The sequence below is a fragment of the Microcebus murinus genome, chromosome 11 (genome assembly GCF_040939455.1).
Source record: "Microcebus murinus isolate Inina chromosome 11, M.murinus_Inina_mat1.0, whole genome shotgun sequence".
Classification (NCBI taxonomy): domain Eukaryota; kingdom Metazoa; phylum Chordata; class Mammalia; order Primates; family Cheirogaleidae; genus Microcebus; species Microcebus murinus.
In genome coordinates, this window is record NC_134114.1 from 70,539,010 (window position 1) to 70,827,367 (window position 288,358).

General features: G+C 36.3%; 6 protein-coding genes across 20 annotated transcripts; 4 read left to right on the forward strand and 2 right to left on the reverse strand.

The window, feature by feature from the left end:
* Positions 1-26,798: 26,798 nt before the first annotated feature.
* Positions 26,799-89,925, forward strand: FAM81B (family with sequence similarity 81 member B). Its single transcript, XM_012774019.3, has 10 exons — positions 26,799-26,857; positions 27,288-27,397; positions 32,351-32,424; positions 54,214-54,457; positions 57,161-57,279; positions 68,944-69,073; positions 77,035-77,141; positions 85,820-85,955; positions 87,513-87,708; positions 89,665-89,925. Exons 1-10 carry the CDS (start codon positions 26,848-26,850, stop codon positions 89,796-89,798), a joined length of 1,260 nt encoding a protein of 419 aa, XP_012629473.2. The 5' UTR covers positions 26,799-26,847; the 3' UTR covers positions 89,799-89,925.
* A 9,259-nt stretch (positions 89,926-99,184) lies between these two features.
* On the reverse strand, positions 99,185-185,345 carry SKIC3 (SKI3 subunit of superkiller complex). Of its 2 annotated transcripts, XM_076008195.1 has the most exons (44): positions 185,268-185,345; positions 184,642-184,746; positions 180,582-180,649; positions 176,274-176,425; positions 174,807-174,897; positions 170,494-170,637; positions 168,994-169,085; positions 168,496-168,571; positions 167,832-167,972; positions 165,232-165,330; positions 165,004-165,112; positions 160,175-160,315; positions 159,169-159,270; positions 158,187-158,326; positions 155,978-156,064; positions 155,786-155,889; positions 155,167-155,293; positions 154,374-154,553; positions 153,913-154,037; positions 152,733-152,986; positions 151,513-151,615; positions 148,472-148,648; positions 148,240-148,384; positions 147,994-148,072; positions 147,852-147,913; positions 147,672-147,728; positions 145,799-145,867; positions 144,488-144,562; positions 143,703-143,844; positions 140,080-140,173; positions 137,806-137,883; positions 136,143-136,267; positions 135,236-135,359; positions 131,736-131,957; positions 130,784-130,856; positions 127,685-127,738; positions 127,398-127,509; positions 123,011-123,139; positions 119,405-119,526; positions 117,478-117,636; positions 112,668-112,820; positions 107,910-108,040; positions 105,961-106,084; positions 99,185-103,163 (listed from the first exon to the last, which is right to left on the reverse strand). In XM_076008195.1, the coding sequence occupies exons 5-44, from the start codon at positions 174,894-174,896 to the stop codon at positions 103,089-103,091; spliced, it is 4,695 nt and encodes a 1,564-aa protein (XP_075864310.1). In that variant the 5' UTR covers position 174,897; positions 176,274-176,425; positions 180,582-180,649; positions 184,642-184,746; positions 185,268-185,345; the 3' UTR covers positions 99,185-103,088. The 2 variants fall into 2 exon arrangements, with proteins under 2 accessions (XP_075864310.1, XP_020145764.2); XM_020290175.2 differs by lacking the exon at positions 184,642-184,746 and having other exon boundaries at positions 185,268-185,339.
* Positions 185,346-185,469: 124 nt separating this feature from the next.
* ARSK (arylsulfatase family member K) lies at positions 185,470-216,827 on the forward strand. 2 transcript variants are annotated; one of them, XM_012774007.3, is made up of 8 exons: positions 185,470-185,738; positions 192,597-192,726; positions 194,683-194,842; positions 200,762-201,044; positions 203,551-203,722; positions 206,871-207,095; positions 213,166-213,390; positions 215,565-216,827. In XM_012774007.3, exons 1-8 carry the CDS (start codon positions 185,613-185,615, stop codon positions 215,849-215,851), a joined length of 1,608 nt encoding a protein of 535 aa, XP_012629461.2. In that variant the 5' UTR covers positions 185,470-185,612; the 3' UTR covers positions 215,852-216,827. The 2 variants fall into 2 exon arrangements, with proteins under 2 accessions (XP_012629461.2, XP_075864311.1); XM_076008196.1 differs by lacking the exon at positions 213,166-213,390.
* Positions 216,828-227,614: 10,787 nt separating this feature from the next.
* GPR150 (G protein-coupled receptor 150) lies at positions 227,615-229,649 on the forward strand. Its single transcript, XM_012774265.2, has one exon. The coding sequence runs from the start codon at positions 227,801-227,803 to the stop codon at positions 229,079-229,081; it is 1,281 nt and encodes a 426-aa protein (XP_012629719.2). The 5' UTR covers positions 227,615-227,800; the 3' UTR covers positions 229,082-229,649.
* A 13,279-nt stretch (positions 229,650-242,928) lies between these two features.
* RFESD (Rieske Fe-S domain containing) lies at positions 242,929-257,345 on the forward strand. 10 transcript variants are annotated; one of them, XM_012773973.2, is made up of 6 exons: positions 243,068-243,481; positions 244,161-244,239; positions 251,589-251,649; positions 252,192-252,367; positions 252,469-252,503; positions 254,151-257,345. In XM_012773973.2, exons 4-6 carry the CDS (start codon positions 252,193-252,195, stop codon positions 254,412-254,414), a joined length of 474 nt encoding a protein of 157 aa, XP_012629427.1. In that variant the 5' UTR covers positions 243,068-243,481; positions 244,161-244,239; positions 251,589-251,649; position 252,192; the 3' UTR covers positions 254,415-257,345. The 10 variants fall into 10 exon arrangements, with proteins under 10 accessions (XP_012629451.1, XP_075864315.1, XP_012629427.1 ...); XM_076008200.1 differs by lacking the exons at positions 243,068-243,481; positions 244,161-244,239 and adding an exon at positions 242,967-243,021; XM_012773953.2 differs by lacking the exon at positions 244,161-244,239 and having other exon boundaries at positions 243,068-243,502.
* SPATA9 (spermatogenesis associated 9) lies at positions 256,865-280,948 on the reverse strand. 4 transcript variants are annotated; one of them, XM_012773925.2, is made up of 5 exons: positions 280,776-280,948; positions 280,471-280,559; positions 276,434-276,661; positions 263,345-263,440; positions 256,865-257,344 (listed from the first exon to the last, which is right to left on the reverse strand). In XM_012773925.2, exons 1-5 carry the CDS (start codon positions 280,783-280,785, stop codon positions 257,057-257,059), a joined length of 711 nt encoding a protein of 236 aa, XP_012629379.1. In that variant the 5' UTR covers positions 280,786-280,948; the 3' UTR covers positions 256,865-257,056. The 4 variants fall into 4 exon arrangements, with proteins under 4 accessions (XP_012629379.1, XP_012629370.1, XP_075864312.1 ...); XM_012773916.2 differs by having other exon boundaries at positions 280,751-280,948; XM_076008197.1 differs by having other exon boundaries at positions 280,734-280,948.
* Between the last annotated feature and the right edge of the window lie 7,410 nt (positions 280,949-288,358).

Here is a 288,358-nt window from a genome sequence, read left to right on the forward strand (position 1 = left end):
GGCAAACTCCACCCAGGAAAGAAGGGTTGAATCTGGATACAATGCTAATATCTCCAGGGAAGGTTAGCACTTAAACTCTTTATCTTCCTCTGTGTGAAGGGGGGGGGACAAGTTCTTCCCACCATCAGGCTTAGCTTGAGGTGGCAGCTCTCACTTCTGCCTGCACCATCAAATTACCCGGGAGGCTTTTGCAAAACTCAGTAGAGAGGGCTCTACCTTAGACCGATTGAATCAGAATCTCTTGGGTGGGGCCTGAGTACCGTTATTTTTTAAAGTTAAAGTGTCCTGGGTAGCCTCTCATGTGGGGGTAGCCTTATGAGACTGGAGGGCTGAGGTACGAGGGAGAAATGGAGCAGATAGGGGCCAGGCATAGCATGAGGGCATGGTGTGGTGCACACTGACAAACGCCACCCAGGGAAGAAGGGACAAAAGAGGGCCAGGCCCGACAGGGCTGCACATAAACCAGGCAAGGAGTCCTCTCCACCCCCAACCCTGCACACCGCTGTTTAGTTCTGTCTAACCTGTAGGCCTGCCTCTTAATGGCGGGGTGGGGAGGGGCAACAGCAGGCCTTGCCAATTATAGCACTGTATTCCTCCTCTGAGACAGTGATTGGTTTGGGCTGGACCCAAACTGAAACCATCCGTTTTGGAACTCTTCCCACTGAGATTGTTCAACTGTTAAGATTGTTATATTCGAGATTCACAAGGCCGCAGGACAGACAGACAGAGTCACAGAGGCTGTAATTACCAAAAGGAGTTTTATTGTCTAGCTCGAGCTAGGGTCTGAGCCCCCAGAGTGCCAGTGCAGTGGCCTCTTCCCCGGGCAGGGACCCTCCTTTGTGTGTTAGTCCCCTTTTTATAACTTAGTTGTTTACACACTGGTCATGCATCTACCCCACAGTGATTTTTACTTCAGCCTGCCCCTGATAGGCCCTAACCTGTTCCGGGTCCTAGCTGAGAAACTCAGGTTTCCGCTCTCTTTGTCTTTTTCCTCTGCATCCCATAATGCACCCATAATGCCTTGCGGTTAGCAAACAAGCAGTAAACAGAAGCTGGAAGGTGTCCATTGTCCTTATAGCCCAGCATCTTACAAAGATGAAAGCCAAGAGCCGCTAGTGGCTGTCTGACCATGATGAGGGCAGAAGCTGCCTCAGAGTGAAGCCGACATAAATGAAGCAGAACCAGGATTTCGAGACCCAATGCTAGTGGCATCCTCGGACCACAGGATCTTGCCTGACATACTGCCTAGACTTTACAGTTGAGGGAACTAAGTTCTTTGGCTGGAGTCATTTGGAGTTGAAATCTCTATAAAATTACAACAACAACAACAAATTCTGAATAATAGACAAACAGAGAGGCTCAGACGAGTCAATGAAATTCTCTGGGTTTCAGGGTCAGACTGTTAACTGTCCCTACCCCGGAAGTAGATTGGGTTAAATAAATAGGCGTAAAAGTTACTATAAGCTATAGAAAAGAAATTGAGATTTTCATAGTGTTTTGAAGTTAATGTGTTAAACTCTTTTAATTGTAAATAAGTAATACAAAGAAGAGTTATGCCTTTAGCTATGTTCCCAGTTTTAAAGAAAAATCTACACAGCCCTTTTTTTTCTGAGTTAATTTAAGCTACGTACGTTAATCATAACATTAATTATCACCAACACTCAACCTCCTCTGGTAAATTGACCTCCCGTGAAAAATACAGTTTTCAAATTTAAGTGAAAAACACAGTTTTCTGCAACAAATAATCTAATAAATTAGACTTTGTACAACAAATACTCTAATAAATTGGAATTTATACACATGTAGTCTGGAACTTATAAGTCAACATTCCTTAAAACTACTCAAATCACCATCTCAATATTTTAGGAAATTTGAGTGCCCTCCATAGCAAACAGAGATAAATATTACATTTTATGAAAAATACAGAATAGGTTTATTTTCAACTTAAATTTTATGGTTACTGTTGTAAAAATATTTGTCCCTTTTACCTTATCCATCTAAGATGTAAGGGCTGATTCAAGTCTTATCTTCACAAATCTCATGCATCAACCAACTCCCATTTTTTCCTGGTTCTTTATGAACAATTGCTAATTGGTATGAAGGTCTATCAAATTCAGTTGTGGGGCGCGGTGTCAACGCCATTACAAGTTGGCACCTGTTTCTGGCTTTGCCTAGAGCAGCTAACAAGTTCAGCGCACGCGCAATTGTCGGTTGCCCTGTGGCGCGAGAATGCAAACAAAGGGTCCTGCTATGGACTAATGCTTTGGGGGCTCGACAGCTGAGCGGCCTATCGCAGCTTAGGGGTTGTGCTTCTGGGGTATATAGCGGCCTGCGCGCTGCCAGGCTGGGTCTTCCGCATCATGTAAGTCTAAAGGGAACCCCATTAAAGCACTGTCAAAAGAACTCCGGTTGCCGCGTCTTCCTTGCTGGCGAGGCGGGCGCAACATTCAGTTATACTGTTTAACCTAAATTGATTTAAATAAAATAGTGTTTATGCTTATAATTTTCTGATTTCACAGGTCGGTACTCAAAATGCCCCAATCTTATGTTTTCTCTGCGAAGCAAGTAGAGTGTGGGATGCAGTTTTAGGGACAAGATCTATATCTGTAGGGTGGAGAAATGAATTTAGGACCAAACATGTAAGTCACCGAAGTCTCAGGTACAAGCTAAACCATGACATGAGGCTATCCCAGGTCAAACTAACCATCTGGTGCCATTTCTACCAGATACTCCATAAATTTGCTCAGCATTTAGTCATGTGTGAACTGCAGCAAGCAGTTTTTGTTTATTGGTTGCTGGGTTCCATATTGTGGTTATTTTAATTTCTACTAGAGGGTACTGCTTTCTTCAGCAGATGTAAGACCAATTATTGTTTCAGAAATTATGTAAGAGGTTGCATATGGAAACTGAAGTAACTGGTGCCATAATTCTGATTTATCTCAAGTATGTCTTAACATGGATTATAAACTAGCAACCTAACTGACCTTCTTTCTTACCCTGCCTTTGGCCTGCCATGCCTGGTTTGGAACCGGCCATTGCATAGATTGAATCCTAGTTCTAGGGTAGCTGCTGTCCCTGGGCCATGACTTACCTCAAAAGGATGTTTTCTCTGAGACTTCACTCTCTGAGGTAGGTGCATTCTGGAACCATCCCAAGGGGAGCCCAAAGAATTCAGCCTCGGGGAGCATTTTCATTCCCTCTCGTTCTGACATGTGCCTATTATTCCATCCCTTGGCTCTATAAGACCACAGCAGGTACTCAGCCCATCTCTCACCCTGAATATTTTCTAGGTAGGAGTCAGACACCAGTCCAGTGTGTCCTCCTAACTTAAGGGGATGCATATATTCCAAGTCATTGCCACTGAAGCCCCTCTCTCCAGACTTGGCCTGCAAGAAAGCTTCTACACACACATATACTTTTTCCCTTAAGGTCTACATATCCAACAAAATCCTCCTCACAAATTCTCCTTGATCTCCAACACCTGACCCTTTTTTATCCTTGAGATAGATGAGATGTGTCAGAATCATGTAACTAATTTTTGAATATTTACCTGGAAATTCCTATAGGATGCTTTGCCTCACAGCTCATATTTTGATCTGATATCTATCTCCTGAGAGTTCAGCCAAAACTTCCATTTTAATTTTCTATTCCCAGTAAAAATTAACATAACTAGCCTATGGAAGCACCAAAACCCCATAAAGCCACAAAGAGAAGAAGATTGTTTACCAAACACATTAAAACAACACCCCTTTGTCATATCTCACCTGGAGAACAATAAATTCAAGACCATCTTGTACTCTATTTTTCATCTCTGAGGCTCCATGCCTTTGAGAGGGAAACCTTGACAAACAGGAAAAGGGAAACCTTGACTCTTTCTAAAGACAGAACCACCTTGGCTGTCTGACATTCCTCCTTCCTTGATCTATCTGGACTAGTGTCAGATTCATTTCCCCAAAGAGTGTTCTGTTTACTACAGATTGAAAATCTGGCGCCTAAGTTCATCTCTGCAGGATTTTAAGAGTCACAATTGCTATAAATAAATATAAATCAGGTTTCTACTATAGGGTTTGGTAACTCAAGTGTATGTGTCCTTGTTTTGGGCCTTATAAATAACCAGGCAGCAGATAAATCCATGATTTGACATTAAATGAGGCATAGTGTCTTCTAAATACTTATAGAGGCAGTAGGTTCTTTAATTATTATGGAATAGCAATTGTAAAAATAACACATGTTCATTTTTTAAAGTATCAACACTGACCAAGACTGAACAGTGTTTTAAAAATCACTTGAATCTCACCATTTAAAATATCCATGGTAGGGGGAAGGGGGGCCATGGGCAATACATATAACCTTAACACTTGTACCCCCATAATATGCTAAAATAAAAAATTATATATCCATGGTTAATAATAGGTAAACACCGTTTCAGCACTGTTCTACATATATGTATAGAACATATGTATATACATATACATATAAACAAATAGCTAGTTTAAATAGCTATTAGCTAGTTTAAATAGCTATTAAATAGCTAGGCAGATAAATAGAGAGAAATATCTCATTCTTTCTTTTAAAAGCAAGAATAAAACTGAACAGAACTGAACAGAACATCAAATACATCCAAGCTTCTTTCTAAGCACCATGTACTTTATACTGCATTTTACTGATTTAAAATACTGGGGCTCTATTTTGTCTGAGAAAAGAAAACAGGGAATCCCTTGTAGTGATTGCTGGGGAGAATTCAGGTGAGAAATCTAAGGTAGATTCCTGAAACCTCCACAAGAGCTTTGGCAGGTACCAGAGCGAAGAGATCCAGTGAGAGGCTGAGTGTCTGAGGACGGGAGGAAGTTTGTGGTTATGCTTTGTTTGAACAGGAAAATAGTACAAGGAATTTGAGCTCTTATGCTTTGCTTGCTTCTGAGTTGCGGTCTTGTTGATTGATCACTTCACTTCTGTCAAACGTAAAATTTTGTCTGTGAATATCTGTGGCCCTATTTTCAACAGCAAATATTTGCCAAATGCTTAATGAAGTGCTGGAGATGCAGAGATAAATCCAAGACCAGCCCTGCACTCGAGATATTTGCAGTCCTGTGAAGGAAGCAGCACATCGAACATGTAATTGAATTGTAGTACACTACATTGGACTATGATAAAGTCACCGACAGAGGGCTATTAGAACAAAAAGAAGTAGCTTAATCTGAGTCACTCTAGACAAAAGGAGTATGTGCAATGATATGGGAAATGACAATATGACATTTATTTCTGGAATAAGAACTCGTTACGTAGGCAGAGGAGGCTGTCTCGTTGGCATACCTGTCTGAGTTTGCTGACTCTGATGGACACACCTATAGGCTGCCACGGGTTTTGTAAGTTAAGTAACAAGAAAGGGGAAATGTCTGTGAGGGCATACCCCTACCAAGGAACGCGTCACGTACTGTGACATCCTGGAACCATCCTGGTGCGGAGGTTAAACATACACCTCAGAGAAAGGCGTCTCGCTTTCTTGTCTAAATCATTCGTCAAGGCTAGCAACTGTGTGACGCCTACGAGCAGCGGACGCCAGTCAACTGAAACCACGACTCTCTCTTCCCTCTTCCATCCCCAGACCTGAGCCTCTCATTAATCCCTTCCTTTGTTCCTACTTACAGCATCCAGAGGGATTATGTTTTCATTATTCCCAAATAAATTTATTTTCAGATAAGAATGGCCTTGAAGATATCTTTGAGTAACACTCAGAACACTTTACACTTTTCTTAGAATTCTAGAAAGGAAAAAAAATGAAAAGAAATATAAAACACTTACAGATAGTGGAAATGCCTTCCCCTAATCAGGGTATTTTCTTTAGGTATGTTCTTCGAAACCATCTAGAAACTCGGTTTCTGTAGCCCCACCCCAGACACACTGAATGAGAAACTCTGGGGTTGGAAACAGTTGTCTGTATTTTAACAAGTTCCAGGTGATTCTAATTCACACAGAAGTTTGCGAACCATTGTTCTTCTAGAGTAACAAATATGGAAGTGCCTGAATGCCCATAAATTCTTCTTACACAAAACTGCTGATTATTTTACAAAAGTGTTATTATTTAAATTTTATTCCTTGGGATCAATGCATAAGCCTCTTAAAGTGACCGTATCTTACACAGCCATGGACTCACAGACCCAGAGAGGTGCTTCAGTGATTATCTTCTTCAAATCTCTTTTTTTGTAGATGAGGAAACTGAGGCTCACAGAGGCCAGAGAACTGTCCAAGGCCACAGAGCCAATCAGCAGAGAACCAAGTCTAGTCCTCAAACTTGACAAAAAAATTCAAGGTCCCCATGACAGATGTTAACATAATTGCACAAATAATGCCCTACTGAAAAACAGGGATCCATAGAGAAATAGCTCTTATTATTTTAAACAATTTTTATTTTTTATTAAAGAAGTAATACACATTCATTGTAGGAAATTTAGAATAAATAAAACATTTGAAGACAAAGTAAACCATAATTATACAGAAGTAAGTGCTATGAACATTTTAGTGTGTAGGCATATATGTGTAGATACGCATTTAGAGAGAAAGTACTTAGGCAGTGTGTATATATGTATGTGTATATATGTAGCTTCTCACATATTTTTGTAGAATGTATATAATGGATTATATAATACACAGAATTATATAATGGATTATATAATACACAGAATTTATATCTTTTTTTTTCACTTAACATTTCTTTAGTGATCAAAATCACCATTTAATTATTGATTAGTATTTCATCGGATTCTTTTCAAAATGTTTTCTTACTGTTTCACATTTAAATTGTGTCCAGTGTTTTGCTCTTGTGAACAAGGTAGGCAGGTAAGATTTAAAGTTTCAGTAAAATGCAGGAACAGTGCATTATATAAGAGGGCAGGGTGGGGTATCCAATAAGGGGCTCTTGGCAGCAGGAGAACTAAAGTGCTGAAGATAAGAAGATGGGGAGGGAAAATATTCTTGGCGAGCTATAGAAATCCCCAAGAAAAACTGACCATTCACAAATTTTCCTGAGCATAGTCCTGTGTATGGACATGGAAATTCCAGAAAGAATACATAGGTTCATCCAAGGCCAACATGTCTATTCTTCTCCCCATGTCTCATAACAGAGAGAAATTGTTTTTCTAGAAGACTTCAATCAAGTGATAACAAATCTTTTCAAAGATCCATATATCTTAGGAAAATTTCATCAGGACAAATCTTCAGAAGAATTCTTAAAAGATAATACACCATTTTTCTAATTGTTGATAATCAGTGCCTACTGTTTCATCTGAACAAAGCAATTTTTTTTTTAGTTAAGTGCAAAAAAACTTTCTCAGATAATGATGGATGGCCTATTTACATCATATGAAAATGACAAGATATTGCCTCTAACTTAAAAGGCTATGTTTTGGCTGCTCAGCTAAAATGTTCTCTACTTATAAAATATTTATAGAGTAATTTTCCTACGTTTCACCCTTTCAACAGGTTTACAATTGTAAGCGTAGTGTTCGGGTGGGAACTACATTTGTGTTTTACTAGTTCAACCATTTCCCCAAGTAAATAGCAATCTTTCCTTATTCAACATTATATTTTTTTTCTTCCATCCGAATTTTAGAAAAAATGTCAACAACTGTCTTGAGTGATTAAAGTTTCTTTTTTAACTGATATATCACCCAGACCACTTCAATGAGATTTGCCTCTTTAACCCTTTTCTTGTTTACCGCATTTCTAAAAGATTTGCTCAGTGAGAGAATTCACAAAGATTCAAGCATGAATGAAATAAGACAATGCTTCTTTTCTGAAAAGCCAGGTATTCCGATAACAAAGTTTTAGGGGAGAGAGTGAATTTCCTGAGCAGTTGGTACTGACACTGATCCTGTATCTCTGATTTGGGTTGGCGGGGGTGGGGGAGGGGGGTGGGGGGGGCTGGGTGTCCATTTTGGAAGTCCACCAATGAAGATGCCATTGGCCTCTAAAAGAATTTCAAGGAAATTCCTCTTTGATATTTTTCTCTGGGATTATTCTAGAAATAAACTTTTTGAGACAGGATTTCTAAAAGTGTGTTTCATGGGTCACTATTTTCCCGAGATAATAATAATTGTTTCTCAGTTTAAAACAAAATAAGATTACCAGTTTAAATAATTTTGGAAACAGTTAAACAAATTTAAGCAGTTTGACATGCTAAAGTATATGCTGAAATGGGAGCTAAGGAAGACATTGTTTTCCAAACTTATTTGACCACGAAGTCTTCTTTCAAGGAAAAATTATTAAATGTCCCAATGAAGAATTTGAGGCCACTAAAGAAGCTTAAAAGATAAATTGTGGCTGGGGTGCAGTGGCTCATCCCTGTAATCCCAGTACTTTGGGAGTCTGAGGTGGAAGGATTGCTTGAGACCAGTGAGTTCAAGACCAGCCTGAGCAACATAGTGAGATCCCATCTCTACAAAAAAAAAAAAATTAAATAAAAATAGCTAAAAAGATAAATTGCCCCTTCTATGTCCTGCTCCACCCATTTTCCTTGCTCCATCATACCTGTATGGCTTCTTACTGACAATTCTCTAGATTATTTTTTTTTTTACCTCCTCAGCTCTATATCCATGTATTAACACCAGCAGGTGCTTGCCCATGTGTTGGAAAGCCTTTTCTACAGTAAAAGGGTATGATTTTTTAAATTTTCTAATTCCTAAAAAAGGACAGGTAGATGCTCCTAAAGGTTAATATTTCTCTGTTTTCTTCCATGACATTTTTATCTCATTTATTTCCCACAAGTACCATTCCCATGTGTACACATATTTTGAATCGAAATCAGTGGAATATTTGTTCACATAATTTGATTCCCTCTTCCATATTTATTTTCAAATAGTGATGACTTCTTCCAACAAGAATTATGGCATGTGCTTTGCTTCCTGTCAGGAGAATGAGTAAAATTAGACAAACAGCTTCTTGCTGTGGCAGAAGTGGGAGCAGAAAAAACCTACTCTATGACCAGGCATCCACTTCCAACCCCTGTACCTCATGGTCCTAATTCCTCTATCTCTGTTCTCTGAACACAGAACACAGATCTGCTGGTCTCCAATACCTTACCCACCCTGGAGGAAGATTGGAGGTAGCATCTGGAATCTCAATAGTAATGACTTTGTCCTTCTTTCCCTGGACAAAGGGAACTGGAATCCAAATTAAAATGAAGAGAAAAGTAAATATCCCATGATAAACCATGCTTTTCAACTTTTCTTCCACTGATTGACCTTTGACCTGCCCTGACCAGTAATATTGTGTTCAAGAGAACACCACTTCCTGCAAGGTCCCTAACAACCAGCTTTGAATCAAATTCCACAGGGTTCTAGGGTGACCAAGCACTAAGGAGTTTCCCAAGACTTTCAGTGCTAAAGCTGGAGAAGTCCTGGATAAACTGGGATTGGTCTGCCCATTCTCAGCTAAACCACCTTTGGCAGTGGTTTTTCCTATAAGAGCAGAGTCAGGGTAGCAGAACCTCCTTTCATGTGACCCCCACTCAAATGCTCTTGCCTCAAGGGGCCCTCCTCACCAGCTGGAGCCTGGCTAAGACTTAGTGACATGGTGAGGAGTCTGGCTCTTCCCCTTCCTCTTTGTTCCCCTGCAGGTCCTCCAAACTTCCCCCTAACACTTTCTCTTTCCATCCTTATGTCCCTCAAGTCTTGGTCACAAAATGTTCTTTCTTGGTTTTACTATTTCCTTCATCATGCCTTATTATCATCTCATTATAATTAGGAGAGTCGCTTAGGGACTTTATCTCCCTAGAGTCAGGACATAGAGTCAGCACAGTCAGATGCCCCCTGGGTACCCATCTCCTTGCAGTAACACCTGTGGATCCTCTTTCTATCTAGTTCTTGTTTGTGACAGACCAATAGGGCTGACAAGTCCCCCTAGTCTGTATAGTTCCTTCTAGAACTGGCCGGCTGGCTCATAGCTTCTGAACCCACCGTTCTGTATGTACACAGAGAAATACATATCTGTTCTACCAACATCTGTTGTACCAACAGATGTTAGCTGAGTAGAGAAAACAGAATGCACATATATGTCAACTGCTCTCTATCCATTTCTTTGTCTCTTACAGCAAGTTTCTCAGACAAGGGACAGTAATACAGACTATGTTGCAAGAACATTTCAACAGGACAAGTCACAGTTCTTTGGTAAACAGGAAAAAGGATCTTAAAGGTTAATGAAAGTTGCCCAAGGAAAAATCGATGTAGTCTCAGATTCTTGACTGACCCAACTGTTTAAAGGTGAAAATATCAAAGGGACAAAAATGATGGGTCTGTATGAAGTGATATTCTCAATTTCTTTCATGACAACTTGTGTTATGCTTTTTCAGTCATACATAATATTACAAGTAATATTACAAACTCACTAATGTCCAAATGGTTTATGTTAATAATTAAATTGCCATACTTGAAATTATAAGGTTTTTATCTATGTTCTTAGCTTAATAACTATTTGATTAGTTGAAATATTGTCATCCCTGAAGTTTTAAAAACCTGAGTTATTACTAAAGGTACACAAAAAAAGAATTCAGTTTGCATCCCTGAAGGACCACAGGTCCATGAGCAATTATAAATAATTCTGAAATAAATTTGCTTTTTGCAGAGAGTTTTCCCAGACTAGATTGATCATGCTTTATCAATAGTTTTTAAAAATTGTGAATATATAAACATAACCTTGAAGTTGACACCTAAACACATCACCAAGACAAAGTAAATTTTTTATACTTTTTAATGTTTAAATATCCTTTTGTAAAAGATATTTAAAACTATTCCATATCAAGTAAGTCAGTATATATCCTACAGATAAAATACTACTAAGTCAGTGGGCTGTTTTACATCTTTGATATACTTATTCAAATCTTTTTTAAAAATAAATATGTCATTCACTTATTTTTACACCTAAGAATTAAAGAGGATAACCCATATATATGGTAATAATACCTTTTTTATTATTCTATCAATTAGGATATTTCTATTGCAAATAACAGATAATCCTGTTCCAGTTTATTTACACAATAAAGGGATTATATTTTTTTGTAAAACTTGAAATCTAAAATACAGAAGTTTTCAAGAAATGTGTGACCTAGTGGTTCAATGAAGTTATTGAATCAATATTATTTTCATTTTCTGCTGTGTCTTTCTCATTTTTACTTCATCCTAAAACTGGATATTTTGGGTTTTTTGTCCCAAATTGGATCATGTAAAATCATAAAGGCTACCTTTTTTCACTATCCTCTCATGGGTCCACAGATCCATATTTGTTGTGCTTGGATCTCAGTTCCACCTGTGTAAATCCACTCACAAAACCCTGTTTATGGGTTTCCAGAAATATGTAAAATGCCATTCTCCCCAGACATTTAATGAATCTAGAAACCATTGAAGCTTTGTTCTCAAAGGAAGAGGTGCCTAAGCCCTAAGCAGTCCCCACCTGGATGCTCTCTTCTCAGCTTTCCCATTCACACTTCCAGGAATGAGCCAGTCCTCACAGGTAGTCCTGCAGAGTAGATTTCCCCTCTCTGGAGCCAGGGCACTAGCTGACTTACCCTCTCCGATGGGTAATGGAGGCATTTCCTCTTTTTTCCCCTCAGCTTTATTGAGATGTAATTGACAAATAAAAATTGTACATATTTATGGTATACAATATGTTTTGGTATATGTACACATTGAGAAATGATTACCACAATCAAGCTATTTAACATATCCAACACCTCACATACTTTTTATCTTTTGTGTGTGGTGAAAATGTTTTTATCTGTTCATTCATCAATGGACACTTAGGTTAATTCCATATCTTGGCCATTGTGAATAATGCTGCAATAAACATAGGTGTATATATCTTTTTGGCATATTGATTTCATTTCCTTTGAATATATACCCAGAAGTAGGAATGTTTGATTATATGGTAGTTCTATTTTTAATCTTTTGAGTGACCTCTATTTTGTTTTCCATAATGGCTGTCCTCATTTACATTTCCACCAACAGAGTGCAGGGTTCCCTTTTATCCATATCCTTGCCAACATTTGTCTTTTGGCTTTTTGATAACAGCCATTCAAACAGGTGTGACATGATAGCAGACTGTGGTTTTAATTTGCATTTCCTGGAAGATTAGTGATGTTGAACATTTTTTCACAAACTTTTTGGCCATTTGTATGTCTTCTTTGGGAAATGTTTACTCAAGTCCTTAGCTCATGTTTTAATAGGATTTTTTTTTCTTGCTATTCAGTTGTTTGGGCTTCTTACATACTTTGAATATTAACTCCTTAGCAGATGTATGGTTTGCAAATACTTTCTCTCGTTGTATAGGTCGTCTCTATGCTCAGTTATTTCTTTTGCTGTGTAGAGCTTCTTTTAGTTTGACATAATCTCATCGGTCTATTTTTGCTTCTGTTGCCTGTGCTTTTGGTATTGTGTTCAAAAAATCATTGGCCAGACCATTATCAAGAAGTCTTCTTTCATATGTTTTCTTTTAGTGGTTTTACAGATCTAGATTTTACATTTAAGTCTTTAATCCATTTTCAGTTGGTCCTAGTATACGTGTGAGATAAGGTCTAATCTTATTTATGTATGGGTGGATATATAGTTTTGCCAACACCATTTATTAAAGACTCTTTTCCTTATTGTGTGTTTTGGCACCTTTGTTTAAGATCAGTTCATCATAAACGTGTAGATTTATTTCTGGGATCTTTATTTTATTCCATTAGTCTATATGTCTGTTTTTATACCAGTATCATGCTGTAGATTTGTAGATTTTGAGATGAGGTAATTCGATCCTTCCAGCTTTTTTTCCTCAAGATTGCTTTGTTTATTTGGAGTATTTTGGGATCCCATACAAATTTTAAGGCTTTTTTTCTCTTTCAGTGAAAAGTATAACAAAATTCCAAATGTTATGAAATTTTAATAGGGATTACACTGAATGTGTAGATTTCTCTGGATAGCATAGATATATTTTTTTTATTTTAGCGTATTATGGGGGTACAAGTGTTAAGGTTATTTATATTGCCCATGCCCCCTCCCCCCTCGAGTAAGAGCTTCAATCATGTCCATCCCCCAAACATTGCACATCTTACTTGTTGTGGTTGTATATACCCCTTCCCTGCTTCTCCCCACCCCCGAACACCTTATAAATGTTATTCCTATATGTCCACTTAGATGTTGATCCGTTAATACCAATTTGCTGGTGAGTACATGTGGTGCTGGTTTTTCCATTCTTGAGATTCTTCACTTAATAGAATGGGTTCCAGCTGCTGGATAGCATAGATTATTTTAACAATATTAATTTGGGTTCTTTTCATTTATTGTGACTTATTCAATCTCTTTTATCAGTGTTTTATAGTTTTTAGTGTACAGGTCTTTCACTCCTTTGTTAAATTTATTCCTAAGTATTTTATTATTTTGATGCTTTTGTTAATGGGATTTTTTTCCTGGATTTCTTTTTCAGATAGTTCATTGTTAATATATAGAAATGCAACTGATTTCTTATATTAATTTTGTATCTTGCAGCTTTACTAAATTTCTTTATCAGTTCTAACCATTTTTGGGTGGAGGTTTTTTTTTTTTAATATATAGAAGAAAGTGTCATCTGGAAACAGAGTCAATTTTTACTTCCTCCTTTTAATTTGGATGCTTTTATTTCTTTTATCTTGCCCAGTTTCTCTGGCAAATACTACTAATGCTGTGTTAAATAGAACTGCCAAGAGAGAGCATTTTTATTTTGATCCTGATCTTAGAGTAAAAGCTTTCAGCTTTTCACCATTAAGTATGTAGTTAGCTATGGGCTTGTCATATATGGCCTTTATAATGTTGAGGTACATTCCTTCTATACCTAGTGTGTTGAGAGTTTTATTAGGAACAGATGTTGAATTTTGTCAAACAAAAGCTGTGATGAATTTTCACAGCTTTTGTTTGTCTGGGAATGTCTTTTTTTTTTTATGTGTTGTTTTCTTCCTTTCTGATTTAAGCTAAGTAGGTCCAAGTCAGTGATTTATTTATGTCCTATATGATATTGTCCTTTGGAACTTCAAATTATATCTCCTGACTCTGTTCCATGGAAACAAATTATTATGAACTAACCATTGTAGTCACAGTAGTTACTGCTTTTTTTTTTTTTTTTTTGAGACAGGGTCTCACTCATTTGTCCAGGCTAGTATGCAGTGGTGTCATTACAGTTCACTGCAACCTCAAACTCCTGGGCTCCAGCAATCCTCCTGCCTCAGCCTTCCAAGTAGCTAGGACTACAGGCACATGCCATCACACCTGGCTAATTTTTAAAAAATTTTTTTGTACAAAGAGGGTTTCGCTATATTGCTCAGGCTGGTCTCAAAAGATCCTCCCACCTTAGCCACCCAAAGTGCTAAGATTATAGGTGGAAGTCACCAAACCCATCCAGCCTGTCTGGGAAAGTCTTTATGTCTCCATTTATGAAGGACAGACTTGTTGTACTTGCTATGTACAACTTTTGGTTGACAATTATTTTCTTTTAGCACTTCAAATATATCATCCCACTGTTTCCTGGCCTGTAAGATTTCTGCTGAGAAATCTGCCCATAGTTTTACGGAGGTTCCCTTATGTGATAAATTGCTTTTCACTTACTGCTCTCAACATTCTGTCTTTAATTTTTGAAGATTTTAATATAATGTGTCTTGGTGAACATTTCTTTACTATTTGGAGTTCTTTGGGATTTATGATTCTATATGATAACTTTCCTCTCCTGAGTTGGAAGATTTTCTGTTCTTATTTCTTTAAATAAGCTTTTTGCCAGTTTTTCTTTCTTTGCTTCTTCTGGGATATTCATAATGCATGTATTAATTTACTTGATTGTGTTCCATATTCCTATAGGCTTTTTTATTCACTCTTTTTCATTATTTTTAAATTTTTTTTTTAATTTGATAATTTCAAATTAACTGTCTTCAAGCTCACTAATCCTTGCTTCTGCTTGATTGAGTCTGCTATTGAAGTTCTCTGTAGAATTTTTCAATTTTATCATTGTGTTCTCCAGCTCCAGATTTCTATTTGATTCTTTTTTATGGTTTCTACTTCATTGTTGAAATGTTCATTTTATTTATGTATTCTTTTCCTGATTTCTTTTAGTTGTATGTGTTCTTTTCTAGTTTACTGAGCTTGATTAAAATGATTATTTTGAATTCTTCATCAGACAGTTTGTAGATAGCTATTTCTTTAGGGTTAGTTACTGATGCTTTATTTTGTTCCTTTGGTGGTGTCATGTTTTTCTGGTTATTTGTGTCTACACATTTGAAGAAGTAGGCACATCTTCCAGTATTTACAGACTTGCTTTAGCAGGGAAATCCCTTTATCAGTCAGTCAAGAGATTCTGGGTTAGTTACCTGGTAAGATTCATTGGGGAGGGGGGCTTGCTGCTAGAGTCCTTGGGCAGGTTAGTTTGGTGCCTGGGTTAGCAGGTAGAAGAGCCTGTTACCAGGATCCACAGGGCAGCTTAGTACCTGGGTCTGTGGAGGTGGGCCTGGATGCTAGGTCCATGTGGGTTGGCCTGGCACTGGGGTCCACTGAAAACAGGCCTTCAACTGGGTCCATGAGGACCAACCTTCAGCCTGTGTCTGCAGGGGCCTGCCTGAAGCCTAGGTCCACTAGAGCTGACCTCTCACTGGGATAGGCCTTGAGCCTCGGTCCACAGGGGCTGGCCTGGTGCTGGTATGGGTTTAACCCTGGGTCCACAGGGATGGTCCTGATACTAAGTCCATGGAAGCTGGCCTGAGGATTGGGCAGGCTTGGAGCCTGGGTCTGCAAGTTTGAGCCCAAAGCCTGGAATTACAGGAGTCAGTCAGAGGCTTATGCAGACCTAAAGCCTGGGTCTTTGGGAATTAGCCTGGAGCCTGGGGCTTCAGGGCTGGACTAGTGCTGAGGTGAGCCTGGAGCCTGAGCTTTTGGAGGTCAGTCTGATATTGGGGCATGCCTGGACCCTGCGTCTGTGGGAGTTAGCCTATAGCCTGGGCCATGAGGCCCATTCTGGCACTGGCGTAGGTATGGAGCCTGAGTTTATGAGCACCAGCCTGGAATCTGGATCCACTGGGGCCAGCTTGGAACGAGGGCAGGTTTGAAGTCTAGGGCTTCAGGGGCCAGCTGGTACTATGTGGTCCTGTAGGCTGGTCCCATGGGTGCTAGCCTGGCTCTGGGGTAGGCATGAAGGCCTGGGCTATGAGGGCCAGCCTGATGCCAAATGTCACCAGGCTGGCATCTACAGCAAAGTTGAGTGTTCACTTCACTCCTTCCCCATCATAAAGGGTATTTCTGCACTGCACTGAGTGAGCCTTGGGGAAGGGTGACAAGGATAATGTGAAACTGTCTTTCCTTCCCTCTTTAATGCCTCTTTTCTTATTTCTGTGTTATATCCACGTGCTATAATCTCTCACCGGACTCCTTAGCTCTTGTGAAGATACTTTCATGCATAGACAGTTATTAAAATTGATGTTTCTGTGAGAGAGTGAATACTAGAAGCTCTTATTTTGTCATCTTGCGAACATCACTTCCTGGTTTTTCTTATAAAAGTGGTTATCTTCATATTGAGGCCAGTCTGATGAGGAGGATCAGAAGCCTAGAGGGGGCAATATTATCCCTTCTAACCTTCCCACCAAGTGTGGCAGCAGGCTCCACATCCTTCCCCTGCAGATGTGCCACATTGGGAAATTAGTAAATTGGGAAGTAGGGGACATGAGATCATCTGCTTTGCCCTTTCATAGTCTAAATGTCACTATTTCTAACCAAGGGTACTTCAGAGTAAGATACCTTATGAAATAATTCCTTGAAGTACAGTTTATTGGTTGCCATTATTAAAGTAGACAGAAGAATATAAAGCATAAGGCTATCCAAAAACTGCCTTAAGAGAGACTGTCACAAGCAGTTGGAGAGTTGCTTGGTTCAGAAATAAGGATGTTTTATTAACTTGTACCAATTGCTCTGCCTTGACCTACATTTGATATCATAATGAGAGAAAGCAAGAGAGAAAGAGAGAGAAATACTGAGACAGAGAATTAAACTCTGTCTGCACAGCACTCCATCAAGAACTGCCTCCTTCTACATCTTTCCCTACTCCCTGGGAGATGCTCATGGAAGAACAGAGGGCTGAGCTGCTTCTGCGGCAGAATGAGGTGCAATGTGAGCGGCTCTGAGAGCATTTCCTTGAGTGTTGCCCTGTCACTTAAAGAGCCACTTTTGCTTCTCCATTCCTTCCCCGTCCTTAAATGGCCCCACAAAATAAATAATCTGAAACCTACATGTCACCACAGATAGAGACGGGACAAACACTGTAGTGATAAATATTAATAACAATGTCTTCACAGCAAATTCTAAAAACCCAGAGTTTAAGCTTCATTTGTGTATAATTTACCTACAATAAAACATACCTTTCACCCCAACTCCCAACCCAGACAGCGTCTCACTCTGTTGCCCAGGCTAGAGTGCAGTGGCATCATCGTAGCTCACTGAAGCCTCAAACTCCTGGGCTCAAGTGATTCTCCTGCCTCAGCCTCCAAGTAGCTGGGACTACAGACCTATGCCTGGACATTTTTTCTATTTTTTTGTAGAGACAGGGTCTCGCTCTTGCTCAGGTATGTCTTGAACTCCTGTCCTCAAGCAATCCTCCTACCTCTGCCTCCCAGAATGCATCCATTTTAAGCATATAGTTCAATGGGATTTGATGGATGCTACACACACATCATCACCACCACAGTCAAAATGTTCTACATCTCTGTCACTCCAGAAAAGTCCCTTGTGTCCTTCCATGTCAAATGCCCATAGGATGATCTTTTTAAAAGTAACGTAACATTATTAGAACATTTTTAATTGAGGTAACATAAAAACAAATCTGTTCACTTGCCAGAAAAAAAACAAACATTTAGATCTTCAATGTTTTGCATAAAATCAGATAACACTTCTCTTTATAGGTTTAGCACAGACTAGCCACTAATGAGAAGCTGTTGCCACAGAGCTTCCAAACCTGGCTAATATTTGAAGTGTAACACCACCCAAAATATGAGCAGGAAAGGGGTGTTTTAATCTACCTGCAATGTTCTGAAGTTATAAAGGTCTCCTACTAAGCCTTCATGGGTGAGAGGATTGGGGGAAAAAGGAAGTAAGAACAGAAAGAAAAAAAAGATGTCACTAAAAAATATCACATTTATGCATTTATGTAAAATTATATATATATATATATGTGGAAATGGAATAAAACATTTAAAACATAAGAATAATTTCAAGGACACCCCAATTCTTAGAAAAATGTTATAACTCCCCTACTAAATACCCTTTCAAAACATTTCTCATGTCACATCAAATAATGTTCTCCTCCAACCTAAAAAATAAAAACAAACTAAAATCTAAAACCTATTATCGACTGATGGAAATCAAGCCTGTCATTTGGAGTGAAAAGTACCTTCTCAGTCTGAAGCTGAACATTCTCCTTCAGAAGTGCTTTCTTGCCTGCTTCGCCATGGATCAATAATAGTCCAGACTAGAACTTTCTCTGCTGCTACCTTCAAATAGATGCAGAGAATTGGGCAAGTCAGGAATCAAATCAGAATTCCTGATCCCAAACCCCATGTCTATCTCTACAGAGTAGAATCTGTGAAAGCAGTCTGAAATTAGCATGAATTTTCAGCCTATTCACTTCAAGGTAGCCTGCAGTTAGAAAGCTTGTCTGATTATTATTAGGACTTAACAAAATGTAAAAACTGGTATACACCATTAGAAAATGAAAGAATGACTGAATTTTTAGTAAACAAGGTAAGGAAACCTGATAAAGTATAATTGTACAACAAAGGAAGAGTTGTCTTTTATTTCATCACTTTCTAAAATATAAAAATAATACATACTAATAGAAATACAATAAACTGTAAACAACACTTTATATCCCAAGTTTCCACACTTACCATTGTAACATATACATTTTCCAAATCATAAGTAACTATTAATAATTATGACAACCATTAAAAATGTTTAAGTCCAAAAGAAGTAAACTTTTAGCATTTCCTAGCATCAGACAATTAAGCTGATTCCAATTTTTGATTATTTTAACACTATGATGAACACATTTATGTGTAAGTCTTTTTATGTACTTTGGATTATTTCCCTAGGATGTATTTTAAATGTGCAATTACTGCATCTAGGTATAAAAATTTTATGTCTCTGTTGCACGTTTTCAATTTGCTTCACGAAAATATAATAATCTTTTCTAGGACTACTTGTATATCAATATCCTCACAAATATTTCTACCCTTTGATCCCTTTGTTCCTTAGAAAATAAGAGATATGAAAAGATTTTATTTATAATATTATTGCAGTATTATTTCCATTACCAAAAAATTGGCCATACTTCAAATGCCCCAAAATAAAAAAGCAGTTAAACAAGATTGTTATTAATAGACTGTATTCTATATAGCTATTAAAATCATATTCTCAAGAATACGTAAAAACAGATGAGATATCAAATATAGCAGATTATTAAGGTTAAGTGGAAAAATGAGGATATAAAACTATATGCATAATATGATCTCTGTTATATATATATGTATATACATGTTCATAAAAAGGATAGAAACATATCAAAATATACACAGTAAATGTTTCAAATGACATAATTACAAGTGTTCCTTCCTGTATACTTTGGTATAGCTTCTTATTAATATATAGTGAGACTATTAATCATTTCTGATATTTCTATATCACATTTATGCATTTATATAAAATTATATATGTATGTACATAAATGATAATTGGACACTTAAAATAAAAAATAATTACAGAAACACCCCAATTCTTATTTTTCAAAGTTGATTTTTTGTCTGCTTTGGTCAAATAAGTTTTTCAATTTTCATGGATACTTTTTCATGTCACAAAAATAAAACCACTGGGTAGTTAATAGATATTCCTCTGACAAAGTGCCATGTAACCCACAGCAGCGATGTGGACTCAGAGTTTCAAGTTGCCAGATAATTTACATGGGATATACAATGGCAATTTTAGAAACAAGAAAAAAAATACAACAGAATTTTCCACAAGGACTTCATAAGTTTTTATCATATTTTTACATTATTGACTTGATGTCTTAAGTTTAAAAAAGGTTCTTTATACAGGAGCATAAATCAGAGTTCATATATTTGCCTATTATTTGCATTTCATCAGCTCCCCAACACCTGTAGGGTAAATTCCAATCTCTTTATTGCACCTGCAAAGACACAAGACGCTTCAGAGTCTGGCCTCTACTCACCTGCACAGCCTCATCTCTGATTGTCACCCCTCCGTTCCTGCCTCCCTACGCTACTGTCATGGGAATGGGCATTCACTGAGCTGAAACGCACTTTGTCCACTCTATGAGGCTATAATTCCCGCAGGGCCACAGGTCATCCCTCAGATGTCACCTCTTCCAAGAAATCATCTCCGCTTTCTCTTTTCTTGCAAGCCACTCCAGCCTGTCTGTTCCTACAGCTGCAAGACTTCCCTCAATAATTACACTCATCACCACATTGCATCTTAACTGTCTGCGTACTTACTGAGCATTCTCTTCTAGAACATCAGCAAGGGAAGAAAATTTTTTTTTCTGTTTTGATAATTGCTGTATTCTCAATACCTAGAAAAGTGCATAGAAGATACTTAATAAATGTTTGAATGCTTGTATGCCCGAGGGAATGAGGAAATGAATGATTGAATGACTTCACTGGGGAACTTGAGTATCTAAGAACAAGGTTCCTGGCAAAGGGCATAGGTGGTGTCAAAAAGAAGAAGGAGGCAGGAAAGGGCAAAGACAACACACAGACTCCAATGAGAAGGAGCCTGGTAAGGTGGGAAGAGTATAGAATTTTGTCAGACTTTGAAAAGTTCCTCAACTTTCACCTATAAACTGGGTTAACATACTCATTGGGTGGTTGTAAGAATTACTGAACTATAAACATACAACACAGCGCCTTTCATGTAATAGGCATGCAGTCAAACGTTTGACTTTTTCCCATCCCTTACTTTACAGTTTGGTCTAGGTATGTCTATACTGATGAAAAGTAGTCACAAATTTCTAGGAGAAATAAATGCATTAGACAAAATTTTTACTTTGATTTTTACAAAGATAAGCCATGCTAGACAGCAACCATAGCAGATGGAAGATGCCCAAACTCTACCAAGGTTAGGAGTCATGGCCATAAGGAGAGGTAAGTATGTGTGTAGCCCATATTGACATGGGCCTTCCTTCAGAAGGGAGCATTATTCAGGGGTCAGTTGTTTTTTGTTTTTTTTTTTTTTTTTTCAGTGAATTCTCACCCTGTTTAAGGGGTCAGTTTTGTACACAGAATAATCTTACCTACTTTGATGGTGGGACATAGGATTATTCCAGAGCACAGGAAAACTTCTCTCTTATGGCTTTCATTACCCTTTCTATTGATGAGACAAAACAATATACAATATTAAATTCTGTCCTAGAGCCATTTGGCTAAATGTATAGATGTCTAGGGCCAAAAATACATGTATTGATTTGGGGATTAGAATCTATTTGTGTGCTTTTCAAACAGGTATTTCAGGTCACCTTGAAGTGCAGGTGCTTGCATTAGGCTGCATAGCTGGGGACACGGGTCTTACTACACAACAAAAACAGGATCCTCAAAATTATTAGAGCAGCAAGCTGGTGTGGCTACCCACTACCAGTCTCTTCCTGGTGAGCTGACAGTCTCAGGGATGTGGAATCAAGGTTTTTCAGAGCAGACTGCTGGATCCTAGAGGCCTCGCTCAGAACCCCTCTGGCAAAAGAGACTTTTGCCCCTAGAATAATGGTCCCTGCTGCCAGTATCATAGAGATCCAGTAAGCTAATTTAACAAGCATGGCTTTTATTGCTCCCAAGAAGGCCTATAGTTCCTGTATCTGGTGGCAATATATTAAATAGCCACTTGAGTGGTCATCGGCTTTGACTTGTTAGCTTACCTATTTTTTTTTTTTTTTTTTTTTTTTTTTTTTGAGACAGAGTCTCACTTTGTTGCCCAGGCTAGAGTGAGTGCCATGGCGTCAGCCTCGCTCACAGCAACCTCAATCTCCTGGGCTCGAGCGATCCTCCTGCCTCAGCCTCCCGAGTAGCTGGGACTACAGGCATGTGCCACCATGCCTGGCCAATTTTTTGTATATATATTTTTAGTTGGTCAATTAATTTCTTTCTATTTTTGGTAGTGACGGGGTCTCGCTCAGGCTAGTTTCGAACTCCTGACCATGAGCTATCCGCCCGCCTGGGCCTCCCAAAGTGCTAGGATTACAGGCGTGAGCCACCGTGCCCGGCCTAGCTTACCTATTTTTGCACTGCATCTGCTGCCAATGGGGATTTTGTCAGTTTTTTAGTTGCTGGTTTTTGTTTTTGCACGTGTGAATATGAGACAGGCTGTATACAAACACGAATACATTTCTCCAGAGTGTATTTTTCCCTTGGCATTTTACTTCATTGGAAATTAGCAAAGTTCCTATATTTTAATGTGTTGCATTCTTAATCTTGTTCCTCAATTTACTTGGCTAATACCAGCTAAAACCAGATGAAGGGCGATTGAAACTGAAGGCAGGAAATGGCAGCTCAGGAAGGTGGGATTCCCTGTGGTACTTTGGCTGCATTTATCTGTCTGGGGAGAAGCTGTTTGTTCAGAAGCAGAGGAGACAGAAGTGGTAACAGGAAGTCCAAGAATGGAAAAAGAGACCCTCTCTGACACTGGGAAGAAGGATGAGTAAGTAGCCAGATACAAATACAAAGTAGAAGTGAAAGCAGATTGCACCTGAGGGAGACTCCCTGAGGGCTGTGGTTTGGCCTTGGGGGAAGTGCAGGTGGCAATTAGGACCTAGGGACATTGTTGTGCAGGAAGAAATCTTCTCCAGCACTGCCACAGTGGATGGAACTTCGCTTACACGCAAAATCCGAGACAGATGATAGATGGATGGGTGGATAGACAGACAGATGGATTTATAGGAATATAGCAGCAATTTTAGGGCACCCCAAAGAAGCCCCCTGACCAAAAATTATCTTCTCTATAGGCCCTCAGGGATGCCATTTTAGAAATCCTTGAGTTTTTAAATGCAGGATCCTTAAATCTCTGGATCAAAATGAACTTGTTTAGAAATTTGTGGGGTGGGGTCTATGAATCTATAGTTTAAGAAATTCTGCAGGTGAGTTTTATATACACTGATGTTTGAAATGCCTGGATGAAGGTGGTGTCCCTTGTCTGGTGTTCCATTCTGAATTGATCAGGTTCTTTCTAATAGGCAGGTGACTGGAAATCAGACAGGAAAGAGAATAAAACAAGGAATATTTGGTAGTGGGGATAGAGGGCTTCCCTCTCTTCAAGCATCAGCGGAGGGTCCCAGGCAGTAAGAGCCCCTCGAAGCATCTTTAGGATTGTTTTGGGGGAAAAGAGAAGAGTCAGACAATCATGGGTACCCCTAAGATCTCAGGAGTCCTCAACCTGTGCATTTTTCAAAGTTCAGGTGAAATGCCAGCTCCTCCACAATTTGTGCCACTTCCATCCACCTGACCCCCAACAGAAGTCACCTGTGTTTCTGAACTCCCCTGTAGAATTTATCTACACTTTTAAAGGACTTCATTTATTTAATTAAAATATTTATTGAGTGCCTACCATGTGCCACAAACCATTCTAGGCATTGAGGCAGAGCAGTGAACTAAAGAGACAAAAATATTTGCCCTATGGAGCATTGATTCTAGCAGGGGAAACAATAAGGAAAGTAAAATGTATATCGGATAAATGCTAAGAGGGAAATACATCAGGAAACAGTCATAGGAAGTGCATGTAATATAGGAGGACATGGTAATTTTTGATAGCCAGGGAAGGCCTCTCTGAGAAAGTGACATTTGGGGAAAGAACAGATGAGCAGGGAGAAAGAAGGGTGCAACATTAAAGTCCAAGGCCATGGGGGGTGGCAAGAGCCTGCCCCAGTGTTCACAGGGTCCTTGGGGGGCCCTGTGGCTGGAGGGGTGTAATCAAGGGCAAGAGCAGTAGGAGATCTCAGGGTTGGACAGCTATGGGAGGACCCTGCCACATAGCCTCAGAGAGGTTTTTGTAGATAGATCTCAGAAAAGTTTTGTCTTTTATTCTGAGCAAGATGAAAAACTACTGACAAATTTTGAATAGATGAATTTCATACGCAGTCTTAATTTTGAAAACATCACTGGCTATTTTGTTGAGAATAATCTAGGAGTGGGGACAAGTTTGGCAGAAGGAAGCTTGGTTTTAGAAAGTCACTGCAATCATCCAGGGGAGAGAGAATGGTGGCTTGGGCCAGCATAATGGTGGCAAGAAAGAATCCAACCCTGGATATATTTAAAAGGTGGTGTAAACAGAAAAGGTCTGAGAGAAAGAAGGAGGATTCCAAGGTTTGGAGCCTGAGCACTTAGGAAAAGGCTGTTGTCATGTACTACATGGCAAGGATTTGAGGAACACCAGCTTATAGCCATTCAACTGGGTAAAATCATCAAGGTAGTGAGTGTGGAAGTCCAAGGATTGAGCTCTGGGGCACTGCAACATCCCAAGATAAGAAATCAACTATTCTGGTTTGCTGGGAGCCTAAGGAGTTTCCAAGGACACAGGACTTTCTGGAAAGTTCTGGGTGGGCAAACTGAGATGATTGATCTCTGGCTCAGAGGTTAGGGAAAGAAAAAAGAAACCCATGAAAAGGAGTAGCAGAAAGGTGGGAGACACTTCACTCTGGGAGCCACGTAAAGAAAGAGTCTCAGGGTGAAGACAGCGCTCAACTCTGTCAGATGCTGCTGAGGGGGCAAGTAAGATGAAGACTGAAAATTAAACCCTGGATTTAGCAATAAACAGGTCATGGGGGGCCTTGACAAGAGCAGTTTCCATGGTAGTTACAAAGGACAGGAAGCCTCTACCCAGTGGGTCAGATCAGGAGAATCTCTGGGACTCCTGGAATCATTTATTTCAGAAAGAATCTGAGCACTTCCTAATTTAAAGCACTGATTGTGCTGGGATCACTGGGAATACAAGGATGCAAAAAAAAGCCCCTGTCCTCAAGAAACATCATCTCTCCTCAGGGAGAGGATGAGCGCACAGCTGACTCTACATCAAGACACAGCGGGTTACATTACACATTCAAACAGTATAATCACCCTGTACTCCTCACACCTCCTCATACTTCCTTGACTAAATGAAACCCTGGTTAAACCCACGTCTCCGCTCACTCTTGCATGTATTTGTGCAGCAGAACATGGCTGGAGGGAAACAAGACAGTGGTTCAAGCATCTCGGTCTACTTGGGCTGTCCTAACGAAATACCAGACTGGCTGGCTGAAACCTCAGAGATTTATAATCTCAACAGTTCTGGAGCCTCCGAAGTCCAAAATTAAGGTGCTGGCAGATTTGGTTCCTGGTAAGGGCCCTCCTCCTGGCTCGCAGATGGCCACCTTCTCGCTGTGTCCTCACGTGGCAGGGGGAGCGATGTCTCTCCCTTGCTTTCTTCTTCTTACAAAGCCACAGTTCTGTTTGATGAGGACCCCACCTTTATGACCTCATTTAACCTTAATTACCTCCTAAAGATCCTATCTCCAAATACATTCCCCTTGGGGATGAGGGCTTCAACATTTGAAGGGGGTAGGGAGATGAAATACAATTCAGACCCTAGCAAAGAAAGAGCTGGAGAGGGAAAGTATAAGGAGCAAAACAGAACAATGCTTTCAGGGAGTTCTCCCTGGCAGGGTGGGAAAGCTGCAGCCTTCTGACTTCAAGATTCTTCTTTTTTATGCACTAAAGGAGACAAGAAAAGTTTCCTCTTTCTCTGCCACACCCCTGTTAATAAAAGGATTTGTTCTGCAAAATTTGGATTCAGTCAAAAGGCCAGACTTACAGACCTAGAAGGCCACATTTCACCTTAAGGCTGCAGGTTCCCCACCCCTGCAAGGAGCAAGAGAAGGCTGTTTGTTCTAAGGTTGTGTAACGAGCCTTTGGGGCTGCTTGCAAACCATGAACTACTGTATCTGCGAGTTTGAAGAGTTTAGCACTAGAGATATGCCACTGAAGCTAAAATCAGGGGTGGTCTTTACCTTTGGAATCAAACTTTGTCACTCAGCATTCTGAATATCATGTGTGCTTGGAGCAAAACAAATCTGGCACCATAATTTAGACAGCAACTTAGCCAATAACATTATTTTTGCATATGAAGTCTAAGAACTATTAATAGAATATGCAAATTCAAATTTAAAAACTCAGAAAAAATTTTTAGAGCTAAAACAATCCACTCCTTTTTGGTCAAATAGCTGAATAAAATTCCCTCTATAAAGTTAAAGTTAAATATTTTTACTTATTTAAAACCCTGACCCATGTCACCTGTCATTGTTTGTGCATTGTTTGTGATACTCCTCTAGTGGCTTAGAAGGGTTGGCCTCACTAGCATACTTGAGGATTTTGGAATGCCACAGCATTTCCTTTATTCTTTGCCTAATTTGATGGTAATTGGTTTCCTATAAAGCTGTGAAGATACAATCAGAGGAAGGGTATGAAATATGGGTTTAACAATGGCCACTTCCCACCCAATGAGACAAAGAAGTGAAGGACCTAGTAATTTTTATGACAGTGAGCATTAAGGAAAACCTTCAAAGCTCCTGAGTCTCAGGGACTTAACAACTTGTGGGAGCCAACCCCATCGACATCACAGGTCCTTCCTGCTGTCACAATGCTGTTAAGTCACCCTTGGGACGATGCCCCAGAAACATGACTTTAGTTAGGATGCAAACAAGATTCCTTAGGACTTTTGTTTTCTGAGAAAAGAAAAATCTGTTTCCTTTCAAAAACTCAAACCAACAAAAAATAAAGTCGGGAAATCAAGCATCATGAGTGCAGGTATTTATCCTACGGACTACTTAAGGTCTCGAAACTTCTCATACTTCATTCTCTTACTCATATTTTTTATTACATATGAATAAAATAATAAATCCCAAAGAAGCCCCTCAGATGGCTTGGGCACAATAGGGTAAGACATTATTCCCTTTTATTTTATTATAGAACGGTTTGATCTCGGCAAAGTTCCTAAGTGTCTTGCAGAAGTCCCTGTGAGGATATGCTTTTCTAGCTGACGGTAGTGTGATAGGCAATGAGGGAGAATTGGAGTTGTGGGAAAGGAAGAGGCAAGTGTAAAAGAAATTAGAAGCCTCCCTTTAAGCTTAGCCATCTGTACAAAAACTGCTCTTAATTTAAAAAAAAAAAAATTGCTGCCACTGCAAAAATTCACTTGCCATAGTTCCTGATCTGATTCAGCATTCTGGTTGCCTAGATACAGATGTAAACAAAAGTGCCTCTCCCAGAGCCTCCCCGACTGCCAAGGAACAGCCAGATGAAACTGATGGCCCCCCTCCTGGCTCAGCCAATGACCAAGAAAAGAAAGCAAGTACTTTTATATATTCATATTAAAAATAGAATATTTTGCTTAGCTTTTAAAAAGCTTAAACTTGCTTGGAGAGCTTTAAGGAAGAATGGTTTTTCTTTATACTCTTCCCACATTTCCTCTTTGTTTCACCCTGACAAAGTGACTGATGGTAGCATAAGCTGAAAAGAAAAATGGTCTCAATCTGTAAATACATTAATTGGATTGACTTTTCATATATGGAGCTAAAATTTTTTAAAAAGTTGATAATGATTTATTTTTCATAAAGATTCACAATGAACCATGATACACTCAAGGTATAGACTTTATCTCTAACAGGAAAAAGAGAATAGCTAAATATAAGGGGTTTTTTTATTAGTACTTGTCATATCTTCCCCATTAATTAAACAGAACTTTCAAAGCAAGCAGTGTTTTTAGATTCTTTTTATACTGCTTGTAACACCCGACCAGCAGATGCAGCTTCCTGTTATGGAAAGAGCTAGCATAATATTGAGCACTGATTTGGGGTATCTATTGGTGTATCACACACTAGCTGTGGGACTTTGGATGATCACTTAACCTCTGTTTCCCTTTCTGTAAAATGGGCTAATTAGGCCTATCCTCCAAAGTTGTTGTGGGGTTTGTCTTAGGTAAAGTGCTTAGCAGGTAGGAAAGACTCAATCAATAAATAGCTATAGCATGATTATTATCATCATTTACATGACCTTGAGCAAGTCCATTACCTCTCTGACTCTCATGATCCTCACCTATAAAAGGCATCTTAAATTCTTTCTGTAATAAGGAAGCATTTCAACTGCTTAAAGTAACTAATGGCATCCTTACACTAACATAAAGATAATGATGCCTACTCTTACAGGGCTGTTGAAAGAATGAAATTGCATCACATACAAGAAAATATTTTATATTGTCCACAAAGGCAAAAAGAACTATAGCATTTTAAAGTATTATGATGAAATAGGTAAAAACTTACATGTATAAACAAATGCCATAATAACCACCAAGTTGTTTGACTATGAGACAATTGTTACATATAATATCCTAGCCTGTAGGAATAGGGATAAAACAAAACTGACTCCTGTATTCAATTAGCGAAGATGCAAAAATTTAGATACTGCCTCAGATACATAAAAATTGCATTAAAAACAAAAATAAATGCACCACCATGTTAATGGCTTTTGTTCTGGGTAGTAGAACTACAAGTGAGAATTTTTTTTTCTTGTATCTTTAACTTTTCTATATTTTTCCAAATTTTCCTCTGTTGTCATATTTAACATTTGTCCTTTTAAAAGTGTGTGTTGTAGGTGTAAAATAAAATAGATATATAACTGTTGTACTCCAGAAAGAGAAAAGAGGACAATAGCCCAGTAAAATTTAGTACCCTTGAACAGAGTATTCATCATACTTTTTAATTCCACAAATATTTAGAAAGGGCTACTGGTTGCTGAATGGGTTAGGCATGGACTAACCAGTTGGTGAGAAAATACCAAAAATAGGTACACACACACACATAAACACACACACACACACATATTTACAGACCAGGGGGAACAGTAGAGAGGTAAGAAGAAAAGAACTAACATGCAGTATGTGAGGATCCCAGGGCCCAGATCTGTTCCAGTAGGAAATGGAAGTGAAAACACACACCAGGGCAGAAAACCAGTCAGGTCCTCTAGGAATCTAATTTCCATAATGTGGACACTGCATGCCAGTGGATCAGCAGATGCATTCTCTAGGGGAAGACCAGGCTTCTGAGCGTCAGACCCTAATCGGCACTGGGGAGAAGGCCCTAGCACTGCCACGGAGGCTCACTGACTACAGGCTTCCAGCCTGTTCTTGTCTACCACCAAGAGGGCTGGGTCAGGAGACACTGTTTTCAGGTGTTCTTTACCAGCTTCCTTGATAATAAACTTACCTTTTTTTTCTTTTAAGTTTTTTTTGGAGGAGGGAGTTTTCCAGTTAAGTTTCTTAGGCCTTAAGAAATGGTAGTTCCTTAGGTATTTGCAAAAGAAATCTCTCTGTATGTGGGTCTTAACATATTCTGCCCACCATTATAGTATACAATAACACAAAGCAAGAAAAAATATCCTAGGAATATATTTTGTTTAAGTTTTTAACTGAGGGGGAATACCACTCATACTCTCCCTATTAAATCAGGTTCAGTGATAGGCTGTTAAAATTAGGACAAATTAGTGTTTTGTTTTTTAAACTTAAAAGAATATTACAGTTTAAAGCATTTTCAGCATATGCAAAACAGTGAATACATTTGCTATCCTCTTTCTGATCATAGCAATGCTCCAGATTATCAACTTTCACGAAAATAGAACTTTCTAGTAGTACCATTTTATTAGATTAGAAGTTGTCAATTAAGTATGCATATAACCAGCCATGTTTAATACTAGTAAATATGTATGTGGCTGTGCTCTGTGCTTTTATTTCTCACTGACTATAATAATCTGAATCCAGGTGCTAAGATAAACTAGTTTTCTATTTTGGGGCTTTGGTTTTGAAAATTAGCTGATTCCTCTTAGGAATAATTCATTCTGTGAGGCCTTCTTGAGTAACTCAGTCAATAATCATCGGATATTTTATTTAGAAGTTATCTAAGAATAATCTATGGCTTTGACTTTTCTAAAAAGTTTTTCCTGACTGTGATACCAAATCTATGAAATGCAGCTCTCTAGTATCTCCATAGAACTTAATTTTGGTTTTAGTCATTAGCAATACTAAGGGGGCATATGTGTAAGATTAACTGGGCTGATGATTTATGATCTACGGTATAAACTTTGTTTAAAATTAAAACATTTATATAAGGATAAAATGGATAAGAATAACCTGGGAGTAAAAGCCAAGATGGCTGAGTAGAGACATACCTTGTCAGAGTGTCCCGGCTGAAGGGTAGAAAGTTGGACTAAGGAGAGTGGAGAACAGTTGCAGCTTAGGTGTGAATAACAGGAAGAGATAGCAAAGGCATCCAGGGACCCCACAGAAAAAGGCTGCAAAACTGAGAAAGAGGAGGAGAGAGAAGAGAAGACAGCGACCCAAACCAAATTCAGAGAGGCCAGAGCCAGTGAAAGGGTAAGGGGGACTACCTTGCCCCACATGGGTGACTTTGGCGCAGCAGCAGGACACACCCCAGAAGAGTGCTGTGAGATACCACAGGGCTGACATTCTTACACCTAGATGCCTCCTCCTCTGCACCTCCTCCATTCCTGGCATCACAGAAAGTAATTTTGACTCAGCCAGCTTATAGCTGGGGCCCCTCCCACCCATAGCAACAGTGAGGGTGCTCTGTGCTGAAAAGCCTGTTTCTCCATGGTGGGGGCACATTCCCAGCTTAGTCTGCCACTGAGGATGGAGCCGCTAAAGGGGCATAACCCAAAAGGTTCATCAAACCAGCTAAAGCACCCCAAAGGCAACTCAGGACCAGAATTCCTCTCCCTGACACAGTCAGGGACTAATCTTTGGGGGCTCAGAGACAGGTCCATAATAAGCCAGCCTTAGCACCCTCAGATCTCAACTGAGAGGCCTGATGAGAAGGAACCAGCAAAAGAACTCCAGAAATATGAAAAATCAAAGTGAAAGGACACCCCCAAAGGAAAACAATAACTCCTTACCGATGGATACCAACCTAAATGAAAAGATTAAAATGAAAGATGAAGAACTTTGAATATGGATTATAAGGAAGCTCAATGAAATATAAGGGAAAATAGAAACCAACACAAACAGGTCACAAAAACAATGTAGAAACCCACCAGTGTAAAATCACCCAAAAGGTCAGAGCTCAGGACTAATAACCAAAATCTACAAAGAAGTCAAGTAAATCAGCAAGAAAAAAAATCAAACAACCCCATTAAAAAGTAGGCAAAGGACATGAACAGAAACTTTTCAAAAGAAGATAGACTAATGGCCAACAACACATGAAAAAAAAGTGCTCAATATCTCTAATCATCAAGGAAATGCAAATCAAAACCACAGTGAGATATCACCTAACTCCAGTGAGAATGGCTTTCATCAAAAAGTCCCTAAATAACAGATGCTGGTGAGGATGCAGACAGAAAGGTATACTTATATACTGTTGGTAGGACTGCAAACTAGTACAACCTCTATGGGAAGCGGTATGGAGATACCTCAAAGAACTAAAAGTAAACCTACCATTTGATCCAGCAATCCAAGTATTGGGTATTTACCCAAAGGAAAAAAAAAAATCATTCTATCAAAAACACATGAGCTTGAATGTTTATTGCAGCACAATTCACCATAACAAAGATGTGGAATCAACCCAAGTGCCCATCAATACATGAGTGGATTAATAAAAAGTGATATATGTGTACTATGGACTACTATTCAGCCATAAAAAATGATGCATTAATACTTTTTACAACAGTCTGGATGAACTGGAGACCATTCTTCTAAGCAAAGTATCACAAGAATGAAAAAACAAATACCATATGTACTCTCTATTAAACTGGAAGTAATTGATCAACATCCATGTGCACATATAGCAGTAAAACTCAATGGAAACCAAGCAGGTGGGAGGAGGGAGGAGGGGACAGGTAAATTTACACCTAATGGTTATAATGCATGGTATCTTGGTGATGGGCACAATGCAACTTTGATTCAAACTGCACAAAAGCAAGTCATGTAATGAAAACATTTGTATCCCTGTAATAGTCTAAAAAAAAAATTAAACCTAACAGTATAATTTGGGCATGAGAATTATAGGAGATAGAATAATTTAAAATATATACATAAAGGAAAAAAATTATATGCTAGGAAGAGACATCTGTATAAATTATCAGTTTTGTTTATATATGTTTGATTTCCATGAGCCTGATGCACAAGGTAGAAATGACAAGGATAAGCACTGTAAAAAAAAAAAAAAAAGGGAGAGAGAGAGAGAATAACCTATAAAGTAGTAAATGATATGTTTTAATCTGTGACCTTTGTTTTAGGTAACATCACCTCCAGCACCTCCAGCCAAAATGTCAACCAAGAATTCCACGGATCTAATTGAGTATGTTGACAAGTAAGTTTTTAAATTATAGCTAGTTTTACCTATTAAGTCCATTTAATGATTCACTCAGAGATTAAAGTGCCTGAATGAGACCTTTAAGTTAAGTTCTCCGCTTTCAGAAGACGCTAAACCATCTCAGAAAGACAACCTGCTCAAATATATTCTTTTCTGATGGACTGAGCAAACAGATTTTATTGCCTTCACTTTAAATAACTTCAGCAGATTCAGGTAGATTTATGGGTAAAGTAATACCACCTAGGCAATGAGTGACATTCAACAATATCACACATAGCTAACCATGACTTCAACATAAGCCAAGAAAATATGTTAATATTTTGTGATAAAAACACAGGAAATTTTGAAATATATTTAATTAATCTTTAGAAAATTTTGTTTCTGCTATTTACAGTAGCATTCCTGGAGCCCATCCAGGGAAGGTCTACAGAAGGACAAGTCTGGGCACTGGGAAATATGACATACTACTGATACATGCACATTGCCCCAAATATCCTAGAATTACAGTTTGTAAAGGTGGTATTACAGAAGCATTGCATATTAATTTGAGTTGTTTTCTATTTTGTATGTCGAGGCAAGATTTGGTCTAATGCTTCCAGTAATGTCTTCAGGGCAGTTGGGATTTAGTCTCAGCCCTTCTCCTAATGTGCTGTGTGACCTCAGTCAGTCCTATAATATCTCTTGGCTTTAGTTCTTAAATTTGCAAAATGAAGAGATTGAATTAGAAACTCTCTGGGGTTCACTGCAGCTTTAAAATAATTCTGATTCTAAAATATGCATCATGACCACAGAAGAAAAATGACTAAATAAGTGAAATGAGTCAATGTGAAGAGAAAAATCTAAATACATATTGGACTTTAATTTTTTTAAAAAATTACCATTAACCTTGAGAAAAATGAAGATGACATTTTAAATTTACTGATTTTTATTGCACTATTTTCCCAATTAAGAATGTCCCTGTTCTTTAGTCAATTAAATTTAATACAGTCCAAATAGTTCACAGTATTTCAGCCCTCTTTTTATTGTCCCCATAACTTGTATTTGTTTATGTGACTATGAATCTATAATTTAGAAAAAAATGAAACCAAACATGAGGAAAGGATTTTTTTAATGTTTAAAAACTATGACATTTATATAGATGAGATATTTTCTTTTTCTTTTTTTCTTTTATTTGGACAGATGAATTTTTGTTGTTAAGGACAATCAATGTGGTATGTACAAAATAATTATTCTAAATAGATATATTAGCTAACCTTATCTTCCAAGGAGAAAAGGGAAACTTGTTCCTACCTGGCTCTCCACAAGACAAATGGAAAGTAAAAATAATTCTTCTGATCTGCCAAATTCCATTATGAATCCAAGTGGATTTCTTTAGCCCAAGCTGTTGACCTACATCCCAGGAGATGAGAGAATAAATTCTTGGAAGATAGTTAAAAACTTAAGAAATCCAAGAAAACTTTTTGGATTTCTTGGATTCCAGAGAAACTAAAATTAAGACAAAGAAAAATAAATAATCTATAATTTGAAGCAAAAGCATGATGAAGACTATCTGGCCCTACCCTAGCATTTATTTCTACTTTCATCTCTCCCTTATCCCTTGTCACTATCTAAGCCACATATCTAGAACTTTCAATTTTCTACCTGAGATGGTTAGTTCTCTTTTTGACTCTAATCTCTCAAAGCAGACTGTGAGCTTCCTAAATGCAGAGGCTCTATGATCTTATGATTTTTGATACCCCTGCAGTTGCCTGTCATGGTACATTTTAATATTCTTTTTTTTTTTTTTTTTTTTTTTTTGATAAACTGTAGTTGGCAGATTCAATGGAGAGTAATAGTGGAACAACTGAATCATTAGAACTCTGTTTAAAGAAGTAGATTTCTGGGTAGCTGTTTAATTATAAACCAAAATGGCATCTAGGCATTTCAATTATTGGCACAGACATTTTGAATTCACATATTTAATCCAATAAAATAAAAACAAAGAACAATGGTTTTAAAATTAATTCACTCTTCAACTTATAGTATTCATAGGTGACAATAATTCATAGGTGTGTTGCAATGCATACAGGGTACTTAAGTAAAAGTCATTATCAACTCATAAAACGGCCTGAATATTTATTACATGTTTTCAGAGGCTTAACCTATATGGGTGTATTTATAGGTAATACTATCAACAAAGAATAACAACTCAAAATGTAAAAATCCAGCAACAAAAGAGGCAATCCTAGCCTATGGAAAAGGTCAGGCTAGAGAGATACATATTTAAATGCAAGCTGATTGGGTGAGATTACAGAGCCCTTCTTGGACTCAGGCAGTTAGAGCAATGTTCACACATTATTATACTTGTTAAATGTTAGATCATACTAATAATCCATGGGACAGGAGAGGTAGGATGTTTGTAGTCATTGATAGGACAAATATGGTGACATTATATCAAAGGCAATAAATAATTCTGATTTCCACATTTGTTCAATTCACAATGAGCAGACATCTACCGCTTTTATGACAGTGTGTTGTGTCCAATGCTCATTTAAGCCTAATCAAGCAGAAAAGCACCAAAGCCTTTTTTTGGATTTTTTATCTTCTGCTGGTGGATGAGCACTGAACAGAGGCCAGGGCATCTCAGGTTTACTCTTGAATCTGCCTCTAATCAGCTATGCAACCTTGAGAAAAATAAAATTTCTTTTCTTCTCTGAGCAATGTCCGCCCCCTCTATAAAATGGGGTGGGGGTTTCAAGTGATCAGTAATGCACACTTGCTATTTCTCAACTCTGCCCACAATTTCTCATCAACATTCTTCCATGTAATGAAATAGGTGGCTAAGATTTAAGAATGTACATTATTCTCCCCTGGGATTTATTAATAATTTTTAATGGAAAACAAATTCTGCTCATAAATCCTTTTCTTCAATTGACTATGCTGGGGATTGGGCAGGAAATGTTTCTCACCATGGAATCAAATACTTTCTAAGGTCTCTTTCATCCTTAAGATTGTTTGGTCTTCAACATCTGGTTATTGCCATTTATTCACTTAACAAATATTTATTAAGCACCTACTATGTGCCAGGCACTGTGCCAAGCACTTGAAGAGTCATCATCAGTGAACAAAAGAGAGAGAGATCCCTGCCCTCATGGAACTTTCATTCTAGCAGGAGGGAAGGACATATGTTTTAGACAGATGTGTGTCAGAGCAGGCCTCAAAGAGAAGTTGGCATTTGAGCCAAGAGCAGGAAATGAGGGGTTTGGCCATGTAGACATCTGGAGGAAGGGCAAAGTGTCTGAGGCAGGAGCATTCCTATGGTGTAGCAGAGACAGAAAGAGGGCAAAGATGGCTGGAATAAAAAGGAGAAAAGCACAAACTTGAACTATCACAGTATCTGGGATTCAATATGAAGGTCTATGGAGAGAACGAATGCTGAATTTCCGCTGCCCATGGAGAAAGTTCCAAATTTCCTGAACAAAAAAGAAGCAGGAAAACAAGCTTATTTTATGCTAAGGAGTTTTCCAGCCTGGGTCACTGCCAATATATATCTCAGGAATTCTCTCAGGAGTACATTTTGTGAAGACGAGGATCTGGCTGACAGCCAAAGAATGGTATTTAAAATTTGGATACACAAAACTTTCAGTATGTCAAATGGGAAAAATAATAAATGATTAATGATTTCTCCTTATGAGTAGAATATGGAATTCTGGGTCTGAAAGTATTCATTTTCAAGGTTTTTTCTTAGCACCGTGGTAGACATTTTATTATGCTGTGATGCATTGCTTTTGTTGCTGCGTGATGAAGACAGATATTTCACATTACGATGCATAAGAAAGGAAGACAACTCTGTTGGCTGAGCTGTCTACCATCAGGCCATGTTAGATTGGGTGGCGCTGCCATCAGCCACAGTACAGCCTTTTATTCTCTCTCTCTTTCATCTTCTCACTGTCCACACCTGTAAGAGCCAAGACTTTGTAAGTAGGCGTAACCACAGGAATTCACATTACCCACAGTGACCCCCTGCAATCAGTCAGGGTGGGGGCTGCCCAGATGCCACCAGTCCCTCCTGCCTCAAGAGGCTCTCTGGATTCTGGTCATAGCTAAGAGCTTCTGCTCAAGGGTAAGAACTCTACTGTGGCTGGTCCGGGTTTTCTAGAGTAGAGAGGGATCCCCTCCAACCACTGAGCCTCAGAGAGGACCCTTAGGTCCCCAAGGAGAGACGTGAGCCAAGCAGGAAGAGGTGACTGGGATGAAAATTCAGTGATGCTGGAAACAGTTTACATAGTAAGAAACATACCTTACTCCTCTGAAAAAAGTGCAATACAACAGGAAAAGCCACTAATTACCATGACGTAGCAGAAAGAGAAGAAGTGCACTTCCCTGCTAACCATTTATTGAAGAGACTGACTGTTCTTTCCCCAGTGTGTGTTTTTGGCACCTTTGTAGAAAATCAATTGGCCATAAATACCTGGGTTCATTTCCAGGGTTTGTATCTGTTTTTATGCCAATACCATGCTGCATTTATTACAATAGCTTTATAACATATTTTAAAATCAGGGAGTGTTATTCCTCCAGATTTGTTCTTTTGGTTTAAGATTTCTTTGGCTATTTGGCCATCTACTTGAGTATTTTAGTTTCTGTCTTCTATACTTTTTCTAATAAAGTCTTTTCTTTAGGTGAGGTAATAAAAATTAAAAAAAAAAAAAAAGATATTTCTCTGCTGAGTTGCTGATAGCCTCCAAGCCTCAGTTTCTGCCTAAATTGAGAAAAATTTTACTTATGCCACAAGGTAGTTGTGGGGATAAAATGAAAGTGTTATGTTTACACTAAATAGAAGGAAGATAGTGTTATAATAAGTTCCTTGCATTTTTCCTGGGCTAGGAACTCCCCTCAAACAATTTACCATTTGTATCAGTTTCCCAGGGCTGCCATAACACAACACCACAAACTGGGTGGCTTAAAACAACAGAAATGTATTGTCTCGAGTTTCTGGATGTTATAAGTCCAAAATCAAGGTGTCAGCAGGACTGGTTCCTTCTGAGGGCTCTGAGGGAGAATCTGTTCCATGTCTGTCACTAGCTTCTGGTGACCACAGGCAATCCTTAAAATTTCTTGATTTGTAGATGCATCACTCCAATCTCTGCCTCTGTCTTCACATGGTGTGTTTCTGTCTTCACATAGCTGACTTCATATAAGGACACCAGTCATATTGAATTAGAGGCCCACCCTACTCCAGTGTCACCTCTTCTTAACTAATTACATTTGCAAAGACCCTATTTCCAAATAAGGTCACATTCTGAGGTACTGGGCTTTATGACTTCAATGCATAATTTTGGAGGTACACAACTCCTAACACCATCTAATGATTACAAATAATTCTAAGAACACACATGGACCACACTTACAAACATTGCAAAGCATGCCGGATACATTATTTAAATGGATCCCCTCAGTCAGTTTTGAAGGTTAGGAGTCATTTTCCCCACAGGACAGAGAAGAAGCCCTCTTCTGGGCAAACTAAGAAAGGCTAAAGGTAATAAGTGGTAGAGACAGAACTTTAACCTAGGTCTTCTAACTTCAAGTACAGCATTCTTTCCTCTGGAGACTCACATAAAAACCTCACATACCCCCAAAAGAGCAAGGTAATATGGGAAAGGATCTCAAGAAGGTTAGAAAAAAAGCTATGGGAATTCCAAACATCATTAAAACAATTTATTGCTGTAGTTTGCATATGTTTTACCTCTAAGTGTGACCTAGACATCCACCCTTCCCTCATTGGCACAGGGACTCTGTTGGAACCCTTGCCACCCTTCATGCCTCCATAAGAAAGCAAGCCACTCACACTAGGAACATCATTAATTTTGTAGTTTTATTGAAAATACTACTGAACATGAGGACTTTGCCTCATAAAGTGCATAAAGTTTCACTGGAAAAGATCCACACCCAGAATCTTTCTCCAGTCTCTTCTGGGCTGTGCCACTATTTGGAGTTGTCTCTTTCTCAGGCCCTTCCTGGTACAGGCCCCTTGCTGGCCTAACCCCATCTGCCTTGGTCCTGCTTGTTTATAGACTGTGCCCCTCCCCCACCCCCCAAACTCCAACTGCCTTCCTCACACCCTAGAGCATTCAGCTCTGCATAAAACCCAGCAATGGAGACTTCTACAGCTACCAAAATCCATCTTCCAGGGTGGTTATAAACAAGGAAAGGAGAGGCTATAGAAAATATTTTTTTTTATTTTATCGCTCCCCACACACCCACAGATTTTTTTGTGAGACATCAAAATATTCTCTAAAATTTCACTTTAGTTTTTTTGTAGGACTCTATACATTGAGAATATAACTAGTTTATAAAATTTTATAGATCTCATAAAAAGGTAGACATTTTTCCTTCAGTTATGCCTTTTCATGTTCTAGAAAAGGGTTTAAATTTTCAAATGTTAGTCTCCGAGTATTAAAGGTTGCCAAAATGGTTATCAGAACCCCCTAAGTAAATTTAGCGCTCTATTCACAAGAACAGAACAGGCAGGGAAGTGAAAGGCTCCGTGTACCAGCGGATCTGCCAGCTACAGCACAGCTGGTGTAAGTCACACTGAACGGCAGAAAAATAGAACTCAGAGTTTGTGGAAAATCTGTTCAGATTTAGTTGTCAGCTACATAATCAATGATCTATGTAAAGCCCAAATATCTCCCTAAAAAGGCTCCCTAGGAATTCTTCCTCATGTGGTTAATGACTCCATCTCTACTAGCCTGGAATATTCAGTTATTTCTTTTCTTTCACAGTTAAATTTAGATATAGGTCTCAGTGATATAACATACTAAGAAAGCAGTGAGGCTTTGTTATTTACTAAAAGAATCAGGGTGGCCACACTTGCTACTAGTGAAAAGCCTCAGATTCTAACCCTTTGGATGATCTGGTATAATAATGGTATCATTATTGAAATCATCTCTGTCAGAAAATTGAGAAATGTTTGTGTGTTTGTTCTTCCAGTAGTTGATTTTAAAAGGTCAGTTGGGCAACAATATTCTCTTTCTTTATGGCAATGGCAATAGGGAAAAAAAATACAAGCGGTTTATCTTACAGGAATCATGCAAATAAAACTAAATGTACAGAGCATCCTTTGGTGCTTTACTAAGCATTATGAATGAGCAATAATAATAATATCCCAGTTAATAGTAAATCTCAGGCATGAAAAAAATTTCAAAAAGGAAAGCTTGCCACTAATTATAAACTAACTGTTTAAAATAAACTTTAAAAATTAAGGAAAAGAAATAACTACAGTCCAGCATTTGTATAAGTCACTTAATGTCTCCATGGTCACAGGCAAATAAACACATTTGCGTAGCAATAGGCGCTGCCCTCCTCAGAGGCTTCCTTCAGTGGGACAAACAGCCATAACATTGAGGCCAGCCCCTGACAGGCAGCCACAGACTGGAGCATGAGCAGAGGTGGCAAGCCTGCTCCATTGGTCCCTCTGCTCACTGGAGTTTTCTTCTTTATTGCTCTTTCTAGATACAACCTTGACATCAGCCAACAGCACCTCCAAGAGAGAGTGCACAGGGCCCTGCTGCCCCTGGGCTGTGGTGCAGCTGTGTGCATTGGTTTCACCGCCCCCTACTACATGCTTCTCACTGGTTATCTCAGAACTCACAGCCACACAGCAAAACAGGCTTTGTTGGCCCTGTTAAAAATGAAGCCGTTGTAACACTTGGTTGATAAGTGGTGGGGCCTGTATTCTACCCTCAGTCTGTCTTGCTTTCCAGCTTGTGAAGCTGCTCTGAATGTCTGCAGAACTGGAGAGCTCACATTTCATATTTCACACTGTAGTATTTCAATTATACATCCTGCCTGACAGCATTCACTGATTCACGTGAGCAGTTTTAAACTAATCAGTGCTGTTCAGTCTTTAGAATACATTAGAATCACCTAACCCTAACCCTCTCTCTCAATAACAACCAAATAACTCTAACCCTTAGGTTGCCTAAGGTACATACTCTTGCTCTCCCTACCTGCCCCAACGTGTTGATTTAGTGGGTCTATGGTAGAGCCAAGGAATCCTTCTTTTAACAAGTTCCCTCCCTTTCCTCCCCCTCCCCTGTGAACTAATTTAAGTTTCTTGATGAGAAATACTCAATTAGACTAAGTTCCTGGAGGGGCAGAACCATTATGTATTGTGTATGGACTACAGTAGATATTTAGTAAGTACTTGTTAACTTATATATTTTTATTTCAACTGACATTTTTGTTGGGAAGTTACTAGATACTGATATGATGCTTTCAGCTGATCATAACAGAAAACTCGATCAAAAATGGCTTAAATGTGAGGTCATGGATTAGTTCATATAACAAAAAATCTAGGATTTGGTTAATTTCGTGGCTTAATAACATCATCAGGCAGCCAGGTGTTTTCTGTCCTTCCTCCCTGCCCTTCTCTTTTCTCTCATGACCACAAGATGGCTTCAGGAGCTCCATGTATCACCCACAAACATGACAACATCCAGCCCAGAAAAGGGAAGTTTCTTCTCACGTGTCCCTTCTTGAAGGCAAAGAAACCTCACCCAGAATCCCCACAGCAGGTTTCTCCTTGCATCTCACTGGCCTGAATTGCTTCACATGCTCCTCCCCAAACCAGCTGCATCTCAACTCAGAAGAATGGAACCACCAGGATTAGTTTGCTCCCCCACCCCCAGGGACATGGGAGACAAGAGGATGAACTAAGTTAGGCAGAAGTGGGGGACAGCCATTGGGAAGGTAACCGGCAGCATATGCCACACTGAGAACACCTAGGAGAAAACAAATTCTAAACTTGGGGGAATATGCAACATAATTTACAAGTGTCTGTATAGTACTGAAGACTGGAGGTCAAATACTTTTACTGGCAAATCCAGACTGCAGATTGTCTAGACACCAGAAAGAAGCACTAGCTCAAAGAAAATAATGAGCAAATCTGTGTCACCATTAGCAGGGTGTGACATCCTCTTCCCTTCTGCCTCTGACTCATATGTCCAATCCAGAGTAGCACTGTCAGCATGGTGGGGTTTTAGAGGAATGGATTTTTATATATATATATGAGGTAGCACTTGGCCATTTTCCAGAAGAACATTTGTGAGCCAAATAAATGGTAGATGAAATCTGACTAATAAAACCCCTTAGCAAAGCCTTCTTTGTTTCTCAGGTGGTCAGGTGATAGGAGAAAGGAATCTCACCCAGGTGGAGGCTATTTTATATTGTTCAAGACAGTGAACTATAAACCTTGAGGCTCCAACAACCTGTGACTTTATGGAGTCATTTTTTTCCCAACAACTAAGATGTAAGGGAGCAGTCCTGTTAGAGAAATCAGTCAGTCAATGAATATTTATTGTCCACCTACTATGTGCCGTGTGCTTTTCTCAGTGTTAGGTACACTGTGGGGGACAAGTTAGAAAAGTGTCTACGCACAGGGAGCTCTCATTTTAGTGACAGAGGACAGAAAATAAACAAAAACAAATAAGGTAACTTTAGGTATTTCAGACAAGTGCTTTGGAGAAGATAAAATAGGGTATTATGATGGAAAGTGCCTGGGAAGGCTTGACTAAGCAGAGGGGATTGGAGTTGAGACCTAAACAATGGAAAGGCAGCAGCCATGAAGTGATTGCAGGAAAGAGCATTCCAAGAAGGAACAGCAAGTGTCAAGGCTCTGAGCTACAAAATTTAGCTATGTGTGTTTGAGGGACGGCAAGAAGGCCTGTATGGTTGAATGAGAGTAAATGGAGGGAAGAGTGAGAAGAGACAAAGTTGAAAAGGAGAGCTAAGATTTTATTCTTAGAGAATGGGTAAGCCATATAATGGTTTTAAGTAGACAAGTACTATCATTTACACTTTAGAAAAACCACTCTAGCTGTTGCATGGAGGATATACCCTTTGTTAGGAAGCAAATGTAGAAGAGATGCTGGTAGCCAAGACCAACATAGGAAGAACTAAGGAAATCATTAATTTGGAGCCTGAGGACACTTCTAGTTGTTATTTCTGCTGCCACCCTATTTAATCACATGAGTAGTATTAATCAAATTGTGTTCCCTGCTTCTGCTTGGAATGATGGAAAAATGAGGGAGTTAAGCTCAACATTTGATCTTAGAATCCATGAATTCCAAATTGTGACCTTGACATCTCCAAGTGGGTGTAGCCATTCCTCCCTCTGTCTGGTAAATTTCCTCAGTCTGGTCTTCCAAATCACTAATTCATTCTTTAGCTATTTCAACTGTCGTATTTGTCCTATCACTCTAAACATTTATTTCAACTATTATATTTTTGGGGGTTAATATTTCTATTTGTTTACTTTTTTGTTTTTTCAGTTTTCAAAATTTTGCTAATATCCTCCCTTATCTTCTAATATGTTTGTTAGCCTTTTAAAAAACTTCTTGTGTATATTTTAGTATTTCTCTTCTGTAGCAACCTGTAATCCGATAGGTTGTTTATTTATTGGTTAGTTGGTTTTTAAAAAGGCTGTGCTCCTCAAATGTCCCATTAGTTTGGTCTTTGAACTCACTTTCCCCTGTGCTCTAGTCTTCAATGGGGTTTTATCAGCTCCACTGAGCCCAGGAGTGGGGGATGGATGAGCCCCAAGCACCAGAAAACCACAGACAACCACTCCCTTTCCTCCAAAATAACTTCTCCTGTCAGGCCTCCACCTTTTGCTCCCCTGGAAGAAGCAAGTTTAGGAGAGCAGTGGCTTTCTCCTACCTGGGCATTCAGAGGTGGAATAGTGTGGAAGCAATTGCCCAAAATCAGTTGTTCCCCGAGTTTGTTGTCATTGTTACTGTTTTGTTTTGATTTGTTTTATCTCAAATTCTGTGGGTACAAATATTGTTAGGGTTACATATCTTGCCCCTGCCCCCCTCCCCACCCCACTATGCCAGAGCTTCAAGCATGTCCAGTCTCCAAGTGGTGCGCCCTGCACCCACCATGAAAGTGCATACCCTTCCCCTTCTCCCCCCTTCCACCTGTTCACCTCCCATTAACAATTTTTTTTTTAGACATTTTGGTTACAGTGTGTTTCTTTGCCTATACCTAAAAAGAGATAGAGGTAATCCTTTTCCCCCTACAATGCTCACGACGTCCTTAAGATATGGGTCCCCCCCCCCAAATCCCCATTGAACACTACAATTTTTTGAGCACCATAGTTTTAGTCTGTCAGTATCAATTTGATGGCGAGTAGATGTGTAGCCCATTTTCCAGGTCTTGTGTTGTTTTGCTTTGTATTACAGGCTTAAGCTTAATCCAAGATAGCATAAACGGTGCTAGTTCACTATTGTTTCTTAGGATTGAGTAAGCATTGTTACTCTTTTAGCTCCTTATCAGTACAAGTCCTCTGCCCTGCACGATCCCTCCTAAGAGGATGCCTCAACCAGAGTTTGACATTTCACATAAGTAGGAGCAGTTGGTCCCAGGGCAACAGAGAAGAAGTGAGAGCAGACCTACCTCATTCCCCTGTCCCACTTTAACCTCCCACAGCCCTGCTCAGCTGTCTCTTGCCCCAGGTCAATGCAGCCATCTGAGTCAGGTTGGGTTGCCCAGGAAATAGACTCTGATACTGAGACCAATGAATAGAAGGCTTACTGTAGAGCACACTAGGATTGACATCTCTGGAAGGGAAGGGAAAGAAGTGGAATTGGGTGGAAGGAATAGTTGAGCTGTGATGCAATGCCAGCGAAGACTTCAGCTGGCCCCACAGGGAGCTCTGAAGCAGGGATGGCCCTTCAAAGGTGTTCTGAGTTAGAGCAAGGGTGCCAGTGCCAGGCCTTCATACCTGCACATACCTGCACAGCAAGGTGCACAGTGGCCAGTCACTGAATGCAAGCTCACCTTGGCACGGTGAAGCCCTTCACAGAGGCAGTCTCCAGAAAACACCAAGAGCTGAGGTCTGCCAGCCCATAGCACTCCCAGCAGTGGGAAGGAACAAGCCCTTCCTTCCTGAAAGGAGAGTTGGGCGGCATGCCACCGCACTCTGCACCCACTGCACCGCCCCACACACCCACCAGTTTAAAATAGCCCCCACTGTCCCGGGGATTTTTCACAGTGCTCTCACTTTCTCTGTCTACATCCTGCCAGGTTTTATGTCGAAGAGAGGACGGGAAGCCAGCGGTCATGCTAATTCAGCAGTTTTGCCAAAACCATAATCAGCCCAGGATTTTTTACCTGAAGAATTGTGTAACTCATTCCTTTTCTTCCTGTGCTTTGTCCCAGATGAGCTGTCATATTCCCCTGGGGCAGACTTACTTTAGCTGACATGTTGGCACCAGCCCTCCACTCCCCTGCTCACTGAAAGCTGCTATTTTCCCAGGAGGCTGAAGCGGGTGGGGCCTCTGAAGACCCAGCCAGAGCTGAGCACAGGTGCGCTAGGTCTGCAGAAACAACAGGACCCCTGGGCATGGGGGATGGCAGTGTTTTCCATGGGACCAAAGTCAGCTCTGTGAGTCCCACAGAAGCCCCCATCATTTTTCAGGCCCTGTGCCCCACCAGAAGCTTCGGTGTCTGTGATACGGTAGGGACCAAGGTGGGTGGTAGAGGTGCAACTCTTATTTTTGAAAGCTACATAAATGATTGTAAAAATGTCTGTTCCCTATTATACACACACACACACACACACACACACACACACACACACACACAGAGTCCTGCCAGCTCAGGTAATCTCATGATCTTCACTCAAGCCTTCAATGACCATTTATTTTTCTGATAACATCCAAATATCTCTATCTCCAGACACATTTAAGACTATTCAGTGGCCAGGTGTCGTGGCTCACGCCTATAATCCTAGCACTCTGGGAGGCCGAGGCAGGTGGATTGCTCGAGGTCAGGAGTTCGAAACCAGCCTGAGCAAGAGCGAGACCCCCGTCTCTACTATAAATAGAAATTAATTGGCCAACTAATATATACAGAAAAAATTAGCCGGGCATGGTGGTGCATGCCTGTAGTCCCAGCTACTCGGGAGGCTGAGGCAGCAGGATCGCTTGAGCCCAGGAGTTTGAGGTTGCTGTGAGCTAGGCTGACGGCTGGCACTCACTCTAGCTTGGGCAACAAAGTGAGACTCTGTCTCAAAAAAAAAAAAAAAAAAAAAAAACGAGACTATTCAGTGAATATCTCCATATGAATGCCCTTTAAAAATCTTAAATTTGTTTTCTTCCCCCAAACCTAATGCTTTAAAAAAAAAAAAATTCAATCTTGACAAAAGTAATCATTATTCATTAAGCTCATATCAGAAACTTCAGAATCTCTTCTTCTCCCAGGCTCATTTCCTATCCATCCCAAAGCTCTATAACTTCTAGGTTCTTAATATTTGTAACCTCTGTCCTCCCTCTTTATGTCCAACATCACCTCCTCATTTTCACATAGATTATTGCTTATAGAAGTTGTCTATGGCCGTGGAGCAAAACATTCCAAACTCAGTGGCATAAAGCAACACATATTTATCTCACAGTTTCTGTGAATCAGGAATTCAGAAGTGGCTTACTGGGTAATTTTGGCTCAGAGTGTCTCAAGAGGTGGCAGTCAAGTTGTCAACTGAGTCTGCAGTCATCTGAAGGCTCGACTGGGGCTGGAAGGTCTGCCCCTAGCATGGCTCACTCGCATTGCTTTGGGTAGGACACTTCAGTTCCTTGCTGGCTGCTGTTGGAGATCTCAGTCCCTCACCACATGGACCTCTCCATGGGGTTGCTCAACATGGCAGCTGGCTTACCCCAAAATGAGTGAGCAGAGAGATAAAGAGACAGAGAGAGAGAGAGAGAGATGAGAGAGAAAGAGAGAGAGCATGTCCATGCTCTCTGGAGGAGCATTATCCTAGGGTGAGGAACCAATTGCAAATATTGAAAGACACAACAAAAGTAGCCTTCTCTTTCAAGAAATTTATCTGTAAAGGGAAGGAGTAATGTACTAATGCCAATAGGTATAATGCCAAGATTTTACATTTCTTCACCCTTACACTAAATAGCCCTAGGCTTTATCTTTTTCCTTTTCTAATTTACTTAGTTCATTTTTCATTGAACTTCCAATTTTTTTGTTAATCTTTGCATTTAAGCTATTATTTCTTACAGCTATTAGTAGGCAGACCTCTCCTCAACATAAAATTATCAGGTATTAAATTTACATGGATCTAGAAACTATCTAACTTGGCTTGTTAGAACAGTGGGTAAAATAAAGAGTAAACACATTCCAAGGGTGATTCTGAGGCAGAGGTTGGAGAGGACCTCTTCTCTGTGTCCCATGTAGCCTGGAGTCTGAGTCTGACTGCTTAGGCTTCAATACTGGTCCCACCATTGTTATCTGGGTGACCTTGGGTAAGTTACTCAAGCCCTATAAGCCTCAGTTTCATCATCTTTAAAATGGGGTAATATTAATACATTCCTCATAGTGTTATCATGAAGATTCAATAGATGAACCACAAAAAGTGCTAGCCACAAGGCATGGCTTCTATTAAATGCTCAAAGATGTTAGCTGTAACTATTTTTAAAGTGCATGAGTAGCATATGGATATAGTAGTGATGCTTGTGACTGCTCAGGGATGTTTTCTTCCTTCTTTCTGAATCTCAGGTTCTAGAATGGGATTGGCTACACTGGATACATGGTTATTGAGTGCTTGAAATGTGGCTAATCCCAATTAAGTTGCATTGAGTATAAAATATGTAGTGGATTTCAAAAATTTTTTAAAAATATAAAATATTCCATTAAAAAGTTCATATTGATAACATATTACAGTGACATTTTAAACATATTGGGTGTCTATTAATAAATATATAATAATTATATATATTTCAATAAATACATTTTAATAAATATACTATTTAATTCCATCAGTTTTTAAAAAATTTTTCTTAATACAGCTACAAGAAAGTTTTAAATTGTATATGATACTTGCATTATATTTCTTTTGGGCAATTTTATAAAAATGAAATATGAAGCTAGTAAATTAGAAAGAAAAGATATGTTACTATGCTTTCTTTATCTGCACAGCATGAGTCCCTCTTCTTCCTTAATGCTCCATTCAGTTCCTTCTGACCTTCACTGGGCCCCTCTGCTCACACACACTGATCCTTGTACACATAAGCGTCGCTAGGGTAATAACAATGTTTGTGGCCAACTGTTAGCCAGCTTCTGGCACTGCCCAAGGAAACTTCATTGTAGATTAATCAGCAGAAAGCAAACAACCAATTTCTTATTTTTTAAATTCCTTTAACAGAGATGAATAATATAAAATTGGTGGTCAAAAGGAAGGCCTAGCCCAGTGGCTCTCCCCTGTCATCCCAACATGCTGGGAGGCCGAGGTGGGAGGATCACTTCAGGCTGGGAGTTTGAGACCAGCCTGGGCAACAGAGTGAGACCTATCTCTACAAAAAAAATATAAAAATCAGTTAGGCACAGTGGCACATGCCTGTAGTCCTAGCTACTCAGGAGGCTGAAGCAGGAGGATTGCTTGAACCCAGGAGTTGGAGATTGCAGTGAACTGCGATGATGCCACTGCACTCTAGCTTGGGTAACACAGTGAGACTCTGTGTTACCTGTGACACAGTGTTACCTGTGGCAATAAAACCAAGTCACAGATTACCTAGGTCTAAATAAAAAGAAAGAAAAGGAGAAAAATAGCATAGCATGTGGCAAATATCACTGGTAACCAACCTGGTACACATTCCCTCGTTCTTTGCTAATAAAAGTCCCAATTTTGCGTAAGCCTGCAATAATGCCCAGTTTTTTTAAAAAAGAAGTTACAAGAGGTGACCATATGGGACAGCTTCAAGCCAATGAAATACAGACAAATATGTCATGGTGAGTCTCTTAGAAAAGCTGTTTTCTTGATTTTAAAAAGGAGGGATGGGAACTAAGTCTACTGGCGCACAGGTTCTATTCTTTGCTGTCTGTCTTTTCTATCTGGAATGTGGACACGATACTTCAAGGTGGAACAACACCCTGGAGACCCTGAGGGTGATTGTCAAACAATAAGAGTGGACTGGAAAGCCAGAAGGAGCCTGGGCACTTGGTGACTTACTTGGTCAGGTGCAGTAGCCCTGGACCATTTATCTCTAGACTTCTTGTTACATGAGCCAAATAATCACTCCTTATTCAAGTCACTCTCTTTGGGTTTCTGACACACACAGCTAAATACAACCCTAGCTGATACTTGCAGTCTTCAGAAAATGCTAATGTTCACAATCTGGCCCCAAAATCTGCTGTTCTCAGGACATTTTCACTTCCAAGAAAATCTGTCACCATTAGTCCAAAGCAAATAGTTATTCTGGCTCATGCAATGAGGAATGAGTGTAAACTATTTGGCCTTGACTTTTTATGATCCAGCATATGTAACAGTTATTTTAAAAAGACATATACTATATATATATATACATCTTCATAAGTGTATAGATACAAACAGATATTTTCTAGAGGGCAGGGGCTTTGTCTGTCTTGTTATTTTATTCCTAGTTCCTAACAAAGACAAAATCTCCTTTTCCTAGGCTGCCTTCTCTTTCTAGCAATATTCACAAATACTTTGCTACCATTCAGAGGTGACATCATTGAAAGCTCCTAGGCTAGGTCGCAGGTTACCTAGGTCTAATCCTAGGCTCTTCCAAATAAATAGTTCTGAGACACTGAAACATTTCTTCAAATAAAAACTCATGCAGAAGCTCAATATATTAAACAGATAAAAGAAAACCCAAATCCACTTCCATTGAGTCATAAGATAAATAAGAAGTCCCCAAGAAATTTAATAGCATAACAGACAAATTTTAAGTAAACTAATTCACAGTCACATAGATTTAATGGAATACTGTCATACCCATGTATACAAAATATGATTTGGTATGAAGTCAGAAATGAGAGCACACAAGGGCTTTGGAAGTGACCTGTACTTGGGGACAACATAAGCAAGTACTTTAGCATGTGAGCTTTGGATGACCTAGGACCAGTTAAAAAAAATCCATGAATGGGTTTTGGCCATAATCCAAAAAGATGCAATTCTAATCACCATAATCTTGAATGTTGAAATCCTAAAAGATCAAAATCCTCAAAATATAATTCTGGAAAAAATAATTTAAAAAATTTTAAAGACATTTATTTACATTTTTAAAAAGGAAATTTATTTAAGAAACATAAAAAAGTGCAGGTGCAGTGGCTCACATCTGTAATCCCAGCACTCTGGGAGGCCCACTTGAGGCCAGGAGCTTGAGACCAGCCTGAGCAACATAGCAAGATCCGTCTCTACAAAAAATAAGAAAATGAGCCAGGCATGGTAGCACACGCCTTTAGTCCCAACTACCTAGGAGTCTAAGGCAGGAGGATCACTTGAGCCCAAGAGTTTGCAGTTGCAGTGAACTATGATGATGCCACTGTACTCTCGTGAGACCCTATCTCTAAAAAAATTAAAAATTAAAAAAATACAAGTAAAAACATGACAGAATACTTCATAGTCCACTTTATATAATAGACAATAATAACATACATATTTTTTCAAGCATAAATACTCAGGTATATTAATGATAGTTATACAGGTATAACAGTTCTGAGCAAATAAACTATATTCATAAAGAAATAGGTCATACGCTTTGTATGGAACCAAAAAAGACCCCGAATATCAAGAGCAATTCTAGGCAACAAAAACAAAAGGGGAGGTATTAATATGCCAGATATCAAACTATACTACAAAGCTGTAGTAATTAAAACAATCTGGTACTGGCACAAAAATAGGATTATTGACCAGTGGAACAGATGTGAGAATCCTGATATAAAACCATCCTCATATAGCCATCTAATCTTTGACAAAGCAGACAAAAACATACACTGGGGAAAAGAATCCCTTTTCAATAAATGGTGCTGAGAAAACTGGATAGCCACTTGTAGAAGGCTAAAGCAGGACCCACACCTTTCACCTCTCACAAAAATCAACTCACGCTGGATAACAGACTTAAACCTAAGGTATGAAACTATTAGAATTCTAGAGGAAAATGTTGGAAACACTCTCCTAGACATCGGCCTAGGCCAAGAGTTTATGAAGAAGTCCCCAAAGGCAATCAAAGCAGCAACAAAAATAAATAAATGGGACATGATGAAACTAAAAAGCTTCTGCACAGCCAAAGAAATAGTCATGAAAGTAAACAGACAACCTACAGAATGGGAGAAAATTTTTGCATCCTACGTATCCAATAAAGGGCTGATAACTAGAATATACTTAGAACTCACGGAAATCGGGAAGAAAAAATCAAAGAACCCTATTAAAAAGTGGGCAAAGGACTTGAACAGAAACTTTTCTAAAGAAGACAGAAGAATGGCCAACAAACATATGAAAAAATGCTCATCATCTCTAATCATCAGGGAAATGCAAATCAAAAACTACAATGAGATATCACTTACTCCAGTGAGAATGGCCTTTATCAAAAAGTCTCCAAATAACAAATGCTGGCGTGGAGGTGGAGAGAGAGGAACACTCGTACACTGCTGGTGGGACTGCAAACTAGTTCAACCTCTGTGGAAAGCAATATGGAGATACCTTAAAGTGATACAAGTGAATCTACCATTTGATCCAGCAATCCCATTGCTGGGCATCTACCCAAAAGATCCAATGACACTCTACAAAAAAGACACCTGCACTCGAATGTTTATAGCAGCAAAATTCATAATTGCAAGGCTGTGGAAACAGCCCAAGTGCCCATCAATCCAAGAATGGATTAATAAAATGTGGTATATGTATACCATGGAGTACTATTCAGCTCTAAGAAACAATGGTGACATAGCACATCTTATATTTTCCTGGAACCCACACTACTAAGTGGAACCCATACTACTGGAACCCATACTACTAAGTGAAGTATCCCAAGAATGGGAAAACAAGCACCACATATACTCACCAGCAAACTGGTATTAACTGAGTAGCACCTAAGTGGTCACATAGGTACTACAGTAATAGGGTATTGGGGAAGGGGGAGGGGAGAGGGGGGCGGGTATACACATACATAATGAGTGACATGTGCACCATCTGAGGGATGGTCATGCTGGAAAATCCGACTTGTCGGGGGAGGGGGAAAGGGCATTTATTGAAACCTTAAAATCTGTACACCCATAATATGCCGAAATAAAAAAAAAAAAAGAAAGAAATAGGTCAAAATTCAAAATGTATAAATGCATATCACTATGGTTGGTAATTGTGTGTACCCAGCATCATAACTGCAGTCATCTGAAATACCATGAGGAATGACTAAGTCTTTTGAGAAGATCAATCAAAGACCTCAGTGGGTCACCACACCTATGCAGTCACCCAAAGAGCTGAGATGTCAAGAAATTTTACTGTTCACAAATGCAGATATACAACAAAGCATATCCTCATTTACTGAGGAAGTTTCAATGCTTTTACATACATGCACAATACCGACTGAGTCGATATTGTGATAACCTTCTTTCCTGGATCAAATTTGCAAAAAAATAACATAAAATGAACTGGAACTCTCTAAAAGTCTTGACACAATTTGTACCTCCAGTATTGCAAATGATGTGAAGATAAAATACATAGCATTGCAAATTATAAAAATGATAATAATGCTGACAATTTAAAATAGTGGACAAAAAAAACCTAAAAAAAAAAAACTAAGAAGAAAATTTGACATATGAGAAAGTATATTACAGGGATGGATTATGGGCAATTGCATGGAGGTAGTCCATAATAGCTGGCTTTCATGATCATTAACTATATTTTGAAGTCTTACAGGACTATAAATAGCTGCTTTTTGTTCTTGTAGGGCATGGCTCCTCTTGGAGAATACGTTCACATTCATTTTCTACATGGTGCTGTTGTTTTTGAAATTCTGCTGATTCCATATACACCAACATGAGCATTTCCTATTAAATTATTCTATCTTCTATGTCATGCTTCTATGTTGTTTTGGGTATGTGGAAACCCCTTCTGAATGCACTCATATATGGAAACAGTGCTGCTGATCAAAAAGCACAACACCATTGCATGTCTTCTTATCCTACAAGGCACATGATTATTTTTGAACCAGTCAGTAATTTCACCAGCTTCTTCAGGCAAATGTGGCTTTAATTCACTAAAGTCTGCTGAAATGCCATCAGCTGGGAGGACTTCCAGTGCAAACAAATGATGTATTTTTACACCAAAGTTTTCATCATTGCCATATGATATGGCCAATCCACTCATCTGAATTAATTTTCCATCAAATGTATTGGGCTGAATGAAAAAAAAAAAAACTTTATTGGGAACACCTTGAAATTCACTTTTAGAAGCCTTGATCACACACAATTCCAAATCTATTATTATGGTTTGGACATTCAATTGAAACCCATTTTCTTCTGCAAAATTCACCTTTTCCTGTTATTAATACCTAAATGAGTGGATAAGTTCTAGAACCTTCAGATCCAACAGGGGCATGAATTGTATATAGCTGATAAAAAATAACGGGGACAATTTAGAAAGCGCCATCCATTCATTAGCCACAGTGAAGCATGAGCTAGTTTGTCATTAGATTTAGTGGTAAATATGAGAAGTCTATCTTCTTTGACAGTCAAATCCCTAACCAAGAATAGCTCGCCATCAATGTTTTGTAACATTGGAGGAACTTCTACTTTAGCAAGTGTTTTTGGTGCAGAAAGTTGCTGAGCTTGTCGAATTCTTTGTATTCTCTGACCAAGGGCATTTTTCAAACACAAGCATGATGCTATGTGTGAAGGGACAGGAGCCGTATGTGATTGAATAATGTGATGAAGGAGATTTCTTATATTTTTCACCTGTGTTTTCTCTTCTTCTGTGATCATCAAAAAACATAAAACATTGAGTGCAGATCCTCCTCCACCTAGTCCACTCAAACTCACACACTAATCTCTGGGAACACCCTCACACATACACTCAAAATAATGCTTTTCCAGGTTTCTAGGTATTCCTTAATCCAGTCAAGATGACACCTAAAGTTAAGTCCATATATTCAGCCTTTGTCAACTTGGCATCCATAGACATGTCCTTAAACCATACTTAATTTCCAAATACAGACAATAATAAGGTAACAGCTGCACCTAACATGAAGCAACTGTCCTTTGTACAACTGAAAATGCACCAACCCCTTCCCCAGAATTTGGCTTTCAGGATTTTAATCTTTCGTGATTGTGATTTTAGGAATTTTAAATGTTAGGGATTTTAGACATGAGGGATTTTGATCTTTAAGGACTTCCACGTTTGGAATTATGTCTTTCAGGCTTACAATCAGCACTGTCCATAGGCTATTTTCCTCATCTGTGAAATCTCAATAGCACTGCTAGACATTAATATGGTAATACACAATATGAATCACCAAGGAAGGGCTATTGTATGCAACATTTTCTAAATTTATTCAACCATAGAATTCTTTTGTGGTGGCCAATCTTACTAACTGATATTTCAAGACACACACTTTGGGAAAATCTATAACATAGTCACTTTGGCGTTTTTACAGACGTAAGAACTTAGAATTTTTTCTAGACTAAAGTAGAATTTTATAAGGGTTATATGCATAAGTCTTGGAAAAAGTCTTCGAGTATCTTCTTTCATGAATCTCCTTACCCTTTCCCAACCACTACCAATTTGCTCTGAAACATGAAAAACACATGAGGCAAGATCAAGGCATAAGTCAGGTCTGCTTCTTAGATGAGACACACACCAAGATTCTAGCCACGTGGGTGCCTAAAATCCTACCAAACTTCTCACAGGGGAGAAAACAAAGGAGTAGATGTGAGAATTCAAGTTCTGGTTTCCGGCTCCTCCAGCTCATTCTTATAACACCCCTGGTGTTTCTTTTTCCTGACCAGGAGTCCCCCTTTTCTTCCTGCCATCCCAAACCCCCACGGATGCCAGCTAGAAGACAGACTGAACAGCCAGGAGCGTACCATAGCTTTCCTCCTGGAACAAGCCTTCCGCATCAAGGAGGACATCTCTGCCTGTCTCCAGGGGGCTCACGGCTTTCGAAAAGAGGAATCACTTGCCAGGAAGTTACTGGAAAGCCACATCCAGACCATCACCAGCATCGTCAAAAAACTCAGCCAAAACATTGAGGTAGTTCCCTGTTTCCTGTATGTTGGCATCACTGCCCGACAAAGATTATCAACCACCAATGCCATTTTTCAAGTACAGAAATGTGTCAGTTTTGTTTAAGTTTAAATTATTACATTTTGGTTGCCCAAGAGGGAAACAGTTCAAGTTTTCAGCTGTTCATTTATGCCAAAAAGTAGAAGGAATGAACTTCTACTAAAAAAATATTTATTGTATATTTATTTTGTGACAGCAAAGACAACTGGTTAACATTATGTCAGACATTGTGCTAAGGTGCTTACGTTAGCCTAAATCACCTTAGTCACCAATTGGTTATCAGATAGGCTGTTGGGGTGAGGTATCACAGTGCTTGTGTTCAAGGAACCTTTATTTTACTTAATAATGGCCCCAAATTGCAAGAGTACAGATGTTGGCGATTGTGATATGCAAAAAAAATTCGTAAAGTGCTTTCTTTAAGTGAATAAATAAAAAATAAAAGTTCTCAATTTCATAAGGAAAGAAAAAAATCATATTCTAAGGTTGCTAAGATCTATGGTAAGAACAAATCGTCTATCCATAAACTTGTGAAGAAGGAAAAAGAAATCCATGCTAGTTTTGCTCTCATACCTAAAGCTGCAAAAGTTATAGCCACAGTGTGTAATAACTTTTAGTACAGTATATTGTTATATTAATCGTTCTATTTTTAGTTACTATTAATCTCTTACTAATAAATTAAACCTTATCATACGTATATGTATATAGGAAAAAACAGATTATATATGGAGTTCAGTACTAACTGAGGTTTCCAGTATCCACTAGGGGTCTTGGAATGAGTCCCCCCCAGATAAAGTGGGGTTACTGTACTTTCAAACTCCTGACCTTGAGCTATCCACCCGCCTCGGCCTCCCAGAGTGCTAGGATTATAGGCGTGAGCCACCGCGCCCGGCCTGGATTACTATACTTTTAAAATTAGAAAGTTCCTCATTCAAAGATGCAATAATCTCCTCTATTATCTATTATTTTATGGCTTAACTTAAAAAGTATTTTAATATATTTTTTCCTAAAATCTATATTGAAATATGGTATGAGGTAAGGATCTAAATTGCATGTTTTCTGAATGAGTAACCAGAGGACCCAACACCATTTGTGAAATTCCTCCAGCACTAATTTGAGAGTTTCATGTAGAGCGTATTCCTTTCTTACATTTACCAAGGTCTTCATTACATTACATTGATCTAGTTGGCTATATACCATAACACTGATCGACTTATTCTTGTTTTATAAAATATTTCAGTATATAGTACAGTAAGTTTCCTTTTATCACTATCTTTATCAAAAAAGAGGGGATGGGTATATACAAACATAATGAGTGAGATGTGCAACGTTTGGGGGATGGTCACACATGAAGCTCTGACTTGAGGGGGGAGGGGAGGCATGGGCAATATACGTAACCTCAACATTTGTACCCCCATAATATGCTGAAATAAATAAATAAATAAAAGCTCATATGTGACTACAAAAAAAAAGAAAAGAAAAAAGAAAACAAAATGCCTGAATACATGCAAAAAGACAAAATCAAACTCTAGTTAGTGTTTTTTGACACTTTTATGTCTTCAATTAAGGCTTTATTTGCCCTTAGGTGGTCTCAATCTGCCAGTTTACAAATGGGCAAGATTCTATATATGATCTTTGAAATTCCTATGATTAATTTGCTACAAAAATCATTCTTTACTTAGTAAAATGTATAAATGTTTAAGTTTAAACATAGTTTAGGCCTTTGTCAACTAAACTTGAATGTTTCCCTAAGTCGCAAATCAGTGTTTTCCAAAGGTCTATAGGGTACTCTCACTCTTTTCTCAGTAAATATCAATTTCTTGTATGTCTGCCCTTTACACTGGAATTTATTTGGATGCCAAGTAAAATATAAACTTTTTTACTATGGGCAAGCATAATTTTTTCAACTTTTAAATTAATACTTATAAATGCTTATAAAAAATTAAAAACCACTGTTCTCAAGCCCACCAACCTAGTGTTATAGGAAAGTCAGCCCTATTTCCAGAACACTAAAACACAATGAAGACATGACTCACAAAACTCAAGGACAAAATATGAACACACATAAACCATAAATATCTCATGTTCTTTAAGAAATTTAGAACAACAAACTTTTTTCAGTCCATATGTATGAGACAGTTTGAATTCAGATTTGCTTGTGTTGTTTTACCTTTGCTGTGGTTCTGATTCAATCCATAAAGGACTTGCCTGATGCCATGTTGAAAAACATCCCTTTTTCTAAATTTACCAGCAATCGTGAAATAGGTTTTTGTGAAAAGCTTTTGTATCAGTGATGGCCAAGTGGCAACCCATGGCCATATCAGCCCAACAGATATGTTCATTTGGCCCAGATAGTGTTTCTGAAAGATTTTTGAGTAAGATGTCAATATTTTTAAATTGAGAGATTTCACATAAAATCTGGATTTGTAGCTTCCGTTGACAAACTATGGAGACATCTTTCCCACCTGGCAACAATCTGCTGGAACCAAACCACTGCTGTCTCCCTCAGATAAATTAGCAGAGGTCACCTCTCTCTGAGAGAGGACTCTCTCTCACTCATTTACACCGCTAGCCTAACTACAAAATGCATTCAATTTCGTAACCCCTGCTTTAAATGATGTTTTCTTATCTGTGTGATGGAAAATTAATGAGAATTTCAACTCAAACTTACAGAATTTAGAAGACCAAATAAGAGTTCGAGATCAGGCGGCCACAGGAACTAATTTTGCAGTACAGGAGATAAACATCAAACACCTTCAAGGAGTTGGAGATCTTCGAGGAAGAGTAGCCAGGTGAGAGGAAGCATGTCCATTCTTTGCCACTGAAGTCTCATTCCCAAATAAATTCCATACTGTACAAAAAGGACATTGTCTTTCCATTAAGCTAAACTGATGACAGATGGTAGTTGAGAAAGTGTATCATAAAACTTTGAAAGCCTCATGCTACCTGTGAGATCTAAAGTTTCTACAAAAGACCCCTTATACAGAATATCCAGTTTGGTCCCAAGGAAAGTGACCAGAGTCTTGTTTTAAAGCCTCAGCTGCCCAAATGCCAACATCTATATACAGACACACCCTCAGAACCACATATAAAATCCCCAGATGTGTTAAATTATAATGAGTAAAACATTTAAAATATACATTTAAAATTAAATGTAATTTAATTTTAATTTAATTTAATGTAATGTAAAATATACATTTAAAATAAAATAAACATTTAAAATTACTTTAAACAGTCTAATGAAAGGGATTTACTGCCAAATAGATAAAGTTTTGAATAACATCTTTTGTATGAGATTTCTAAATCAAAAAAAGGGCACACAGTTCAGCAAAAATCTGTAGGTATTGGCAATGGCAAGACCACTCCGGCAGACGTATCAAAGATGATTTGTGAATGACTGACCACAGACACCTTTCCATCTCTGCATCTTCTGCCAGGACCTCTTTCCTCCCTCCTATAATACCTTCACCTCTATCTGGTTAATCCTCTCTGGAGTGTTAATGACCAAATAAGAATTAGTTAAAAAACACCTAAGACAAATCTCTCCTAGGGTATTCACTCATTCAATTCAACAAAAATGTATTAAGCACTTACTATATGCAAGGCAGTGTGCTAGAATTCAGTGGCACACTCTCCTTTCTATAGTTGTTCACAATCAACCTGGGAAAACAAGCTCCGTCAATAATCGATGAGGTGAACACTATGCTGAAAGCCTGGGATGCTACGGACATATCCAAATCAGACTGGGGCAGGGGAGAGGTTTCCCAGAGGAGGTGATACTTGAAAGATGTGTAGCAGTTAGCTAGACAAGAAAGGATGGGAAAGACACTCCACCTGGAAGAACAATATGTGCAACTGAGGGAACTGAGGGAAGTGTGTTTATGACATGTTCAAGGGCCTACCTGTGAGGATGGCATTCTGGTTATGATATTTTGAAGTATGCATTTAGAGAAAGAAGGAGAAGCACCCAGAGAAGCAGTTCAGAGTTGGAAGATGAGGGGTCTTGTGGGCTAAAGAGTTTGAGCTTTATGTAGAAGGTTATAAATAACCATGGGAGAATTTTAAGTAATGGTGGGGGACATATCATATTTCATGACCTTCTAGTAGTGGCTGAATTGGTGGGGTGCAGAAAGATGGCATGGAGATCAGAGGAAGGCTGTTACAGCAATTCAAATGAGAAGTGCCAAGGGCCTAAACCAAGGCACTAGACATGGACGTCCAGAGCAGGGGACAGACAACACAGACATTGGGAATGTAGGATCTGTAGAATTAGAACATGATAAATATGGAAGATGAGTTAAGAAGGGGGAGTCAAGTACAACTACTGAAGTTTCTGGCTTAAGGACTGGTTGGATACTCATATTATTCAACACAGAAGGAAAGATGAAACAAGGAATGGTTTTGACAAGGAAGCAGAAGGAGAAATAGAGAGTGATAATGTATTTGGTTTTCACTGTGTTGTGTTTGAGAAGTCATCAGGATATTTAACTGGAATGGGCATGGAGTTCAAAGGGGAAGTGGGGAGGAGTGTTGAGGATGCTGTAGTTTCTGGTTGACCCACAACATAATGACTTAGTGGTTCTGGGAAAGACTTTGTAGTTCTGGAGTATGGCTTCATTCCTCTTAAATCAAAGACACTCTCTTGGAAATAATACTCATGGTTGAAAAACTGTCATCAAAGAAAAAGTAACTGTCTTCCAGTCCAGAGAATAAATAAATAAGTATAATTATTTATTTATATTATATATAATTATACAAATATTTATATATAACTATGTATTATATAATACATGATTAATACAAAATACTTTTCATAATATTTGGGCAAGTTATGAAGCAAGATAATAAATGCCAGCAAACCCACAGCCTCACGCCATGTTTTTCCAAAGAAGATAAACACCAAACATCTATTTTGAATGAAACTTGATTTGGTTCAATTTGGTAGTGTGCTGATGACACTCTTATCAACTATGTCTTTCTACAAACCACTTACAAATCTATTATTTTGTTCTTGTAAATCCTGTTTTACTTATAAGACAAAATAACAAATGGATTTAAAAGAAACAGATCAATGGAATTACATCAGGAAAATGTGCGATTTTTGCTCTGCTCCGATTTCTTCCTTTTTGAGCTTAAGCAGTGGTCTTAGGACAAGGCCTTATTTTTTCCTTGAAATGTCTCCCTTTTATGGAAAATTTCTGAAATCTATTTGGTAATCTGATGCAGAATGTGGCCAAAAGCCATGAGACTTAAATTCACCCTTCCTCTCCTGTTTCTTTTCTGTGTTTTTGCCAAGCAAATGACTAATGGACGAGCTAAGGCAGATTGATTGTTGTCTTTCTACATACAGTGACCTCAATTCTAATTAGCATTTTGCTATAAGTGAAATTAAATTGACTATGTTAGCATAATTGCTAGCAAACATTTTACTGCTTCATAAATCAAATTCAATATTTAATAACTACAGTGTGCTTTGAATTTTATACCTCATGTCCCACCCCGATACAGTGGCAGTTTAAGAGAAAGTGCTTCCAATGAGATGAGGTTCTCAAAGTTGCCCAGCCTGCTTTTGACGCCCGATCCTCTATTTGTAGATTAGCCTCAAGAGCAGAAAAAGGAAGAGGCCAGGCTGCAAAGGGCACCTATAGGAACAGATGTGACAAATCTGCTGCTGCAGCCAGAGGCCAACTCTAACCACATTTGGCTCTTTGGGACCCCAAGGCAAGCCTACATATGGGGGGGGGGAGATAAATTGTGCTGATATATGATTAAAAGCAAATTCACGTCCTCTGAAGACACATGATGGCATTATATTGTCAACTTTTTTTTTTTTTTTTTAAACAGAGTCTCACTCTGTTGCCCTGGCTAGAGCACCATGGCGTCTGCCTAGCTCACAGCAACGTCAAACTCCTGGGCTTAAGTGATCCTTCTGCCTCAGCCTCCCAAGTAGCTGGGACTACAGGCCTGTGCCACCATGCCCGGCTAATTTTTTCTATATATTTTTAGTTGGCCAATTAATTTCTTTCTATATATAGTAGAGACAGGGGTCTCGCTCTTGCTCAGGCTGGTTTCGAACTCCTGACCTTGAGCGATCCGCCTGCCTCGGCCTCCCAGAGTTATATTGTCAACTTTTGAAAAGTTAAGAGGGGATACTTCTGGTTACAGAGGCCAGAATAAACATATTTTATTTCCCTCCTCTCACTTGAGGCATCTCAATGCCAGTGAAAAATAAAAAGGAAAACAAAAATATTTTCTTTAATATAACACAGAAGTTGCCATAGCTGCTTATCACAAATAGAACACATGTACCAAATATTGTGATGTTTGGACCCATACAGTCCTTCTCGGATTTTAAGCTTAATGATTTCTCCTGAATCAAGAGCCCTCCCCCTAGAGGCATAGACAAAATAATCTGAATGGAGCAACATGGCCTGGGGGCTTGGGTGGGTCAAGGAAAAGGTAGGAAATGACCCTTTAGAGACTCAGGTCAACAACACTGCTCAGCTGGGAGATGTAGCCGAAGATGCAACTGTGTTCTTTATCATTTCTGTCATCTAGGACATCCCCCCTTGCCATTTCATACCTGAGAGAAACTGGCTGAAGTACAACATGCTGAGGAAGGAGAGAGATTTGATACTGCAAACCTGAATAGAGGATGGAATCTACCCCCACCAAACACACTCATTGATCTTCTGCAGGTAGCCAGAAACATTCAAAGATGTAATAGTGATCCTTAGAATCTAATCATGCATATAAATCACCTCCACTACCATTCCCAGATATATACATACATAGATGACAAGCAGGTAGGTGATGATAGATACATAGATAGATAGATAGAGAAAAACATAAGCAAAAGACTGATGAAGATACTTTATCAAAGGAATTACCCAGAAAAGCACAGGAAGAGCTGAAATCAAAAGGTCTCCTGGTTTCAAAGAAATTAAGAGCAAAAGAAAGAGAGAAGAAAAGATTGCTGTATGAACAGTCATGGATAATTTGGTCCCTTCCAAAAGCCCTACTAAAAATCTATAGTAACAAGATGTTTTCTTTAAAACATAAATCCACAAGGACAAACAGTGTCAGCATAGAAGTCTTGGAACCTAGAAAGCAGATGGACACATGGAAACTGCCTTAGCAGACTTAATAAAGACAATTTCTAAGTTGTAGGATAAACTGAGAATGACCTTATTTTATACCATATTTTATAGCATTCTCAAAAGATTTTAGGCACTTGCCTCTAGGGTGAGGAACACAGGGAGGCAGTGAGTCACAGGGCCAGGAACTACCGTACTTGTTATTTGCTAGTTATTATTGACTTTCAAACTATAGGCATGTTTTACTTTGATAAGAAAAAAATAAATTTTAAAAATAAGGCCAGGTGTGATGGCTCATGCCTGTGATCCCAGTACTCTGGGAAGCCAAGGTAGAAAGATTGCTTGTGCTCAGGAATTTGAGACCAGCCTAAGCAAGAGTGAGACCCTGTCTCTACTAAAAACAGAAAAATTAGCTGGGTATCGTGGCATGCCCCTATAGTCCCAGCTACTCAGGAGGCTGAGATAGAAGATCTCTTGAGAGATCTTCTGCATCTAACCAGGAGTTTGAGGTTGTAGTGAGCTATAATGACACCACTGCACTCTACCTGGGTAGACAGAGCAAGACTCTGTCTGAAAATACAAAAGAAGAAGAAAAAAAAGACATAAAAGTGTTTCCCCCCAAAAGAGATTATCAGTTAATCAAAGGAGATAGATAAGCTAGAACTACTCAGAGATAAGGTAATAAAAGTTAAAATATGAAAAAGATTAAATTTACTTTGGAAGCCCCCCAAATAGAATAACTACATCTAAAAATAGTGAGTTATAAAAAGTAAAAAGCATGAGCAAACCACACCAAATGGAAATACTTTTCAATATAAAAATGGTCATAGAGAAATTATATATATGACAAGTAAAACACATCTAATATAGACCTAGTAGAAGCCCCTGAAGAAGAAACAGAACAAATTCTTCAGAAAAAAAACAAATATTCATGGATATAAGAAAAGAAAGCATACTTGAAATAGAGATTTGAATCTATAGATCAAAAGGTAAACTGTGACCTGGAAAAAAATGACGTAAGAACAATATATCCTGGTTGAAGTTACTGAACATCCAGGATAAATTGAGCTTCCAGGTAGATAAGGCAAATCATGTAAAAGGAGGAAAAATGACTTCCCCACTTCAATCAGTTCCAAAAAAGAATGGAGCGATGTTTATCATGTTCTTAAGGAAATAAAAAATTTATCTTAACAAAGTTACCTTTCAAGTATAAAAGAACAGACAGGCATTCTCAAGCACTCAAGCACGTAAGAATTCTACCACTCCTGAGCCCTTCTTTTGGAATCTGGATGACAAAATCTGCCCAACCGAGGAATGAATCAAAATAAGGATCTCAGGAAAGAAATCATGATTTAAAAGAACAATCAATGAACACAGAATCTAAAGATGGAATGAAGATCAAGTAACTATAGGAATTCTAGGTACAAAATACAGTGCAAATGTCACAGAATTTGACATATTAACCAAAATCTTGAAAGAGCAAGTATATAAACTTATTTCCTCACTTTTTTGGCATAGGATCAACAGATAATATCTAGAGTTGAGGTGATAGTGTAAAAAGTTTAATGATTTCAATCTATAATTGCTTTTTATAACTTTTTTCTAAGGAACAAATATCTCTCATAATGAAATATATATGTATCTAAAATTTAGCAGTTTCTCTATCTTCATTTAGGCTAAAGTAAAAGTAAATGTAACATTTTAAACTAAAATTGGTGTATGTAATATAATCCCAATATTCTAGAATTATTTTCTTTCTTCCTATCTTCATATGTGTATGTAATATATAAATATATACATATTTTATATATATGTGTGTGTATAATTGTGAAAAGAATGGTAACCAAATATTAGCAATGTTATTTATGAGAGGTGGGATTTGGAATGGTATTAACGCTCTTCTTTTTTTGTTTGTTTTTTGTATTATGTGAAATTTTAATAATATAATGCACATGTACTATTTTAACAGAAGCAATAAAATCATTCTAAAGAGAAAGGAGGTGAAGAAACTTCCTTTTGTATTAATAATATATAGAGATTGCAGCTGTGAAAAACCACTCACAATCAATGTGGGGTTAGGCTGGGGAATAGTGGTTGAGGGAGGTTAGAATGAGGAGGGTCAACTCTAAAGACAAGTGGATAAATAACAGCTGCTATTGCTGTGTGGCTGCTCCCTCGGTGCTGGCTACTGGCTAAAACCTTTGCATTTGTCGCCATTTTGCATCCCTAAATAACCTTATGAGGTAACACTGTTCAGGACAGCCATTTACGGTTTGAAGGTTGGGCACATGGTGCTCCAGCAGATACTGTTCACATCATCACTCATGAGTCTGGCACCCCTGGAGTTGTGTGGTGGACAAATTGTGCTTGGTGTCATTTTTTTTTCAGATAAGAAAAACTGAAACTCATAGATGTTAAGAAGCTTGCCCCAGATCACAAACCAGGAAGTAGCAGAAGCAGGATGCAAAGGCTGGTCTATCTGACACCAGAGAACAAATTCTTAACCAGTAGCCTCCCATGCACAGACCAGCTGTCCCTGAGGGTGGGAAACAAGAGGGGGACAGAGGAGGTGGCAGGAGTGGTGGTAGCCACAATAGTCCTGAGGTGATTTGGGGTATCTTAATACAGACTCGTTCTAGAGGACATTCTAACTAACCAACAGTAGAGCTGTTGTTCTGACAAGGACAGTTTGTGTATACAAAGGTGTAAAATGGCTTTGACCACGACTTTGGTGCTCCCATTCTTGATTAGATTAACTCCTATGTTTTTCTCCCACCAGCCCCCACACCCCAGCACAGTCACCTAGTATCCCTTGAAGGGAATGCTCAAGCAAAATTACCATCTTAATTCACCTTCGGCACCAAAATCTTAAAAAAAAATTATTTCTGGATCCTAAAAAATGTTGACAAGTCATAAGGCAAACAATATTTATAGCACTTAGCATGACAACATGAAAATGTGGTTCCTAATAAATATTACTTGATGAAAGTGAAAACAGTTATTGTATAAAATGACAAATGTCAGAGTCATCTCTCATAACTCAGATGTACAAAAGATACAGTTCTTCAGTGCTCTCCATCCTATCTTTCAAGCATGTATGAGAATGTACTGAAACCATTCGTTAATACAAGGTCAAGAGAGGCCATTGATGATAGGGAGAAGAGGGTTTCTGTGTGTTTTCTTCTCTGGGAAATTGGTTAATCAGCTCACCTCACCAGCTTCATCTCACTAGAATTCTTCCCCTAAATTATCAAATGCAACTTTATGGCCCAAAGCTTCATTCATATGTTAGTATAAATTAATTTCTTCCTAATGTAAAACAACACCTGACTGAGACCACTCAAGGAACAGGAGGGTATTTGTTGTCTGTTTTCTTTTTGTTTTGCTTATTTTAATTGTTAATTTTTATTTCTTATGGGTACATAATTGTTGCATATGTTTATAGGGCACATAAGATGTTTTGATACAGGCACACAATGTGTATTAACCAAATCAGGTAATTGGGGTACCCATCACCTTAAGCATTTATTGTTTTTTTGTGTTAGGAACAATCCAGTTCCACTCTTTTAGTAATTTTAAAGTATGTCATAACTTATTGTTGACTATAATCACTGTGTTGTGCTATCAAAAACTGTGCATTGTATCTAACTATATTTTTGAACCCACTAATCTTTTCCACTTTATCCCCCCACCTCCATGCTATCCTTTCTAGGCTCTGGTAATCATCATTCTACTGTCTCCATTAGATCAATTGTTTTAATATTTAGCTCCCACATATGAGTGAGAACATGTGAGATTTTTCTGTGCTTGGCTTATTTCACTAAACACAATGTTCTCCCATTCCCTCCACATTACAGCAACAAAGATTTCGTTTCTTTTTTATGGCTGAATAATATTCCACTTGTATATATACCATAATTTCTTTATCCATTCATCTGTTGATGGACACAGGTTGATACCAAATCTTGGCTGTTATGAATAGTGCCTCAATAAACATGGGAATGTAGATATCTTTTCAACATATTGAATTCCCCTCCTTTGGATATATACCTAACAGTGGGACTGCTAGGTCATATGGTAGCTCTTTTACTTTTACTTTTTTTAAGAACCTCTATACTGTTCTATATAGTGGTTGCACTGATTTACATTTCCACAGTGTACAAGGGTTCCCCTTCTCTATATCCTCACCAGCATTTGTTATTGCCTGTCTTTTGTGATAAAAGCCATTCTAACTTGGGTGAGATACCTCATTGTAGTTTGGATTTGCATTTCTCCAATGATTAATGATGTTGAGCAATTTTTTTGTATACCTCTTGGCTATTTGTATGTTGTCATTTGAGAAATGTCTATTCAGATCTTTGCCCATATTTTAATCAGATTATTTTATTTTTTCCTATTGAGTAGCTGGAGACCCTTATATATTTTTGTTAATAATCACTTGTCAAATGGATGGCTCACAAATATTTTCTTCCATTCTGTGGGTTGTCTCTTCCCTTTATTGATTGTTTTCTTTATTCTGTAGGAGTTTAGCTTGATGTGATCCCATTTGTCCAATTTGGCTTTGGTTGCCTGTGCTTTGGGGCTATTACTCAAGAAATCATTGCCCAGACCAATGCCCTGAAGTATTTACCCAATGTTTTCTTTTAGTAGTTTCATAGTTTCAGGTCTTAGATTTAAGACTTTAATCCACTTTGATTTGATTTTTGTATTTGGTGAGAGATAAGGGTCTAATTTCACTCTTCTGCATATGGATATCCAGTTTTCCCAATGCCATTTACTGAAGACTGTCAATTCCCTGATGTTATGTTCTTGGCACCTTTGTTAAAGATAAGTGCACTACAGATGTGTGGATTTATTTCTGGGTTCTCTATCCTCTTCCATTGGTCTATGTATCTCTTTTTATGTGAGTACCATGCTGCCTTTATTTACTACAGCTCTGTAGTATGATATGAAGTTAGGTAATGTGATTCCTCCAGTTTTGTTCTTTTTGCTCAGGATGGTTTTGGTTATTCTGGGTCTTTTGTGGTTCTGTATAAATTTTAGGAATTTCTTTTTCTGTGAGGAATGTCAGTGGTATTTTGATGGGAATTGCATTGAATCTGTAGATTACATTGAGTAGTATGGACATTTTAACAATATTGATTCTTCCAATCCATGAACATGAAATATCTTTCGATTTTTTTGTGTCCTTTTCAAGTTCTTTCATCAGTGTGTTATAGTTTTTGTTATAGAGACCTTTCTCTTCTTTAATTAAGTTTATTCTTAGGCATTTAATTTTATTTGTAGCTCTTGTAAATGGGATTACTTTCTTGATTTCTTTTTCAGATTGTTTGCTGTTGGCATATGGAAATGCTACTGATTTTTGTGTTGATTTTGTATCCTGCAACTTTACTGAATTTATTTATCAGTTCTAATAGCTTTTTTGTGGAATCTTTAGGTTTCTGTAGATATAAGATCATATTATCTGCAAACAAGGATAATTTGACTTATTCCTTTCCAATTTGGATGCCCTTTATTTCTTTCTTTTATCTAATTGCTCTTGCCAGAACTTCCAGTATTGTGTTGTGTAATGGTGGTGAAAGTGGGCATCCTTGTCTTGTTCTAGATCTTAGAGGAAAGACTTCTAGTTTTTATCCATTCAGTATGATACTACCTGTGTGGGTCTGTCATAGATGGCTTTTATTGTGTTGAGGTAAGTTCCTTCTATACCCAGCTTTTTGATAGCTTTTTTTTCTATCATGAAGTATATTGAATTTTATTGAATGCTTTTTTAGCATCAATTGAAATGATATGGTTTTTGTCCTTCATTCTGTGGATATGATGTATTGCATTGATTGATTTTTGTATATCGAACTATCCTTGCATCCCAGGGCAAATCCCACTTGATTGTGATGAATAATCTTTTAAATACGTTGTTGAATTTGGTGTGCTAATATTTTGCTGAGAACATTTTGCATCTATGTTCATTACAGATATTGACCTATAGTTTTCTTTTTTTGTGTGTCTTTGTCTGGATTTGATATCAGGATGATATGGGACTCACAGAATGAGTTTGGGAGCATTCCCTTTTCCATTTTTTGGACTATTTTAGGATTGGTATGAATTCTTCTTTGAATGCTTAATAGAATTCAACAGTGAAGCAGTTGGGTACTGACTGGGCATTTCTTTGATGGGAGGCTTTTTATTACTGCTTCTATCTCATTACTTGTTATTGGTTTATTCAGGTTTTTATTTTTTTCTGGTTCAATCTGGGTAGGTTTTATGTATCTAGCAATTTATCCACTTCTTTTAGGTTTTCCAATTTATTGGTATATAGCTATTCACGGTATTCTCTAATAATCCTTTGAATTTCTGCAGTATCAGTTGCAATGTCTCCTTTTTCATCTCTGATTTTATTTACTTGTGTCATCTCTCTTTTTCATTCATCTAGCTTAAAGGTTTGTCAATTTTTTCTTTTAAAAAAACCAACTTTTTTTTCATTGATCTTTTGGGGTTTTTTTCAATTTAACTTATTTCTGTTCTACTCTTTATCATTTCTTTTCTTCTATTTGAGTTTTGTTTGCTCTTCTTTTTCTAGTTCTTTAAGATGCATCATTAGGTTATTTGAAATTTTTCTACTTTTTAAATGTAGGCACTTATTGCTATAAATTTTCCTCTCAGTATGGCCTTTGCTGTATTCCACAGGTTTTGATATGTTGTGTTTCATTTTCATTTGTTTAGAGAAATTTTCAATTTTCCTTCTTAATCTCTTCATAGACCAATTGGTCATTCAGGAGTATGTTGTTTAATTTTTATGTGTTTATACAGTCTCCAGTAGGAATAGGAGTTTTGATTGGGGCTAAGAGGGTAAGAAATTGGAGATGATGGATTGGAAGATTTGGATTAGTTGGGACACCTTTTCTAGCCAAAGGTGAATTGGTAATCTGGGGGCCAATAAAAGAGGTTAAAGGGAGGAAAATAGATTCATAATATGATGTAAAAGAAGAAAAATGTTTAATTTTGTCTAACCATAGGCAGCAGGGTATATTCCTAAAACATCAAAATCTGCTGTAATTCCTATAACTGAGTTAATATAAAGCTGAAGACTTAAAATTTCCCTCAATATACCCCAATGTCCCCAACTAAACTATTTCAACTTGGTGTTCTGGTTTGGGCCAATGTATCCAACTTGGTTTCTCTCCCAGCAGGAAGAGAAAAGAAAAATGAGGAAGAAGAACCCTGTATATGCTTCTACCTCCACCAACTCATTATTCAAATAACTTTAGGACTTTGGCCATCAAATAAATGCACAGGTCCTACTATGGTATTAAAAATGTTATGAACCTATTTATCTCACACCAATTTCCATCTTGCCACTAGATGTGATTCAAGCATCATGAAACTTTCTGGAGACATTCAGTTCATCAGGCATGAGTACCGGCAACTTGAGAAAGCAATTCAAGAGCTTGCGCCTGCCATAGAAACTGTTTCCAAGAACTTGGAAATGAAGGTAACTAAAAATAGATATTATGAATATGTGTGGCTGTCAGAAGTAATATCATTATAGCTTATCAACATGCCCAGTCAGGTAGTAATTTTTTTTAAAAAACTTTTTCTTTCACAGAGTTTATATATGACAGCTCACTCATATACACTGTGAGTACAATCAGTTCAATCAATAAATATTTAATGAGTGCTTCCTATATTCCAACTCAGCCATCCATGGTAAGCACATACTGCTTGATTCCACCATTGCCATTATATTTTTACTCTCTGAGTTCCCCTCAAAGACTATGGAACCAAGGATTATAAGCAAAAGAATTTCCCATGGAAGCTATTGTTACTAAAAGTCCAACATAAATGTGAGTTGATCATGTTACAGCTTGGCTTAAAACCTACAATAGGTTATTTCTCTTACAAAATAACACATAAATCCTATGGCCTGGATATTAAAGGTCTTCTCTACCCTGGCCCCTGGTTATTGTCTGTGCTTCTTGACTCACCCTTTATGCCCAGTGATGCTGAGCTACCTAGGTGGGTCCCCACTCACACCAAGATGTCTCACATCCTCCCCCTGTTCATGCTCTTTTCTGTCTGAAGTATCTCTCTCCCCTATCTCTTCTTCCCAGTCATCAGCTTAATTAAACTGGAGCCTAGTGCAAAGTTTTCTGTGTCCCACTTTGTCACATACCCTCTACAAAATAAGCACATCTCCTCTGAAGTCATTTGGACAGAATGAAGTGGACATCCTCTGGAAACTGGGATATGAAAGTTAGGTGTTTGATTATTTATTGGTGGAAGCCAGTCAATCAAGGGCAGACATTACTGGGAACATAGTTTCTCCAGTCCCATCTGAAACCCTCCTACTTACCCATCTAATTAGTCCTAATAATTTTTTGGTTGATTCTCTTAGTTTTTCAAGGTACTCAATCATATCCACAACAACAATGTGTCATAGCAATTCATCTCTGGTTTTCTAATTTAAAATCTCATCACTTATTTTTAAGGTATTGCCTAGAACTTCCAGAACACTGTTAAATAAAATTGACGTAGAAGACAGCTTATCTGGTTCCTGATTATACTCGGAAAGTCTTTGTTGTTTTCTGTTGGATGTTGGTTTAAAATATTTTTAATCATGTGAGGAAGTATCCATTGATGCCCACTTAGTTTTTATTAGGACTGAACATTTAATTTTATCAAATGCCTGTTAGATATCAACAAATTCCTAGAATCACCATATTGGTTGTTCTTTGGTTTGAGGATTTGTTTGTTTACTTCTTTGGCCTTCTTATGAGTGAATACATTTCCCAATACTGAAACATTCTTGCATTTCTGTAATGAAAGCTATACAGTTATTATGTAATAATTCAGTATTGGATTTTGCATCTCAGTTCAAAAGTGACATTGGACTCTCTGTTTCTTTCTCTCTGCTTAGTGTTCTTTTAAGGTAATGAATATATATAGTTTAAAAATCAAACTATGTAAGAAAACATACCTCAAGAGTTTTTACTGCCACCCGTCACTATTCATATGTCTTTTCATGACCTTCACAGGTAACCATTTTTATTGGTCTGTTATGAATCTGTTTGGTATGCCTTTATGCAGATACAAGCAAATGCAAACACAAATTCTTATTTCTCCCATATTACACAAAAGATAGCATATTATATATATTGCTGTGCATCTATCTTTTTTTTAACTAAATAACTATATCCTGGAAATCTTTCTATATCGATGCATAGAGAGCTTTCTCATTCTTTTTAAAAAACTGCATATTGTTCCTTTGTATGTAATAGTTCACTTAACCAATCCCTCCTAATATTTTGCTCTTTCAAACAATGCTGCAATGAATAATCTTGCACTTATATTATTTTGTATATGTGTAGATATATCTGTAGAATATATATCCAGAAGTGGGAATTCTGGATCAAAAGGTACATGTGATTGTTATTTTGAAAGATCTTGTCAAATTGCTTTCTATAAGGCTATTACCTTATTGCATAACTACCAGAAATATGTAAAATGTCCTATATTCCCATTGCCTCACCAGTGCAGTGCTGTTCACCTTTTGAATTTTGCCATTCTTATAGAAAATATAAGAAAAATTCTTATAGAAAAAAGATAGTATCTTTGTGTTTTAATTAGTCTTTCTTATTATGAGTGAAGATGAGCATCTTTTCACATATTTAAGGGCTATTTGTATTTCTTTTTTTGGTGAGCTGTCTGTTCATGCCTTTTGTCCATTTCTCTATTGGGCTATTTTACTTTTTCTTGTCTATTTCTAGGAGCCCATATTAATATGTTAAGGACATGGGACCTTTCTCTATGATATGAGCTGCAAGTACATTTTCCCAGTTTGTCACTGGTCTTTTGACTTTTGACATGCACATGTTCTCTATTTATAGCTGAATTTCTTTCTTTTATGGCTTCTAGAATTTTAAGTCACAGAAAGAGCTTCCCTACACAAATCCTTGAAAGAATTGCTCATATTTCCTCTAGCACTGTCATGGCTTTATTGTTTACACTTAAATCCTGATCCATTTGGAGTTTTCCTAATATGTGTTTTAGTTATTTATTATTAATAATTAATTATTAGTTATTAATAATCAGTTAGTTCCTACCATTACTTTTTCCCCCTATTTTCTTATTAATAGTTTATTTTTGCATATGATTTTAAAATCAGCCTGTCTAGTTCCAGAAAATAAATCAACAAAGCAACTCTATTTTAATTTTTATGGAAATCATGTTAAATTTACAAATTAGCTTTAGAATTGACATAGTCATAATGCTGAATGGTCTATCCAGGAACATAGAATGCTTCTCATTTGTTCAGGATCACTTTTATATCCTTCAGGCATGTTTTCAAATTTTCCTCATGTCGATTTGGCATTATTTCTTGTTAAATGTATTTCAAGATTTTTAAATCTTTTTTCTTCTTAGTTTATTATAATAGGAGCTTCATTATATCTATTAGTTATTAGTTTTACATTATGAAGGCTGTATTAATTTCATACTCCACAATGAATTCTTTTGATCATAGTGATTTTTTTGTCCCCAGATACACAATCATATAATTTGTAAATGATAATAGTTTTACCTCATCTTTTTCCATATCTGTTTTTTCTAATTGCTTTAATAATTCCAGACAATGTTAAACAGTAGTGTAGGAATAGTGGGTATCCCAGTCTTGTTCCCAACTTTAATAGAAATGTCCCCAGTGTTTCCCTTATGATGGGGAAAGTAAGTTTCCCCATTAGGGATGTTTAATATCTATTCCTATTTTATTGAATTTTTTAAAACCAAGAATGATTATTGAATTTTGTCAAATGCCTTTTCAGCATTTATGAATAGAATTATGTGAGTTTTCTGTTATATCTGCATAATTATTTATATGATACATTCTCTATTATTAAACCACACTTGCTTTTCTAAAATAAATTGTACTGATTATGACATATTTGTACTACTGGATTATGTTTGCTGATATTGTATTTAAGAATTCTGCATAAATTCTTATAAGATTAACCTATGTTTTGTGCAATTTTTTTCAGATTTTAGAATCAACATTGTATTGACCTCATAAAATAATTTGAAAATTTTCCCTTTTCTATGCTCTGAAACAGTTTAAAGATTATAATTATCTATTCTTTAGGGATTTGATAGCTTTGCCCCTGAAAACATCTGAGCCTGATAGTTTGGTGGAGAAGGAAGCCCTTTGATATATTTGTTCAATTGTTTATGTGAAAATTCAGCTAACTTCTAAAGAGTACTAAAGATAATCTTCAGAGGTTAGCTTTAGTAAATTACTTTTTCTTGGAAAAAATACCTATTTCCTTCAGATTTTAAAGTTATTGTAAAGTTGTACAAAATACTTTTAAGATAGTTTTAATTCCCTCTGCTTTTATTTCCTTTTACCATTTTATTATTTTGTATATTTGTGCTTTTCTCTTTTTTTCTTGATTCAGGTAGTTATGCCTTAACAGTTGTACTAATTGTTCTACAATGAGCCAATATTCTTATGTATTTTTAGTTCTGCTTCTGTTTTCCAGCTCACCAATTTCAGCTTATATTTTTATTAATTTTTTCCTTGCCTGCAGTATGTTTTGTTATTCATTTTCTAACTTTTTAAAGCTTATGTATTTGTATTCTCTTTTTTACTGATATAAGCATTTATGATTGCAAATTTTCCCTGAGCATTCATTTGTTCTTTTCCCCTTATACCCCTAAGTTTTGATATGTAGTAATTTCATTATTGTTTCCTAGAAATTCTGCAATTGCATATTATATTTTCTCTTAAACAGTTAAGAGGAGTTGTTTTTCCCCCTCCGAGTTAAAGACTTTTTATTTTATTATGCCTATATTCATTTTTAGTTTCATCTCATTTTAAGTAAAACTTTTTGTGTATACCAGTTTTAGTTTTTGAACTAATTTGAGTTGGGTTTTTTTTTTTTTTTGGTTTTTTTTTGGTGGCTGGATAGTCAATTTTTGTACATGTTCTAAAAGAATGTATATTCTGTATTTCTAGAGTATAAAGTTTATTAGGTATTTATAAGAAATAACTTCCTGGTTAAATCTTCTTATCCTTATTTTTTGGTCTGCTGCTTCTGTCTTAGATTGAGAGAGGTGAATTAAAGTCTCCTATAATTATTGGGCTTCCATTTCACCTATAATTTCAGTTTTAAGAATGTTTCTGCTATATTACTTGGCTTATAGATATTCATAACTACTCTTTTTTTATTCCTAATTTTAATATTTATGTTTCCTCACTTTTCTTCATGTTCAGAGTAGAAAACACATTATCTACTACATTTTCAAAAAACCAGCTCTTGGATTTACCTATTGATATAACTTTTTTTCTTATTAATTTTTAAAATGTCTGCATATTAGTTTTCCATTGCTGCCATAATAAATTCCCACAAACATAGTGGTGTAAAACAACACAAATGTATTATGTCAGAGTTTCTGTAGGTCAAAAGTTGGGAGGAGACAAGACTGGACCTTCTGCTCAGGGTCTCACAAGGCAGAAATCAAAGTGTCTGCAGAGCTGTGTCCTTTTGAGGATGAATCCTCTTCTAGATTCATTCAAGCTTTTGATCAAATTCAGTTTCTTGCAGTTGTAGGACTGAGATTCTTGCTGGCTGTTAACTGGGGCCAGTCTTTGATCCAGAAGCTGCCTGACTGCCTTGTCATGTTTTTCATGTGGCCTCTCTCCAGCAATAGCAGGTCAAATCCATCTCATGCTTCAGTCCATTCTGACTTCATCTTCTACTACAGCTCTCCCACTACAGCTGGAGAAAGTTCTCTGCTTTTAGGGGCTCATGAGATTAAATTAAGTTCATTTGGATTATCCAGAATACTCTCCCTATTTTAACATCTGTAATCTTAATCACAGCTGGAAATCTCTTATAACACAATATATTCACAGGTTCCAGGGATTACAGCATGGCCATGTTTGTGGGGCCATTCTACCTCCTTTGTCAATTTCTACATCCTGCTTTTCTTTGGTTAAATTTGTTACTCCCTTTTTAATTTTGTGAATGAATGGTTCATTTATATAATTTCATTCTTTCTTGTATAATTATGAAGATATTTAATGCCACAAATTTACTTCTGATTATAAATTTGGCTCCATCCTTTTGATATATAATGTTTTCATTATCATTTCTATTTAAGTAAATTATAATTGTAGAGTTGATTTTGATTTGTGTTAGTCTAGATCTTTTGAGAAACAAATGTGATAAGGGAATTAGGTGTGCAGGGGTTTATTGAAGGAAAAGACTATGAGGAAAAATGGAGAGAGAGCTGGATTAAACAGGGAAAATCTTCGGACTGCCATACAAGTTTGGTTTCTGTGAAAAACATGAGGGAAGAAGGCCTTAGAGTGCAATGCCATTCTAAGATCATGTCATCAAGTTCCTTGGGTCATCGAACCAAAATCACTAATCTCAGGAACACAACTCAGACATTGGCTGGGAGCGGCCCATGGGAAGCACAGTCTGGATACATGGTGATGGATTTTGAGCACAGCAGACAAGGCCCTTGGCCAATTATTCTCCTTGCAGTAGGATATCTGAGAGGCACATTTTCATGTGAAGCACTAGAATTAAAAGAGCAGGGAAGTTTTTTGTTGTTGTTTTTTACTCAAGTGATTGCATTTTTATTTCTTTATACTTTTCTTATTAATTTCTAGTTTTAGTGCAGTGAAGTTAGAGTTATAGCATGTGCTTTTCTTGCTTTTTGGAATAATTTGAGATTTTCTTTATAGTCACACATGTGCCTAGTTGTTGGAAATGCTCAGTGGGCACTGGGAGAGAATGAGTGCTTGCTGTTTGCAAGATACACAGTTTGGTATACAAATTTCTTAAATAAATTTGTTTTTTATATCTTCATATATTATTTATATTTTATTTATTTGTCCAGTAAAGAGTGAAGAAAAGTCATTTAAAATGACTAATATATCATCTCTATTAGTTTATCCTAAAAAGCTGTCGCATCTTAGTTCAATCTATGAAGTAAATAAAGCTTCAAAGCCCTCTATTTTTCACTGTGCATTTTACTCTTTATCTGTAAAGATGACCATCTTTGTCCCATTTTTAAATATATTTTGCCTTAAATGACATTTTATGTAACATTAATATTGCTCTAGCTGCTTTTACTTTGCTTTTACTAGGAATATATTTGCCTATTATTTTAACATTTCTGCATTTACCCTGTTTTAAGTGTGTCTCCTGTAAATAGCATTCAGGTGCTATTGGTTGCCCACCCAACATTTATTCATTCAAAATCTTAACATTATTCACATCAATATTTTCTAAGAGAACTCAGATTTTAATTAAATGCCCACTCTCCTTCCTATGGGCCATCTGTATTAGGAGTTGAATTCTTTTTTTTTTTTTTTTTTTTTTTTTTTTTTTTTTTGAGACAGAGTCTCACTTTGTTGTCCAGGCTAGAGTGAGTGCCGTGGCGTCAGCCTAGCTCACAGCAACCTCAATCTCCTGGGCTTGAGCGATCCTTCTGCCTCAGCCTCCCGAGTAGCTGGGACTACAGGCATGCGCCACCATGCCCGGCTAATTTTTTTATATATATATCAGTTGGCCAATTAATTTCTTTCTATTTATAGTAGAGACGGGGTCTCGCTCTTGCTCAGGCTGGTTTTGAACTCCTGACCTCGAGCAATCCGCCCGCCTCGGCCTCCCAAGAGCTAGGATTACAGGCGTGAGCCACAGCGCCCGGCCTAGGAGTTGAATTCTTTTTGACCAAGGCTAATCATGTAGTTTCATTCTCTTTAGGCATGATTATGGGCTACAATTATGCATCTATTTGTTAATCTAGTTTTGTTTTTTTTTTTATCTAAAGAAACTTTCTCAGTGTTTCTGGCAATGAGGAAGATACTCTAGTCTTAAGCTCCAGAAGTGGAACTTGTTTTTTGCCTATTTTTATATGTCATTTCACTTGGGATTCACTTGTGCTTATGTCAGAATACTATCTGGAAATCCCTGACACATACTCTTAGGCCAGTAATGTATGTTTTCTTCAGAGCCTGATTGTTCATTTAAACATTTATTTAATAGGTATTTGTTGAGCATTTACCATTGGTCACCTAATGTGGACTAGGTTTAGTGGTGATAGGATATAGTGGCATACATTGTAACCAGGGAGACAGAAAGTAAAGAAATAATCAAATGAACAAATTAAACTACTGGTGATAGCATGTTTTTGTTATATGCTTAGGTAGCCTATGATCAAAAAGTATATTATTGACAACAGAATGGAACACACCCCCCTATTATTTGTTCCCTGAAAACAGTGTAACTATTACTCATAACCACTTGAAAATAAATCATTTTCAAAAGCAATTGTGCTTTAGATTCAAGTCTGTTTGCTGGCTCACTTTAGGCTTAAAGTATAATTAATGTAAATGCTGGTGGTTTTGTTCACATACAAAAAAGTTCCCTCTTGTACTCTCATTAGGTAATGCAGCTCTTAGGAAAGATAGAGACTGCCAATTCTGAGCAAATCTCGAATATAAAGATGGTCCAGGGGGATTATCGCCATGAAATGAACATTTTGGAATTCAAGTAAGTGAATAGAAGATTTTTAATTCTGTTAAATGCATTCCAAAGAGTTTTGCCTACTGAAAGCTTTGGCATTATATAAAAACCTATCCCAGGAATTTGAATATGGCCAAGAAATAAAGCAGCCAATAGATGCAGAGAATATTCTAAAGTAACTTGTACAATATTCATAATAAAAGAAGAAATATGAATATTAATTTGTCATTATCTTTGTTTGCATCTTAACTGAATTGACATACTCATTCTAACCTTCCTGTAATTTTAACTTATCACCAATTGTATATTAAAATGCCTCAATCTAAAGCACTATTAAATATAAATTGATTCTCCAAGATTATCAAAAATTTTTTAAAACAATTTTGATTTACAAACTCTTCCTTTAAGATTTCTTCTAAGATTCTCCATTTACTCCCTTTACATTATTCCTTTTTAAGACTGAGCTCTATTCCAGCTTAAAATGAATTTTCCCCCTAATCAATGAGAAAGTAGTAAAGGAGACAGGGCTCCACAAACACTCAAATTTCTGGCCTCTTCATTCTCAAATGTCCTTTTCTTATTTAAATGACAACCATGTCCCAGGGTCCTGGGTGCAGGCAAAGGACAAAGGCAAAATTGTAGTCACTTGGATACTACCTACTGTCCCTTGTATCCTTGTTCTTTTTCTTCTGTGTCCCATATCACTCCGGTTTAATATCCTAGTCAAATCCATACTCTGTTAATAATACTCTGCTTACTCCATTTCTCTCTGCCTCTACTGTATTGTATTAAATTTAGTGCCTTTGACTATAAGAAGCACTATTATATGTGCTTCTTATGAGACATGAAGCTAACAAGTAAACCTCTGTACCTCTGAGACATGAAGCTAACAAGTAAACCATGGCATATCCTCATATTAAGATACCTCCTGATTTTGAAGATGTTAAAATGAGAAATACGTGTGTCTTAGAAATGGATAAAAAAAAAATAATCATCACTAAAATTTAGAGAAGTAGATGCATTGAGTACACACAAAATACCTACTTTCTTCATATTCTAAGAAAGCATTTCTAGGTTCTTAAATTCTAGCACAATTGGGGTGCTCAGTAAATAGTTCTGTGATGCTTAATCTAATACTTTTAGCTTGAAATTAAGACAAAAATATCCAAAGGAAAGTAATCTATTTCTCAATATACAGATTAAGAATTGATTTTATAGGGAAGAGATAGGATTTATAATCTGAAATGGAAGGCTAACTTAAAGGGATAAAATATATTAACAAATGGAAAAGAGGAAAAAAATATTTGAGATCTAGGGCTGACTGCTTCATTAATGATAATGCTTATTTTTTTTTTATCTTTGGTGCTGTAGGAAATCAGCTTATAGACCAGCCATCTAAATAGTTAAATCTGAGCCCAGACACTTTTATGATAGTGTGAATTGGAATCTTTTTCTCACTTAAGTAATGAAGTCTCAAATTTTCAGTAGTATTACAGAAGGTAGCAGTAAATCTATAAATCATATTTTCCCCATGCAAATATTTAATGAGCTCGAATAATATATTTAGTTATATAATTGATTTTTATTTAAATTTTCTCCAATTTTTTATTAAAAATTAATATGTATTTAAGGTAATGAACAAAATAAAGCAAAAATGAAAAAAAGAGGTCACCATCTCCACTTCCTAATGTAACCAATGCAAACACCAAGGATATATCTATCCCGCCATACTTTCCTCCTTGTTAATATACAACAGAAAAAGAATATGTACATCATATATATATGATGTATATATATATATACAGAAAGCATGGGTTATTAAAATAATTCCCATATACATTACTCAATAAATTGTTTTCCAGTATATCTTGAATGTCTCCCCAGGATATACTAATATCATGATTATATGAATATTTTAACTTATATATGTACTATAATTAATTCAACCATTTATCTTATAGCTGAATATATTATTTCTAGTTTATGGTCACCATAAAAACAAAAAAAAGTATTATGTTTATATCCTTAGATACACTTATACTTGTGATTTTATTTCTATAGGCAAACTTTCTAGATCAAAGAGTATATATACTTAATAATTTAAAAAATTTTGGCCTGTCATGATGGCTCATGCCTATAATCCTAGCACTCTGGAAAGCCAAGGCAGGAGGATTGCTTGAGGCCAGGAGACCAAGACCAGCCTGAGCAAGAGCAAGAGCGAGACCTCATTTCTATAATACAACAAAGAGAAAAACTAGCCTAATGTGGTGGCACATGCTTCTAGTCCCAGCTACTCAGGAAGCTGAGGCAGGAGGAGACTGCTTGAGCCCAGGAGTTTGAGGTTCCAGTGAGCAATAATGATGCCACTGCACTCTAGCCCAGGTGATGGAGCAAGACTCTGTCTCAAACAAATAAAAAATTCTTTCTTAAAATGTTGCAGCAATTTAAGTTGTAGTGCTAAAATGTTGTAGCACTACCACCAGCAATGTATGAGAAGGCCTTTCTCTACAATCTTACCAACACTGGATTTTTCTTTCTGTAATATTTGCCAATCAAAGGACAAAGAAAGCATCTGTTTTAACTTGTATTCACCCTTCACCATTTGAATTTCCTTTTCTGTGAATTGCCTATTCTTATCATTTATCAAATCTTGTATTAGGATTTTTGTCTTTTTCTTATCAATTTGTAGTATTCTTTCACATTAGAGATATCAATCCTTTGAGATTCGTATTGAAATATATTTTGTTCAAAGAGAAAGCAAGGCAGATAAGGCTTTTATGTTTTCAATCAGAATACTTTATTTTAGTCTTGTATATTAGATTTTAGCTTTCAGCAAGGTTAACTTTGAACAAAAATGGGAATAAATAGTTCCACAACTTAAAAAAAAAAGTATATAAATTGCTGCTAACATTAGGACTTTGAGGTACATTTAAATTTAAAATTAAAATAAAAAGGGTATATAATTTGCTTTTCTTTTTTTAAAGAAAGAACTATCTCTGATCAAAGGGATTAACTTTTAAATAAAAGCATTTTAATAACATTAAAGTTTAATCAAGCAACTTTCCCATTTAGAAACTTTAACAAAATCAACTTTAATGATCAAAACAAAACTTACATTTTATATTGAACTTAAAAGCCACAATATTGTCTGTGAGTTTTCTGGTAAATTCCTGGGACTTGGGCACTGAACACTAGACCTGATAAAGAGAAGCATGTGGAACCCCTCCACTCTGCCTCCTCCTTCCAGAAGGGTCTCAGTCAGATGTTCACATAAGTAATGTCCTAAGCCAGGAACTTAGTGCTTCCATGGCAAGAGTCTTGGCCATAAGGAGATAAAGCTGTCTTTTAACAAGGGCTTGGCAAGGGCAGCACCTGCCAGTCACTCCCTAGATAGATATCTCTTACTGCTGACGCTTGTTTCGTAGACAGTGACTTATAAGAAAAGAAAAAGTATTTGGTCAATGAAGTAAATACACAGACCCAAATCTTATCATCCAACTTTGAAAACGCTACCACAGTAGAAAGTTAAAAACTATCCAAGGCAGGGCTATGTCTCATCCATCTTTGTATCCTTAGCACCCTGCACACATTCAAATGCAAGTAGAAGCCAATGAATGAATGAATGATTTTTGAGTGCCCATAGTATGTAAATTGGTTTTGGAATAGCCAAAGATATAGTCCTCACCACATACAGTTGGGGAAAAAAACACATAAATAAGTGAAAAGCTAAACACAGGGAAAGCAAAAGTTAAGACAGTTTTAAATGAGATGTATCAGTAGACAGAAATAATAAATATAGTAATTGTCATTTACAAAGGCCTACCATTTACTAAGTGCTCAAAATGCTTAGTGTACCCAGGTCTGCAGGGTAGATCTTAACCCCATTTAAAGATGAGAACATTTATAATCATGGAGATTAAGTAATTTGCCCAAAGTCATACAGCTAGAAAGTATCTAACTGCAAAGCTCATGTTGTTTTTTAGCAATTTATGATGTCTCCATCTCATGATTCTACCTATTGATAAATTAATTGTGCCACAGAAATTTAGGAAAGGGAAAGATCACATCTGCTATGAAGCTACAGGGATTTCAGCTCCAGTACAATTTGGAATGACCAAGGAACAAAAGTCTTCCTGTCAGAGTAGAGGCAGAATTGCTTTTTAGTTAGTGTCACTAACTGGAAATCACAGAACATTGAGAAGAAATTAGCTTAAGAGAGTTCTACCTATAGTTATGTAAACTTAGGAGAAAAACAATATTTCTTGAAATTAATTTCTTGCCTCTGATATGACACTTAAAATCTGAGACTCAATTTCCAAAGAAATAATATCACATGATCTCTCTTATGCTCCTTTTCAAATATGATTACAAAAACTGAAAATATCTCCTGTTTATCAGCTCATCAAAGGCCACTAATTCTTTTTACATTCATGCTTAGCCAAAGCCACTATCTGAATTCTTGAAGTACTATTAGTAGTAACCGTTTTGAAGAATTCAAAATCTTCACATCTTCTTGGAAAGTTCACTCAATGGACATTTGTAAATACAAGACACTGGGTTTGGGACATAAGGGAACTGGTAAAACTGGGCTAGGATGGAGCCATGTCCCCAGTTATATGTCAACTGTGACCAAGACGGTCACTCCATCCTCACCCTCACCACAGCTCTCTTCCTGGGCTCCTCCATGTCTGTAGACCTTCATTCAATTTTCCTTTTCCCTTTTCCCTTTCAATTGCCTTTAGCATATATTTTAACCTTATTCCATCAGTATAAAAATTTTAAAACAAAAACGAGAAAACAACCAATATCCCACATAATCCTGGTGAAGTCTCTGGCCATAATTTAAAAGTCCAGGCACAGTGGCTCATGTTTGTAATCCCAGCACTTTAGGAGGCTGAGGCAGAAGGATCCATTGAGGCCAGTGGTTCAAAACCAGCCTGGGCAACACAGTGAGACCCCATCTCTTAAAAAAAAAAATTCTTTTTTTCAATTAGCTAGGCATGGTGGTGTGTGCCTGTAGTCGCAGCTACTTAGGAGGCTGAGGCAAGAGGATGGCTTGAGTCCAGGAATTCAAGGCTACAATTGCTATGATCATGCCACTGCACTCTAGGCCAAATGACAGAGACCCTGTCTCTAAATAAATAAATAAATAAAAGTCTAACTTTTGTGTTTTGAGGAAAAGAAAAGAAAAAACTATCTATTTGCCATCATCTAGCTATATCCTACACCTCTTGAAACAGAAGATTTGAGAACTAAAATGTGAATGCCATCCAAGATAAATTCAAATTATTGAGATAACTACAAATTCTATAATTAATTATGACAAATCATGTCCATTGTATTAGGAAAAAAGCCTCAGCAAAGAAAAAGATTTACACAAACCTTTATTTTACTTATCCTTTTTATGTTTCAAGAAGATTGATTTTTAAAAAATGCTTTCATTTTTTAATAAACTACCAACAGACAGAGTCTGACTTCTGATTGTTACTAGGAAAGTGAATCTCCAATTGCAGGCAAACCTTGTAATAAAAGGATCATAAATATTAATTAATTCTTTATGGCTTTATTTTAATTTCAGAATTTCAGTACTGATATGCTCTTTCAGAACTATTACTTGGGCATATTAATGGTTCCTTGGTTTTGAGAGATGTTAATATTTTATCAGTAGAAAGAGAGTCAGTGCTCTCATTTATTTACACGGTAAAGGTGAGCACTGAAGGCTGGATTCTCAGTTGTAAAGTTATCTCTTAATTATCTGGGGATTTACTGTCCCTTAACCATCACTGTTAATTAATACTTCCACCAGAGACAGGCAAGGAAGATGAAAATCAAAGCAAATTAGGTTTCTAAATAGCTTGACAAGTTTATGATTTGCCAGCAACCTTAATGGAAGGTATTTAATGAGAAAGAATGAGTCATTTGTTCATTCAGTCAACAACTATGTGTTGAGCACTTACTGTATTCCAGGCATTGTCGATAGCCATGAACAAAAGCAAAATCCTTGCTTTCATGGAGCTTAATTTCAAGTGGAGGAAACAGGATACAAATTAGTATATATCAGATGGTGATAGGCATTTTGGAGAAAAATTAAGTAGGGTAAGGTAATAGTGGGTGTCTAGTGAGGAGAAGGGGGCCTGTGTTTTTAGGGTGGTCAAAAAAAAGCCTTCTTTGATAAGGTAGTGCTTGAATGTAAATCTGAATGAAATGAGGATAGGAGCCATTAGATATTCTGAGGAAGAGTATTCTGGTTACAGAAAGCAACTGGCTAAAATGAGGTAGTCTAGTTATCAGTGGGCAGGCTTATTTGTTTGAGATCTAACAGCTTGTTAACCAGTAGCACAGGTGACTGGGAATCATAATTAGACTAAGAAGAGGAAGAGAAGCCAATTTCCTCTTTGTCAATTCTAAGGTACTCAACATTGAATCAAGATATGCTTCATATCTATGTGAAAAACATCCCTCTCTGTATCAAAAATAATGTGAGAACTCAGAAAGGATGAAGATCAGAATTTAGCTATTATACTATAAGTAACATAACTATTGGAAAATTAACTTATAATACTTATCACATTCCTTGGTTTCATTATCTAAGTCATGGTTTCTCAACCTCGGCACTATGGGTATTTTGCCTCAGTAATTCTTTGTTGTGGGGCTTTCTGATGCATTGTAAGATGTTTAGCAGCATCCTTATTCTCTACTCACTGGGTACCAGTAAGCACCTCCCAGTTATGACAACCAAAAATGTCTTCACATACCACCAAATGTCCCCAGTGGTGGGCGCTAAATTGCTCCCAGTTGAAAGCTATTGGCCCAAGAATGTAAATGAATTCATAGAACTTGTCTTTCCTAACTATTAGCCCAAACACACTTTTAGGACAGCAAGAGAGGCATGTATATGTAGTATACGTCCAGCATGTCTTCAGCAATTTCCAATGATAAATGTCACAAACTAAATTATCTGAATGTGATTTTGCCTGAAAATACCAGAGCAATTATTTACTTTCATTGTAACTATCACACACTGTAAGGTAGTCTGAATATATTCAATAACAAACAAAATGCATTGTTCCTGCCAATCTAATAGTTTTGGCTATTCTAAAAGGGGATATGAAATTGACATCTTACCATGAGCAAGTTATATGCAGAAAACATACACAGAAACCCTTCACAAGTCCCCAGCCCTCACCCCATCTCTCCTCTGTCCCATACCCCTCGGTCAATTCAGATGTGGATTCCCCTCGCTGTGTGGATTCAAACCCTCAGTCACTCCACAGTGATTTTTAAAATTGATGGTACTTGATTCCATTCCTTTTACTCTCTATAATATCTTCCACTCTCATTTTTTAAAAATCCTCCATTCTCTATTATAATACTCCTATGGTGTGTCATCTTGATGGGTCTCATAGGTCTCTTCCTGCAGCTCTAATTACTTCTGTTTTTGCCCCACATGAATAATTCAGTGTCTCTTTAAGCATCCCCCCACCAAAAAAAAAAAAATCCACTTATATAGATCCATTGGTGGCAATGGGAATTTATTGAAGAGTTCACCCCAGACAAAGGCAATCTAAATTCCCCCTTGGATACAGCTGGAGCCCATTCTACTAAGTGAAGTATCTCAAGAATGGAAAAACAAGCACCACATGTACTCACCAGCAAATTGGTATTAACGGATCAACACCTAAGTGGACATATAGGAGTAACATTTATGGGGTGTCGGGAGGGAGGAGGGGGAGGGGGGAGAGGCATATACAACCACAACAAGTAAGATGTGCAACGTTTAGGGGATGGACATGCTTGAAGCTCTTATTCAAGGGGGGAGGGGCAATATATGTAACCTTAACACTTGTACTCCCATAATACGCTAAAAATAAATTCCCCCTTGGGCACTGCTTTTCCAAAGTTCTTTTGGGGCTCTCCCCCCACAGCCTCTTGCCTCTGCCTTTTCTGTCCTCTGCTAGACAATGTTGGTCATCTCTGCTCAGCTCCTCTCCCAGCCTCATAGTGGTGCTTAGAGAGTAGGGTTCAGCAACCTACCCTCCCCCCAGCCATATCTGCCCACAGCTAAGAATGGTTTTATGCTTTCTAATAATTAAAAAATTATATTTCATGTGAATATTATTAAATATATGAACATTAAATTTCAGCATAAAATTTGATGAGAACATAGCCATACTCATTTGCTCATAGCCATACTCATTTGTATTATCTGTGGCTGCCTTTTCACTGCCATGGCTCTGTTGAGTGGTTTGTAACAGAGACCACATGGCCTACAATGCCTAAAATATTTACTATCTGGCCCTTTACAGAAAATGTTTGCTGACCCCCACCATAAAGTAATACTCCCCACCCCAAGTGGACTTATCAAAGTATTTCCTCCACACACACACAATGAGCTCTGGGCCCTGAGAGCTATTCTGTATGGATAACAATGCATTTCTGCATGGCTCCGAGCTGGCAGTGCTCCTGTCACTGTGTGTATGTATTTTAGGGCATGCAGAGGGGTGCTGACAGTAGCTGGACTGAATGAACTTAAGCTCAGGGGAGGGACACAGAGTGTAGTTTCCTTGCCTCCCCACCCCACATCACCTCATAAGTACTTGAGTAGATACACTAAGCCTCGTCTCAAAACACTGCAGACTTAGTCAACACTACAGTTTTATGTTTCAATTCACTTATTCAAAGAGAAAAAAACATTTTTCCCACAGATTTAATTCACTTTCAAGTCATCTGTATGAAGAAGTTGAGAATAATCAAAAATGGACAGAAAACCAGTTCATCAAACATAGAAAAGAACACCTGAGCCATATAAACGAATGTCTGAAGGTCCTGCAGGAGAAACTGGTAAGGGGCTCTGTTAATCCGTGGAGTAACCAGCTGCATGCTCAATGCCTGGATGTTTGCAATGAGTAAAGGTCTAGAAGGTAGTACTTCAGCATTAATCTTCACTGTGTCAGTCACTTTATTTAAAGCACCACAACAGGGGTCCAGAGACCTGTCTTCTGGTCTTCTTTGCTAGTCCCCAACTCTGTGAACCTACATTTTTCAGTGTATGCTCCACCTGTGCCATAATAATCTGAAGATATATTTTTTTTAAGTATAGATTCCCATCCAGGAACTGGGGAGTCTGACTCTCTGGGGGCCTGCCCTGGGCATCAGCTCTTATGGACGAACTCCCAGGGTGATGCGCAGATACAAGAAAGCTTGAACACTTCTGCTTAGGTCAAACTTTCCAAAATTCATTTTTCAAGTCAGGCATGTAAATACAGCCCTAAGCTTTGGGGTGAGGCTACCAAGATATATGAGAAATATACTTACTTCAAGGCTCCCCTCTCCCACTGCAACCGGCACATGCAACCCAATAGGGAGGGTGGTGCAGGGCCATCACCATAGTCAGGGGCTGCCAGTCCTGCAGATGATTCAAACAAGAGGTTTTGAGAACTTATGTGGAGGGGTTTCCAGCAGAGGTAACTCAGTAAATAACGTCCCCACCTAAGTTTGTAAATGAATGATAGAGTGAGAAAGGAGTCCAACAGCTTTATCACTGATACAGCCATCAAGGTATGTGCAGTGAGATCTGCAGCTGCCACGTGGGCCTGCTAGTTCTTCACCCCTGAATTAGGCAGATTGCTTTACCCCATAGGCAGCACTAAGCGACCACAGGGTCACCTTGCAGACATTAAGCTTCCTACCACAACGAAGAGAGAGATGGGAATCTACCATTCCTGAGGCAGGCAGGCAGGCAGGACTAATGTACCAGAGGAGAACCAAAGAGGCCATGCCAGTCATGCCCAGTTCCTGCTCCCAAATGCCCTGGGGGGAAGTGAGGAAAGAAGGAGCTAATTAGTCTAAGTCTGTCTCTACAGCCCCCACCCTGGCTGTACATTAGAATCACCTGGAGAGCTTTTAAACCCTATCAATTCCTGAGCTCCATCGCAGACCAATTAAATCAGAATTTCTAGGAGGTGGGATATGATCCAGGTGATTCTAGTAAACAATTGGCGTGGAGAGTCACTATTCTAGCTGAAATCTGGCCCCATGGAGATTGGAAGCTTAAAAGAGCATGTCCAAGGAGCTCAGGGAAAGTTACATCTAAAATGTGTTCCTTTGTTACACTTCTTTAAACACTAGACTAAAATTGCAAATCCTCAAGGCATTTCAGCAAAGCTACATACAGCCCTTTTCTTTTCTTCCCTAACATGTAGAATTCCAGAAACCACAAATGCACAAGTTCAAACAAAGGGATTAACTCTTACACTTACGAACACAGCTTTAGACACATGGGAACTTGGTTTGAATTTGCGTGCTTAGTATGAAAAAATGAATGTTAACATTTTCTCTAAGCTGAAATATAAGTCTACATAAGTTTTCTGCAGTTTTATCACATGATCTCTTTTATAGGAAAAGTCTGAAAATAAAATGGAAGAAAAATGGCTGCGACTTTCAAGCAAATTAGAGAATTTCATCAACACAGAGAAGCAAGAAGCGCAACTAAGCAAAGTAAAGCATATAGAAAATAAATTATCCAAAAAGATGAACCAAATGGAGAATCAGATCTGGAGTGAATTAGAGAAAATGCACAGTGAATATCAGACAGGTGAGAAGATATCTTTTATTAAGAACATCTGTCCTTTCCTGCCTAATCCCTCAGAGTTTTCTACTTTGAGCTAATGACCAGGAGTCAATCTTTTCACTAGTGACATCCTTATGTATTTAATCTGGCTTTTCTAAATATCCCATAGAATGTCAGCATACCACTGGAAGGCATGTAAATAAGTTAATTTTCTTCATTCATGCTTGGCAATGTCACAAACCTGTCATTGCTGTGAGATTTTTTACTAAGATCACAGAGTCATGGACTTGTTAGAATTGGAAAGTCCTTGGAGATCACCAAGACCTGATGTGTAGGTATATTATGAAATTAGGAGCCTAAAGCACACCCCCTCCCATTGAACTGCAGGTAATGAGCCTGGGCAGATGTCAGACTGGAGACCTGACCTTTAGAAGTGAGAAAGAGAGATGAATTAGCAGAGTCAGGTGGAATGGCTGCTTTTCTTCTGAAGAGGCTAATGGCAGCAGTGTCAAGCTGAGCTAACATCAAAGAGGATTAATTTGAAAGCCTCATCTAACTTGTCAAAGAGAAGGACATGGGCTCGGTGCTGTGGAGCAGCCATCTGCCTTGAGTCATAATTCTGAGGGAATTACCAGGAATCAGAAGGGTTTATTATTAGAGAAAGCCCCAACTCATTTTCTATCTTCCAGATCTCAGAAAAATTCTTGTGTAAATTCTACTAAATTTTGGTCCTATATATAGATACCTTGAAGGTGCCTTGGGAGGACATCATGGTCTCATCCTGCCAGATGTTTCTGGCATATAGGGGGAATTTGCTGCCTAGATCTCTATCTCTCGTGACAGCCTCTCCCGCTTCAATCTTCCATGACCAAATCAAAATAATGAATTATCTGACCAGAAATCATGTCCCAAACTTAACTGGCCTTTCTTTTAAAGTCCCTGCTTTCTGTTCAACTATCAGAGGTTCGATTTCACTTATTCCATTAGTACAGCCTCAGGATGGGCTGAAGAAAAATTTACAATCTACATGTTTCTGCATTTTACTAAGGTAGAGTTCTAGCAAAAGGAGACTTCAAATTAATCTACTCCTTTATGCCTTTAGTAAAAACATGTTGAGGAACAACTACATGAAAGGTCCCAGTAAATAAGAAATGGGCTGTAGCCCAAGAAGCTTGAGGTCTGGTGGGTCTCTGGGCATGAGTGACCAAAACCTGCATAAGAGAAATACAAAGTGCTGGGAGGGAGGAGGGCAGCACGTGGCTGCTCCTTAGGTCCCTCAAAGTTACTTTAAGAGAAGTTTCAACACACTGACTTCCACACTAGAAAAAAAAAATTTTTTTTCCTTGGGGCTGTTTTATTAAAATAAAATGATCCTTTCTAATTCTTTTTTATTGTTTTCTGTGCTTTAGTTATATGCAACACAATCCACATTTTTAGAATTAAATTGTCAATATTAATTGTAACAATAAGAACATCAAGTAAGATTTTCACAAACCAACTGCAGGGTTTTGCTTCACGAGGCCCCGTGCTCAAAATTAGGCTGAGTTAAATACAGCTCACATGGCAGTCAATGTGTTAAACTCTCATCTGTTATCTTTACCTTCAATGTGGTAACAAGAATAATAAAAAAAGAGAGATCATACAAATCTCTTGTCAAAGCTTACAAAAAGAAGAAAATATTTTAAATTTCTGTATTGAAATATAAAATCATTTCATGGCTCACTATATTTTGGGAGGGGGAAGGAAAACAATTAAAATTTCACAATGAAAGCAGATACAAGTTGAAACACTATTGTTAATGCATCTTTATGACACAACAAATGGATTATATACATTTTTAGATCGGTCTTAATGGAATTTAATGTGCGCTGAATTAAATGATGATCAATTATGGCAGGACTGCTCATTAGCAACTTTTGTAAAAAAAAAAAAAAAAAGTACCAACATATTAAGTATACCTATTCTCTTACCCTCTCCCAGGATTTAAATCGGTTCATGACTCTCTCAGCTCACTCCAACAAATACAGAAAACAAAGATGAATTTAGAGAAATACAAAGTACAGAAAGACCTAAAGAAATTGCAGCGTAAGATAGTGGAACTCCAGGAAATATAAACCTTTCCAATCATCTTTTTCACCAGCCAATGGAGTGTTTTGTTGGGAAAAGTTCTAAAGATGAAAGTTAATGTCTCTGTATTTCTTACCACCTCTAAAGGAGAAAAATAAACAATAAACCAAAGAAGCTTTTGATGTCTTGATTTAATGAAAAAAACTAAGGAATTCCTCACATACATGCCTATTTATATTTTTAATTTGCCCACAAATAAAAAAGGGCAATGTACATAGTGTACATGAGTGAAGTAAGCCAGGTGTAAAACCTTAAAGAATGGCAGGAACTGTAGCAAATTGGAAACCACTTAGTCTAAAAATAATAGCCACAATGTAGTTACAGTTCATTACTAACATGTCCATTATTGTCAAAAATTCCATTTTTCAAGATAAACTCCATTTTCAAGCCTTAGCAACTAGTTCAAAATAATTCTTAAACTATAAGAGACATTTCTATGAAGAAGATATAACCAGTGGGCTGTCAATTTGCAAGTTCTGATCCAGAGGTTTTCCTTCTCTGACAATCCCATTATTTACATCAAGTCTAATTTAAGAATATTTAAAATATATTTTCATTGTACTTAACGTGTATTAGAACTATGAACGAGATCTAACCTATACAAAATAAGAAAATACAACAACTTCCATGGAAAATATCCAACACAATTTGACCCAGGTGCTAAATCTAGAAGTATTTCAAAAACACTAATTTCCTAAAAAATTAAAATGTCTAACTTTTCTAAATATAAATATTAAATGTAGAGCTTGATGTTGAGCAGTAAAATCATGAAAAATAAAAACAAACTATTCATGGTATGCACTCTCTACTAGAACAAGAGCATTCTGGAAGTCTGGCAAGGGGACCCTTGCTTCAGACTTAGGCTCTTACCTTGACTTAGGGAAGAAGAGTGACAACTTCACTCTTCACTTATTAAAAGAATTTGTTCTGTCAAGTTTGGATTGTGTCAAGGAGCCGCACTTGGGGATCTGGAGGGCTACACGTGGCCTTGAGGCTGCAGGTTCCCCAATAATATGCAAATCCAATGTTGTTGTTGTTTTCCAAAATAGTCAAAGGATATGAGCAGACAAGTCACAGAGGAATATAATAATCAATGAAGGTATGAAACAATGTTCAATTTCACTATTAAATAAATAAAAATTAAAGAAACCCTTAGCTACCATTTTCAGACTGGCAGAGATTGAAGTGATTGATAATATCAGATTGACAAGGGTGGAGTTAAATGTGCCCATTCATACATTATTGGCAAGTCTATGAACTGGTACAATGATACAAAGGGTACTTTGAAAATACCTGTTAACATTTTTAAATGTATATATCTTTTGATCCTGCAATTCCATGGCTAGAAATTTATATTACAGGGGAAAATCTCCCAAAATATGCAAAGATATATGAATAAGAATGCTCATTTTATATATGTGTGTGTGTGTGTGTGTATACACACATATAAAAGCATCATTTGTTATAGTAAAAAACCTGGAAAAAGCCCCAAATATAAAGAATTGATTAAGTTAATGGCATTACCAGACAAAAATACTATAAGCCCTTAAAAAAGAATACAGAAAGATACACTATTAAGTGAAAAAGCAAGTTTCAAAGCAATATGGATCCGACCCCACTTCTGTCATAAAATGGTTTTGTAACTATTTTTTTCATTAATTTATTCACTTATTTATTAGAGGCAAGGCCTCACTGTGTCACCCAAGCTGGAGTGCAGTGGTGCAATCATAACTTACTGTAATTTTGAACTTCACTCCGACTTAGCTCATGCGATCCTCCTGACTCAGCATCCCAAGTAGCTGGAATGTGCTACCACACCCAGCTTATTTTTTAATTTTTTGTAGAGACAGAGTCTTGCAATGTTGCCCAGGCTGGTCTTGAACTCCTGGCCTCAAGTGATTCTCCCATGACCAGTCACATAAAATGTTTTTAAATAAGTTAAACACAATATGCATACATAATATGCCAAAAAAGGTTAAGAATTTACAACAAATTTAGCAGTGATTCTATTATGAACAACTTCTATTTTCTACATCTAGCATTTATGAAACCTTTATATTTTTACAATATTTTTGTTTCCAGTAAAAATGTATTTTTCACACAAATATATGAAAGAGTAACTCTTTGTAAGGAACTAAATAAATGGTTGTAAGGGTTAAAGTAGGAATTCATATAGACCACGGGCCAAGTCTTCTTACTCATACTTACTGTTTATACACATGGCTACAAAAGCAGAGAGGATATACAACAAGTAGAAAAATATATGTGGTGCATTTTTTCCCTTGTAAGTAAAAATGCTCTAAACTAGATTATAGTTCAAATAATAGTGTAGGATCAAGCCAAAAGTTTTCCCAGAATGGATCTCTTTCATTAGTGTTAACCAGGATAGCACCATGCAGGGCAGGAGATCTAAGGATCAAAGGATCTTCTGTCACCATTCTCCTACTTGGCATGCCATGTTGCGTTGTTCACAGGTTTACAGACTCTAGATGGCCTAAGAACTATGCCCAGTGAGAGGGTGGATGCAGCTTTTGTAAGACCTAAAGCTTATGTATTTGGCTTTATTGTGGATGTTCTGTCATGGTGCCAGTTGAGTTGACACAGAAGTCTGTAGGAATATTTCTTGAAGCCACTGCTACAGCAGGATAGCTAATAGTAATTTAACTCCATATAGAAGTGACTGTGAATAACCTGAACATATTTCCCTAATCCAAAGGTATCCCCAACTCAACTGCTCTTTAGTTGGATCCAAAAATGCCACAGCCACTCCAGCACCACCTGACATCAAGGGAAGTGGGAGTGGAAAGAGGCAGTGGTCTTAATCAATTGTGGTTAAAATGTCTTCTACAAATTTCACAATGACCTTGTAAATACATGAGTAGGGCTTATGCAAGTGAGAAGCTCTGAAGCTCAAGAGCTGTTGTTTTATAGTAAATTCATCTCTGCTCAAGGGACCAGGGAGCACTGGGCCTCCCTCCTCTTGCACTTATTTTGTCATTGATTCCAAAGAGAATAAATGTGAACAATCCTCCTAGAGTAGCTCAATATACTTGGCACTTTAATCTATGTCAAACAATATTACTTAATCCTTTGGGAAATGCCAGACTTCTCTCTCCACAAATACAGTATGATGTTTCAGCATTGCAGAATCTGCAATCCAGATGCATTCTATAGACTTGAGGTATATGTTAAAATATCTCAGGTAGTACTCACTTTATGTACACCATTTCAGCAGTCTTGATAGTTTAAGGGTCCTGCTGCCTCCCAGCATTTCTTGCCATTTTGTTCATCTTGTCAAAACATGCTTTTAGAAAACATCAGGGGAAAAGCACCTTGACATTGGTCTTGACAATGATTTTTTGGATATAACGTCAAAAGCACAGGCAACAAAAGCAAAAATAAACAAGTGAGACAACATCAAACTAAAAAGTTTCTGCACAACAAAGGAAACAACAAAATGAAAAGACAACCTATGGAATAGGAGAAAATATTTGCAAACCATATACTTGATGGGAGCTAATATCCAAAATACATAAGGAACTCACACAACTCAACAGCAAATAAACAAATAACCTGATTAAAAAATGGGTAAAGGACCTGAATAGACATTTTCCCAAAGAAGAGATACAAATAGCCAACAGGTAAATATAAAGGTACTCAATATCATTAATAATCAGGGAAATTCAAATCACCACAGTGATATATCACCACTTTATCAGTTAAAAGGACTATTATAAAAAATGAAATGATAACATGTTGGTGAGGATGTAGAGAAAAGGGAACCCTTGTACATTGTTGGTGGGATTATAAATTGGTACAGCCATTATAGAAAACAGTACGGAAATTGATCAAAAAACTAAAAATAGAACCGTCATACAATTCACTTCTTGGTATATATCTAAAGGAAATGAAATCATCATGATGAAGAGATATTTACACTCCCATGTTCACTGCAGTATTATTCACAATAGCCAAGACATTAAAACAAACTAAGTGTCCATGGACAGATAAATGGATAAAGGAACTATAGGGTATATGTGTTTGTGTGTATGTGTGTGTGTGTATATATATATATATATATATATATATATATATATATATATATATAATGGAATATTAGTCAACCTTTATACAGAAGGAAATTCTGCCATTTGTGGCAACATGAATGAACTTAGAAGGCATTATGCTAAGTGAAGTAAGAGTCCAGGCACAGAAAGACAAATACTGCATGATCTCACTTATATGTGGAATCTAAAGACTTCCAACTCATAGAAATAAACAGACTAAAACAGCAGTGCCAGAGGCTAGAAGTTGGGGCAAATGGGGGATTTCAAAGGGCACAAACTTTAAGTCATAAGATGAATAAGTATTGGAGATCTAATAATATACAGCATGGTGATCATAGTTAATAATAATGTACTGTATATTTGAAATTTGCTAAGAGATCAGATCTTAACACACAAAAATGTTAACTACATGAGATGATGGATATGTTATATAGCTTGATTACGGTTAATCACAATGTGTATCAAAACACAGACTGTACACCTTAAACATATGCAATAAAAAAATTTAAACCTGTTCTTTGGGGAAAAAATCATGAAATTATTCATACTGAAAGCTAAATGATAATGTTTAAAGTGTTTTGCTTTCCCATTAAAGACAAAGGAAAAATCACTAACTTTATGCTACACAGGTAACTGCTTTCTCAGTCCATTGTGAGATAGATACGCTCACCACCTGACAGCCAAGACAGCAGCAAATCTCAAAGCCTGAGACATTGTGGTCAAAGAAATAGCATCCTCTGAGTGCTCTAGACACCAGCAGCTCCACCTCTTCTATAGAAACTTTCCAAACATGGGCTCACTTCTATTGGCTTTACCCATAGTAGCAGCAATTAGCATCCAAAACACCAAGAAGGAAAAACTTGATCTATAATATGTGCACACACATATATATACATGCATTGTTACCTTACACAGGGGATCTCTAAATTTTTAGTGGGCTATTACTTTTTATATCTTTTCAGTCTCCATACATTCATGTGTTAACACTGTGGATACAGTATTGAAAAAACTAAACATGGACCCTGCCCTTAGGGAATTTAGTCTTGTGGAAAAGACCAACTGGGGAGAACAATAACCTGCCTTGTATTAGAATATTGTATTGAATTAGAAGAACCATTTATTGAGCTATTACCAGTTATTATTGGCCACTCAAAGCACTTTCCATGGATGAACTCATTTAATCTACCAGAGGACAATTACTAAGGCACAGAGAGGTCAGGTAATTTATGTAAAGGTCACACTGCTAGTAAATTTTGGAGCCAAGATTTGAACTCAGCATTCCATAGAACTTGTTTTTAAACATTATGTTATACTGTTTCTTTAAATACCATGTTTCCCCCAAAATAAGAGAGGGTCTTATATTTGTTTTTCCTCAAGAAGACACTCTAGGGCTTATTTTCAGGAGATGTGTTTTTTTTTTAAGTACAGTACAACAATCTACATTTATTCAAATATAGTAAAGTCATCTTCTTCTGGAACATCATCATAACTCTCCAAACCCTGAATTCCATCCTGAATTTCTTGCGACTCTATCTCCTTTAGAACCACTGGCACCAATCTCTCATGTCGAGCAACAGAGCTCTCATGGGGCAGATGAGAAGGGCTGCTCTTCTTTACTGCTGCGTAAGGAAACGCATGGGTTGTGCAGATACGCTGCGTAGCCACGCCCATCACTAGGTCTTATTTTCGGGTAGGGCTTATATTGCGCAAATGCTTAGAAATCCTGCTAGGGCTTATTTTATGGGTAGGTCTTGTTTTTGGGGAAACACGGTATGTAAAGACCATCTAATATTAGTGTCTGATACACAGCAGGTACTGTTTCTGATAAATGATATCAATAAGCAGAACTTTTGATTTTTATGGGACAAGAAGACAAGTTCCATGGTACTCTTTCATACAGCTGATTCATATCAGCATCTAAAAGCACTTGAGCTTAAAAAAGGAAAAGTTCCTATTACTGTGTATGAGAAGAAATACCCTTGGCTTGCAATAATTCTAGCAATAAACAAAAGTAGAGAGAAGTGCAAAATATAGATTTCTCCTGGAACAAAATTATAATGAAGAACTATTCCTCTATTGTAAAAGCACTTCTTCCTATTGTCTCTGGGGAGGGAGGCTAACAGCTGAAGAAACATTATGGACATCGACTGGAGGTGCTCAAGGTGCTGGTGCCAATGTCCAGTGAAGCACATTTCCTCCGTAAGTCTTGACCATCAAAGCAAACTCAATAGTCATTACAGCCAGGTAAAAGCCATTAGTATGCCACTAGCAGATGCACCTACAAAAAAGGAATGCACTGTGTTCACAAGGCAAATGTTGAAGATGGATTTCAAGTGGGGCAGAGCCTACACAGTACTGGACAAACTCCCACCCCTGCAACCTGAAATGACTCCTATCCCAAGGAATCTAACTAGTTTCTATGCCTAAATTCCATCACTTGGCACTTAAAGGCTTTCACAAGTATTCACTACACCAACACTAAATCTTAAAAAAATGTAGGATGGGTGGATAGGTTGAAGGAAGGAAAGGATGAAGGAAGGAACAAATATATACCCATGAGCTTTAATCAACTACCTACTCTGCAGGGATTAGTCGATAACTAAAGCAGAGCAAAGTCCTTCAAAAACAAGAAAGTGTCTAGGTAGCTAAGACATGGGAGGGCCAAAAGCAAGTTGAACTTTAGGGAAGAGGTTAGGAAAAGCCAAAGAGAAAACTAAAGGCTGGCACTTGTGATATAAAGGATTAAATCGACCAATTAACTCACTTAAACCTTGGTTTATATCAAGTTCAAAATATAAGAAGGGTATTCTTATCACTAGATAGGGTTAAATTTGCAAAGTTAGTCCTTTGGAGGAGGTTCCTCCTAGAATTCTTATAGTACCAAAAAGTAAACAGCAGCATCTAAATATAGCTTGGTAGGATAACTGAGTCAGTCTCAAAGACACATACCTCAACCCTTAAACATTTCTTTGAGTTGACAGCAATTATTAACAAAATTTGACAATAGTGTCAGAAATTATCTTTGGCACTGGATTCTGTTGGCATAAGGATATAGACAAATTTAGAAGAGTTAATTTCTCTGATCCCTTTTTAAAAAAACTTTTTGGTCTATAAAATAAGGATAATATCTACTGTAAAAAATGATGTGCAAATTGAATGAGGTAATAGTATAAAGAGCTTGGCACATAGTAGGCATTCAATCTATCACTGCCTGTAAGTCCCTGGTTGCTTTGTGGGTAATTACCTGGTGGGTAAACGATCACCACCCTCATAAGCAAAAAAAAAGTTCCTTTCCTGAAGGAAACGGTTGGCTGAAACAGTATCAAGATCCTTCTTAATGCTAGGTCTTATATGGGCTTTCTTAGAAGCTACATGACTGGCACCAAAGCTTTTTTATTTATTTTTTTTATTTATTTATTTATTTTTTTTGAGACAGAGTCTCGCTTGTTGCCCAGGCTAGAGTGAGTGCCATGGCGTCAGCCTAGCTCACAGCAACCTCAAACTCCTGGGCTCAAGCAATCCTGCTGCCTCAGCCTCCCGAGTAGCTGGGACTACAGGCATGCGCCACGATGCCCGGCTAATTTTATATATATATTAGTTGGCCAATTAATTTCTTTCTATTTATAGTAGAGATGGGGTCTCGCTCTTGCTCAGGCTGCTTTCGAACTCCTGACCTTGAGCAATCCGCCCGCCTCAGCCTCCCAGAGTGCTAGGATTACAGGCGTGAGCCACGGCGCCCGGCTTATTTTTTTTTATTTTTTGATTATTTCCTAATATTCGCAAATTATTCACCACTGCTTATTGTAAATCTAGGTCTATTTAGCTGGTAACTATTTATTCTGAATCTATTTCTTAGGAAAACCTTCCAACCATATGCATAACACTTATTCTGAGGCACTGTAGGGCTGACCTCAGGCAATTAAGAAATATATTTATTTCCACCTTACAGAAGCTGCTTATAACAATGTAAATTTGCCTTCTCAGCAATGCTTTTTTTCTCTGCCTAACTTCCTCCTTCTTTCCACATGAAAAACCTTCTGCTCTATCTGGCTTTCTCTTGTCCCCAGAGTAACTTGTGCCCCCAAACACCAGAGAAATTAGCACCGCCAGGGATGTACGTTGACAAGAAACACACAGAACTCAGTCTGCAAAGGTAAAACCTGTACTTGTCTTTTTCCCATACCACTTGACTTCTTCCCAGGCTAATTTCCAAACTTCTGAAGCTAGCATGTATATAAAGACTATTTGTATAGTATTTTCCATTTCTTGATCTATTAAATTGAACAAATTAATAAAGATTAGAACTTTTAAATCAGTGTATTGTGGTTTCCTGGAAAAGCTCCTGATAGCTTGATACTGAACTATGCAGCAATTTTTCTCTACAGAGACTAAGCAACCATACCTTGTGATTCAAACAGGAGGAAATGGCATTAAAAAGGTAGAGACTTAGAAACTCAAGTTATTTAAGTCACCAGGGAACTGAGATAATACAGCAATGTGAATGTTTTATTTAATGTGGGTGGTCTTTCTGTAAGAAATATTATCTACTTGGCAAGTAGCAGACACGTGTAATTACTTTCAACCATTCATAGATGCTGGCCTCCAGTAAAGTATTCTCTGAGTATAGGACTACTTTCCTTCTAAACAGCATGGGTCTCCTTGCAAAGGGGTTCTGCTCTAAAAAGGTCTTCAAGCACAAGAGGTCCCCCTGTTCAGTGGAAACCACAGTTGCTGCTTCACAGGTGCCGCAGCAGGCAGTTTATTTCAGTATTTTGTTTCAGTCCACTTCTGACTTGGAAAACTTTGGTGACTTTACGACAGAATGTTGCTACCAAAAATCCAGCTTAAGGCCCTGATTTTATAAATTCAAATTAAAACTAAAGGCCAAGACTTATGCAGTCACACACTCATTCAATACTGAAACTCAGTTTGAAGCAGACTACTTCGGTTTTGTGAATATATTTTAATGCAGTTTCTTTTAAAGAGAATTAGAGTGAATTACTTTCAACAGCATTGGTGATACTGTGTTGTAAGTAGCATGTTGGGCAAGAATAGTTCAGACATTAACTATTAGAAAAATGAACAGCCACATCTTAAGAGTCAGGTATTTTTGACATTTATATTTTCACAGCAAAATTTTTAATTCATGATCTTTGCTCACTCCTTTTTTGTCAATAATTTAGATGATCTTGAATCTCAGTGATCTTGTGAAATTCAAATTTAAAGGAATGTGTATTCATTTTTACAACATACACAATGAGCAGTGTACTAATTTTCCATTGCTACCATAACAAATTATTACAAGCTTAGTGGCTTAAAACAACGAATTTATTATCTTAGAGTTCTGTAAGTCAGAAGTCTGGCATGCATCTCACCAGGCTACAGTCAAGCTGTCAGCAGGGTTGCCATTCCTTTCTGGGGGTTTTACAGGAGCATGTTTTCTTGTTTTTAGAATCTACCTCATTCCATGGCTGATGTCTCCTTTCCCCATCTACAAAGCCAGCAATGTCAACTCTCTCTGACCTTCTTCCATTGTCATCTCTCTCTTAAATATTCTCCATTTTTAAGGACACTTGTGATTAAATTGGATCCACCTAGAAAAGCCAGGATAATCTCCCTATCTCAAGGTCTGTGCTCTCTATCACATCTGTAAAGTACCTCTGCAATCTCTTCACAAGCTCTGGGGATTAGGCATGAATATTTCTGGGGGCCATTACTCTGCCTACCATAAGCAGAAACTGCAAGATAAGGTGGGTAATGAAAAAAATGCTTATCTCTAGAAAATTAATATAATTTAAATGTTTACATTAAGTTATTATATACAAGGAAAGTATTCATGAAGAATGAAGCTCAAATGAACTTTTTTACTGATTCAAACTCAGTAGAGATCATGACGTTCACATTATTTCAACAGTCCACTGATGTAATATGAAACCCAACCTTTGTTTTGGTGGACACTCCAATTTTAATTTAATTATTATTTATTTAACCATTTCCCTTCATTAAAACAAAGAGATATTTTCAATTCTAAATTCAGAATTAATAAGAAAAAAATATTTCAAATGTTTCATAATAGCATTTTGTTAAAGAGATTCTAATCTTAATTTTCCTACTTCAAAACATTTTGAGGTTTAAAGATAGGTTAGCATTTATAAAAATATTCTAGTTACAGACATTGTTTAGGTACATCAGAATTTAAAATACTGCTATCCAAAAAGCTCCTAATCAGCCAAAGAAATGAAAAACCCATTATTATAGCACAGGGACAGCCTGACACCATGAGTGGTATTGAGGTATAATAAATCTTAGTGAACACATTTTCTAAACTAAAAACGGGGCATGAGAATTTTCTTTTTATTTCATCTATATGAAAAGTCTTAAATATATATGGGAAAATTATTGTACCTATATATGATACACAAATGTATCTTTTTCAAGATACAAAAATAAAAGCAAAACAAAAAAACTCTCCTGCAAATTGAGGGTAAATTTATAACCAGCAGCTGAGTGCTACACCTTCCAAGAAGCAGCATGGAAGCCTGAGAAGTTTTTTTATCTATTAACAGCCAATGAGGGAGAAAGGAAGACCTGTAGAGAGACAACAGTCAAGTTCATCAAAACAAAGTTTCCACACTTTTTAATGTGCAAAAACTAAAATGGATCTTCAGGCCACACTGACTCATATGCCAAAATATGCTTCATTTTTCTGTTGCTATATATTTCCCCAAAGCAGATACCAAATTTTCTATGCAGCAACCAAGTATGTATCCTTTCATATTCACATATTACATACTAGTAATGTTTCATACTATTTTAAATAACCACATCTTTTAAACACCTTAATATATAACCTGAGTATTTATTTCTATTCAAATCTTACTCTGTGTAGAATCCTAAATTAAAAGAAGTTTGTCAATAGTTCCTTTTGTTAAGCGAAAAAAGAGCACAGTATTTTAAATTAAGGGTCTTTATCTTGACCAGAAATTAATAGAAGAGACACTTCAAGAAATACGGTAAGTGATCCCAAACAAATAGATTGTATTCCAAAGTTTACTCGTAAGCTGAAATGTTTTTCCCATAGGAAATTATTATTATATGCCAAACTAGTCTATAAACATCTAATTGATCAATAATAGAAAATGGTGGATAAAAAATAATAACAAATGCATCATAATTTTCAAATAAAGTATAATAAAAATAATGAAATACTAATATGAATGCTAAATATTGGTACTTCAGAAAATAACTTCTAATCTAATTCCTCTAATTAAATTTATGTATAAACTCCAAAAGGAAACTCTGGTCACTTTTAGAGTTTCTAGAATCTGACAACACTGATTCATTTTGAATTTTTTTGCTTTACTCATGCTGTTTAGCACCACTCTCTTTTATTAACTAGTGTATTAAATGATAAAGTTAGGAACACTTAGCCTAGGTCTGGCACAAAGTAAGCTCTATACAATTTATATAATTAGAAATGATTTGGGGCTCACAGTAACTGGGTAGCAATTTGAAAAGACGGCAACAAACAAAAGTTGAGAGAGGATGTGTGCACATAACTGTAAAAAAAATGACCTAAGATGCTATTAACAAAGGTGTTTTGCCAACTCTGGACATGAGGTCCCTGAAAGCTAGAATTTGGTGAGGGAGTCGGGTCAAAAAGTTAGTACTTGAAGCAAAGGCTAATCAAATCCACTCTCTAGGCAGAAGTAACCTTGTAAAGCAAAGGATACCCCAGAAAGTAGACGGAGGACAAGACCTGAATCCAAAGCATTTAGGCAAATGGAATCAACCCATCCTGGAGGAGAAGGCTGAAGCGTTTCCCTGAAGAAACAGGAGGGAGTGGGCACCAGGATTGCACAGGCAGCCTTTTGCAGTGCACCTTTGGCTAAGTCTGTGAGCCAGCTATTGAAAGCACTGAATCAGTTTGACAGTTATGAGGATAAGGAAGAAATGGGCAAAGATTGGCATGTGCTTAAACTGGCTAAAGAAGGAAATACATGGAAAAATCATCATTGGGTTAATCCAGTGGTTCACAAATCTGAATGAACATTAGAATTTTTTACTCATACCTTTAAAATGCAGTCCTAGACCTGCCCCCATTCTTAAAGATTCTGATTGCATAGGTCTGAATGATTATAATGTTCAGCCAAATTTGGGAAACACAAGATTACAATTCAGTTCAACAGATTAAACTCTGAAGTACAAGTTAATTACAGAATATTGTTAATTTATATTATCTCACAAAGTAACATTGTGAAGCTGTTGATTTAGAAAAACACATAAATTATATAACCACATATTTTTATATAATAAATAATATATGTAAATGTCTGAAGACATTTTTAAAACCACAAATTCAAAGTAAGTGACATAGTTTCTTCATATATGTAAAGGGTTTTTCTTAAAAAAAAATAAATGTGTTTTCACGTTTTAAAATTTGAAATTTACAAATTATGTCTGACATTGATACTATAAAGAAAGACACTGTATTTGTTTTATTTCAGAAAGTTCAAGTATTTTCATCATAATTGAAGAAACTACATGATCAATTAAATACTGATAGCATTACTTTACAAAATTTTCCATTAATGTTTTTAAATACAACCATACACCTGAGTGTTTTGAATTATATTATATATCATATCCATTAGAGTCTAAGACTCACCAACATTTATATTATGCTTCTTCAGTAGAATCTGAGATTAACCACTAGCAAAATAGGTTACAAGATGATTTGGATATTATGATGAGTTGGTCTGCTGAACTCCAGAATTCAAAGGAGTAATTAAATCTTTGAATTTGTTTTTTAACAAATGAAAATTCTGCATTGTGCTAATCTGCTTCTGCGTATTATTTAGAAAATGGCTATTAAGGCTTTATTGTAAGGGCTTACAAAACAAGATATCCTATTGTGCACCATGCAAGATGCAGAAAATAATGGTTTACAGATAATTGTTGAGCAACCTAGGGATTCATGGTTTTCCTTTCATTATGGACTTCCCAAAAACTTTTTTCAGATTAAAATCAGATTAAGAGTTAATGGAAAATTACATTCCTAACTTAAAAACTTAAACATTTTTACACTTAAAAAAAAAAAAGAATGATTATAACTATAATTTTTAAAAATGTTGCTTTGGGAAAAAGGCTTGATTTGCTGCTTCATTTGACAATTTTTTCTTTGCTTCCTTACTATAAAATAATCCAATATTATTGTGAAGACAATTTCTGATTGAGTTCCAATGCTCTTGTATCTCCGTGAGTTTTGGCATTGTTTACCAGCACCTGTAAGAAATTACATACAGGAACAGTATTTTATCAACAATATCCATATTTAGATTCATAGGAGATAATTATTCCAAGGGCAGCAGTTTTGAAAGGCAACATCAAATTACATAAGAAAAAGTGACTGTGCAATTTTTCATTCACTTTTGCTAACATAAATTGTTCAAAGTTAACAGAGAAAGCACAATTTATTCAATTTAGTATAGATGCCAACATTTTGATTGTTATTACTGTCAGCACTGTATAAAATTAAAGGTTTTGATTGGTAGCTTTGTTTATAGTGTAGTGGCCTCTAAACCCTTAACCCCAAAGAGCATTTATGAATAGAATTGTCCAAATGACATTGTTCCCTTTTAAAATCACAGCTTAGGATTAAGGGTCTAGGTAGGCTTGTAGGCTTTATCAAAAAAATCTTTCCATGATTTCACCAATTCCACTAACCAGAAGATTCCATTTCAGCTGATCATTCAACTACTAAAACATCTGTTGGTTGCTCATTGCCAAGCGCAGTGAAGGGTCTGGGATTTTGCTCTACTTGCAAACTAACAAGTTAGTCCACCACAGTTCTATGATGCTGCCAGAAGACATAAGACTCCTGGGCCAGAGACAAAGGTCTTCATCACTCATGGTACAGCAAGCAGCATGAGCATCAACATATTTCCATCTGTTCCCCTTGCCCTCTAGGCTTCATAGGGTGACATGGAGGGACATATAGTTCCCACATATGCAGTGGGTTGCATTACAGGAGGAGAAACCTGAGCCTAGGAGACTTAAGTCTTTTATAATCGGCAGGAATGCCTACCCTTTGCTCTGGAAGGAGACACTGTCTCCCAAGGCTGTTCACTACAAATATCCGTGAAAAGACAGATTGGAACAAAGGAAAGTCAGTTTCCTGCTCACGGGATGTTTACACACACAAGAGACCCATGGTGAATAGATGTCTCCCAATATTCATACATGTTTCACCTTTTTTGTTTGCAATATGTTGATTATAATGCCTTTCTCTAAGCATTGTTTTCTTTAATATTTCTTTACTTCTGTATGTTTCACCAAGAAGCAAACAGTATTTCAAAATGCTATAGGTACTGAACCTTTTCATTAATTTTCATTGCTTTTTAAATTGTTAAAGTTACAAGAATCTTAACCCAATACATTTTTTTTTTTTGAGACAGAGTCTCGCTTTGTTATCCAGGCTAGAGTGAGTGCCGTGGCGTCAGCCTGGCTCACAGCAACCTCAAACTCCTGGGCTCAAGCAATCCTCCTGCCTCAGCCTCCCACGTAGCTGGGACTACAGGCATGTGCCACCATGCCCGGCTAATTTTTTTATATATATATCAGTTGGCCAATTAATTTCTTTCTATTTATAGTAGAGACGGGGTCTCGCTCTTGCTCAGGCTGGTTTTGAACTCCTGACCTTGAGCAATCCGCCCGCCTCGGCCAACCCAATACATTTTTATATATTCTACCTTTTTCAAAAGAATTCTAGATACATATATATTTAGATATCAGAGCTATCCCATAAGGAGTAGATATCATCACATATACTATATAGAAAAGGCAAGAAATATACTCAAATAATTTTTTCAAAGATAATGTGAATACCCCATTAGTTTCTGCTACTTATTCCATCAGTACATCTGATGGATGACATTTAAACTTATAAAATTTTCACTAGTCTACAGATAAAATACTGCCCATTAGGCAAGCTCCCTCTAATGCTGCCCTTCTCCTTCACTTAAGAAAAAGTTTATAAGGGCTGGGTACGGTGGCACACATCCCAACACTTTGGGAAGCCAAAGCAGAAGGATCCCCTGAGCCAAGAGTTTGAGACCAGCTTAGGCAACATAAGGAGACCTTGTCTCTAAAGAATAAAAAAAAATTAGCTGGGTGTGAGAATGCACACCTGTAGTCCCGGCTACTCGGGAGGCTGGGGCAGGAGACTGCTTAAGCCCAGGAGTTGAAGCCCAGGAGTTACAGTGAGCTGTGACGTGCCACTGCACTTCAGCCTGGGCAACAGAGGGAGACCCTATCTCTTAAAAAATAAATGAATAAATAAATAAAAATGAAAAAGAAAGCTTATAATAATGCCTTGATAGATAAGTATATAAAGATATCTATGAATCTTCTATATTTTAACACAGAAAATAAAAAAGTAAAACCATTTGCCACCTATGATTAGTATCTGATTACTTACAATATACTTCACAACTGATCTGACCCTAAGGCTTTAAACCAATGCCATAAACTGTCCATACTTGCTATCAGTTTAGATTCTGGCTTTGAAATGGTTATGTCAAAGACAAATTAGTACAGGTTAAGCATCTCTAATCTGAAATCTGAAATGCTCCAATGAGCATTTCCTTTGAGCATCATGTTGACACAGGATTTTGGAGCAATTGGAATTCTGGCCTAGGGATGCTCAATCTGGCTTCTGCATATAAGGGCACCTTGCACCCCTACAGGGTAAATCTACATTAAACTGTTTTTAAACACAGCATTAACAGTCCTGTTATTAATGTCAAAGTTCTCCAGCTTTCAGTATTTTAATATTGAAATGGGAATTTTATAACTAACCCATGGTAAGATGCAAGCTGTATATTTAATCTTCAAGCCATGTACATAAATATTTCTTTATTTTTAATAGATGCAACAGCAGACATTGTAGTCTTTTGTTGGCCAAAGAACTACATGGTCATTTTTTTTTTTTAATTCAATCACAGAGTGGAATAATTTTGAAAAATAACTCTAAAACCCTTAGGGCCAAAATAAAATATTTTAAATAAAATCAGTGCCTTACGTCAATGAGCTCATAGTCATCTTTGGCATATAAGTGTCTCAGTAGGTACCAACGTGCAGTTGACACAATAGATTTGGGATACCCAGGCTGATACACCACTCTCTCCAAAAGACGTCGTGTTTCTCTGGGAAAAAGATACTTACATTTTAGTTTGAAGCATGAAAATTAACACATTTCATATACTAGTCTCATACACATAGTATCTTTTTCATTCTTTTGCAGATGTGGTACTTGATTACTTCATAATTTTTTTATTCTAATAATATAACAATAATGGTTAATATTTATTAAGTATCATGCACTAGGTACTATGCAGAGTGTTTTACACATGTGGTCATATTTAATATTCACAATTTAATTAGGTAGTTGCTGTTATCATTCCCATTTTGCAGATAAATAAAGTTCCTTCCAAACAGAATGAGGGAAGGTCCCCTATTTTACTAACACTTCTGAGTGCTCCAACTCAAATTGTTTTTGAAAGTAGGCAGAAAATAAATAAATCAATAAATAATACAAAGGTGAAATAGAATGGAAAAAATATTTAACAGCTACACTAGAGACTAAGTATATCATATTAGGCTTTTAGTGTATGTTTTCAAAGATGTGTGCAATATGTGAGCCGATGTAACAACAGCTGATTTATAGTTATGTTCTAATTTTCTCTTTCCAAATTTACTAACATCTTTGACTCCAAAAACTTCTGTACTGGTAAAAATAACAAATTGTAGTAACTTTAGAACCGCTAACTAGAAGGATCTTATAAGTAGCAATTGATTGGTCTGAAGCAGACATTAAAGAACTTGTCTTAAAGATGCTTTTGTATAGAAATAATATAGTAGTATATTTTTTTTTAGATCTTATGTTTATTTGGGCTGGGTTTTGAAGGCAATAAAAATTATGGGAGATGTTAACAAAGATTACTGGGGTAAAAGGGAGATAATGCCTTCCAAGTCATCCATACTGAGAGTCAGCAGAAATAGTTCATTAGGAAGTTTACATTATAAAACATTTCTTGGTCAAATTATAATAGTAACATACAAAAATGTCCAAATATAAAATATTAATAAATAATGTTGGAATTTCTAATTAGCCATACACAAGGTCTTAATTTTCCATCACCCTTAGTTCTCTAGTTTTTTTTTCTCCCTTCTTTTCACAAGTATTGAAATCTCTATTTTGTGAATGTGTTCTCTGCCACATATTTATAAGTATTAAAATTTATTTCTAGAACACAAATTCTGTTCCAGTAATGTCTGCTCCTAAATCACCTAAATCACTGTTTTACTTACAGTTGCTTTGTACTATGTGTAATATCTATGAGAACTAGATATTATTTTCAGAATTTTTAAATATTCTTGCCTATTTTTTCATCTATATGATCTTTAAGTAATTCTCTTCAAATTTATTTCTGAAACTATCCCCACCTTCCAATAAAAATACAGCTAGAATTTTTATATTTTAATCTGAGTAGATTTGGAATTTTTTAGATATGAAACCCCATTATTTATAAACAATATATCTCTGCCTTTTCAATATTTATTTTTTTTATAGCTTATTGCATTAGTAAGAATTTTTGTTAATATAGCTTTGAATTTGGGTCTTTTTGATTTTGTTTCTAGAATCCTCATCACATTGTTGGCACCTCCTAACATAGTGGAGAACAAAAACTCTAAGGTGTCTTCACTTGATATGTTGTCAAGTCAAACCTCTCACATCCTATATTTGCATACCAAATTATTTTTTAAAACAAATATAAGACTTTTTTCTCTCTCACTGGATTTCTACAACCAGCTCTTTCTTCCAAAGTAGATACAGATATACAAAACCCCCAAAAGTTTGTTAAATATAGTGTGTTAAACTAATTATAAATCTTTCCTTGATTGTTACCTAGAAGGATTTAAAGTGGAAAAGCAATTCCAAGAAAAAAAATGAACAAAGATTCTTTATACCTTGCCCCCATTTTGCGGTTGAATTGTAACAAAGCTTGTAAAAGAACAGCCAGTGGACAAAAGCAAAGTTTCAAGGCCTCAGTGGTAGCCTCTTGAACCAAGGGTGGCCAGTGATCACTGGAAATGTTAGCCTATAAAAATATAAGACATATTAACTCAAAGTTTTCAACATATTCACTTCAAAAGTAGGTATTCGACTCTGATATATTAAGAATCTACTTGTCCATGTCATCATATAAATGATACAAGGAACATAATTACTAAAAAATGATTTAAGATCTGATCACTGCACTTAAGGAGCTATAAAACAGAGTAGACTGAGAGAAAAGAAGGGTTCAAAGGGGAGCTGTCATTTAAAAACGGCTAAAATATCTGTTAAAAGAAAATGTACTATTATATAATACTACATAGGTGAATACAATCTATCCGTTAATAAGCTTTGTGTCCACCAAATATACAAAATTCATTTTAACATGATTCATTTTTTAACTGGTAATGATAAATATAAAGTTCTACATTTCAGATTATCTAAGGAGAGAAAGGCTGAAATAAAGTATTTTAATTAAATTCCAATATAAAAGAAAATGCAAAGCAGATCAGATAAATCAAAGTTAGCAATACTGAAAAAACATTAAAATTTTACTTTATGGGAAAAATGTTAATGTATCTATACATTACTTGAGTTACAAATTTTGGTCTCACAGTATACACTGATTCAGAAATAATATAGGTAAGTCTTTCTGAAGAAATAGTAACAAAATAAAATGGTAAGCACTTTACTGAATGATGCAGGGAGAAAAAATGCATTAAAATATTTTATTAAAAACTTCAAATTAAAGTGAAGTATCCCAAGAATGGAAAAACAAGCACCAGATATATTCTCCAGCAAACTGGCATTAACTGAGTAGCACCTAAGTGGACACATAGGTACTACAGTAATAGGGTATTGGGCAGGTGGAGGGGGGAGGGGGGCGGGTATATACATACATAATGAGTGAGATGTGCACCATCTGGGGGATGGTCATGATGGAGACTCAGACTTTTGGGGGGAGGGGGGGAAATGGGCATTTATTGAAACCTTAAAATCTGTTACCCCCATAATATGCCGAAATAAAAAAAAAAACTTCAAATTATAACTAAGATTCCTAAATATCTAGAATACGCATTTTAATAAAATCAATACAAATATATAATCCATTTCCAACACTAAACAATAAAAAAAAAGCTGGAACAATAATCTCCAAGTGCAGTGTAGGCAATAGTAATTTGAGTAATCAAGGAAGAGGAAGCTATAAAGATAATCAATTTAAAAACGGAGAACAGAAGTTGTGGTTTATCTTCTATAAATATAGGAACAGTGGGATCTCGGGTACTTTTGACAAAGAAAATAAGGCAAGGCATATGCTAATAAAATTATTCCTAACATTTTTTTAAAAACCAGTAATATAAAACTCACTGCTTTCAATAATGTACTCTCTAAATTCCAAGAAATCATATAAAACATTCTGTAAAGTTGGCCCAAAGATGATTGATTATATAAGAAAAAAGTTACTATATATAACTGGCATATTGAGCAATGTGATCACAACATACTTTTATTTTTGTCTCCTGCTATCTCTTTAAAACTTACTATTTGAGGGAGACTGTTTCTCTGTCCCTGGATGTAAATTACACTAGGCCCCAGGACTCTCATATCTACTTTTCTTACATTCATTCACAAACACAGTCTCAATTAGAATGTTCTCTTCTTTTCAAGATTTCAGTCTTCATTCAAAGGTAATATTTACACACATGCACACAACCCCCTTCCAATCCCAAGTCCCCTCAGCTCCCAGGCTAGGGTATGTTTATAGGCAGTGGCAGATGGCTTATTCCGCCCTAATACTCCCTCCCACCTCTTCTTACTAATTATAGCTTCAGGCCCCTACGAAAATACCGCAAGTTTGTATTTGACTGGTGCCACTGCAAGACAGTGTCAAGCTCTCCAGGCTTGACAGATGTTTAAAGCTCTTTTTCTCATTCTGGCTTTTTAGCAGAGACTCTTTCAACATGGGTAGTCTCTCATTTGCAGGTCCAGCTACATAACCTGTAAGGCCCAGTACAAACTAAATGTAGGGCCCTTTGTTTGAAAATTACTAAGAATTTCAAGATAGTGACTGCAGAGCATGAAACCAAGTATGGAGTACTAAACAACTGCATAGGGCTCATCCCATCAAGCCAGTCCTGGTCATCTGCAGTTCCACTAATCTGGCAAATGTATTCTATTCCACTTATTCTTTCCACATTCTCTAACAATCTAGAAACTTCTAGCTTCCTTTCTGCTGAAAGCCCACTGTCCCTCTAGGTGGCCCTACTGGACAGGATCTAAGATAACTCCTGTTAATGTTAACCCACTCTCACACGTGGGTATCACTCATTTCTAGAGCTAACAAACTCTGAGAGTGCTGCTGATCCCATCTTCATTAACTCTCCTTCATTCCTTCCATCCTATACCATGAGCAAATATTCCTTCCTATCTTTGGAATTTATCTACTGTTGACCACTCTCTCCTAGAAGCATGCACTTTCCAAATCACTAGCAATTCCCTTCTTCTCTGTCCTAACACCTTAGACTAAGAGCCACAGGCTTTGAAATGTGTCAGATATCTGCCCATATGCTTCTAGACATGTGCCTCTGGGACCTGAGAGGACACACACCAAAGTCGCCCTCTCTCTGGTAGCACCCCCTTCCTCACCTTTGCGTGTATCTGGTACCATGGGGAAAATGGACTAGGCATCCACTCTCTCCAAATAAATTTCTTCACCAATCCTTCTCCAACTCCACTCCTCTGATAGTTTTATAGCTTCCTTTTAGGTTAGTATCCTACCTGCTTCAAAAATCTGTATCTTGACCTGATATCTCACTTTGGAATCTGATATCTAGTAACTAACCTTTCAGTTTAATATTCGGTTTATATATTATCACACATACAGTAGTCTTTCATTAAAAACTCCAATTTTAATATATCCATCTTTTCCATACTGCCAGCTATTTACCACAGAAATATGCTATCTCCTTTCTTCCTTTATAATAATTGTTGGGTGTTAAATGTTCTAAAAAGAACACATTAGATTTGGATAGTGCTTTAAGGTTTACAAAGGCACTTGTAAAGGTTATTTAATTTTTTATTCATAACAACCCCACGAGAAGTCAAAGTAGGTATTATGATCTTCACTATTACAAAAGAGAAAAGAACTCTAAACAGTTTAATTGGTTAAAGGTTTCACAGGTAGTAATCGGTAGAACCAGCATATAGGCTCTTAGAGAAAATATTTTTGTGGTATAGCAGTCCGGGGTGACTGGTATTATTACCAAACTGCAAATTAATGTCCTCATTGGTAAAATAGGGTTATAGTGACTATTAATTAAGTTAACAAATGTAAAGCACTTATACCAGTATGTAGTACAAGTGTTCTATGTGTTTGCTATTATTATAGCTATTATTAATTTATTTTATTTCAGTTCATATTTAATTTTCCAACATTAAAAAGGATTACCAAATAATATTTATAACTAAAAAATAAAGGCTAACAGAGTGTTCACTTCTCTAGTTCACATATTCAAGAGCATGTTATAGGTACTATGTGTGGCTTCTATAGCTCCCCAGTTACCAAGGTCATAAAGAACTTTGTTAAACATAAATATGGAATAAACAAAACAAAATGTTTGGTTACCACTATTTCTTTCCACACAAATCTCTTCAAATTTGACTATGTTATTATTTGTCTATTCATTTAGAAACCATTTATTGAGGACTTCCTATGTACAAGGCAGCGTGGTAAAGCAAGGAAGCAAAGAAGAACAAAACATGGCCCACATGTAAAGGTCTTAAATGTGTTCTATAGTAATGGCACTAAGCTGAAAAAAATTTCCTAGTTCTACTATTTGTCAAAATGTCTAGTTAAAGTCTGTAAATCATATTCTCAAGGAACACTACTATAAAAAAAAAGTTAGTTTAAATAGTTTATCTTGTAATTACAAAAGAAATATGCATGATAAAAATTCAAAACATATGAAAAATTCTCCTCTACCATCCCTTAAAACCCACAGTACCATTTTCCAAAATAATTGCCATTAAGTTTCTTACATATCTTTCCACATAATTATATCTTTTTATGTGCTTATAAATGCGTGTGTACCCAAACACAAAAGGCGTATTCTTAAAAATATATGCCACATATACATACACTCAGGATTATATCATACATATTGTTCTGCAGCTTATCTTCGCCCCTACTTAAACATATATCTTGAAGAATTTTCTCTACCAGCCCATAAGACTTTTAGATTTATACATATATATATAAATTGGTATCACAAAATAGAATGTCAAGTCATAAGTTACTAGCAATCCCTCTTAGACAATGTCAAATTGAATTAAGAATAACTGAAATATGTTAAATATTAGTATCTTTGTCATAGATGAATAGGTAGGTTTAACTTATATTTAAATCATCAAGAAAGCAAAATGTATATCCTACTATAATTCAACTTTTAAAATGGTAATCTTTGTTTTTTCCTAGAACATTGACAATGTTCTGCTGTGAGGTATGGATTTATGTTACTCTTACATCCATCAAGAGCCCAAAATACAAAGTTTATCAAGAAACCACCCTAGAAGACAATGAAACAACAGGAATTCAGTAAATATCACTATGTGAAAAGCTTTCAGAGTAAAGAAAGATGAATTAATTCTTCATAATCATAATATGATCTTACCATGCAGACTTTTAATGCAAGTAGTGCTAGTTTCAGCAGACTTGAAAGCTTCCCACTCCAGCTGCCCTGTTGGGATGCCACTTGTAGACTCTTTCTATAACACATCTCTGCAGCACCTATCATTCCTTGGGACTCGTACACATGTGCCAGCCACTAAGGAACAAAAAGGGAGAAGGGTGTAGAGGATTTTAGTTTAGGACACAGTCTGTTACTCTACTTTCAACAAGTTCAATAAACTTTGATGAAGTTAGAAATTTTATTAAATTATTGGTAAGTTCTGTGCCCCCAAAAATCACTGGTCAAGAAAGTGATAGTAATACTGCCCATTCTATTAGCAATAGCTTACTAGCTATACCTAGACTGAAGTCTAAAAGTTGCCCAAGGTGGCAAGCTAGGAACAAAATCAAAATGCAATGTGAAAGCAAACATATCGTGTAAATATTAACCAAAAGAATGTGTGGCTGCATTAATAACCAACAAAGTAGACTTTAAGACAAGAAACATTAAGAGATAAAGTGGGATTTTTCATAATGATAAAAGAACCCATTAAATAGGAAGATATAAACATTCCTACATTTGTGTATAATAACATATAATTTATGAAACGAAAATTGACAGAAATGAAAGCAGACATATCCAGAGTTAGTTTTTTAAACACACTTATCTCAGCAAAAATACGAGACAAAAAAATCAGTAAGAACATAGAAAATTTAAACATAATAACCAGTCTGATTTAAATAACATACAGAGACTATATTCAGTAATTGCAGAACATACATTATTTGCAAATGCACACACATTTACCAAATCAGACCATATGCTGAATCATAAAACAAATCTCAGTAGATTTCAATGGACTGAAATCATCTAAAGTAAATGTCCTGATTAAGTGGAATTAAACTAGAAATCAGTAAAAGACAGTATCTAGAAAAAAACCCATATTATTAATAGAAATTGTGCAACATGCTTCAGATAAGAAAAATGAGTCAAAAAACCCAACAGAAATTAGAAAACATTTTGAAATGAATGACAATGAAAGCACTACACAAAATGTTGTGGGTACACATATTAGCGTAAGAGAAAATTCTATCTCAAGAAGGTAGGGGGATAAAAAAATGACAAATTAAACCCAAGTAAAGTAGAGCAAAGAAAATAACAAAAAGAAGACATTAATAACAGGTAAAGTACAATAAATAAAATCAACAAAACAAAAAGTTGAGTTTTGAAAAGATTAATAAAATTGCTAAAATTACTAAGAGAAAAACGAGAAGATACAAACTACCAATATAGAATGAAAAAGGAAAAATCATTGTAGATATTACAAACATTAAAAAGAAGAGATCATGAACAATTTTATGTCAATAAACTTGAAATTGAGATTCATTTGACAAATTTGCAACTCACCAATGCTAAACAGACAGGAAATCTTAATAGGCCTATGTCTATTAAAGAAATTTAGTCTGTAATTAAAAGCTTTCTGATAAAATTCCTGGCTTAAATGGCTTCAATGGTAAATTCTTCCACACAGTTAAGAAATTCTCTTTCAGAAAATGAAGAAAAAAACGAATAAAAATAGACATCAAGACCTAACAAAGGCCTACAGGAATAAAAAAATTACAGGCCAATTTCTCTCATAAATCAAGGTGGAAAAATTCTGAAGAAGATATTAGAGCAAAACTGACTCCAGCAAATGAAAAGGATAATACATATCATTATCAAGAAGGGCTTATTCTAAGAATGTAAAGTTGGTTTAACATTTGAAAATCAATGTAACCTACCACATTAACAAAAGAAAAAAGACCCTTCTAATATTAACAGATACCAAAAAAAGCATTTCCTAAACTCAAGACCCATTCATTATTTAAATAAAAAACCTTCTTAACTAATTCAAAACTTCCTTAATCTGATAAAGATATTTATAAAAACCTACAGCGAACACTATACTTAATAATTGTACATATAGTGAATGTTTCTACCTGAGGTAAGACTAAGAATGTTTACTTATCACCACTTTTATTTAACATTGTACGAAAGCCTATAGATAGTACAATAAGGCAAGAAAAATTTAATATGTAAATATTGAAAAGAAAAAGTAAAACTTTATTATTCACAAGGGCATAATTCCCTATGTGCAAAATCCAAAACCATCTCAAAGAAAAAGTGAATTTAGTAAGTTTGCTGGAGGGTCAATATATAAAAACCAACAGCATTTCTAAATGTTTGGAGATAATATATGAAAAAATGGAACAAAAAAAATGCCAAATACCTAGAAATAAATTTAACACATCAATGGAAAAGACCTCTAGGTTGAAAATCGCAAAACACAGATGAGAGAAATTTCAAACTTAAACTGAGGAATATACCACATCCATGGATACAAAGATTCGGTAGAGTATTACTTTGTCAAGTTTCTCCAAATTAAGCTACAGATTCCACAATCTCAACCAAGATCCCAGTAGGGCTTTTGTGTGTATGTGTGTGGGAATTTACAATTTACAGTAGTCCTCCCTTATACATGCTTTCAGTTACCTGTGGTACAATAAAATAAGATGCTTTGAGAGAGAGAGACCATATTTACCTAACTTTTATTATGGTATACCATTATAATTATTCTACAAATAGACCAATGGAAAAGAATAGGAAGCCCTAAAAGACCCATACATACAAAATCAGCTGATTTATGACAAAGCCATCACTGTAATTCAATGGGGCCAAATGGTCTTTTAAAGAATAGAACTAGATTAATTAGATACCCATATGGAAAAAAAATAAAGTTTAACCCTTGCAATATTCACAATCATCAATCCTAGATAAATTATAGACCTAAATGTGAAAAATAAAACAATAAAATTTCTAAAACAAAACAAAAAATTTTCATGAACTTGGAATAATCAAAGTTTTCTTAAATAGAATACCGCAAAAAAGCATTTACCATTTATAAATGAACAATTAGACTTCATTGAAATTAAGAACTATTAATCAAAAAATAACAATAAGAGTGCTAAGGGAAGCCACAGATGTGAGAAAATATTTGTAATACAAGTATCCAAAAATGTGCTTATATCCTGCAAATAGAATGAATTCCAATAATTCAGTAAGAAAAAAATAAACAGCCCATTAAAAATTATGCAAAGCACTTCAAAAAGAGACTATCCAAAAGTTTAATAAGCACATGAAAAGCTGCTTTATATCATTAGGCATAAGGTCATTGCAAGTTAAAAACCACTATAAGATATTATTACCTACATAGCCACCCAAATGGGGAGATTAAACAACAATCCAGCAACACCAGCACTTGGAATGCTAATGCACTGCTGATACAAGTATAAATTGGTACAATCATTTTGGAAACTGTTTGGCAGATCTTGCTAAAGTAAACACACATATGCCCTAAGACCCGCCAGAAGACATGTCCAAGGATGGGCACAACAGCATTATTCATAATAGCCAAACCCTGAAACAATCCAAATGTCTATCAACAGTAATGAATAGATAGCAACAGTATATTCATAAAATGAAATGAAAAACTTCTGGCCAAGTGAAGCAACTAAATGAACCTCACAGACATGATGCTGGGTAATCAGATACAAAAAGAGTACTCCCATTTATGTATATGAAGTTCATAAATAGGCAAAATGAGATAGAAGTGATAGAAGTCAGAATAGAGGTTTCCCTTTCCAGGGTGGGAGGAAGATCAACTGAGACAGGCATGGGGGAGGAAGTTAGGTTGCTAGAAATGTTCTGTATCATGATATGGGTAGCAGTTAAACAGGTATATATATACATATAAAAGTTTAGCAAATGATACTTTTAAGATTTTCACACTTTATTCTCTGTGAATTATATAATATAAAAGAAAACACACATACGCACACAATCTTTTAAGACTTTATTGACTATATAATTTATCCTTCAATTTTTCCCTTTTAGTTTAACAAAGTTATTTCTCCGCTTGATAAAGAACATGTGATCATGAGATTTATCATATGGCAAACTTATTTGAAGAGAGGAGGAAAAAGACCATTTTTCTTCAAGGATTAGAGTAAAATGGAGGCTTACCTTACACAATCCAATTATTTTATGCCATTAGATTATTTTTTTAATTCTCTAAAGAAAGGATATCAAAAAGTGGATATAACAGAAGATGTGAATGAAAAACAAATTGTAGTAAAATATAATAATAAGCTTCTAAAAAATCTATGACAAAGCTTCTTTGATACTGGGGTACAGAGGAAATAAAACAAATTGAATATAATTATGTGTTTCTTTGCATTTTGATAACAATAAGAACAAAGCACATAGCAATCATTGTGTATTTATCATTTTGGATAACCAAAGCAATCTAAAAGAGCAGATAATCTGTTGATTCAAGTATGAATTCTGAAATACCTATTTCTGAAAGCACTCTATACAGGTTACTTGCAAATTAGCTAGGGAAAAATAACACATATCCCCTCTAAAGGCAGAGTTAAACACTATTATGGTACCCTTATTGTATATAAAATGTCTGTAACACTTCTTTAGCTCTCCTACATCAACCCATGTAAAAGAGTATTTTCACCATTGTTTTAAATTGAAGAAATTTATGATTAATAATTAAGACAGCTCTGAAGTGTTAGAGTAGCAGATCCTAAATTAGTATTCAACTTCCTTAGTTCCTCTGACCACAATACACTTTTACATCTTGAAATTGAGAGATACATGGTTAAGATTATAAGCAAGACAAATAAAGATAAAGCATATTCCTGACCTCAACTAATATCATGGAGTATTTTAATTCAGGATTCATGTATGAAAGGAGAGCACTTACCTGCCAAGCTGGAACAGAGGTTGAGTTGGACATGACTGTTTTTTGTAGCTCTTCAAGTACAGCATCTGGGAGTGGCTTTTGAGACTCCAGGAGTGGTTTACATTGAACTTGCCTCAAAAGTAAGATGACAGCTGGCTGATCAGGGTTACTTTTTAACTTCTAAAAATTAAACCCAGAATAGGAATATATCAAATAGGCTCTTAAATGTTAAACGTGAAAGGCAATTAAGCTATTGTCCATGTTGGGAAAAAATTCTGAATCTAAACCTTTTTTTATTATACAGTAAACAACTGCAAAACAAAACACTGAATAGCTTAAGAATATCAAACCCTACACTTCATTTAAATAATCTTTAAAATCAATAATGCTATTATTGTGGTTTATAAGTCATTTACTTTAGAATTAATATGTCCCTTTGACTTTGTTTAGCCCTGGGTGATAGCCTGAAAATTTTAGGTGCTGAATGTAAATACCTGAACTAAGAAAATATAAAATTAAGAGTAAAGGCTATCACTATTCCTCACTTGAATAAACTAACTATGCAAGAAGGAAAGAGGTATCATTTTTTTTCTTTCTTAACCTCTTAATAAAAATATTCACTGCATGTCTTTCTTCCAGGAACAGACTTCTCAGGCACTGAGAATAAGAGAAATGATCCATTTTCCCATTTCTCTAAGCTATTATTTATACCTTAAAACATATACATACATACATAAATGTATATATGTGTGTTATCTTTCCATATAAATATGAAGGAAGTTAAAAAATTTCTCTAAACAAGTCCTTCCACTATTATTGTAAATATTTTTTTGATTGCTTTTGCCTCAATAGCATACTTTTTTTTTTTTACTCATTAGATGATAGTCTTAAATGTATTTTTTAAGTGTATTTAATTGTTTTCTTCTTAGTAAGAGACTGGAATAATGACAAGGAAAGATTCATAAAGTATCACTTATTCTATGAGAGAGCACATAGCAACTGTGAATTAAAGCTTAGTAAATATCCACTGTGTAATACCATATCCTGCACGTCGGTGGAATTCCTTAAATAAAAGAGAAAATGTATTATTTTGCTTTTCACAGAATTCAAGGACCAAAGGAATCTTCAAAAGTCCATTCTTCTTTCTCTGTAAAATTTATACTGATCTTTCAAAAAATATTTCTGGGAAGATAACACAGGCAAACACAATCTCTCTGGTAAGCATTTATGAAACATGTTTTCAAGCAAAGTCATGTTTAAAATTCACCTTAACTATTAAATTATTTCTAAGTAGGTTTATGAAACTGATTCATTCATTCAATGAATATTTATTGAGCTCCTACTATGTGCTAAGCAAGGCACTAAGAATTCACTCCCAGAGGCTGTAAGCATAGAGCCCTACATCCTGGCATGTAAAAATTGACTACTGAGTAGCTCCAGGCACCTATTCAACAATCTCAATGGTCATCCTATATGATCCAGAACTTTGGGAAAATGAAGGGATACTGAAAAATATAACATTCTGAAGGGAGAAATCAAAGGAAAATACTGCTTCTCTAAAACAAATAAAAATTTAAAAAAAGATCTATATTGAGTTTGAGTCCTAGAGTCAGACACATATGAGTTTAAATCACAACTCTATCCATTTCTAATTGTGTTTCTGCACAATTTCTTATCCTCTTTAAGCTTGGTTTCCTCAACTGTAATAATGGGCATAATAATAAACACCTACATCATAGGATTGTTGGGAAGTTTAAACACAAAATGCTAAATACAGGACTGGCTTGTAACAAGTACAGTAATCAATAAATGGTTATTATCCCCATAATCATCACCACAACCATGGTTAAAAAACATACACTCCTTAAAAACATACACTCCATTTTTGAAGTTATTTTCCAAGTAGGATAAGAATCCATGAATTTCAATGTACATTCCATAACAATACCTTTGTGCAGAGAGCCTCAGCTTCAGATATTCTTCCAGTATCTATTAGCCCAGTGACAGCTTGTGAGAGAGACCACGTTTCAAGAGATTGGTTGTAATTTTCAAAGAATTCTTTGTTTTTAACTGTAAACCAAAAATGTTGATGTTACTTTCTTCTGCAATTTATATTGTGTTCTCAGAAGATGAACTAGTTGCAAAAAATATTACAATTAGACTTATCATGCATATACAGTTTTTAAAACTTACATGTACCACTGAAATACTACAGACTATCCTGACATAAGACAGGTTTCTGAAAAGTTTCATGGTGGGAGTATTTGTAGCTAAATAACTTAAAGCCTCATATTTGTGGCTTACATACAAAAATCACTGTATCTATAGTAATAATGAAAAGAATTCATTGAAAATAATGTAAAGATTTACTGCTTTATAATAGACACAAAATAAGCTGCACATATCCAAACTACACAATTTGATAAGTTTTAACATAAGTATACATCAGTGAACCATCAGCACAATCAAAACCATGAACATATTCATCATTATCAAGTTTCCTCTTGCCCCTTTATAATCACTCCTCTGTCCCCAACTCACCCCATCCTCCCTTAGCCTCTGTCCCCAGATAGCATCTAATCTGTATTTTGTCACAACAGACCAGTTTGCATTTTCTAAAATTTCATATAAGTGGAATCATATAGTATAAACTCTGTCTGATATCTTTTACAGGTATTAAATGGTGAACTATATTCATTTTCACACGTTAAAGCAACCCTGCATTCCTGACCTAAACCCCACTTCATCATAATGTATTATTTTTTCTATGTGTTGTTGGGCTTGAATTACTAAAGTTTTGTTATTAAATTCTCTCCATCTATATTCATGAGTGATATTGTTCTGTAGTTTTCTTATAATATCTTTGCCTGGTTTTGGCATTAAGGTAATGCTGGCCTCATGGAAAATGCCAGAAGTGTTAAAATCTCTTTGATTCTCTGGAAATATTTGTGTGCAACTGGTGTTATTTTTTTCCTAAAATGTTGGTAAAATTCATTAGTAAGTGTCAGCTTCAAAATGGCTGACTAAGCCAGGAATGGTGGCTCACACCTGTAATCCCAGCACTTTGGAAGACCAAGGCAAGAGGATCACTTGAGCCCAGAAGTTTGAAAACAACCTGGCAACACAGTGAGACCCCTATCTTTACAAGGAATTTAAAAATTAGCTGGGTGTGGTGATGCATGCCTATAGTCCTAGCTTCTCAGGAGGCTGAGGTGGGAGGATAGCTTGAGCCCAGGAGTTGGAGCTTACAGTGAGCTATGATTGTACCACTGCACTCCAGCCTGGTCAACAGAGTAAGTGAGATCCTGCCTCTGAGGAAAAATAACATGGCTGACTAGATTCATCAGGTACTCGCTTCTTCATGGAGAAGAACCAAAACAGCAAGTAAATAATCACAATTTTGAATAGATCACCTAACAGAGAACACTGTAATTAAATAGAAGGAAGGAAGGAGGGAAAGGGAAGTGAAGTAGCCTGCTCAGGATTGGGCCAGGATCAGCTGGGGGAGCCTGGAAAGGCTTCTCATGTAGGGAAAGAGTAACTGAGAGACACCCAGCTGTCTACATTCCTGCCTTGGACTCCCACAATTCTAGCCACAGGAGAGCAACTCCACCTCTGTGGGCGCTGAGACTAACATAGGAAGCTGCCTGAAGACCACACAATGGCACTGCTCCAGAGAGGGAGCTCACGCTAAGACCCACAAAACCCCAAGTTCTAAAAAGCTACAGCACAGTGCCACTTTGATAGTCTACCCCTTACCAGACTGCATCCTGCCCTGGGGCCCCACAGCCCTTGCATCTCCACATCCCCAGCACCCCACTGACAGCCACTGTGGGCTGCAGTGATGCTAAGACATGAGAAAAGCACGTGACCCCCCTCAGCCACCTGCCTAGAGCTGCTCCCACTAAAGCAACCACACGGTCCCCAATAGCAGGGCCGTAGTGTAGCTGCTGATGCTCCCACTTCAGCATTCCACTGGCAGCCTGGGGATCATCTCATTCCCGCCTACCACAGCCAGTGTCTGCATGCAGCATCAAAAGAACTAAGGACAGTCTGCCCGGCACAAACCTGAGCACCCACTCAGAGGCCTGGGGGTTGCCCAGCCCAGTCTACTACCAATGACACCTGAGCACTCCTCTTGGGGTCTGAGGTTGGGCCTACCCAACCTGTGATTCACACTGCAGCTGGCACCAACCTGCACATACCACCTGTGGGCCTGGGTACTGGCCTACCCAGCCCATTGCAGAAAACACCAATACTAGTCTAGGCTGCTTGGGTCCCAAAAGATTGTCCCACCACTGCCACTGCCAAGCCCATTCCACACCTGCTGCCCAGGGGGGCTCAAGAACACACCCAACCCACCCACCCATTGATGCCATTCCCAGCACCCAAGAAAGCTACCTAGAGATCCAAAAATTGGCCTACCTGGACCCACTGACACCGGTGCCAGTGTAAGCCATCCTGGTGCCAAAGGACAGGCATAATCAGCCCACCACTGTCATGACTTGGGTCTGAACAGTGGCCCACCTGGAGTCCCAGACCCCAGCAAAACTATGACAGCCTCTACTAACAACTGCCATCCTAAGCCACCAAGGAAATCACAGACAACACTGACATTGCTTAACATTTACTAAAAAATAACTAATAACCTAAAATTAATTTAGTGAAAAACTACTATCCCAAGGCAAAAGTAAGGTAATCTATTTATTAATCAAAATAGGTTAACCTATGTGTAGATCACTTTTCTTTTTTTAAAAAAATATGATTTTGTTAGGAAGAATATTGTCCCCTCAAAGATATCAATGTCTAATCCTTGATCCTGTGTATGTAACCTTACATGGTAAAAGGAACTTTGCAGTTGTGATTAAATTAAGGAGCTTGAGACGGGGAGAGTATCCTGGATTATGATTTTCGGTGGAAATCTGCTTTCTGTCTAGGCTTCCAGAATTCTGATGATTGTGACTGATAATGTAGGCAGAGGGTGCCTGAGTAACCAGATGGGCTTTACTAGACAGAAACATATACAATGATGCTTTTTTTGCTGCTAGATAAAAAAGCACGCTCAATATGACCTTTCCCAAACTAGGCAGAAGAAACTTATGTAAGGATTTCTCTAGACTCTATCTTATGTATATTTTTATGCAGACCACTTTTCAATGAAGAAATTTATAGATTTACAAAATAATGCTAACTAAATCTGATTAGAACTACAGCTACCCTAACCAAGATTCCCAGGAAGAATGAAAGGACAATTTCAGTGCTGGTTTCAGTAAAGGACTGCTTCCAGGTCACCTCTGTCCTAAAACACTGATCAAGACTCAAAGAAGAAAATAGCCACAAAATGAAGATTTCAGCTAACAGAACATATTGGACATTTTAGCTATACAGAAGAGAAAATATATGTATGTCCATCACATTTCTGTACAGCTGTTAGACCTGTGGATTCTTTAATGAGTATATTTTTTATACCAATATATGTCAAAGTTGTTTTCCTGATTTAACCATTTAAGGAATCTAAATTAAATCATGTATAAAAATGCTTTTTAAAACTTACTTGAAGCAGTCACAGCAGATAACAATGCCAAGTACAAATCTATCCTCTTTGGCTGAGAGTTGTTTACTAAAGCCAGTTTATCATCAGCATGGCAGGCTGCCATTAGCCCGGCCCAGACAGCAGGGTCACCTAAAAACAAGAAATACAGTTAGAAATCTTGTTAATACCAACATGTTGCTAAAAAAACTATCAAAAATGAGAGTAAGAGTTAATATCAACATGTTGAAAAACTACCAAAAATGAGAGTACAAAAAAATTAATTGTATCTCCATAAAAATTCCACTTTTTAAAAGGAAAACTAAATTATACTTGTTTTCAGAGACACAGTATTACATACATCTTTCAAGATTTGCCATTTTTTCTAAACACATCAGAGGATGAGAAATATCCTATTAAGCTCTTCTTCTCTGGCTGGTTAGCTCAGTTGCCTAGAGTGCTATACTACCAAGGAAAGGGCAATTAGGTTGACTTTTGCTTGACACCAAGGACAAACCTCAGACACTCATCTTCATTATTTAGTCCTTGTTTTAAAAGCTTTGTCACAGAATAATCAAGATAACCCAGCTTTTTTCGTTCTTAAGAAAAGTGTGAACAAAAGGAAAAGTTCAAGATTTTATCTATGTTCTAACAGGCAAGCATGGAAGTCACTATCACTCCAAGCAAAGCATAATTATATGTCCCTTCATTCATTTGGTATTTCCTTCCTTCACACCTTGACAGCAGTTTCAGGGGAGGGGAGAAGCCTGACAACAAGCAGTGGGATGGAGAGGTAATAAGAGAAAGAGATTATGCATAAAGACGTCCCTTTTTAAGCAAGTTCCTTATGGAAAGAAAAAATTGGAAGATGATTTCTGGAACTTAGAGGTTTTTTTTTCATTTGCTTGGCCTTTTATTTTTATAAATCTTATTTTGCAGTTTACTTTAACAGTTAATATTTTAGTCTTGCTACCCTTAAAAAAAACAAATCAATGATTTAAAATTCCACAAGGGGGTGCTAGTTAAACAATACTGTCACTTGATCATACCTTTTAGCTTCCGTTTTTTTGTTTGTTTATTTCAGCATATTATAGGGGTACAAATGTTTAGGTTACATATATTGCTTTTGTCCCTCCCAAGTCAGAGCTTCAAGAGTATCCATCTCATATACAGTGCGTACCACACTCATTAGGTATGAATATACCCATTCCCTCTTTCCCCCTCCCACCTACCTGACACCCAATGAATGTTGCTACTATATGTGCACTAAGTGTTGATCAATTAATACCAATTTGATGGTGAGTACATATGGTCCTTGTTTTTCCATTCTTGGGATACTTTACTTAGAATGAGCTCTAGTTCTATCCAGGATAATACAAGAGGTGCTAGATCACTATTGTTTTTTGTGGCTTGAGTAGTTCTCTATGGTATACATATACCACATTTTATTAATCCACTCATGTATTGATGGGCACTTGGGTTGTTTCCACATCTTTGCAAATGTGAACTGTGCTGCTATAAACATTCGAGTGCAGATGTCTTTTTTACAGAACATCTTTTTATCCTTTGGTTAGATGCCCAGTAACAGATTGCTGGATCAAATGATAGTTCTACTTTTAGCTTTTGAGGTATCTCCATATTACTTTCCATAGAAGTTGTACTAGTCTGCAGTCCCACCAGTAGTGTATGAGTGTTCCTATCTCTCCGCATCCACACCAACATTTACTGCTTTGGGAACTTTTTGATAAAAGCTATTCTCACTAGAGTTAAGTGATATCTCATTGTGGTTTTGATTTGCATTTCCCTGATGATTAGAGATGTTGAGCATTTTTTCATATGTTTCTTGGCCATTAGTCTGTCTTCTTTTGGCTTGTTTGATTTTTTTCTTATTGATTTTCCTGAGTTCTATATAGATTCTAGTTATCAGTCCTTTATCAGATGTGTAGCATGCAAATATTTTCTCCTATTCTGTAGGTTGTGTTTGCTCTCCTGATAGTTTCCTTGGCTGTGCAGAAGCTTTTTAATTTGATCAGATCCCATTTATTTATTTTTGTTGTTGCTGTGTATTTGGAGTATTCTTCATAAATTCTTTCCCTAGACAATGTCTATAAGAGTTTTTCCAACATTTTCTTCTAGAATTCATATAGTTTCATGTCTTAAGTTTAAGGCATGAAACTTATCCACTGTGAGTAGCTTTAGTTTTATATTTTTTCTTATCTGACTGCTCCATTCAATATATGGTTCCTATCAAATGTGTGAAATATCTATTTCATTTAGATGGTCAGTATTACCACTAATAATATAAGAATAAAATCACAAGAATCATTAAAATCTACATAGATGAAAAACCTTTATAAAAAAGTAAATACATACCTTCATGCTATGAAATAATTCTGTCCCAAATAATAACTATCTTAAGTAACATAGACATATTCAAATTCCAGAATAAACAAATGGGTACCATTCTCTAGAATTTATTTATAATGAGATCTGATTACTGTATAATGAAAGGCACATGACTGAACCTTAGGGTTTTAGGTCTAGCAATGCCACTAACTAACATGTGGTAGCTTTTCCTTTGGGATTCATTTTTCTATAAAACAAGGCTTAGGTATCATCAGGTCTAAAATTCTATGATTCCAACTGAAGTGGATTCAGTTTCTGAATATTGACTTATTCTTAAGATTAACCAAACAATTAAGATCCCCTTTAGGGATCTTGTGGTATTACATAGTTTAGATTTCTGGCAGGAAGATGGACCACAGTGGGCAGCAATTTCTTCTGTCACAATACAAACAAATTGCTGTTTCTATTAACTCTTCCACAGATACTTAGCAACTCCAATGCTCTACAAAATAAAATAACACTGGAATAATATATAAACTACAAACCTAATAATTTTAAACTACAGTTTGTTGAAAATACCTCTTAGTATCATAGAAACACTAATCTAGCAAAAACTGGATTTTCTTTTATTCAGTTCTAAATTCTTGGGATTATCTTTAAATTTCTGAAAAGACCTGTTGGTATAACATTTAGCAAAACTGTACTTTGTTCAACTAAAGATCTACAAAGACTAGATGTATAGTCACATATAACTATAATTATATTCACTTTCATTTGACTTCCAAGTCCCAAACAGGCACTCATCTTCACCACCCAGTCCCTGTTTTAAGCACATTATACTGTGACTCTACTTCCTTGAGTATGTGTGTATCCAGATAATATGGGAAAATCAGAGATCATTAGAGAAGACTTGTCTGGGCAATCTTACCTTTCTAAAATTTATGGCCTTACATAATCAAAGGCTAATAGATCTTCTATCATTCTGTATCCACAATAAGAATTCTGGAGAGTAAGTCTATCTACTATTTGCTTGAGAACATCTCCAAAAACCAGGAACATATCAATATATAATATAGACAAATCTAAATGTTAAGGGTCTCTTTTTGTTCTGACCACGTCAAAATGAAAGTAAGGACAATCAACAGGATATCGGTCTATTTACTTATTTTATAAAATAATCCCTGAAATGTTAGATATTTTGCAGCTTAGTTAGGATCTTTACAATTTATTATGAAGATAACATTAAACCTATTCTTTGCATAATCTGTTTACCACAGTGTCTAGCCAAAAGCAATAGCATTCTGATCTAACAAATGTTTGAAGTGCTCTAGAGGAATAGATTTTAATGCTATATTTCATATTTAAAATAATATTATGTAAAAATGCACCTTATAACTCTACATTGCTAGATATTACAGTCTTCTAAGGTATTTTTCCAGTAGTGGTAATGGACACATGCCAAAGTAGTCATATGCAACAGCTAGCTCCTGTGAGGTCATAACCTTGGTATTTCCAACAGTTACCACACAAGACACATCCCCATCCTTCAAACTACAAATATCTAAATATGCTTATTAAATAATTTAGTAGCTATAGGTAAACCACTTTAAACCAGAATAGTAGAAAATGGAAGTAAAACTTGTTTCTTTTTTTTTTTTTTGAGACAGAGTCTTACTTTGTTCCCCAGGCTAGAGTGAGTGCCATGGCATCAGCCTCACTCACAGCAACCTCAAACTCCTGGGCTCAAACTCCTGCCTCAACCTCCCGAATAGCTGGGACTACAGGCATGTACCACTATGCCTGGCTCAAAACTTCTTGAAAATACATACCTAATTCAGATTTTCATTAACAGGTAACAGATTAAAAGTAGGCATTCCCTTCAGCCTGTTCCAGTAATTGATTCTCTCTTAGTTATTAGTAACTAAAAGCAATCAAATAATATGCAAAATCTTAAAACATTTTCTTACAATTCCCTTGTCTTATTTTCTGGAAATAAAAACTTTGTTCCTGTAAGTCACAAATGCAAGATTTGAATTTGAATTAATGAAATGAATACTATATTCACCTGGAGAAAGGAGTGCTGCCTTCTGAATGGTCTTTAGTGCAATATTCTTTTCATCTTCTGCTGAACTGCTTCCCACTGCCAACTGATTTACTGCAGTATACAGTAATGCCTTCTACATAAGAGAAAAGAAATAGTTTAACTAATTCTCTTTGTAGCTCCCTGTCTTTTAAAGTGATGAAAATATTTGATATGATGGGACCCCTAAAGCTCTGAAGAAAAATTATTTAATTCCTTTATAAATACTACTTAACAATTTGAACCTTTCCTTGGTACAAAGGCAAACTAACCTTCCCATGATTTGAGTCCAGAATATGAGCCACGTTTCCTGCTACAGCACCTCCCTATAACAGAAAATACTGATTAGACAAATGCAACAACTTTCATGAAATAGTAAAAATTAAGACAAAATCTTTCCATTAAATCATTTGAAAGGTTTAGTTTTATCACATTCACAACTTCTCAACTCCTTATATATCAATTATTAGTACTGTTTTAAAAGACTAGTATTTTTGTGAAAGGAAAATATGATGAAAAATATGATGAAAATCATATAAAAACTATGATCATTTCAACTCCACTTTTAAAACATTCATTCAACAGTTCAAAGATTACATGATTTCACAGTGGTACCAAATAAATATGTGCATTTTTTAACAATATAAGAGATATCATGGAATTTTAAAGACTGAAAAAGACATGAGCAGAGAGGAAGGAAAGAAGAGATCAAATGATAAACTAACATGGTTTTACTCCATGAAAATACATAGTATTTTTTAAACTTCCATTGTCCCTAGTAAAATAAATAACAAAAGTTCAGAGCACCGTGAAGCTCATCATTGCTTCAATAAGCAAATCAATACTAAAAATAAGAAAAATATATGCAGCATCACAGAGTTTTCATAAGGTCAATTTGAAATCTGTAACTCTTAAAAATTCAATTATTAGACATTTTACCTGGAAAAGAAAGTAAATCACAAGAATGATTTCATTTTACATCAAAAGTATACTGTAAGGCCAGGCATGGTGGCTTACATCAGTAATCTAGCACTCTAGGAGGCTGAGGTGGAAGACCACTTGAACTCAGGAATTTGAGACCAGACTGAGCAAGAGTGACACCCCATCTCTACTAAAAAATAGAAAAAATTAGCCAGGCAACTAAAAATAGAAAAAATTAGCCAGGTGTTGTGGAACATGCTTGTAGTCCCAGTTACTTGGGAGACTGAGGCAGGCAGATCCCTTGAGCCCGGAAGTTTAAGGTTGGTGTGAGCTAGGCTAACACCACAGCATTTCATACCAGAAGTGTACCAGAAATGTTTTCAAAACTGTATTTAGCACACAAATAAAGAATGCTAAAAACATAAATAAACTTTTAAAAAAGTCAATATGGGGCGGGCACAGTGGCTCACGCCTGTAATCCTAGCACTCTGGGAGGCCGAGGCAGGCAGATTGCTCGAGGCCAGGAGTTCGAAACCAGGCTGAGCAAGAGCGAGACCCCCGTCTCTACTATAAATAGAAAGAAATTAATTGGTCAACTAATATATATAGAAAAAATTAGCCAGGCATGGTGCCTGTAGTCTCAGCTACTCGGGAGGCTGAGGCAGGAGTTTGAAGTTGCTGTGAGCCAGGCTAACGCCATGGCACTCACTCTAGCCTGGGCAATAAAGCAAGACTCTGTCTCAAAAAATAAAATTAATTAATTAATTTTAAAAAAAAGTCAATATGAAACAAATAGAAGATAGATTAAAAAGAAGAAAATCAACACAGCAGAGTAGAAGGATTTGGGAGCTAATCTGGGATTGAATCCCATCATCACAACTATTAACTGATTTTATACAAGTTATTTAAACTCTGTCTCTCAAATATCCTCTATAAAATGTACAATAATTGCAGCTACTTCATATGGTTGCTGGGATTAAATGACAAAATATATAAAAATGCTTAGCACAGTAGCTGACACATAATAAAGTACTTCATTCCAGTGCCTAATAATAATGGTCTTCTAGGTTCTCTGAGTCAATTAATTCACTGAAAATAACTAAAAGTGTCGGATAAAACTTTGCTACTGAAACTGTGGCCTGTGCACCGCAGCATTGACATTCCTTGGGAAGTTGTTAGAAATTCAGACAATTGGGCCCCACCCTAGACCTACTGAATTTTAACAAGATCACCAGGTGATTTCAATGGCATATTAAAGTTTGAGAGACACTAGGATAAAATATTTAAAAAAATATTCTTAAAAGCATTTAATAATTGACAAGATATTAAGGACTTACCAGGCCAAACCTAAAAGGGAAAACTGGAATCCAGAAAGACAAGTGAGCAGAGAAGCCACTTCTGCCATTTGCAGATGCTAACAAATTTTAGTTTTCATCTTAAATTAAAGATGGGCTAGAGGGACAGAAATTAAAGCCCAGGGCTCACACAAGGAGGGGAGTGTAAAGGAAACTCACAACAGAATAAGCTGAGCCCTCAAGAAGCTACATGTTCAGGTTCCAGGTAAACCCAAATCAAGCCAAGACTCAGATGACCTTGTAACCCAGGCACAGAGGAGCCTAGTTGGTCCAGAAACCTCAAGTTCTAAGCCTTATATAAGGTATTCCAAGATTGGTAGCGCTCCTAAGCACCTGGCAGAAGCAAATACAAACCCTTTCTAAAGAAGGTACCTTAGTTTTGAGCTTCAAATTATTCTTACAAATAATTTTCAAGTACACATAATCAGGTAAACAAAGAAACAAAGCCACCATGGGTGAAAACAGGTAGGACTAACAGAAAGAGATCCACGGACTTCAGATATTGCAATAATTAGACGTGATAAGTGTTCAAACCATAATAGCTATTATCATTATGTTTATCAACCAGTTAAGTGAACTATGAAAGGACATGTTAACCACAGGAGTTAACAGAACACAGAGTCCTGAAAATGTCTGGCTGTACAAACTACAGTACAGTATATAATCCCTATAATCAGTGACTTCATGTTTATACTTACATGTTTGGAGATTAGCAGTGTTGTAGTTCTTATTGTCTTACCTTTAAGAATCTTTTAAGTAAAATTCTCTTTTGGGATTCAAAAACACATAGCTAATGCTCACTACATGGCAATGTTATGTCATTTTATCATACAGTCATTAACATAATCTCTCTGTGTTCAAAAAGATTTTCCTACTTCCTTGTAGCTCCCACAATACCCACAATAGTACAATAATACATGAAGGAAACTCAGTCTAGTACTTATTGATTGACTAAAGGAAAATTTGGTTAAATAACAGAACTCCCTTAACTGTATTAATTATCTTCCAGAAAAATAATGCTATAACTTAAAATTATAATATTTACCACATCACAAGTTATTGTAGCTTTTTGCCATAAATTAGAACACTACTCACCTTTGCATTTCGTTGAGCATACTGAGCAACAACTCGGGACAACAGAGACCAAAGAGCAGGGTCACCCGGGTTACTATAGAGATCACCAAAAGTAGCAGGCTTAGAGATAGAAGTTACTTTAATCACAAAATGTACAAATAACTAATATTTTATTAAGTTTAAAAATCTTTTAGATACCTAAAAAAGTTCACATTAATTGTCTATGTTTGGTTGAAAGTGTCTTAATTTTTAGAAAACATACTTTATATCTCCAATATACAACAACAGTCCTTAAGAAAAGAAGGAAAAATCAGCAATATGATCATAAAGCCATGAGACAATTAAGAAAAGTTAAGGAAATTTAATACATTGTGTTCAAAGAAGACACTAAGAGATTAAAAATTATAGGATAAATAATATTGTACACCAGGAGGATGACCTCTAATAAAAATGACATCATAAGGAATAAGCTTTATACTAAAATAATTTAATTTTTAAAAAATATAACAAGTAAGGACTCTGGATAAAAATGAGCTATGGAAAGAAAAGAAACTACAGCTCCATTACTGCTCAAAATACAATAAATAACCACTGTTGCTAATGACAGCTTTCCATTTTCCAAATTTTGAAGACATTAATTAATGTTTAAATGGCCAAAAATTCCTAATACCATCAACCTGGACGGTATCAGATAACAGACTGAGAATATTACAAACTTGGGAATAAAGGCTTAACAAGGTTTGTGTGTTACCTGACTAAAGACCAAATTTGTCAACTGAATTAAAAGAAAAATCCTTAGAGGTAAAATAACATATATAGTCAGTTATCTGGTCCTATGTAAAATTTTATAAAACCAGAGTTTGGTTTCCAAAAATATATACTTACTTCATTTTATAGTCTTAATAAAGCCCAAATGTCAAACACAACCACATATGGTATAATCAGGCCCCAAGTTCACAAACGCAGAATTTACCTGTGAACAGCTTTAGATGTTTGTCTTTGCACTGCCACACTGCGGCCTTGGAGTGCATAAATTGCTGAAGTAAGAAGGCACCTCTGATAATCATAGTCTTTGTGTTTGATGTGCTTCAGTAACTCATTAAGTGCTGCTTTTGACAATGTAGCATCTTGCATTGCCAACCCTAGTGCACACAGGGCTTGAAGACTTTCTGTGGTTGGTTCCTTTAAGATAGAGCTGTAAATACATTTGCAAATTACCTTTCAGTCATGACTACACTAAGTTTTTATCTGTGATTATTAAAACATTTAATGCTTAGTATAAAAAGCAATTTACTTAAAGATTCACCAAACTAAGCCCAGCTTTAAGATTAATATAGAAACAGTCCAGGTACAGTAGCTCATGCTTATAATTCCAGCACTTTGGAAGGCTAAGGTGAGAGCACCACTTGAGGCCAGGAGTTCAAGGCCAGCCTGGACAACATAGGAAGAACCTGCATCTACAAAAAATTTAAAATATTATTCAGGCATGGTGGCACATGCCTGTGGTCCCAGCTACTCCAGAGGCTAAGGTGGGAGGATTGCTTGAGCCCAGAAGTTTGAGAATACAGTGAGCTATGATTGTACCACTGCACTCTAGCTGGGGAGACAGAACTCTCTTTTTAGGAACTCTTTATCTTTTTAGGAACTCTCTCTTTCTCTTTTTAGGAACTCTGTCCCTAAAAATGGAAAGGAAAAAAAAAAAAGATTAATATAGAAACAAATTCTTTGGTGTTTAGAGACAGCAATTTCCCTGATCATCTGAAGCAGTTAAATGTATTAGTGGCCTTTCTCAGAGCAACAATAGTCAAATTGCTCTTTTGTTCATTATATCTAAGCTTTAGAAACAAACATAAATCAGTGTCTTTGGGTCTCAGTTCTAGGTAAATAATTAGAACAATTTTGCTAAGCTACTGAGTTTCAATAAAATCTTAGAATGTACCAATAACCAAGAAAAAAGAATCTCTTCAATGTTAAGATAGATTTTTATCATCCCAATCAATAAAGCTTTGTCCTACTGCTCTGTGGTACTGAAACCAGCACTTTCCATAATAAATACAAATTGTTTCTATATCCACTATCTTCTTTAGTATTTTTATAATGTAGGAGAATTTAAACTTTGAATGTGTACATGCAAAATCATAGATGTCTTATACTGGCATTTTAAAAAATTCTAACATATTTTTTCATTTTTCAACTGTGAAATCTGATTTAGCCTCATTAAAAGTCAATAATGTTTAGGAATCCTTGTTAATATAAATGAAGAAAACCTTAGCTCTCTACAAACTTAATAATGTTTCTAATAATTATTAACTTTTATACTGCAATAAAACAAAGGAACTTTAAAAAACTTTTTAAATATAGTTCATTAAATATAACAGAAATATTTATAACATTACAAAATATCATATACCTACCACTACGTCTTTGGACTATTTTTGGAAGGGGGAAATTAAAGAGTTTTGCACTTAATTTTGACCAACAGGTATGAAAACATGAATTTTCATAGGTAGGTCTGGAGTAAATAGCTTACTTAAAATATTCATAGGAACTCTGTTTATAATAAGAATTAACAGATGTAGGAGTCCAAATATGGAAGTATGTCAGTTAGGCAGTGTCATTTCTATCAATATAAATAATCACATTGTCAACTGGTACAACTAAAAAGGCAAATAGTAAAATATAAATTCCAATATTGATTAAAAAAAAGAAATTCTAATTTGTGCCTTGGCTCAAAAGGGAAAACCTATCTACTGTAATACTTACTAATATATAAAATCTAATTTAAGTGAAATGACTACTTCCCAATATTAAAGCAAACATGTGCTGAATGCTCAGCACCTGCATGTTGTCTTTTACCATGTACTAGGGATTTTACAAATGTGATTATTTAATACCACAAAGTCTCTGAGTTTGGTAACCAGATTTTTTCTCCCTTATATAATAAACCTACTCCTATTTCCCTTAAATAAATGTCTAGGACACTACTCAGTTCTCAATATATTAATGCAAACAAGATCAAAGAATAGGTAACAATGAACTTTTCACAGAAAGAAAGTCGAAGAAAAGAATGCCAAGGAGTAGAGAATGGAAGTAGATGATCATGTTAAGTTTGGGTGATGACATGCAAAGAACCAAAAACAAAGAAAGAAACCCAGATCAGAAAAAAAAAAACCTAGCCCTAGATCCAACAACGTAAAATAGAAGGTAAAGGTTTTTCTTCATGTAGGGGAAGGGGAAAAAGAAAGATTATATTTTATTATTTTTTTCCCCACTTCCACCAATGTTCAAACTGATTTTGGTTACTATTTTCAGTATTACTAATTACTAATTACTAATTTTCAGAATTACTAATCTAATTGCATCTAATGTGGAGATACTTTTGCTATTGATTGTAGTACTCCTTAACATATATAATTCTTGTCACCAAAACACTTGCAAAATTGGGTTCTCTGAACATGCTGTATGTAGCCACAGATACACATTACAAGGATGTATCCATATAAAGTGACAGGATTTTCTTTTAAATTGACTGGTTTTCCCTAAACAGCAAAGAGAAGAAAGAATTGCTTATTTATTATGCAAGGAAATGACTTTAATAATGCAGGATAGGAAAAAAATACCACAATCAATAAACAAATGTAAAGCCTATCCTACAGAAGTGGTTCTCAACTAGTACCATCTAATCATCTCTCCTAGCTCCCCACCTTTGGGGATGGGGCAGTTATGTAGGCAAGTTTTTGGCTGTCACAATGACTGAGGAGTGCTATTAGCATTTAATGGGTGAAGAGTAGGAATATTAGAGTCCTACAATGGGAGGGCACTTCTGTACTATGAGGATTTGTACCATTCAAAATGCCAATAAAACCCTCACTGAGGACCACTATATCCAACAGCATATATTAATAATCGACTGCCTTTAAAGGAATTAAAGTTAAGTTTCTCAAAAAAAGGTCAAGAAGTCAAAAAATACTATATAAAATAACAGACATCACAGTCAGTTATTTTATTAACTTATTCTAAAAACACAGAAACAGTTATAAGTTCAATTGGTATAATTTTTTTTAAAAACTCACTTTTAAATGAACTTTTTAACAGGTTAACTTGAAAATGGAAGAGGAAAATATCTCTCTGGGAATCCAAGAGGCCAAAGAACAAGCCAGTTTCAAATGCCTTCGTTAAAATTTTAAGAGCCTACTGATCAGGTAATCAGTTACTCTTTTAAAAATGTATATAATAAAAATAAACAACAGAGTATAGTTTGGTTTTGAAGGGTTGGATGGATCCAGGACTAAGAATTAAACCACTATCTCTAGCTATACCTGCGACTATCAATTCAGAACCAGGTGGGCCCAATCCCTTTTGTTTGCCCAAAAGTTCCTAAGACATTAAGAACTTCATTTTACATTGCTTCAAATCTCAACTCAAATATGTAAGTATCTGGTAGCATTAAGTGTTGATGTCAATTATACATACCATTTAAATAGCAATGTCTTGGCTACGTCCATTTTTCCTTGTTTATATTCTGTTATTGCCAGAGCTGTCAAGATATGGGCTTTGTCTTGCTCTGATTCAACAATAGACAAGGCTCTTTCATAGGCTGTTATGCAGAATTGGAAAGAAACAAACAGAAAAAATAAATCAATCCTGATTGACAAATGTAGGAGTTTTCCTTTCCTAATCCTATTTTTTTAGTAAGGTTTAGGTAAAATTTTATCAGTTTATTCTCTTGTTTTCAAGCAGACAGAGTAAAATTTTATAATAATCTAACTTGGTTTAGCTGTTCCAAGATGCTGCTGCAGATATCATTAAGATTACTATGTGACAAACCTCAAATTCTACATTTAGAATCTGTAGGGAGGCCTAGGTTGCTATCGTTAAGTGAAAGCTTAGGCCTTCAGTGGAAGCCTGCAGCCACTGAGATATCACCAAAATTCCCATATGCAAACCAGCAACTCCATCAAACAGTAGATACGTAAATGAGTTGCACACATATGGGATAAGTCTATATATGTAAAAATATACTCATTTGCCATTTTGGAGGAATCAAAATCTATTAATAACAATGATTGAGGTCTTCATTCATCAGATATTGATGTTTAAGCAGTGTAGGGTAGTAAACACCTTCTTTGAAATACTAACTCATATATCTGCCATAAGTGATCCTGGGCCTCAATTTCTTCATCTGTAAAATATTCAGCTCATAACACTACTATAATCATAAAGTGTCTTATGTCGCTCCTGATGACTAGTCAGATTTTAATAAACATTGCAATCTCCAGGCCATCTCAATATTACATCTTTCTACATGTAAGTTCATCATGATTAAACTCTACTCAACTCTAGAAGAGATGTATTCTTTAGCTTCAAACAATATACCTACCTTCACTGCTCTCTTTATATAGCCCCTTCATAAATAAAGCCAACGCGAATCCTATGATGTCTTCTAACTCTTCAAGGGGCGTTGACTTAAAGGCCTTGATAGCTTTATCATATTCACCAATAGAACTAGGAAACAAAACACAACTTATTTGTAATATCAAAAGTAATTTTGACTTGCATCATCAAAATATAGAGATGTAATTACACTAAAGCAATTTTAATAACTTCACCTGCACCTCCTTTTTTATAGTAGCAATTCAGTAAGCTATAATCTACTAGTATTAAAGCTGTAGAAAAGACATATTAAACTAGAAGGCATATTACAAATAGGATGTACTAGGGGGATTTAATAACACACTTTGCTTCTTTTAGATTATATGTGAATATGTCTCTTTTTGTTAACAAATTTTCATTAAAATCCAGAATTATAAAAATAATTTCAAGTTGACTTTTATAGAGAATTCTAATTTTTTTAAGCTTAATGTATTAGTTAAGTATTATCCTATTAGTATAGCTCTAGCATCTTTGACAAGCTTAAGAATTTATAAAATGCCTAGTAAGGATCACACCTAGCTTTTGGGTAAACTGTTTATATACACATCCATTTTTTTTTGGAGAGCATATTTAGACACACTAAAATTCCACACACAAATTATACATTATTTTTTGTGTTTAATAGGGAAAAAATATATAAATTGTATTATAATATATGATACTAAAGTACAATCCTTATTAATAATAGAAAAACAACTTGGTTTTGTTTATTTAAACATGAAGGGAATTTAGATAAGCTCAGCTACCATCATCTGAACAGAAACACTTTATCTTTGAGATTTTTATTTCTGGTATCCATCACTATAATCTGAATGTTTTAATTTTTTTTTTTTTTAATTTACAGAGTTCTTTATTTTAAGAGATGGAGTCTCACTACATTTCCCAGGCTGGTCATGAACTCATGGGGTAAAGTAATCCTCCTGCCTCAGCCTTCTGAGTAGATGGGATTACAGGCACATGCCCCGCAGCTGAACTGTTTTTATTTTTAATGTGCTATTGGAAATCTTCATATTTTTAGCAGCTAAAAATACATGCAACCTTTGCTTCTAAAATAAGTTTTATAAAGGTGAAAGAAGTTACAAAATCAATAAACTCAAATTTTGATAAATATTTTGATAAAGGAAAGAGGGCTATCTTAGATTGCTTATAGATACATATGTACATTAAAAGTATTTCTTTAAATAAACACTATCTTCAAGAATGTGATGACTTCTGTGGAGAAAAGAATGAAACTGAAGAAGGGGGCTTCAATTTTATCTGTAACTTTTTCTTTGAAAAAGAAACCTGAAGCAAACTGAGCGAATTTGCTTAGATGTTACATTTGAGTGGTAACTTCTCATTAAATTATGCTCTATATTTTATTACTTACTACATGTTTGCATATTTAATATATTTCATAATAAAAACCAATTAAAAAAAAGATAACCTTTTTTGAACGGAAGGTACAAATTTTCTTCTAAAACATTTACATTACACAAAACATCAAAACTAAAAAGAACAGATACTTTATTCTAGATACTCTGCAAACTGGTCATCACCTCAGCCGTCCTACAGCTTTCATCAGAAAAATTCAATAGATTCACACAATTAATGGGGAAAAATATGCTTACCATAATAATCTGCCATAATTTCTTTTTGCAACATTACTAGTATCTTGATCTTCCGTAGTCTGTAACAACAAAATTGCCCTTAAAAAAAGAACAAGGTATTTTAGTTTATCTATGTGCAATAACACTCTTTCACCCTTCCCTGTAGCTGAATCTACAGATTTTTTCCCTTTATTTAATTTTACCAATTCTTTAATGCTAGTTCTAATAGCTTATTCATATTTTACTAAGTTGGTCCCACAAAAGCACTTAAATATACTTAGATTTTAGATTGAAGGGAAAATAACATAAAAATGACCTCTTAGTTAAGTGAAATCCCTTATTACATTTTACTTCTGAACAGTCCAAAAATCTAAATATGGGAAACGACTATGTCACAGTTTTAAGTTTTAACATATTTGGAAATATAGAAACAACTCTTGAAAATATTTATAAGCTAGTAGTTTGAGTCAGGTAGACAGGAAATTGAGTGTTTTCATGTGCCCTTGCCTGTACATACAGAAAAATATATAAAGAAAAGTGAGTTGAGGGAAGGGAACAACTCATCATAAGTCCCTCAAGGTTTAGAATAAATATTCTAACCCACTGACAACATGTACTTCCTTCTCATGCTCAGTTCCCTATGGGCAAGCAGGGAAATGTCTTAACAACTGAAAAGAGCTGGATATTTAGTAAGCTTTTTTTCTTCTTTTCTGTCTAAAGAGAATTCACCAGGGAAAAAATATCCAAGATAGGCTTTTTATCCCCCTGATATTGCAAGAAAAACAAAAATTTGCTACAGAAGCCTAAAAGACGGTATTCCAGAGATTAAAAGTATATCCCTGTTTAGATCTATGCCTAATTTTTGGTTTTCAGGCCTCAAATATTTGCTTAAAACAGAAAACAGCAGTGGTGATCAGTCAAGAAAGAGTGTACATATCGAAGTGACTATGGAGTTGTCATTTTAAGCCTAATTAGTAACAAATGTCAGATACACAATATCTGTAATGATAACTCTATGCAAAAAAATAGCAAGTACCCTACTGCCTAGTTTTCTCCATTTAAAAATCCTGTTCACTGTTACATTCTATCATAGTTACAAAGTTTACGGGTACATTTATTGATATTTCAAGAAAAAAAGTTGTAGTTTTTCATAAACTTCTTTCCACATATACCTGGAAAAATAACTTCTTGATTATTCAGCCTCCAGTACCATCTAGTGATTATTCCTTTGAACTACAGAGAGATCCATAAAAGGATATGGCAAAGCATTTGGAACATCTCATGTATTTTTCATCTGGCAAGCCTTCTTCCAAATATTTACTTAGATTTAGGACAATAACATGCCTCAGAGGTTAGGAAATCAGGTCTTTTAACTTTTCATCTAGTAGTTACTCATAAAATCAATAGTTACTTTCTTATCACGTACCAATTAATATTTGCAGAGAATAAAACTTTAAGTAGATTTCATTTCCTACTACTCTCCAGGTTGGTCATTCCATTCTAGTACACTGGCTTTCTTGTTTCTTAAATGTGCCAAGTCCACTCCTGTTTCAGAGCACTTGCTCTAGCTGTTCCTTCTGCCCAAATAAACAAATGGCTTGTAGCCTCAGTTCTTTCAAATTAGGCCTCAACTGCCTCCTTAGCACTGCCTCTTAAACCCATCTGAAATGTTACTTCCTGTCCTTACATTCTCTGGCCCTTTACCCTACTTTAACTTTCACTCTTAGCAATTTTTATCATCACAGATGTTTATTAGCTTATCATGTGTCTCTTGCCTCCGGAACATGAGCTCTGTGACAACAGGGTCTCTGGCAGTTTTAATTCACTGTTTAACTGCCCGTGCTAAGGACACTGCTTGGCACATAGTAGTTCAACAAATATTAATTAAATGAATATATTGTATATAGTAAAGTCATTCAAACAAATATATCACAATGTTCTCATTTCTTGTCTAATTGAACACATGCTCACACCTAATAAAGCTAGACAAGTTCTTAGGGGACAGATTTTTCTCAAACAAAATCTGAAGGGTTTTTGTTTGTTTTGTTTTTCTTTTCTTTTCTCTCAATTTCTCTCTCTCTCTCAATTTCTCCATGCCCTCCTACCCCCACCCCAGGATTTGCAATAGAAACCAAATATAACTTAAAATTTTTACCTTCTAAGATGTAATAATAACATGCAATAAAAGATCAGGAAAGGAGTCAGAACATCTATTTAGTACCTTCTTCGTGAAAATGAGACTAAATTTTAAAAAGCTAAGTGATAACAATCATATTGCAATTAAATATAGTTTACCTTTGGTATGCATCTGCTGCTTCCTTTTTCAGTTGTAGATGTTCATTTAAGTAGCCCAACATTGTGAAAGCTGGAGCGTAATTCTGAATTCTTTCTGGAAATCCATAATTATATTTACTTTACATATGCATACTGGTGCGTTCATAAAATATTAGTTTATTTTCAATTTTTTCAGTATCTTAAATACCAGATTACCTCCCAAGATTACTGGCATTGTTAAGAATACTGAGCTAATTTTATCCTGAATATTGTATGCTAGTAATTATTTTATAACTCTCTTAAATTACCGAATAATATTTAATAGTTATATATGGTGTCCAGTTATGTTTTAAAGCTTAAACATTTTTATTCCCAAAGGTATAATAACTTGAAATTAAAGCTCACATTAAAACTAGTCATGAGATTTATAAGGAAATTCAGTTCTCTGGCTAATCACTTAAGCTTTCCTGTGATTAAATTTATTAATAGTAACAGTTTCTCTTGGTAGTTCTAGCCTAATCTATGTATTTTTTTTTTTTTTTGAGACAGTGTCTCGGTTTGTTGCCCAGGCTAGAGTGAGTGCCAGGCTACAGTGAGTGCCGTGGCATCAGCCTAGCTCACAGCAACCTCAAACTCCTGGGCTCAAACAATCCTTCTGACTCAGCCTCCCGAGTAGCTGGGACTACAGGCATGCGCTAATTTTTTCTATATATATTAGTTGGCCAATTAATTTCTTTCTATTTATAGGAGAGACGGGGTCTCGCTCTTGCTCAGGCTGGTTTCGAACTCCTGACCTCGAGCAACCCGCCTGCCTAGGCTTCCCAGAGTGCTAGGATTACAGGCATGAGCCACCGCGACCGGCCCTAATCTATGTATTTTAACAAATAATTAAGTCGGCATTGTACACTAGAAACAGAAGATGATTTAGGCATTTTCAATGCAGTATTTTGTAATTTTAATATCAAAAACTAACATGTATCTACTAAGGTACAATAGAGAAAGAAATACATATAATATAATCTACTTAAAAGTAGTATGGAGAAGTAAGACTTCAAATCCCCTAAATTATTTAACAAGGTGCAGTGTAGTCATACCTTACATGTTAGGTTCTAATGTCAAAGCATAAGGTAAAAATCACATAGTAAAAGTTATTCGTGAAAAGTTCTTAAAGTCATAAAAAGAAAGGGTCACATAATTAAGTCAAAATGAGTACTTGGAGATCCATGCCTTCACATGTCACACTCACACAAAGGCAAACATTCAGTAGAACAGACGAGAGATGGTCTGCATTCTCTCTCGGTCCCCTCTCTTTTTTCTGCTTCTGATTTTCTAATATTTTGGCCAAGTACATATACTTGAATTTGTTAAATGAGCATATGGTCTGGCTTCACTACAGAGTTAAATACTTCACTACAATTAATTATTAAAGAATGATTTATTCATTGTTTTAGGCATCTAAATTTTTCAGAAAGCTAAAGATTAACCTCTTTATGTAAAGAGGTAAATCTTTTTACAAATGGTACCCTTTGTAAAGGGTACTTTTACAAATGGTACCCATTCTAGAAAGAAACCCATCAATAAAAAAAATTTTTTTTGAGATGGGGTCTTACTCTGTCACACAGGCTGGAGTGCAGTGGCATAATCATAGCTCACTGTACCATCCAATACCTGGGCTCAAGCAATCCTGCTGTCTCAGCCTCCCAAATAGCTAGGGTTATAAGCACTCCCTGCCAGGCCTGGCTAATTTTTAAAAATTTTGTTGTTGTTGTTGTTGCTGTTGTTGTTTGTTTTTGTTTTGTTTTGTAGAGACAGGGTCTTGCTTTGTTGCCTAGGCTGGTCTCAAACTCCTGGCTCAAGCTATCCTCCCACCTTGGCCTCCCAAATTGCTGGGATTACAGGTGTGAGCCACTGTACATGGCTAGAAACCCATCAATACAATTTCCGAAACTATATTTCCTCAGCTCTAGGTACTTATTAGACTCATTCATTTGACATACTGCATAATGTGATAATTTCCTAAAGTGCTGATGTTTGTAAATTATTTGTCTTCTACTACAGTGTCCCAGGCTAAATGCATGAATAGTATGACAATCCCCTCAATATCTATGATAAGGCATTTTTTCCTCCTATTTTTTATAGTTTATCTGATTCTTCATATTATTTAACTGTCAATGTTTACTGCTATCAGAATTCCTGCTTAAACTCCTTGCTTCCTCATTAGAATTTTGTCAAAGGGTGATGAAATAACATTTCTTGAGCATCAGACTATGCCAAGTACTCTGCATAATATTTTGTATAAATCATCTCATTTAATCCCTAAGCAACAGATACTTTCCTTCTTGTATTACAGATGAGAAAACAAAAATCCAATTTGGTAGTATGCCCAAGGTTTCAGTCATGGCTAAGTGGTGGACCAAAGATTAAAACCCAACAGTAGTTTTATTAAGGAAGACAGAAAGTTATTACAATAGATGGTTAATCAAACTTCCTGATTCTTTTAATTTCCTAAACCTAAAGATATTTTCCAATATCTTGAAAAAAAAATCAGGTGTTAAAGGGAGAGGCTAAAGGAATTGGGATTGGCACTTCGTGTGTATTATCTCATTTAATTCTCACAACTTTACACCCCAGGTATTATCTCCACTTTCCAAGGAATAAACAGAAGTTAGGGGAAATAAAATATTTGGACTAAGCCGGGCGCGGTGGCTCTCGCCTGTAATCCTAGCACTCTGGGAGGCTGAGGCGGGTGGATTGCTCGAGGTCAGGAGTTCGAAACCAGCCTGAGCAAGAGTGAAACCCCGTCTCTACTATAAACAGAAAGAAATTAATTGGCCAACTAATATATATAGAAAAACTTAGCCGGGCATGGTGGCGCATGCCTGTAGTCCCAGCTATTCGGGCAGCTGAGGCAGAAGGATTGCTTGAGCCCAGGAGTTTGAGGTTGCTGTGAGCTAGGCTGACGCCATGGCACTCACTCTAGCCTGGGAAAACAAAGCGAGACTCTGTCTCAAAAAAAAAAAAAAATATTTGGACTAACACTGTAGAGAAAGTAAATAGTGAGACTAGAACAACAGCAACTCAAGCCCATTAGGCTCTAAAACATATTCTATAATAAGGAAATCACTTTTATCTTTTTCTTTAATTAATTTTTTTTTTAGAGATAGGGTTTCACTCATTCTGTCACTCAGGCTGGAGTGCAGTGGTGAGATCATAGCTTGTACTCCCAGGCTCAAGCAATCCTGCCACCTCAGCCTCCCAAGGGGCTGTGACTACAGATACACAACACCACACCCAGCTAATTTTTTTATTTTTTATAGAGACAATGGTCTTCCTGGGCTGGTCTCAAACTCCTGGTCTCAAGTGATCCTCCTGCCTCAGCTTCCCAGCATTCTAGGATTACAGGTGTGAGCCACTGTGCCTGGCTGGAAATCACTTTTATCTTGAATTATTAGGTAACAAGCAATTTTCATCATTTTTCAAAAGCCCTTAAGTTTAAAAAGTAGACTGCTTGGCCATTGGGGGAAAAAAAGGCAAATTCATGTCTTAACACTACTATTTAATTTGGAATGAATTGGTTTTAAAAATTCTTTAAATTATTTCAATAGTTATTCAGTTATCTTGCCATTATGTGATAGGTACCTTACCTATGTATTTACTCAAAACAACTTGTGCTGCTGGAATAGCATTCATCTGGAGGATGTTGTACTTGTACAGCTCTGTTTCTCTGTTGCTTTTATCTTGCAATGTTGTGCAGACCCAATATGCATAACCTATTGCTCCCTCGGTCTTTAAAAAAGCCAAAGTTAACAAGTGTACATAGGGCAATAAATATACCAATAAAAATTAGGAAATAAAACAATAACACATCTTCAATACAATAAATATCACATCTTAGTCTTCTTTAAGTCAACTGTTACATCCCTTGAAATGAAGGGTCACTATGATATATGTTCATTGCCAGGAAAATATTTAAATCACTTGTTCCAATCCTAAGTAGAGGAATCAAACAGAGTAAAACGGAGAAAACAGAGCCCCATATAATGAGTTGGTTTTTCTCTCCTCAGCACCATTCCCAAAGGTCAAACCAAAAATAGAATTCTAAAACATTTTCATAAATAAACTAGAAATCTCAACCAAGTCTAGTCCTTATTTCATGTCTATTTTTTTTCCTGGAGTCTCAGCTTCTATTCTACATGACTGCTACTGTATCTATTAAATCTCAATGTCATTTCTTCCTCAGCTCTGAAAGCTGTAAGAAAATGAAAACTACAAGCTCTTTAATTAAAGGTAGCTTATCTGTTTCTAAAAAGAATAAAGAGTAGAGACAACTGCTGTCATTAACATCTTATGCCACTATCTATTCATTTTCTTAACAAGGATAATACTTGTTTCATTAATGAATCCTCAAGAAGAATGTCCAAATTCTTACATGCATACTGAGTTCTGTAGTGTGTCTGAAGAGATCCATGGTGTCATAACTTCCAATTGTCTCGGCAATAAGAGCCTATAAAAAGAAAAAAAGTTTGTTAATGAGTTTAAAATAATAATAATGATAATAAATGAAACTGGAAGAATCAAAAGTTTAATAGTTGTGTTTAAAAGCAAAGTTAAGTTTCACTTTTACTATTACCATTTTAATTAAACCTATCAGTTACCTCCTGAAATAAATTAATTTTAAAAACAAAAATACTTTGAAAATAATAGTTAAAAAGTAACTTAAGTGATTCTGATGAGCCTCTAAGATCTATTAACCCAGAGCAATAATACTCAAAGTGAGGTCCCTGAACCAGCCTCATCAACTTCACTTGGGAGCAGTTAGAAATTCAAATTCTTGGGCTCCTTGGGTTCAATAAGTGACACAGAGGTTAGCATAGTATGCCACTGTTTCCAGATGCTACCACAGTGAACAGGAACAGGATTTTACCTTTCTATCTCTGCTTGCTTCACTGATTTAACTAGAATTAGACTCAGGTGTCAAAAGTACAATAAAAGATATCTAAACCCTAATTAATGATTTTCTGGTAATGGTGATGCTCTCTCTGAATCAAAACAACTGACCACTTACTAATTCATTACAATTTCTCAACTAGACAAGATGTTGGAGATCACTCAGACCAACTCCCTTCTTTTTAGGTGAGAAAATTAAAATCCAGAGAAGTGATATATTAAGGTAAAAGAATCAGTCAGTGACAGGTTTAAACTAGTAACCAAGCATCCTGACTTCTATTTAGCAATACAAAACTCGATACGTGGAGGAGAAAAGAACACTCAACAAGTGGCAAATCAAATATGAAGATTTTATGGAAAATTAGAAAACATAATAATCGAAATGACTTTCATAAGTGTATATTTTCTTTGTAAATGTGAGTTAAACAACAGAGTCCTGGGTTATTTTTTAGGCATAGTAAAGTCAGATTGATGGGGTTCAAAAGCCCTCAAAATCAGGGTTTAATCCCCACAAGCTGTCTGAGCTTAGCCACAACACTTAGGATCTCTAAACTTCAATTTCCACATCTATAAAGAGAGTAAACATCAACCACATCTCAAAGGATTGATGATGGATTAACCGAAATAATGTATACAAATAGTTAAGCACAGTGACTGGCACAAAGTAAGCCCTCAAATGCTACCTGTTATCATTATGATCATTGTTATTCATATTAATAGGTTTTTCTATCAATCTATATTAATAAGCTATTTATATAAATGTTTATTAACAACTATATATTATATATCTTACTTGTCCAATCCAGCACATTAAATAAGATGGATCAAGGGATTGAGCCATTTTGAAAGCTTCATGAGCTTGCTGGGAAAAAAAGGCAAAAATATCATATCAAGTCATTTTATAAACTTAAATTTTATAAGTTTAAAAAGCACAAATTAAGAGAATAAGAAAAGTCAAACCTATTATCAGAAATACATATCAACCTAAAACACTTGACTGCTCAAGCACAATTAGCAATGCTTAAAGCAATGTTTTAGCTACACAGTCCTAGAATACTTCTGGGTGCAAGATTTCTCCACAGGTAAGGAGTTCTGGTTCCCAGAGAAAAGGCATATTTATAGGTGTCTACCATGTAGTCTGCAGAGCTTTTAACCAATCACACATCCATTTGCTACCCACAGGTTTGAAGGAAATGATTGAGTTAGGTTGTATCCATTCCCCACTCTTTGAGCTTAATTGGGAGGATAAGAAATAAAAACCCATGAAGTCCTAGACATGTATCTGCCTCTGGAGAAAGACTGGTCAACAACATAATTCTGCACTAAGCAGTCACGATACTTTGAAGATGCCTCACATGGACATATTAACTTGCATGCTTTTTTTTCCACTATAAAAAATACACTGTAGGCCAGGCGCTGTGGCTCACGCCTGTAATCCTAGCTCTTGGGAGGCCGAGGCGGGCGGATTGCTCGAGGTCAGGAGTTCAAAACCAGCCTGAGCAAGAGCGAGACCCCGTCTCTACTATAAATAGAAAGAAATTAATTGGCCAACTGATATATATATAAAAAATTAGCCGGGCATGGTGGCGCATGCCTGTAGTCCCAGCTACCCGGGAGGCTGAGGCAGAAGGATCACTCGAGCCCAGGAGTTTGAGGTTTCTGTGAGCTAGGCTGACGCCACGGCACTCACTCTAGCCTGGGCAACAAAGCGAGACTCTGTCTCAAAAAAAAAAAAAAAAAAAAAAAAAAAAAAAAATACACTGTTTTATGTTATTTTCTCAATAATCTATTAATAGAAATAGCAGAAAACAGTCTTATTTTTTCCTATAAAAAAGTAAGCTCATGGGCAACAATGGTGCATGCTATAATAAAATTTTATTCATAGCTTATGAACTAAGACAATGCTTCATTTAAATTTTTTTAAAGATATGTTCACATTTTAAAATCTAAATTATTTTCTTTCAATCTATTTATAATCTTCTAAAGCCAGTCCTTTTTAGCAGTGACTTGACATCTCCCTGAGAATATTACAGAAGCTTTTTTTAAAAGGATCAGATTCAATATACTGGCTGAAATACAAAACAGTTCAGATGTGGTATTACCTAAAGATTTGTGGAAACTTTCCAAACATGACCTATAAACATGCTCCCAGTTACTTTAGTTCCAATTCTCTAATGTATAACTGCTCAATATGACAAATTACACCATGGTATTTAAAGGGATTAATACCCACTAAAGCCGAAACCTAAATCACCCAAGAAAAGGTTAAATTTAAGCTGCTAGAGAGTACTAATTGTATCCGTTACCTTCACCCACCCCATACCCAACAGTTTACACAGGACTTCCATTACACGTGTATAGACAAAAAGAAATACACCCAATTAATTCATAATAGAATTATTTTAATCTCTAATTGAAAAACCAACATAATTGGTTTTAAAACCAGAAGTCTCCTGAGTGCCATGGAAAGGAAAATAAATCTCACACATTCATTATTCAACATAATAAATTGAATGCCATCAATGAACTGGCGTATTAGAGAACAAATTACATAGATAATGTGTTATACAAAGCATTTCTCCACAAGAAGTTGAGCTATTTATGAAAAGATTATACATAGAAAATGTTCTTTATTTTTAATATGACAAAACAGACAACACATTTACCTCAATGTTTTCATTTGCAAGGTATAACACTCCCAAGTTGGTCCATGCAACAGCATTCTAAAAAACACACACACACACACATATATTTTTAAATTAGGCCCTTTGTCTACTTGGAAGTCTCAGAAAAGTAGTTAACACTAAATTCCGAAGCTCTTTTTCACAGACACTTAGAACACTCACAATTTGTTCTGCCTGGATTGATTTGATGAAACAGTGCTGAGCAAGGGCATAATTTCCAATACCTGAAAAAGATGAAACTAAACTTTGTTACCTGAAACACACAATCTTCTAAAAATACTGAAGTGTGTTATTCAATTCTTACCACTGTAACACGCAACCACACCAAGAGCATTCCAGTACAGGTGATTATTACTGTCGAGTCTCACTGCTTTTTTCAGACACTGAAAAGAAGTTAAATTAGATTAACTTTTATTTCTTGGAATATCAGCATTTATATCAAGATAAATGTGGTTTTAACATGAAAACACTACAGTATTCATTTTGTCAAAACCCTCTTTCAGAAAAGCACTTAGTTTTTAAGTTTATAAAAAATTTCTCAAAACCATACATGTAAAGACTTCTCCAGCAACTCTTTAAGATCATTCATGTCAGTGCCTGTTTCTGCTAGATGTTGGGCTTGGCGATAATAATTAATTCCAAGATCACACCATGTATTAGATGTAGACATCAGTTTTAATGCACGACCATAACACCTATGGAAATATAAAAACAAATGTTATGCTTTGTGTAATGTCTTAATTCAGTTTGAATGTCATTAACTGGCAATCTTTATAAATTACCTTGCTCCAAGATGGAGGAGCTCATTTTTCTTTAATATTTGTTTTCCTCCTTTCTGACCCAGAAGGACTCCTAAAACATTAACATTCACTTTAGATGGTGAGACAGCATACAAACTGGTGCAAGCATCCCCAACTAGCTTCCAGAGGCAGGACACATCAGCTCGATGCTGCAGAGCCCTAAAAAAAGAAACAGTGTGATTCTTATAAATTATTTCCAAAAAGCATGGAGTTTACCTCCTTCATTACAACAGTTAAAACAGAAAAATTGTACATGTAATACTAATTAAGAGTTACTTCCTTCGTTAAGCACTGTGAATGTTTTACCAATCTCCTCCTAACTGAATTATATCATATTACCTCTCAAATAGGAAGATAAGAAGGGAGCCAAAGAGGCAGGAGTTGATTATTTTAAGTTTAGTGCCAGAAATTTTGCAGACTTTTTTTTTTTTTATATCTTTACTATTTTTGCTAGAAGTAGCAAAATCACATAAATAAATCAAAAAACTTCCCAGGATCAATTTACTTTTTTTTTTTTTTTTTTTTTTTTGAGACAGAGTCTCACTTTGTTGCCCAGGCTAGAGTGAGTGCCGTGGCGTCAGCCTAGCTCACAGCAACCTCAAACTCCTGGGCTCGAGTGATCCTTCTGCCTCAGCCTCCCGGGTAGCTGGGACTACAGGCATGCGCCACCATGCCCGGCTAATTTTTTATATATATATCAGTTGGCCAATTAATTTCTTTCTATTTATAGTAGAGACGGGGTCTCGCTCTTGCTCAGGCTGGTTTTGAACTCCTGACCTTGAGCAATCCGCCCGCCTCGGCCTCCCAAGAGCTAGGATTACAGGCGTGAGCCACAGCGCCCGGCCTACTTTTAATATTAAATTTTATTAACTATACTCTTTTTGTTTGTTTAAACAGTGACAAAGGCAGTAACATTGTTAACTCTCTTACAGTTGACAATTGTAAACTCAGGTTTTTGCTTTTAGACTTTGCTTCATGATATAGTTTGAATGTGATTCTCAAAAGTTCATGTTGGAAACTCAATCCCCAGTGAAACAGTGTTGAGAGGTGGGACCTTTAAGAGGTGATTAGGTCATGAGGAATGGATTAATGGTGTTAACTCAGAAGTGGGTTAGTTTTATCATAGAAGGAGTGCTCCTCATAAAAGGATAAGTTTAGTCTCATTGCTCTCTTTGTCTCAAGTTTTTGCCTTCCACCCTTCTGACATAAGAATGCCCTCCCCAGATGCCAGCACCATGTTCTTAGACTTCCTAGCTTCCAGAATTGTGAGCCAAATAAGGTTCTATTCTTTATAAATTTCCCATCCTGTGGTATTCTGTTATTGCAGCAGAAAACAGGTTAACACACTTCAAATTTTAAAAGACTAGAAAATGTATCAAGTATATTTGGTGGTCCAAAGGATTTTTATTCTCTGAGACCAAAAATAATAAAAATTTAAACACGAAAATTGTGAAGACCCACATTCATAGAAGAGCACATTGAATGGATGAGCTCAAATAGTAAATTAAAATATTAATTAGGGTGATAGCACTTCTTTTTAGAATGAATCTCAGTTATATATTTCTCTTCATTTTTCTCTTCTCAAAATCTTATAAATAAAACACAGCAATTTCATTTCAGCCAAGTTCCAATAATCAGCTATCACAACTGCTATGTTATTGGCAGATGGATAGGCAGATGGAACATTCTTCACAGCCTTTTCTATTCATGGAGTCCAGCCAAAAATCATTTTCCAATGTCTTCCTGAGAAGTAATATTAGTTATTGCAGTCATGACTGAAAGCTCTCTGAGACTCAGAAGGAAGAACAATACTATTAGGGGTTCCCTTATATAAATATGTTAGAAAAATTTCTAAAATTGACAGCATAAAATGAGAAAAAAAAAAGTGAAACAGGCAATTCTAACCAACTAAACTGTTATTTCCTTTTAAGTTCAATAAAAAATATATGTATAGTGTAATGACTTCTATCATCCTTACATAATAACTGTGGTCGTATGAATTCATTTAAAACCTAGAAGTAAATATAAGTTTGGGGGTTATTAAGTTTTATATAGCACTTTATAATTGGTTATGAGTATTACATGTTATCCATAATAAAATTTCCTAGGATCAGAAAGGCAGTACTTATGGCTAAAGTATTGTCACCCAAAGGTTCACATTTACTCTTAAACACCAATTCAAATATAAAGCATGCCCTCTTCATAGTAACTTCCTCTTGGGAAAGAACTACATTATGCAATAATTCTAAAGTAGCAATAAAATTCAGTGAGAAAAAAATGGTTAGGTTTTTATTTCATATTAGTTCATATGAAAAGCAATTCTGGAACAACCAATAAATAGAAAACAGAGGAGAAAGCAAACAGGAAAAGAAAGGAAGGAAAGCACAAGAAAGATATGAGCAAAAAAATTCAAATGTACATCTATCTTGTAGTCTTTTTAAAGGCATCTTCCACAAATAATACTTCTGCTCTAAGGAATTCATAGTTCTATAAAATGCCAAATTTACTCAAATTATTCTGATTCCTTTCTTATCATCAGACATATCACTTTTTTCCTGTACAGTTTCTTTCCAGTGGTAATCAGATTTTTCATTTCCCCTTATCTTCAGCCCTACCAACAAGCCTAAAATAAGCCCCTGCCACTGAATGTAAAGCATATTGTGCACCTGAAGCCTGATTTCCAATAGTTCCAATTAGGGATACACTCACTTCTAGTCCTCTTGAAAGAGAACATTAACACATGGTGTCAGAGTTGTTGCTCCACCAGGAGACTACTCCTTCCTTTCTACTCTTTCCTATGCACTTAGCATGCCAGCCATTACTAAGAGCACAAGACAGTGTTTGTTTCCCCAAAGTGCAAAATTAATACAATATGTATGTTATAGAATTAGTTGGCTAATCTGTGTTTATATTTGACATTCTCAATAACTGCTATAACTAACAGAGTACATAAAATGATTTTCTAAATTTGACTTCATTATAATATCAAGAAAACAAACACAATAAATAATAAGAATACTAACCAAGTAAAATATTCCAGTGCTTTTTCTATGTAGTCTACAGCTTTCCCATCAAGATAATCAACTAGAGCTGCTTTTGCCATCATAAGATAGCATTCGCCCAAACCTAAAATCAGGTAAGTTTGTAGTTGTTACTAAAACATATAAAACAAACACATAAAATGAACTTCAAATAAATTTACTGATGTTATTTTAAAGCCATTTAAAAAAAAAAAAACTTAGTAGTATTTGATAAAATTATATTCAAGCATGATATTGCATATCTTTAGTATTCAAATGGAAGATGAGAATTCAAATGGAAGGATTCTGTTGGAATAAATATGCACTAATAGTTATAAAACGTTATCTATAGAAACTAAGAATTTCCTTGACTTTGGGCAAGTTACTTACCTCTTAAAACCTTAGCTTCAAAAATGGGTGTATCATCTAAATGCTATTCTTTATCATATTACTACTTATTAAGTGCTGTGAAACAAGATTTGATATTTTCATATTAAAACCTGTATAGCAAACTTTAAGCTCTACAAGCTCTCCTTCTCTTAAGGAAAGAGCTTTATAAAATTAAAAAAAAAGTTTCAAGCCTTAAGCTATATGCCACTTAAAACATAACACTTATATCTGATTTAAACTTCAAATGTTTCTTTATAAAGGAGAAGGAAATGGGGGGAAAGGATATATAATTAGCTCTAGCCTTTTCTTAAATGGTCAGCTATAATCACAAAATATTCAGATTATACATGGATGGTAGTGTTTAGCTTTATGTTCATAATACAGAAAAAATAGATATCTATGGAAAAACTGAAATCAATTTAGATGATTACAAAACAATGCAAGTTGCCTATAAGTTTAAATTTTTTTTTAAATAAAATGAACTATAACTTACAAAGTAATTGAAAAGTATTAAGATATTCTGGGGGATAGTGAATTAATTATCAAAATATAAGAGCAAAGAAATTCTTATTTTAGAGATCCATTTTTAGATCCAATGGCTATCATGCTATTTGTCTAAAAATATCTATCATTACTATTTATTCACTGTTATGAAACAATATTGATCTTTTTATATTCAAATCTATAAAAATTATAAGAGGTTTATATTAGATGCTTGCTGTTGACTAAAGAAGTCCTTTTCAAGTTATTCAATACATTAAGAGAGTAAATTTACTCAAGGATTTTATACTTCAGTATCACAAAAGTCAAAGGAGCTATTAAAAAGAAGTTACCTTTCAAAGCAGGCACATAATCCTCTGTCTTGTTAATGATCAGCTGGTACTGAGCTATAGCCTCCTTGTATTTGCCTAGAATTTGTTGTATTGCTGCAACTTTAAACACACTGTATGTAGATTCTGGGTTCAGCTCAGAGGCTTTTGTGAAGGATTTCAAGGCTGTTGTATAGCCACCTCTGCTTAAGTACGCCTCTCCTAATGATTCCCAACAATTGAAATCCTTTGGGTCTGCCCTTAATGCTGCCTGTAAACTAAAATTTCAAGAAACAGTAAGAGAACTAAAAATAACAGAACTATTTAAACATCTAAAAGGAAAATATAAAAGAATTCAACTGAATCGCATATATCTATGGCTCCTTCTATTTATAAAAGTGTTATTTAAAGTAGGTAAACCTATTCCTTTTATGATTTGATTTTTTTTCAATATTAAGAAAGTTTATTATAATTTCAAAATAAATGAGAATAAAATACTTTTTGGGAAAGTGAACAGAATTTCTTTCTTTGATTATCTGGAAAAACTCTGGTTTTCTATCCTACCAGGACAGGTGTACATTTCAGTTTGACTTCAATCTATAAACCCCCACCGCCAAACCTTCTACCAAACAGAAATATCACAGTTGAGATACAGAAATAATAGGCATGCTTTAAATTTCTGATCAAATTCCATGTCTATGAAAAAATTTTAAATGCCTGTAATTCTAGATATTAACATAAATCAGAAACTTTATCTTGATTGAAATATATTTCATATACCCTTAAGTACAGTTCAAACCAAATGACTAAAAGTGATTATAGAGGAGCCACTCTAAAATGCCCTTCAAATTGCCAAATGTCAAAATCATGCATGTCAGCAGGAGAACAACAAAGATATGTATCTCAGCTTTTCAATACTACTTACATTCCTATTGAGAACCTACTATACATATGACACTATTAAGACCTGACTTCACTAGACTGGCTATCTTCTTAACAATAGAACATCATTTAATCTATTTTTGCAATTCCACTGCCTTGAAGATAATAAATACCACTCAACCATAAATAAAATTTGCTATGTCTTCTCTCAAAATGTAAGCTGGTTAGGAGCAACTTGTAAAGTTCATTTGGGTATATATGAAGTTTAATTTAAGAAACAATTATGTTGTCTAACATAGTTTAAATATATAAGGTGCCTTACTCAGCCACTGCTTGAGAATGTTGACCAGCTTTCAAATAGTACAGTCCTCGCCTAAGCCAGGCCCATTTTGCTGTTCCAGCACTTGCCTTCTGAGTTACTGTTGTTAGGATAGCTAAGGCAGTTTCCTAATAAGAAAATACTATTATTAGAGATATTAAATATCATAAAAATATGGAATACCCATGTAAAAGTACACAAATATATTTCATTTCCCACTTCTCATTTTTTTAACTTATATCAGTATACCCAAACTACACTTTCAGCAATAAATGATGAGTAATTTAATATCTGCCAATGAAAAGAAATTTTACTCTATTTATAAAGAGAAGCAAAATATTCTATTGCATCTATAAGGAAAAATAAAAAAGAATGCTAATTTTAAAGTATATATATGTAAAAATATTTTTATTTATATACTCAGGATTGAAAAACAAAAAGGCAAAAGTAGTTATTAGACATACCATATCTTCAAGCTCCACACTTAGGTCAACTGCTGCAGCCCCAGATTCAGTATCAGCATCATCCAATTCAAAAGCTTTCCTATAACATCCACGGGCTCTGTTTTTATCTCCCACTACATCTCTGTAATAATGACCTAAATAGCAGAAAACTTTGCCCATGTATGTATCCAGTCTTGCAGCCTTTGAAATAAACATTGATAACAGAATATTAGAAGCTTATTTGCAAGATATCTTTAAAAACACAAAAGATAAATATACAGATTAAAAAAACCGTTTTATTAAATATACAAAAATATGCCAAAATATCCTTTAATGTAAGATTTAAAATAGACATGAAAGCTGGTCCTCACTGCTTATATAAAGTAAACAGAAGTAAAAAAAACATTATTTCTTTGGTAAAAGAAATATGAAATTAGAACTATTACTAATCTGCTCTTATAAGTCAAGATAATAATGTAAGACTTACAGATGTTAAACATTTAAAAAAATAAGTTAAACTTCTAGACTTGTGTGCCTATAAAACTACAGTGGACATTACCTAAAAACAGTACTGTTATCCAGAGATAATTATGCCTTACTTTCTGTAACACATATTTCTTAAAAAGTAACTTTTACATTTTATGGGTTAATTTTTTTCCTTCAAAACCCATGTAACATCCTCACAAAACCTTATGTGTGAGAGATAAACCACAAAAAGCAGTTAAGAGTACTTTTAAATAACTAACATATAATTATTATTTATGATTTTAAAATGCCATTCCAATTAAGAATTGAATAGTAGCACTTGTTTTACCTTCAGAAAGTGGGTAAGAGCCTTCGTTTTATCTTTTCTTGTCTCTTCACCCATAAACCAATATGTTAACCCAAGTTGGTATTGATATTCAGCAACTTCAGCATCTTTCTCAAGTGCTGTCTGAAAACTAAGTCAACAAAGGAGGAGTAAAAAAGAATATTAAAATAAATACACATATTATATATATATTTGCTCCTATATAAAATACAGGAGACTCTCAGTTTGAACAAAGTTTGAGTAATTCGAAGATGCCATATTAGAAACAAGTCATTACTTTAGGATTAGATTAATGAGAAAAAATAATGTTTTTGAAGAAGAGAAGCTTAAAAAAAGCACAATGGCCTTTTAGCACTACCATGTGCTAAGTGTTCAGTACATATACCAAACGTTACATCTGCTTACTGAACATTATGATCAGCTAATTAGATTTGAAACCCATCATAGATTTTTTTACAGTTACTGTGCTACATGCTAAAGACATTTCTTAATGTAAGACTTACAGTCTACAAAGATCAAATTTATACAAAATTGGATCTTCATCAAGCCCTCTCATTTTAAATTTTTGAAAAATATGATAAACTAATGTGACCGGATCTATGAGCAATCCATATACCCTTACCATTTTTCTGCTTGTAGATAGTCCTTTTTGGTAAAATGAATCAAACCCTCAAGGGCATGAGCTTCAGCTAGGTCAGGATAAGAAGAGAGAAGATCTTCCACAATCTATAAAATAGATACCTGTCAATTGCATATCCAAATAAAAATGACTTTTAACTTTTAAAAATTGCTCAGTTTGAATTTAAAAACCAACCTTTGTAGCTTCATCTAAAAAGCCTTTGTTCACATAGGCCAAGCCTTTAAGAACCAAAAGTCCAGGGATATTATCTGCATCAGAGACCTAGAAAATAATTGTAAAGAACTGCTATAAATCTCCTTCAACACAACCACAGCAATGGTTTGCTTTAATTAAAGAATGACCATAGAAGGACAGGGTCCTAATAGAATAAAGACATAGAGGTCCTGATTTCTATCACTACTAACACTTTCATTGTTTGTAACCTAAATTTTATTAGGGAAAATTTCAAACACTTAAAAAAAATCAGAGAGACTAGTAGAATAAACCCACATGTACTCATCATCAAGCTAGAATATAAAACTCAAAGGCATTTTTTCCTCATCTCTACCTGTACACATTTTACCACACTCCTGCTCAGATTATTTTGAAACAAATCCTAGATATAACTTTTTATCTATGATATATTAATACTTCAGTATCTATACCTAAAAGATAAGTTTATTTTTAAATGACATAACCACATTACCATTAGCACACCTGACCAAAACTAACAATACAAATTTAAAATCATCAAATTTCCCAGTTGTCTCATAAAATATTTCAACAATGTGTTTTAATCAAAATCCAACTAAAGTAGATATATTTCAATTGACTGATATGTTTCAAGTCTCTTTTTACTATACAGCAAGTTTCTCTTTCATCTCCTTTTTTTTTTTTTTCCTCTTTCAAAATGTAACCATTGAAAAATATGGCCTGTTTGTCACAGTTTCTTACAGTCTAGATTTTGCTGAATGTATTCTCATGGTACTTAACATGTTCCTTGTATTTTCTGTGAATTAGTCGTTAGGTCTAGAAGCTTGATCTGATTCAGGTTTGGTGTTTTATCAGGGATATTTCATATGTACTTACACTTGGTTGTATCTAACAATCTTTCTTTTTGTGATGTTAGTAATCCTCAATGTCTACATCTGTTAATGTATTCAAGACTGCAAAATGGTGATTTTCTATTTCTATCATTTCTTCTTCTCTTATTAGGTGGAATCCTTCAACAAAGAGAAATTTCTCCTACGCTCATTATTTGGTTATCATGAAAAATGACTCATTTAGGAAACGCAGGATAAATGCTTTGATTCTTTTCAGTTGGCTTCTTGGCATCCTCCAAAGATTTGTTTTCTTGAGGGTGTTTGATTTTTTTTTTTTTTTGTATCATCATGAACACATGGATTTAAACATATTTGATGTGTTTCAATAGACTGCAGTTACTGGGGCCCTCTTTAGCCAGTGAGAATCTCCTTATGCTAGCTCCTTAACCCTTTCGACATGATCCTAGTTCCTTTTATAGTTTCCTTACTTTCTAATATGACAAGATGTTCTGGGCTCATCTTGTACATTTCTGTCTCAGATCTGGACTCTTCCAATTCTCCAAGAAACTTTTCATTTTGTCTTTTTGTGGAAAAATTATTGGAAAGACCTCTATAAAGCATTTACACAAAAAACATTATTAGTGGGAAAGCAAAAAGAAAATAAGATATCAATTCTTGAAGAATGCTAACAAGTGTTCTAGTTTTTAAAAAATATTATGAAATGCAAAGCCCTTTGAAATATACAAAACAATGATTTTAAAAAAAAAAAAACTGAACTGAAAACTTCCTAATATACTGAGTGATATAATTTTGATTTCAGACAAAAACTAGCCTTTACCTGACAAAAAAAAAATCTTTAAGGAACAATGTGGTTATAACTTATAAATTACTAGTTACATTTTTCAGCAGGGAATTTCAAATTGCCTGAACCAAAAACATCAGTTTCATTCTTAAATCATCTTTCTTTGAATGAAACACATAAACAACATTCTCTACCATGAAGCTATTATACTAATGTCCTTAATTATTCTTGTCAATAGTAAAACATTTCCAGGAAGAAAAAAGTTAGAATCCCAAATTAATAATAATCAAGTAGTAATAACCTAAGAAAGCAAAATGAAAAGAATAAAAGCTAGAACTAAAAAAAGGAATTGCCTCATGTGAAGAGCCCTATGAGTAACCAAGAAGCAAACAAATAACTTGAGGAGTTTCCAAGTGTGTGAATGATTTATAAAAGTACAGTTCATACCTCTAACACAAAATTTGTACAAGTAAATATTTGTGGTAAGAAGAGAATGGTTGTTGCCTGGCTGATGTGAAACCAATTAAAATTGAAGGTAAAAACTCAATGATAAGACCACCTGATCAAGAGTACGAAGTGCTTCCTCTGAAGATTCATAATCTGAGAGTCTAATCAAAGCTTCTGCTTTCAAACGAAGACAAAGATTCTTCTGATGAAGACTGCTACCAGACACACCCAGATTATCTATGTTCTTCAGAGCTGACAAAATTAAGGACATCTGAATGAAGACAACCACATCACTTCACTTTTTTTTTCTTATTAAGAATGACATACAATAAATTACAGATATAACAAGCATAAATTTCCAAAACAATATACATGAAGAATAATTCAAAGCTAAACATAAATTCTTTCCTGAATTCTTTATGGAAAGATCTGAATGTAAAACAGAACATATCTGAATTTAAAACCTCTATCTTCACATAACACATAATAAAACTGAACATCCTGAAACACAACAATGACTATATCTGCTACATAATAAAGGTTAGCACTTAGCCAAAGCATCTGTAACAAACATAAGAAATTAAGGATACTGGAAGGCGAAAGAAGCTGAATTAGAATGAACCAAGGTGAACTGTTTCTCAGTTACAGCAGGTAGGCTCCCAGATGGGGTCAGGCATAGTAAATCACTTTTTATGATTTCCTATCCCCACACTCACCCCATCACATTCAAACAGGCTCCAAGATGCCTAAGAATTCCCTTGTCTACATCAGAGAAATTAAGAACCCGTGAAGGTCCTGGTCATACCAGAAACTTCCTTGTTACAAAGACAGAGCACCTCCACCCAAGCCTAAACTGACAAAATTTACAAATGGAGGAAACCTTTGATAAATACTTATTATCAGTCTAAAATTAAATACACTAATAGACATGCATACAGACTTGGAATTTATTTAACCTCAATAAAATTTAAATTAGTCATCAATTTAAAATGCAAAATATAGCATCTGGGTTTTTTAAACCACTCTCTTTATCCTTTAAGATGAAAACAAGTTTGGCCACCTTTATGTGTCAACCTAAAAGATGTCAAAAATACCTTGACTGCATGAAAAAACAGCTTCTTTAGGTCCATGCATTTTGACTTGCGCTTCTGCTAGATGATACCATCCAGTTGTGCAGAGGGGGCTTTCCTTTAACCCTGAAAGGATAAAAACGATAAAAAAAAAAATAAAAAACCAAGGTTTCCATGACTACTGAAATAAATGGCACCATCATCTACTCTCCAAATCAGACTCTACCCCTCTTCCTCATCTCTCACATTTTACCAATCACAAAGTCACACTGATTCCCCTTATCTGTTTCTTTACATATGTTTTTCTTCATCTCTAGCACTTCAGTTCAGACCACCACCACCTTTACCCCAGATAACTGTGTTTGCCATCCACTACAATGCAATCTCTACACTGTAGCCAGAATATTTCTAAAAATACAAATCAGATTATAAAATTCCTCTCATTAAAACCTTTCAGTGACTCCCCACTGCCTTCATAATAATATGCAAACAAGGTCTGCAAGACCCCTCTACAACCTCACTTCTTGCCCCTTCCCATATATATACTTCATTCTCAAATCTTGGTGAACTACCTGCAGTTTCCTGAACAACAGTTTTCCTCTTATCTCAGGCTATTTCACAGATATATCTCTCAGCCTAAAGTGCTCCTCCCATCCCCTTCATCCATCTGCCAGGCTTGTATTCGTCATTCAGATCTCAACCTGAATGTAGGCTCTTCCAGAAACATTATGCCTGATAAGACTAAGTTAAAGCCATCCCAAGACTTCTATATGTATTTATTTATATATATATATATATATATATATATATATATATATATCCCTATTTAACAAATGTAAATACTGAAACATAGAAAGTTTAAATTAGTGAATGACAGAGTTGGAATTTAAACCTAGGAGGACTCCAGGGTATGTAGGTACATTTTTTCGCTTCCATCATAGATATATGTTCCTTAAGGAAAGCCTCAAAGACAAATGCCTACTGACTAACAATTACAACTTATGTTACATGCTATCCACTGTACATTTACCTTCTGTTAGGTTCCTAACAGCATCTTCATACTTTTTGTCCTGTAATGCTTTAATGCCTAAGCCAATGAGGCCCGGACCACTTTTTGGATCCATTTCCACTAGTCTACAACAAAACTGCTGTCCCTCATCAGTAAGACTTCCTGGAATTAAGAGAAAATATTATTAGCGCATATATATATATATACCAAGCTTCTAAGTAACATGTCATATTCTGCTTTAGAAATCTAAATTAGCACCAAAAAATAAAAAAATTCATAATGGCTAAAGAATTAAAACTTCAGTACTATTTGGTAAAACACAAAAACAAATTGAAAGAAATATTATTTTGATTAGTAAGCCAATAAAAAAGACACAAGCCTGCTACTATTAATATTATGCTTCCAGGCATGAATTTCCTTCTGTCAGTATGTTCTCACTACTGCTTCCATAAATATGAATTCCAAGAATAGATATGCCTAGTTTCATACATCTTATTTCTTCCCAAGCAAACCAGTGGCTTTTTCCCTTTCTATCAGTAGTATTGTTTAAACTAGACGTTGTCTACATTAGGCATCAGAATCACCTGGAGGAATTGTTGAAACACAGTATGCTGCGCCCTACCCCCTAAAGTTTCTGACTCAGTAGGTCTGCTGTTAGACCTGAGAATTTACATTTCTAACAAGTTTAAGCGATGCTTATGCTACTAGTCCAGAAATCACACTTTAAGAACCAAAAGTATACAGTATTTGCTAATACTATATACCACCTTTATTATTAAGTCTATAGATACCCTGCCTTTGTTGCCTCTGTAGCTAAATGGTAACTTCTGGAAAGTAGAGATTAGCATGGTATCTTATACATGGTAGGTGTTAACTATTGTGATGATCCTTTAAAAATACTATCATGAACTTATGTTCAAAAAGGCCTTTAGTCTGTTAATGGGTAATGGCTGAGAATTACTATAGAAAATTTTAAATCTTTACCATCGTAAAAAAGAAAAAAAAAAGCTATTAGAATTTTACCTTCAATCTCTACCCATCTGAGTCAAAATTCTCTTCCTCCATTGAAACATAATTCATGACAGACTGTCTTAGCTACATAAACTGCCATTATTACAGAAAACACATCTGGGATGAAGAGAGAAATCAATCATGCATCTCATCTCTCCAATGATCATTTATATGGAGGGTCTCTAAAACTGCACACAGGTAAACAAAGTGTAGGTAGGTACATGAAAATAATTTTCAAAAGGCTGAGATAAATACAAACAACTTTTAAAACAAGGTAAGCCTTCCTAACATATTCCCTTTTCTAAAGCTTAGGAGCACAATTATAAAAATGAAATAAGATTTTTATTTCATAAAAATGAAATAAGACTGTGCTCATGTTTAGCTCTGGGGAACATTCTCTACATATGATCAAGTGTCACTTAGAAAAGTGTTCTGTAGTGTTCCGAAAACTAGCAACAGTGACAACAACATTTAAGATCTCTGTGTAAACAGACAGGGAGTATTCAACTCCCAATCCTCTTCTCCATACTAATTCTTATGGAGAATATGAAATAAATACTTCAGTGGAGGATAAAAGCAGAAAGGAAATAGACTTCATTGCTTTTATTTAACTTACCTGCTCTTCTGAACATTTAAAGGATTCTATGGTTCCAGATTTAATGACTTTAAAAGAGTTTAACAATATTATTTTTATTTCTCAAAATGTCAAGATAGACTTCGGGCTGATGAATGCCAAAACTCCAAGGGTAAAGAGTATTTTGAGGAGGTCCAGGTTGGATGTTAATAACAATGGAATTGTTTCTTAAAGTTTACTATAAAAACAGGTGAGGTTTTTTAAAAAAACAAAAAATAATTCATTCATTCCTGACATCCTAAAGAAACTGGTAAATACTATAGAATTTTTCTTTTAAATAAACATAGTTGGAAGGAAAAAAATATACAATTTGATGAGATTTATGTCTTTATTTTCACCTGGATTTTCTAATAGTTCTAGAACACAAAATCTTAAAGAAGCTCTTTCTGCTTGAATTTGAAGAACCAACCTTTCTTATCCTCCCCCACTTCAACAACAAAGCAAAATAATTCAAAAAGGTCATTTAGCATGAAAAAAACATTTCAACAGATGACAAGTATGAAAGCCATTATTTGTTATATGAAGCTTTAAAAACTGAGTCATACTGAATATGAATCTTTAAGTCTCAACAGGAAATGCAGGACAAAGGAGACTGAAATACATTTATCCTCAGTGGAAGAGAACCCAGTGATTAACTGCTGTAAAGTAGCAAATTCTGCAGATATTGAAGAACTTTGGGGGAGGGTGGGTCAGACTTTACAAACCTTACAGATTTTTCAGAAGTTCTTAATACTCAGAAAGTTTGGTTTAGAGGAGCAAAGAAAAACAAAGTATTCTGCATTAACTATTAAACTTCCACCTCCCAGAATAATTTTACCTTGGAATGTATCTAAACCTGAACTACTCAATTCTGCAAACTTCTTGCAACCAACAATTCAGAGGGGCAAGACCTCTTCCTTAGTTTTACCATTTGTGTAAATATTTACCTATTGGCTCCTTTTTGTATGACATAGACCCTCTTTTCTTTCAATTATGCACAATAACCATCTCCAAAGTCTCTTCGTTTATTTTTTATTTTATTTTTTTTTTTTTGAGATAGAGTCTCGCTCTGTTGCCCAGGCTAGAGTGAGTGCCATGGCGTCAACCTAGCTCACAGCAACCTCAAACTCCTGGGCTCAAGCAATCCTCCTGCCTCAGCCTCCCGAGTAGCTGGGACTACAGGCATGCGCCACCATGCCCGGCTAATTTTTTCTATATATATTAGTTGGCCAATTAATTTCTTTCTATTTTTTTTTTTATAGTAGAAACAGGGTCTCGCTCAGGCTGGTTTTGAACTCCTGACCTTGAGCAATCTGCCCTCCTCAGCCTCCCAGAGTGCTAGGATTACAGGCGTGAGCCACCTTGCCCAGCCTCCAAAGTCTCTTCAAAAACGATTTTTTTTCACTTAACCCAACATAATTTCTAATCAACCAATATAATCTCTTTACTATCTCTTATTAGAGCACTGTTGACTATAGAATTTATGTACAAACTATCCTATTTTTCTATTATTTTGTTGACTTTTTGTAATATAAGATCCATTTTTACTTAACAAATCTACATTATAGGTATATTTATGCTCACTAAGAAAGCATTCCATCAGTCCTTAAAAAGAAATTCCAAAGTATTCACTTATGCCATCTGGCATGTGAGCAGGCCAAGACTAAAGTGCAAACCATTAATAGCTGCACAGAACTAGACAGAAAAGAGTGAACACCAGCCATTAATTTCTCAATAGAATTGTATAATAGCCAAAAAAGAGATGGAGGGATGGGTATCAGAGGGCACACAATAAAGAAAATTAGCCCATTTATCTTTGGAACACATTGAATTTTATGCTAAAATGTGAAGAAACTGGGTAATTTTGGAACTAAGCTTACTACTATCAGAGAAAAAAGACACACAAAAAAACTTCTTAAGTATGCTCCTTGTGCTGAAAGTCTCTTAAGTGTTCCTCATCCTCCCTGGCCTAACTAGCCCTTTCTTCTTGGAATGCTCTTGCCAGGCAACACTACTGCAATTCTTCTCCTCCCCCTCTAAAAGCTTACTATCCCTTCACATGCTTCACTTTCTCCTCCTCTCCCCTTAATGCAGTTTTTCCTCCTTTCCCCTGGATTGCTTTTCTTTTTATACCTACTAACTAGTTCTACCTATTCGTAGTTCATCATTGTAATCCAAGTTCAAATTCAATCACTTTGACTAGAAAAGTTTGCCTAATAAAGATTGCCTTAATAAGAGACTGAAAAAAATTAAATGGATTAGTAAAGCTCTGCAATAATTTACAATCACTACCACAATGGTATATGTACTATTATTTCTATTTCAGCGACTGATTTCTGTGAACTTGTTCACCTCAAGTGAATATAGGCATGGACAGGAGTGATACTCAAATTATTCAAAAAGCAATCTATTTAGCACAGACACTGACAAAAAGGACAGAAGCTGGAGAGAAAAACCAATGTGGTCACCCTCTTGTAAACTGCCTGAATACCAGCCTTGGACACAAGACATCCACAGCTACAGGTTTGCCGACTCCTAGAAAGCTAGTTGTCATCACTTCTCTCTTCTCCCAAAGAAAGTACATGAAGATGCAGTAACATGAAGTATACACAGTGGCATACTCTCCAACTTGAATATGTTCTATTTCATTAAAAAAGGTCATTCACAAACTTCATTACTTTATATTACAGTATTCATAACAATGTACTTGTGACACTAAAACATAACATCAACACTGAAAAAGTTAAAATTTCCTAAAATCCTTTTCATAATATTCATGGCCCCATGTAATACAGTCCAATCTGTTTAGTCAAAATATACCTAAGTTATTCCTTCCACTATAGCAAACTATTTTACTATTCATAAAGAATGCATCTAGCTCCATACCTTTGCTCACACCATCTGGAATACCTTTCACCTCTTTTTGTTTATCTAATATCTACAGAAATTTCAAGAGCCCCCCACCTCAATTTCCACCATCAAAAAGACTTCACTGATCAACAATGAATTCAATAACTCATAATTCTTCTCCATCACTGTACTTCCCTGTATCTCTTAGCCTTTTTGTGTACATAAAGACTACATATTGTACTTCCTTTTATGTCCAGAAACACTGAAACAATACCTTAGACATGGTAGGCATTAAAACACTTTCTGATTGATAGCAGCATCATTCCCACACAATCACACACCTCTAGGACACACAATATGATAAATAACAAATTACCTGATTCAATTAAATGCAAACAAAGCACTTCTAATGGATACTGTACAGTGGGATAGATGTTTATCATTCCTTCACAGGCCTTCTTCAGCCTAGCAGTCTCATGAGGAAACTTGAAAATATAAAAGCAAAATAAACTAAATTCCAGTCATAGTAAAATGTATTTGTGGGCACTTTCCCAAAGAGAAATATATAACAATCATATTAGAGATTTTTAAAAAATCAACTTACTTTGGATAAACACTGAATGAAATGCCTATAAAGTATTTGGTGATCTTCACTAGGAATCTTATCTGATAAGTCCAATGCATTCTCAAAAGCAGTTAAAAGCTGAAACAAACAAAAAAACTATCATCTATAGCATACTTAAATGACAAATGTGGTAAATGGTTGAATGTATAAGACTCGCTTATACAAACTGTACCTTTAACTAGGCCCTGACAATTTCAATGAGGAAAAAAATGTATATGTAAATTTTGGAGTGCATTCTAACTCCAACTGGCCATTGCATTGCACTGAACTAGGAAGTGACAATATAAATTTAACAACAGTAATTTAACAAAACATTCTTCTAAGTGTTCGCTGTTGCCTACAAAGTAGTCAACCAGAGTATAGTCATAAATGCTAGTATAAATGCTATTGCTCACATCATTTTTAAAACATCTCTTCTGAGATCACTAGCATATGCTTTGAAACATCTTCAATGGTAGTAAATCTTCAACCTTTAAAAAAAAATTTTATGAAACTGAGTTACACTTTTGGTAAAAGAAAAACAGATATGATGGAACTATAATGAAACCACTTCTTTTATGCAGTATTAACTGACTTGGAAGGAAATTCCAAAAGAGGCCTTCTAAATATTTCTCGAGCAAGAACAACAATAATAGAATCCAAGGCAAGCACTTTAAAGTACTCCATACCATTCATTTGGTTACATAGTCTACGTTTTTAAAATGAATATTCATGACATAATAAAAATCCATAATACTGCAAATTTTCTTTGGAAAGTATGCTAGAAAGTCTACATAAATAAGTAAAATCTTGCTGCTTTGATAAAGTTAATGATCTTTCAAAGAAGGATCTAAGCTAAGTTTTCAAGGAAACTTAGCTTCAAACAGTCTAGCACAGGCGTCCTCAAACTACGGCCCTTGGGCCAGCCACCTAGCACATTTATCCAGCCCTTCAGGTGTTTTTGCTGCCACTGCCTGTCCTGCTTAGCAGCTGACTTGTCCCAGGCCCACAGTGCGCACTCTCCAACAGTCTGAGGGACAGTGAACTGGCCCCCTGTTTAAAAAGTTTGAGGACTCCTGGTCTAACATAACAGATTTTTAAAAATAGTAATAAAATTATTCCAAATGAAAAACAGGTGACACATCTTTTCTGAACACTCAATATTTGAGGTGATAATAAACTCCCCAAAAGCCTTTTTATCCTATTGTTAACAGATAGAAATCAATTCTTAAAATGATAAGTAATTCTTTTTCATGGATAAGTGTACTATAGACAATCCAAAAAGGCATTTATTCATTTTGGTATGTGTTAGATATTCTGATAATCTATACTATTTTATGGAAACAATAAAGCTATATTATAATTATATGATTTAAGAGAAGTTAGTAAGCTACCTAATTTTGTCACTGTTCAATTTTTTCTACAACTGAATCTATGAGCAGATAAACCAAGTTATCACACAAATAGAAATCTTATTCTCACATTTTTATCCCCAGCTCCTAGGACACTGCCTGTAATAGGTTCTCAATAAATATTTTCTGAATAAAAGAATTAATGAGTGAACAAATGAACAAACAAAAAAAATGAACTTCCCATCCTATACAGAACCTATAATTGTTTAGGTTTAAAAATTCCATTCAATTTAGCATACATTGAGTAGCCATTTACTATAATAAGAACTTAAGCTGACTTTTACATTTATCAATTAAAAAAAGAATAACAGGCCGGGCGTTGTGGCTCACGCCTGTAATCCTAGCTCTTGGGAGGCCGAGGCGGGTGGATTGCTCAAGGTCAGGAGTTCAAAACCAGCCTGAGCAAGAGCGAGACCCCGTCTCTACTATAAATAGAAAGAAATTAATTGGCCAACTGATATATATATAAAAAATTAGCCGGGCATGGTGGCGCATGCCTGTAGTCCCAGCTACCCGGGAGGCTGAGGCAGAAGGATCACTCGAGCCCAGGAGTTTGAGGTTGCTGTGAGCTAGGCTGACGCCACGGCACTCACTCTAGCCTAGGCAAGAAAGCGAGACTCTGTCTCAAAAAAAAAAAAAAAAAAAAAAAAAAAAAGAATAACAGAGACATTTTCCAATTACGGTTCCAAATCAGCTTTAAAATGATTTTCAATTACCCAAAAATCTGCTCACCTAATATATTCTAGGTATAAATACTCTAAATATTATATATAAATACTCTAGTGGAATTGTTAATCCTCAAAGTTATTCATTATTCTTAGATCATAAGTATAAAAAAAAACACTTGTAAAGTATAACTTTTTAAAAGTTATAGTTTTATGAAATAATTTTCAGTTTCTTTTTTGCAGTGATTAAATACTCCTTTAGCATGGATTCTTATGAACACAAGGAATGAAATTCTGATTCCTTGACTACCAATTCCATTCCATCTAGACTTCGTATAAGACTGCAGACCAATAATTCTGACTTAATTAGGAATAGCCTCTATGAATTTAAAATTGTACATTTATAAAATACCTATTCTGATATACAGTACTCTTCTATATTATTTCATTATGTTTCTAATTTCTAAATCCAGTTAAATGATCAATTTTCATGAACAAACTTAAGGAATAAATGAATCAATACCAATTGTTGAGTTTCATTATTCTGATCCTCAGTACTCTCAGCCAGCAACTGAGTCAATTTCCTCCATAGCTGATGAAGCTCTTGGTTGTCTGCACCTTCTTCCTGCCGTGTCTTTATCAATTTGTGCCATGTACGAGCCACCTATTTGAAAAGGAGATTTAAAATGATTATTTTATTTTAAATGTTAAAAATGCCAATAAAAACGTTAAATTTGCAAATAAAAATGTTTTATCTGTTAATACATAAAAATTGCAAAAGCACAGAACCTCATTATAAACTCCATAAAAATATGTTGATTGGGCAAATCCACACAGCCCTTCTATCAGAAGTCTGACTGAGATACCAGAGTATTTACAAGAATGATGATTACATGCCCCAATTCCCATAACTTATACCATCTGCTATGGAGACACCACAAATTGGCCACTAAGTTGTGCAGATGACACTTTTACTTATTTTATACCCTGGTTTAGAAGTTATGATACCTTAAATTTGAATTGTAATGTATTGTTTTCAAAGCTCTGTAATTTGTATGCTCTTTTAAATTCTTTTAATATCATACTACATATTAATTTTTATTTTTCTGTTAAGCTAAATGAAAGCTTTTCTTCTAATAACAGCTTGATTAAAAGAAGTCTAGGACTCCAGAATATCATTCACCAACCTCTAGGTGTTTCTTCTCTTGGTAATACAGATCCACAAGTTTCTTACAGACATCACACCACTTCTGCTTGTCAACACTTCGAAAAAAAGGATTTTGAACCTGATTAATGAAAACAACTAAGGACTTAAAACACTAAAATTTAAATATCCCAATAATATTGTCAGGTGCCATTTTAAATTAGAACATACCATATCTTGCTTAATATTATAGTAAAAATTATGTAAAATGAGTTCTTTGTAAAAAAGAAAAAGTTTAAGAAATATTATCTTCCATTATATTGACTGAAAATAATATCAAAGTTCCAAAATTAGTCCATCCTCTTACTAGTAGAGTTTTGACTCTATTTCAATCACAATTGAGAGATTCTGTCACAAGCATTTGAAAGAAAAATGCCTCCCAATTCTCAGTAAATGTTTGGAGTACTTCCATATAATTTTTAATCAGTTTATTCTAATTCAAGTTTTCAAAGAAACTGGTCTTTCACCATAAATTCATTACCTTTCATAAAGATCCAGAAGCTTTTGGTAAACACCAGGTAAGTCGTCCTTAGCATTTATGTGATTGCATTTCTCATACAAGCTTGCTAACCCCTAAAAGAGGAAGTAGTAATGATTATTCTTCCCAAAACATTGGATGTTCCCACATTCATTTATTTTGCTAAATACTGTAATAATCTATTCAGATTATTTCTGATAAAAGATTACTATAATTTACAGATGAAATGATATGTCTGAGACTGCCCTCCAATTGGGGGTAGGAGGGAATAGGTAAAGTGGAATTTTGTTGAATCTCGGTGACAGGCAGAAAGGAGTTCATTAAACCATTTTTTTTACTTTTGAAAATATAGTTGAAGTGTTTCACAATAAAAAACATTTTTAGTGGTTATTGTACAATCTCACCCTCTAGGACAGGGGTCTTCAAACTTTTTAAACAGGGGGCCAGTTCACTGTCCCTCAGACGGTTGGAGAGTGCGGCACACATTCTACACATGCCACTGTGGGCCCAGGACGAGTCAGCTGCTAAGCAGGACAGGCAGCAGCGGCAAAAACACCCAGTGGGCCAGAAAAATGTCCATGTGACAGTCCTTTTTTAAAATTTCAACATGTTTTTTAAACAACTTTATTGAGGTGTCATTGACATATGAAATTGTACATATTTAAGGTATACATCTTGATGTTTTGTTATATGTATATACATTGTGAAATGACCACCACTGTAAAGCTAATTAGCATACCCATTATCTCTAACTAGCTACCATAGTGTGGGTGTGGGGATAAGACTGAATTTTAAGACCTATTCTATATGACACTACTTTTATGATATTGTCAGACAAAAAAAAAAATCCAAATACCCTAAACCAATCATTTCCTTATAGAAGCTGCCATTTCTCTAGGTGTGTTGCCAGATATTCTCACTCAAGTGCTTATTCATGTGAACCTGAGACAAACAGGTCCACACTCTCCAGAGCCTACTATCTCTTATTAATCAGTTTCAAAGATTTCATTAAGATATGAAACAAATTAAAGTTATTAAATATAAAAAAGTTGGAGAATCCAATTAAAAAACATTAAGACCATTAAGTAAGAAAAAAGAATTTAACTTGTACTCAAAGACAGAAAACAGAACACTTTCATATTATCTTACTTTTAGAAAACATATTAACATACATTTCTTGTTCCTCATGTAAGTATAAAGAATATTTTTGAAAAATCTTTATATGCATATATAATTAAGCTGGCTGTTTACATAATTATTTCAATTTGAGTACTCTTATTTAGAAATAATCCATTAGTTAACATGTTAAACAGTGGTAAAGAACATCCTTGGTACTACTTTTTTTAAAACCAATTTTTAGGTTTAGAAGACCAATAAATTTAAATTTTTTCTTATACAGGGCAAATGTAGGTTTAAATGCATATTTTAATGCTCTTACCTATATTTTGAAAAACAAACAAAAATACTTTCCCCATAATATAAGGGAAAAAAATTTCTACATACCTGCCAAGCTAGTAATTGGTCTGGCTCTAGTTCAGCAGCTTTCTTATAGGCACCCTGGGCCTGGTCAGGTTGTTCTAGCTCAGCTGCGGCAACACCAATAAAAACCCAGGCATTATAGTTATTTTTCTCTTGTTTTAACACTGTCTGTTAAAAAAAATTAAAAGAGTAAGTCGTTAACTTTTGTAAGTAAATGAACAAACAATAACAAAAAGACAGTCTATCTAAGAGTCAGGAAATCTACATCTACCCCTAACTGAGCAGCCTTCAGAACACCACTTAACTTCTCTGTTTTCAGTTTTCTCAAAGAAAGAGAGGGTTGGACTGTATCAGTGATTGTAAGGGGTTTGAAATTTGAAGTGTACTTTTAAAAAGCTACCCAAATAATCCTCATACCTTCATCATATTCCTCTCCCAGCTCTTTGCAAATACTAGATATAAAAAGAACAGAAACTACCCAACCATTCTGCCTTGCCTCCACCGATGCTATTGATTGTAACTCACAAAATTGTTCTCCATCTCATTTCACTTCATCCAACTCTCTTATTTTCCTTCACCATGATAGTTTCCCCATGTGAGACAGATGAATTTTTCACTAAAATTATAGGCTAGGAAAATAGATTCACCTCAATGTGACTATATCAAATATGTTCGAAATAAACAGTGGTTATGAATGTTTAAACAACACTTGCCAACTGGAATAAAAATTACATGTAGAGATACTGCTTTCAGAAATAACGGTTACTTGCTAAAGTAAAATAAAATAGCTTGAAACAGAAAGTTAAGTATGTTCTACAGAAAGGAAAACATAACTAGTAGCTAAAATGAAATTTGACTCTTAGTAAGGGTTGTACATATTCTAGAGAAAATAAGACATTTCCACGAGTTGAACCAATCAAATTATTAGGCTTATGCTCATCCACATAACACTTCTAGCAATCTGTCACCAATATACAACAAAAGTTCCATTCTATCTGTGAACACTGATTATACAAATTGGGTCATTCTTGTCATACCCAACTAAATCAGAGCTGAAGGGCCAACAGGAAAAAGTACTCAGGGCACATAGCACCTACTCTCCAAGAATTAAATTTTCCACCAGCTCAGCTGCTGAAACAGTCTGCTGTACACTGAAACCAGTTTTACCTAGTAGCTGCTGAAATGGCCTGCAGCTAAGACTGGTTTTACCTACTGCCATCGCACCAATCAGAGCTTGCCAGCTCCCAAAAGCTTCTCTAGTATCAAGCTAGATTTGTTCTTTAAAACAATATACAACAATTCTCCTTCTAATAAAAAACTCCTAACATTCTCTTTGTTCTTACAGACAAACAAAAGACCACCAAGGCTACATGTATTCCCCAAATTGCAATTCTTGCTTCCCAAAATAAAATGTTAAATTTAGAGATTCGTCTCTACATTTTGACTTTGGCATACTCAATAATGCTCCTCCTAAACCACAACTGTAACTGGCTCTATGAACAAATTTCAATAACCCCTATACATTTTTTTTAATAATCCTCTCCTTTAACTAACTACTTGACCTTTTGAGTTGTTTCCCAGAAATGGTGGCTTTTCTGAAAGAAAAAGGAGCTGAGATTCTGAAGGCTCCTGGGTAGATTTCCTGATTCCAAGATTCACAATCTCCCACAACCTGCCCCCATCCATGCATGTAGCCCCTTGTTAGTTACATCACAATCTGCCCCAAGGCATGTGGGCCCCTCCTTTAAAAGCCCATGATCTCTGTTAGTCAGAGAGACAAATTTAAGGCAGCTTCTCCCATTCTCCCAACAAGACATCTGCCATAATAAAAGATTCCTTTCTTCCTTGGCCATCCTTGTTGTCTCACTAATGGGATCTTTGTGTAACAAGCAATGGACCTAGACCAAACCCTTGCAGTTTCAACAACACAACAATGAGGTAACTACCAAAGTCAAGCTCTAAACTCTAGGGCCTTATTAATGCTTATGTTCCCAATACCAAGTACAACGGCTGGCACATAATTGCTGATAAATGCCATACTCAACCAGCAATTAGTAAGTACTGAATATCTAACTGCCTGATGACCAGGTTTTCAGAATCTAAAACAGATTTTTAAGGAAATAGTTACAACAACATGGTGAAAGCTGGTATGAGGTTCTGAGAGAATACAGAGAAAAAAGTACCTAACTCTGCACAAACCAAAGAAGGCTGCCCTGAAGGCATGTTCATACCAAGTTATAAATCCCCACAGGTAGACATGGTAATGATCTGACAAAACCACAGCAAATACACTAAAATGCAACATTTCTTTATTAAAAAATTAATTTAGTCTCAATCAACATTCTGAATTAATACACATAAGTAATCAGGCATTTGTAACTGATTAGTTATCCATTTGTGTTTTATAGTTGGTCTCTCCAGTATAAACTATGAGCTAACTGGTGGAATTTATATCTGAATTTTACAGAAAACCTACAGAGAGAAGATGGCTATGGTACTGCTATATATAATAATAGAAACACTCAGATACACATTAGTTAAATAAGTCTCCCCTTCTTGCCATCCAACCCCAAAATGCTCCATATATGAACAGACTGCTCAGCTTCTTCTATATCAGGATTAGTACAGTCATGGTCTCACAACCCTGCTGGGCTCAGTCACCTCTAGAAACCTAAACCTCACAAGGGCATCCTTTACTCCTAGACTCTCATCCTCATATTGCTGTGTATACATCCCAATCTTACCCAATTCCCTTCCTACCATTCTCCTAAATTCTTCATTGTGTCCTTTGGGCTTAACAATCTGAATCAGCTAAATTCCCTTCATATTTTCAACCTTTCTTTTAACTGCAACAAGTTCTGCCTCAAATAAAACTTGGCAAATTCCCCTATAGATCTTACATGCTACAGCTGACTTCTTTTCCCTTGTATCCCACACACCACAGGACCAGGAAGTGAGAAAGGTGTTCTCCTGACTCACACTGTCACTTACATTCCTCTTCTGCCCCCTCTCCTTGAAAAACCCCACTATCACTGAAGCTCAAGCCATCCAACGATAATACTGAAAACATCCTCCTTCTTGCTTACCATCTACCAAACTTCTTAGGAGCATCCCTTTCCTTCAAAATGTTGTATCCTTCTTCTCCATCTTGATATCTGTATTCATTCTAACATTCACGGTGATATCCTATGGAACACCATGGCCTCTCAGTTACTTAACCTTCACACTACTCAGCCATCCAAAATCTGAATTTCTAACAAGGTATGATTCTGCTCTTCTCTTATCCTCCAAATTCAATTACTACAACAGTCCCAGGTAACAATTCTTTAAGCTCTGATATCTCCAGTTTTTAATGCCACCCTCTTTTTTGACTACCTACCAGCCCATTTCTCATCCCTTCTTACCCAGCTTAGACTCCATGACCCATCACTGTCATCACTCCCTTGTCCAAACATCCTCAACTCCTTTGCCTCTTTCCTCTTATCTTTCTCACCATCCATAGTTGAACCTCTTCATGCCCATTTCCAAATCTAAGAAGTGAATATGAAGGGAGAAAACTACAGCTGAGTTCACTGATTTCACCTTAATAACCTGAAACTTTAAGTGGGCAATCACCAGGCCTGCCAATCTTTCCAATCCTTACTAGTACGTTTGTTTTCAATAAATAACTATTTCATATCTTCTTTCGTCTCTAACCTCCTATACAAGTCCTCAGCCAGTCTTAGCTTATACTTCACCAAGAAAATAGAAGCCACTGGAGAAGAATGCTCTTACCTTCCCACCACCAAATCTAGAAACTTGACACTGTATATAGATCTGCACCTATCTTCTCTCCTGCTATGAATGAGGAAGAGTTAGAGCTCTGGATCTCCTCATCTCTCACCTACGGATGACTTCACTCCTACCACTACCCTCTGTCTCTCCTGTGCATTCAATTTCTTCCTCTGAATGGAAACATTCCCATCATAATACAAAAGAGCTTTAGAATCTTGATTTTCCCATCCACAAACCAAATAGAATTAGAATGTCAACATACCATTAAAGAATGAAAACTTTAAGATACAGTATCATTCCATTATACAACCATCAAAAGACACCTATGGTATATTCATGTTTTAAAAACTTAGCTTTGGTAAATTACCAATACAGAGAAAGACAAAATTGTAGCAGAAATAGTTTATCCTGCTAATTGGGGGTTATTAATTAGTTCAGTCACTCTAATTGTTCGACTTAGCACTTTTGCTGCATTTGGAAAGTAAATAACTCTCATATTACAAATCAATAATGCTTATAAATGGATAACATACTTTTATTGTGGAAGAAAAAATATTGGTTACCTTACAATGTTTCAAAGCTTCTTTGTATTCTTTGTTTCTGATTGCATCTCTAGCACTTTTTAGAGCAGTCTTCACTTCTTTGCTGGACATTCTGTTAAGGCAAAAAGACTGAGTGAACCTATAATAGTACCTACCTAACTGTAATGGTTCCAATAAACTTAACCATCTGAAAAAGAAATCTGAAAAGGGAAAGATTCATTCTATTTGGAGCAATCTTTCCCCTAGAATACACACAGCTTATTCCCTTACCTCTTCAAATTTTTACCCAAATGTCCCTTCCTTAGACACAGCATTTAAAATTTTAGTTGTTCTATCCCTTACTTCCAAATACCTAATATTCCCTGAACTCCTTCCCTTGCTTTATTTTTCTTCAAAACACTTATCACTTCTAGAATACTATATATTCTACTTATTTATCTTATTTATCATCTGTGTCCCAAACACACCAGAATGTAAATTCCATGTAGGCAAGGACTTTGGGGTTTTGTTCCCACTAACTCATCCCCAAGACCTAGTACCTGACAAATTATAGATGATCGATAAATATGTATTGAAACTGAGTTGTATTTGAATTACACTCACTCTCCATATATTTGGCTAAAACACAGATGATCTTATGGACCAGGACCCAGAACACATACCAATCTCAATGCAATTCTATACTAAGAAAAATCCAGTAGAATAAGCCCAAGTCACAGAGCAAAACACTAACACAAATAAGTTTAGTAACTATGATGGGATAGAGTGTAAGAAAGCATTCTGTTTTAATGCTAGTTTCTATAAAATACAAATCAGGATATTAACTTTCTTCACAGTAAGGATTATTATAAAATTGTTACCTATACTTTCTCTGAAGAGAGATAAATGCAATGTTTAAATTTGAATGGAAGCAATGCATATGCAAAAGAATTATACACTAATTTCAGCCATAAAAAGATATTTTAATTAATTTCATTTAATCTTAAGATACATTAATTTAAATAAATTAGCATACTTTAGGATTTTGCAACTTACTGTGGTTTACCAGTAAACAAGTCAAATTCAATCACAATTCAATTCTGAAAAAAAATTTGTATTTTCTGCCATCTCCATTCACTCTAATCTCATTAGGAAGTAAAACAAAGCTAGGTAAATAAGTGGTTACTGACTACAGATGTTCAAAGCAGCAAAATGAACTAAAAAAGATAGATCATTAGCATAGTAAACTGACAGTCCTTTATATCCAAAAAAAGCCTGACATGGAAGTACAAGGCCAAAGAAATTTGTGAAACTAGAGATTTAAAAAGACTTAAAAAATTTGGCATTCAAAATAATCTAAAAGTTAAGATATCATAAAATCAGTTTATCTACAGCTAGAACCAGATTCCCCAAATAGGCAGAAAAATAACTCTTTTGCCTAGTTACAATAATTACATAATTTAAAGCAATATATTTCATATGCTCTTATTTTAGAAACTACTACCTTACCTGAAATTATCTTGATACAAATTTATAGGTGAAAACTTCAGAAGGATTTTTTGCAGTCTACAAATTCTAATTGGAGTACGTAACAAATTTCAATGCTAATTTCACATCAAATTTTCTCAAACCAGTTACCGTCAGTAAAGAAAACCTGCAGACTAAAAAGAAGACAACATTAATAATGAGGACAACCAATCTAGATCAATAAAAAGAGATGAAGACTCACACTCTAGAGAAAAAAACAAAAAAGTTTTTTAAATAAACAATAAAGAGACACTCCAGTAAAAAAATCAAAAGATGTCCAAGTTAAAAAAGAACAGAAACAGTTTCAAGGTAAGACAAAATTAAAAACAAACAACAGAAGATACCAACCATTCCAGAAGAAAGATCACCATCTCTCCTGCCACTGGACAATTAAGTGGGCACATTATAAACAAGGCAAAACCAATCAGCACTAAAACTACATGCAGCTCCCAAGCTACTCACTGCACATGACATAAAATAGAAAAAAAATCCCTGTTCTAAAGAACATAATCAAGAGAAAGACATAAGACATGTAAGTAATTCAGAATCAAATGCTCAACTAAGGATAATGAAAGAAAGTACAAGAGGATTTCAGAGAAGAAAAGGTGTGGTGTAATATAATTAACAGCTACTAAATGAAGACAAGAGAGAAGGAAAATTACTCTACTCAGAGGCAATTGCACTAGCAAAGTGAGAGCGACAGGAATGAGTGTGGCAAGTATAGAAAAATGCAAAAAAAAAAAAAAAAAAAAAAAACACCCAAACAGGCTAAAAGCATCAGAAGGGATTTATTAAAGAACAAAAATTAGGTTGGGTAGGTAAGAAAATTAGGTTGGGCAGAGCCTCAGAGTACAGATCTTAAAAGTCAGATAGACAAATTTGGACTTAAATACCACAGCAAATAAGGAGCCATTAAAACTTCTAAGCAGGTTATTTTTAAAGACCACTGTATTTTAAAGTTGAAGAAACAAACTCCATTTTCTCTTGGTAATCAATTCTAATACTCAATATCCTTCCACATCTATACATCTCCATGTGTAATTAATATAATTCCTCATGCTGCAGTAGAATTCTCTGTTCTTCTCTTCCTATTCTTTCTTCATTTGACGCAAGATTAGAATAATAGGCTAACATGGAGGCATTTTCTCTTCACCCAGCATGTATTTATATACTTATGTATACATATATGGTTGCACATGTATCTATACACATGCATACACACATATATGTATGTGTATATAAGTTTCAGGAAGTTAATTTTTAAAATGATGACCCTTTCTAGCCCTGAAAACTACTACTTCCTCTTTTTTTTTTAAGGCAAAAAGGAGAGGATCATTAGTTTCCTAAACAAACCTTTATTGCGGTCTAATCATCTACTAGGTACCATTCAAACCCATTTTCTTTCACAGAATAAAAACCTATTACCCAAAATTATTCCATGTAATCCCACATTCATTTATTTTGGATACTTCTCTCAATTTTAAGCATTTCTAACATTTCAAAAAAGATCTAGCTGTCTTTCAAGTGTCTTTATTTGGGGGGGGGGAGATGGGGTCTTGTTCTGTCACCCAGGCTGGAGTACAGTGGCTCATAGATCACTGTAACCTCAAACTCCTGGGATCATGCAATCCTCCTTCCTCAGCCTCCCAAGTAGCTGGGACTACAGGCATATACCACCATGCCCAGCTGATTTTTTTATTTTTTGTAAAGACAGGGTCTCACTATGTTACCCAGGCTGGCCTCAAACTCCTGGCCTTAAGCAATCCTTCCACCTCTGCCTCCCAAACTGCTGGACCTATAGGTGTTGACCATCGTACCTGGCCCAAGTATTTTTAATATTCTTCTACAAATCCTATTAATTTCCCCTTATACCTCTCCTCCCATTTTTGTGCTCAATCTCAACTGATTTTTTAAAATAGGAACATTCACTTTGCACACTTTCACTTCTACTACCAACCTGAAAGGTTCTTTTTTTTTTTTTTAAGACAGAGTCTTACTCTGTTGCCCAGGCCTACAGTGCTGTGGCATCAGCCTAGCTCACAGCAACCTCAAACTCCTGGGCTCAAGCAATTCATCTGTCTCAGCCTCCTGATTAGCTGGGACTACAAGCATGCACCAACATGCCTGGCTAATTTTTTTTTCTATAGATTTTTTTTTTTAGTTGGCCAATTAATTTCTTTTCTATTCTTAGTAGAGACGGGGTCTCACTCTTGCTCAGGCTGGTTTCGAACTCCTGACCTTGAACGATTCACCTGCCTCAGCCTCCCAGAGTGCCAGGATTACAGGCATGAGCCACCATGCCCAGCCCAACCTGAAAGGTTCTCATACAACATAAATTGGGTAGCAAGAACTGTACTTACTGAGGGTATTAGGCTATTAAGTATGAAATGTCTGATTTCCTTAAGTACTAAGTTTAATAGTTGATATCTCTGACATTTCATTTTGACACTTTTTTTAAATTTTTATTGTGAAGATACATCCTCATTCTTTCAAACAGCTGATTTGGCTTGTGATTATCTTTCAATTTTTTTTTTTTTTTTGAGCACTTTTTGTGAAACTATGGGTAAGTTAAAAATTCGTGTTATTTTCGAATATGAGTTCCATCTTGGAACCAATGCTAGGCAGACAGCTCAAAATATCAATGAAGTGTTTGGGAAGGATGTGGCTAATGAACACACAGTACTTGGATGGTTTGAGAAGTTCCATTCTGGTGAGTTTAACTGAAAATGAGCCATGTGGGCAACCTGAGACCAAGGTGGATAATGAAGAGCTGAAAGCTGTGGTGGAAATGAATCCATCTCAACCTATGTGTGAATTAGCAGCAAGGTTTGACATTACTATTCCAACAATATTAGACCATTTGAAAGAAATGGGCAAGGTAAAGAAGCTGGATACATGGGTACATGAATTAAACGAGCATCAGAAGAGAAATTGTTTTGAAGCTTGCCTTTCCTTGCTGTCATGACATAAAGGCCAACCATGTTTACACCAGATTGTTACATGTGATGAAAAGGGGATTCTTTTTGACAATCACAAGTGCTCGACACAATGACCTGACAAAGATTAAGTGCCAAAACATAGTCCAAAACTGAATATTCATGAAAATAATCTAATAACAAAGGCAATATATGTAACCTAAACATTTGTACCCCTATAATATGCTGGGGGGAAAAAAAGCTAATGGTGTCTGTTTAGTGGTCCAGTGCTGGCATTATCCACTACAGCTTCAGGAAACCTGATCAATCAATGATAGCAGATGTCTACTGCAACCAATTGGACAAAATGAGGAGGATGCCCGCGATTAAGCAGCCGAGATTAGTCCACAGAGATAGGCCAATCCTTTTGCAAGACACTTGACCACATGTTGCACAAACAAGGCTACTCAAACCATAGAAGCTGGACTTGGAAACTGCTATCCACTGTATTCACCAGACCTTGCACCAACTACCACTTCTTCCAGGCTTTGGACCACTTCTTTGAAGGAAAAATATTAAATGCTCAACAAGCTGTGGAAAACTGCCTTTCGCAATTTAATCACCACTCGCTCTCCAGGATGCTTTGCTGCTGGCATAAACAAGCTACCAGATGGCAAAACTGTATCAACAGTTTAGGTGCATACTTTGATTATCTATACTGATAATGACATATACTGATTATAATATAATTATATATATATAATTATATTATATTATAATCAGTATAATATAATCATAATTATATTATATTATAATCAGTATATATAATATATTATAATATAATTATAAAATCAGTATATATAATTATATATACTGATATATTCTTATTTGAGATATAATACACTTTTGATTCGAAATCAGACATTTCATATTTAATGACCTAATAGAAAGTGACACTCATGCCATAAACACAATGACATCCTTCAAAGCTAACGGATACAGGTAAATGAATTGATGTGTCCTGCTGTCCCCAGCTGAAGATACAGAACCTTAAGCTATATTCCATTATGCTCATACAAAGATTCCACAAAGCAAAAACAATATTAATAATAGTAATGTACATACCACTTGCTGCAACTAAAAAAATAATAATAATAATAATAGTAATGATAATGACATGGAAGTTAATTTTAAGAAAGAAAAAAAATTATATCTTTAAATCTAATAACAAGTCTAAAGGTATTCTGTGATAACCCATAGTCTGATATAAAAAAGTCTATACTATTAAATCTTTCTTCCTAAAGGAATTGGTAAAAACAATCATTAAGTAAAAATACACTCCAATTACTTATCACTTAGCATTCCAGACACTTACCTTTACCTATTATCACTTCTATCTTCTTTCTAAATTGAATTTCAGATTGTTCCTTAACCGTTTTCCATCTAAATTAAATAAAAATATGAGATAGTCACATAAAAGGGATAACATCCACTACCTAAAACCTGAACTTTTTAATACATCAGTTCAATTCAATTTTTATAAATCACACTTTGAAACATAAGAAATATTTATGTACAATTTTTAGTATTTTTTTCTTTCCCACAGAGACACTAATCTTCATCTCCAAATTTCTGAATGCTCTCAACTATAGCCTCAGGCGATAAAAGGAAACTTCTGTAAGAGATCAGAAAGATTCTGAAAAAATATTTCAGAAACTCAAAATACATTGATGTCAACATAAAAAAATTGAGTCAAAAAAGAAGATCAACTATTTCTACATTCACAATGTATATCAATTTTGTTCTCCTTTTCTACTGTTATTCTCTCAGTCAAATTCACTACTTTCTTGCCATTCCTAAAATGACTAGTGCAATAACTCAATGATTATTATAAATATTCTCTACATATTCAAATCCCCAACCCTCTATACCAGCAGTCCCCAAGCTTTTTGGCACCAGGGACCAGTTTCACGGAAGACAATTTTTCCACGAGGTGGTGTGGGGGGGGAGCTCAGGCAGTCGGCCCACAGCCCGAGGTCGAGGACCGCAGCCCTAAGCAACATCTCTCCTTGCTCTCATAAGAAATAACCTTACCTAAACAGATGGTCCCCAACTAATGAATGATTTTTTTGACTTTACTACAGGTTTGTCAGGATATTAAATGCATTTTCTACTTACAATATTCTCAACTTAAAATGAGTTTATCAGGATGTAACCCCACTGTAAGTCAAGAAGCACCTATATTCCTCAAAAGGCAGCTATCATCAAACCTGAGTATCTTCTTCAAATTAGTTACTACACAACATGAATACCAGAGTAAAGCCTGCAACAGGGATCACTCTCTCCTCCGATCCACTTACTAGCTGAGCTACTCAATTAGAACTGAGCATTTTTTTATTATTCTATATAGATATGTCCTGTCCCCCAATTCAACAAATCCTTAAACACAGGTCTTACACCTTTGGAGATTGTTATATACCCAACATTTACTGAGTAATATGTATTCAATAAGCAGCTAATAATCTTTCAGCTTCCAAAGCTTTCTACCAAAAGGTAAACATTAACAGTGTTTCAATATTAACCCACATTATTTTTTTTCATCATCACCCAGAGTTAGTAGTTTTCTTTTCTTTTTTTTTTTTTTTTTTTGTAGAGATGGGGAATCTCAATATGTTCCCAGGCTGAACCCCAAGTGATCCTGCCACCTTGGCATCCAAAGTGCTGGCATCATAGGTATAAGCCACCATGCCTGGCCCCCCAGAGTTTTCTATCTATACACCTTTGTTTCCACCATTTAGCCTGTCCACTCTCACTTCTTTCTACTCACATGCTACAAATAATTCAAGACCAAGTTCATGTGTCAAGCATATAGCCCTCTTAAACCAATCTCACACTAGTCTGAATTTATAACCTTTATTATCTACACTAGCATTTCCAAAAATGTATTCCAAGAAATATTAGCATGCTTAGATTGTTAACAAATGGTCCAGAACACTTGTGAATACTGTACACTGTATCTCACTCTTTCAAAGTCGCAATGTATATTATTATTTTAAAGCCTCTGAGAAGTCCTATAGTAAGGACCCCAAAATAATTTAAACTAGCCATTCTGAAACTTCCGTGATCATGGAACATTCATTTCAGTGAAAACCAGTTAACATTTTGAAGCACATTAGTATTCTCAGAAGTACAATTTGGATATTTTGGTTTCTGGTTTTTGTTTATTTGGCAATTAACTATACTTTTTGATTCCTTTTATGTTATTATTAAACTTACAAGTGTTTATGTCTATGTGTCTCCCAAAACTAGACTGGAAGTTGCTTGGTAGCAGAAATTATTTCTAGTTCTTTCTTTTCTTCCCTACAGTGTCTGGTAAAATGTAGATGTGAAAACAATATTGAATTTATTCTACACAGTCACAAACTAGACGTAAGTCTCCTTTTCCTAATGCAAAATATAGTGCTGCTGGTATTTTGAACATTAAAAGAACTACAGTGAATCAAAACTCAAACCAAGACTTCAATTAACAATCTTTCTGAATAACAGAATATTTCACTAAAGCAAACAATCCCTAACTCAGAAATCTTTAACTGATGACTTAAACATACATGTATGTAATGGAGCCGGTTATGGGATAAATTACGTTCCCCCAAAAAATTCATATGTTAAAGCCCTAACCCCTAGTACCTCAGAAAATGACAGTATTGGCGATAGGGCCTTTAGAGGTAAAAAAAAAAAAAAAAAGGTTAAAGGAGGTCATATGTGTGAGCTTTAATCCAATCTGTCATCTTTAAAAGAAGAAACCTGGACACATATAGAGACAAAGATGCACGTGCACAGAGGAAAGACCATGTGAGGTCACAGTGAGAAAGTGGCCATCTGCAAGCAAAGGGGGGAAGTCTCAGAAGAAATCAAACCTACCAACACCTTGATCTGGGATTTCTAGCCTCTGGAATTATCAGAAAATAAATTCCTATTGCTTAAACCACCTGTGGTATTTTGTTATGGCAGCCTATGCAAACTAAATCCCCTACCCTCTCCAACACACACACGTGCATATACACACACAAAAGTACCTTTTCTGATAGCATAAGTTACTGATCAGCAAAAATGTATGTTCAGAAAAACAGTGATTAAAACAATAAAAAAAAAAACCTGAAATGATATGAGAATTAGCTGAAGAAAATGGGGAGGAGGACTGACGAGAGGGAAAGATCATTTGTGTAAGAGGGAAGAAAAATGGACTAAACAATGGTTAAAAGTAGAGGAAAATTGACTTCAGCTCAAAATAAGAACCTTTAATAATTAGATTTATACAAATGTTAAATGGGGTACTCAATGGAAGTGCTTCCCACCACTGGGGATAAAAAAGCACAGTCCAGACAATCCACTCAGCAAGAATGTTGTAGCACAAACTAAATGTCAGCTAGGAAGTAAGACTAGAAGTCTCTTAGATTTTTCCAGTGCTATGTCTCTGAGGCTCTAAAATATTTTCTGCTCCGATCCACTGCCGCAACTGCTCACTAGCAGTGCCAAAGGGAGAAAGAAGAATAAAAAGATGTGTTCCTGTCATCAAAATACATGTCCTGTGGAAACAAGGCCATAGAGAGTAAATACAGTTCAAAAAATCAGTACTATGCCACAGATAAATATAATTTTTGTGAATCTGTCAGTCAATATTGTATCTATGGTAAAATATGTTCTACATTCCAAATTAACTCAAAGCAAATTTTGAAAACATCTGGTTCATGAGAGAATCCACCTGTATTCCCTTATGTGCTTCAAGCATGTTAGCTTTTGTTTCCCTAAAATGTAAGCTCCTTGTGGACAGAGAGTACTGTTTATATTTTTATATGCTCCCACAGATCTTTAGCATGCTGCTTGGTTAACAATTCTGCTTCACCAACAGATTAAGCTTGGTAGATTGTCATGAAACTTTGTAATTAACTACAGACAGAGTATTCAGTGAGTTAGGGCACAAACTGGCTCCCTGCGTAATCTCAGGCCAGTCATTTAACCTCTCCAAACCTGTTTTTCTATTGCCTGCAAAATGGTTAAAGTGAGGATTACGGAAAATATTCCCTGTAAAAGTGCCTGGCACACAGTAGGTGCTCAGTAAATGTTTAGTACAATCCTCAGCACGTGCTAAGTGCCATGTGATTATTAAATAAGTTCTGTCCCTTATTACAACCATTTTATGCAAAAAACACTGCCAGATATGGGGGAGGGGGGCATGGGCAATATAAGTAACCTTAATAGTTGTACCCGCATAATACACTAAAATAAAAATAAATAAATAAAAATAAAAATAAAATATAATTGAACAGCCAGAAAAAATAAATAAATAAAAGTTGATTTCTGTTAAATAAGTAGTACAAGTCCTCCTTTTCCTATCAAAATATTAAAATGACAAATGTGATATGCAAATTATATACCTGAAACTATGATGATGAAATAAGAAATTTGGCTCTGGGACAGAAATCTGCTTCTTCTAGAACTCTCCAAAGGAATTCAACAATCAAAAGGGACCGGTGATTATTCTGCAGCAAAACAATGGTATTCTGAACTTACGTCAATTAATTGATCACATCATACAGCCCAATCTTTCTCTGAGAGCCTGTTCTATTTCTCTCCTACACATTCTGAAGGCAAGGAATACATCTAAGCTTGTCCCAGCCTAGAACCTGAAACTTCTTACTAGGCCCCGCTCCTCACCCCATGGGAGCACAATAAATCCTCATTGCACGGGCTAAAAGAGGTAATGAGGCAGACCAGAAATGTCCTTCAGGAAGGTATTCGAGGGGCTCCAAGGTATCCCTCGCGCACCTGGATACCTCTGGCGGTCCACTCAGGAGCCACACAAGGAACCGCCCTATCCAACTTAAGTGACAGACACGCCGCCACCTCATCATCGCCCAGTTCACGCTCTCGATGAACACTTAACCCCGCTTGCCGGGCCCCAAATGAACAGCCCCCGCCCCCGATCCTTTCTCTCTCTAAGTACTATTTCAACTCCCTTTAGGCTCCAACTTCTGCAAAAGCGACAGAGACCCGAACTCACCTGGAACTGATGCTGCTCTTCTACAAACGCCAAATCTGGAGAGCGCATGCGTACTGCCCAGGCAGCACTCACGTGACTGGAAGTGACTGGGTTGTTTTTTTTTTTTGCTTCGCTCGGTGTTTGATTAAAAGGTCTTTCACGTGTGTTAAGGCCGGGATTCCCCCTCCTTTGCGCATGTGCGTGCTCTGGGCCTGCTGGGAGTTGTATTTCTGCGGGTGAAGCGCTGAGGTACTGTATGGAAACGAAGCTACAAGTTCTGGGAGTTGTTCTCCGTCCCAGCCCTCCTCTCCCCGGCCCGAGCGGGGAGGCTGGCCCAGCGGCCGGCTCTCAGAACCACTACCTGCGATGCTGCTGCTGTGGGTGTCGGTGGTCGCAGCCTCGGCGCTGGCGGCCCCGGCCCCCAGGAAAGGTGGACAGAGGCGGGGAGCAGCCGGGGTGCCCAATGTGGTGCTAGTCGTGAGCGACTCCTTCGTAAGTACACAGTGGGGCAAGGAAGGGGATGCCCGGCTCTGGCCCGCAACCGCTCCACTGCCTCCTGTGCAGCAGGCCTTGGGGAGCAGAATCTGAGACATTTTCAAACATGTTTTACCCTGGTGCAAAGTAAGAAATACATTTTATTGTGAAACCCCATATACACACATGCACACCACATGCATATACATACATACATATATATAAACATATATATATATATATAGCAGTACTTTAGTAAGTGAAACGCACTCTGAAGCCTCTTTGTAAATCTTTGTTGTTTTAAATACTGATCTCGATTCATTAAATTATCTTACCACTACTAATGAACTTTCGGTTCATACCCCGTTTTGATTCAGTTGTGGGATAAAGTAACATTCTTCATCTCCATAATAACGTGTCCAAGAGTCATTTTTCCAGTTCACTTCAAGTTTCCAGGAATTAACGTTTGGGTGAGAAGTAAAGAAAGTTTATTTTTACTACCAAGGTATCTAGTAATAATGTTAGTGCTGATTTAAATGCCTTTGTTGATATAATTTGATCCATTCCTCCGTATTCCAGAGAAATTGTGCGCATAGGTGTGTTGGTTATGTTGAATCCCAAACGTGAACAGCTTTTTGGAACTATTTTTAATCATTATGTTGCATTGCCTTTCTCATAGATTAACCTGTAATGATTAAAGTTACGTAGTCTGGATATGCACATAGTATTTGTTGAAAATATTAAAGTAATCTTTAAACTTAGATGATGGGCAGTATTGCAAATGAACATGAAAGAGGTTTATTAGGGAGTAGTGTTGAAATCAAAAGAAAATGAAGGAATCAAGATTGTGCAGAAGAGAAGTTGCGTTTTGTGGCTGTCTTACGGGTATTTCTCAAACTACTGGGTGTCCCAAAAGTCTCCATACAAAGGAAAAATTTTGTAATGAATATTTTGTAAATAAAGGTACATTTAGCTACAATTTCCCAGTTTTTCCTTTGTATGATGACTTTTGGGACGCCCTGTAGTATGCTGCTTCAGAGCTGTGTTCCAGTTCCGGTGAGGGGAACAGACCTTTGTACCCTTGTGTTGGATGGCCATTAGTTGTGGGCTGCCCCCAGAATAGGGCCTCTATTGTTGGGCAAGGCAGCTCTCTTTAGCAGAAGCAATTGTTCATCCGTGAAAGGGAATCTGGGTGGTACATCACAACATCCTAGACCTAGAAACTTCTAAAGGTGACTGAGATATTTAGGTTGGTTTGTTTTTTAATATGGTATGAATGCATAGATTTTTATATATTTGTGCTTAAATTCTTTGCACTCACTGTACTTATTAATCTTCAAACTGTCCCATCTTTGGCCAATGGAAGCCCCTTCAGGTTGTTTGGTGTCCTTTTGACCCACCTCCAGTAGTATTTGAGAGCTTGCTTTGGCACAGTTCCATGTTCACCTTACACATTTCTTGTCCTACCTTGTGTTAGAGATCACAATCTGGGTGTTAGAGTTTTCATTGCTTCTAGACCTTTTAGTGGAGAGTTAAGGTACATATATATTTTTTTTATTTCAGCATATTATGGGGGTACAAATGTTAAGGTTATGTATATTGCCCATGTCCCCCCTCCTCCCTTGAGTCAGAGATTCAAGCATGACCATCCCCCAAATGTTGCACATCTCACTCACTATGTTTGTATATACCCATCCTCTCCACCCCCCTCCCACCTGTCCAACACCCAATAAATGTTATTCTTATATGTCCACTTAGTTGTTGATCCGTTGATACCAATTTGCTGGTGAGTACATGTGGTGCTTGTTTTTCCATCCTTGAGATACTTAGTGGAATGGGTTCCAGCTGTATCCAGGAAAATACAAGAGGTGCTGTATCACCATTGTTTCTTAAAGGTGAATAGTACTCCATGGTATACATATACCACATTTTATTAATCCACTCATGTATTGATGGGCACTTGGGATGTTTCCACATCTTCGCAATTGTGAATTGTGCTGCTATAAACATTCGAGTGCAGGTATCTTTTTTGTAGAGTGTCATTTGAACTTTTGGGTAGATACCCAGTAGTGGAATTGCTGGATCAAATGGTAGATCTACATGTATTGCTTTAAGGTATCTCCATATTGCTTTCCACAGAGGTTGAACTAGTTTGCAGTCCCACCAGTAGTGTAGGAGTGTTCCTATCTCTCTGCATCCACGCCAACATTTATTGTTTGGGGACTTTTTTGATAAAGGCCATTCTTACTGGAGATAAGTGAGAACTCATTGCAGTTTTGATTTGCATTTCCCTGATGATTAGAGATGTTGAGCATTTTTTCATAAGTTTGTTGGCCATTATTCTGTCTTCTTTTGAAAAATCTCTGTTCATGTCCTTTGCCCACTTTTTGATAGGGTTGTTTGATTTTTTCTTGCTGATTTTCCTGAATTCTAAATAAATTCTAGTTGTCAGCCCTTTATCGGATGTGTAGCTTGCGAAAATTTTCTCCCATTCTGTGGGTTGTCTCTTTGCTCTCGTGTCAGTTTTTTTGGCTGTGCAGAAGCTTTTTAATTTCATCAGGTCCCATTTATTTATTTTTGTTGCTGCTGTGATTGCCTTTGGGGTCTTCTTCATAAATTCTTTGCCTAAGTCAATGTCTAGAAGAGTATTTCCAACGTTTTCCTCTATAATTCTAATAGTCTCACACCTAATGTTCAAGTCTATTACCCAGCATGAGTTGATTTTTGTGAGAGGTGAAAGGTGTGGGTCCTGTTTCAGTCTTCTACAGGTGGCTATCCAGTTTTCCCAGCACCATTTATTGAATAAGGATTCTTTTCCCCAGTGTATGTTTTTGTCTGCTTTGTTGAAGATTAGTTGGCTATATGAGGATGGTTTTATATCTGGTTTCTCTGTTCTGTTCCACTGGTTAATGTCCCTTTTCTTGTGCCAGTCCCAAGCTATTTTAATTACTATAGCCTTGTAGTAGAGTTTGAAGTCTGGTAAATTGATACCACCTATTTTGTTTTTATTGCCTAGGATTGATTTTGCTATATGGGGTCTTCTCTGGTTCCATACAAAGCATAAAATTATTTTTTCTATATCTGTGAAAAATGATGGTGATATTTTGATAGGGATTGCAGTGACTCTGTAGGTCACTTTGGGTAGTATAGACATTTTAACAATGTTGATTCTGCCAACCCATGAGCATGGTATATTTTTCCACCTGTTTACATCCTCTGCTATTTTCTTCTTCAGTGTTTCATAGTTCTCCCTGTAGAGGTCTTTTACTTCCTTAGTTAAATATATTCCTAGGTACTTTATTTTCTTTGTTGCTATTTTGAAGGGAATTGAGTCTTTGATTTGGTTCGCACTTTTAGTGTCATTGGCGTATATGAATGCCTCTGATTTCTGTGTATTTATTTTGTATCCTGAGACTTTACCAAATTCATTTATCAATTCAAGGAGTCTCTTGGTTGAGTCCTTGGGGTTTTCTAGGTATAATATCATGTCGTCAGCAAAGAGTGAAAGTTTGATCTCTTCTGCTCCCATTTGGATGCTCTTAATTCCACTCTCTTGTCTGATTGCTGTAGCCAGGACTTCCAGCACTATGTTGAATAGAAGTGGAGATTGTGGGCAACCTTGTCTTGTTCCAGTTCTAAATGGGAATGCTTTCAGTTTTTCCCCATTCAGTATGATATTGGCTGTGGGTTTGTCATATATGGCTTGTATCATTTTTAGGTAAGCCCCGTCTATGCCTATTTTGTTGAGCGTTCTTATCATAAAAGGGTATTGAATTTTGTCAAATGCTTTTTCTGCATCTATTGAGAGGATCATATGGTCTTTGTTTTTGCTTCTGTTTATATAGTGAATTACATTTATAGATTTGCATATGTTGAACCATCCCTGCATCCTTGGGATGAAGCCCACTTGGTTGTGATGGATTATTTTCTTGACAAGCATCTGGATTCGATTGGCTAGGATTTTGTTGAGAATTTTTGCATCTATATTCATAAGGGATATTGGTCTGTAGTTTTCTTTTTTTGTTGCATCCTTTCCTGGTTTTGGTATCAGGTTATGTTTGCTTCATAAAATGTGTTGGGGAGGATTCCATCCTTCTCGATGTTGTGGAATAATTCCTGCAGGATAGGCACTAGTTCTTCTTTGTAGGTGTGGTATAAAATTCAGGTGTGAAACCATCTGGTCCAGAACTTTTCTTTTTAGGACGGTTTTTTTATTGCTGTTTCAGTTTCAGTACTTGATATTGGTCTGTTCAGGAATTCTATTTCTTCCTGGTTGAGCCTAGGGAGGCTGTGTGTTTCTAAGAAAGTGTCCATTTCCTCCACATTTTCCAGTTTGTGTGCATAGAGATTTTTGTAGTATTCATGAATTATATCTTGTATCTCCGTGGCATCAGTTGTAATTTCTCCTTTATTGATCCTGATGGAGCTTGTTAGAGATTATTCTTTTCTGCTTTTCATTAGTCTAGCCAATGGTATGTCAGTTTTGTTTATTTTTTCAAAGAACCAACTTTTTGTTTTATTAATCTTTTGTATCATTTCCCTGTTGTCGATTTCATTTAGTTCTGATTTGATCTTAATGATTTCACTTCTTCTGCTGGATTTGGGGTTGGTCTGTTCTTCCTTTTCCAGCTCTTTGAGATGATTCATTAGATTGTCTATTTGTGATCTTTTTGACTTTTGGATATAGGCATTTATGGAAATAAACTTTCCTCTCAGGACTGCTTTAGCTGTGTCCCACAGGTTTTGGTAACTTGTATCACCTTTGTCATTTAGTTCAAAGAATCTTGATTTCCATCTTTATTTCCTCATTTATGAAGCAATCATTCAGCAGAAGGTTGTTTAGTTTCCATGACTTTGTATAGAAATGAGAGTTCCTGTTAGGGTTGATTTCTACATTTATTCCGTTGTGATCTGAAAAGATACATGGTATAATTTCTATGTTTTTTTACATTGTTTGAGACATGCTTTATGTCCTAGGATATGGTCAATCTTAGAAAATGACCTATGAGCTGATGAGAAGAATGTATATTCAGTGGTTTGGGGGTAGAATGTCCTGTAAATGTCAGTCAGGCCCATTTGTTCTAGAGTTCTGTTTAAGTCCATTATTTCTTTGTTGATTTTCTGTTTGGAGGATCTGTCCTGTGCTGTCAGTGGGGTGTTAAAGTCTCCAACTATTAAGGTATTGTTGTTTATCCATTTGTTTAGATCAAATAGAGTTTACTTTATGAATCTGGGTTCACCTAGGTTTGGTGCATATATATTTTGAATTGTTATGTCTTCTTGTTGAACTGTACCCTTCACCATTATATAGTGACCTTCTTTGTCTTTTATTATTTTTGTTGATTTAAAAACTAAGTTATTTGAAGGTACATATATTTTAGAAAGTGAAAAATAAATTGTGAGATCATACTGATAGTTTCAATTCAAATTTAAGAGTATGAGGTTATTAATTCTTTGAAATTTATACTCATACCTCTTTTTTTGTTTTATACCAAATATTTTGGTTCCTGAAAACATTAATATAATTACTTATTTGCTTTATCCAAACATGTATGTATGTATATATTAGAAAATAAGATAGTAATATTACTACAAATAATGATAGTCCTGAATGCAGCTTTCAGTTTCTTTGCAGTTTTTGTTTTAAAAAGGTATATTCAACTATACAGACAAAATACTGTTCTTTAACTTGAAATAATTTTTCTCTCTATGGTTATTAGTTTGGTATACAGTTAGATTCTTGACAGTATGATTTATCATTTCTGAAACTCCATAAGCTAAGGTAAGGCAGTTGAGCCAATAATAATGTGGTAAAAAAAATAGCACATTGGTTTTACTTTCAATATGGCAACATGAGAGGCTTCACAGACCCACTCCCTAAGAAAACAAGCAAAACTAATGAAAATTATTTTTTGAAAACTATAAATAAAAACTATTTTAAAAAACTATTAAATAATCTATAAAACATCTTAAGTGTCTGGAAATTGTCCTAAGGGCATACACCAAATGAAGAAACATTCATTCAAGAAAATTTACTAAGGCCGGGCGTGGTGGCTCAAGCCTGTAATCCTAGCACTCTGGAAGGCTGCGGTGGGAGCATCGCTCAAGGTCAGGAGTTCGAAACCAGCCTGAGCAAGAGCGAGACCCCATCTCTACTATAAATAGAAAAAAATTAATTGGCCAACTAAAAATATATAGAAAAAATTAGCTGGGTATGGTGGTGCATGCCTGTAGTCCCTGCTACTCTGGAGGCTGAGGCAGGAGGATCACTTGAGCCCAGGAGTTTGAGGTTGCTGTGAGCTAGGCTAATGCCATGGCACTCTAGCCTGGGCAACAGAGGGAGACTCTGTCTCAAAAAAAAAAAAAAGGAAAATTTACTAAAACTCAGTAAGAACACAAAGAGTCTGTGGCAGTAAACTATGATGGCTCAGCTAGACAAAAGTTTCACTTAGGACAGGTGTGACCAAGAAGACAGGGCTCCCTCTCCCCTCAGCTCCCAATCATAGGTTATTGTATCTCACCAGAAGGGACAGGCTGCTAGCATTTCTCATCTCCTCTAAATCTGAGCTGAAGATGGTAAATTCCTGGTAAATACAGCTGAAAAGTTGAGGGCTCCCTTCCTTCGCTCGGCCCCCATTTATAGAGCAGACACTTTATGCCAGATGCAGAAGGCTGAGAAAACCAGGGCCCCAATAATAACCCTGTCCCAGCTCACTAGTAGAGCAAAGGTTCCATACCAGCAGAAGCCAAGAAGATAAAATAAGCTTCTGCAAAGTAAGCAGAAGGAAGAAAATAATATTGTACATTTTATGGTTAAAGAAGATCATTTTCTTCATTAGTAATGCAGTAAATGTTATTTAAATGTCTTTATTTCAGGATGGAAGGTTAACATTTCATCCAGGAAATCAGGTAGTGAAACTTCCTTTTATCAACTTAATGAAAGCACATGGCACTTCCTTTCTGAATGCCTACACCAACTCTCCAATCTGTTGCCCATCACGTGCAGGTATGAACATCCTTAATATTAATGGAAGAAAGTGACTACACACTGAAAATATATTCACAGTTCAAAAGACTATACCTAAAAGTAGGATAGTAAGTCATATTTAGCCCCTAATAAAAAAAATTTTTTAATATAAGAGATGTGTGTTTTAAGGTGTGTTTTAGGTATTGAGGTTATTAGAATGTCTAATTTATTTTTCAAGAGTAGGAAATTTTATCATTTAGAATGATGTCTAGTTCATGTGTTACTGTTTCATTTCCTTATGATTGGTGACTAGGAATCTTTTGATTATCCAAGCACATGGGGAAATACTCATATTTCCTAAAAGAGTTTTGTTTCCAGGGAAATTTTTCCATAAGGCTATAGCTAATTAGGAGGACTTATATGAATATTAAAGTATACCACAAAGTAGTTAGAACATCTTATATTCAGGTTTTTCTGAATATTTCTGTATTATTTCAGATTGCATATGTTATCTCTTTCTCTTCAGTCTCAATTCACTTCTATCCCAAATCTAGTTGTTCACTTTTATTATATTAATTATAATTTAACAAATAGGCATAGTTTTAATGACAAAACATCAGTGACATTAAGACATGAACAATTTAAAACATAGGAAAATATTGCCATTTTTATAAATTCTGTTGTCTTAGAGTTGTCTTCCTTTTCCTCTGTCCTTCTAGTTTATGTTTGTTTACCTTGCAACCCATAAAGAGCACTCAACAGTTTGGTTTGTCTGTAAGGTACTGAGATGGTATTCTCTGTGATTTGAGTTATAAGTCCTTTTACCTACATTTTCAGCACTATCAGCTATTTATTAATAATTACCAAAGATTAAAGGAAACCTAAACTATATTATAAATGATATTTCAATAATGAAGGACCAGATGTATTAAAAAACAGTTTTGTTAACTGTATAGTGGAATGAGCAGTAGGCTAGGGTAAGATGATGACCTGGATTCTAATCCTCAATGAATCATGTCTATAAATTGTTGTATATGCTGTGTACCTCACAGGGTTGTTTTGAACATCAAATGAAATAATGAATGAGAAAGTGATCAATGAACTTTAACAGTCTCAAAAATGTTAGATTATGTTTTTTGTAAAAGAAGTATATTTTGAAGAGTTTGAACAAAGAGAAAAAATAGTAATAAAAACTAACATTTATTGCATTCTTTGTGCCTGCCAATATTTGAAGTGCCTCTTGTATTAATTTATATAATTCTCGTAATATTTCCGTAAGGTAGATATTCTTATTATCCCCATTTTGCATGAAAACTAAGGTACAGAAAGGTCAAATAACTTAGCAAAAGCCACTCAGTAACTAGAGTTATTGAGATTCAAATCCAAGGGATCCCACGTGTCACCTCTCAGAAAGCATTTTGTTAGATGAGAACAGAAAGTTTATTTATTCCAGCCTACTAGGTGTATACACAGAAATGGGAAAAGGAAAATAAGTATTTATTGAATAAACAATTATAGTTGTAGAAAATGAGACAGAAGACATAGTACACCTAAATTTTCTGTGAAAAACCAGCAAAAGGACAGGGACTAAGAAATGTCTTTGAAGACATTGGGAAAATGAGATCTATACTTTAATTGACTGATTTAGAAAATTAATCAACAAGTACTTAGAGATTATTTTTATGATTGAAAGAAGACTCTAGAGTCTTATATAATATTTAATTCTAGCTGTGGTATTTACCTTAAGTAACTTAACCTGTAAGCCTTAGTCACCTCATCTGTAAATGGAAATAGTAACTCCTTGCAGGGTTCTCCCCTTGATAAAATGAGGTAACAATCAGAAGTGTTAGATAAATCACCAAGTGGTAGGTATGTCTTATTTTAGAGCATGAGCTATAAGCCAGTGGACTGCTCTCTCAGAATAATTGTCTTAAGAGTTAAAACAAATCTATTAATCTTTACTTTAAGCCCAATTTCTTTTTTTCTTTGCTCCAGCAATGTGGAGTGGCCTCTTTACTCACTTGACAGAATCTTGGAATAACTTTAAGGGTCTAGATCCAAATTATACAACCTGGATGGATGTCATGGAGACACATGGCTACCGAACACAAAAATTTGGAAAACTGGACTATACTTCAGGACATCATTCCATTAGGTAAAAATTAAAACAATAATAATCCTAATAGACTGCCCTCTACTATAGCATATACAAGAATTCATTTTTGACTTTTATTTTTTTATTTCTCCACAAAGATGAAAGTAAACCCTTTAATCCTTTGATTGTATTAATTAAGCTAAAACTTTATCTTTCTTCAATATTCTTAAAATATAAAAATGTCAAATATGCTGTTAATTTTATTTTTCTTAAACCTTAAAGATCTATAAATGGTATTTATAATATTATTTAACTCATGTTTTATTTTGATTGAGTTTCCATTATATAATCTCTCTATATAAATGCATAGCCTTCTTGCTAGTAGCCTTTATCAGTTTTTTCCAGCTTGAGTCTATTGTAACTTTTTTGTTCTTTCATTCTACATAGCTTCACAAACCAGGCAGCCAAGCATAGTGGTTAAGAATAGAAGTCAAGAATCAGATTGCCTACTTTTCAATTCTAGTTTCTATTTGCTACTAACCTTGTAGTAGTGTAATGTTAGACACCTTATCTAAACTAACTGAATTTTAATTTCTTTGTTATGAGAATTAAGTGAAACAATACGTGCAGGAAAAAGCTAACATGGCAGACCTGAGACTACTATCCTTAAAGGCCTGCTTGCAAGGTTGGCCCATGCCTGGCATCCTGGAACCTGGATTTCAGGAATATTCCCCCTATTCCTTAACTGATACGAGTGACTTACTGTGTACCTAGAGCATTTGTACAATGTGGTTTATGCCAAACACCTGCTATCCTGGAAGTCTGGAATTTTGGCATGTACTAAGCAGAGGGTGCCTACCTAATCTTGGGCACTGAGTCTCTAGTGAGTAGAAACAGCATTTCACATGTGTCGTCACAATTTGATGCTGGATGAATTAAGGATGTCCTTTGTGACTCCCCTTGGAAGTGTGGGCCTGGTTTCCTCTGGAGTTTACCCTAAACAGCTTTTCCCTTTGCTGGTTTTGCTGTGTATCCTCATATATAATAAATCATAGCCATGAATACAACTACGTTCTGAGTCCTGCAATTCCTCCTAGCACACTTGGGTGTGATCTTGCGGTCCTCCAACACTTGTGACCCGCCCCCTCCCCCAACACAAATACATATTAAGACATTAGAGCAGTACCTCTTTCTTGCCAGCAAGTGCTAATTCAGGGTTATTGGTAAAAGTTGTAGTGATGATGATGATGATACTAATGATGATGATAAGAACAAGAAAAAAATGTTAACAAAAATAACAATGAGTGTAGTAAGTTGAATAGTGTTTCATGTCTAGAACTTCAGAATCTGACATTATTTGGAAGTAGATCCTATTTACAGATGTAATTAGTTAAGGATCTTGAGATGAAATCATCCTGGATTTAGGCTGAGCCCTAAATCCAATGATTGCTATCCTTATTAAAAGAGGAAAAAGGACATAGACACACAGAGAAGAGGACAGTGTGAAGACAGAGGCAGAGATTGTAGTGATACAGCTATAAGCCATGATTTTCATCATATTTACAAAGAAATCCATAAATAAAAAATTAAGTACCAGCTACTGTAATTTCATCAAAAAAGAAAATGATTAGAATAAAATTAAACAATGGAAAACCACACATTAATAAAATTAAGCAATGGGAAAATGTATATTTAATGTAAATATGCATTTAATGCATATTTTGAGCATTTAAAGGCTATACATTGAAAATTGATGTTCTGATCTGCATTTGCCAGACTTGGCATGATTCATTCAATTAAAACAGACTGTTTTTGTGAGTGATCATATGTAAGGAAGATGGAGGACAGCCTTGTAAATCCTTTAAAAAAATGGTATCTGTGTTTCTTACAACTTTGAAAGAGAAGCATTTAATGGGTATGGATTCCTTTTTCTCTTACAGAATTTATTAGGCTGATACAGAAATTTGCAAGGGCATTTTTTAAAATTGTCATTTTTCCTTGCAAGAGACTTATTGGAAACACATTAGCTGCTACGATCCCATCAATAACAAGGAGAGAGGGAGATGAGGGGGATCTCCACAGAACTCTTAAGTCTGAGATAGTTGTCTACAGTATAATCTTGGGAAGCTAAAGAATCTTGGGAATCTTGGGAAGCTTAAGTCTACATTCCTAATTAATGTTGAAAAAAACTGTCATGTTCATCATTGATTTTAATGTGTGATATTTTTTCAGATGTGATTAGTACTGTGTAAACTAATTCTGTGCTACCTATAAATTGATTTATCCAATGTTTTAGCAGAATTTGGCTCACAGGCACAGAAAACCCACACAGCAATGGCAAATGTACAAATTTATGCAATAATTAGTTGGTAATGTGTTAAGTAGTTTTATATTTCATTTGTATTAGTGAGGACTTTTTTTGTTGTTAAAAAGAACTAATTAAACTGCTGATTTGGGGGTAGTATATTTGGCTATCCTCTTGTTTTCTGGAATTGAACCAAAGTAGAATAATTCTCCTATTCATAGGCTATTATGGAAACTGCATTTTCATTATCCTGTCTAAAAATTGAGAATATTTGCAGAAAAAAATTCTCACACTGTTATGTAGAGCAGTAAATCTCAAACTTTAACATGCATAAAATCACTTGGGCATCTTGTTAAATGCCTGTTCTATTTCAGTGAATCTCAGGATGGGGCCTGAGATTCTGCATTTATAACAAAACTCTCAGGTGCTGCTGATACTGCTGGTCCATGAAACACACTTGGAGTGGCAAGTATATAAAGAACAAGACCTCAGGTAGAAGGTAGGATAAGGTGTAACCAATTATGAATGTCTTTACCAGAAATAAGTGGTTATTATTTGTGTCCCTTTGAGAAGAAAAGCCCTTCTTATATTTCTATTAGTATAATGAGTTGAAGTACACATTGGGTTACTTAGGAGAGGCATGACAAAATGACACATTGAAGGCTTTCTAAGTTTATAGAGAACGATCTCCTTTGAGATGGGTATATTACACATTTCAGCTCCCACTTGGGAATAACTTTGTCTCCTTCACAGTATACTAGTGAGAGAATGAGAATGAAAAAGGCAAATTAACATCTTACTGTTATTATGATAATAGTTTTGACCTCACAGACTCAAAAGTGTCTTGGGGCTCCCCAGGGATCCCTGGACCACACTTTGAGAAATGCTGGCATATAGGAAACTACACGTTGTATGTTTGTGCCTATTGCAAGTAATGGTAAATTTATATTGAGAGCAGCCAATGAATCAAAGTATCCAAACCACAGGTAGTTTTGGTTCCTCCTCATTAATACAGTCCTTTTTTAATTGTCCTGATTGAAACCATACTCTTCATATTCTGGACAAAATATATAGAAATAGAATGGAAAGGAATTTCTTCAAAATACCTCCAGTGGTTAAACAATTAGAAAACTTATATTTGGAGGAAGGTATAGCAATTACTGGTAGAGGAAAGCAAAGACACTTAGAACAATGAGACAAAGAAGTAGGTCTAGGCACATGATCAAAAGTATGATTTCCAGGTGCAATAATCTGACCTGATTAAGAGACTGTCACCCTTGTAAGAAGGGACTGGAGATACTGGTTAGCACAGAGAATTATAATTTCAAGAGAATTATAATTTCATAAGAATTATCTTTCTGTTATTATAATTGTAATAGTTACAAAGTTGCATGTTAATATTCTTTTTCCCTGTTTTATTCATTGGAGTTACTGATGACTAGGAGGAGAGCTGAAAAGAGGGACTTTCTGGGCTAAGAACTGCAGTTCCTGTAGCAGTCTATTACTGCTTATGCTACCCCTACTGCTCTTACTGTGCTCAATGATGGCCCAGGAAGATTGGGCTGGCCCAGGGAGTAGTGAAAGTAGAACAGAGAATCAACATTGAATATAATTATTAATATTTACTGAATGCTTTAGAAAGTGTCAAACTATTGTAGTATATTCATCTTCCAAATACATCACTTCATGCTTTTTATTCTTCTTCACTCTCCTATTTAAGTTGCAAAACAGTTAAATTGTATTTTATACTTAGGCACAGTGCCTGAGCATGAGTCAACCAGTCAAAGAAGTAACAAATTTGAGAAAGGAACCTTTTATCTTCAACCATAATCTTGTCCTGCTGCTCTAGCAATGCTTAAATCATTTGTTATAACTCTACTTGAGTACCAGCAGTTACGGGAATCATGCCAAAGGCACATGATGAAGAGATAAAAGAGAATACCACTAAGATAGGAGGGTAAATCACATATTATTTAGTAAGAGGGCACAAAGTAAGCCAAATTTGAAATCTGACCATAATACAAGGCTAGGTGAAAATTAACTTGAATTGAGCCTTTTTACCTTAAGGGGACCTGGGTTAAAAGAATCCTAGGAACACAGAGAGTTAAAAAAAAAAAAAAAATGGGGAGGGAGTGTAAATGTATTACCAGAAAGGTTAGATGAAATCACACTTAATCATTGCTGTGACAAAAGATGCAGCCAACTGTGTTCAATACAGCCGTCTTTCAAGGCTAGAAAATCTTTCCTGACTGATTCATGACAGTATCATAGAGTCCACTGGGTAAGTTAAGTTAGCAAAATCAGGACAATAGTCAGCTAATTAGGTTGTATTACAAGCTTTCTTCTTGTAATAATTTCTCAGCCATATTTCCCCATGTAATACTATTCGGATGAAAAGAAAGCACTTTGGTTTCTAAACATACTGTATGAATCTCAGTGTCCTGTTCCTTCTAATCTCAGAAGCCTTGAGTTCTGCCACAAGAACTGCTGGTGTTATAAACTCCTAAAATTACACCTCTGTGAGAACTCCAATAGTCATATATAGTAAGATTTCAGTAATGATTTAAGCAAAAGCCTGAGAAACTAATATCATTGTTTTGATAGCATGATAAATTTTACAAAACTTGCTATTTTAGGGTTTCCCATCTGTTAGATTTAATTAGACTCTCTTAGATGTAATTCTGCTGAAATTCTGGTTTTCATATTTTTATCAAAATATATTGAATATCTACAATGAAAAATGATACTCTTATTATGGCTGTTTCTTTACCTGCCTTCAGAAAACAGGTGATAAAATTCTTCTATTTTAGCTCATCTATGGCTTGTTAGTTATTTTATATGGATTGAAATTTCTCAAATGGAGTATTATGTTTTAATATAAAATATTCTTTATTTGTGAGTTGGTTTCTATATTTTTAGATAGGGCACTTCAGACATACTTACCTCAACTGAAATTTGTAAAAATAAGCTTCCTAAATAATTATGTCAGCTATATATGCTTAAACATTGATTGAAAAAAAATCAAGCACTAAAATAAAATAAAGATTTACAGAAATTGAGTTGAATCATTTAACTTATAAATCAGCTAATAAAGAAAATATCTCTAATTTATGTCAATAATAAGAAATTTGCATCACTGTTAGCTTATATAGCTCAGATTATAGTTAAAATTGCTCTTTTAATGAGAAAAGATAGAGCTCAATGCAATTTAAAACCTGAAACTTTAGAAACACATGCAGTATATATGGTAGGTAGGATTTTAAAAATATAAAGACTTAAGAATAGAAGGAAATTATAATAGCTTTGGTTAGAATACCATCTTCTTCTGAGAGAAAAGAAAATGCTAGAAGATTCAATGACTAAGGAAAAATATTAGGAATCTGAAACATTTTTTTACTAAATATTTTGCTGTAGGAAAAAGTAACCCCTCTAAGTAATCTGTCATAGTTTTAAAGAACACATAAGTGAACACTTGATTTGTATTATTTTTTTTCCTGATTTTGAATTTATAATGTTCAAAACTTTCATATCAAGATCTAATATAATTACTCTGAACTTTTATATGACTGTGTCTAAAGTTTGTTTTCCATGTTATTTTCTCATGTGTATGCTTAGTTTTTAAAACTTTTTTAATACCTTACAATATATCTTTTTCTTTCTTTTTGCTCCCTCAGTAATCGTGTGGAAGCATGGACAAGAGATGTTCCTTTCTTACTCAGACAAGAAGGCAGGCCTATGGTTAATCTTATCCCTAATAAGACTAAAGTAAGAGTGATGGAAAAAGACTGGAAGAATACAGACAGAGCAATAAATTGGTTAAAAAAGGAAGCAATTAATTATACTGAACCATTTGTTCTTTATTTGGGATTAAATTTACCACACCCTTACCCTTCACCATCTTCAGGAGAAAATTTTGGGTCTTCAACCTTTCACACATCTCTTTATTGGCTCGAAAAAGTAAGTGACTACAGTGTGTGTGCTCAAAAGTTCAAAAGTTAACATTATATCTGTAGCTTATTTGTATTAGCTCATTGTTTCTTTTATTATCACTTCTAAAGAAAGATTTGAAAATTGTATATTCAAACTTGACCAATAACTGGTTGATTAAAAGCTAATGAGGCAATTTTACAGAAATAAAGTAAGTATTAAAACTCAGAAACCCACTTCTAGATTGAATACATTTGCACATATGTCTATTAAAAGAGAAACCGAAAGGCATTCTCTTAGGAGTGTAGGCAGTCCTCACTTTACACAGTTCAGGATTATAAAAATAACCTTGCAAGCTGAAACTGTACAAAATGATCTTGGTAATTAAAGAAAAAAATGACCATTTTTCTGGAACCTTTATATTTATTTGTCAAAAGATTTAAAATTCTCTTCTCTTGATAACAAATGAAAATAGAAAAAAAAATAGTAAAATTAGTGTTTACTTAGTGCACCGTAATGAAAACACGAGGAACCTTGAGAATTAAAGTGGGATTTTTTTTGTAAGAAAAAAAAAGTATCAGTTTGTTAAAAACATATCAGTATAGGTTAAACTTATGCTGTCAAAATTTATCAGTTTGTTAAAAACTTAGTAGTAGTTTGAACAGTGCTTGCCTTCTAATTATCTGACTTAGGATATAGAGCAAACATCTTTATGACCTGAAAATTGTCATATTTCTTTTTAAATTTGTACCACCTTCCAACATTTTACCTTTGGCACTTTCAATGTCGTGCTGTATCTCCAAGAGTTCCCTTAATGTGAAAATTTTTACCAGTGTCGCTCCTCTGGGACATCTTTGTCCTTTTCTTCACAACAACCTTCCTCATTTATATCACTAAGGGTGCCTTCACTAAGTTCCTCTGGCTGCATATGTAGAGTCTCTGGAATGGTAACAGTGTCTGCCTTCCCAGGTCAGCTCTTTTTGCTATAATTTCTTTTTATGTTTGATTTGAATGTCACTTCTAGCCTTATCACTTTTTATTTTTTACTGCACATTCATCTTTGTTGACCAGTTCCTCTTTTGATTATCCATTTTTATAAAGTGTCACATGGATTTTTCACTGGAAGACAGGGAAGCAGCACCAGTATATGCTTTGCTGTCTGTCTGTGCATGTGCTGAATAACCAATCACTGACATACTTTGAAAGAAACAACAGCATTGGTCAATGAATGCAGTGTGCATTGTATATCTGTTATATGTGATTTGTAGACCAAAGAGCTAGCAGAACATCAGTATGTAAGTTTGTGCTTTATGCAATTATTCATAGTTAATATACGCTGGAAACTGAAATTCGAACCCTGTTGTTGGGGAACTGGTGTTTTGTTTTGGGAGATTTTTTGTTTTGTTTTATTTTTTGAGACAGTCTTGGTCTGTTGCTCCAGCTAGAGTACAGCGACATCATCATAGCTTACTGCAACCTCAAATTCCTTGGCTCAGGTGAGTCTCCTGCCTGAACCTCTCAAGTAGCTAGGACTATAGGCATGCACCACTGCACCCAGCAAACTTTTCCATTTTTAGTAGAGACGGTGTCTTGCTCTTACTCAGGATGGTTTCAAACTCCTGAGTTTAGGTAATCCTCCCACCTCAGCCTCCCAGAGTGCTAAGATTACAGAAACTAGTGTTACTTAAACTGTGATAATGAAATTTATGTATATCAGAACCATATGATGCAAGGACTCCCTCTATTTTGAAGTATGTAGTCTTAAAATTAAGTTACTTCAAAAATTGTAATCAGAATCACTATTTACTGCATCCTGTTTTAAAGGAAATAATGTCAGAATTTTATATACTCCATATCTTCTTTAAAAAGTTCTAAGTGGCTCCATCTTCAAAAATTTGTCTGGAGTTAGTACTAGCCAAAGGAAATGAATTAACTTTTAACTAAATAGTAAGTAGATGTTTGAACTTTATAAAAGCTACATAACTAAAAGATATATATGAATTAAAGGTCTAGTCTTAATTGTTTTTACCAAAATCGTAAGCAATTATATGTATTAAAAAGATGTATTTGTTTTTAACAAGCATTTGGCTATCTTATTAGATATGGACATTTTTACTAGTGAATTATTTGGAAAAAGTATTTAATATTCTCAGGATGTTGATTCTGAAGTTTTGAATTGGTCACACAACTATTAATATATATTAAAGTACTTAGACACTTCTGGGCTAAAATACTGTCTACTAAAGCTCATATTTTTCATTCAAATGTATAATTTTTAAATTTTTTACAACTGTATCACTATATATATACACATATTAATATACACTCAGATAATGATATATACCTTTTGTTAGTGGGAATATTAATAATTTATTTCTGATTTATGTATTTGGTTTATATTTTTCTTACATAATTTATAGCCATTTTTTTTTCTATTAAAAGTAATTAAACATTGTCTAGTTTACCACACACATTTGTGGAGGAGAGGAATGTTACTACTTTGCTAGCATAACTAAGTTTCTTCTCCCATTTTTAGGTCTCTCGTGATGCCATCAAAATCCCAAAATGGCTGCCCCTGTCAGAAATGCACCCTGTAGATTATTACTCTTCTTATACAAAAAACTGCACTGGAAAGTTTACAGAAAAAGAAATTAAGAATATTAGGGCATTTTATTATGCTATGTGTGCTGAGACAGATGCCATGCTTGGTAGGTGGTATAATTATTAAGCAATTACATGAAGAAAAAGTATAATATTTTTGCAACAAACCATGATCATGCTGGTTCATGACTTGCATGAGAATCCTCAGATATTTCTTAGAACAGTTGTTTTGATACATAAGACTTAGAACTATAAGAATCTTGACATACGTAAAAGTTGGATAACTTGTATTATTAATAGAATAAAAAGCTTTTATATCTTAGTTATTGATGAATTCTCAGATTCATCAGTGCTCAGAATTGTTCATACATAAATAAGGATGCTAGGAGGCTATCATCTGCTTGAACAAAACTTTTTACCAGCCTTAAACAGGAATCAGTATTTAGCCAAACACAGGTGCACATGTAAAAGGTAAGACAGCTTAGGTTCTGAGAGATGAGAAAGATTACTTATAGAAAATCTTGCGATTTCTTCCAGACTTGTAATAATTACAAAACAAATCCATCCTCCCTAGGCCCTTTATAGCAAGGCTTAACTGAAGCTGAAATCAGTTTACTCATGTATATTCTGGTCCCAAATCATTTTGAATTTCCTTTCTTTATTCAGCTCAAGGCCAACTCAAAACCAAACCTGCCTTCATAAGATGATTGTCAAGAGAGTGTTATTCCTGTTCACTTTTCATTACAGCATGAAAAGTTTCCTTTTCATGTTAAAACCCTGGTTTTATAATATATCCATTTTTATAACAAAAGTTATTTTCACAAAGTCATGTCATTTATTTTGCTAAAGTTGGAGTATAATTGTGTTAGGGAAGTGTGGGTAGCATCTCTTCTATAAAGAGTAAACCTTGGGGGTGACAAGTGAATGGTTATTTGTTTAAAAGCATTCATTAGATAAAAATAGAACGGTATACTTTTCTATTTTCTATAATCTCTGCATAGCAGAAAGCAAACCATATGGATAAATTTTTAATATTTATAACAAGCATAAGATGTAATAGTCATAGGATTTTCCAAATAACCTAATGAAAATAAGATTTTAAGTAAGTTTCTTTAATCATGAGTCCATATATGTGTTGAGTTGTATTTCACTGATATTTTCTGATGTTAGGGAATGTCCACCCATTTGCACCCTAGAAATTGCATTTGAAAGTTTACAGCCATCCATTCATCCATATCTAATAAAGTGAAATATAATGTTGCTGCAGGGAATGTGGGACTACTGCTCTTGAAGTCTGTTCAGAGGAGAAAAAATGCAGCAGGTTTCTTCAAGTTACAAAGTTTATGGAATATATGGTATCTTCATTTTTAAATCTACACTGGTCTTGTCACCAAAGAATATTTATTACTATTCATCGTGTTTGTTACCAAGCATGTAGTACCTCTTAGCTCTCAGGCACTGGTTGGGCACTGGGGTTAGTACATTGAATACTATTAAGAAATCACACATTAATTAAAGACACTCTTAGGTCTTTCCCCATCTTAGGGCCTTTATATTTTCTGCTCCCTATGCCTGGCATGCCCTTCTCTTTGGTTTTTACATGGCTGGTTTATTCTCAGTCTTTGGCTCTCAGCTTGGATATTATCCTCAGGGATGTCTTCTTCAACCACTCTAAGTTAGTATACCTGCCCCATCATTCTTTTTACTCTACATCTTGTCATGTTATTTAACATCATGATATTAATTATTTTGTCTGTTTACATGTTTCCTATTAATATCTGTCTTTTTTGAAGAACATAAGCTTCCTGAGGGCAGGGACACTCAATCATGCCTAGCATTGTATCCACAGTGCCTAGCACATAGTAAGCACGCAGTAAACATTTACTGAATGCACATAAATGCCAGGAATCACAATATATCATTGTAATTACAGTAAAATACAAGTTGTAGGAGTCTTAGAGAATGAAGTGATTCACTCTCCCTGGAGGAACAGGGAGTGATTCTTCATCAGAAAGATCCTGGGCCATAAAGGAAGAATGGGAATTTGTCACGTAGATGGTGGAGAGAAAGAGCATTTGCCATGGAGGGCAGAGTATGTGCAGAGGCAAGGAAGTATAGACTAATATGGTGTGTTCAGGGGATTCTGAGTAGTTCATTGTGTTGAAAGGTAAAGGTCTGCCAGGTAGCTGAGGGTGCTGAGGTTGGAGAGTGGACAAGGGCCTTCCTTGCTTGTCATGCTGAAGAATTAGACAGTGGAAAGCTGTGAAAAGTTTTAAGCAGGGATGTGACATAATCAAGTGATCAGATATTTTAGAAAGATTGCCACCAAGGTAGTACAAGGGAAACCATGGAGGGAAAAGAGGAGTGGAGACAAGACTGACAAGGAAATAATTCTAGTTGTCCAGATGAAATATCTGGAGGGTCTCAACACTGTGAATAACTCCATAGAACAGTGGGTCTCAATTCTGCCTGAACTCAGAATCAGTGGGTTTTTTAAATAATATTGACCCCTGAACCCCAGATTTAACAACTATCAAAGTAAGGATGACTCCTCTTTCTATGCTATGCATCATTGTGATTCTCTTAATTACAATGAGGAAGAAGTCTCAGAACACTAAGAGGGACTGATGATAGGAATTTTACTATCCAGTTATTCCCTCCCCAAGAATAATGCTAAATCATGCTTGTATACTATCTGTACTGCCCCGGCCCTTCTTAAAAGGAGGGATTTTCATAACCCTCAGCCAATCTCATGAGCACGATCTGGCAATTGCTCAGGAGGTTGGGAGAAAAAGTAGCAAAGAAGAAGAGTTCTGACTGCTCTGTCACCTCCTGTTGCACAGAAATTGTGGGTCAGTAGTGACATCAATCTTTTTATCATCTGTGACATGTGCAGTGCAGACATCCAACTTGTCTTTCTCACTTGAGACACTAAAGGCAAGACTTTTCCCCCCATTCTCTAATAGAAACCTAGAAAGCAAGCCAGCATGATTTACAGATAAAGAAGCTTTGAGCAAACATTCCTAGAGATACTATATTTTCTCCTTCCTCTCTCTAGTTTGTCAATTTAGAAACAAGTATTAAATATATGAAACTTGGTATGACTTACTTAAAATCAGTACATAATGTTCAGATGTTAAGAAGCATACTGACAAACTTTTAAAGGGAAGAGTTGTTATTAACATAAACTTAATGTGATACAATAAGACATGAACTAAAAGCTAATTAATAGATTTATCTTGATTTCTATTGTAGGTGAAATTATTTTGGCTCTTCGCCAGTTAGATCTTCTTCAAAAAACAATTGTCATATATTCCTCAGACCACGGAGAGCTGGCCATGGAACATCGACAGTTTTATAAAATGAGTATGTATGAAGCTAGTTCCCATATTCCACTTTTGATAATGGGACCAGGAATTAAGGCCAACCAACAAGTATCAAATGTGGTTTCTCTAGTGGATATTTACCCTACTATGCTTGGTAAGTAATGCAATTCTGTAAATATTTATTCATAATAATGCTAGAGAATGAACGAGCAAAATAGTCAGAGGTCCTGGTGACTTGTTTATAACCCTGAGCAACTCATTTAACTATGAGTCAAATCTGTACTCTGAAAAATGAGGGTAATATTTCTCATGTTCCTGTGGACTTCACTTACTGTAGTCATTTTCCCTTCAAAAGAATCACAATCAGGATATGACTATAAAGCAAGCCACGTAAGATATTCAGGTTCATAACTATGATATGTACATCATCTGATTCTCTACCACCACCTCTCTAAAATATAAGCACGTCCTTTCTGGATTATTCTACCCACTTTGAAACTACTAAGTATGAGCATATTTCTCATCAGACCCTGCAGATAGTTCTGTATTATTTGCTTTACTAGCTGCTTAATGTCTATGAGCACAGCCATAGGTCTAGAAAAGCAATATTTGGAGAGGGATAGTTGGCAGTTTATGCTGAAGATACTAGACTAACTAGATCATCAAATTCAAAGGAAATTATATAGAACTGTAAGTTTCTATCTAATTTAGCAGATCACTTTAAATTCATTAGCATTTAAATGCTGTAATTCCTCTGTTCTAAGGCACCATCACTTATAAAAAGCACCATCAGTTCATAAATTTTGGTGAAAAGAGAACACAACAAGATATACATATCTGTATGTGTATATTCTCTAATTTCAGAAATGTTAAAATGTGAAACACATCTTAAAATCAAAGAAACAAGAGTTCTTTTTATCTTCTTCTTTCTAACTCCAAGCCTTTCCCTTCATTTAACTATATCTGTTTAAAGCTAATTTAAATCAGAGCCCATTCCTATTCTCTTTTATTTTGTACCACTTCTCCTGTATTTGAGCACACTTCTTTGTTGTTCTTTCAATTTTTAATCTCTTCGGTTTCTTAGTCATCGTTTGTTGGTTTCCCTTTGTCTGAAAGCAGTCATCACACTTAGCCATGTCTTGGCCATTTTCTGGCTCCATCAATTTCCAGCTGATTGCTATTACTTTTCCTCATTTCTGTTTTTTTTAAGAACTTCATATGTAATCATGTGTATTTGTGTCTTGTTCTTCTCATCTTTTGAGTTTTATGAATATGTGCTTATTTATGTTGGCTTCTCTTTACAGTTTCCTTCCCCCATATAGAATTTTTCCTCATATAGAACTTCCCCCACCCTCCCCATTCCCAAAGAAAATCCTCCTTGGGTCATCTTGTTTGACTTTTTAGCTTTATTCTCTTTTCTTGAGGTACAGTGACCAGAACTGCAAAAAGTACTATAAAAGATTATGGAAAGTTGGATTGATTCTTTCTCAGTTTTTCCTGCAATATATTTCATAGTGATATTTGGTATTTTGTTTGTCTTTTTGACCGTAGCAGCTAAAGAGTCCAGTATCTTTAGAGGCCTGTCTACAGCGAGTCCTGTTTTATTCCTAGACATTCTGTCACCTTTTATGTTAGTTGATTAATGTGCATGGTTGAAATTCTTCTTTAAACATTGTTGTATATTTGTCTACAATGCAAATTTTGTACTCTACGATTTTGAGATATTATCACTATTTGCCATTTTGTACATCATAAAAGTTAAAGCTCATCTGCAAACTGACAGATTTCATAATGTATTTATCTAACAGGTCATAGAAGAAAATACTAAAAACAGTTGTTTAGAACTAGGGAATTTTCCTTTGTCTATTTGGGGGGACACCTGCCTATCACTGCATAGTTTATATTACTTGACAGTAAGAATTTCTTTAGCTCCTTTGAAACTGCTTTGCATTTCATCCCCACTCTTCTGTAAATAATTTAGGTTCCCTGTTTGTTTTTCCTGTAATTTTTCAATTATTATAATTTTCTAAAACTTCATAGTTTTATATAGATTTTTATTTTTATCTTTCATAAGATTCTTGGTTATAGACTCCTTATTAATCACATTTCCCTGCAGAATATATTTTATTAACAATATTCATATCATGTATTGGTTAGACCTTCCCAATAAGAGTAAAGGAAGTATAGCCAAAAATAAGTGTCTCTCCAATTCTAAACTAAAACTTAAATTAATATCTTCAAGGATTAGTGCAATTTATAATGTGTTTCATAGTAAATTTTTTTTTATTATCAGAAGGGGGAAAGCCATATTTAAATGATTTTTTTTAGGGAGGAGGAAGGAGTGGAGGAGAATACCTGGGAATGGGTCTTTATGTAAAACACTGAAACATCCTATTAACCAGATGTTAAGCAGAAATAAGGTGGAAAGAGAAAGATGCCAGTAAGATACAAGATACAAAGGAAGAGGCAACAAGAACCTTATGTTTTTGGAGTTAACACTATAACAGTATTATTTATTTTAAATTAACCATTTTATAAATGATAAAGGGTTAATATCCCTATAATTCTTATAAATCTATAAGAAAAAGAGAAATACCTTATTAACAAATTGACCAAAAGATATAAATAAGCAGTTCACAGCACAACATATACAAATGGCCAAGATATTTTTAAAGATTCAAACTCAGTAGTGATAAAAATATTAAAACAAAAACATTCCATTTTTCTTTCACATAAAGAGTTTGCTAAGAATTAGAAAATCTTATATTAGAAATAAGTCTTCTTATATACTGCTACTGGGAGTATAAACTGATACAAATTTTCTGGAGGCAAATGTGTCATTACATTTCAGATTTCTTAGAAATGTGCATACTTTTTGACCTAGAAATTCCAATTTAGGAAATAACCTATAGCTATACAGAAATACTTATCTCCATGTATATTTATTATAGTATGAAGAAATAATTAGAAATAATATGAATATCTAGTAGTAATAGATTGGATAAAATATAGTCAATTCTATTTTAAAAAGTAAAATACGTGAAAATATTCCCCATGTATTATTAAAAATAAAATGTAGGCTTAAAAATTGTTTAAACAGGTTTGTTTTGTTTTGTCTGTTTGTTTATTGAGATAGAGTGTCCATCTAATTTACTGTCCAAATCAGCACATTTTTAAAAGATGACTATTAACAATTATACTAGGATTATCAGGCAGAAACTGAGTTTGTTGCATTGTTTAACAGCATTAGCAGCCAACAAAGCAAAGATAATTCTGATGGTTCATGTTTAATCAAATGTTTAATTCAGCCTTTTAAAATAAAATTCCTCAGAGCTGGAAGAATTTAAAGCTACTTTATTGTGATTAACTATATAATTAAACCTGTCAGACAGAATGTTCTGTTTCACCTCTGCTTAATAAATAAACTTATACATATTTTGATAAAGTATCTACAAAGGATTTCTTATTTTGTTGTAACCAATTAGGAGCTTAAAATAGATACACACTATATTCTTAGAACTCTAAAGGTCTTTACTATTATAGAGGTAGCTATACTATTTTGTATGAATCCCATTTACACACACAGAGTATAAGCTTAAAAAGAAATATGACATAAAGAGAAAAATTTGTTTTGAAATTGATTTTTCAAGTATGAACTTTGCTCATAGTACAGTTGAGCTTTAAAACAAGATATTTGAGTCTTCTGGGAAATAAAAATGAAATTAAAATCCTGAAGTATTATGAAACAGAAACAAATACTTCTGGTGTCAAAAAGAAAATTCTCAAATCATAGCCCAAGCCAGACTTTCTCTTTCCTCCCTTTTATGGATCTTAGAAATATATAAAAGATGGTGATTCAAAAAAACATCAATAGAAAGATACTAGAAAAAACCAATTAGGACTTCTATTTTAATAAACCTCCCTTACTATCAAGAGTCTATTGAAATTTAAGATGTTACAATGCTTTTATTTAAAAGTCTGAAAGTCGTTTTTTAAAGGTTTTTTAAAAGAGTGTTTTCTATAAAATATTTCATAATAAAGTGGGAAGAATATTCTTAGTTTATTTATCATTATAGGTCCTTTGTAATATACTATTACATTATCATTTCGTAATATTGATAGAAAAATACCATTTTTATGAATAAGAATTCTTCATAGTATTAGTTGATATTATTTCAGAGATTATTCTTTAAAAATTACTCCCCAAAATATTTTCTTCTCTAATACCTTGTACCAGCATTCTTTAGCTCAGTGAGAAATAATAACCTTGTACCAGCATTCTTTAGCTCAGTGCGAAATTAAAATTGTTTTGATTTTCACTTTTAAACTTATTTTCATGTGAATTTTTTCAATAGTTGATCTTTTTGTAAAACACCTACCTTCCTCCCACTTAAAAGATAAGTCTAGATTTTTTTGAATTGTCAGTATTTAAAAGAATACTTAATTGCCAGTGATTTTAATTGCAGCCTCTTCTTGTTAAAGGATCTTAGTGGAAGGCTGGGGGGTGGGCAGTTATTCTGTGTAGACTCTTGTGTCTTTTATTAGCTGAGAAATATCATAAAATTGAATAACTATAGTAAAGCAAGACTTAAGGTATAGTATTAAAAAGTACAGAAATTCTAGAGTCAGACTGCCTAAGTTCAAACCTCTCCTCAGTAGTTACCAATTATGTGACCTTGGGCAAGTTACTTAACATCAAAAAAGTTTCTAATTATAATTGGTTGGCAGAAAATTAGTATAATTTGCCTCTTCCAAGGAAAATAGAAGATACAAAGTTTTAAATTAATGATATATGAAACATTACCTTCAGAAGATTTATAGAGGTCTTTGTCTACTTTCTTATTCTCCTTTAATTAATCTGTTTTTCTTCAGATACAGTCAAATTAAACTAATTTTCTTATTCAATTTTGCATAATTTCTAACATTACTGATGTAATTCTGTCTTTCCTGGAAATATCTAAATATACATAAAAATATGGAACATTGAAACCAGAAAAGGGATGGTGAGGCAACCGCAGACTCATTTTGGATCTATGTTAAGTACCCTGCCATAATAATGGTAATTTTTTTTTTTTTTTTTTTTTTTTTTTTTGAGACAGAGTCTCACTTTGTTGCCCAGGCAAGAGTGAGTGCCATGGCGTCAGCCTAGCTCACAGCAACCTCAAACTCCTGGGCTCAAGCAATTCTGCTACCTCAGCCTCCCGAGTAACTGGGACTACAGGCATGCACCACCATGCCCGGCTCATTTTTCCTATATATATTAGTTGGCCAATTAATTTCTTTCTATTTATAGTAGAGACGGGGTCTCGCTCTTGCTCAGGCTGGTTTTGAACTCCTGACCTTGAGCAATCCGCCCGCCTCGGCCTCCCAGAGTGCCTGGCCTAATAATGGTAATTTTTCTATAGGAAAAAGGCAGTTTGAGTTCCAAACAAATATCTGGAAAGCAAGCAGTTTTTAAAAATACAATCTGTTTTTAAGTTGGACATTTCTCTTGCTATTGTTCTTTGTATCTATATTTGATACATTAAAAATAAAATTACATTAAAAATAAATTACTTTTCCCTCTATCAGTGTAATCCAGGATTCCTCAAGGCATGTTTTACAAAGTACTAGTCCCTCAAGATACTACTTAAGAGTAAAAAAGAAAAGTTCGGTCATCAAATAAGTTTGGGACACATGGTATACTGTATACCAATCTTGAAGGTTTATAATGCACATCAGCAATACATTTACATCTACAACAAATTTACTATTTAATTTTGTTTAACCATTGTTTTGCAAATGTATGTAACTACTAAATCCTTTTCTTATATAGGTCTTGTTAATATCCTGTGGAAAAAATTTTAAGAACTGTGACTATTTAATCATTTAATGAAAAAAAAGACTGGTGATATTAACTAATATTTGTTGAGAGCCTCTATGTCCCAGTATTTTACATAAATTATCTTATTTCAACCTAAAATGAGCCTATGAGATACAAGTACTGTATGTCCCCATTTTACAGGTGAGAAAACTGAGGTTCAGAGAAGTGAATGACTTGGGCAAGGTCACACGGCTAGTGGAGTAAGCATTTGAACCTAGGCAGTCTGTTTGCAAAATCCATATACAATCTCTAGTCTGTGACTTTTAATGGTATGAAAAAAATATAAATTATGTCATTTATGTATTTTCAACTAATAAAAGAATAAGTTATTTTTAAATATTTTGTTATTTTTCTTATATAGATATTGCCCAAATTCCTCTGCCTCAAAACCTGAGTGGATACTCTTTGTTGCCATTATCATCAGAAACATTTAAGAATGAACATAAATTCAAAGATACACGTCCGTCCTGGGTTCTGAGTGAATTCCATGGATGTAATGTGAATGCTTCCATCTACATGCTTCGAACTAATCAATGGAAGTATATAGCCTACTCTGATGGTGCCTCAGTGACGCCTCAACTCTTTGGTAATTTTGTTGATATATTTTTAGGTGTAATATTATATGTAATGAGCTGACTTAGATTGCATTGCTCAAGAAATCTAATAATCACTGTTAAATAAATTAATATCTACTGCTTCTCATGCTGGAACAGTCTACAAAGGGCTGCCCATATGAAGAGCAGCTTCTTTCAAATAAGCCTCTGAATTTCAGAGAATGTGCCTGAAGCCCTTTGATCTGGGTCTCAAGATAGAAGCCACTGTTTTCCCCATTAGGGTATTTGTTAATATTTATGGTTATCGATCCCAATCATCAGTCAGCACCTTCTCATTATACCTAGGTTTCACCTTTCCTGAAGGATTAACACCTGTCTCTTACGGAGCTTGACATTCTACATATATTATTTAATGCTCACCACAACCCTACAAGATAGTACCATTATTATCTTCATTTTACAAAGGAGGAGACTAAGGGTCAGAAGAATTCAGATAGCTATTCAAGGTCTCAAGAAGTAGCAGAACTGTGATTTCAACCCAAATCTCACTCCAAAATCACTGCTGCTTCTACCCTATAAAAATGCCTACCTGCGTCACTACTCTGCAAATTAATTTTTAAACATTATTGGATTTAGGGTTTTATTTATCCTCTTTCCCCATTTTGTACATAAAATATGCTAAAACTATCATTAATATTCATTTCTCCCTAAGTTTCCTTCCCAATTACAAATGTCAGAATTATTAACTCAAAATAATTCTTTAGAGACCAAACTGGCTAACCCCCTTAACTTTAAGAGCAGGGGATCCTTGGATTCAAAAGAAACTACTTAAATTTTCATCTTGATGAGTAATGGGCATCTGTTGCTCGTTCATTGTCCATTGTCAAATGAAATTTATGAGAGGCCATTGTTTTGAACTGAGCTGTACTAGGTCCAACAGACCAGACCAAATCAGAATGGAGTCACTTGTGCTAGGGGCCACATAATCAAAATGAACTTTAAAACAGGTGAATTGCCAAAAAAAACAAGGAGATTCACAGTAACCAATCATAAGGGGTTCAGTTTACTTGAGCCTACATGATAAAGAATTCCTCTCTGTTTTAACCTTACAAAAAAAGTAACTTTGTAATGACCAATCTGCTTTGTCCCTTGTCTCTTCTCTGCTTTCTTCAGCCTTTTTCTGCTTATAAAGTTTCACCTTCTCTGCTCAGCTCATCAGAGTGCCTTGTCTAAATCTTTAGTTGGGAGGTTGCCCAATTCATAAATCACTAGATAAAAGCCAGTTAAATCTTTAAATTTGTTAGAATTTTGTTTTGAAATACCATGTTCTGCAAAAAGCAGATATGACTATCAAAAGATCAGAGTGGGGAATCAGTGTTTTCTGTATTCTTTAGGACTTATTCACTGACTTCCCTTTCCTAAAGAGGTGCTGTCTGAAGTCTTCTACCACAGTCATAAATATCTTCAGGGGTCTCCTGGCTACTGTACTGCAATTGGCCTGTTGTGGGTTTTCCCTCAACATGCAGTGTTCACTTACTAACCAAAGGCAATTGTCATAAGATCTTTGACTTGTTGCTTTTCCAATTAGATTGGCATCCTAGTTACATCCCTGTCTTCTCATGCCATATTTATAGATTTTACCATTATTTTCTTGCTAAGAGTGATGGAGAGATTTTTATTTCCATGACTGTTTGCTTAAATAGACAGTATTAGTTAATGTAACTTTCAAAAATCCAAGCATAAGATGCTCATATATAAAGAAAACTAGGAGTAAGTGAAGTCACAAGAATATAACTTGTATATGTAAAGAATTTTTATAACTGGAAAATTTGAGGCTATTCAAATGGGACAATATAAGCATCACAATTTTTTTTCCTCTGCATGTTAAAGTAGGTAAGCCATCAAAACAGGAAGAATTAATTCTAAAGCAACTTACTAATGATAAATCTTTGTTTCTGGCATCTAAGAATGAATAAGAAAAAAAGGAGGATAGCAGGAAAATGGTAAGAAGGAATACAATTTGGACACACATGACAGGGTGTTTAAATTTTGGTATATTATTTTACCATTTACACTGTTCTTCATTTTACTACACTGAGAAGAACTGAAAGTAAAAAATTCTAATATATTATCCATCATAATGACATTCTAAATAAAATTTTTGACAGGTAACTATTTTGACAGACATTTAATACTTTTCTTTCAGATCTTTCCTCAGATCCAGATGAACTAACAAATATTGCAATAAAATTTCCAGAAATTACTTCTTCTTTGGATCAAAAGCTTCGTTCCATTGTAAACTACCCTGAAGTTTCTGCTTCTGTACACCAATACAATAAAGAACAGTTTATCAAGTGGAAACAAAGTATAGGACAAAATTATTCAAATGTTATAGCAAACCTTAGGTGGCATCAGGACTGGCTGAAAGAACCAAGGAAGTATGAAAGTGCAATCGACCAGTGGCTTAAAACCCACACTAATCCAACAGTTTGAACAAAATAAGAAAATAATGTTCTGGAACTATATATAAATACATTAAAAGAGCATAGTTATTATAATTACATATTTTAAATGAAAATTTTAAGTCACTGATTTTAGCTACTTTGAAAGAATGTATATTTTGAAATAAAATGCCAATGATTATAGAATTATACATTTTCAAAAATTGTTATTAAGATGTTATTTGTACCAACTTCTAACAATTTAATTGAAGTATCAAAAGGATATAGCAAATACTGTAATATAAAAGTTATGTTCTTCTGAATAATATAGAATATAAAATATTTTAGTTATGTACCATAAAATAGTTATGTGTGAGTATTTGATGGTGTTTGATGCATTATTTGTATTTGATGGGACCATTTGGATATATCTGAAGTGAGTATTTGGCATATTTTATGTGACATAGACCGTGAATGTAGCTGATATTATTACTTTTTTTTAAACAGGTAATACATGCACAGGGTAAAAACTTCAAAAGATACAAAAGGGTTAATGGTTAACGGTGAGCATGAAGTCTCCCTCCTTTCCCAGGCATCTGCCATCTAGTTCCCCTTTCAAGAGGCAACTTCTGGAACTACCTTCTTATGCATTCTTTTAGAGTCTGAATTTGCATTTACAAACAAATATATATATTCTCTTTCCCCTGTACAACAATAGCATACTCCACACATTGTTCTGCATCTTGCTTTTTCTTTTCCCACTTAAAGTAGACACCTAGAAGTGAAATGGCTACATGATGTATATCTAGCAAAATTAGACTACATACTACCAAATTACCTTTAAAGAAGTTATACTAAGTGATATTCTCACCAGCAATGCATGTCCTCACATCCTTTGCCAACTTGATAGTAAAAAAATATTTTTCTTATTATAAATATGGTAGATCATATTTTCATATAGTTAACAGCCATTGGAATTTGCTTTACTCTGACTTTCCTACTTCTATTCTTTGCCTGTTTTCTGTTGGTTTCTGGTTTTGGTGTTTTGTTGTTTTTTTTTTTTTTAATTAACTACAGCCATGCTTTAGATAATAGTTTCTTGTAAGAGATTCTATAAATATTTTCTTTCCAGTTTGTCACTGACATTTGTCTTTTGACATGTTCTGGTGTTTTTTACATGTAGAAATTTGTATTTTCATGTAATCAAATTTATGAATCTTTGTACCCCATAAGTATATACAGTTATGACTTGTCAATTAAAAATAATTTATAATTTATTTATGAATAAAAAAATTATGTAACTTTGCTTTTGTGGTTTTGGGATTTTGTGTCATATTTAGAATGGTCTTTCCCACTTACCACTTTTAAGATTTTTATTTTTCACCCTTAGATCTTTGAGCCATATGGAATGCATTACATATTAGAGATCTAATTTTAGGTTTTCTTTTAAATGGTTACCCAATTGGCCTTTTATTGAGGCCAAGGTAACTCTTGTTACATTGGTTAAATCTCTAGTCTCATTGGTTTAAAATATCACTTCATTATATAGTGCCTTTGATTGAATAAATTATCTTTTCGCCCATTGATTTGAATGGAGGAAAAGTCCTATTTACACTTATGCCTTTTCTGAACATTTATTTTGCACTGGGCCATTCTATGTTATTAATCTGGTAGTCAGTATCTGGTAGGACTAGTCCCTTTCCAATGGTTTTCTTTTTCAGCATTGTCCTAGCTACTCTTGCTCACTTAGTTTTTCCATTCAAATTTAGAATGTTTGTCTACTTACAAAAATGAAAAATCCTATTAATCTTTTCTATGAAATGTGTAAATTTATAGCCTAATTTAGAAAGAATTTAGTTCTTTATGATAGTCATTCTCAAGAATATAGTCTGCTTTTCCCTTTATTCAAGTCTTTTTTCATATCCCTCAATAGTATTCCAATTTTTCTTCATATAGATCAGTTTCTCTGTGGAGATTTTTGAAAAGTAGGGACTTTAAAAAATAACCACGTAGGCCCCACCCCAAACCAATTGAATTAGAATTCAAGGAGGGAGCCTGGGCACTGTTTTGACATTATTTTGTTTGTTAATCCCTCCATGATCCTAATATGTAGCCAGAGATGAGTTTATTCCCATTTGTTTTACCATTTGTTGTTGCTACTTTAAGTGCATCTTTCTTCCACTGTATCTTCCAACTTATTGTTGTTAATATATGTATTTTGTACCAAACTACTTTATTGTTTGTCATAGTTTTTCAATTGATATATTTTCTAAGTAAAAACATTGTGAATAATAATTTTACCTAACTTCATTATTTTTTCAAATTTTCTTTGAAGTTTTTTCATGAGCCACTTCATCTCTTTTATTATTATTCAGTGAATTTATATGATCTTATCTTTGTTATTTATGAATTTCTGAGAAATTTCACTTCAGTATATATCTATTTGTATATACTTATGTACTGTGAAAGGAAATCCTTAAGAGAAAGATCTCAATATTAGATTAATGTTAAAATTTTGTAAATCCACCTCCCATCTTCTAATTAAGCCTAAAGAACATAAAATAGCTAATATGTGCATGTACATGTTAATTATAGGAGGAAAAGCAATAATAGAAATGTAGTTCTGCCAACATAGGCCTGTGATAATAAATATAATCTACCACATTCTACCCAAACCCTTCAAGATGCATTCATTGTGAGAATTTACCAAGCATCTACAATTTTTTTAGCATATTAAGTATAGGGTCATAATTAGGTACAATTGAATTTTCAGGACAATGTCTCATTCAAAATGATATTAATTTGAATTAGACCATGAACAACCATAAAAGCAGAATATTAAGAAAAACTCGCAAAACCAAGACCTTGGTTATCTAATGCCAGAAACTTGAGAAGAACTGACACTAATAAAAGCTGGATTCAGGGCAATTTTCGGACCCCAGTTTTTACAACCTCCACGACTGCCACCCTGTTCTAATCTACCATGATCTGTTGTTTGGAATTTGGCAATAGACTCACTCCCAAGAGGTATCCCTGAGACTGTCCTTGGCTTTCCTCAACTCAGCAGCCAGTGTGATCTTGTCAAATATAACTGATCACATCACTTGAATACTCGAACTCCCCACTGGTTTGCCATCTTTTCTGTAAAAGCCAAAGATATCACAACAGCCTTTAGGCCCCAAGTAATCTGGTCGCATGTTCTCTCTCAGACTCCACCTCCTTCCACACTCCCAGCTGGTTCATTCTGCTTCAGCCACGCTGGCCTCACGGTCCTCCTCCAGGCATGTATCACCTCAAGACCTTTGCACTGGTCAGATCTTTCTACTTGGAACACAGTCCTTTCCTCAGATTTCTACATGGCTCACTTTGTTACCTTTTTTAGGTCATTGACTTGCACCTCACAAGATTTTCTCTGCTTTATTTTTCTCCCTAGAAATCATTACCATCCAATATAGTGTGTGTTGTCCATGCTTTGTTTATGCTGTCTCTTACCCCTCCTAATCCCACCAGATAAAAGCTCCATACAAGCATGCCTTTTTGTCCTTTTTTTTCCCTAAAGTATCTCAAGCCTGACACAAAGGAGAAGCTTAGTAAATACTTGTTGAATCAATTTACTTGGAATTCTAGTTGTTCAGGTATCACACTAATTTAGAAACCAACACATTAGGCTATGCCAGAGCAGGGAGTAAAAGAGCATAACCTTCCCAATAAAGTAGGGCCTTCTAGGAACAGTAAATTCAAGCAAAAATCCTGGAGAAAAGAGCCAACAAAGGGATTCTACCTTCTTTAAAATATTTTTTTAATTGACACAATTATTGTACCTATTTATGAAGTATGGTGTAATATTTCTACACATGCATATAATGATCAAATCAGGGTAATTAGCATATCCATCACCTCAAACATTTATTTTTGTTGGTAACATTCTAAATCTGCTCTTCTAGCTATTTGAAAATATACATTAAATTGTTAATTATAGTTACCCTATAGTGCTAGAGAACACTAGAACTTATTCCTCATATCTACCTGTGCTTTTGCATCTGTTAATCAATCTTTGACTATTCCCTGTCTCTAATAATCATTATTCTACTCTCTACTTCTATGAGATCAACTTTTTTAGCTTCCACGTGAGTGAGAATATGCAGTTTTTGTCTTTCTCTGTCTGGCTTATTTCACTTAACAGAATGTCCTCCAAGTTCATCCATGTTGCTGCAAATGAAATAATTTTGTTATTTTTATAGCTAAATAGTATTCCATTGTGTATATGTACCACATTTTCTTTATCTATTCAGCTGTTGATGGACACTTACATTGATTTCATATCTTGGCTATTGTGAATAGTGCAATAAACATGGGAGTGCAGATATCTCTTTCTGATATACTGATTTCCTTTCTTTTGGATATATACCCAGTAGTGGGATTGCTAGATCATATGGTAGTTCTATATTCAGTTTTTTGAGGAACCTCCATACTGTTTCCCATAATGTCTGTACAAATTTCCATTCCCAACAACAGTGTATGAGTTCACCTTTCTCCACATCTTCACCAGCATTTGTTATTTTTGTCTTTTAGATAATAGCCATTCTAACTGGAGTAAAATAATATCTCATTGTGATTTTATATTTTTCTATGAAAAAGGCTGTATACTAAATATTTTAGGCTTTGTGAGCCATATGGTCTCTTTCACAGCTACTCAATTTTGCTGTTGTAGCGTGAAAGCAGCAAGATACTATGTAAACAAATGAGCATGGCTACATTCCAATAAAACTTTGTTTACAAAAATATAAGATTTGACCTGTGGGCCATAATTTGCTAAATGCTGGTCTAGAACAATGGTTCACAACTTTGCTGCAAATTGGAATCATCCAAGGATGTTTAAAAAATATTAATGCCTTGCTCCTACCCCAAGCTGTGGGATTTTTAAAAGCTTCCCTGGTGATTCAAATATGTGGGACACTCTAAACTGTTTTACTTTTGACAGAACATGGGAGGAAAAACTAGCAGCCAAAAATGTAGGTAAGAAAATAACTGATATTTTGACACATTTTTAAAGGCCAAATGCATGTGAAAATAACAGTAGAAACTCCAGGAGCCCCACACACAGAGAGTCCACACTGACTAACCAGCTTTCTTTTGTGGACCTCAGCTTCAACTTAGGAGAAAGACAAGAGACAGGGCAGGGACCAGATGGAGCACCCCTGTTTGATCCATGTGGAGATTGGCAATGGCTGCCTCTGGAGGACAAACACAAAACTCAGAACTTTTCCTCATTTAAAGCAAAACCCATTTGCCACTGGGGCAGGAGCAGAAAACCCTCTCAGCCTCAGTCCTCAGCAAAAAGTCAGCTGTCACTGGGGATAGGTAGACTATAGCAAAAGCCATCTGCTTCTGAGAGAAATGGAGAAGCCCAATCATGTCCAGAATCCTTTGTTACAAAGCAAAAAGTCTCTCGCACAAGGGATAGGGACAGGGAACTTGCTCTTGGAAGTTACAAGGCAGAGTTTAGCTACCACAGGGGGAAGAGACAGGAGGGTGGGGCAAGTCCTACACTTGAGGGTTAGGACCCTCCAGGCCTACATAAGACTGAGGTTGGAATAGGAGGGCCAGGAAAGCCCCTTGCTCCAACCATGAGCAACAGCACATTACTTGTGGGAGCTGGGCAAAAGAGTAGAGAGAGAAACATCCCCACCCGGACTGCCATGGTCAGGTGTGCAGGGCCGGCTGAAAGTTGAGGATGGGACAAGCACACTGAGGAAAGAACCGCCAGCATCCTTGGCCTCACACTAATCCAAGATAGCAGTCTGGAAGAATTTAAATCAGTAGTATGATAATGACAACTATAGTAACAACAAAACCCAAACTTACCTCAACTACCAACTAGATTGACTCAACCGTCTACCTAATGGCCCAACAGATGAAGAAGCATTACCATTTTCAGAAATTAATACTGTTTACATCAGTCATTATTATTCTCTGACATGCAATATGTGGCATTCAGTCAAACTTACAAGGCAAAAAAAAAGAAAAAAAAAAAAAGACCCATTTTTAAGAGATAAAACAGTAAATAGAACCAGACTGAGAGATGGCCCAGAAGTTGAAACTATCAGTAAGGAAACTTAAAATAGTATGATATATGATATTTGCTGAAGGATCTAATGGAAATACGTACAACATGCATGAAAAGATAGGAAATTTCAGCAGAGAGAAGGAAACTATAAAAAAGAATAAAATGAATATGCTAGAAATTAAAAACATGCTATCATGGATGAAGAATATCTTCAATTGCCTTAACAGCAGACTAGACACAGAAGAATTAGTGAACTTGGATATTGGCCAACAAAAATTTTTCAAAATGAAATACTGAATTTCAAAGAGTGACAAGCCCCTCTGAGGAGAGATGGGACAGAGGAACAAAAAAGTGAAGAAGTGGAAAAAAATAGAGCAAGAGCTGTGGGATAATATAAAATAGTATAATGTATGTGTAATTCAAGTCAAAGAAGGAGAATAGAGAAAATGTAAGAAGAAATATTTGAAAAGATAATTGCTGAGAATTTTCCAAAATTAATGAAAGACCACAAATCATCAACCTAAATGTTTAGAGAAACTCCAGCAGAATATACACCAAGAAAAGCACATATAAGCACATCCTACTCAAAATGTTGGAAAACACAGATAAGGAGAAAATCTTGAATGCAACTGCAAAAAAATAAACATTCCAAATAAAAGAACAAAGATAAAAATTAAAAAATTGTGTCATTACAAAAATAAGCAAAACCATCAAAAACTATACAAACCAGAAGACAATGGTGCAACTTCTTTAAAATACTGAAAGATAATATAACAATTCTGTCTTGAAAAAAATAAATCTTTATATATTAAATATTTTATATATAAATTATATATATATATCACTTAAAGAAATACTGTCATCCTAGAGTGCTATACACCTGGCAAAATATCTTTCACAAAGGCAGGTAAAATAAAAACTTTATAAGACCAAAAAAAAAAAAAAAAAAGCAAAGTGAAAGAAGCCACACATAAAAGGCTACATATTATAGGATTATGGTTATATAAAACGTCCAGAATAGGCAAATCCATAGAAACAAAGTAGATTAGTGGTTTCCAGTGGCTGGAAAAGAAAAGAATGCATATGGGGTTTCTTTTCAGGATGATGAAAAAGTTCTAGAATTAGATAGTGGTGATGGTTGCACAAACTTGTGAATATACGAAAAAGCACTGAATTGTATACTTTAAAAGGCTGGATTTTAGGGTATGTAAGTTATACCTCAATTTTTAAAATGGAGAAATACTGCATGTTTTTCATCTATGAGAATGACAAACGACACTCATATTGTTGGGACTATGGGAAAAAAGACCCACACATTGCTTATGTCCCTTGTCAAGGACAACTCAGCACCATGTATTAAAATGCTTTAAAAATGCACGTGGTCTGTCTTAGCAATTCTAATTAACAAGATTTTATTGTAGGGTAATAACTGAATGTGTATGCTAGGATGTATGAAAAGAAATGTTCTTCACAGAATAATTTATAAAGTGTAAATTAGAAAAACTTTGTCCAAAAATAGGGGGTTATGTATATAAATATAATTCATTTAACAGTAAACAAACATCATATTTTTATTTATTGACATGAAAATCTACCCAAATACGCTCTTAAGTGGAATAAAAGCAGGATACAAAATGTTGCATACAGTATGATCTATTTTGGTAAATATGTAAATCTAGTCATTATAGTGTGAAAGATATGGAACTAAGTATTAACAATAGTATTCTCTGGGCAGTATGTTAAGTGATTTTTTTGTGTGTGAATCTATATTGTCTAATTTTTCTGCAATTAATATGTAAAAAAAAGAAATACTTATAAAAAAAAGAAATACTAAAATTTCAAACATACATATCAAGCCTAATATCACCTACACAGAGACAAATCGGCATTATGTACCCCTGAAATGATATGCTAAGGATAGTGTCACCTATGTCATGTTCCTACCAAAAAGTCCAACCTAATTATGTGAAAACAAATACAACATTAGGGATATTCTGCAAAACATGTGTCGTGGACTTTTCAAATGTCAGCAACATAAGAGGATAAAGAAAGGCTGGGAGATTGTTCTAGATTAAAGACCACCTAAATAAATACTATAATTAAATACAATTCATGATCCTTGATTATGTTCAGCTCCGTGAATAAAAATAAGCCCATAGCAAAACACATCTTTGTGAAATTTGTTAAAGACAAAGAAAAGAATAACAAGCTTCTAGAAAGGAAAAAGCAATAATCACATGCAAACAAATCATAAATCAGAATGCCTTAAGGCTTCTCAACACAAACACTCTGAAGCCAGAAGGCAAGGGAGCAATGCCTTCAAAATTCAGATGGAAAATTATTTTCCAAAATAGAATTCTACACCCAGCCAAATCATCAGTTAAGTATGAGGGTAGAATAAAGAAATTTTCAGATATGTAAGAGCCCCAAAAGTTACTCTTTCTCAAGAAGTCACTGAAAACTGCTTTCTTCCTGAACAAGGAAATAAAACAATAAAGAAAAAAGCATTAAATTCAAAAATGGGAGAAGCAGCATGTAAGCAAAAGGAGTCTCTAAGATGACGATGAACTGAGATGCCAGGATGACCTCTGGGCTAGAGGGCAACCTGTCCAGACTGAATCTACATGACTCAAATAATGAGTACAATGAGGTCTCTCACTGCTTCATCCTCTAGCTCTGCATGACCTTTTTAACCTTATGAAATACTGGATGATGTGTTCTACCAAAAGGGAAAGAAATTAAGAAAATAGATCAGAGATTCAAGAAATAGGAACTAAAACCCAAGAGAAAGGCAGAGAGTTTAAATAATGACAACAAATTGATGTCTCCAGACAACAGTTATGCAGCAGGCCTACAGAGAAATCAGCCCAAATCAAAGAAAAATGGAAGTCTCTGGTAAAGAGGTTTCCATGAAAAAAAAAATCAAAGTTGCTATACTATATTAGGAAACTGACCTTATAGAAATTGAGTGGAGGGACTATTTGGAAGTATAGGAAGAAATTAGCTATGGTAACAATGAAAAGAAAAGGCAATTATTAACTTCAAGAAAACCAAAAAGAAAATAATGAGATTTGCAATATATTATATCGCTCAGCTGAGAATATTTTCATTTTATAATAATATAAATACCAAATATAGGTCTAACTCCAAATAACTATATTCCTGTACTAATAGTATAGGAACAGGGAAACAGTGGGGACAGAGGTGTGAGTGCTAAATCTTTATCCTTATCTAATAAAAAGTTAATAGATAATATCTAAAATTGTTGAATCAATAAAATAGCACTACACACGTACTATTTAGAATTGTGGAAGTAAGTAAATGCCAGAAGCAACAGCCAACAGAATCTACATTGGTTCCCTCTAGCAGAGGGGATGGAAAAGTAGAAATGTATAGGACAAGGAACTCTCTCTGTTATCAGTCTCCTAGTTCTATTTGACTTTCAGAACTATGTGTATGTATTATTTTGATAAGAATTAGTTTTAAAATCAATGTTCATGTTTCATCAGATTTCACTAAAATTAAGTTCTATGAAAGATAATTTCACTGGTAGCATCTCGTTTTATAATATACAAGGGCATTTCAACAAATTTGAGACGAATTATAGATTCTTGAATATTTTTTAATTCTTTAATATTTTAGAGAATATTAAATTTTCTCTTAAAATTTTTAAGAATTTTTAAATTAATATTTTATAATTCTTGAATATTTTTCAAGAATTATCTTGAAAAATATTGAACGGGTACTGGCTAGAATTACTGAATAATAGGCATTGCTCAGAGAAAGCTCCCTGGAAGAAGTGGACTATAAACTGGGATGATGTGTGTGACACATAAAACCCTCTGAGGAGTGTGCATATCAAACCAGGATTTGAGATTTTCCAAGGCTATCACTCTACCTCTTTCTTAAATGCTCCACCAAGAATGGTTATTCCCATATCTCCACAGAGTTTCCCTAGGCTCTTCTGGATGATATTGGCAAAGGTACCAAAGGCATTTTTTCTTAGGTGATAGAGCTATAGTCAAGACAGGAATTTATGCTCAAAGTTATCTGAAATGCATCATATATCCATTAATTCATCAACTCAACACATATTCACTGATACCTACCATGTGTCAGGCCCAGCACAAGGCACTGCACATACCATGATGAAAATAACGAAGGTCTCTAGCCAAGGATAAACAGCTTGGGCAATGGGATTCCTACAGCAACTGGCACGAGTATAATCTGTACCCACCAAAACCTCCTGTCCTGTGCATCTCAAAGTTCCAAATGTTTCCTCAGCCTGGGAATGTGAACCCCAGCAAACGCCCACACCGCCCTGGCCCCCAGACCAAGAATTACAGGAACTTCTCTTTTCACCACCATGAATGTGGAAGGTGCACAAAAGACAAACTGATGCTTCCAACAGGAAAACTGAAATTTGTTTGTGAAGAGGCAGGGCTAAGATGAAAGAGGCAGCATTTAATCTAAACCATTTCCTGTGACTTGGATTTCTTTTTAAAAAATTGGCCGCTTTATCGTTTTGTTAGTCACCTCTTCTCTAGGCTTATTGGAGGCGTAGTCCATGCTAGCAATCTCCCATCTGCTGGAAAACAGAATCAAGAGAATGGGGAGCGTGATGACACATCCTTCACTGGATGAAAATATTAGGCGGAAAGCAAGCAATGTACTAACTATTTGCATAAAACCTATTAATGCCCTCTTCAGACTGATGGAATGAATTTCACAACACCGAGAGAGAGCAGCTGTGATCCACTGCTTTCAGTAATGAGGAGGATTTGGGACAATCTGCAAACCACCGCCACTCCCAAAAGCGACACCATTGACTTTAGCACTCTCTAATGAAAATACTCTGGTTGTTGGGCAGAAGATGACACATCTTTATCAAAACTTCATCTCAGGCCGGGCGCGGTGGCTCACGCCTGTAATCCTAGCACTCTGGGAGGCCGAGGCGGGCGGATTGCTCGAGGTTGGGAGTTCGAAACCAGCCTGAGCGAGACCCCGTCTCTACTAAAAATAGAAAGAAATTAATTGACCAACTAAAAATATATATACAAAAAATTGGCCGGGCATGGTGGCACATGCCTGTAGTCCCAGCTACTCGGGAGGCTGAGGCAGGAGGATCGCTTGAGCCCAGGAGTTTGAGGTTGCTGTGAGCTAGGCTGACGCCACGGCACTCACTCTGGCCTGGGCAACAAAAGTGAGACTCTGTCTCAAAAAAAAAAAAAAAAAAAAAAAAAAAAAAAAAAAAACTTCATCTCATAGGTCTTCTACCTGCTGAAAACGCTATTAGGTTCCTTGTGTTCCTGTTTTTCTCATGCTAGTGTAGATTCGTGGCATTTCAAACCACATTTTTTTAAAAAATCAAAACTAAGGTTTATCCTATTATTTTCCTGCTGGAAATCGCGAAACCATTGGGGCCGGTGGGCGGGGCGGGGGGGGGAGGGAAGGTGTACATCCTCGGTCAGGAGCTGCTCGTCCCCTGTGTTGGTCCGGGGACAACATTTGCCTTTACAATGGCCGAGCAAGGCGACCTTCTGTCCAGCTGTGCTTTACAGGTAAACAGCGAGCGGGTCAGGTTCCCAGAGCCTAGAGGTGGCGGCTCCCGCCAGGGCAGCGTCGGGGGCCGCCGCAGAGAAGGGGAGAGGATCCGCTGGGATTGGGAGGGGAGACGCGGAGAAGGTGGAGAATAGGAATCATGTGTGTTCCTCGAGTGTACAACCCACATTTGAGTGACAAATGACAAGGACAACCTATAAAAACAACTGAGCGCAAATCCGCCCGAATGCATCTCCCTTTCGCTGCGAGTGCCTTCGCAACTAACTTTGGGAACTCGCAGACCAGCGTCGCTCCCCGCGCCGCCTCGCCTCCACTTTGATTTCCCGCGTCCTGCCCGCCCTCTTCCGTGCCTCCTCTTCCTCCGGGCTGAGCATGGAGGATTCCTTTATCCCCTCAACTCTGCCGCCTGCGCCCAACCTCTCCGCACCCATCTTGCTGGGCTGGGGCCTCAACCTGACGTCCGGGCAGGGAGCCCCTGCCCCGGGGCCGCCCGACCGCCGCGCCCGCCTGGCCTTCCTGGGGGTCATCCTGGTCGTGGCGGTGGCCGGCAACGCCACCGTGCTGTGCCGCCTGTGCAGCGGCGGCGGCGGGCCCTGGGCGGGTCCCAAGCGCCGCAAGATGGACTTCCTCCTGGTGCAGCTGGCCCTGGCCGACCTGTACGCGTGCGGGGGCGCCGCGCTGTCGCCGCTGGCCTGGGCACTGCTGGGCGAGCCCCGCGCGGCGGCGGGCGACCTGGAGTGCCGCTTCCTGCAGCTGCTGCAGGCGTCCGGCCGGGGCGCCTCCGCCCACCTCGTGGTGCTCATCGCCCTCGAGCGCCAGCGCGCCGTGCGCCGTCCGCAGGGCCGGCCGCTGCCCGCGCGCGCCCTCGCCGCCCTGGGCTGGCTGCTGGCGCTGCTGCTGGCGCTGCCCCCGGCCTTCGTGGTGCGCGGGGCCACCTCCTCGCCGCCGCCCGCCGAGCCCCCGAGCCCCGCGCGCGCCTGGCCCGGGGAGCGTCGCTGCCGCAGCATCTTCGAAGCTCTACCGCGCTGGCACCTGCAGGTCTACGCGCTCTACGAGGTCGTCGCGGGCTTCGCCGCGCCTGTCGCGGTCCTGGGCATCGCTTGCGGCCGCCTGCTCTGCGTCTGGTGGCGGCACCGGCCCCGGGCCCCTGCGGGTGCGGAGTCCTCGGCGGCGAGTCCCAGCCGAGCCCCCGCGCCTGACGCGCTGCCCCGCGCCAAGGTGCAGAGCCTCAAGATGAGCCTGGTGCTGGCGCTGCTGCTCGTGGGCTGCGAGCTGCCCTACTTTGCCGCCCGGCTGGCCGCCGCGTGGTCGTCCTGGTCCGCGGGAGACTGGGAGGGAGAGGGCCTGTCGTTGACGCTGCGCGTCGTGGGGGTGGCCAACAGCGCTCTCAATCCCTTCGTCTACCTCTTCTTCCAGGCGGCCGACGGCCGGCTCTGGCGGCGGCTGCGGAGGCGCCTGAGCGCTCTCTGCTGCGCGCGGCAGGGAGTCGCGGAGGACGACGAGGGGGTCGGGGGCCACCAGGCGCTCCACCGCTACCGCTGGCCCCACCCGCATTATCACCACGCTCGCCGGGAGCAGGCGGAAGAGGGCTGCCTGCGCCCACCCCCGCCGCGCCCCAGACCCCTGCCTTGCTCCTGTGAAAGCGCCTTCTAGGTGTTCAATGGTCGGGGACAGGTCGTCTGTCGCAGTGGCGCAGGCTCCAGGGAACACGAGGCCAGCCAGGGTCTGTCTAGACCACAATGGGCAGGATGGTCTCTGAGAGACACTGAAGGTCTCTTCCTCCACTCTTCTATTATATTTCCTTCTAATGTTTACATTTTCCTACACTCTTCTGATTCCTTCCCTCCAGTGTCTCTCACATTTCCCTACTTGGAGACGAGAGAGTGGGCCATTGGGAAGTTGAAAAACAGAGTTACAGAGTTATTTTTGCAAGTTTTTTTTACACTCTTACAGTGTTCTAGATAAGACCATTTATTTTAGCCAAATTGCCAAACTTTCATTATTTGCTGTGTTGTCATCTATTTTTACTTATTTTTGCATCGTGCTTAAATCAAAGTGTACCTTTGGGACCAGCGAGTTTGCCTTTCTTTCCAGGAGGAAAATCCCCGCATTGCTCTGCCTAGGGAGACGGAGAATTATGCCAGTAATACTGTCAGAAATGTAATCATGCTGTCACTTCAGAGCCACAGAGTATTTGTAAAATAAAAACATTTCCCACGGAACAATTAGTACTTTTTTTTTTTTTACATTGTAATATGTTTTCTCAGAAGAAAATCAGTGTGGCCTTTATTTCCAGTCTAGCGTCTACTTCAATAGAAGCTGGGATTGTAGGATGAAAGCATAAAAGCTTCCCTTGGTCTCTTTCAAATATGCCTAGTTTCTGCAGGAAATTGTTTCTGTGCCAAACCAGCCTCTAAAGCTGCCATGTTGTGCTCAGATGGAGTGCAAAATATCCAGAAAACCAAAGAAGGGAAGCACCAAGGTGGGGCTTATGGGTGGGGCTTACTGTCCCAGATGGAGCCTCAGGGAGATTTGCAGCTGGGAAGGAAGCTTAAACCTCAGGATGTTGCAGGCATATACAAAACTCCCTTTTGAAAAATGAATTCAGTGTCTGTTGACATGCATTACTGAAACAAGGTCAAGGAGCAGATTTGATTGGTAACCTCTTCTTAACTGTTCTTGGTTCTAAAAAGAAGGGACAACACTGATGAACGATATATCCATGTGTTTACCAGTGACTTTGATCTTAGGAATCTGAAGCTTTCCATTATGTTGTTTCTTTTTCATGCACTAATAAAAGACTAAGATGCAGAGAGGGGAAACAGTTGGTTAAAACTTTTTTTTATAGAGCCATTGCTCTCTGAGGGCTCTTTGTTTTGTTCACCGATATATCCCAAATGCTTAACAGTGCTTCACACAATACATATTTGTTGCTTAATCCATCATATGAGTTATTCATCATCATCAGGCAAAGATAGAATAGATAAAAGATATACAAAAAGAAATTGCTAAGCTTGGCTTACCTTCCTCCAAAATGTTGGCAACAGATGTCACAGAGTTATAGATTTTCTTTCTCTCTTTTCTCCTCCCCACCTTGCTGAAGATGCTGTGGTTTGCAAAATACCAGGAATAAGTCAGCCAAAGAAAGAATACAGTTGTCTTCATGAACCTAAGTCTGGGTTATGGCATTATTTTTATTTATTAATAAACATTTATTACCTGCTTATTTTGTGCCAGATAATATGCGAGGCATTGGAGATGCTAAGATAAGACACCTTTTCCCTCAAAGACCTTATAGTCAAATATCGGAGGCAATTAATCTTAAAATTACAATGCAGTGCTATATGTGTTTTAATAGTCCACTAAGGGTGCTGGGAGCGCTGAGAAGGTCATCTGACAACCTTCAAATCTGAGTGGCATGGGGGAGAATTAGGAAAGTCTCACCAAAAGGGGCTGTATCTTGAATGCTGGGTTGGGGGTGACCCAACAGGTCAGGGAGGGTGTTCCGGGCAATGGGAATAGCATTTGTAGTAGGGGAGCATCAAGTAATGACAATAATTGAAATGTCTAGCATTAAAGTGCCTGTGCAGCCTGACCTAATGGGATATGTGGTCAGAGAGACTTGACCTGGACCCACCGAAGACAGGTCTGTGTGTCAGGCCAAGAAAACAAAAAGCCTTTGAAGAATTTAATCAGCATTGTAATATAATCAAATCTGAATTTTGGAAAAGCCATTTCCAAATTGAAGGACCAACAAATTGAAAGGGTAGGAATACCTAGAAGAAGAGCTTGAAGCAGAAGCTCAGAGAATCCTCAATGTGTGATTTGTAATGTTGTACTACTTACAATGCTCTCAACCGAGAGAATAAATTTAAGGCAGCTGAGTCAGGTTCTCTGTTGAGACTACCCTAACAGAAAAGCTAATTCAGCTGGCTTCAACTTACTATCTCACATGAAGTCCAGTGGTGGGGCTGCTCCAGGGTTGGTTAATTAAGTAGCTTAACTTCCTAATTGAGGGCTATGATGATTACTTTTATGTGGCAACTTGGCTGGGTTAAGGGGTACCCAGTTAGCTGGTAAAACATTTCTGGGGGTGCCAGAAGAGATTGACATTTGAATCAGTAGATTGAGTGAAGAAGATTGGTCCTCACCAATGTTGGCAGGAATCATCCAATCTGTTGAGGGCCAACCCAGTTAGAACAAAAAGGTGAAGGAGGTCCAAATTCACTCTCTCTTCTTGGGCTGGGACATCCATCTTCTCCTGCCCTTAGATAGTGATGCTTCTGTTCTTGGGCCCCCATACTCCAGGACTTATGCTAGCAGCAGCACCGCCACCCCCAACCTGGTTCGCAGGCCTTCAGACTCAGACTAAATTATATTACCAGCTTTCCTGGTTCTCAGCTTGCAGACAGCATATGGTGGGACTTCTCAGCCTCCATAAGCACACGAGCCAATTCCCGTAATAAATCTCCTCTTATACCCTTGACTAATACAAAGACTCAGATCCTTTTCGTCTTTTCATCCTGCCATCCTGAGCGGTGGACTTGACACTCAGGCCAGTTCCCCCTTGAAGTCACAAAATGGCTGCTGCAGTGTCAGGCATCACATTCAAACATAACAAAGTCCAAAAGAAGAAGAATTTCTCTGTTATGCCCTCTTTATAAGAATAAAGAAACTTTTCTCAGAAGTTCCCAACAGGCCATCCTACATGGCTTATTGGCCATACCTTTATCATATGTCCATATCAGCACCTATCATGGGTCCTCCATGATTGGCTTGGACATGGAACTGAGGATATGAATTGCATGAGGTAGAGAATGGAAAAACCAAGGACCTACAGTGAGAAAGAAGGGAAAATGCTTGTTGGGAGGGCAAGGCCAAAACCTTTAAACAATTGTAAAAGTGTTAGAGATTGAGGTTTCAGCTGATTGCCAGCTAGAAATTTTGAGAATTCTCCAGCCAGGTTGGAAATACAGAATGCCAATTCAAGACATAAATTCAAAATATGATTAAACAGATTTTTTTCCTAGACTTTGTGGAAGACTTAGTTAAGCCCAATTCATACCAAAATACTTCTCTTCTATAAGTAAGGAACTCCCTCTCATTTTAACTAAATCTGAAACTTGAAGGTAGAACTAGGTTACTTGGTTCCCAGCCCTGGAGTCATTTGTGGGTTAAAAACTTTCAAGCATGCCCTCAGAAAGGCCATTCTGTTGGTGTTGATCCCAGGAATCCACATTCCTATAGGCAACCCAGAGATTCAGTTGTGTCCTAGTCAAGGAGGTCCCTGAAGATTACTTAAATTTAGACTCTTGCTAGAGTAGGAATACGTTTCACATCACATAGCAAAGGTAAATAAGCAGGCTGGCCATGAAATTGTCCTATTTTTTAGATATCACCCAACTAGGAAACAACTAGAGGAGAAACCGGATCCATATAATTGGAATTTAGAAGAAATTAAAGTGGTCTCATAAAATAGAGAAATACCATCCCCCTACCCATTTTGTACATTCCCCTTGGAATTAGACTTTAACAAAGCCACTGCACACAGGCCTGAACTACAGAACTTCAGGGGGCACTTTTCATACAGATAAAGATGTGAACACATGTTCATGTGAACACCAGAGTTGAGCAATGTGGCATTCCTGATTTTAATGGAACTTTAAAGACCAAGTGCAAAGAATTCTATATCTTTAAAATAAGAACTCAGTGACATATAGCTAAAATAAGTAAACATGACCTATGACATAATTTGAAACAGAAAGTACATATAAAATAGCCAGGATCATAAATAAACCACAACTAGTGATTAGCTATAAATTACATACTAAGAATAGTCTGGCTCATTTGTGGAAGAGAAAATAGATTTAAAACAGTTTTTTTTCTAAGCTACTTCCTAGAAAATGTGGAAGAAGTTAGAAAACTTGAGTTTTGCTTCCATTCCTAAAAATGTTCTGACTTAATGAAGGGGCAAATATTATAATAAAAATGAATTGTCTGGTTAAATTAAACAGATATTTTGCTGAGTTGGGAGGCAGTGTAAATATATTCAGAGTATTCAGAATCAAAAGACCTAAACTTGACTTCCATCACTACACTTAGTACCTGTGTGACTTTGGGCAGTTGCTGAATATTTTTGAATCTTGCTTTTCTCACCAATAAAAATGGGGATAATATTGTCTCCTTCATAGGATTAATGTATGTAAAATACTTGATTAGGTGGGGTTGGGAAAGTCTTATTGGTTTGTCTCTTCAGACTCCCTCAATACACAATAGCTATTTTTATTTTCTAACACTGGGCTGTGAGAGATAAAAATCCAGTTGAATGACAGTATGCGAAGGGAAGCTGAAGATCTTGGAGAATCATCGTGAAAGATCAATGCAACAATGGTGGTACTTGGTAATAGGGAGTTGGGCCTTACTGAAGGTGTAGTCGGCATTGTTGATTGCCGTCCTAGCATCCATTTCTCCTTTTCAGAGAGAAATGAAACAGACCTCAGATTCTTATCCAGGTGTCTATGCATTTCTCGAACAATCAGGTGTTCTGAGGGAATCCCAGTGCCAACTCCGTTCCATGCCAATCCTGGGCCTTGATTACTCTAAGCCCATCAACGTAATTCCATCACCTTCATCACCATGTCTTGCTCGGGAATAGTCATGGGACCCAGCGAAGACCAATGAGCATAAAGAAGGCTTTTCAGGGCATCTAAGAAAGAAGCTCTTAACTCTTCTGGGAGAGGCATGAGAGTTAGTACATTCTCTGTCTCTGTCACACTAAAGGTAAATGAGGAAGCATGCAATCCTAATGGCTGCTGCAGCCACCTCTGACCAGGAGAGGAGTTAGCCAAAAGATGACATCAATACTGTGGACATGTCAGAGTGAAGAGACAGAAAACACTTAGGTCCTTAATGACCTCACTGAGATGTCAGACCAAACACCACTGAGGCTTAGCCATTGGATGTCCTGGGTAATAAGCCAATATATTCAATACCCCCAAAGCACAGGCAACCAAAGCAAAATTGGACAAATGGGATCACACCAAGCTAAAAAGCTTTTGCACAGCAAAGGAAAAAATCAACAAAGGGAAGAGACAACCCACATAATGGGAGAAAATATTTTCAAATTACCCGTCTGACAAGGGATTAATAACTAGAATATATAAGGACCTCCAACAACTCAATAGGAAAAAAATCAATATATTTTCTTATTGCTTAAAGCAGTTGAGTTGAATTTTCTGTTATTTGTAGCAAAAAGCAGTCTCTAACTGAAGTGGAAGCTTGGCAAGAAAAAGAGTCCCATTTTAGCCTATTGCATAATGGCTTATGTTCTTTGTCAAAGAAGCAAGAACATTCCAAGTGTACTTTTATTTAGTCCATCAACCAATAAGTACTGAGGCACTGTATTGGACACTGCATTGGGCAGAGTGTGGCAAATGAGAGAAAATCAAATTTGTAATTGTTGCCTTTTAAAAATATGTATTCTATGAAGAACTATAATTTTTATGATAAGCACTTTGTTGAGAAACTTCAACCTACAATTGTTTATGTTAAAGGACATTATTTGCAAACTCTTTCCATTGCTAATTTAATTAATTAATTAGTTCATGTATTTGATATTTATTTATTAAAGATCCAACATACACAAAGCACCATATGAATTTTGTTATATAAGTAGATATAGATTCCTTATCACAGACACATGTTTTATTTAAAATTTAACTTTTGTGGCCTGGTATGGTGGCTCATGCTTATAATCCTGTGGTGGCTCATGCTTATAATCGTGTGGTGGCTCATGCTTATAATCCTAACACCTTGTAAGGCCAAGGAAGGAGGATTGCTTGAGGCCAGGAGCTTGACACCAGCCTGAGCATCATAATGAGACCCCTGTCTCTGCAAAACATAGAAAAATATTAGCCAGGTGTGTGTGGTGGCACATGCTTGTGGTCCCAGTTACTCAGAAGGCAAAAGCAGGAGAATTGCTTGAGCCCAGGAGTTTGAGTTTGCAGTGAGCTATGATGACACCACTGCACTCTAGTCCAATCAACAGAGCGATACTCCATCTCAAAATAAATAAATAAATAAACTTTTGAGTTGAAACTTAGGCCCAACTGTTGTTAATCTATAGCATACAGATGATTAAAAATTTAGCCTGGATCATCATCCTTCAGGTTGTACTAAGAGATAGGATTTGGGTAATGCCTACTACACATTCAGGAATCAGTATGAAAGCTTTGACCATCATCCATATGGCAATGAAGTCATACTACTGGGCTAAGAGCATTAGACCTGCTCTTCCTCAGCAAGTAGGATGAGTTTTTAAAGAGCATTTTGAATTTTCTAAAATATTTTTATTTTTCACTAAGTCTTTATCATTATTGTTTATTTTAAAATGTAGCTATTACTAAGAGCTTGGCCTAGACAAGCATGTCCCAGAATGCACTTTCTGAAGCAACAGATGCTTCAGTCTTAACATTAATTTCAGGGGGGAAAAAAAAGGAGTTTTATAGTTAAATGTTCGGAACAGTAGGTTAAATAGGCTTCTTTCTTTTTCTCTGAAATTTTATTGTAACATACACAGAAAAGTGAAAAGAATAATACAAAAGAACACCCACATATTCACCACTGAAATTCAACAGTTGTTAACATTTTGTCATATTTGCTTTTATGTATATATAGTTGTTGGTGGTGAATAACTTGAAATCAGTTACAGAACACACCATATTATTATATAACACTTCATCTCTAAACACTTGAGCATGCATCCTTTAAGACTGCGGTCCCCAACCCTCAGGCCATGGAACAATACCAGTGTGGGACTTGTTAGGAACCGGGTCACATCACCACCTGAGCTCTGCCTGCCCCCACAACCATCGAAGAAAAATTGTCTTCCATGAAATCAGTCCCTGGTGCCAAAAAGTTTGGAGACCACTGTCCTAAGACATTTTTTACATAATCACAAAATCATTATTACACTAAAGAAAATTAATAATAGTTTTCCCTAATTATCATCTAATATTCAGCCTATAGTCAAATTTTCATTTTTTTCTCAATATAACTTGTATAGACTTTTTATTTTGAACCAAAATCTACTTACAGTTTACACACTGCATTTGATTATTATGTCCGTTTAGTCTCTTTTATCCTAAACAGTCTTCCTGACCTTTTAAAAAATGATATTGTGTTTTTAAAGAGACCAACCCAGTTGTCTCATAGAATATCCCATATTCTAGATTTTTCTGAATATTTTCTCATAGTGTCTTCTAATTTATTCTTCTCTCCTCAACCAGGTCTCTTTATAGCAGTACCTTTCAGAGACTTTAATATTTCAGTGGGCATAATGTCTATTCAAGTGGAGGCCTTCTAGGAGAATCTGCCATCTTCACAATAACTCTTTCTTTGGGAATTGTCCACACCTCCAAACACACACACACACACACACACACACAGAGAGAGAGAGAGAGAGAGAGAAAGAGAGAGGCTCCCAGCCATCACACATGGACTCTGTAATCCCATCTTCCAGGATAGTTCATTAAAACCATCCTCTTGAAGAATAGGACAAATATGACAGATGATTATAGAAATGTGGACAGATTTAAGAGAGAGAAAGACTAGGAAAATAAGAATCAAATACTCAGAATGTTTAGGTGAGTTCAAAAGTGATACGGTTATTATAGTTGCAGATATTGGTGATGCCTGCATCTCAAGCAAAGAGGCAAGAGAAACGTGCTGAGCTAGGGCTCTACGGAAAGTACAAACAAGATGACATATATTAAAGTAGAGCCAGGCTGGACAATGCAGGTCAGGCTAAGATGTTTATCTAAGGGAAGGTTATCTCCTGTTGGAATCATCCAACTAAAGGAAATTTGGTTTGCACAGGGGATTTTGGGGGGGTGGTTGACTAAGAAATAATATTCTAGGCTAGAAAGCAAGAAGAAAGAAAAAGGAAGGAAGGCAGGCACTCAGTTTTGGCAAACAGTGCATGTGGCACAGAAAGAAAGAGACCAATTTAAGAAGCAAATTAAACTGTTACAAACTCAGCTGAGCTTTCCTAGAAGGAATTAGGGAAACAGCAGAGGGGACTGAAGCATTGAAGACATATTCCAGCATGCAAATCCTGGAACATTTAAGATGGGGAAAGGCAGTGTCTTGTAAAGCATGTGGCAGAGGTATCATTGCTCCCTAAGACCTGAGGAAGCCAGATTCAGAAGCATCAACAGCAGAGTCAGGAATGTGCCCCAGGAGATACCCCAGCTGGAATAAATATGAGAAATACTGAGGCATCATCCCTAGAAAGTGAATTGCATGAATCTTAAGTAAATCCACAACAAGAGGGGGTAACGTCAGCCACTGTGTTCAGGACCTAAAATGTTGCCCACAAGAGATGTGGAGACTTTCACATCAAATAATAGAGCTCACCCTCAATGCAGCACACACATGGCAGAAGCCCCAGCCCCAGAAGTGTTAGATAAGAATACCTAGCCCTTACCCCTTGGGTTTCATGTGAAAGGACTTCCATTAGACTAACACTACTGGACTTTCTCTCCTATTGGGATTGGAGGGGGGTCTATCAAAAATGAAACAAACAACAACTAAAAATCAAAAGCCAAAAACTTCTCCATATCTGAGTTCTAAACCAATGTCTAGGGAGAAACTGAGGGTTGGAGATTAATCTCTTGCAAGGTAAAGCCCAAAGATATCAAAATTCAAAGGATCAAAGTTCAAAAATCAAAATTTCCTGCACTTGTATGAAAAAAGTAAAGCTCTTTCCTATTTCTGATTCTGCACAATCTCCACTGGAGGGGTTTCTAAAGCCTTTGGCAGCTGTGACTGCAGCCTGTCTCTCCCTGGAATAAATAGGTTGTTCCTTTAGCACCTTTGAGATTCTATTTGTTCAATTCTCATTTTTTCCAATGAGCTTCAGTATTTAAAAGGGTTAAAGGGTTAGGAGTTTTCCTATAATTTAGTCCTTGCCTTAGCTATGCCTGCTCTCCAAGGTCTTTGTGACCTCTCCACCTCTGCTGAGACTCAACATGGCAGAATTAATATGTTCAGAACATTGTTCAAGGTCAAGGAGCAGCAGCCTGCACCCTGAGGCCCACATCACCTAAGGCCCTCTAGGCTGGGCCTTTGCTGGCCCCAAGTAAATCTGTGCATATTTGCTAAGCCTGGCTTGGTACAAATGGCCAGTGTTTGGCTTCAGGCTCAGTGCAGACTACGTGATGTTTGCTGACCACACTTTCACTTCCACCCCTCATTTATGGTCAGCTGTGTATCATTTGCTTACTGCCGAGAACTTGGAGTTCCACCAGGAAGATAAAAATCAGGAGTGAACAAGAAGTGTTTCAGCGATTAAAATCTTCAACCTTCACTCACATTTCCTGGTATGTTCAGCTTAGCCCCTTTCTTATCCTTTCTACCAATCTGTTCACCTGCAGAGAGGGTGTAATCTAGTCTGTCCCCTAAAGTGGCAGAAGTTTGGATACATAAATTTAATTCAGGAGGTAGGAGTTTGGATACATAAGTTTAATTCAGGAGGCTGTTAGCAAGTCCATTTGGGTGCACAGGTAAGCCACTCCAAATGAGATGTTTACAATTAAATCAAACTTACACTCTGAACCCTTTCTGTATCTATCAATTGGTTCCAGACTTGGGCAGGAAAGAAAGATATTACTGGGTCCTTTCAAAGTCCAACACAAATAAAACAGGGTGGTGATAACAGATAAGGAAAGAAGCAGTGTAATGTGAAATATATTTGGGGTTAGGAAGTAGAATTGACTGGACTTGGTGCTAGATAAGATATGTGGGGATGTTAGCAAGTCCCTAAGGCCCCTTCACATTTGTCACTAGAAAGACTCATGGGACTCATTATAGTTATGCTAAGATTATTGCAGAACATGGTAAGAATACATGCAGCTGGAGCATAGAGAAAAAGGACACAGGCAGTGTGTAGACCGATCCATGTGCAGGCTTTCTTATGCACTCTCTCTCTCATAGGGGCTCATACAGAGTGCATTCTTCCTCCAGCAACAAAAATGCAGAACACATGTGTGCAATGCTTCTGCCCAGGGAAGCCCATTAGAGACTCAAAACCCAGAGTTTTTATTGGGTGCTGGTCACTCTGGCACAGGCACCAAGTTCCAGACTCCTAGAAGGAAAGCAAATAGTAAGCACAGACCACATTGTTTATACAAACAGTTTAGGCACAGTGAGTCACCTTTATTATTTAGAGAAAGTTTTATATGTGTAGAGAATTATTTACCAGCCAAGCTCCCAGATGACAGCCAAGGGCCAGCCTTGCATGCCGACCTATTTAAGAATAACAGTCTCAAGTCAGCTATGTGAATGCCTTTCTGCACAGGGGGGGTGAGGAAAAGGGAGCTTTCAAGGATGACATCCAGGTTTCTACTTTAAGCCTGAAGATAAACAGTATTATCACTTCTGGAGATGAAAGGAACAAAGAAATGTAGATTTATGGGAGAAATTTAATAGTTCAACTTTGAACATAATGAAATTAGAGATAGATGTGAGATATTACTTTATACTATGCTGTGTTACAATAATAAACAATCTTGTAATTCCATTGCCTTAACGTAATAAAAATGCATTTCTCACTTATGTCTTTCACAGCTTGTTGGAAGTTAGGGGATTGGTTGGGGGATATGGTTTCTGTTCCACAGTGTCACTCAAGGACCCAGGCTGGTGGAGGCTCCACCATTCAGAATGTTGTTAATTCTTGTGACTGAAAAAGAAGCAACTGGAGAGGTCTCATATCAGCTCTTCTGTGTCAGTGTAGGAGTGACACACTGCATTTTCACCCACAGCCCACGGACCAAAACTGGTCACATGGCCTTGCCAAACCGTAAGTGGGGCTGGAAAATATGGGGTAGTAGATGAGATGTTTGGTGGACACCACTCTTTCTGCCATAATATCCAGGTGGAAATGTCAAGTAGGCTTATATAACAAATGTATGTTATGGAGAGACTCATTTAGGAGTAATAAGCAGATAGGTGGTATTTAAAGCCACCCTCACTTTCTCCTGAAGCACAGTGGCATAACAAAGGCAATGTTATCACCCTTCTCTGATTTGAAGGAGTAGGAAATTCAGATTGGTGGATACCCTTCCAACCTCCCTGAAACTAATAGTAGCACTCAGGTGCCTTCGCTAGTTCACAAGACAGACTTTGGATTAGTATTTTAACTTCTCTAAGAGGAAGTCCTTGGTGCCTGAAAAGCATGCCTAGAAACATCCTGATGCTCAGAGCAGAGGGGATGGGTTCACAAAGGTGAGAGGAACACTGAATTATTTACACACGTGGATACTGACAGCCAAAATCACACAGAAAAAGCTGGAGTTGTCTCATGCCATGGCTACCACTAGGTGTCACTAGTAGGCCAAAGTTAGCAGTATAGGAGGGGAAAGGATAAAAGAACAAATACAAGAGGAAAGAAAAGGTAGAAAGTGCCCCAAGATGGCAAAAGGTAGAACTTAGTAGTGGTAGCAGTGCCCACACTGTTCGATTGCCAAAAAATTAAAATAATATTAGAAATCATGAATTGTATTCTGACCTGTAATGACTTTCAAATGTACTTACTGAGTTCTGTTCTTGCTGTTACCTTATATACCTACCTGGCATGCATGGTTGTGTGTGTGTGTGTGTGTGTGTGTGTGTGTGTGTGTGTGTGTGTGTGTGTGTGTGTGTGTGTGTGTGTGTTGGAGAGAAGTCGTTTATTCCACTATAGCTTTCCAATCATCATATAACTAACCACATTAATACTTTCGGTAGAGATAAAAGAATGTTTCCCTTCCTTTCTCATTCTTCTTATGCATCTATACATGTATATACTTATTGAGGTCTTCAGTTTATTAAAAATTAAGATTTAAGGCTGATGGCTGTAAGATGTATCATTTTAATGTCCAGATTAAGCCAAAGCAAAAGAAGACTTTTCCTTAGAAATGGTAAACCTTATTTAGTCCTTTGATGACACAAGCTGGAAACTGCTAATACCTTTCATGTGCCAATAAAATAATTTGGGGTGGCTAACACATAATGGAAATTACAATAAATCAAAATATATTTTATTATCACTTTGGTAGTACTAAAAAAAGGTGATACATCAAAACTAGATGGTTAATTTGTGTTTGGGTCAGTGAAACAAATGGTTAAAAGGGAAATTATCTCATAGAATAATACTGATAACTGGAAACTATACTAACAGAATATAACCAGAAGAAACTAGCACTGGAGGGAAATCTATTATTCTGAGCTTCTCAGTTTTTTACATGTTGAGGCTCATTTAAAAAATGACACTTGTACGGCATTCTGGGGTAAATGGATAGGCTCCTGGGTGTCAGCTGCCCCAGGTCCATTGGACCATGCTAGGGTCTGAGAGTACTATATTGGCATACTATACAGGTTGTGATGCTCAACCTTGGCTTCACATCAGAATCACTTGGGAAGTTATTATAAAAGAATATCGAACCCCTCCCCCAAGATTTTGTTGGTCTGGCAAGGAGACTGGGCCTCATGACTTTTTAAAATCTCCCGGGTGACTCTAAGGCAGGCGTCTTCAAACTATGGCCAGCGGGCCACATGCGGGTGTTTCTGCCTGTTTGTTTTTTTACTTCAAAATAAGATGTGTGCAGTGTGGATAGGAATTTGTTCATAGTTTTTTTTAAACTATCGTCTGGCCCTCCAATGGTCTAAGGGACAGTGAACTGTCCCCCCCCCCTTTAAAAAGTTGGAGGACCTCTGCCTAAGGCATAGCCAGAGTTAAGAACCACTGCATTGGAAGATAGTCAAGGAAACTTAAAACAAAACATCAAATTCATCTACTTTTTTCCAGCTTTGAACACAAATATAAAGGTTTTTTTCCAATTCAGGTTAATATTAAAGAGAAAAAACAAAATTGCAAAGTTCAAAATATGAAAGTGAAAATCCTCCATCTGCCTGCAAAGCAACCACCAAGTTTCTTTTGATTTTTTAAGAAAAAGTTTATGTACATACCTGCATATTTGTATCTGGAGAAATAATTTTTATTTACATAAAAGAGCACACTAACATTGTGTTAGTTTGTCTTTTAATATTTATTACACCATGGAATCTATGCTTTGAGTATATACAGTATACAGCTACAAGTAATTCACACATCTGCACTGTATTTTATTTAACCATTCTCCTATGCTGATGATTTTAGCTATTCTCATTCTTTCACCGCAATAAGCTTCCTTATACATGCATCGTGACGACCTTCTGCAAGTATTTTCATACAGTAAATTCTTAGGAGATCACTGGATGCATTTAAAATTTGTATAAATGTAGCGAGATGAATAAACACCTAAAAAATGAATTGACGCTACCCACACTTGTCAAATACACAATTAGGACTGCCAGTTTGGATACGTCGGATGCCATCAGCCCCCGAGAGGTCCTGGGCTGGTAGTGCCGTGGGCGGCCGTTCTCGGGTCACGTGGACGGCTTCGCCCCGCCCCTTAAGGGCCCGCGCGGTGACTGGAGCTCTGGTTTGCGCAGTCGCATCACCCAGAGGCCGCGGCGGGCGGGTCTCGCGGAGGCGGAGCGAGAACTACGGGACTGTAAGTTCTGTTCTCGCCGCGCGGGGTTGGGCGAGCGGGGGCGGAGCTCACGGGGCCGGCTGCTTCCGGCCGGGCCGTTGGGGGCCTGGGCTAGGGCTTCCGGCGGTTACCAGGCTGCGGTCGTGCGGCCTGTGCTGTTGGCCGCTGTGAGTGCCGCGGCCCTCCTGGGCTTCGGTTCGGTGTCAGTTAACGGTGAACCCTTCGGGGCAGGTTTCTGCCTGGGCGGCCCACCGCGCTTGTTCACCTTGAGACTGGGCCGCAGACCTGCCGCCTCAGGGGGGGCAGGCAGGGCGTTGCTACCATGTTTTCCTTGAAATTTGTGCTCTGGAAAGTGTAAAAGATGCTCCAGGATTTCTGCGGTCCCGGCTGTCCTAGATGTTCGTCTCCTGGGGTCCAGTCTGCAGTCGCAGACCGTCCTTCACGAAATGTCTAACACAGCTAAGTTGAAAGGACCTTAGAGGTGACAGCTAGCTAACTTGATGTGAGCGTTTCCTGCGGTTAGGCTGTACTCTAAACATTTGAGATGTAATAATAAAACATTTATCCCTCACCACACCCCAGCGTGGCGAGGCTTTCTTACGACGAAACTGCAGCACAGATAAATTAAGCAACTTGCCCTAAATCGCGTAGAATCGGGATTCAAACCCGGTCTAGCTCACCTGTGATCACAGATCTCTATTAACAGACAGTGGGGGCGATTTGCAGAGCGGCTGCGTGACTTATATTATTAGGGAAGTATTCAGTATTAAACATTTGTGGATATAACTCTTGCACATTAGCCCTCATTAATTAAAGAAAAATTCGGGGCCGTCAGCTTTGGTGACACATATCACAAATATAAATGTCAGTAATATATATCTCACCAATCATCAGTATAAATTTTCGTTAAAAGGTTTTTGTGTCTTCAAGATGGTTTACTTGCGGGTCACATGTTTTTGCAAATCTGGGTGCTACCTGAATGAAATTAATATCTACGCCTTGTTAGTTTTGTGAGGCTTAATGAGCTAATATATGCAAAGTGTTCAAACCGTAGGCCCTCACTGAAGGATAGCTAGTTTTATCTATTATTCTGCCATTCAAAACTACTATCTAAGGCATTTCTCTTCCCTAAAGCTAAAAGCAAGGGTGTTACCTTTCAGATAAACATTCTGATAATGTGTAGACCAAGTCCCCAGACTTAGTAAAAGCCCCTTAGTCATTGCTCAAGAGGAGTGACAAGTAAGTATCTTTAATTTCATGTCTCTTTCGTCTCCAGTGTCTTATGAAAGCTTGAGTTACAATATTTTTTAAAATTTCGCTTTAATTTATTTCCTGTGTTGGAAAGGGATCTAATAGTGACTGAGGATCGATTTAGCTAATTTGTAACTTTATATTGAGTGACCACCTATAGAAACCTAATTTTAGAGACAAGCCAAAATTTTTCTTGAACAGAATTGTAGAGGAGAAACAACTAAATTTTTCACAGGGAAGTTTTCATCTAGCTCCCAAACTGGGCAAATTGTTTAATATTTCACTTTCTTTTATTCAGTTAAGATTCTAATATCTTAAAGTAGACTCAAAATAGAGGAAATATGTGGGAGTTTATGAATAGTTCATCAAAATAACAGTAATTAAGGTGAACAAATAGACTTTTATTGTCTGAATGGACCATGATATTCATAATATGAAGAATAATATGGGTGTTAATTATAAATAGTCATCAGATATCATAAATAAATAGTACCATTTATGATACATAGAGGAAACATGAGATAATATTTTCCTAAGCAAAATGCAAGGCTGTAATCATAGTTCTCTGAAACCTTTATCATTTAGCCCCAGCCTTCTCTGCTCATTTCTTATCAGCTCCTTCAAAGTTCACTACAGTTTTTCTTGGTTGGAGGCAAAGCCTACAAGGCTATATGTTCCAAGAGACTGAAATTTGAGAAAGGACAGTGTTTGGTTCTTATTTATTTGGGAGTTCGAAAAACATAATTAACTTTTGATGTTAGTTTACATCTGTTGTATTTTGTTATTTGCTTGATAGTAGTATTTCTTTTCTAGTTTTTGCCTAGAAAAAGAATCATTCATTTGCTCATTTAGTGTCAAGCTTTGAAATAAGCTGTACAAAATTCACAAATAGTTCATTCATGTTCTGTGCTCAAGGGGATAGAAAGTGCAACTTTATCCCAATTTTCTTGGGTCTTAGGTCATTTGCTACATAAAGTAGGATACAACTTTAATATTGAAAAGAATAATTCTAAATATAAGAATTAACTAAATATTTTGAGACATTTAAGAAATTTTATGTTTATTATCCCCGTGCTTTTCTTTATAAATATGCCCTATGTACATGTATCTATCTATGAATAATGTATTGTTTGGTTTTGCCAGATTTTGCACTTGATAAAAAGGGAAGCATATTTTGAATTCTTTTTAAATTTTTTCATTTGAAGTTACATTTTTGAAATTGATCCAACTTGATGTGGTGATAGATTTTTCACTGCTCTACAGCATTCCATTGAATGAATGTCCAAATTATCCATTCTACTGTTTATGAATTTCGAGTTGATTTTTGTCTTTTGCTTTTATAACCATTCTTGTGCATGTTTCCTGGTATACCTGTGCACATTTCTCTAGCACATACCTAAAGTGGGATTAGTGAGTCATGAATATGTTTAGTAGGTAATGTCAAACTGTGGTAGCACTAATTTATGCTATCACTAGCAGTTGTTCCATATTCTCACCAATACTTGGTATAATTTTTTGCCAGTCTGGTGGGTGGAAAATAGTATCCCATTTGTGGCTTTGCTTTGCATTTCCTTTGCATCTTCCTACTAATGAGGTTGAACATCTTTACATGTGATTACTGGCAGTTCAGACTTCCTTATCTCTGAAATGTTTGTTCATTTCTTTTGCCCATTTTTCTGTGATTATTTGGATCACAGATTGTTCTTACTAGTCTATAGAAGTTCTTCATATATTCTGAATCTTAATCCTTTGTTGGTTATATGTGTTGTAAATTTCACATTTCTTTCTTTTCTTTTTCTTCAGACCATTTACCCTTCTTTCAGTTAATTCATTTATCTGTTTCCATTTTTATTGTCATTATCGCACCTTTGTTCTGTCACAAAATATGATAAGTGCTGCATGCCCAATTCTGAAGGTAAATACTACCACCTGAGCAATTTGTATACTTTGGACACCTACCAAAATCAAGTAAAACCAGATGACTGTTTAGAGATAGTATTCCAGCCTCCTGTCAGCCATAGCTAACCCAGGAAATCATGGCCATGGTCCTCTTTGCCTTTCCTTAAAAATAATATATTTTTGCTTTTTTATTGTGAGATGATTTTTAAAAACAGCATATGTATTTTTTCCATCCTTTTTTTTTTTTTTTAAGTAACCAGGTTAAAGCAAGGATTAACAATGCAAACTTCAGAGTACAAGTTTGACATCCCTATAATTTTCTAAGCTTGATTTGTGTAATGCTTTCCTTTAAACACTGAATTCAAAGCTCCTGCCTCTCCTCATCAATACACTTGCGTGTATGCATGCACACAAACACACACCCCTCTACCTACACTTCAAGTTTGGAGCCCAGACTTACAGTAATATATGATATCTGTCTTCCACATGGCTAAGAACTAACCCTCTCAAAATAGTGGCCTATAAATTCTCCCTTTATAAAGTTCACTCCTGACACACATAGAGATTATGATCCTAATAATTTGTTTTATGAACTTTTAAAATGAGCCATGTTCTTTTCCTCTTAACATTTTAAAACTCCCATAAGTCATACAGGATTAAATAAATATTTAGAGAAGCCATCAGGAAAATTCTCTGCAGAAGGCCTGAAGCCACTTGGCACTTCTATGAACAAATTTTCCTTATTTTGGGAAGGAGATTGGGTCCATAGTAACCATTCTAAGCTCAGTATACCAAGGTCTAAGTGCCTTCTTTAAAGAAGTTGGATATATTTTTTTGTATGTAGAATGTTAACCTAAGACTTGAATAGAATTAAAATGGCAAGTTTCATGTAAATTGTTATCCTCTTTAACTTCCTATGAAATATGACACTATTACTGTATTTGAAGAGGGTGCTGATGATGAAAGATCATCTTCCTAAAATTAGAATATTTATTTGAAGTTGATATGTGATTTTTAATGTTGTCAAATATCTTAAATTGTAAACAAGTGTATGTGTGTTTAATATCATGAGCATTCCATAGCAAGCTGCTTAGTGTTTAACAGCAGCCAGGTCTCTACAGCTAATGTGGGCCATCACTTTGATTCACTTCCTTTCCTTTTCCATATGTAATTATTTGTCTTACATAAGATAGAGTTGGATACCTCTCAGGCTTTCTGGGTCTTCCTATAGCTTCCCATTCTAATTAAATAAATCCATAAAATGATGAAATTGTTAAAATGGAACTGAAAATGCAAATATTGAGTAAAACCTAGCCTTGATACAACCTTTAGAATTATTGTTACATTTTGCTTTGAAAGTCTTGTGTCTGATGTAAATGTCTATTGAGGTGTAATACGATGGCAAAAGAAGTATTTGGGGTTTAAACTACACATGTATTTGGAGAGGCCAAGGTGGGAGGATTACTTGAGGCCAGGAGTTCAACACCAGGCTGGGCAACATAGTGAGACCTCATCTCTACAAAAAATAAAAATTAGCTGGGTATGGTGATGTGTGCCTGTAGTCCTAGCTACTTGGGAGGCTGAGGCAGGAGGATCACTTGAGCGCAGGAGTTTGAGGTCACAGTAAGCTATGACTAAGCAACTGCATTCCAGCTTGGGTGACAGCAAGACCCTGTCTCTAAAAAAATAAAATACACATATATGCCATTTTTAAGGCTTACTGTATGCTTAACTGAATTTTGAAGAATAGCTGCTGAATGTTATACAGTGATGCATATGAGTCATTATTTTGGTTTAAGGCCCAGATCAGACCTATAACCCTTGAGCATGTTCCTATAAACAATATTGAGATATTTCTTAGTCTCGATGTTTTTCCACCTTTTGATTTCTATATTTGGCCAAAAGGATATTAAAGAGTGAAATAGAAGACAAACATTAGAAATACAGGGAAAAGAGAGTAGTAATGGTTATATTCTAAATGTAAGCCCTTGATACTAACCAGTATTTGATTTCTAGAAGGGTAGAGGTATAGGGAGTTAATGAGCTTACAAATAGAAAAAGGTACAAGATAGGCCCAGCTCTTAATGGAACAACCAAAGTTTCAGGACAATTGGTTTCCTGGGAACCCCAGGTTTACTTCATGTATCATTTACTGTATAATACATGGAGGGGGCCAGGTGGAGCAGATTTGACCTCTGCCTGCCTTTTTGTCTAGGTTACCATTTATTTGCAATTTGAGCAGAATATAAGGGAGCAGTGAATGAATTTCATTTGATTAGCAATAGTTTGGAGACTTCTGCTGGTCTTGCCTCTCTTCAGCCTCTCTTCCACCTGACCTCTAAATGCTGAAGTACTTCAGGGATTGTCTTAGACCTTCTTCCCCGTCTATACCTCCTCTTCAAGTGATTCCACAGAAAACTCCCAAATTTTTCTCTCCAGTAATTCTCAACTCTAGTCTCATATATGAGACTGCTGACTTGATAATAGCCACTTCGATGTCTCTGAGGCACCTTAAACTCATTATGTACAAAATGTAGCTAGCTCTTGATTTTCCATCCCTGCAAAAATATCATTACTTTCTTGGTCTTTCTCATCACAGTCATTGGCACTACAGTCTACATAGCTGCACAAACCTTAAACTTGGGACTCATCTTTATTTATTTTTCTATAGCTCCCTCCTTCCACTTCATCAACCCAGCTTCTCTGTGCCTCAGTTTTCTCACTGTACTATTACAATAATACCTTCTCTTTAGTAATTTGTTGGGGGATTAAAGAGTTAATAAATAAATATAAAGGCTTTAACTCTTTGCACTCGCTTGCTTTTTTCTCAATTACTTTATTCTACTCGGGATTTAATTTTTTAAATACCCCAGATTTTATAAAGCATGGCAGTAGAATAAAAAACTGGAGTTTCTTTTCATACAAACTTATTTATTTGGATTTTTTCATATTTCAAATTATTGATACATTCAAAGAGTAATTTTAATCTCTATAATTTTTGCTAACTGTGTCGAGTCACATCGAGTGCAAAGGGTTAAAACAGTGCCTGGCACATAGTTAGCACAATACAGTTGTAGCTACTGTTGCTGCTGTTGTTACTCCTTTTTCTTCCCCATAGAGTCAACACCCTGGTGCAAGCCACTGTCTCTTCCATGGACCTCTGCAGTAGCTTTCTGATTTCTGTGCTTCCATTCTTGTTCTGCTACAGTCCATTCTTCACAGAGACAGGTCATTCTTTTATAATAAAAATAGATTACATCACACTCAACTGCTTCACACTTTTTAGTGGCTTCCCATTGCTCTTAGGATAAAATCCACCCACAGCACTGTACAACCTGGCTCCTGCCTGTTCACCAATCCTGCTGTTTATATTCCACTCTGCTGGAACATAATCTGGCTAATTTGTTCCTCACTTAACCAAGATTTTTTTTTTCCCTTCAGGCTGTTGTATTTGCTATTCCTTCAGTATGGAATTCTCTTCCCCCAGTTCTTAGCATATTTAGTCCATTTGCATTTTGGAGATTTTGGCTCACTTGTCATCTCAGTTACCTTCTCAGCCCATTCTTAACAAAATTGCCTCTCCCTGTTACTTTCTCATCTCATGTAATCCTGTTTATTTTCTTCATGGCTCTTATGATAGTGTGTGGTTATTTTATGTATTTATTTATTATCAATCTCATCAACTAGAATGTAATTTTTGGGTGGGAAGAAACCTTATCAGTGATACTTCTTGAAGTGCCAGTCACATAGTGAGTGTTCAGGAAATATTTATCAAATGGATGATAACCTCTAATGAGGAAGAAAAACATTGCAGAAGGAAAATATGAAAATCTATTGTTGAAAGTTTTTATTTTATAATTCTGCTGTGCTGAAGATTATGTTCAATAGCCATTCTTTGATAATTTTGCTTACTTGCTTTTTTCAAACATATATTCCTCCCTAAATATATTACTGAGCAACTTGTCCAGCAGTGTCCCAAAGATAAAAGTAGGTTGTGATTAGATGTTACTAATCACATTAGTAACATCTGTTACTGTGAACCCTTAGTTTCTGTCATCTGTCATAAGCCTTTAACTTCTGTCATATAATAAAGGAATTGAAGTAGCCCTGCTCCAAGATAATGGTCTAGTTCACAGCCTGTTAAGGACCTGGCTCTGCCACCTGCCTGCACCATGAAACTTAGGAACGAGAGGGGGTGGGGTGCACAGCAGGAGGCACATGGAGGGTGAGGGAGAGGGAGAAAAGCTTCATCTGTATTTACAGCTGCTCTCCTCCCCATCACTCACATCACCACCTGAACTCCAAGACTCCCCCACACCATCCATGGAAAAAGATTGGGGACCACTGGTCTGGGTATATACAGGATCTCACACCTAGATGTGACAGGCAGCCCCTTTCCTGTCCACCCACATTGTGAAGTGAGCTTGCTTTATGCCAGTTGCGGGGCTGCATATTGCCCAGATGGTTGAAGATTCCCATTTGACGGCAGAGAGCAGAAACCATGCAAGGGATAGCTGATAATATACTAATTAGGAAATAAAGGAAAAATCAAAACTCTTTGGTCTCAATTTCTGTCTTGCAATTTTTTTTTTTACATGCAAAGATTCAAAGTAAGTTCTTGGCTAGAGGAAAATCTGTCTTCCCAACCCTAAGATAATACAAAATTATTCACACTTTTTGAAAGTTATCAAAACTACCACATTCTATATCCTGAGATAGGGAGGAAAATCAGGAATGTCTCCAGAAACTTTGGAATAGTAACTCTTATCTCTAATAGAAAGAAGTTAGGAATAATACGGGATAGATTGGGGATTAGGAATAGAGAAAGAATAAATATAAAAATTCTTGAGAAGTAGTATGTATCATACAAAACATGTAAATACCCACATATGGGAAACCCTTAGGAAAATCCTCTGTATGGGGCCCTGATACTAATATATCATGATGTTTTCTTCTCACATGGAATCAACAGACTGTGACCATGTTCTTGAAGTATATGGAAAGGGGGGGAGGTGTAGTTGCTCATGCCTATAATCCTAGCACTCTGGGAGGTCAAGGCAGGAGGATTGTTTGAGATCAGGATTTCGAGACCAGCCTGAGCAAGAGCGAGACCCCGTCTCTACTAAAAAAATAGAAGTTAACTGGACAACTAAAAATATATAAAAAATTAGCCGGGCATGGTAGCACATGCCTGTAGTCCCAGCTACTCAGGAGGCTGAGGCAGAAGGATCGCTTGAGCCCAGGAGTTTGAGGTTGCTGTGAGCTAGGCTGACACAGCAGCACTCTAGCCCAGGCAACACAGTGAGACTCGGTCTCCAAAAAACAAAAAAGTATATGGAAAGTCTCAGGGTCGCTTTCAAAGAAATAGACTGAATATCTGTGCCAAGAAAAAATATATTTTGTAATACCTGAAAATTTTCCTCTATAAATCAATTCAGGAGAAAGTCATCTCTTTGACCAAAGTAAGGCAGAAGAAAGTAATGCCAATTTCTATTTGAGGTAAGAAAATGAAAGGTCTCCATTCATACCCACCCCCTCTTGCTATAATGGTTGTCTGGTTGTGCCTGTGAAGCGCTGGCTGTGTAATCTAGGCAAAACCTTAGCCAAGGGGCCCCAGACGATTCACACTATCAGAGAATCCTAGCTTCAGCAGAAGACGGAAAATAATGCACATAATAACTGAATGTTGTTTATTATTGAATTTGATGGGGAATAAAGGAATAGTGAAACTTAAGTCTCTGTGTCTTAGGAGTTCTGAAATTTCCTTCTTAAGCATTGAAATGAATCTAATACAACTCTAGCCCTAGAGTGGAGAGTCCTCCCTAATTTTGGTATGCTTGGGGAATCTCTAACTCAAAGTAATGACTAACTATAATTCAGTATTTATAAATGTTTTATTTTATATAGCAGTGGAAAAACGCCTCCATTATTCTCAAGAAATTCAGACTATTCATTCTTATGATTATCTCTGTGATTTAAGTTGTAGCCAAATTAGTGTAGACTGCCATTTTCTTTCTTTTTTCTTCTTTTTGTTCAACTAGCATGAATCTTGATGACTCTGTAGAAGAACCTGAAAAGAAGGAATGTTCTCCTGTCTGTGTTGGCAAAGAAGATAACATTAAAAAATCTGGAAGAATGACAGCTGTTGTCCATGATAGAGAAGTGGTCATTTTCTACCACAAAGGAGAATATCATGCTATGGATATTCGCTGTTACCGTAAGAGTTTATTTTTCATTTGTTCAATTTTATTTACTAACCACAAAACTATCAAAATTCAATTTTTTAGTGACTAGATATAATATTCAATTTCTTTTCAGACTCAGGAGGACCTTTACACTTGGGAGAAATAGAGGTATGTAAAATTAAATTGATTCTCAACAAACTCAGATGTTTTCTATTTATATTCTTATTTTATTTCATTCTTTATTAAAAATAATTTATATTTGGTTGATTTCTATTTTAATGCTTTGAATATAACCTTCAGTATTCCAGGTATTCACAACCCACCCTATAATGTAAAGAAAACCATTTCACAGATATTTATGAGAAATATGCATGTCTTTTGACCTAGCAGTTATACTCTGAGATATCTATCCTGTGGATATAATTGCACAAATGTTTAAGTATATGTATAGGAAAGGTTCATTGTAGCATTATGTATTATGAATAATTGAAGGCAGCCTAAATGTTTTAACAATAGGAAACTGGTTAAATAAATTATGATATAGCCAGGCTGTAGAATTGCTGTACTATGCAACCATTAAATTAGTGAGGTAGATCTATGTGTGCTGTTATGGAGGGATGTCAACAATATATTATGCCTGAAAAAGTAAGTTGTAGAATAGTAGTTCTAATGAAATCTCATTTTCTTATCAAAAATAATACTCACTTTTTACCTTATATACTCTGCATAATTTGAATTTTTTACAATGAGTATATATTGCTTTTATAATATAATATACAGCATAAATATATTTTTAAAGAAAGAAACCACACTTTGAAGTCTTAACTGAGAAGAAATGGGGAGAATTGCCTTTGCTTCCTTGAATTCCAACTTGTCACCGAATTTTTTATTTTCTACTTCATGAAACTGATCTCTCTCTCTCTCTTACTGGAGCAAAGCACAACCTTAAACTTAGCATTCCATTCTCTACACTTGATCCCTGCTTGGTTCCACACCTGTCCTCATGTTAAAGGACATATGTGTGTTGAAATTGTGAAAATGTGAATGTTTGCTGACAGTTTTATGGAGGTACAAATCAATATTACTGCACACTTTTGGTGTAGAGAGAAAATTTAAGCACCTGCTGATGTTAGTTTCATAGAATTTCCTTTAGTTTCAGTCCAAGGGTTTGGTACTTGAAGTGCTGTCCATAGACCAGCAATCTTGGTGTTACCTGGGAGCTTCTTAGACATGCAGAATCTCAGCCACATGCCCCCATTACGCCTACTGAATTTAAACAGAGCTGCATTTAAACAAGATCTAGGTGATTCCCATGTTCTTTAAAATTTGTGAAGCACTTCATTAAGACAATTAAAAAGTTGAGAATTAGCTACTTTGCTGTTCTATTAACATGTGTTCTCATGCCTTTAGTAACCCCTCTTGAATTTATATCTGGAGCTTACAGTTCCTCCAGCAGCCAGTGAAAATTCCTACAGAATCTCTTGAAGCCCTTGCCCCATTTCTGTCAAGGAAGTGACATTAACATCTAAAAGATAACAGCACAGCTGTGGTCACATGGTACAGTTGCTTGAGCAAGTCAGTCTTCTGATAGAGCTCTAACTGGCGTTCTAATCAACTTTAAGGAACTTGATGACTGTTCTCAGATTAGGTTCTGCTTTATGCCCACTAATTTGTAAATAGGAGTAAAAAAAAAGAGAGAGAGAAGCTGGCTTGTTCTTTTAATTCGGTTCTTCTGCAGTAGATTCTGTTCTGAGTCTGTGGTTTATCATGAACATTTGAAATACAGAATATTAAATCAGGTATTTTCTTTCCCAGGATTTTGATGGACGACCATGTATTGTTTGCCCCTGGCATAAATACAAAATTACTTTGGCAACAGGAGAAGGACTATACCAGTCTATAAATCCTAAAGATCCATCAGCAAAACCCAAGTGGTCCTCCAAAGGAATAAAGCAAAGGATTCATACAGTGACAGTGGATGATGGGAATGTTTATGTGACTCTTTCTAATGAACCTTATAAGTGTGATTCTGATTTTTATGCCACTGGAGATTTCAAAGTAATTAAGAGTCCTTTCTGATAAAAAATATATAGCAGTGAAAAATGTGTATGTTTGGAAATATTTTTTAGAATAGGTTTGTTTCAAGACCGAAGATGAATTTTTGCCAACATAGACACAACTGTTACTTTTAAAATCATATAAATATGAGAGATTTAAGAGCATACATACTTAGCATGATATAAGGATTACCATCAGGATCAATAGAATACATTTTATCCAATCCTCTGGATTGACTGGAATCTGAAAGTTATAGGTTCTGGATGTTCAGTTTACAAAGGATGAAAATAACTTGAAGTAAACAATAAATAATAGATAAAAAGTAAGATTTAGTAGGAAATACTTTTATAGTAAAAAAATCCCTATTTGATATAACATATTTTATTCTGAAAAAATTTTAATATATACAAAGTAAACAAAATAGTATAATGAACCTCCCATCATTCAACTTCAACAATTGTCGGCATTCTTGTTTCATTTATAATTCTGTGGATTTCCTACTTCTCCTATTTGATTGTTATTATTATATTTTTTTAGGTAAAATTTAAATACATTGAAATGATCAACTCTTAGCTGTACAATTTGTCCAAATATATAGCAGACATTTTCTACTTTAAAAATGTCTCCAGGCCGGGCGTGGTGGCTCACGCCTGTAATCCTAGCTCTCTGGGAGGCCGAGGCGGGCGGATTGCTCGAGGTCAGGAGTTCAAAACCAGCCTGAGCAAGAGCGAGACCCCGTCTCTACTATAAATAGAAAGAAATTAATTGGCCAACTGATATGTATATAAAAAAAACTTAGCCGGGCATGGTGGCGCATGCCTGTAGTCCCAGCTACTCGGGAGGCTGAGGCAGAAGGATCGCTCGAGCCCAGGAGTTTGAGGTTGCTGTGAGCTAGCCTGACGCCACGGCACTCACTCTAGCCTGGACAACAAAGCGAGACTCTGTCTCAAAAAAAAAAAAAAAAAAAAATGTCTCCAGAACTGAGATCAATTTACATGCTGGCTTATAAATAAGAAGCTTACTAGTGTGCTATACATGAAAACCGAATGAACCTTGGTTCAATTTCTCTCTGGTCAAGGTAGATCTTGAAGTGAGCAAGCTGCACACAGCTGCTGCCCAGCCATGAAAGATGTAATGTCCCCTATTTAGTGAGCCAGTGTACTTTGAACACCTTATATGGAATTTTCATATAAAGGAATTTTTTTTTAATTTTTAGAGAACTGTGTGCATGTGTGCACAACTGTTTCCTGTAAATGTTATAGAGAGAAGAGATCTAAGGTTTTGTTCCTCAAAGTTCACAAGCAAGGTTGCTGTTCAGTTGGTTTACCCTGGTTTTACCCTGCTGGTTATTTATGGCCAGCAGTGTTCTGATTGTCTGGTGCCCACACTCTAGCAGTTGTTAAGTATTTTGAATAACACCTTAGGAATAACACTGATCACGCAAAACTCAGCAGCACATGGAATGTAAGAGAGTAAGTGGGACCAGAAAGAACTAGGATGAGTAGATTATGAATTCAGAGTGAGAAGAGCTGTTGTCAAGATTGGAACCTAGTCTCAAAGGACAGTCATTTTAGTGGCATAGGATTAAATTAAGAGTCTCCGAACCTAATACTTAACATTCTCAGGGGCCTACCTGGACTCTTCCCCTTGGTTATTGTGAAAATAGTAAATGAATAAGGTGTGTATGGCAAATGGTCTGCTTACAGAACCCTTTGCTACATATTATTCCATTTCCTTTTCTGCTGGAATATGGGTAACATGAGTAGCACTTGCTACTCATTTCTCAGACTACTGATGAGCCAGACTTGGGCTTTTTATAAACACTGTTTATGGCAGCAGCTACTCACCAAGTACAAAAAAATGTACTATCTCTGGGATAGGTCCATCCCAGCCAATTATATTAGGTGCTCGTCCTTCAATGACCAGTCAGGTCTTGACATATGTCCAGAATTTAAAGCATATAGAAGAAATCAAAGTACCTCCTGCAGGCAAAAACTGTGGCATTTTGATTTGCGGGGCTAATTACAGAAGCATTTTCTCTCAGGAGCCAGTGACAATAGTGAGTAGTATGGACTTGATTTCTCATATCCCATCATGTCCTGTCCTCATATACAGAAATCTTTTCATCAGATTTGTAAATAATATTTAGTTTTATAAATGTATGGCAGCTATGAATTGCAAGTCCTTCATAACTTTACAAGTGAGTTATAAAAGAAATATTAATAGGCAGACTCAAACTCTGCAGTCATTTATTATAAAAAATAAATGTTCTTTTAGTATCTCTGAAAAAGATATGTAGCATTTTGATAGAGTTTTTTCTCCCAGATAAATAACTAGACATGAAAAATAAGTCTTTAATGAAAACATAAATGTATTATAAATATTCCCATGTCATAAACCACAAGTGTAAAATGTAACCCACCAAAGGGTAAATTTTCTTGTTCATTAAAAATACATAGTCAAAACATAAATTCTACACCAAGATTCATTTTATTTTCTCTACCATATAAATATTAGAGAATGACATTTTAGTAGTAATCCCTTCCCTTTTTTAAAAGCAGAGCAATTTAGTACATGTAAACTAGTCTCCTAGTTTAGTCAGATGCAGTGTACCATTAGATAACTCTTAAGCTCTGTTTAGTGGTATTTGTGTTCAGGTTTGCTCATTCATTCGTTTCAGCTGATTGGTCAAACACAGAATGTAAAACCTGGATCTTATTACTCTGCTTATTAGAAGGAAGCTTGGTGCGATCTGCAATCTTGTCTGGCTTCTCTGGCAATGACCTGTAAGATTTTGCTTTGATTTCACTGTCAGGAAACAAGGGCTCTGAAAGCACAGGCTCAGAAAAAGCGTTTCTAAAATTTTCATTCTCCTGTCTGTTTTGCCGTATGGATTCTTCTTCTTGGAAAATGTTCTTAACTTTCTCCAGCACAGCATTGACGCAGACTGCCTATATAATAAACAATTTTTGAAAAGTAAAGTTTCTTTTTAAGCTACTAACCACAGATCAAAAGGACAATAAAATGTTTAACATAAAGTCATTAATCTACATATTCCAATAAAAAAAGCACTTCCTTTCAGGACCCCCAGCACATGATAAGTGTTGGCAGATTGATTCCTTGTTCTAAATGTATTACACCACAATTTAGAGAGCAATTTACAACCTAGTGTACTTAAGTAGGGATGGGTTTTACATCTTTTTTCCCAATTCATTAGATGTTTTACATCTTTATTCTCCTGATTTAACTAAATGAAACATTTTTCTGAGAGATGGAATTTATCCCCAAACATGTTAATATTTCAAAGTAGATTTTTTGTTTTAGTCTTCTTTCCCCTAGACCTTATACCTCCGTGTGCAATGGGAAGGACATAAACATTTTGGTAAGAATTTAGAAGGCTAGTAGATCAATGATTTCTAAGCAAACATATGATACACTTCCTCCCCCAAAATGCCATTCAGTACTTTAAAGAGTGTCAAAATAAAACAGACAGAAAAATAACTTCAAAATTTAGTCACTAAGAACTGTATTCATTAAGCCTACGCTAAGTTTACTAATGATGAAGATGATGGTGCCAAGTATTCAAGACAAGCAATGAGAATAGAAAATTCATGAAATACGAGAAGACAAACTAGTTTATTTCACAAAAAAAATGCCTCAAGGTAATGTAATGGACTATGAACACTTAGGTTTTCCTGAACAGGTAACAGGAAAAGGACCAAGGGCCTTGGGCTTGAATAGCCGCAATTTCTTCTTGCCCCTTGCATCCTCCTTTCTTGCCTGCCTCTCACAGAAAGGAGGGATGCAGATGCTCTCCCCAAAGTTAGTATGTGGCTATGTGACTCTGTGGCTAATGAAATAAAATATACCTGCTGAGAAGGAGATTGGGAAGGGTTTTTGGAAAAGTTTTTCCTCCTATATAAAGAGAAAGACTTCCTCTTGCCTCTACCTATCTCCCCCTTCCTGATTTGGACATTGATATGAATGTGATACCTGAGCATGAGGTAATAAACCTAAGGACTAAAAACAAGTTTTTAGAAGAAAAAGATAGACTCTGGTATCTTAGGTTGTTAGGGCTGCTCTTTAAAAATACCATAAACTGAGTAGCTTATAAACAACAGAAATTTATTTCTGACAGTTTTGGAGATTGGGAAACCCAAGATGAAGGTACTGGCAGATTCAGTGTCTGGTAAGGGCTAATTTTCTGTTTCATAGATGGCATCTTCAAGCTGTGTTCTCATATGGTGGAAGGGACAAGGCATCTCTCTAGAGCCTCTTTTATAAGGGCACGAATCCTCTTTATGAGGGCTAGCTCTCACTACCTAATCACCTCCCAAAGGCACTACCTGCTAATACCACCACTTTGGGGATAGGTTTCAACATATGAATTTGGGGGAAACACAAACATTCACACCATACCACCTGGGTTCTTGAAGGCATTGTAGATCCACCGTACAAACCTGGGAACTAACTCCCAGCTTCTAATTAAGGTATTTGAATGTCTTTATTGATCAAGGTACTGTCAGGTATCTTTTGTTACTTGCACAGCTAGAAACCTTCAAATCCATCACTTCCAGCTGCACATGGCCTCATCCATTTATCCCAAATATGATATTTTCTATGAATGCCATGTTGTGAAAAAAGGTTGGAAAGCCCTGTCCTTCCCCCTGTGCCCTCACCTACAAAATATATCTCTGCCCATTCTAATCACCTTTGTCCCAGTCTCAAAAAACGAAGGGTCTTGATCAAGGTCAGTAACCCTCTATCTTTGCTTTTAACTTATACCCTACCATCTTCTCTATGAATTATTCTGTCTCTTTAACCTCTTCACTCTTGACTAGCTCCTCTCCTGCAATCTATAACATGCTTTGAGTATCTTCCATCCTAAAATTTTAAATTTAAAAATCTTTGAGACCCTTTCCCTATTGACTGCTACATACTCTCTTTTCTTGGTCAAACGAGAGTCTATGTTTCCATTTTATCATTTCCTGTTCACTCTGAACCCCACTTATTTCTGTCTTCCTTATCCCACCATGCCACTGAGGTAGCTCTCAGGATGGTTAACCTCAGCATCTTGACTACTAGATCTAGTGGACACTTTAAAAAGTCTTCATTTTATTTGACTTTTTCTGCTTGTATTTGACACTTAACCACTCATGACTTCCCAAGTTTCTACTTCCTTGACACTATTTCTTCTGTCTTCCTACTTTTCTAATTATTACTTCTTTTTCTCCTTAATGGATTCTTTTTAGCTCACCTTAAATGTTGCTATTCCTGATACTCCTGTCAATTTACCACTCTTTTCACTTGGTATAGTTCCACACTCAGGGCATTAACCTCCAACATATATATTATTTGTTTTCAAAACCATAATTCCAACCTGACTTCTCCCAGGCATTAGATACATAAGTGATCAATTATCAGGTCACCAAAAAACAATTTCAATTACCTACTTATAAAGTTCACAGCAAGAAAATTTATGTGAGATGATTTCAACAGCCTTTGAGAAATTAAAGTTTAATTTTGGTTTTAGTCTTGTTTTTATTTCCCCACAACCATTTCATCCTACACATTTTTTGCAGTGTATTTGCATCCTAGCTTGTTTGAATGTCAATTTTGCATAAGATTCACATTTAAGATATTGAGAACTTCTCCCAAATGTAAAGTACTTACAAAATATTTCGTAAATTCAGGGCTTTTTAAAAAAATTGTAAATCAATACATTTAAAAGCAAGTTACAGCCGGGCGCGGTGGCTCACGCCTGTAATCCTAGCACTCTGGGAGGCCGAGGCGGGTGGATTGCTCGAGATCAGGAGTTCGAAACCAGCCCCAACCAAGAGCGAGACCCCGTCTCTACTATAAATAGAAAGAAATTAATTGGCCAACTAATATATATAGAAAAAAATTAGCCGGGCATGGTGGCGCATGACTATAGTCCCAGCTACTCTGGAGGCTGAAGCAGGATTGCTTGAGCCCAGGAGTTTGAGGTTGCTGTGAGTTAGGCTGACGCCATGGCACTCACTCTAGCCTGGGCAACAAAGTGAGACTCTGTCTCAAAAAAAAGAAAAAAAAATAGCAAGTTATTCTACTTTATTTTTTTTTAAGGATGTCATGGTTGTTCTTAATCCTTTTCTTTTCCCTATACATTTTAGAATTATCTAGTCAACTTACACATGCACATATACCTGCTTGGATTTTAATTGGGACTGCACTGAATCTATAGATTGTAAGGGAAAAAATGTAATCTTTATTATTGTGTATTTCAATATGATGTAAAATATTAACAAAAATGTGCAAGAACTCTTGCAAAAAAACTCATAAAAATGATTAAGAGAAATTAAAGAAGTTCAAAAATAAGTAGAGGGATATATCACGTTCATGGATTAGAAGAAGGACTTATTCTATCTATTGTTAAAACATATTAGAAAGCTCCTGTAATTAATGCAGTGCTGAACTGGTACAAAAATAGACAAATAGACCAAATGAATAGAACAGAGAATCTCTAAACAAACCTATATTTAAAGGACAATTGATTCATGACAAAAATGGTATTCTAGGACAATAGAAAAAGGTCTTTTTTCCCCCCAATAAATTGGGTTGAATCAATTGGATAACCCTGGAAGGAAAATTTACCCTTACCTCATACGAGTGCCAGATGGATTATAAATCTAAAAGTGAATGGTAAATAATAAATCTCCTAGATTATAACTGAGGAGAACATTTGCATGACCTTGGGTATAGGTCAAGATTCTGTAAGACACAAAGGGCACTTAACATAAAGGAAAAGGTTAATAATTTGGACTATATTATAATTAAGATAATCAGCTTTTTAAAATTTTATTATTTATTTTTAATTATTATGGGTACATGATAGTTGTATATCTCTATAGGTTGTGTGATGTTTTGATACAGGCATACAATATGAATTAATAAAATCAGGGTAACTGAGGTATCCATCACCTCAGGCATTTATCATTTCTTTGTGTTTGGAACATTCTGATTCTACTCTTTTTTTTTTTTTTTTTTTTTTTTGAGACAGAGTCTCACTTTGTTGCCCAGGCTAGAGTGAGTGCCATGGCGTCAGCCTATCTCACAGCAACCTCAAACTCCTGGGCTCAAGTGATGCTTCTGCCGAGTAGCTGGGACTACAGGCATGCGCCACCATGCCCAGCTAATTTTTTCTATATATATTAGTTGGCCAATTAATTTCTTTCTATTTATAGTAGAGACGGGGTCTCACTCTTGCTCAGGCTGGTTTTGAACTCCTGACCTCAAGCAATCAGCCCGCCTCGGCCTCCCAGAGTGCTAGGATTACAGGCGTGAGCCACCGCACCCGGCCATGATTCTACTCTTTTAGTTATCTTAAAGTATACCCTAACTTATTGTTGATTATAGTCACTTTGGTGTGATATCAAATATTGTTCATTCTATCTAATTATATAAATACATTTTTGTGCCCATTAACCATTCCCACTTTATTCTCCCTCCCCAGTACCCTTCCCAGCCTCATTCTACTCTCTGTCTCCATGAGATCAATTATTTGGCCACCATGCCTGGCTAGGAACTTCTGCTTTAGAAGACACTGCTAAGAGAGTGAAAAGGCAAGTCACAGAATAAAAGAAGAAATATTTTCCATATATAATTAAAAGAGGATTTGTTCCTAGAAAATATTTTAAAAGTACAAACCAATAATTTTAAAAAAGACATCTCTCAATAGAAAACTGGAAAGAGACTTTAACAAAAATTCACAAAGAGGATATCCAAATGTCCAATTAATGTATGCAAAGGTATTCAATCTCAATAATAATCAAAGAGATACAATTAAAGCCACAATGTGATAACACTACATACCCACAAGAATGACTAAAATGAAAAAAATTGACAATACCAAGTACCAGCAATGTTGTAGAACAACCGGGACTTTTATAAAATCAGCCAGGATGTGTGTAAATTTCTAAAAACCATTTTAGAAAACTTTGGAAATATCTACTAGACATGAACACATGCATACTCTAGGGCCTAGCAATTTTACCAAAAGATATGTAGAGGAATATTTATAGCAAGCTTATTCATAATAGCCCGAACTAGAAATAATCCAAATGTTAACTGATAAATAAATATTGATGTAGTCAACCGATGTAGTCAATACTACACAGTTATGAAAATGAACAGACTACTTCTACAGGCAATGAATGAATCTCACAGTGATGATATTAAGCAAAAGAAGATAAACACAAAAGAACATATATTAAATTAATTATATACAGTTGGGTCAAACTGTCTATACTACAACAAGTCAAAATAGTGGCTTCCTTTATAGAAGAGGGTAGCAACTTGGAGAGAGCACCAAAGAGGCTTCTGGAACTATGGTGATATTTTGTTTCCTGACCTGGGTATGCATAGATTAATAGATTTTGTGATAATTCATCAAGCTGTGCACTTTCTTCTCTGTATCTTATAGTTTTTTAAAGTATAAATTTATGAACAGAACATAAAGCCCTTATAATTATAAAATATTTTATATTTTTATCAGGCATAGTACTAGTAATCCCAAATACTCTAATACTTGTGTCCTCTGAAGTCAGAGACCCAAAATGATGGAATACTGAACTTTACTCAGTCGTAGCACAAAGGCTGAAACAAAACAACTATATAGCTAAATAAAAGCAACACTAAATTTTTTTGACCAAAAATCTTCAATCAGTAACAAACTTTATTAAAAATAGTTTTAGTTATTTAAGCAAATTGGTTTTTGGTGAATTAACTTGGCTCATAAGAAAAGGAAATTTTCAATATAAAATTATTTTGTGTAGCAAGAGAATGGCACCTTAGTTTGTGAATGGGTACCATTAAAGATAATGCTATACAGTACACTGTTGTACAGTGTTATCGCTAGCATTATATAATGTAAGTAGTTTTATTTCTAGACTCTAATAATTTTCTTAACTTACCAAATAAATTAGTGCTGCATATGAAGCATATATTATGCTAGTTAAAGCAGTCTTTGCTGGAAAGGAAATGATTTCAAACAGAGAACCCTTTCTGACCTGCAAAAACAGAAAAGATTTTTTTATTAAAACAAGAATTTTCAGTGTTTCAATGTCATATTTATGTTATTTGTAAAATGAGAATTTAAATATTTTTCCCCCTAAGGAAAGTCATCTATTTCACATTGTGACAAATATATTAGTTTACTTTTCTCCTTTTAACAGGAAGATATTTTCTTTTGCTAATCAAAACCTAGAAAAACCTTGCATTTCTGCAATCTAAATTACTTTAGCTTTTCATAATTACCAACCGTGCACACTAGGAGGTGCTGCTGGGCATATTAGGAAAACAGTCTTTTCTTTGTTCAAATTCATGTAATCATTCTTTACTAAATTATTCATAACCTCAATTAAGCTAGCAGCAATCAAAATACTAAGCATTTCCTAGAGATTAATGACCTGCTTGGAAATATTAATCACGAGACTGCTCAAGGCCAGCACTAACCTTAGAAGATCGATCATTAAGCTTCAGGAAATGCTCTGTGCTCATAACCAGCATACTATTTTGAAATGTAGATAAGTATGAATTTGCCTCTCCTATGTTTTCAGTTTCTGACAATAGATGTCCCTGCCTCAAACATATCAGAATAACATACTCAGTTTAAGGGAATTATACTGTCTTATAGGCTACCTCTGCTGCCTTGAGCAGGATATGAAATGAGCACATTAGAAAAAACATTCCCTTCCCATTCAGCAGTGAAGTGGCAGTTAGCCATGCTTCTCTGAAGTAAGAGCCAAGCCACTCAATGGCTTCAATGAACTTCCAAAAGGTACAGGCTGTAACTAATAAAATCATGTAAATGCACAGTAAAAAAAAAAAAATGCACACAATATTCATTACATAATGTTCATTGAAAAGTTATTTATAACATTGAAAAAATTTAAGCAATGATACCAGAATGGTTAGGAAAATGATGCTATATCCGCTCAACAGTATAATATGTAGCCTTTTATTTTCATTTTTGAAAACTTTTTATTTTTAATTGACACATTATAATTGTACATATTTATGGGGTAAAAGGTGGTGTTTGCATACATATCTATGTTGTACAATGATACAACCAGGGTAGTTGGTGTATCTATCACCTCGTGAATTTATCATTTCCTTGTGGTGAGAACATTTAAAAGCCTCTCTTAGAGCTGTTTTATAATATGCAAAGTTTTACTAGGAGCCACAGTCACCTTACTGTGCAACAGAACAGCAGGATTTATTTCTCCTATCTAATTGCAACTTTGTACCTCTTGGCCAACCTCTCCCCACCCACCCCTCCCTCTTCCCTGCCCAGTCTCTGGTAACTGCTGTTCTACTCGCTACTACTCTCTGCTTCTATGATATCAACTTTTTTTTTTTCTCTCTGTGTCTGGCTTATTTCATTTAATGTGATATTCTCCAGGTTCTTCCTTGTCACAATGGCAGGATTTCATTCTTTTGTATGGCTGAATAGTATTCAGTTGTGTATATATACCACGTTTTCTTTATCCATTCATCTACTCTTGGACACATAGGTTGATTTCATATCTTGTCTATTGTGAATAGTATGCAGCCTTTTAAAAGGTGCTTCTGAAGAACATGTGATGATATTTTATTGAACAAACACAGGACATTGTGTGCCGGGTCCTGCTGTATATGCTTTGATAAACATTCTCATTTGTAAACATTCTTATTTAATTCTTAACCTGTGGAGAAAAATCTAACCCACCGTTCTGCTTCGGCCCCTCCGCTCGCTCAACCCTACTCCCTCCCCCGCCGGCGCCACTCTGTAAGTTCCTGAAAACCGCTTGCCGTTAGTCCTTGGAATTTATTGACCAAGATTAGAAGTTCCCGATATTAGCCCATCTGGTACATGTTTGTGCAAGGTCAAAGCCCATGGAATTTCCCCCCACCCTGTGATCCCTAGCCACCTGCGTGTGGTTTCTGCCTATAAAATCCTAAGGAAAAAAAAGGTCGGTGCAGCAGCTTCCCTAGCTCGGTGGTGCTGCTCGCCCCTGCGCTGCGCTGGAAATAAATCCTCTTGCTCTTGCATCAAGTCTCTGGACTCTGAGTCTTTTTGAGCGGTCGTCTCTCCCCCACACGGGCTGTACATTTCTGCGGCCTAACAAACCCTTTGCACTCACTTGCCTTTTTTCCTCATTATCCACTCGACATTATCCACACTTGACATCCTAGTGCAAAGGGTTAAAACAATCCTCTGTAGTTTGTATTAGTATTCCGCAAACAGAGAACAGAAAAAAGAGAAATAAGTAACTCGCCCATGGTAACATAACTAGTAAGTAGCAAAGTTGGATTTAAACCAGGAATTGTACTCCAGGACACAAGCCCTTAACCTGATCATTAAGCTGTGCAGCCAACACAGCTGTGCTGCGTGGCAAATGCTACTTACCCAGAGCGGTAAGGGACTGAATTACAAGGAAGGACCCTGGAGCAAACAGATGTAGGTTCATCTCCTGGCTCCAGGGCTTATGAGTAATGAAACCTTCAACAAATGAATTCTTCCCTCTAAGCTTCAGTTCCCTCATCTCTACACACTGAGAATAACAGCTAATATTTATCTCACAGGTTTTCCATGCAGATAAGAAAGAAAATGTTTGTAATGTGCTTAGCAAAATGTCTGTACACAGGTAGCATTGAAGGATACGGCAAGCATTGTTAGTACTTCATGATATATGAGGAAGAGCAAGGTTCAAAATTGTAAGCATAATAAGTATGATGGATTCCATTTATATAATGTGCAAATCCAGGCCAAACTAATCTGTACTGTTGAAAGTCAAGAAAATGGTTATCCTGCAAGGGTGGGGTTGGCAACTTGAAGGCAGCATAAGGAGACTTCTTGGGTGCTGTTACCAAGATGTGTTCAATCTATGAAAATGCATTGAGCTGTACACCTAATGATTTGTGTGCTATTTTGGTATACTTCAATTTAAAATTTTTTAAATTCTATGTCTAATATGTTTATGCTTAAAATGAATGCAATTAACATTGCATGGAAAACGTTTAGACAGCAGTGCACCAAAAGTTTAGCTGCTGTTTTAGAAATGTGGCTTTGTTTAGTTAACATTTATAGAACACTTATTATATGCGAGGTTCTATTCTAATGGCTTTCCTTGCATTGTCTCATTTTAGCCTCTAAAAAGCCTATGAAATAAGAAGATGGGTTCAGAGAGATTAAATTCTTTCTTGTTTTCTGTATTTTCCAAGTTAAGTTGAAAGTACATATGATATTTTTAAAAATGAAATTATTATAAAATATAAGCTGGATACATTGGCTCAAGCCTATAATCCCAACTGAGGTGGGAGGATGGCTTGAGGCCAGGAGTTTAAGATGAGCCTGGGCAAGCCGGACGCCGTGGCTCACGCCTGTAATCCTAGCACTCTGGGAGGCCGAGGCGGGCGGATTGCTCGAGGTCAGGAGTTTGAAACCAGCCTGAGCAAGAGCGAGACCCTGTCTCTACTATAAATAGAAAGAAATTAATTGTCCAACTAATATATATAGAAAAAATTAGCCGGGCATGGTGGCGTATGCCTGTAGTCCCAGCTACTTGGGAGGCTGAGGCAGGAGGATTGCTTGAGCCCAGGAGTTTGAGGTTACTGTGAGCTAGGCTGATGCCATGGCACTCACTCTAGCCTGGGCAACAAAGTGAGACTCTGTCTCAAAAAAAAAAAAAAAAGATGAGCCTGGGCAACATAGTGAGACCCTATCTCAAAAAAAAAATTATGAAAATATGTGTGTTCTGCATCCTGCTGCAGTATGCTCAGTTTTTGCTTATTGCTGCCACTACCAAATGAAGAACAAAATTGCCTGCCACAATTTACCTTCTTCCCTCTTAAGTGATTTATGGAATCCTGAAACCAAGAATACTATCTAGCTCAGTGGCTATGAGTGGGGGGCAGAGGCCCTGGGAGTGGGGGGAAGGCTGTTGCCTTTCTTCTTTTTTCTTCAGACCATACCGACTCCTAGATGTAGAAATAGGTAGGGGCACTTTTAGCCCACTCCTTTCTCCATAAGTCAACCTGCAAAATTTCCCAGAGTTCCTGGCTTCTGGGAAGAGTTTCCAGGAAATGAAGCCACTGCTGCTATTTCCTTCTTACTAGAAGAAGCAAAATGGTAGCATGCCTTTGAATCCTACTGTTAGGTTTCAAGGAGACAAACATACCAGAGCAGACTCTCTAGGGAGAAGAAAAACAGATACACTGTAATAAAGTACCTCCTAGCAGAGTGAAGAGCTTCATGAGCTTGTGAATATATAATACATAGTAGGAGGTCCATATTCAATAACTGGTAGGCCATATACAATAATAATAAAAGTGGTGGCTACATGAGAAGCTGTTCTGTTTCACTACATTTTTCTCAGATTTTTTCCTTTACCTAAAAGTAATTAAAACTGATTAGTTTCAAAATAAATTATGTATTTGATATATGTTATGCTTCTGAATAATTAATTTTTATATTGCCTAAAGATCACTTTTTAACTATTTTAATGCATTTAATAAATGCTTTTTATTCCTGTAACAAATCATCCCAGTAAAAAATATATTTCCTCTAAAATTTATGTGGCTACTGGCAAATAGCCATTTTTCATTTTTATGACTCACTTGCAGTACATATTTTTCATATTATAAACCATGCTCTTTCATTTTTGGCTTGCTTTGAGCAGGAGTAGTATATGGTAAAAATTGAGATAAACAGAAATTTGCTAAATGAGAATCTTTAAACTGTGTCTTGGCCTATTTTAAAATTTTTATCTTAACCCTGTCATATTAATTTCACTTTATTTCCATATTTGTGTTAAAAGTATCTTGGCATCAATGTTATATCCATATATTTTTTTAATTTAGTTATATTAACATGTAAAATATATGCATATTTGAACAGTAAAAACATTTCAACCTTTAAACTTCTCCCATATAATTTTCACTGCTTCATCTCATAAAAGAATTGTCTGTGTTCATCTTATCTTCACTAACAAGGTAAATCACGAAAAAAAAAGCCAACTATAGGCATTTTAGAAAATAAAGATCTGCTTATATGTGACCTGAAGGTTGGAGAATTACTTGGCCCACATAGTTTATGTTGTCTAAAACCACCTTGATGAGGGTTACTAGTGGGGTCAGAGGGTAAGTTCAGGGATTCATGAACAAATGTTGCAAGAAACACTGACTGCTGTTTGTAGATTGAGAAAAAACAAAAAAAGTATTTTCTGTAAGTTTGGAAAAGCTACAAGACCATGTCTTTGCTTAGCCACTCACAACACTCATGAATATAGCAAAGACTCTCAGCAGTGCACAGTAAAGAAAGCCATTGGACTTTGTTTACCCCAGTGTTAACATCCTGTGGAACACTGTTTTTGAACAAGCTTTTAAACAGATCTACCATTTGATCTAGCAATTCCACTACTGGGCATCTACCCAAAAGATCAAAAGTCACTTTATGAAAAAGACACCTGCACTCGAATGTTTATAGCAGCACAATTCACAATTGCAAAGCTGTGGAAACAACCCAAAGTGCCCATCAATTCATGAGTGGATTAATAAAATGTGGTATATGTATACCATGGAGTACTACTCAGCTTTAAGACACAATGGTGATATAGCACCTCTTGTATGTTCCTGGATAGAGCTGGAACCCATTCTACTAAGTGAAGTATCTCAAGATTGGAAAAACAAGCACCACATGTACTCACCAGCAAATGGGTATTAACAGATCAACACGTAAGTGGACATATAGGAATAACATTTATTCGGGTGTCAGGCAGGTGGGAGGGGGGAGGAAGGGATGGGTCTATACAAACACAACGAGTAAGAGGTGCAACGTTTGGGGGATGGACATGCTTGAAGCTCTGACTCGAGGGGGGTGGGGGGACATGGACAATATACGTAACCTTAACACTTGTATCCCCATAATATGCTAAAAAACAAACAAACAAAAAAAAAAAACACAGATGGTCTGTCTTATAGAGGCTCAACTGTCCCAACCTCCTGGCCAACCTGGAGAAGTAGTATATATTAATATTTCAAGGGGCCAGAGGTTCTACTTTCTAGGAAATATCCTTTTTCCCAGGTCTGGATTATACCAGACAACTTAGCCTCCTGGCAGGTCCATCAAGGACCTAAAGAAGTTCTGGATATTTGTGAGGTTTATAGTTTTAACCCCAAACTGGAGTCTACCTTAAAGGGTTGGGGGTGAGGACCTTAGATAAGTTCCTGACCTTCATCCTGAAAAGAGAGCACAAGTTCCCTGGGATCCACCTATGGCCCAGGCTTTTTAGAGGCTGAGGATTTTTCTTCCCTTTTGTCCATATCTTCCCCTATACCACTCCACAGTGCCTATACACAGTATTATAGGAACAGTCATCTCTAGTGCCACGATAGGAACGATTCTGTCACAGGAAGAGCTCCTGGTCCTGTGGCCCTGCACTGGCCTGCCAAAATCAACAACTCTGTCTGGGAGCTAACGTATCTTGGCTGAAGTCAGCATCCGAGCTGATTATCTAGGTCACTGCAGCCTAGAGCAGCTGCAGCCTTCACTCAGCCAGGCAGCCCACAAGGCTGAGCAGATGCGCCACTCTGTGAGTACTGCTGGCGTGGACGTTGAAAACCACCAGGAAATTCTCTACTAAAAGTTTTCCAGTCCTGAGGCCTCTTACAGAACCAGCCGTGATTGTATAACATCACTGCAGTCTCAGCGCTGCAAAACCTGGAGGGGTTTGAGGAGCAACTTGATTCAGCATCTATAGAGCCAGCTGCAAAGGCAGTCTTTTCTAACAACGTGGCCAGCAGAGAGGCTTGATCCCAACTCACGAGCTGTCAGAATCTCTTCGGGTCACTTGTGTCAGTGGGTCTTTGGGTGGCTTGTATTTGGCACAACATCTTCCAATATGCTAAGAGGTATTGGACGTGGGCCGAGCATGGTGGCTCACGCCTGTAATTCTAGCACTCTGGGAGGCCGAGGTGGGCAGATTGTTTGAGCTCAGGAGTTTGAGACCAGCCTGAGCAAGAGCAAGACCCTGTCTCTACTGAAAAAGTAGGAAGAAACTAGCTGGCAACTAAAAAAAAATTATACACACACACACACACAAACACACACACACATATATATAAATTAGCCGGGCATAGTAGCACATGCCTGTAGTCCCAGCCACTAGAGAGGCTGAGGCAGGAGGGTCACTTGAGCCCAGGAGTTTAAGGTTGCTGTGAGCTAGGCTGACGCCACGGCACTCTAGCTGGAGCAACAGAGTGAGACTGTCTCCAAAAAAAAAAAGAAGATGTATTGGATATGCTCTAGAGCTAAACTCCCACCAGAAAGGCCAGGTAGATCATAGAGGGAGCTCCCTACTCTCTGATCATCTTGAGGACACCATTACTGCATGCTGCATCTCGGAACTCCCACATCAAAGGGCTGAAACGCTAATCTAGTTATTATCAGTGTCCTAATGAAAATGCTCCTCTATTTCTGTGTTCCTGGGGGAAGTTATCACCTCACTGGTATTCTCAGCCACATAATCTGAGAGAAAATAATACAAGAGAGTTTTGGTAGAACCATTTAAGGTACTTCAGGTACAAATGCATCTTTTCATCATTCATCACTTTTACATCAGTGACCACACAGAGCATATGAAGGAGATATTGGAAAAACACCTTCTCATAAGTTAACCTGGTCACTTACTTTGCTATAGCTAAGTTTTTATAAAGGAATATCCTTCGTGCATCCACAGAGCATATCCCCCTGCATAGTAATTCCAGCTTTTGTGTTTTTTACTTGCCCACAACACAAAGCTCCACCTTGACACAGGCAGCCTGACGATTCTTGCAGGAATTCATGCTGGAATCCACTCTGGGTAAGCTGAACTCTGTCTGATGTGGCTACTCCATGCTGCAAGAGTTTCCTCTTAACACACTCTGGTCCCATGGACACACTCCATGCACAGGTCAGCCCATTGACCTTTGGCATATCTCACACATTCTGCTGTTACACCTTGACTCTCCAGGCCATGTCTTCATATTCATAGTTCTCTTTCGGTCCTCACTGAGCCTTTCTAACTGGAGATATATTGTTTTCTTCCTTGTTACAACTTGGTTTCCCCCCAGTGGCAATTCTGATTCTCTACCCTGGCTATTGTATATTACTCAAATAAAGCTTCTCCCCCCCTACCCCCAGCTTTCAAGGACCCTGGAGAACCTCTGACCTGGGACTGTCCTCCTTTGTCTCCCTCCAGTCCTATGGAACTACTTATGTTCCCCAAATAAGTCACACTGTCCTCTCACCGCAGAGTCTTAATATGTACTCTTCTTTTCCTGGAATGATTCTCCTACTTCTCGTCTGGCTAACACCTCCTCCTTAAAGTCTCAGATACAGTACCCTATTTCTAGAAAGCCTACACACTGATCACTCTTTGGAATTATATGCCCCTTCCTGATGCTTCCCTAGTGCACTTTGTGCTCTTTGATCGTGCACGTGCTCCGCCCCACGGCCGCTGTTTGCTTATGTACCTATCAGCCCCACAGTCCATAGGGCAGGGGTGAGACATTTCTGAACCCTTAAGCGCTAGACTAGGGATTTTGCATATCAGGTTCACAATAAATATTTGTTGAATAAATGAAAACATAGAATTATACTTCACTTACTTCCCAAAGTAAGTTTAACCATCTTATATGTAATATTAAAAATGTGTAAAAGAACATACTAAGAAGTTAAAGCCAAAGGACATGTGGTTCCAGCAACATGGCAGACTGGGTTCATGTGGAACCCCTCACTCAAAAACACCTAGAATTCTATATAAAATGAAATTCAAAAGCTGTAATGCAAGACTGAGTTTACAAAATAGAAAGCAATCCCCCCAGCCCATGCCAGGGAAGCAGCCAAGAGTGTGAGTTTATGTGCCAGGAACTCTGAGGAGGTTATTGGACCCTAAAATACTGGTTGGGTGGTTGAGTTTTAATACAGAGACTGCAGATGAGACTTGTATGGATAGGTGGTGGTGATTGAGCCTTAAAAGAAAAAAATCAGGAAATGTGGGGGAAACATCAAATAGAAGTTCCAGAAATGATAAATATAATGTTTCAAACTTAAAATACACTGAATAATAAAAAGCATATTAGGCACACAGATGGTTCAGAGGGAATTACTCCAAATGCATCAAAAAGAGAAGGAAAAAATGAGGAAGGTAAAAAGACATAAAGAATAAAATAAGAAGGCCAGGCGAGGTGGCTCACGCCTGTAATCCTAGCACTCTGGGAGGCCGAGATGGGCAAATTGCTCGAGGTCAGGAGTTCGAAACCAGCCTGAGCAAGAGCGAGACCCCGTCTCTACTATAAATAGAAAGAAATTAATTGGCCAACTAATATATATAGAAAAAATTAGCCGGGCATGGTGTCACGTGCCTGTAGTCCCAGCTACTCGGGAGGCTGAGGCAGAAGGATTGCTTGAGCCCAGGAGTTTGAGGTTTCTGTGAGCTAGGCTGATGCCATGGCACTCACTCTAGCCTGGGCAACAAAGTGAGACTCTGCTCAAAAAAAAAAAAAAGAATAAAATAAGAAGATCCAAAGTATGTTTTATAAGCATTCCAGAAGAAAACTTTAGAGAAAATGAGAGAGGAATATTTGAAGAAATAATAGCTAAGAATTTTCCAAAACTGACAAAGTTATCCTTAGATTCAGGAATCACAACAATTCCCAAGAAAGTGTACTCTTCCTGAAGAACAGTTTGATAATAGCTGATAAAGTTGAAGCTATCCCTACTGACCCGGAAATCCCTCATCTAGATCTGTAACTGGAAAATGTCTCATACATATGGGCAAGGAGTCATTTACAAGAAAGTTCACTGAAGCTTTGTTTGTAATAAGAAAAAAAATGGAAATGAAATTGTTCATCTGTCTGCTAACAGATAAATTATGGATTCTTTTTTCTTGCAATGGAATACCACAAAGAAGTTAAAATAATAAACCATGGCTACATATGTCAATAATGTTGAGTTAAAAAGAAGGTTTCAGAAGGTTAAATACAGTATAATATCATTTACATAAGTTTTAAATATACGTAGAACAATAATGTATGTTGTTTATAGATATATACAAATGTAATAAAAATATAAAAGTATGCATGGAAATGTTCACATCAACTTCAGGATAATGATTACCTCTGGTAGAGCAGAAAGGAAAAAGAATTAGAGTATAGTTAATTGTATTTCTTTTTATAAAAGGCAATATAGCAAAATATTGCCACCAGTTTAAATTTGGATGGGACTTCTGGTTCATTATTTTCTGTATATCTTGAAATATTTCATTGACAAGAATTTTAAAAATTAAAGCTAGATCCTAAGACAATTAGCCAAAGAACAAAGGGGAAGAGATTCTTTAGGTATTGATTTTGAACTGATGTCAAAGGAGATAGTCACAGTTAACATACGGCCCTTAGACACGTCACTGAGTCCCTCCTAAGCTTTGTTTCTTTTATCTCTGGTTCCTGAAATAAGTTATCACAACTGATCTCTAAATTTACAACAGAAACTCATTGTCAGTCAGGCAAAAAGGCAAATACATTGTGTTTTTTTTATTAATAGTTCTCATTACTGGACAAACGAAACATGCAAGTTCAACTGGGAAAGAGATTTTTTTTTTCCTGCCAATGAATTTTGTGAGTGTTGGGAGGCAATTCTCCATGGATTTCTCTCATTCCTATAAAGGCTGGGCCTTTTGAGGGAAAAAAAAAAAAAGACATATTGAATAGCCAGCAGCCTTGGAAAATAGAGAAAGTGCATCCATCTGGGGGAGATCTAGAGATGTACCTCCCCAGACATGCCAAAGGGCACTCACTTCTTTTCCCCTGAGACATTTACTTACATTCCAGGGTAATGCATTCTCTCTTTCTCTCTCATCTCTCTCTGGAAGGAAGGCTGGGGGAGATTTGCCAGTGTCCCTAGAAAAAGCTCAAAGTCTCTTAATTGCAGGGTTCCTCTCTCCTGTGATGCAACATACTACATGCACAGGTAACTTCTGGCCTGCGTCACACTGCTCTGTGGAATTTAAGCATAGAGAACCAGCACAAGATCTTGCTCTGGCTGATGATTTGCTGTGAATAGTAAACAAATGGTATCTCTGATCCAAGGCTCTTGTGTCTTTGTGTGTATGTGTGTGTGCATGTGTGTGTGTGTGCGTGCGCATATGTGTGATTGTGGGTGTGTGTACAACTATGGAAGGCTAATTTGTTAGCTTGTGGGTAGTGTAAAATCTCAAATCCTTCACAGTACTGACTTAGCAGAGAAGCAAAAAGGAAGATTCTGAACAACATAATGGACAGTGTCTTTAAACATCATTTCACACTAAATACAGAAATATTCTTCAAAGAACATTTCTTCTATCAATCTTCTATAAAAACTATAGGTTTGACAATGCAAGGAAACAAACAGCAAGGCTAAATGTTAGACTCAGAAAGATATTTCAGTGGGAATTTAAGATAATATGGTTCAGCCATGTTTCTTTTTGATGATCTAAAGATACAGGAATAAGGCCTATAGATTTTAGAGGATCCAGTGGCTAGCAAGCACAAACTAGTTTTTACTTTCTCCAACAGCAGGTATTATGAGGGAGCCTTTTATAAATGCTGTTCTTAGGCAATTCATAGTTGAAATATCTGATGGTTTCTGGAAGTGGCAAAATCGTTGATTAAAGAGAGACTCCTACATAGCAGGTATTTTGTTGATTTTGGCCACCTAGTATCCATTTTATCCTCTTCTTGAAACAATCCAGATTGTTGTTTGAGCATTCATCATTCCACACCACTCTCAGGCCACCTAGTCTGGAGAGGGTTCCAACCCCAGCTCTAGGGATAAAGTTAGGTAATCAAGGCCTACGACAATCAGTGGGTCCCATGTCCTTGGTTTGGAGGTAAGCACTGAGACAAGAGCCCTGCTTTAAAGTGAACACAAGGACTTTGTCAGGAATGTGGGGTCAAGGTCAAGGACTCTCTCACTCCTTTCTCCCTGGAATTGAATCTGGAAGAATGTGGCCCTGGGAACGCTGCAAATTATCTTGTGAACATGAAGGGAAAGCCAGTCTAAGAATGGAATCGACACAGAGAAAGCAGAATGAAGAAATGCAGAGAAGGAGAGAAATGGGATCTGGAAGGCATCATTTGAGTACCTCTATCCAGCTATGTCTGGAATCTTAACAACTCTGTGTTATTTACACAAATCTCCTTTTTTGGCTTAACCCAGTTTGAGCCTGGTTTTCTCCCTCTTTCACAGAAGAGTTCAAATGGATTCACTCTGGAGTTTAGATGCCAGACTTGCAGATAAGATCTGAATTTTTTTCTGTAGTGAAAACTTAGGATGCTTTGTATAATGCACAGATTGAAAAACCCAGAGTTCCGTGCCATAGAGTTTAGAAAACAAGAAGTCAGTCTTGGAAAAGTTTTAAGAGCTGCTGTCCTCAACAAAATATAACAGAGCCTCAATAAAACAATGTAGAAAATGTAATTTGAAATGTACTGGGATATTGATGAGTTTATCAAAATAAGTTTATAGTTAAATATGCTCAATATATTTATGTCAAACAAATATGATCTTGGAAACATAACAAAGTTGTGAGAAAATAGGAATAAAACACAACCATTTTTAAGGCTCGTTGTAGGGTTTCTTAGGGGTTGGACATATGTGGCAATGTGCATGCTCATATTTAAGTCAAACCATTTGTAATTGACAGTTTCATATAGTTCAATCAAATAACAAGGTAGAAAAAAGTCCCCACTACTTCCTCTTTCAATTTTTTTTAAACCAGAGAGTATACTCTATTTTTTTTAAGAGGCCAAATCATTTTTTTCTCTTATCCAAATATATCTGTAGGATAGATGCAGGACATGTAGGACAACCAAATCCACTACATTTTCATTTTTTCATTATTTTCATTTTTTTGCATTATTTCATTTTCATTTTTTGATTTTGCAAGTTTAAAATAGTTTCTTTAAAAAGGGTCCATATCTGTGTAAATGCAGTATTCACTTACCTGAATGTTATATAGAGGTTGCCTTGGCGCATTAACTTCTCTCAGCAGACGACGAGATATGTCCCTTAACTCTAAAAGTCTACACGTAAGCTGAGGCTGCAGAAGTTTGGCCACAGATTTGGAGGATCTGGATATGCTGCTTAATCCTCGAATTAACGTTCCCCGATTAATCTTGGCTAAAGCAATAGCCATCTTGACTTTGGATGTTTTCTGTGCAGGTCCTTTTTTCTGAAAAATAAGCCTTAGAAAAGTAACTGATGTGTGATTCTCCACTGCATTATTAAAATCTGGTTCTAGCAGAGACTGAGTACATTTTGGGTGGTGTCCTGCCAATAATTATATACCCCTGCATGGCCCATTGATTCCCCTGCTATGTACTTAAATCTTTATGTGAATATATATTTTTTCCTTAGGATAAATATCCAGAATTGAAGTAACTAGACAAATACATTTTTCATTTTTCTCTCTGGATTTATGTCTTTTTTTGCATTGAAGTTTTAAAGAGCTCTTTCGAAAGTAAACAAGGATTCAATGTTTGGGTTATTTAAACAATAATACTTATTCAAACTATTACAAATATTTTCCCATTTTAAATTTTTTTGCTAGAACATTTAGAATTTTTTATGCACATAAAAGAAATTCTTGGATCTAGAATCTTACCCTTTTATACAAAGATAATACAAATTTAGCCCAAAATTTACAAAATAATTGTTAAAACTGGCTACTAATGAAGGATTAAAGATAAATTATCTTACATAATAATAAATATCCTGAGATTTATAAAATTGCTTTCATATCTTTTTTCTACCAGTTTAAATTTTTTAAATGATGCAATACAGCATACATACAATATATATAATATATGTATATCATTTAAAGAAAAATAAAACAAATACCCTGTATACTAATCAATAAGCTTAAGAATCTTTTACTTCTAAAAAGTTTAGAAATTCTGTCAGCATTCTGATAGAAAAAAATCTGCGGCATTACCAAGACACATGCCATGTAGTTCTTTCTTTGCTCTACCAGAAAGTGAACTGGGGGAAATGACTTTACCATAACAGGTTTCTCTTATTCCAGAAAGGATAATCTGAATTTAAAAAGTTTAGTTCCCCAATTGTAGTACACATTTCTTTGTTAAATTTAAAGGTTTACTATTTTAAATTCCTCATATGGAAGTCATTTACAAGTATAAATCTTTAAAAATTCCTCTTCACTAAGGATGCAGATTCTAAGGGTATTGGAGTCTGGGCTGCTTGGAGCCATGGAGGCGCGGGGAAGGCGTGGAGAGGCCAGAACCTCAGAAGCCACCATCTCAAGCCAAGATTCTAAAATTAACTTCCCCAGCCCCAGAAAGAGAATTTCCTTCAAAACCTTTAGCCATGAAGAACTATTTAGTAACAATTATTTTGGTTATATTCTGGGCATATTCCGCCATAAAAATTTCACAATCACTCCATCAAGTCTTTTTGCTCTAGACCAGCAAGTTGGCCTTTTCCTAAAAAAATATATAGCCTGGGGGGGGGAGATTTAAATAAAAACCACAAAATTTAGAGATTTACAACACAATCCAATTAATAAAGTCCTCTATGTATTCTTAAAACCATTCCTTCCAGTATGTTTGGGAATTGTGGAGGTTCAGCACTTACAATCTGGCCTATTAGAAACAATCTAGTAAACAACTGAGTATTACTCATGTTTTCTGGATAATTTATTTTTGAAGAGAAAATAACTTCAAATACATTATATCCTCTCCTAACTATTCATATTTCTTGCCAATCTCAGCAACACATTCTTCAAAGTAAATGGGGGGAAAAGAACAATGTGTTTTGAAAATCAGGAATAAGGTAACTAATTATCTTTATGTTCCTCTCTGAGTAGGGTAGAGTTCTTGCAAATAAATGACTTCAATAAGTTGGAAATAGGAACTCAAGAGTTTTTTCTTTGGGGACCAGAATATATGATTTCACCATAAACCATGTATATGACTCTAATGATAATGAGTCTATTAGAGAGTAGAAAGAGGTGAAGGGAGTTGTGAGGAAAGTTGAAATGTATTTGATTTAATAAAATCCTCAGTTTCTCCAATGTTGGCCATGGGGAGAGAATCACAACTTGAAAAACATAACAGAGCTTTCCATGCCTGTCTCTGGCTTCCTAAGATTCACCTTGAGGTTTTCTCAATAAATTTGTCACTACCGTCCCAGCCTTAACCATTTGACATCAGCTCCATGGCTTGGGCATGATGTGGCATAACTCTTCAAACTGTGACTAAATTAAGCTCATTATTGTTCTCCCCAAAGCTGCTCTTCCTCATCTAGTCTTCTGTCCTAACTAATAGGATCACTATTCTTCCAGCCATCCAAGAAATCCAGAGTTTCAAAATACGATAAATATCTCTTGTCTCCCATTCATTCTATTCTTAACATCAGTGTCCTTCAGTTTCAAAATACGATAAATATCTCTTGTCTCCCATTCATTCTATTCTCAACATCAGTGTCCTTGTTCTCAGCTGGCATTTGCAGCAGGATCTCACTAGAAGCTTTGACTCCATTCAGACCTCATTACTACTAGAAAAGGATTTTCAAAGTGCAAATCGAATGTCATTTCTATGCTCAAAACCTTTCCGTGACTAATATCTGTGTTGTAATCAAGAAAAAGTCCAGTCTTTTTTACATGGCATGCAAAGACCTCCATATTCTAATTCCTGGTTATGTTTCTTAATTTTCTGCTATTTCCTGCCTCAACCGTATCTTACATGCTGTTGACTCATATTTACTTGGCATTCTGGGAATATCCTGTGCTGTTTTTACACTTTTTGGCCTAACTCACACTGGCAAGGGAATATTATCCTCTGCCCCTACCCACTTACCCTACCATTTTCTTTACCTTGAAAACTCCTATTCATCCTTTGGTACCCAATTTAAAAGCATCCTTCCTCCATGAAGCTTTCCCTGACCATCCTACCTGACTAGGTAGAGTCAATTCTTCCTCTAAATTAGATATACCTCTCTAATTCTAATATAATTACTTGTTCTGTTCTAATTCTAATATAATTACATATTCTAATATAATTACTTGTTTACAATTCTGTCTCCATTAGATTAACATCATTGGCTAAAGGGATCATGTCTCATTTATCTCTGTATTCCCTCTCCCAAGCAATGGTGAGGTATTTAGTTCATGTCTGATGGCTGGTTGTCTAGATGAATGGCGAAATGAAATATATATAGACTTTGTGATTGCTATGTTACTCAGAGTGCTTTTTTTTATTTACTTGCAGGTTTTGGCTATGTACATCATGTTTGACATTGCCAAAAGTCTGATCTGGATTAGTAGATTGTTGACTGTACCATGTAACTTCACAGCATATTCTATTCCAACTGTGGTCAAAATGGCTAAACCACACTTTTCCATTAAGAGACATGTATCTTAGAGTAAATTAGGTTACATGTGTCACCTTAACAAGATGTTACTTTTTCCTGACTATATGTCTCTTAAAAAGTATCTGCCTTCCTCCTCTTCCACTCCCAGTATTTTATCCATTTCAAATCCATTTTGGAATAGAAGTTTAAAAAATATACACGCGTACTTTGTTTAAATTGATACCACTATTTTTTTTTTCCATTTTAAAACACACATTCATTACTGTAGTTGTCTTTCCATTGTTACAATTTATCTAGGTTAAGTTTTTGCACTGATTTCATTGTCATAGATCTCAACTAAAGTATATCTAGGTATTTTTCTGGTTTTTACGTTGCAATTCTGGCTATAAGAGACTGCCAGATTTCCAATCTAATGACACAGTAATTATCTTTAAACTGAATTCATCTATCTACCTCAATTTTTGGCCCACAATCTCTCTGCTTTCCATAGACCCCTCCCAATGAGTAAGATCTGAAATTTGTTTTTCTGAGACAAAACTAATATTTTCTTAAGCTTCAAGCATTCACCTCAAAATCAAGCATTAAATAGTATGGTACTAAAAATATAATACACGCGTTGTGTTCCTTTTGAAAGTTATGAAATCGCATTACCTGCTTAGACTGTGATAATCTTAGGATGGTAGGGAAGTCATCTTTAAACTCATCTACAAGGTCCATGATTACTTTCTGGATCCCCTCGACTAAGACAAAAAAGTGGTTAGGGAAAAAAAAAAAAAAAACCACAGCTTTTAAAACATCCCCTAAGTGATTCAAAAGAACATAAAACACTGGGTCAACCTCCTAGGTACCTGGGAAAGCTAGGGAACCCTAGGGGGTTTTATTTCCAGTTGTTCCCACACCCATATCCCCTTTACAACAAGATGGTGTATACTTCTTCCAGAAAAGTTCTTCAACACCTGTCCACATATCCACCCAACAGGTTTGATTGGCATGATGAGTTCTTGCTTGAGTTCCTAGTGCTTAGCAAGCCTGCTGGCCTGGGCAATGCTTGCCCTATTCTGCCCGTAGTGAGGGATGGGGGTAGCCTCCACTCAGGACAGATAGTGACCACAGAACTTGCAGCTCACTGCGGAACGCTTTATTACTGCACAATAGGCCTCTGAGAACTTGCTACAGAATCTTCTGAAATCACTCTGGTAGGGAGACGAGGAAGAACGTATTTGGTGGCAGAAGGGAAAGAGAGGGAGGGGATTGAAAAATGAACCACACCAAAGAATTCTGCAGTACAAGTTCAATTTTGTCCTGAATTCTATTAATACAGTGATACTTCAAATAATGGGTCGTCTGAGAACAAAGGTTCCTTTGAAAAGAGTTGGCATGTGCCTTAAAAGAAATGCTTCGCGTACGATGCCAAATAGAAAAAGAAACACCAGCCGTTAAGTCACAAAAGACTTCTGAACAGATTGTGCTTTACCCAAAATGAGGCTCTCTAGGTCAAACCCAGGCAAAACTGTAAAATCTTTGGTTTGTCTTCTTCATCATCTGTCCTTTGTCCTTCATCTTTAACCCCCTTACTACTCTTCTCACTTGAGATGACCATCAGTTTCCCATGATCAAAGCTGGGAAGAACTTGATACATGTAGACTTGATTGGCTACCTTGTTACATTTTAGTGTGGATGAATTAAGAGTTGGTTAACTCAAACTTCATTCAAATTTGAAGTTCTTACTTTTAATTTTAGCTAAACCGTTTTCTTAAGCACACACAAAGCTATGGCTGCTGGAGGTCTATTCTTGGGAAACTGTTGGGGGAAAGAGAAATCTTCATCAGAGGCTTCCTCTGGCATGTGAAGTCTACCAGGTCCCCAGCTCTCTTTGTCCTTAGTCCACAATCTGCCTGAGAACCCCCTCCCCCCTCCACCTTGCTTCTCCTAACCAAAATAGAACCTGCTTCCCCCCCATCATGACCCTAATGCTTAAGATTACTATGCCTCTAACATTTGGGAAGTGCAATCTATTGACGGAAAAAAAAACCTTGTCAGACAATGATGAACACACACACATTGGCGTCTATGAGCTAATGAAATGCTTTATTTGTTCTATCAGGATACTTGGCCATCAGAGCCTACTGCAGAAGAACACCTGGCAGTCCCTTCCCTCTCTGGTCTTCTTTCCTCTTCTCCATTCCCCTCGTCCATCCAATACTTCCTTCTTTCCATCAGCCCGCTCCCATGTCCTGGCTCCCCACTGGTTTCATCCAGTTCTCTTTTCATCAGTTCTCTCCATCCCAAGCATCCTATCGAATTAAGAAATCTGCAAGAAGCACAGTTTCCAGGCTAATATTTACCATACTTAAAGAATAACTGACTTTGTGTTTTTGTGCTAACAAAGTCCTTTTTGGCTTTTCTTAATGACCTTCTCCCCAGGAAGTGGAGTGGTGAAAAATGACAGGGGGTGATGGAATAAGAAAATCCCATCTGCCACAATTATTTTACATTTGTGATCTTATGTTATGATATTTTGGGTTGTATTTAATCATATTTTATGCCTGAATCCTTATGCAGCTTATGTTATTTCAGATAATAAAGTTAGATAAGTAAATAACAATGTAAGCGATATTACTTATTAATTCTCTATTATGTTATTTTTTATTATTATTATTATTTTAGCATATTATGGGGTACAAGTGTTAAGGTTACATATATTGCCCATGCCCCCCCCTCAAGTCAGAGCTTCAAGTGTGTCCATCCCCCAAACGTTGCACCTCTTACTGGTTTTGTTTGTATATATCCATCCCCTCCTCCCCACTCCCACCTGCCTGACACCCAATAAATGTTATTCCTATATGTCCACTTAGGTGTTGATCCATTAATACCAATTTGCTGGTGAGTACATGTGGTGCTTGTTTTTCCATTCTTGAGATAATAGAATGAGTTCCAGCTCTATCCAGGAAAATACAAGAGGTGCTAGATCACCATTGTTTCTTAAAGCTGAGTAGTACTCCATGGTATACATATACCACATTTTATTAATCCACTCATGAATTGATGGGCACTTTGGGTTGTTTCCACAGCTTTGCAATTGTGAATTGTGCTGCTATAAACATTCGAGTGCAGATGTCTTTTTCATAAAGTGATTTTTGATCTTTTGGGTAGATGCCCAGTAGTGGAATTGCTGGATCAAATGGTAGATCTGCTTGTATCACTTTGAGGTATCTCCATATTGCTTTCCACAGAGGTTGAACTAGTTTGCAGTCCCACCAGCAGTGTAGGAGTGTTCCCATCTCTCTACATCCACGCCAGCATTTATTGTTAGGGGACTTTTTGATAAAGACCATTCTCACTGGAGTATTCTTTATAGTTCATAACAGAGTGTCCCATACTAAAATTAGGAAGCTATTAAAATACTTCCAAATAATTTTATAACAATTCTATAGATTTATCTGTATTTCAAAGGCTTTTATACAGAAAAATAGAACTTTTGCGACTTTGAGGAAAAATGAACATCTTACATAATTCAAGTGAAGGCAGTATAAACTCAGTGATAGAAATAAAGAGATTTTGGGTTCAGTCAGATCTGGGTTTGAATTCCAAGTCTATCACTTGCCAGGCTGTGTAGCCTTGGGCAAATTAGAACCTTTTACCTTTTAAAAGGTGACAATACTTAATGGACCGTAATGCTCAATAAATAGCAGGTTTTGTTTAATATACATTGCCATTTTGCTTTTGGAAAGTTTACAAAAGTTGGATAAAAGTCAATACTGAGTTTGCCAGGTTCACATGAGTTTCAGCCTGCTTTATTTGCGCCAAACTGGCTAGATCCCTGATAACCTTCCTGACTAGACCCTTCCCTCAAACCTACTTCAAACTCAACTAATATGGAGCTGTACTCCTAACTTCATGTATTACCAACCAACCTCGAAACTGACCTGCCACCTGGGACTTATTTCAGAGTTGTTGGCCCCAGATCAAGGATTTGGCCTGGAAGCTACCCCCTTCGGATATCAACCCCATACATGGGGCAGTTCTATTGGGCCCAGTCCTATGTCATCCAGCTCACAGCATGCTGTGAAACTATGCACATCTAAGTTAATGGCAAATGTTTAATAATGTCAAAGTAATTTTAAAAATCATTATCTGGAGGAAAGGAACTGACATCTGTTAAAGGCCAACTAGTAACAGTGCTAAGGGCTAGATGACACCATTTATCTCTTTTAATTCACACAACAACTCTATGAAGTAGGAATGTTTTGAAAACAATCTGAAAATATCAAACAATATGAATACATTGGTATTACCAATAACAATTGTCACCATGGGAATATATCCCAATGGAAAAAAAATTCTCGATAATAATTTGTATAAAGATGATTAATGCAGGACTATTCTGAGTAGTATAAACTGGAATGATTTAAATACCCAACACTTATCAAATGATTCTTACCTCAAGACTGTGGAAAAGCTTCTGTTCATTATGTTTATAAAATGTGGACTCTGAATCTAGCTATGTCCACAAAATAAATTTTCAAAAAAGTCTCACAAATGAGACTTAGAAAGGAACCTAGTCATAAAAATCAATATTCATTAGAGTCCTTATTTCTAAAAAGCTGTGTGTAACAGCAAACAAAAACAAACTCAAATTTAAAAAAAATTACTAGGGAATATTTTCCATATTATTACTTACTTGTGTCTAATTATTAAATACCAAATTCATATCATGAAGTATAATTGAAAATATGGCAGTGTATCATTTTGCTTAGAGACTAGTGAAAAGTTTTATATAAATCAATTTATTATGTAGGAGAGGTCTCACCATTTACTATTAAAGATTCAGACAGGTCCCAATGTTGAAGAACTGATGGGGCAGGCTGATAAAAGCCTACGTACAGGAGACTATAGGTATTTGTTTTTCTATTCTTCAGATACTTCACTTAGAATAATGATCTCCAGTTCCATCCAACTTGTTGCAAAGGCCTTAATTCATCCTTCTTCATGGTTATGTAGTATTCTATAGTACACATATACCACATTTTGTTAATCTACTTGTGAATTGACGGGCACTTGGGTAGATTCCACATCTTCACAACTGTAAATTGTAGTGCAATAAACATTTGAGTGCAGGTGTCTTTTTGATAAAATGACTTCTTTTCCTTTGGGTAATACCCAGTAGTGGGATTGCTGGATCAAATGGTAGGTCTACTTTAAGTTCTTTGGGGAATCTCCATACTGTTTTCCATAGAGGTTGTACTAATTCATAGTCCCACCAACAGTGTATAAGCATTCCTTTCTCTCTGCATCCACACCAGCATCTATGGTTTTTGGACTTTTTAATAAAAGCCATTCTGACTGGGGAAGGTGATATCTCATTGTGGTTTTGATTTGCATTTCCCTGATGATTAGTGACATTAACCAATTTTTCATATGTTTATTGGTCATTTGTCTATCTTCTTTTGAAAAGCTTCTGTTCATGTCTTTTGCCCACTGTTTTTTTTTTGAGACAGAGTCTTAGTTTGTTGCCCAGGCTAGAGTGAGTGCCATGGCATCAGCCTAGCTCACAGCAACCTCAAACTCCTGGACTCAAGCAATCCTGCTGCCTCAGCCTCCCGAGTAGCTGGGACTACAGGCATGAGCCACCATGCCCGGCTAATTTTTTTCTATATTAGTTGGCCAATTAATTTCTTTCTATTTTATAGTAGAGACAGGGTCTCACTCTTGCTGAGGCTGGTTTTGAACTCCTGACCTCGAGCAATTCGCCCGCCTCAGCCTCCCAGAGTGCGAGGATTACAGGCGTGAGCCACAGCACCGGCCATTGCCCACTTTTTAATGGGGTGGTTTTTGTCTTGCTCATTTGCTTGAGTTCTCAATCTTATCATCTTATTTAACTAAGCTCATTAGGACTTTCAAAACAATGCTAATAATGATGATTACAGCTAGATCATCTATCTTGTTTCTGTTTTCAATTAAAATGGCTTGCATACCTTACTGCTTACCAAAAATCGAGGGTAAATGTTATTCTATGCAATCTTTATCATATTTAGTTTCCTTCTGTACCCATTCTGGTTTTGTTTATTTTTACAGGGAATGATTGTTGAATTTTATCAACTTTCCTTTCATAATCTATGGATATGATCATTTTTCCCCCTCAGTTTGTTGATATAACAAATAATATATTAGCTTTCCTGATACTGAAACCATCTCTGCATTCTTAGAAAAAGAAGTTGTGCTTGATTAGAGTGTATTATTCTTTTGATATCTTGCTAGACTTCATCTGCTAAGATTTCATTTATAATTTATGCAACTATATTAATAAGTGAAATTGGTCCATGGCTTTGATTTTTGTACTTAACAGATTAGTACTAAATTTTTGTTAATATGAATTAGAAAGGCTTGCATTTTTCAGTGGTGTCTAGAACAATAACATTAGAATTATTTCAAATTCCTTTTTCTTTCTTTTCCTTTTTTAAAAACAGAGGTATAATTTATATACTTTTTTAAAAAATGCTAGGTAGAATTCAGCTGTGGGACTAATCCTGATGTCTTTTTAAAAGCTATAGAATTGCCAACTTTTAAATTTCATATATGGCAATTTATATATTAAAATATTCTCCTTTTGGGGCTAGTTTTGGCAATTTAAATTTTACCAGGAAATTCTCTTATATAAGATTTTCAAATATGTTGCCATAGAGCTGCATGTAATTTTTAATCTTCTGTATCTATGTTATTTCTAATTCCATATATTTCCTTTTTCTTTTTCTTTAATCCATGCTCACGATGAATTTAAGGTAAGTAGAAAGTTCCCTTATTTTTAAAACTGGCCTCAAGCAGTCCTCCTGCATTGGCCTCCTGGAGTTTTTCTAAAAATAAGTTTTTCCTTATTAAAGTAATGAAAGCTCTCCAAATGTACCTTTCACTTTATCCCAGAGATTTTTGAAAGAAGAGTTATTTGCAATGTTTCCTTTTTGTTTCAAGGGTTATCATAATTATATTTTATAGTTTCTTATAATTAAGATCTGATATTCTATTATTATTTGTTTCCATTTAATTGGCTTTTAGATTGGAGAATATGGTCTATAAAAATCTTTACTTTTTTGACTTTAAGGTTTTTTTTGTGACCAACTACATACCAATTTTTCCTCAACATGTTCTAAGTAATATAAATGAAATATATATTCTGGAGTCAAAGAATTTTAAAAATGTAATAAACTGAGTTTATTGATTATATTATTCAATACTTTTATAGCCCACTAATGTTTGCCTATTATATGTATTACTAAAAGAGAAATGTTAAAATGTTCCACAAATTGTATCTTTAACAAGCTTTCCTTGCGTTCTTGATTGTTTTGGTTTTATATCAAGTGCTAGTAATGATGTGGAACTCTTATACACTGGTAGTGAGAATGTAAATTGGCATACCTACTGTGAAAAACAATTAGTATCATCAAGTACATTTGTAGATAATATAGCTGTGATCACCAATTCCAATCCTAGAAATATTCTCACTAATACCAGGAGATATGTACTAGAATGTTCACTGCTACACTAATTGAAATATCAAGAAATTATGGCCGGGCGCGGTGGCTCACGCCTGTAATCCTAGCTCTCTGGGAGGCCGAGGCGGGCGGATTGCTCGAGGTCAGGAGTTCGAAACCAGCCTGAGCAAGAGCGAGACCCCGTCTCTACTATAAAATAGAAAGAAATTAATTGGCCAACTAATATATATACAAAAAATTAGCCGGGCATGGTGGCGAATGCCTGTAGTCCCAGCTACTCGGGAGGCTGAGGCAGGAGGATTGCTTGAGCCAGGAGTTTGAGGTTGCTATGAGCTAGGCTGACGCCATGGCACCCACTCTAGCCTGGGCAACAAAGCGAGACTCTGTCTCAAAAAAAAAAAAAAAAAAAAAAGAAATTATAAGCAACCCAAATATCCATCAACTGTAGAATTAATAAACAAATTATAATAACTCCATAATAATTACTGTACAGCATTAAGAATGAATGAATTACAGCTATATGCAACATCATAAAGAAATCTCAGGGATGTAATAATTTTGAATGAGAAAAGCAAGACACACACACAAAAAGCACAGCAAGATTCTATTTATATACAATTTTAAAACATTTAAAACTAAACAATATGGTAGGAATACACATATGTGCTAAAACTATAAAAAAATCTAGAAATAAACATTTCTTTCATTAGTAACTTACTTAGATTTTGAGGTGAATGTTTCACATTTGCATTCTATAACACTTGATAAAATTAACTATATATGATATCAAATAATCTCTGATTGAAACACAAAATTTTTCTAGCCTTAGAAAACTTTCTAAGTTTAAGTTAACATCTTTATTTGTTTTACATCTCACTCATCAAATCTGTAGTCATCATTGTCCAATAAATGTTTTTAAGCACTAAGTATCTCCTGATAGAATCCTCCATGTTGGAAACAGGCACTCTATAATGGAAGCATTTTAAGATAAATAAATAAATAAATATTATATATATTTAAGTGTTCATAGTTCATATATTGTTACAGTCTTT

Bases quoted from the DNA above. Each gene is read 5' to 3' on its own strand.
- FAM81B (XM_012774019.3), top strand. The intron at 57,280-68,943 runs GTGAGAGGAAGC...TCTTGCCACTAG, and splicing joins CTTCGAGGAAGAGTAGCCAG to ATGTGATTCAAGCATCATGA. The intron at 77,142-85,819 runs GTAAGTGAATAG...TTTTTCCCACAG, and splicing joins ATGAACATTTTGGAATTCAA to ATTTAATTCACTTTCAAGTC.
- GPR150 (XM_012774265.2), top strand. From the start codon at position 227,801: ATGGAGGATTCCTTTATCCCCTCAACTCTGCCGCCTGCGCCCAACCTC.
- SKIC3 (XM_076008195.1), bottom strand. From the start codon at position 174,896: ATGTCCAGCAAAGAAGTGAAGACTGCTCTAAAAAGTGCTAGAGATGCA. The intron at 119,527-123,010 runs GTAAGTTTTAAA...TTTGGTTTACAG, and splicing joins ATCTGCTGTGACTGCTTCAA to TTAAAAACAAAGAATTCTTT. The intron at 103,164-105,960 runs GTAAGGCACTGA...AATTTCTTACAG, and splicing joins ATGACTATGAGCTCATTGAC to GTGCTGGTAAACAATGCCAA.
- ARSK (XM_012774007.3), top strand. From the start codon at position 185,613: ATGCTGCTGCTGTGGGTGTCGGTGGTCGCAGCCTCGGCGCTGGCGGCC. The intron at 201,045-203,550 runs GTAAGTGACTAC...TCCCATTTTTAG, and splicing joins CTCTTTATTGGCTCGAAAAA to GTCTCTCGTGATGCCATCAA. The intron at 203,723-206,870 runs GTAGGTGGTATA...TTTCTATTGTAG, and splicing joins TGAGACAGATGCCATGCTTG to GTGAAATTATTTTGGCTCTT.
- SPATA9 (XM_012773916.2), bottom strand. From the start codon at position 280,811: ATGCCAATCAAACCTGTTGGGTGGATATGTGGACAGGTGTTGAAGAAC. The intron at 276,662-280,470 runs GTAATGCGATTT...CTTATTTTTCAG, and splicing joins GATTATCACAGTCTAAGCAG to AAAAAAGGACCTGCACAGAA. The intron at 257,345-263,344 runs GTAAGTTAAGAA...TTTATTATATAG, and splicing joins ATGCAGCACTAATTTATTTG to GCAGTCTGCGTCAATGCTGT.
- RFESD (XM_012773997.3), top strand. From the start codon at position 252,193: ATGAATCTTGATGACTCTGTAGAAGAACCTGAAAAGAAGGAATGTTCT. The intron at 252,368-252,468 runs GTAAGAGTTTAT...ATTTCTTTTCAG, and splicing joins TATGGATATTCGCTGTTACC to ACTCAGGAGGACCTTTACAC. The intron at 252,504-254,150 runs GTATGTAAAATT...TTTCTTTCCCAG, and splicing joins TACACTTGGGAGAAATAGAG to GATTTTGATGGACGACCATG.